We start from the raw sequence: 257,879 nt of genomic DNA, 5'->3' as shown, positions 1-257,879 counted from the left end.
ATCTGTACTAATCAAGTAGAATTTTTTTTCTTGCTATTATTCCCTAAACATCACTGTAGACTGCATTGCATAGCACTTATAATTAGATTAGGTCCTATAATTAACAGTCTAGTGGTGGTTTAAAGGATACAGGAGGAGATACAAAGGTTAGAGGCAAAAACCACATCGTATTTGTATAAAGGACTTGAGCAGCATCCATGGATTTGGGTACCCTCAGTGGTCCTAAACCAACTCCCATGAAGATACTGAGGAACAACTGTGTTACCTTTGGATCTGGTTCTTTCTCTGATTCTCAAGGGCCCTTTTCAGTAGACCCTTATATTACTGATGAACCATAAAATTTCTTGTTTTTATTCAATAGTAATGTATCAATACTTTAAAAGTCTCTCCATATTTGGTGCCCATTATGTGACAGACCACGTGCCAAGAAGGAAACTGTTGCTCCATGATGCTGTTATGAGTGATGTTCTTTCTGCTCTATCACTCTGACTTCTGACTTTGTTGACCTGTGTTCATGGTCCCAAATCACTACCATACTCCCAGCCATAACACACACATTCTTGAGGGAGCAGTCAAAACAAAAGGGGTTTTCTTCTTATGAAGCTTTGTGTATTGGAAGGGCAAAATTCCTGTATCCTAGACTTCTATGTTATCATTCAGAACACTATCACATGCCCACTCCTAAACCCATCACAGGTCAAGGAGATGGAGGTCATCTGACGATGAGTTGCCTTGACAACCAAGATTTATCCTCTTGTCTAGAGAAAGAATCTACTCTGAAATGAAAAAAATCAAGGTTTTAATTGGGCGGAATGTGGTGGAATATTATCTTAACTAGGCAAAGATGTGTTACATTTGTTTATGCCGTGAAATATTACTTTTAACTGTGTAAAGGTGTGTTATTTTGTTTATGTTGCATTTGTTTAATGATGTGAGGATGTATTTTAATTATGTAAAGATGTGTTGCATCTGTTTCATCTTGCCCACCTAAGGCACTTGATTGGTCTAATAAAAAGCTAAATGGCCAATAGCTAGTCAGAAGAGGAATAAATAAGGCTGGCAGGCAGAGTTAATACATAAGAGGAGAAATCTAGATTCAAGAGGAAGAACGAGAAAGGAAAGAGAGAAGAGAGGAGAGGATGAGGGAGACACTCAGGGCAGGAAGCCAGCCAGGCAGCCACCAGCCAGCAGACATGAGAAACAATGAAAGTAATATACACAGAAGGAAAGAAAAAGTAAAAAGCCAGGTTAATTCAACTTAAAAGAGCTAGCTAGAAATTAACTTAATCTAAGCTGAACATTCAAAACTAATAAGTATCTGTGCCATGATTTGGGAGCCGGTTGGTGTTCCAAAAGAAAAAGCCTGGTACAGGGGAATGAAGGCATTATTGGCTGGCTTTAAGCAAGAAAAATATAAAAATTACAAGCAAACCCAAGTCAAACAAACCAAAGAGTCATCAACAAAACAAAACTAACAAAAAATAATGTCTGCCTTGATGTCCTTGATACTTGGGGGAGAGAGCACGAGGTGCTTTGTGTGCAACTCACTCAGGTTCTTCTATTTCCAGTGGACTGATAGAGCCAGAGCAGAACTTCACTAAGGCCATGACTTCCACACCTCTCCCTGACTTTGCAACAGCATCAAGAAATTATATTCCAGAGCATCAGAAAGATAGTATGGTGACATTCTTTTAAATAAGTAAATAATGGCAATAATTTACTGAGACATTTCTTTGCCTAAAACAACTGCATGAGAGTCAGACCTCCTTATGAGAGGGGTGTCATCAGTATCATTTACATGTTACAAAGTTCATCAACTCATTCAAGGTCATAATGTTTGGGTCTCCAAGCCACCCTGGGTTTATGATTCCCTACAAGCATTCTTAACACTTAACATAGGCTTTACTCAGGCTAGGGTTTATCAAAATGCCAGCACAGCCAGGCAAAATTGGGGCTACAGGGCATATAGAGAGGAGGTTGTGCACAGGCTCCCAAGAACATTCTTACAGTGCCATCACACAGGATGTGCTAATCCCCCAGGCAGAAGTGATAACAGTACATGGAAAATGCCAGATTCCCTGAATCTGAGATTAGGGGATCAGCAGAAGCCAACTTGTTCATCCCAGCAACTAAGGCTTCATGGGGCTACTTTTTGTTAGATCTGGTGGTAGGAATCCTCCGCAAATCCAAGTTCATGTGTGCTATTCAGAGGCCAGGACTTCCTAAGTACAGCAGTTTCAGGCTGCTACTGAAGATTTTCTCTGCAACCACCTAGCTAGTGCATCCCAAAGCTTGCACTTGACACTGGGTCTTCTGACTCCTTTAGTTTACCATTCTCTTCTTGATGTAGACTGTATGAGGAGGAAGGCTGGGCATGTGGCTAAGTGGTAGAGAGTGTGCTGAGCATGCACAAGACTATAGATTCAACCCCCTGTGCCCCAACCCTCCAGTGAAAGAATTTATGGGTATCAGAATCCTATCATGATGACAAATAAAGACTGAACAATTTATATATTTTGATCCCAGTCACAAGCTAGCTTTGTGAGAGAGTTACAGAACTGAGTCTATCACAAACTTTCAAAGACTGAATTAGAATTTTGCCTCATTAAAACACTGCTTCATAAAATTAAATTGATAATAAATGTATTTAACATGAATTTCAAACTTTGATTAATAAATATATGGCAATAATCTTTATATATTGAGAAAGATACAATCGAATGTGTTACAAAATTATTTTTCCTTTAGTTACAATTTGTAGTATCTACATATTAATATGTTTCATAAGAATCAGAGAAATTATATAAAACTCAATTTTAAATAAAAAAGATTAAAGATATAATATACAATGTGATCTGTGGGAAGAACGCAACAGAAATTATAAAGTGAAAAGAAAATGAATATTACTTTTTATTTCATTTATGTAAAAAGTTTTTTTGGGGGACCGTGATCAATGAATTCCATTAAGGGAATTATATTTTTAAGATCCACTAACAAAATGCATCACTATTATTTAAGTTTGCATATACATCTTTATCCTAGGAAAAATACAGGCATCTTCAAACATCAGTAATGGCATAAGATTATGTCAAGTGGTGCAAAATCTCCCTTATAAAATGCCTGCAAAATGTCTGTCATCATCATTGCAAAAAATATAACAAAGTTCGTGCATTCAAAATGTTGAACACTTATTTATTCATATGCTTTGATTGCTGCTTGGTCCTTAGGGAAAATGAACAGCTGAATCCGAACCATCAAACAGCATATAGAGGAGGAAAAACAAGTGTCGAGCAGCGTGGCTGCTTTCCAGCTCACTCTCAGGCTGGAAGCCCTGACCAAAGAGAAGAAAGATCTGTTTAGGACCTTACATCTTAGAACAACAGAGCAATCAATTCTACATTCGTATCTAAAAGTGGGAGAAAGGAAAGTCCCCACTTAGAAACTATTTCTGAATCATACTAATGTTCTACACTGGGAGGAAGAATCTTTGATTCATTGGTAGTGTTCCTGATCGCTCTGTCTCTCTCTGTTTCTGTCTGTCTGTCTGTCTATCTGTCTGTCTCTGTCTGTCTGTCTCTCTGTCTGTCTCTGTCTGTCTGTCTGTCTGTCTGTCTGTCGGTCTCTCTCTCTCTCTCTCTCTCTCTCTCTCTCTCTCTCTCTCTCTCTCTCTCACACACACACACACTTTCCTACTCCTCTATATTTTGCTTCATTCTTTCTAAAACCATTGCATATGAAAAATGAGGATTTGATAGGTATAGGCACGTAGAAAACCAAATGTTAATAAATCAAATCCTTTTAGGCTTTTAGCACCTCCGCCATCACACTCCTGCATTTACCTGTATTTTACAAGGCTGATGATGAGCAAAAGTTATCTTAGGGGCTAGAGAGATGGTCAAGTCAGTAAAGTGCTTGCTGTGCAGGATGAGGACCTGAGCTTAGATTCCCAGCACCCACATAACTACCAGAAGTGGCAGCCTGCTACCGTTGGGGTGGGGAGGTGGAGAAAGGACAATCCTGGGAGCTTCCTGGAGTTCTGGTTTAGAGAGACCCTGTCTAGAAACAAACAAGGAAGAGAGCTAGAAGAAGACACCCAACACTCACTTCTCACATAACACACACTCATATACACACACACACACACACACACACACACACACACACACACACACACACATACTTTGAAACAAAAAGTTGTTCTTCAGTGGGATATATCCTTACCAATCAAAGGAAAGAGAAAATGTTAGTTTCCTGGCACTTGACTTTCTCTGCCTCCTACAAGTTTCTCCCACCACCCTCCCAGATTGACAGGTAGGTATTTGAGTGGGAATTTGGTATAAGAAGGAACTTGCAAGGAAGTACATTCTTGTATAACTTCAGAGCAAACCACCACCACCACACTGACGACACTTACCTTACAACTTCCAGCACAGGGAATACTTGTAAAACACTCAGCTTCCCAAGAAACTATCCAAGTTGGAAAAACACCATCAAAATGGCCATTGCTTTCAGAAACTCAGGATCTGCTTATGTCTTTGCTTTTGTGTGCCTGGATGTGATATTCTTAGCTATTTGGAGACATTGCTCACAGTTTTCAGGCCAACGTCACAATATATATTATTAAACCAAGCTGCATGATCAGGAGGCATCCAATCTCAAGGGTGTATCTGGGCCAATATGTTACAGGGGGATTCTCTTAAATAGAGACTTTGAATGGAAATCTCTTACAATTTGAGATTTCCTTTGTGAAGAGGTTTTAGGTGTGCCGGGGGTGCTGATCCCTAATGCAGCTCAAGGCAGTTATTATAATAGAATTCCTAGACCAATAACTTCCAGCTTGTGGTTTCTTTCTTACTTTTAAAGATGGATGCAGCTGTAACAGGATAGTGGCAGAAGATCAGAGACAAAAAAAAAAAAAAGCGTATTTTAAATCCACCATGGGGAGAATTGCAAGACGGGCATTTCTACTTTTAAGAAATGAGTCTCTTTGCCCTTTGCCAATGCCATAACAAAATGGGTTTCTTACACAGTGACTATACCTTCTGTACTTCATGATTATGGTGCACACTCCAAACACTGTGGGCTCAAGTTTGAGGTACCTACAGTGTATTAGCATCATTCATGACTAAAGCCCACGCCAGCCCCACAGTGGTTGAGTAAAGGGGCTGTGTGTCCTTTTAAGTGCTACTCTGATTATCCAGCCTCCAACCGGTTAATTCTAAATAAATTCTTTCACTGACAGAAGTGTTAGCCATGCTATTAAAAAATATTTCTGAAGCATTTTTATTTTAAATAGGTTAAAATTATGATTATGTGTTATTAAAAAGAAGAAACTGAACATAGTCTGAAGATGATGGGTATATTTTCAAAAGCTTACCACAACCCCAAACAAAAGCTAGATACTTGAGAGAGCCAGGAACAAGCCCCAGTTGGTGCGACACTACTCATAGCCCACTGTGAGGGAAGCAAGTAAGTCACTAAGCATCCACAATTTATCCTCAAAATCTAGGGAGCCTACCTGCAGTGAAGACATACCAACCAGGATCAAAGGGACTCTTACTAACACATGGCTGAGTGTTGACTTATTTGGGCAACATCTTTTATATCATTCTAAGATAAAGGGACGGACAAATGTTTACCCAATGGTTGATTTGCAGTTGAGTCATCAAAATAGATTTCAGATCAGCCTCTTATTACATTACATTACACTGGCTATGATGTGCAAAATCAGGGGGAAACCCCAAATAATATATGGAAAGAAACAATTAAGAACTAGAGAAATAACAGACATCACTTGTGACCAAAATTTCAGAAGAAGGAACAATTATATCATTAAAAGAGGCATTGCACTTTCTTAGTTAGGAATAAGTAGAGGGGGTGTCAGTAGACTGTGAGGAAAGGCAATAGCTAAGAATCCATGCTTACAGGATCTTGGCAGTCTAGTTAAAGAGGAGCTACCACAACTGTAGAAAGGGGTTTAATATCTCTGTTACATAGTTTATGCTTCCTTTAAGAGAATGAATACTTTTATCTTTGTTGTAATTTTTAAAAGTATCTATGTATGTATTCATTGTGCATGGTGGTGTGACACATGACATTTTCATGTAAGTATATATTATATGTTGAACATATTCTTCTCTACCCCTCATTTACAAACTTTAAAATAAATGTATTGATTATGACACAGGGAATAAGTAATAAAAGTAGAATAGCATTTAAGGTCTAAACATCACATGTGGATCCAGCTATTTAACTTTGGAGTACACTAGCTCTGAGAAACTTAACTGACTCTCATGGTCTTCTTTCACGGAAAATCTATGATTCAGCTTACATGATTGCTGTGATTATTGAAGAAAAACAACACAGAAACTCTGACAACATGAGTTTTCAAATTAGGGAATTACAATCATTGTTACAACATTGAACACAGGGAAGATTTTAGTTGGGTAACAGAAAGAAAAACACTGCCTTGTCAGCCTCAAGAGCCCATTTGTTTTAAATCCCTATTATTGAAACATGGCCTTGAGCTGCCCCCCTAATATACATGTGTCTATTTACAGGTTACACATATATACCACCATCAAAGTAAAAAACCTCATGGCTTTTTATTCTCTAGGGACCATGTCACTTCAATAATGGTAGACAAATTTTATTTTTAAAGTCACCTCTATGATAATTCTGATTTTTAGCCTGATACATGTCAAATATAGTTAAATTATTGTTTTGATGCTTTCTAATGACACTGACAAAGAACTCATTTCCCTAAATAGCAGATGGATGCTTGTACAATTATATAACCTGTCATTACAGTTCTCCTATAGTATCTCTGTAAGCCACTGGAAGTGAGGGAAAAAAAATACCTAAGTTATATAATCTGTAAATCATCTTAGGCAGCCACACACAACTTTCAATACATCAAACTATTCTGGAAAGAGTCGAACAGGCAAGGGTGCTCTGATGGTGAATTCTGCGAGCAACATCTACTTTGTGTAGAAAGCGACTCTTCACCAAGTGAAGGCAGTGAGAAAGGAAGAGAATGTTGACATACAAATTAGTTCATATCAAATTTCCCTTCCATGTGCAGAGCTTCTAGGGGGTTTCTTCACATGTTCCTCTGAGTTACGCTAACCATCAATTCCCCTTGAGGATCGTTACTTAAAAAACTGAAGAAGGTCCAGGATGTTAAACAAGGCTGAGATGTGACCGAAGAGGGCACTGAGGATTTCTGCCCTGCAGCATGTGAAGGGCAATTTGTAGAAATGGAGGACAAAGATGGGCAGATTATTTAGAAGAAACCAGTGGTGTTTAGACTTGGAGTTTTATACAAAAGGTTGAAATGAATAAAATATAGATACAGATCATTTTGGCCTCTCCCCTAGACACCTTGTACAAAGATTGTTTTCTTATGTAACATCAGGGTGAATATAACAATTCCAGACATGTGGAATTGCCTACAGCATTATCCAGTACAGAAAATGATACAAGTTTGCACTTACGAATTTCTTTCAAAGTTATATTCAGTTTTGCAAATCTTAGTGACAGGGATAGTTTAGGAGTAAATGCATCATTTAGTGATTTTTGTTCTTAGAGTATACTTACACAAACTAAGACGTCATCAGTAGCAGGACATCATCATTGTATCTGTGGTATTTGTAGAAAACCTTGATTCTATTATTTATGGTTCCATTGCTTCATGTGTGCTTCTTTTTACTTCTTAACTGGAAGAACACCCTTGCTAGCCATCCTCTGGCCTCACTGGTGGGATCGTGTCACTTGCCTACCGGTTTTGTAAAAAGAAGGATGCGACGTGAGGATCAGACAGTCCGGCATCTAAACTGGGAAAGTGGCTGTGTGAATGAAGAAAGAGGCAAACAAAACGGCAATTAGACAATATCTAAAACAAGAGTTCAGGATGGTAGCCATAGAAACAAGGAAAAAGGAATCCTATAAAGATAGAATCTAGAGGATTCTGTGACAATGAAGGGCATAGAGTGATGATGGTGGACAAATAAAACAGACACAAATTTTTAGGGCTGATTGGCCAAATAAAAGCAATAATGTTAACAAAAGCAGAACATGAAGGCCCAGTTCTAGTCAAGGATTTTAGTTTACAAAGCCATATCAACTGAGAAATATTCATAGCTCACCAAGTGCCAGGCACTGAACCAGGTGCCTCTTGTATCATGTAATTCTCACACTTCCCCTATCAAAAAGGATCAGTTTAAGGTTGTGAGCTAGGTTTGGGAACACCGGGTTTAACACTGTTCATCTACTAGGGAAACTGACAGGGACTGCAGGTTGTGGTAAGGCTAAGGAGGGAGGGGCCTCTGAGTCACTCAGGAAGGGCTTAACCTAAGAAGGGCCTCTTTGTGGTGGGTAGCAGGAGGAACAGGGACTTTGAACACAGCAGGTGAATTCATAAAGTCAGTCTGAGTGAGAGTTTAGGAGTTTTCATGAAAGAGGAAAAACATTACAAATTTGCAATGGTGTTTCGGTCATAGCACCCCATCCTTAAATGTTTGGTTTTATCATTTCAATACTGTTTATAGTTATAGGAATTCATCCTATAATGCTTACTGGGTTGACTTATTGCTGTGTCCTGCACTTTGACTTATTGGATTGTGTGTGTATGTGTGTGTGTGTGTGTGTGTGTGTGTGTGTGTGTGTGTGTGTGGTGTGCATGCGTGTACTGTGTATGCTTGTGCTTATGGACGCTAGAGGTCAATGGTGGATGCCTTCCTCTATCGCTTCCCATCTTGTTTTTGGTGACACAGTCTCTTACTGAATCTGGAGCTCACCAAATTCTGGAAGAATATCTGGCCAGGGATCCTCAGGGATCTTCCTGTCTCAGCTGACTCATGCTAGGATCACAGACCTGTACCACCACAGTTAGTTCTTTGTTTGAGAACTGGGGATCTGAACCCATGTCTCTCATGCTCAGGAATCATGTGCTTTGCTAATTGAGCCGTCTCACCTGCCTCACTCTGAATGATTTTTACAGCAAAAGAAAAAAGCAATGCTATATAAAAATTCACACTTATCTAAACAATGGAGGTTCCGGGTATCTAGATCATTCATAGGAATTATTACTGCTAAATTCATAAATGCACAGCTCCCCTTTGTCTTTCTACACAGTAGCGGCATACTAGGTTAATTGTGAACTTACTGTACCAAATCTCACGGGATTCCTCTAAATCCCACTCTAATGGCATTTTGTTCCATTAACTTTGATCATCTTCTGGTACTTGATAAATTCTGCATCATGCCATTATCTGAATATGACAGTCTTGGTGAACAGAAGTAAATGGGACTTTGTCTCTCTAATGTTTCAATAATGGTAGAAAGGGCAAGAGTGCACATTAGCTGACAATTTTGAGAAACAAATACAAACACACTTCAGACTGTCATTTAAATAAACAAGCCATTTAGGGAAGTTTAAGAAGGCGAATTATCAATTTTCACATGTTAAATGTGCTTCTCCAGCAAGATCTGTATGTGCAGACACTGTTGTTCCATTTCCATCCACAGTGTCTTGGATTTTCTACCTTATCTTTCCTGAAGTATAGTGAAGTGTCGAGAGTGATGTGGAATGCTTAAGTCTAAAATAGATAGAATAAATTGGATTTGTGAGAGTGGTAAAATCTATGGTCTCGTATCGGGGACCCTGAGTCTTGTCCTGATAAGACAGGGACAGGAAACACACATCCCTCCCTGGGATGCCACCATGTGATAAGCTGCACACAAGCTCTGGCTGTCCACCAGCTTCGATTGAGCCAAGTAGGAAGGTTGTCAAGAAATCACACATTAGAGAAAAAAATGTACAGAAGAGCTGAAATAAACAGTACTGTAGAAGCTCTTCTGGGATGTGGAGTGAAACTCACTGGGCACACTTAAATAATCTACAGAGTCCATGGTTCCCACTGGTCAACATTTGTCTAAGAAGAAGGAGCATGGAGTGGGGGATCTTAATTTTCTCATTTCAAATCATCACAACATACTTATGCACATTATTAGCAGAAAGAAAGCAAAATTAATGGAAATTTGTAAAATTTCAACTCACCCTAATTTAAAAGTAATTATGTCCTGTTTTCACTTTTCAGTGTATGAATTATGTATGATGCATGACACCTACTTCATTTTCATTCACTCCAGTCCTACATATGCTATATGACAGATATCTTTTTATGGTTTATGTGTATGGACTTCACAGACTTGTAAAACTCTCTTAGGAATGTTTCATGACAATCTGAGGAAAGCATATCATTGGATAAATTTTTTAGTATAAATTATTATGGCTTTACATTTATTAAAAGCTCCACACCTCGTCCTTCTGGTGATCACCTTCATTACTGTCAAACAAACACTGCTAACTCAAATCGCAGATGATCAGAGTACATAATTATCATGTGCAGCACCTGAAATACAATGTTGGCTGAAATGAAAACATTGTAAATAAAGGAATAATCAAAATAAAAATAACAAATTCTGCCATAGAACAAAACAACAAGTACATCTTTCCTTGGTTATTTTCTGTCCATCTTTCTTATCCATAAAGACCACAGGAATAGCAAATGCTATATTAAATGGTTGTATTTATAAAGATAAATATAGATACATGATGAAGACAGCTTGTCTATGTCATTTAATGTTAATAGTTAATTTCACTTTTCATATACATCAGATTCCTGATGTGCTCTCAAAGTTTCATAACTAATTATAGAAAGAAATCTGTGGGTTATGAAAGCTTTAGATCAACTGTTAGTTCACTGTGATTTTGATATATGACTTTTAAAATGAAAAAATACTTTTATATATTAATATCATTAAGTGCTTCTTCCCCATTCTGGAAGGTTCTCTTGAGTTTCCATTATTTCTGATTTAGGCTGCTGATCAATTAATATAAATTACAGAATTTATTTGCTTATTTAGATTATTTATTCTGTTGCCCAAGTCAGTCAATATTCCGTCTTTAAAATGGAATCAAGTTTTACAGCTGTTTTGTTTTTACATAGACTTATATTTCATCTTGAATTTTTAACCCTTAAATATCTAGACTCTTATCTTCCGCATGTAAATTTATCTCAGATGCTCAAAGTGCTACTGGGAGAATTTGTATGTTCTTGCTTCTTGGTGCACATGGTAATTCCCAGCTAATGTCAAGCCTTGTCACTTTATAACACCATTGAGAAGCTGTCACTCTTGTTCCTCCACTATGAGGATGCTCTACTTCGGATCAGCTACTTTGTGCCTTGTGTGAGTGTTGGGTACTGTGTGCTTCCTGCTCTGCTCCGGAAGTCTCCCCTGGATTCTGGTGTTTCCTTCCATGTAAGTACTAATGGCTGCCCAGCAGAAGATCTGAACACTTGCTTTCAATTCAGCTCTCTGTCCATCCAGTATTCTGGCATGTGAATTTTTTCAGTTTTGACGTTTCTGCACTCTGCACCGTCTCCTCACCTCTGGGAGACTGCCAGGCTCTCAGATTTTTTTCTAGCCAGGAAGATCTCTTGATACAGCAAACTTGAGACAGGTCTCAACACGATTTACTTCTGGCCACCACTAGGCTCTTCTGGTTACCCGCTGATTGTTCTTGTTGCCTCAGGGGTTTTAGTGGCTTCAGATGGGATCTTAACAGCACCTTGTACAAGTTGTCATCGGAGAGGCTTCCTTTGGCCTCAGATGGGAGCAGGTACAGAGACCCACAGCCAAACATTATGTGGAGAGTGTCCCCTCAGAGCTTGGGGAAACCCACAGAAGGTTAGGGAAGAAAGACTATAGGAGTCAGAAGGGATGGAGGACACCAGGAGAACACAGCCCACTGAATCATCTACGCAGGGCTCATAGGTGCTCACAGAAACTGAAGCAGCATGCTGAGGGCCTGCATGTGTCTGTATCAGGTCCTGTGTGACTATGTTGTGGTTGTTAGCACAGTACTTTTGTGGGACTCCTAACAGTGAGAATGGGTGTGTCTCTGACTCTTTAGCCTCCTCTTGGGACTCTTTTCCTCCTATTAGGTTGCCTAGTCCAGCTTCATTCATATGAGGGCATTTGCCTTGTCTTACTGTATCTTGTTTTGTCATGTTTGGTTGTTATCTCCTGGAGGCCTGCTCCTCTCTGAAGGAAAACTGAGGAGATGTGGATCTGGGGGAGAGGGGATGTGGGGAAAACAAACTGGGAGGAGTTGGGAGGGGGGAGAAACTGTGGTCAGGATATGTCGCGTGGGAGAAGAATCTATTTTCAATTAAAAAGAGGGAGGGGGAGAGGGGACCATAAGTCAGGTCCTTTGTATTTGATTGTACCTGGGAAGCAAAATTCTGTTATAACATACTTACTAGATGTGAATGTTTGTGCTGCTGTTTATCACAGCCATCATCAAATATGCCAATATGTACAGTTATCCCCTGGAGTCTGCAGGGAATTAATACTAGGACTGCCCCAGAGAACTGAATAAACCTCCCCAATCAGCAAATACTCAAGGCCCCTGTCTAACACTGTGTGGTACTGTATCTCCACATAGCCCACACATATACCCTCTGGTGACTTACTGCAGCGTGTCCAATTTAAACCCTAGATAAATAGTTGTTAGACTTTATTGTTTGGGAAATAGTGAAGAGGCAATGTCTACACATGCTGAGTGAAGTTATCCTAAATATAACATAAACACACACATACACACACACACACACACACACACACACACACACACACACACACTTACGACCTGATCTTGTTGAGATCCATGATATAGAACATGTTATGTAGTAGGTGAGTAGACAGGCAGTCACATGATATCTGGATAGTTAAAAGCAACTTTCAACCAGGATACGCAGGATACCAGAAATGGTCATGAAATCAGACGGTCCTTGACTTACAACTTCTTGACTGTCCTGCTTCATAATGGTGGGAAAACAATATGCATTCCATTGAAACTGCATTTCAGGTTTCAAATTCTGGTGTTTTCCTGGGCTAGCAGATTTGGCGTGATCATCTTTGGGGATTCTATATGGGCAGCCACATACATTAGAGGATGCTACTCAAACTTTGTAGCCTACTGCACCACAATGATATTTTAGATGTGTTTTGTTAATATTGTAAACCTTATTCTGTCAAAAACAAAAACAAACAACCCTGTCTGTGTCTTCTCCCTGTGCAAATAGGAAGAGCCAAATAGTTACTGGAGATAAAACTCAAGAGGATTGCCCACCATAAAGGCAGTAAGCCAGTCCGACAGTCCGAGGTAGAACTTCTGCAAGAGATTATCATTCTGACCATCTAAAGGGATAAGGAGCAAACCAGTGATGCTGTGAAATTGTCACCATTGCTTAAAATCACGTCCACCACAACAAAAAGAGCTAGGCTACTAACGATAAGGAAAACCCACCAGTGACACAGGAGTCAGGACACAGATGCCTACATTGCCTACTGACATAGGATGTACCAGTCTTTTCAGCACACAAAGAGGACCCACAGGTAATTCCACAGCTACACAAATGTTTACTGCAATGCCTCCATAGAAATTATGGTTGTTTTAAAGTGAATGCCAAGGGTGCTGTTACAAATACTGATATTAAAGGTACAGAAAGAAACCTTTAGGAAGGAACATGACAAGTTAATTGTGGATATGAACTGTTTGTCACACCAAATAGCTGGTGTCAAGGAAATGAGTTTATTCTGGAAGAATACGCCACAGTGCTCATAGGTTGCTTCACCAGTGTATTCTATAGTGTCCGGTCAGAAGGAAAATTTGCTGTCCCACCAAAAGGAAGACAAAATGGCATAAAAACAAATTACAACTTGAGGTACCTACTAGGTTTCCTTAAGCTTTACCCCTGTGTTTATAAATGCTACTTACAGAGGTACAAAGTGATGCTTTGTCTGTGTGATATTAGCCACACACTTTTCCATTCTTCTGTGAGGGGGCACTATGGTAGAGTGAACAAAAGGGGCATGGCAGAATTTGAAGAATGAAAATTGCAAAAGAAGGAACTACCTCAAAATTTCTCTCCATATAAGGAGACGACATCACTATTCTGATAAAAATATTTTAATATATTTTTCTCTCTTGCAGCATCAATTAGTCAGAGCCTCTATCGAGTTGATTATTTTCTCTTTTGAAATGTAAATGAACACTTGAAAGTTGAGCCTTATTCAATCTTCCAGCAATAACTTTTATCAGCTAATCAGATCCACACCTAGTTGATACGCACAGCTCATAGGGGTGAGTGATTGGAATGGAAAAGGAAATCTATGGTGCCTCTTGGAATACTTAAGTGCATCTCAGCAGAGAGGTACCACATTTCGACAGGCCTGCTCTTTATTGTATAGAAGCTTCCTTATACAACTGGATGTTTAGTACCCCAGGCTTCATCTTCAATACTGTACAGGACATCCCACCCCTATATATAGGGGCCACATCCTAACCCCCTCACATGTTAGATACTATTGAACCTTGTGTCTTTCCTATTTGTATTGTAAGGGTTTATATAGACTGTGAACTTGGTAGGTATACAAGTACCCAGGAGACAAACCTCTGTGCATGCCTGTCAGGGAGTTTCTAGATAGGTTTAAAGTGAGTGTGAGGGGCACCATTTCATCCAGGACACCTTGCCTACCCATGCATTATCTGCCACACATCCTCATCACATGGTTCAATGTCTTCTGAAATATGTGAGGCTGGATTTTTACACTGTTTCCAGCAAGTGTTATTCATCACTATCTTCCATCATATTCCATGACTGCCCTTAACTTTGGATCCCTCAAAGGAGCTTGAAGTTAACTCCTTTTAGCACTGAGAAATTCTGAGAATCAAATATGAAATAACTGAGAAATTAGATGCATTCTGTAGACCACTAGTTCTAGTGCCAGGCTAATGGGCACTGCTAGGCAATAATCCCATAGATATGCAACTTTGGAGAAGCACGGTGAGATGGGAAGTGGCCTTGCTGCATTGTTTCAGGTGCCTCTGCTATTAAGCTGTGCTCAGATAGTGGCTCAGATGTGGGGAAGTGTCCCAACATATCCCAGATTCTACCATACAGTCAATGCAATACAAGCAATAAGACTCTAGGCTTCATGCTATTTAAGCTGTGGGAACAGAGACCTTCGAAGCTGCTGATGTGACATCCAAGGCAGAGCACTGCAGGACTATAGAGAATTGTGACTGACTATATTTCAACGTGAGTGGTTTACTCCATTGATCAGGGTTCCATCTGGTAAGTGGAATCAACTGAAGGTATGTATTTTAAGGGATTGGTTATAGTGACATGAATTGTTGGAACCTGCGTAGCTACTCTCTGTAGAGCTTTGGACATACAAAGCTTCAATGGGAATCAATGTCATGGGTGTATGCTCTTCATCCTGGAAATAAATATACCACCATGCAGGAAATGAAGAAGCCGGAAGGGGTCGCAGTGCTGGACAGCTGCACAGGCGAGGTGAGCCAGCAGATGAGGAACAACACTTAAGAGTTTGGGGTGGGGTTCCCTCAACCTCCCTATATAAAAAGGGACATGTGTATTTCAGCTCTCCCCACAATTATCTTGCAAGGCCCTTTTTAACTATAAATGTGTAGGGAATGGACTTTTGGGAAACATGGTCACTCCGCTGCAAATTTCTTCATGCACCCAGCAGTTTTGCAGTGTACCACCTGTACTACTGCATGTGGCAGCCTGAAGACATCATTCAGCCATGGCTCCCAAGTTAGGAAAGGGTTGGCAGGGAGAAGGCCCATGGCAATGTAATGAAGAGACTAGTCTGGCAAACTATGTCTACTCACAGCAGTCGGCAACTGGGAGACAGAAGTTGGCAATGCAGACATTTTCCTTTTTGGTTTCATGAGCTCGGCATCCCTAAGCCCAGTGTGGGAATCCCAGTCCTGGTTTTTATTAGTGCAACACGGACACATTCATTTCAACTTTCACCATCACCAAACAACTCAGGCTAAACTAACGTTTTTTTCTACTTTCAAACAAGATTCAGGAGAAAAAGGACAGTTTATCTTTTTATGTCCTGTACAGCTTAGAGGAAATTCATAATTCAAGAAAAAGAATCTTATATTTTGTTGTTTATCTCAGAAGGAATGAAATGCTGCCTTAAATTTGATTTTAAGAAGGGACAGTTTCTCTGTTAGTCATCCCTGCCGTCTCGCATCTCTGTAGCCAATTGTTGTGGGCTTTTTAAATCTTCGCCTATTAAGTGCTCTCACGTCAAAAAGTATCATTTTCCCCTGTAATCTGTATAACATCCACAACTGTGTATTCTCTCAGTACTGTGGCATTACCTATATAGGTCCTGTGTGGTTTCAGCTTTATTAAATTAATAATTTAGGAACATAGCGATATTCTTTTCCAATTAGTCTCGAAGCTCTTCAAAGAATTATTTTATCTCTGATAACATCAAATAAAACTGCTTACAGTTTTTTTTATTTGCTTTATAGTTCTTTAAAGGACACAAAGACATCATTTGTGAATAGCTGATCAAATGTTAGAATTTCCTTTTGGATCCAAAAGTCCTGTTAAACTGAGATTGTATTTGAAGTTGAATATATTTAAATATCCTGCTTTGTGGCTGACCCATGAGAGGTGGTCTAGAGAAAAGACTGATAAAGATAACATGTCCCTTTTTTCCCTTTCTTCCCTTCTTGGGGTTGAAAAAAAAGGTACTTTTCACTGATGTCAGGAGAAGATCAAGTATTCTCTGAGAAAGACTGTGGTTAGCTGTCCTGTGCGGCTAAGAAGATCTGGAGTTATAAATGCAAAGACAGTCAAGGAGATGAGAAAGGGTCTGACAGAAGGTGACAGGCAAACAAGAGATATGACCCCCAAGCACCTGCAGCTCCAGATGGTAACAGTAGGGTAAACTGTTCAGACAGGTCGTGCTGCTTAAATAGCACGTTGCCTTAAGCATCTTCATACCTGTCAATACTAGCTATTAGTTTACATAATGAAGTAATTACTGAAAATTTAGCAAAAGACACTGCAGAGTAACAATCTTGTAAATCAATACCTCCTTATTAATAAGTAATTGTAAAGTGATTTGGAACACCAACTCAAGAAAGCACATTTTGAAGAGTGAACAATGTGCTGTACTGTTCAATCCTAATTACCCAACTCTTTCAAAATGTTTAGATTTTATATTTTTAAAAGTCTTCATGTATCCTAGATTATGTAGAATGACATATTTTATTAAGTCTCCATAACTGATGTTAATTGAACAGCTGATCCCTTTTTTCTACAGATGACAGGAAAACACATTTTTCAGATTCAAGTTGTCAGTTTCTTTTATCTATAAAAGAATCCTTTGAGATCAGTATCATTCTGCATTGCTTGGCCCTTTACTCCTGCGTGGCCCAGGAAGGTCGCCTGTCATTGGAGGTCTTCATTTGTGGAGCAATTCATGCTAGCCTTTGGGATAGTCTCTCAATGTCAGAAACCCTTAATTGGCTCTGTTTATGTCTTCTAGTTGCATCCACAAACGATAACTGTTATTGAAACCCTTCTGTCTTGCGTTTTCATTTGCTGTAATAAAACACCAATCAAATGGAACTTGAGAAGGAAAGGGTTTATTTCATGCCACACTTCAGCTAACAGTGTATCACTGAGGGAACTCAGGGCAGGAACCAAAAGAAAGATCTTGGAGAAATTCTGTCTAGCTGCTTGTTCTTTCTCTTAGTGCCCAGCTAGTTTTCTTCCATATCCCAGATCCACCTACCTAGGGACTATGGCACACAGAGTGAGCTAGGACATCTTACATCAATTAGCAATCAAGATAATGCCTCCCAGAAATGTGCATCATCCAATCAGACAGAGGTAATTCCTCAGTTGAGGGTCCCCTCTTCTTAGGTGATCTAGGTGTTTTGAATACCCCAGGTATCCTGTCCTTATGATGCTTTGACCTCATATTTTATATAAATGCTTTTAAATGTCACTGATACTTCAATAACAGGGGGCATGCAAAGAGTTTCTGTAAGATTTATTGAACTGGGGTTGTTGCTCAGTGGTAGGGTGTGCATTTAGCATGTATAAGGCCCTAGCTTTAATACCTAACAACACACACACACACATTACACATACACACACAATGATAGATAGTTAGATAGATGATACATAGATAGATAGATAGATAGATAGATAGATAGATAGATAGATAGAAGATACACAGACAGATAGATAGAGAGCAGAAAGGAAGGATTGCTTTATAACCCCTGAAATCCATTAAAGTACTTCTAGGAAATGAGTAAAGACTATCTATGGATCTTATTATCCTAATATTGCCAGGATTAAGCATAAGATAATAATACACTAAGTCCCTTTTAAATGACCATCTGATATTTAAACCATACTGACACATCTTTTTTTGAATTCCATTCCTACTCTGCTACTTACTTCTCAGAATTTAATTCGGTGAGATGAGTAGCTTAAATGCTACTTTTAACCAAATTTTTATTCTTATTTAATGTATAACTTATGGTTAAATTGGGACCTCAACTCTTTGGTACTTATTGTAAGAAAGGCTTTCACAAATACTGATTCTTTTATAAACTTAAGGCAGAATTGGAATCTCAAGGCTAAGGAATCCTTTGCTTAAATTTTCATTTAATTACAAAAACATATCTTCCAATTGGTCATGCTGTAGTAAATGACATGGGGCTTATACCTCTAGTTACAAGGTAACACCAAACATAGAAAGAAGACATTTTAGTTGGAAGCACAACAGATGAGCTATAACTTGATTCCCACTCTTAACCTGGTATCATTTCCTGTCACTATGGTAAAGTAAAATATAAATGGAACCATAGACCTGCTGAAGAAAGAATAAAGAGACAGGAGATAGGTTTGGAATTCTCTATCGTTTGGTTCTAGAGTTTAGAGTCCTACAAGGTAGACAGGAGGCATGTTTCCCACATAAAGGGTAGGGATATTCATACAAATAATGAAACCTTTAGCAAAACATTGTGAAATGTGGCACCTGTGAGCACAGATGCCATGGTTAATATGATGCTGGAAGGTTTTATAGATCTACTAAAACACTGAGCTTTGGGGGCATTTAGTTGACATCCAAGGAAGGAGATGTCTTTGCCACAGTAGCCAGGACCCCAACACCAAGAGAAGAAGTAAGATGGAGTTAGCACATGAAATACTAGAGCAAAGTTTGATAGGATCAAAATATGACATCATCAATTTACCTTGCTAGGACAAGTTCAATATTTATCAAAACAGTACAGTATGGTTCAGACTAGATATCATCAACAACGTTCCATATACAGATTGAAAAAATGAAATCTGGGAAATGAAGAAAATGCATCACATTTTAAGAAAGTAAATAAATAACATTAATAAAAGCAGTTAATTGTAGGCCGTGATGTCAGAGAGTCTCTCCTTAGATGATGACTTTAAACTATAAGCAAAATAAAGAAGATAAAGAAAAAGGTGGTAATAATAAATGACTTTGGGAAACCACCAAAAAAAAAGTAGAAATTATACCAAATACTGGAGAGAAATTCTAAAACAACAACAAAAAATGATGCCAGCTGCTCTTGATGGTAGATAGGGAACAGCAGAAAGAAAGACTCAGGGGCAAAGGGGGAATCAGTATGTTATTTATTTTCAAGTATAAAAAGAAGTGTAAAACCATGAGTCTTGTGGGAAAATATTAAGTAGTCTAATGTGTATATACTTGGAATCCCAGAGGAAAAGCTGATAGGACAAAACAAAACAAAACAAAAAAAACAAAAACAAAACAAAACAAAACAAAAAAAAAAAAACAAGAATTAGTGTTTGAAGAAATAATTAGCCAAATGCCCTGAATTTGTTGAAAAATATCAATGTAAACAACCTAATATCTCAGCAGAGTGCAAACAATAAAAAACATAAAAAAGAAAAGTTCCCCTAAACACTGCATAAATAAAGCTACTAAAAACAACAATTAAAAATACACAAAGAGCAAAGAAAAGAGGAGGGAGAAAGAGCCAAAATCTAGAAAGGGAAAAGTATAAGGGGACAGTGAAGAGAAAGAAATAACAAATAAATGAGAAAGAAGAAAAACTGAAAAGAAATAGGAAACAGGAAAAATAAAAACATCGGACAATCAAGAATAAAGTGTCTAAACCAGGCCTGGTGCCACAGGCCTGTAATCCCAGCTACCCAAGAGGCTGAAGCAGGAGGCCAGCCTGGACTAAGAGAGGGTGCCAGGCCAGCTTTGGCAATTTAGTGAGTCTTTCTCCTAAAGTGAGAAGAAGACTGGGAGAGCTCGGTCACCATAGTATTCATCGGGACCTAAATTCAGTTTCAAGGACCACAAAATCAGAAAGAGAAAAAAATCAATATTCAGAATAAATATCTTTCATGAAGGAGAGCAAACTAAAGGCATCTTTAGACAAATAAAATGTAAGGGAATTTCTCTTAGACCTTAAGAAATTCTGGAGAAAAGTATTCAGAGAGAAGAAAAATGGCATCAGATGGAAATTCTGACCTAGGGAAGGATGGAAGACAACCCGAAACGATGACCATACAAACATTTTTAAAGCTTTTTTCCTTTTAATTTCTCCATGAGAAAATCAGCAGCTCACACACATCCCTAATGGGGTTATGACATTTACAAGTATGAAGTGTATCAGGATGGTGTGTCAGGTGTATCAGGATACTGCAGAGAAGGCATGAAGGAAGAAGGCAGGTATGGATTAACTCCACATGCCTTACACATGACTTGAAGTGCAGCAACACTTTCCCTAGGGGAGCACAAGAAATAAAGAATGCATGCTACAAGCCCCAGGGAAGCCACACATCTTCATAATAAACCTCCAGGCAAGTGTCAAATGCAGTTCCTTTGATATCATTTCTCATCGTCAACACTGATTTAAGTTAATGAAAATAACTATATAAAAATAATTTGGTCAAGGTAAACATCTTTGTTTAATGGTCTGGAATGGAGGAAAGATCAAACACGACATTTTATATCCTGAGTGTTGTTGTTCCACTTCTGATAAGCTAAGTGTGTTCTAAACCCTTGCTCTGCTTTGCTTTGTGGTATTAACTCTCTCTGTCCCTTAAGAGTCTATGCAGCAAATAAGGAGTTTTATTTATTCAGGTGTCATTTACTTTTCTCCTTGACACTTTGGATGACTGTTTAGTCATTCCATGTGAATTCCTGTGCGAAGGACACAAAAGACCAAAGAGAATTGTTAAACATTCATTCTTTGGTGAGATGTGTTAGATATTTGAGTGGCTACTGAATTTTTTAAAATTATACTAAATACTAGCAATTATAATCTGTAGTAGAAAGTACAATTTCAAAGAAGAACACCTTTCTATAAAATCTTGTTTGTGTTTGGACCCAACTCTCAAATTCTTCCAAGGGCTCTGTAGAAGTCAGGGTACTTTAGAGGAACAGAACTGATAGAATGAATATACATTTATTTGTGTGTGTGTGTGTGTGTGTGTATATATATATATATATATATATATATATATATATATATATATATATATATATTCATATGTATATGGTTTATTAGAGTGGCTTATAGGCTGTGATCTGGATAGTCCAAAAATGGCTATCTCTCAATGGAATAACAAAATTCTGGTAGTTGTTTCACCTATGAGAATGGGTGTCTCATCTGGTCTTCAGTCTATGTTGGAATTCTGAAGAGATACATCCTAATACCAGTGAGGGAATGCCTCAGCAGTGGGATGAATGAACTTTTCAGTGAGAGAAAGCGAAAAAGCAAAAATATTTCTTCTTCCATGTCCTTTTACATGGGTTTCTAACAGAATGTTTGGCTCAGATTTAGGGTGGGTCTTCAGACCGCAAATGATCTGAATGTAGAACGGATCATCCCACCTTGTAGCTAGAGTTTTCCTGCCTGGCCCACAGTCAGGACAAATCTCTGTCAGCTGCCCAGTCCCACAGCTGCTCAGACCCAGCCAAGTAAACACAGAGACTTATATTGCTTACAAACTGTATGGCCGTGGCAGGCTTCTTGCTAAGTGTTCTTATATCTTAAATTAACCCATTTCTATTAATCTATACCTTGCCATGTGGCTCATGGCTTACCAGCATCTTCACATGTTACTTGTCATGGCAGCGACTGGCAGTGTCTCTCTGACTCAGCCTTCCACTTCCCCAATTCTTCTCCTCCTTGTCCCGCCTATACTTCCTCCTGCCTGGCTACTGGCCAATCAGTGTTTTATTTATTAACCAATCAGAGCAACACATCTGACATACAAAACATCCCACAGAACCACCTTAAATGGTTCAATCAAGAAAACCCTTCACAGGCATGCCCAGCTTCTTGGGGTTTAGTTGGTTTCAGATGTAGTCAAGTTGACAACCAAGATTAGCCATCACAGGCTCAATTCTGCAAATTATAGTCCTCATATTTAATATTGTAAGTTCCTGGCACAGTGATTGATATTCATGTGTTATATATGCAGTTTCGTTGCTTTACTAGCAATACTAAATGATAATGTGGGGTACACTTAAACAATCAAAAAGTCACAGGTGATTTTGTCCTGTTTATTAAAATGGCACTTTGTGCATGCATTCAATTTAAGTGTTACAGCTTAGATGGAAAGGTATCCTGGCAGTTGGGAGCCAATGAATATCACAAAGTCATACTGCACAACAAACTTCACACAAGAGATTTATTGGGAGGGAAGAAAAACCAGGAAGGTGGCTGCCTATGCTTGGATGAGAAACAGCAGAGAACTGAGCAGAAGACAGGGTTTATATAGCTTTTCTTGGGGACTGGGGTGGGATTTCAAGTCCCAGAACTTGGGCTTTTTATTTTGTAGGGTGGGAGCAGGGTCCAGTTGTTAGGGCAGTTAGAACGTTCTGTGGGTGGAACCTGGAAATGGGAGGTGCTCAGGGGAAGGGCTTACATTCAATCCTATTCTAACTGGAACTGGAGCTTGAAATGTGATCACCCTAAATATTTTGTTCTTGGCAAAATCTGTCTTCTGATGGACAGCTTGTCCTCAAAGATTCTATTTCTGGATCAGATTTTGATTCTAAACAAAAAGAACTATTACAAAGGAATGTTCATGTTATCCCCATCCAAATAAATCAGCAAACAAACAAACAAATATATAACATGTTTGTTTGCTTTGTATTCTGATGAGATCCCAGGTCCTTGTGACATCTGAAGCTGGCCTGCCACGTTGAGCTCCAGATTTGATTACTGTTTCCCAGTCTGTTCTGACTGCTTCAAATGACTTGTTTCCTTTTATTTTTCAGTCCTGGACCTGTCATAAGCTTAACTCACTCATTCCAAGGTCAAGATCAGCTCAAGAGACTAAAATCCTAATCCAAATCAGACTTCATTACCCAAGCAGAGGATTCTGTGGCCCATGCATGTCACTAGGCAGGTGAACAGACAGCTTCAGTGTTGGCATCAGTAGGAAACATTCAATGTGATTTTTAAGAAGGATAATAGAAACAGATAACCCAGAAACAAAGCACCTATAACCTATGTTTAGCATCCTGACTGCTGAGATGGAGGGAAAAGAGAATTCTATGCTTAGCGACATCATGTTACAAATACTAGGCACCCATAGAATTCCAAGTGAGTTGTCTCAACGAGAAATAGTGCCATTCTTATGTAGATCTCCTTAGTGCATGAGCTGGCTTTTGGGGCCTATGCTGAGACACTTTGCTCAGTCTTGGTGTAGGGAGGAGGGTACCGGACCTGCCTTGACTGAATCTACCAGGCTGGGCTGACTCCCCAGGGGAGACCTTGCCTTGGAGGAGGTAAGAATGGGGGGTGGGTTGGGGCAAAGGCTGGGGGGTGGGAGGAGGGAGGACAGGGGAATCCGTGGCTGATATGTAAAATTTAATTAATTATAAAATAAAAATATTTTTTAAAAAAGAAAAATAGTGCCATTCTCAATGACAAAAGTCAACTTATGAACTATGAACCAATAGCTCAGGAGCCCCCATGGAACTGGATCAGGCCCTCTGGATAATGAGACAGTTGATTAGCTTGAACTGTTTGGGAGGCCCTCAGGCAGTGGGACCGGGACCTGTCCTTAGTGCATGACCTGGCTTTTTGGAGCCTGGGGCCTATGCTGGGACACTTGCTCAGCCTGGGTGAAGGGAGGAGGGGACTGGACCTGCTTCAGCTGAATCTACCAGGCTGAACTGAATCCCCAGGGGAGTCCTTGCCCTGGAGGAGATGGGAATGGGGGGTGGATTAGGGAGAGGTTGGGTGGGGGCACAAGGACAGGGGAATCTGTGGCTGATATGTAAAAATTAATTAATTATAAAATTAAAAGGAGAAAGAAAAAGAGTCAACTTAAAGGAAAAGCCAAAATGCAAGGGTAGTGAGAATGTGGAAAAAATGATAAAACAAAAGGAAAAGTCCAATGGTCAGGACCAATGTTATGTTTAAAATGCATTAACCAACATTAGTTATTTGCAAATTATAAAATATACTTCTTCATAAAAAAGAATTCCTGTACAAGGATTCCGAAGTTTGAAAAAATATACTACCAGGTCATAATTAACAATATGAATTGCAATAGTAAAGAAGTAGAGAACACATCAAGTCAAGAATAATCAAAGGCCAATTACAGGTGAAGAGGAACCAAAAGAGAGTCACCTGTAGTTTGCGGAGCAAGGGCTGTGTGCACCCTTTTGAAGTATGGGCTTCTCCTGAGACAGCAAGCTAGAAGGTGATTTGGACATAAGTATAAGATAAATAAATATCCCAGCACTCGGGAGGCAGAGGCAGGCGGATCTCTGTGAGTTCGAGGCCAGCCTGGTCTCCAAAGCGAGTTCCAGGAAAGGCGCAAAGCTACACAGAGAAACCCTGTCTCGAAAAACCAAAAAAAAAAAAAAAAAAAAAAAAAAAAAAAAAAAAAAAAAAAAAAAAAAAAGATAAATAAATATAGTCAGAGGTTCCTACAGAGGCTCCATAACAGATGTTGGAGCATTGTAAGTGAGTATACTATCCATAAACTTGATCCCAGCCTCCTGTAGAGGTTTTACAATTGACCTGGGAGCGTGACTTTCAAGTCAGGGTTAATTAAAGGAAAAGAACTGATAGAAAAAATAAATATATTTGCCTCACAATGCAAAAGCAAAAAATCCAGGTGCTTTTTAGTCCACAAGACTGGCTGTCTCAGCAGTCCCAGTCTGGTGCCTCATAAGTGGGATAGATGAAATTGCCAGTGAGAGTGAGGACAAGCAAGCAAAAAAAAAAAAAAAAAAAAGAAAAGAAAAGAAAACCAAAAACATTCTCTAATGTCCCTTTATGTGGCTGCCACCAGAATGTGTGGCCCAGATTTAGGGTTAGTGGTCCTACTCCAAATAGTCCAATCAAGAAAAATCTCCCTTAGGTGTGCCCAGCTGTGTAGCTGGAAGTTTTTCTGTGTTCCAGCCTGCCGGCAGTCGGGACAAATCTCTCCTACTCACATCACCCCAAGTAAACACACAGAGGCTTATATTAATTGTAACTGCTTGGCCATTAGCTCAGGCTTATTACTGACTAGCTCTTATACTTAATTTAACCCATAATTCTTACTTATGTTTAGCCACATGGCTTGGGACCTTTTCTCAGTTCTGCCTTGTTATACTGCTTCCTCTGTGTGTGGCTGGCAACTCCTGACTCAGCCTTCCTCTTCCCAGAATTCTCCTTGTCTGCTTGTCCCACCTCTACTTTCTGCCTGGCCGCTGGCCAATCAGCATTTTATTTATCAACCAATCAGAGCAACACACATTCACAGCATATAGAATGACATCCGATAGCACAGCTGCTTGGGTTTTAGTTGATTGTAGAAGCAGTCAAGTCGACAACCAAAATTAGCCACCACATGCCCATATGGGTTCCCATGATTCTCTGCCATCCTAGAGAATGCGCAACTTTTAAATCTACTGGAGATTAAAATCCACATTGAAAATTAAAACAAAGGTAATTTAAATGAAAGAATATTACTAACAATATCATTTGATATGTCTACAGCCCATTGCTTCTGTCCCAGTCCTCCATTGCCTCTGTGTGAAAATACCCTGAATTTCTTCACTCAGTGTACTAATCTCGCTCAGTGTTTCAAAGTCTCTATGATGATTATTTACTGAAAGTCTCTCTGGCCCAATAACATGACAAATATGGATGATTTGTTTTTCTTAAGGGCAATGGTTTAAACTATTGGAAAATTAGCTAGTATAGAAGGAATAATACCACATATTTTACAACTTTGGGATTAAGGAAAACACTATCATCAATATTTGGTATGGTATTTTTATTGATCTAGCATCATTAGTTTGTGAATGAACTGGTCAAGTATTAAACAGAAAATACTGTCAAAGAAATTGATCCTGTAGGTGCTCATAGCATTGTTGAGAAGACAGGGCAGGTTCCCAGAAAGACTGAAATGGAGACCAATCACACCAAGAATTCTAAGCAAATCAGACAAAGGACAAGTCCTTCAGGGGAGCAGTGAGAGAAAGCTGTGAAGAAATATTTTTAGGAGTGTTAATGGCAGAACAGCAGCCATACAATTGAGTTGGAGTAAACGTCTGGCCTTTGCAAAGAATCTGGATTTTGAGTAGAAAATCATGTAGAGAAATCCAACCATTCAAGGGCTTCTCTATTGTCTAAGCAATCTGAAATCTTTCTTACTCATAATGGAAGGAACTAAAGGTGGCATTTGTGTGAAATTTGGCTGATCAAGGTAGTTTTGAATATGGTAAGACAGAGAGCAGAGTACACAAAGAAATAAAGTTTGGGTGATGGAGAAATGACTACTACACAATCAGATAACATCTGTGGCAGGCAAATACATCAGAGGGGGTCAACCACTTTGAGATACAAACCAAATACTGCCACGATGAAAAAAAACAAACAACAACAAAAAAAACCAAAAACCAAAAACGAGTCATCTTTCAGGAAGGGTAAATTATTTATCGTGTATACTCAAGGGCTACACGTTTAGGTTTTTATCTTTCATTTAAAACAATGTTGTCCTCACCTAAGAATGTAATGACTAATGCTCTTTGGAACGTCATTCCAAATCCTTTTTAGATTTATATCTGCAAATGGTAAAGTCAAAAATTCAATGTTTTCTTATTGCTTATAAAATTTTAGGGAAAAATGATTTTCAAAACAGCAGCCAGAAAATGAACATCTGGGGAATTCAGCTTTAGAGGTCTCTCTTTTAAACCAAATAGTTTGTGTATATGTTTTCTTTCAGCACCTTTTAGTATTAATACTAAATAATGAATGATGGGTAGGAAGGGAAGGGGATAGGAGTCACTCTGTGCATTTGAAAAGAATTCACCATTTTTAGTCTATTTGGTAGAGTGTCATTTTAAATAAGTGTTAGCCTGGAGGAGGTTTTATTGTTTTAAACCACAGGCTTTATATTACCTTAGGAAAAAAAAAAAAAAAAAAAAAAAACAACCTCTCAGCCGCAAGTTGGATGCTTCTGGCAGCCATACAAATCTAGCACCACCCAGGGAGGGAGCGTGTTTGCCTCTCTGCTCATTTCTGCCAGGGTAGAGGAATGCTGGACACCCAGACACAAGGGAGGCTGCAGCACACTGCACCCCAGCCCCACATCTTGGACTTCCTCCTTTTGCAACACACAGGTAAGTACTCTGTAGTGCTGAATGGAGGAGAGTCTGCACAGCAAGCAAGCCCCCAAAGCCAAGGGCTCTGCTCTGAAGGTGTGCAGAAGGCTTCCTGGATACTTTCGGCTGAGTGGGGGGAAGCGGGGAGGTTATATTAGCTAGCTTAGGTAATAAGACTCTTACTTTTTCAATACATTCCTGAAAAGGTCCTATTGTGTTTGATTGTTATCTATATCTTTGTGTTTTACTTTTTAGCACACTTTTCTATACGACATTAAAAGACACTAAACAGCAACCAAATGTTTATTTATTTGTAGCAATCCCCAGTCTAGCTAGGAATCCATTATTCACTTAGATCCAAGAGCTCCAGGATCTTACAGCAGGCTTTGCTGCAGAGCAATGAAGTACTGTAGGAAGTACTGTACAATACAAAGTTCAGTTCTCAGTGTCAGGGTTTTAAAATAACACAAGTGGATCAAAGTGAAGGCCGAGTTAGACAGTGCCCCCAACACTGCAGACAGGAAAAATTTCCATAATATGTCAAGAGTCTCCTAACATAAAACTGTGCTCACAATCTACACTCTCGATGCATTTCTTACATCGCAAATTCTGTTTCCCCCTCAGATGTCAGAAACTGAGCTGGAAAAGATAAAAGTAAGAACAGCCGAGCATTTTGAAAATGACAAAAGCAACATTCCTTGGTTAAAGGAAGGTAAGTCATCTTCTTCTGGATTTTACCTCCACTGCTGTGAAAATAGTGCTTTTGCTTACAATTAGAAGGTGGCCCGGGAGGGGCCAGCATGCCCCTGGAGTTCAAATGAGACCAGCATTCTGACTTTCTGTGTTATACACATGTGGCCTGAGCTGCAGTCTGAGGATCTTCAGTATTGAAATTGCTCTGTAGTCTTTGGGTTGCAGAAAACAGATTCCACAATTCTAAAGACTGAACACAGTCTCTGGAGAACTGGTTCTCAGTCTATGGGTCTTGCATATTAAATTATATAGTTTATAATATATATTATATAAATTATAGTTTATAACAGTAGCAAAATTACAGTTATAAAGTGGCGATGAGATAATTTTATGGTGTATGTTGGGGGATTACCACAACATGAGGGACTATATTGAAGGGTCACAGCATTAGAAAGGTTGAGAACCACTGCTATTGAGGGGTTGGAGGGGCTAGAGATGTTTCTTCCGTAGCTCCAAGAAGACAGTGTAATTTGAGGACTAAATCATCTCGACAAAAAGGAAGGTGTGCTGTCGGCAAGAATGCCTACAAATAGAATCGCCATTCACTGCAGTTAAAGAAGCCACCGTTCCCAGGGGAGGGTGCTGCGACCACAGGCCCAGCATGCGTAAGAGCACCGCTTGAAATACACACACAAATCAATATGTTCTCCTTTGATGAGTACAAATTAGGGTTGCTACTGAAAATATGTCCAAACTCGTGATTAGTTACTAGAAGGATTGTCTTTATAGCTTTTGTTTTTATGGACATCTTTATGCCTCTTAACGGAAACCAATTTGATATTTTATGTAAATAGTCATATGTGTCCTTATCATAATGCCATTAAACTGTTCTATTACGAAGGGACAGCTTTTGTTCTGTAAGGTCACACGAGAGTCTAAGGAATACGTTGAGAAGGTAATACAAGTCCCAGACAAGACTGATGGCATTAACCACACTGATGTGTTTATTGGCATTTATTGGTGTTTATGCTGAATCATCCTGACCCACCTACGAAGCATGATTATCAATAATTCACCAATGAGAAAACTGAGCCTCAAAGAGTCCAAGGAAGTTGCCTAAACTTGCAAAAGCAGGAGGTGTGAAAGCTGGGACTGGATACTAGGTTACAGAACTTGACAGTACATGGGCTTAACTATCACCTCACCAGGTTAAAGAGACAGATGGTTCAGTCACCTGTCAGCACAAAATGATGTTCTAAAGAATGCTTTCCTACTATGTTTAAACCAATGCCAATATACAACTTCATCATATGCTCTTATCCTTAATCCCATCCTACCTCCATCCTCGTTTTGAAAGCATTCAACTAAAAATTAATCATTTCTTTTATCTAACTGGGCAATAATGAGTTAATGGTAAGGGCTCCCCTCCTTAAGAAACTCAAGAGGCCAGGAAGAAGGCTTGGTTCAGTGCCTGCCGTGCAAGCCGGAGAACTGGAGTTTGGATCTCTGATACCTTTATCAGAAGCCAGGCATGGTGGCAAATGCCTACAGTCTCATGGCTGAGGAGACAGAAAGAGGGGGGTCCCTGAGGATTGCTCACCACAGCCAGGTTAACTGAACCAGTGAGCTCCAGGTTCCGTGAGAGACCTTGTCTCAAAAATTTAGGCACAGAATAATTGAAGATGACACCAACATCAACTTTTGACTCTCTCTCTCTCTCTCTCTCTCTCTCTCTCTCTCTCTCTCTCTCTCTCTCTCTCTCTGTTCCCTCTTCCCCTCCCTTCTCCTTCCTTTTTCTCACCTCTCTCTCTTTCTCTGTGACATACACACGTTTACATGTATGTGCACTCATGCACACCTTTACACATAAACACACACACACACACACACACACACACCCCAAAGATTGTATTTTAGGTATACTCATGTAAAGTATTTTTGAAATATCTTCCTCAAAGAGTTTCAGGGTCAGAAAATTATCTGATAATTTTATCCAAATTGTTTTATATGGAATCTTTTTAAAACAAAGTAAAGATATGAACTTGGGTCAAAGACCTCTCAGGTTTTTCTTTTGACTTTCACGTCTATTAACTGAAGCTGCTTTTTGCTACTGTGCACGATGAAGTTTGTATTATTTATTTTGATTTTAATTGCTCTACACTGTAGACTTAGATAGAAATAATGATGAAACCAATAGACCAATCATTTCCAAAGAATTCTCTTTAAAAAAATTATGTCCATTAAGTACAACTTAGGCATTGAATTCTTGTAATCTATAAGATCTAATTTCCCAGGTGACCTGTTTTTATCCCATTTGGACACTTCATTTAAGCTATACTCAAGTTATGTTTACAATATTTCATAAAAGGAAATGGTGCCAGATGCTAGATGACAACATCTTAATTGGGAATTATCAGGATGAGTTAGTTTCGAACATAAATGTCTTTCATTTTTGCTGCTAAGAAAAAGTGTATGGGTTGGCAAAAAAAAAAAAAAGGTTGTGTGTGGGGGACTAATGGACTCAGCAGAAAGAATACAGCATTTGAAAGCACTCATCCATGGCTTTAAATCTCAGCTCAGTTGCTTCCAAGCTCTGGAGCCATAGCTTGCTGTTCAACTATAACAGGCCTTGATATTAGACTATGTGTATCACATGAAGAATGAGGGTCTATGATTTCTGTTTCTTGCCCTCTTGAAAACATGACTGAAAAATAGTATTTTTGAGAGCTTGGAAATGTTTATGTTCATACGTGCTGCACATAGTTTATCAGGTTATTTGTGCTCTTGTATTTGTTTCCTAATACAACCTACTCTGCAATAATAGAGTTGTCCCCATTTTATAGACTGAGGGACTGAGGTTGAAAAAGATTCTTGGTCATACTCAAACTTGCAGGACTGATCAATTACAAACAGATTTGCAGACATTTGTCTCTTAGTTATAAATTCTTTTATATTATTATCATTATTAAGGTACTTTTTCATAGTAACTCCCCTAACCCTGTCCAATCAAAATCGATCTTTTACCTACTGCCCTACTTTAAAGAAAATGAAAAGCGGCATCAATTTACTCAGCAAAGACTTCTCCTTGAATGAACAATACAAGCACTTCTCTCAGAGCAGTGCCTCAGTTTCCCCACCCCAGACCTCTTGGTAAATTCTACCCATTTTATGAGCAGGTACTTACTGCAGTAGTCAACAACGGGTACCCAGAGAGTGCATGATCTCTGCTGATCATGCAACCAGGCCTAGATTCACCATCACCACCATACTACAGACTGGTACCACTCTAAATTTTCATCTTCAGACAGGTCTACATCCAATGCAGTCTAAGCTAGCATCTGTTAAGCATACCATTACAAGAGAGAAGGTATGAAGATGGCAGAGGCCAGTACAAAGAAACACACTCCCTCCAAGAAGCTGATGGTTTGATCATCTTGATTTTGGCCAAAGGGTCAACAGCTCTTGTGTGACCCTCCTTATGTGTGTCATTGGGCTGACAGCTTCCAGGGTGATGTTGAAGAGCTGAGGAAAGCCACACCCAGGGCTATCATCAATATTTAGAATAAACAGTGCTTGAGCAACACCGCTTAAAATGCACTAACTTTAATGTGAACTGAATTTGATTTCCTCCTTTCTCAAACCACCTAGAAGTCTATCAGTGCCATTCATGCCACCTACAAATGCTAGACTTCCCAAAGTTCAGACTGAGACAGCTTTATGTCTATGAGTTGATATCTATGAACCTATCATCTATCTACCTGTCTATCTATGTCTGTCTATCTAACTATCTATCAATCATCTATCTACATGCCCATCTTCTATCATCTATCTATATCTATGTACCTGTTGATCTAACTATATATCCATCTACTCACACACATATCATCTATCTATCTATCTATCTATCTATCTATCTATCTATCTGTCTATCTATCTATCTATCATTCTATCATCTACCTCTCGTCTAGCATTCATAATTTCTATAATCTATCTATATCATCTATATACTTACCTACCTTGCATATGGCTCTATTTTACATATGCATACATATTTGCCATCTATCTATCTGTCTGTGTGTCTGTCTATCTATCTAATCTATCATCATCTATCATTTATATTTTCTTTTTGTGTGTAATAATTTTATTATTTCAAACATGTAAATAATGCAAAGGTTTATATAAACATGGTATGTTATTCTCTCCTATATTATAAAAGTAAAAGAGTCAAATTCTGTAGAATTTTGGCATTGGGTGATTTATGATCTATCTATATCTGTCTATATACTTGCCTACCTACCCATGCATATAGCTCTGTTTTACATATGCACACATACTCTATTATCATCTATCTATCTGTCTGTCTGTCTGTCTGTCTATCTGCCTATCTATCTGCCTATCTATATTGATCCACCAACTATCTATCTGAATATATATCTATGTATCATCTATTGTCTCTCTAATTCCTGAATCCTAATAGGAGCAATTTAGGATACAGGTGGAACAATCAAAAGCCGTCCCAAACTTTGAAATAAGACTTCTAGGTACCATGCTCTGGGAATCCTTGTTCTGAGATAATGAGAGAACAGGACAATATTAGGAAATAAGCAGCAGAAAAGATCAGCTACCTCCCAAAAGAGTAGACTGAGGGAGGCTGCAAAGACTCCTGTGAGGGGAACAAGGCACTGTTGGGGGCCTTAACACCAGAGTGGCTAAAAGAGAGTACTTTGGTGCATGATAGCTCACTATTTGTTTGTGCATTAACCAAAATGAAGGGAAAATTAGCTGAGTTCCAACTTGGTTTCAAATAGATAGATATTGACTCCATGTTGCCCTACAGATCTGAGAGTAAGAACCAGTATATTAAAATATGGGCTCAAAATGGAGTAGGAGGAGAAGAGGAGAAGGGAAAGGGGCAGAGGAGGAATCCTTTCAGCAGCCCAAAGCAAGGAAAGCAAGATCTGGATAAAGCTCATAACAAGGACAGGGAGAAAATAGGCCCCAATGTGAAAAAACTACATGGAGGAGAAATTGATATAACATAGAAATTGGGGTGGAAATTGCAGGTGGAATAGGTTGGTGTGCAATACCCCATTAAGTCAGGGAGCATTCTGGGTAAACATCTCAGTGCTTGTACCTTATACCATTTGATACAGTCGAAAAACATCCTGATAAAGGGATAGGAGCCTTGAAATTGTGGCCATTTACAGTTTAAATCACAGCACCGCCAGTGTTTGAATTGCAAGCAATTTCTTAGAGTATCTCCTGATTCTTGGGAGACACTGGGAATCTGGATTTTGATGGGAAATCTCCTGATTGCTAAAGATTAAGTAATAATAGCCATAGCAACAATAATAACAACAGTCACATACCATGTGGGACAAATGAAACCAGGTTCTGTGGGTCCATTTCAATGGGCAGGTTGCCATTTTGTGACTTCTGTTCTCTGAGTTTGTGTCTCTAAATACCTTCTAATATAATTTCCTCTATATTGGTTTTCTGTAAACATTTCTTCATAGGCAGAGCTATCCACTTATCACCTATCTATCCATTGCTATTCACATAGATGTGCATATTAATCCATTTGAGCAAGCCATGGTAGAAGTCAGGATGTGAAATAGAGAAAAGAATTATCACATCATCCTGAAAGAGGATAGTTCCCAGACATTGTGTTAATGGAGTATTCGCTTTGCACCTGTTACAAGCCGAGGGAGAAAAAACACACAACTCATCCCTTATCCTCTCAGCACAGAACAGCAAAGACGTAGACTCTGGAACACACAGGTTATCATTCAGTCAAAAACAGAGATTGACAACTTACACTATTCAAAAATAGCATAGAGGAGGCCAAATCCACATTTTCCAAGTTCTCCTCTTTAAACAAAACAAAGGAAGCTCCCAATGCCTCAACTCTGTTTATGTGCAAAGACCATGAAAAAGCGAAAGACGTACACACAATGCACACAACGACATTCCTAAATTCACTGGACTTCCCTTTCATCAAAAGTGATTTGTTCATTTGTTCAAAAATCAATTTCAGGTCATGAATATTAAAATGATTCCCAAATATCAATTTTATTCAATTTAGCAACTGTTTGATAGGGCTCCTTTTGAGTTTATACACAACATGACATGCTAAGTGAAGAAACACGGAAAAATGAAGTTCCTGCTTTTGAGAAACTTGGTGTCTAGGTGTTCTATTATAAGGCCCAAATATTAATCTATGCTAATTTTGTCACTCATATAATTCCCATTTCAAAAGTGTGATTTCTTTTTAATATCTACCATAAAAATTAAGCCACACTATTGCCTGTTTTAAACTGTTAGTTTATGTGAATAGTCTACCTTGAGATGAGATAATTTTATTCTGTAAACATGGGATAGAATCATTAGATATTATTTATTATGCAATAAGTAAAATATAGCTAAAAAGATAATAGCATATTGTTTGCTTTTAAGTGTAGCTGACAGGAGAAGTTACACATGAAAACATGTCCTTGGAAGTTGTATAAATACATAAATAAGAACTGTCTTAGTCTTCATCCATTTTATTTTAGGATAACAGAATACTAAAGAACACACAATGCACACAGCAAAGATGTTTAGTTTCTGAGGCTGAGGAGGCTATGGTCAAGGTCCCCACAGTTGCTCCAGACCTTTCTCACCCCAACATAAGTTTAGGGGGGGATATATTCAAAGCTCAGCAGATGATAAAGAAAATTTCATGCAGGTAATTGCTAAGAACCTTAGGAACATGTATACCTGATCTAGCAAAAGACGGTAACAGGAAAAGGATATAACGATGGAGGTGGGAAAAAAGAGGAATGAACATGTGAGGAATCTGGGCCGAGAACTGGCTGATGCCTCTATACAAGGCACCAGAAAGAAAGGAGTCCAATGCCAACTCCTGGCTAATGATGACATCATAGATGCTTAATGGAGATGAAGTAGAGAAAAAATGACTGAAGGAGGGAGAATGGATGATGTGGGTAGAACAACTCAAGTGTAAACTGCCTTAGAAACATTCCAAGTGAACTGTCTTTGGGACATGAAGACTTAGGAGATCATTAAGTCACATAGATAAGAAAAAGACCCCATCAGATTTCACTCAGAGATGAAAGATGTGGAGGCTGTTCTTGTAGAAGCAATGGAAATTAAGTATAAATTCTATGAGAAGAAATCACAAGCTTGATGGTACCAGAGCAGGATAAATATGTCATGCTTCAAAAGTGGAGGAAATGGATGATTAAAACATTTACAGACCACAGTGTTCTGTGGGTGTGGGTGGGGAGCTCACAACATGGACACTTTCCTAGGCCCTGGATCATCTTCACTTTGGAAATGCCTGCTAATGACAGGGTTTATAGTACAATAGAATATACCTCTTTGTATTTTATTTTTCCAAGAACACAAAGAGCTATCAAGGGTTGGCAGGTTACTTTTCAAGATCAAAGCAAATTTAGAAGAGAATCTCATCATTTATTGAGAGGAATATTAAAGATGTGGATTGTCATTACATTAATGAGAATGAAATTGATTGAAGGCATGAGAGTGGTTCATAGCCCTGAAGGAAAGCTGAGGTCCAAGTACAACAAGAATTAATCTAACTCTGATGAGCTTGATAGTGAGACAATGTATCCAGGGTATCACTCCTGGAATAAGTGACCTCTATGTAAAGTTCTGTCTTCTCTGTCTCCTCCTATAGACTCCAAGTCCCCAGAAAGAAAAATCAACATTTCAGCCAGAAGTCCTCATTCTGGTTAGTAAAGAGTTGACAGACAGTATCAGGTAGATGCTTTTTCAGAGAAACAGGTTGTGGCATCAACAAAAAGGATAAAAGAAGCTGTGCTGCCTCCAATCATAACCACTCTAAGCCTGTCCCGTGGTAACTGGATTCCCAGCATCTCTCTCCATGAGGAGTAAGATTTTGTTAAGAACCTGACATGCTGGTGATACACCACTAAACGTTTCAGAAAAGAAGACTGCTTGCTTTAAATGAATTGGCCTTCTACTAAAGTTCAAATATCAGATTATTTTATGTTTAGACAGTTCAGGAAAAGATGAGGTCTTCTGCATTCTCATAGCTCAACAAATTAAATTCCAGAGGCACATCTACAGCTGACGGTTGAAGTTTTGTTCCCATTAAGCCTATAAAGGGGTAAGTTCATTTCATGTAAAATGATGACGTTGATCCCAATGGATGGCTGCGAAGATGCCATGTCAGCCTCGAGACTCTGACCAGATGAATTAATCAGTGTGAAGTCCCATAAGTTGTTCAGCACAGATTTAAAGACTCTCTTTCAATGAGGATAGGGTAGTACATCAAATCCAGAATGATCTTAGTTCATCATTATTAATTGCAGTTTTATGAAGTAGGAGTGAAACAATCTACACAGCCCGGGAACCACTCCATTTTATCTCATCAGGAAGAAGAAAATGATAGGCAACCAGAACTGGAGAGATTTCCCCCTTCTGACAGAGACTGCCTGAGCACCACTCATTTTTGTGTATGTCACAACAGTCGTTGATGTGACATACCTAATCAACATTGGTAGAAAGAGCAATCTTACTGGCAGAGGAAAAATGTCTCTTACATTCTATGCCTCGGGATAAGGGCATTCCATTCCTGCTACATTCTACATTCTACATCTACATTTATATGATTATGGCCCATTTCTTTCAGCTTCTGAGCCACATTTAGAGGGAATACTTCCTAATAAAATGCACCTACATGAGGTGTTCACCAGACCATTAGTTTAAAAAAAAAGAGGGAGGAGGAGGAATATGAAGAGAGGAAATGAAGACATCACTCAGTAGATGGCATCAGCCATTTCAACCATTTTAGACGTTATTTAAGCCTGCCAGGAAATAAATGTACAGCAGAGACAGACAGCAAGGGCAATGACAGTAGTTTTGCCAGTGTGTAACTTTTAGAAAGTAGAAGGGACAACTCAGAGAAGCATAGTATTAAATTAGACACCAGGTGCTATTTCTCCTTTGGTGTTTCTCCATGCCAGCGTAGCTTTTCAAAGGGGAAGCAGCATTGTAGAAGGTGAGGGTGATATTTCACAAATTCTAGTCTCCAATTACACGCAACATGATCTGCACTGGAGCTCCTCATTTGCTTACCAGTTATTTCTGCAGCTGCTATTGCTGCCTCTACTTTCTTCTTCTGAAAGCATTTGTACCCTACGCTGACTGTGAACTCAGGATCTCCCACCTCACCTGAATCCACCTGTAGAAACTTTCCTATGTAGAAACTTTAGTTCCTCCCAGAGGTACAAAAAGATACATTTAAATATCTCATGTCTAAATTTCATAAAATTAATATGATCTCCAGAGCTTGGGGGATACCGGTTCAGTCATTAAAGGGCCTACCTGTGTGTGTGAAAGCTTGATTCTGATCCCCAGAATCCACATGAAAAAACAGACACAGTCAAGTCAGCACTTCTGGAACTGTAGGATGAGAGGCAGAGACAGGACGGTCCCTGGAAACTCAGGGGCCAACTAAATCATTCTTCATAGTGAGGGTCCAAGCCAGTGAGGAATCCTGTCTCAAAGGAATGGGAGAAGGTACCTGAAGACTGACGTTTCTGACCTCCCCATACACACATGCAAATGCTCCCCAACATGTGAAGATGAACATAAAATAACATACTAAACAAATAATAATACATGAGGTGTCTACAAATAAACTTCCCTAGACAATGAAGACAGTAGCACATTCTGTATTCATACCACATATTAATAAAAGTAAAAGATGGCATCCTTCCCATGTATCTTAAAGCTATTTTCTCAGTTCACTCTGTGTGTGTGTGTGTGTGTGTGTCTAGATCAATAGTATAACTTATTCTACTGTAGAAGCAGAATTTAGTTTATAAAATATATGAAATTACATAAATCAAATCAGCGAATGTTTTCATCACAGAATTATCCCAGGAAGACACAACAGTTCAGATGCTCAAGGAACTTAGAATTCAGCTAGGGAAACAAATACTGGCAGCATGTCCCAGTCGCCAGGATTCAGAAATGCACAGGTTCATTAGCTGCACTTGAAATACAGTAGCATGCACAAAGCTAATTTGGAAGAATCTTTTTCAGGATGTAATCTCACTCACTAAGCCATGGGAGTACGTCCAATCCCTTAAACAGGCACAGGTTTCCCTATGAAAACTAAAAAGTGGATATGACCTTGTTTTGTTTACTAATGGACTTAGCAGGTTTGCATGAAAATACCTACAATAAAGGGTTACTTTAAAATAATATGAATAATTTGAAAATTACTGAGTTTTCTTATGTCTCGTAAAAGAACGTTTAATATTCTTTATCATCTAGCCTTTATGAAAAAAATTACAACTAATAGTTTCCTTTAAAGTGATAAAAACATAGTAAAAGAGATAAGTATATAGGTAACAAAGAGTTAGTTTATGTTCCTAAATAAATGCGTATTATTTGGTGATTAAAGAAATAAAGAAGCCGGGCGGTGGTGGCACACGCCTTTAATCCCAGCACTCGGGAGGCAGAGCCAGGCGGATCTCTGTGAGTTCAAGGCCAGCCTGGGCTACCACGTGAGTTCCAGGAAAGGCACAAAGCTACACAGAGAAACCCTGTCTCAAAAAATCAAAAAAAAAAAAAAAAAAGAAAAGAAAAGAAAAGAAATAAAGAGGAAAAAAAAAAAAGAAAAGAAATAAAGAGGAAATAGCACTGAGGATGCTGGTTTTTTTCCCTTAAATAGCACAATTTGGAGACACGGTATATTTATAGGACTGAATACATTAGAGCTATCAAAATCAGCATCCTGTTAATGTTTAAGATCCACAGGCCAGCCCTTGTAAATTAACGAGCAACTCCACAGCCTCTGGGGTCTAAGTCAAGGCACCAAATACTCGTTCTGTGACGTAACTGATTCTGTGACAGAAGTCTTACTTCAGGAAGTCAGTCTGTCACCACCACTCTCACAGACAGCTATAAGAAATCACTAATTCTTGTGATTGTAGAGGCTAGATAATACTAATTGGGAATCGATTTTAATCCTCAAAAACACACATTAGGAAAAGCTCCATGGTGGAAGACTGGAGGGCATATGGTCACATGGATTGAATTAAATATTTTGTCATTCTCTATGCATGCTAGTGGTATGTTTATTTAATATCTTCTCTTTGTAAGAAAGCAGTCATTCTATGGGATGAGTAAGTACAAATATCATACAATGTGCCTATAACTTATGCCAGTATGGTTTTCACAAAGAGGTAGTATGTAAGAAAGTTTGCCCTAACTCAGTGAATTTAAGTAAAAGAGAGCTGCTATGAAATTAATAATTACTCGAAGGCATGAATATATTTTGTTTGGCTATCTCTCTGTTGGAGCTATCATACCATGCTGGGGCCAAAGCAAGGGCTCAAGAATAGCATAGATAAAGGAAAGAATAAGCCAATAGAGTAAAAGAAATTATGAGAGTCCAAAAAGAAAAGAATACAGCTAGAAATGAGGAACATGGGGTATTAAGCTGGGGTGGAAGCCTCAAGCAGAATGTTAATATCCAGTAATGTTCTAAACTGATGGAATGTGATGGCCGAGAGTACATATACAATAAAAGTCTGAGCTGTGTACACTGTCTAGAGGACACTAGTCGTGTTTGACTTAGTAAGTGTAACCCAAGAGTTGAAACAGACCTTGGCCATGGTGTGACATGTTCTCAGTACCAAGCAGGCTGTAGACACAAACTGAATGTCACAGAAGCCATTGTCTATATCAGGCCCTAGATTCAGGAAAGCATGGAGGCAGTACAGAGAGGAAAATCCATTCTGTGCTTTAGATACCATGTGTAATTTGACAATCTTTATGAAAATGAGTTAGAAGAGGTTGGAATCAAGACTGTTCAGAAGTTCATGGCATCCACAGATGAGGAGGAATGATTTCCCTGTTGGGATACTGGCTGTGAGGGCAGCAGAGGCCAAGAGCTGACTCTGAAGAGAATGCCAGCCCCAACACTATGATCATGGACTAGAGAATAAGGAATGAAAACCAGATGCATTTTCAAGATTCTATTCTGGCTTTAGTTGGAATTTATAACATGTATCTCTGTGTATATATTTCATGTAAATCATGTATATTTAATTCAGAAAAATTATAAAATGCAAATGGCAAAAAATTTACTGTAAGTCCTATCACCTACAACCACTTATACCTTCTCCTCAAAAGGAAAAGCAATACCATGCATCTTGTAGTGCTTTAAATTGTATAAGGTGTACACACATGCAAATATGTCATTTTATAAGTATCACTATGCAATGCAATAATATCATAATTTCCTGACTCATAAATTAACATGAACAACTCCCTCCACCAATAATAGAGAATTACATCAGTAGTTCAGCAGCTATCTACCTAGCATTACATTTAGTAACAAAATTGCATAGCCACTCATTTTTTGGATCTTCACATTTTATTTCATTTTTGTTCTTAATCTCAAAGAAATATGTTACTATATGCTTAGATTCTTGTTATAAATGTTATCAAACCCAATGCGAGGTCTTGTAGGTACAGTTCACAATCTAGCACATCCATGCCCCAGGTTAGTTGCCTTAAAGTTGTATGCAGAAAATCTTGTCACACCTTTTCTTATAAGGAACATAAGGTCACAAAAGTTTAAATAGTTTGATCCAAAGTCACATAAGTAATGGACAACAGGATCAGGTCCCTTATCCACATCTTGTAATACAAAAGACGGAGCATTTCCCTTCAAGAAACATCTGCTGTGAAATAGAGTCAAAGTTGAATGACCAAGAGCTCCTCTCTTGTACTCATGTATATAACTAAGATTAAAGACTGGGAAGTTTGGGAAAGTCATTGGAGATGATAAAACTTTAAACCTGTCCTTCACTTAGTTGGTTTTTCTAAACACCTATTTCCCTCACAGGCAGAGTGATCAGAATGGGAAAGGGACTTTGGTTATGGAATTAGGCAGAGTTAGAAGCTGACTTGTCTGCTGATGTCAGTGACTGAGAAGTATGGAGTGCTCTGCTGCTGTTCTGCAATGCCGTCCCATTCATGGTTAAAATCAGAGCTAGAGTTCAGATCCCACAATGCCCAGTCTCCAAGACACAAATGAGTTGTATGGATTAATCATTTTAATATCATCACCCTTGACACTGGCAAACCAAACAAAACCTGGCTGGGAGGAAGGACGTGGAATCTGATTTTGCTTGCTTATCTTTGCATGGGGAAAACACACTTGAAAATAAAACATCGAAGGGTAGAAGAAAAAATAACTTCAGTGGCAGAATCAACTATGATCAGGTCAAGAAATAACAATACAGTTTGCCTGGTTAATGAACAGGTCAAAAAACATGCAAACTTAAGGCTATTTGGGTGATGAATCTTACTTTAATTTTCAAGTAACGTCATCTGATAACACAATCTCTAAGCTATAAAATGATATTGCACATATTCTCGGTCTCTTGTGATTAGCATATAGACTCCCATCATCAACCTTAGAAGTGACTCTTTTTTTTATATCTATATTTGAAAAATTTTAAACTTGTATAGTAGGAATTTGAAAAGAACAAAACATGTCACACTGTTAAAGCTTTAAATCAGACACAAACATCTCTTAGCTACATTAAACCTAATGCAACCATTTTTTCATTTTTTTTTCAATTCAGAATTAGATTCAGTTATACTGTAGTGGTCTTGGCCTCAGCATCATTATGTTAATTTTGTTTCTTTTCTTTTCTTTTTTTTTTTGTGCTATGTGCACCCTGCAAAAAGAAAGCCAGTGGTAAAATGTTTGAAGAAATGTTTGACTTATAGGAGAGGAAATTAAGTCAAGTGTTTCTACAGCCTTGAAATAGGAATTTAACATAACTCAAAGACCTGTGGTTATACATATGCATACATATATACATAAAAAATGTGTACAAGTTACCAAGACATGTAATCATTGCACCTGTATTACTCACCAACAGAAACTATAGGGCTCTGGCTTTATCATCAGTAATATAGATTCAATGAACCTGGTGGGGTATGAAAAGTGTATTTTAACCAGAGCTCTCTGGTGGCCCAAGTATCTAAACTCCTAGTTTCTACAAACATGCTCAGCTTCCCTAATCTTCACACTTCTCTCCCAGAATCTCCTACCTTGGATAATTAACTGGGTAGATGATTTTTTTTTGCACTTTGCTTATATGAGGACTCATTTGTAATAACGGAAAAATGCACAAATATGTCCGATTATTAAACTGCCCAACATCAAGTTTGACAAGCTAAGGGCAGTGCTTGTTTTCCTTTTTAAATTTAAACAGGTTTGAAGAGAAATCACTGTCTACAATTTTAGAAGAAGCTTTGGAAAGAGGCATGGTCCCAGACCCATCACTTACATGCACTGGTCCAGTCTTTATATGCTAGTGGGTAATGCATCCCACACTACAAGAAACTAGGCCAGAGAGACTAATCCCTATGGAATTTTTATTAGTCACCAGGAAGTGTTGCCTTCAAGGGCAATGAGAAGCTTTCAGTGACATTCTGCACAGAGAGGCCATTGCCTAGGCCCATTTGCCTTTTCAAAAGCCACTCTGGCTTCAGCATGGCTGGAAGTGTGGGAAAAGTGGATCAGTGGGGAGCAGGTGGGAGAGTCAGCAGCAGACCAGTTAGAGTTAGAGAAATGGCCATGTCAATCAGGAGGAGAGAAATTCTGATGACTGGTGACAATTTGAAACATCAGAACACCTAGGCAAAGCTCATCGCAGAGAGGAAGCAGTGATGTGGAGAGTTGTCCTCCCTGTTGGGGAAGTGATCAGGCTCTACCAACTTGAACCACAGGAAGAAAAGCAGGGGGGATTTAACTGGTGTGGATGGAAATGTGGGATTCTTCATAATGGCTTATTTGAAAGAGTATGTAAGCCCATGTTAAGGTGTTCTAAATGAGGAGCTTGGAAATTGGGATTGTGTTTCTTGAATTTTGATCATCTAACATTAGATATATCTCATTTTCTAGTGGGCTCTGGGAATAGTGGCTGACACTTGAAAGAATATATTTAGAATTTGTCTCACTTTCTTAATCACAGGGTGCCTTAGAGAAGGAAACTGACACAGGGTTAAAAATGAACCCCACAGCATCTCATGCTCCAAACTACAATCTATTTGAGGGACTCTGGAAAAGGCAACCTACAGTTAGTTAGAGACATGTATAAAACACTCACTCACTCACTCACCTTATTACAATGAGAAGAAAGGTATTCAGACACACACAGCTTTTATCCTTTTCCACCAGTGCAAACGCCAGGCCTTTGAATGAACTACAAGATGAAAGAGTCAAAATCCCAATGGCCTCCTCAAAAAGGGGATGCCCTTTAGAGAGCCAATGGTGCCCGAAGAAGCAGTGATTGTTAGGAGTCAGTTGGTAAGGTTCTTCACATGGTTTAGTGTTCTTATTTCCAGAAAGATTAAGGAATACAATGAGCAAGTATGGGAAGTAAGCAGGGGTGGGGCAAAAGTGCATATTCATTCATTCATTCATTCATTCATCCATTCATTCTTTCCTTCTTCCTTTCTTCCTTGGTGTCCGTACATGTGTGCCTGTGGGTGTGCAGGCCAGAGGGTCTGACATTTCACACGAGTGCTGAAGACTCGAACTCAGGTTCCCATGTTTGCATGCCAGGCACTTCACCTACTGAACTGTGTCTCAGGCTATCGAGGGCACGTGTCTATGTAACCACAGTCAGGTTCAAGAAAATTTAGATTTATTCTGACATAAAGTACAACATCTTTGCCTAAGATATTAAGAATGATCTAAAATATCATTGCTCAAAAGATAAAAACTGGGAAATATTTCCATTGCAGCATTTATGGCATTGGGAATGAGAGTACAGAAGAGCTGAGTCTGTGGAATTGCACATATCCAGTATTTGAGATCTGGTGATATTATTGATTGGATTTTGACCTTGGTCATATCACTAAACAGCACCGAGCCACAGCTTCCAAAGACAGAAATGAAATTTATAATGACTACTTCACTAGACACAGTCAGGTGTCTCCCCGAAAATCCATGTTTACATTCATCTTAAGGAACCCCAGGTACTCAGCAATCCACCCCAAATCAGCCATGCCATTACAGAGAGGCTGTCCCTCTGTGTGAAATCTGACCAGTGTGGCCCATCTGTGGTGGTGTCATTGAACCTGACGATGATGTCTGGGGGCTATTTGGGGAGAACAAGCCATGAAACATTGTCTACTGCATGTTTCTAGTAAAGATTTTAGTTTCATTTCTCGTGGTGGGAAGGTGTTAGGTTTAACTTCGTTTATTTGTTTGTGGTTTAGAGAGAATCTTTAAGAATCTCTGCTTGCAGATATTGCCAAGGCTTCACGCAAGGCTTGAAATTAGGAAAGCAATTTCATGGTCGTGAGAAGACTGAGTGCCAAGGTCACATGTCTAACCTAAAGTTCCATAGGAAGAAGAAAAAAAGCATTCTTAAAAGTATTGTTGAGCTGTGTGGTGGTGGTTCATATCTTTAATCGCCGCACTCAGGAAGCAGAGGCAAGAAGCTCTCTGTGAGTTCAAGGCCATCTAGTCTACACAGAGAGAGTGAGTTCCAAGTTACACAGACAAACACTGTCTAGAAAATCAACAACAATGAAAGTGTTGTTGAGACATTTTTGTCTACCCTTTACTGCTTAATACTAATTAATTGGCAATAAACTACCTACATTTAAACTAGTTTGAACTAGGATGTTCTGTTATTTGAAAGCTTCCTGCCTCAACTGTCATGCAGACTCAGTAGTTCTGCATGGAGAGTAACCAGTTCTACCATTACTTTTTTTTCCCAGTTTTGTTGTTGGTTTTTGGTTTTTTGGCACCTTTCTTCTACTATCAAGGACTGGGTGGTTTCTTACTCTGTTTCCATATCTTCCCACACACTCCCAACAGCACTTGCCAGCGGTGAATCCTTGTAACTACCATTAAACGAAAGTGAACAGAGGCTGCCTGCCCTCTTATCACGGTGCAAGTCTGGTCAGGAGCACAGGTGGAGAGATTACACCAGGGAAAAGAAAGAAGAAAACAGCATTAGCAAAAGCAGTGTGCTCTTCATGCAAGGAAAATATCATTTCCCACAAACTGATCTTTGAATGGCAGGAAAGTATTGTTTGGAGTAACTGACATATCTGTTGAGAGAATGAAAGGTAAAATGAGAGGATTGAGGACATGAGAAATATCTTCCCAAACCCAGATAGTGTCCTAAATAAAAACAGACAAGTGTTCAAAGGTCGTCCAACTACTTCCCGAATGCATCCTTGATTTTATGTTAGTATTCTCAAGTCATCACACAGGTTTGCATTTGTGGAGTCATTTCATTGGCTAACTCTGTCCTTGTTCCTGTTCTGAGACTCTCTTTGGATTTCAGTGTGTGACGTAGACTATGCCTAGTGACAAAACAACAATGGTACCACTAATTTTACTACTTGGTAAACATGGCCAAGTGCAGAAGGTACATGTTCTTTTTATAAAATTTACTTAGTCACTCTTTTTCATTCCCTTATGATTGCAGAGATGAATCTAAGTTTTACATATGTTATTGCTTTTTTTTTTTGAGAAATAAGAGTGTTGTGTTTGAAAGAGAAAATTACAACCGGGCGGTGGTGGCGCAAGCCTTTAATCCCAGCACTTGGGAGGCAGAGCCAGGTGGATCTCTGTGAGTTCGAGGCCAGCCTGGGCTACCAAATGAGTTCCAGGAGAGGTGCAAAGCTACACAGAGAAACCCTGTCTCAAAAAACCAAAAAAGATAGATAGAGAGAGAGAGAGAGAGAGAGAGAGAGAGAGAGAGAGAGAGAGAATTACAGAGGAACTCTTACTTGGGAGCAAAAACCAAACTAACCTCATCTTTTAGAGCCACAACACCCAAGTGAAGCACAGGTATTACAGTTTTATGAATGCTAACTAAAGTTATGAATTTCCTCCAGTCAGAAATACAGGCAAGAAAGATACTGTTGCAGCAAGTGCAGCACCAATAGGAATTGAAGATATTTTCCTATCTATTTATATAGTGTTCCTCTGTTACCATAAGATATTGCCCCTTATAATCTCAACTGAATTATTTACCTTTTATATTGTATATGTGTGCATATGTATATGTGTGCAACTTTCGTCTCATTAATAAGAATTTATTAATAAGTTGCTAGTATGTACATATATTTGGATATGATCATGGAAATATTACTGATGCAATTGTTTTGCTGTATGATACGATATATTTTACTGTATTTTTTGTGTATATGTGTGGCATGCATGCACTTATACAAGTTCATAGGCAGGTGGAGGTGTGTGAGTGTATGCATATACAGAGGCTCAAAGTCGACACTGGGCGCCTGCTTCAATGGTTTCATGGCTCTCCGTCTATTCATTGAGGCAGCTTCTCTCAGTTGAACTCAGAGCTTGCTAGTATGGCAAGTCTTGCTGGGCAGCTTGCTCCAAGGAACCGCTTTCTCTGTCTTCCTAGAATGATAAATGGACCTCATACTGATGCTGCTCGGTGGAGACTACTGAGCCATCTCTCAGACCTTACTCTATTTTGAGAAGATTCTTTTTGATGAGGCCCATAGGTCTTACCAGATTTCCATGGTATAAAAGCTGCTAAGGACATTTGAACTAAAGGAAATTAATGATCTAAAAAGCTGTTTAGTGTGTGTGACAAACATCTTCCTGTGTTATTCCGTTTTGTATGAAAGCACAAAACACAAAGTCTTGCAGTTGCATGGCCTACACAGATAATTTACTTCTTTCAAAAAGATAAAGCCATTATAATTTTAGTAATTAGCTGCAAACATAGTTCTTTTATTAGGTCATTTTGAATCATAAATACTCCAAGCTTCTTGAAAAGAGTGATTACATTGGATTTCTATCAAAGTGACTCTAACTTCAGAGGAACAAAAAAAAAACCCTTGAGGACTATTTTTTAAGTATAAATTCCATTGTGTAAAGGAGGAAGAGATTTCTTTGAAGCTATATATATGACTGACAAATCTGAATGAATTCTCAGAAATAAAGCATGGCCACTGTGAACATTACACAAAATTGATGTAAGAGCTGAAGGATGAGAGAACAGAAAATATTAGATACATTTTTCATACATTTTTCCAGGAAACCAAAGACCAGATAGATACCTGAACTACACCAGAACAGGTTATATTTTACTGAAAATTCAGTAAGCCTCCGCTACAGAGAGAGCAAATGCATTTTCTCCTGAGCTGTTTCTAGTCTATTGCCAGAGAGTGTCTGAAGTATCAGGGTAAAGAGGGTCCAGAATGGGCTAAGGGCAAGTGGGTCCTGGGTGACAGGGAGGAATCACAGAACATCTGCAAAGGATTTGCCCCGCCCCCAGACCACTTAGACCAACAGCACAGAACTAAGGAGATGGTCCCTGAGGCTCTAACATTAGACAGTAAGTTAAGCTGAAGAAACAGGAAAAGTAGAATACGCAATTAAAAGTACAAGACTAGAGCTGTGGATGTTGGGTGCATCCAGGGAAGCCACTTAGGAGTTCTTTGAGGACTCAGCAAGGCAAAACAATGGTTATAACAATAGCAGTGTATATATACTGAGTATTTACAATCATCCCAGCCTTGTCTTAAGAATTTACGTTTAACAATCCATGGAGCTGTTTAAAACAATTTGGGGTGGCTGCTGCTATTATCTCCAGCCTGAGAATGGAAGATGGGTCTGGTGACAATGCACCCGTCCCCATATCAATATGGGATATCTAGGGAGCTGGTTTTAAGCCACAGATGTCCCGACTCAAGAGCTTTTTATGTAAGCCATCAAAACATATGAAAATACTCTGTGATGATAAAAGTTACTTCAAGACTATTCTTTTTCTTTGAAAGACTCAAGTAATGGAGAACCGTATTGATTTCAGTTTAACCCATGGAACATTGGCAGCGAAACTTCAAAAAGGAATGGATTAGTTGTAGGAATCCCATCGACTCGTGGTGTTTGCTGTTCTTCAAAGACAGTTTGTTCTCCTCGCTGCCTTTTGCTTTTGTTTTCAGGAAGGTTAATGCAGTTTTGATAGAAACAAGAACCAAATGCATATCTTTCCAGTGAAGAATTCAGATTGGGGAAATTTTCACTCTCTAAAATTGTACAGTGGGATTAAAGGGATGAATCATAGGGATTAACAGATTCAAATATCCTGGCCTTATCAAAATTACAACTAATGTTTCTTCAGAGTTCATGAAGTCTCTCTAATGAGATAAATACTACCCATGAACCAAACATGACCCCTTCTTTCATGGCAATTTAGAATGAGATAACTGTTAGCAAAAGTCAGTGTCTCTCTGTCTCTATGTCTGTTTGTCTGTCTCTGTATCAGTCTCTCTCTCTCTCTCTCTCTCTCTCTCTCTCTCTCTCTCTCTCTCTCTCACACACACACACACACACACACACACACACACACACACCAAATCTAACTGAGCTTTAAAACCGAGTTTCTTTGAGGACTCTGAAAAGCAAATATCCAGTGTCTCTGCCACCCAAAAAATATGGAATAAGACTCTCTTATCTGGTGGTGGGAAGAATAGAGATTGGACACAGAAGTAGAGTGGATAATTATGAGAGATTAGTGACAGAACATATACTTGCTGTTGATTTTTTGACATTTAAAAAATACATAGCCTCCATGCAGATTTCACAGATGTTAACATTTGCCCACAGCTGCCTTCACTTTTTTTCTTTTTGAGAAAACAAGAATCACATTTTTTTTCTCCTTAAGTTACAGAATATCAAGATTCTAGCTTGACATTCTCTGAAATAAAGACCCAGAGACATTCACTTTTATAGTAACAGCTGCAACAAGCCGAATAAGAATCCAATTCTGTCCATGCCCCAGGTAGAAGAGTGACAAACAGAACCCACTCTGCAGATAGCATAATACAACTTGGGAGACACTGGGATAAGTAGGATTTCAGTGCCACTCTGTCCCATTCTAGGTCTGACCAATATAGAGCAATGTTACCCCATGTAAGAGTCATATTCTTCAGGGTTCTTCCTTTATGTATGAGACTATGGCATCCCAGAAAAATGACTATGTCCGGCAGTCCAGGCCCTAGTCATCCAGCCATTATGAACACTTACTCTCTGCTAGACACAGTGCATCACAAACACAGAAAAAGCTGAGGCTGTGGCTCAGTCAAGTCCCCAGAACCCATGTAAAAAGCCAGATGTGGTAGAGCATGTCTGTAATTCCAGTGCAGGGGAGGCAGAGACAGGTAGATCCTTGGAGTTCACTGGCCAGCCAGTTTAGCCAAATGACAAGTTACAGATTCAATGAGAGACTTTCGCTCAAAATAAAGGAACTAGCAATAGATGTTGACCTCCAGAAGCCACATAAACATGAACACATGGGCATTCATACACACAACTTTACATTCACACATGGATACATACATAATACCAAAGACACAATAATGAACACACACACACACACACACACACACACACACACAACCAAAAAAACCCACATAACCCAAGTCACCAAGTAGTTGGCTGGATGCTTTTACTAGGCCCATACACGTAAATTCCATGCCTTCTTCCCTAATACCAGAGGGATTCACAGGCCATCTCCTACCTCACCACATTACCACATAACACTGACGTGGAACTCAGATGAGTGCGTTCTACTTGTTGTTCACTATCCACTCTGAAGACACTTGGTGGAGGGAGACAGTCTAGGTCCCCATGCAATTGCCTGGATGCCCGAACCACTGAGGTGCAGTAACTGCTACTGTAGTTGACTGCTATCTTCTTTTTACTTCAATGGCTGGTCCAGTGAAAAACTGATGGTTGTAAGACTCACCTTTATTTCCCCTTTTCTGTCTCATGTTGGTAGAAGAATGGCATCTGTCATTCATTCTGTAAACACTCAATACCTCCATTCTCTAGACATTGTTCTGTGCTTACCCTAAAAATAATTAACATAATATTCATGATATTTAGAGCCTAGTGGGAAACAGCAGACACTTAAAAAATGAAAAAGTAGTCTTCATTTACCATGGTCTCCTATTCCTTGTTCTCCCTCTCTGTTGTTGATCCAGCTGGGATCTCCCACTCACCCAAGCTCTCTTTCCCTCGACCCTCGCCCTTCACTACCCCCACTCATGTCCAGGCTGTTCATGTAGATCTCATTCCATTTCTCCGTCATTGGGCGATCCCTGTGTCTTTCTTGGGGTCCTGTTTTCCAGGTAGCCTGCCTGGTGATGTGAGTAGCAGTCCAGTCATCCTTGTTCCACATCTAGTATCCTGTTATGAGTGAGTACATACCATGTTTGTCCTTCTGAGTCTGGGATACCTCACTCAGGATTGTTTTTTTCTAGATCCATCCATTTGTCTGCAAACCTCATAGAAACCTCATCCAACTACTGAGGGATCTGGATGCAGAGATCCATGACTAGGCCCCAGGTGGATCTCTGGGAGTCCAATTAGCGAGAATGAGAAGGGTTTATATGAGCGAGAATTGTTGAGACCAAGGTCGGATAAAGCACAGAGACAAATAGCCAAACAAATGGAAACACATGAAATATGAACCAATGGCTGAGGGGTCACCAACTGGATCAGGCCCTCTGAGTGGGTGAGACAGTTGATTGGCCTGATCTGTTTGGGAGGCATCCAGGCAGTGGCACCGGGTCCTGTGCTCATTGCATGAGTCGGCTGTTTGAAACCTGGGGCCTATGCAGGGTCCCTTGGCTCGGCCTGGGAGGAGGGGACTGGACCTACCTGGACTGAGTCCACCAGGTTGATCTCAGTCTGTGGGGAAGGCTTTGCCCTGGAGGAGATTGGAATGGGGGGCGGGCTGGGGGGAAGGTGAGGGGGAGGGAGGGGGGAGAACAAGGGAATCTGTGGCTGATATGTAGAACTGAATTGTATTGCAAAATAAAAATTAAAAAAAAATGAATAAGTAGACAGTATGTTTGGTGATGGTAAGTACCAAGGAGAGAAAAGAGAAGGATAAACAGGAACATCAGGGAATCCTACTCTGTTTGGGTGTTATCTAGGCAGGACCAAAGGAAAGAAGGGTAAGATTGTCAGTACAGAAAATAGCAAGTGTTATATGAAGTCTAAGGGCCAGTGCTTAGTATGTTCAAGGCCAATGAACTAGGATGAGCAGGCAGAGTTCTAAATACAGGTCGGCCCAGAGTCTGACAGAAGGCTTTGCAGGCAACGATAAAACTATAATTTTAATTCAGGAAGAATGGGAAGGTACATGCATAACAAAATGATTTTAAACATTAAGCTTTGAGGGATAAGAACTGTGAGCATTTGAGGACTTTTATGGGAGAAAAGGGATTCTATGGGGAATCTGATGTTGTGATTTGCAGGTATCTGTCCAGGATCAACCATGCACAGTGCTGTGGGACATCAAAGTACAATCATGAGGTGACCTTATTAGAATCATTCCAATGTTGTTCACCTGAAGATTTCAGGGGCTCGATCCAAAATAGAATCAGGGTTAAAGCAGCATTTTAAACAAGGCATCCTGGTGACTGACATCTGTAAGCATTTTTGAGTATAATAGCCATCAATCAAACTATGAGTGGGGATTCTCAAACTGTGTCTGGGCCAAAAAGGAACGAACATGGGGAAAAGGTGGGAAGTGATGTTGGTGGAGATCTCTGAGGATAGGAGTCTATAGTGGCATTTAGATTCCTATATAATTATAGAACTAAAGCAAATGTGGATTTTCTGTTCGAGTTCTTACCCAGCACTTGGCATATCTGTGAGCTCACTCTATCATCTCAAACCATAAAAGGATCTTTAAAGCAAGGGAGGGTCAGGGAATCAAAGAACTAAATGGCCTGTCCAAGAATACCAAGCTACTCAATGATAAAGGCAGGATTCAAGCCAGTGTGGTTTAATTCACAAGCCTATGGTCATTAACTATTAGAGTGAGGAAGGTCAAATAATGAAATATGAGAAAGAATGGATAAGATCAAAAAGGCCCTTAAATGCCTTCCTCTAAGACAAGGAGTTTGAATGTGATGGCGTTGCCTTAATGAAATTTATGGAAATGATCAGATGTGGTTTTTAGCATAATCCTTCTGGTGGGAGGAATACAGGCAAGAAGCGATAAATGGAGTTCAGATAATAGCAAAGATAATGCCTTAGCTCAGCTCTTCTAGGAAGGAGGGCTTGAGACAAGGGTGAGTCTATTGATGTCTAATTGGAGAGGTGTATTCCTTAGGGTAGTGTGTTGGTCACTTTGCTCATTTCTGTCGCTAAATAGTATCAAAACAACTTAAGAGAAGACATTTATTTTGGCTCATGGTTTCTGAAAGATTTCAGTCCATCACAGTTGGGAAGGCACAGTAGTGTGGAGCAACGAGGCATTCACCCAGGACAAAGCAGAAAAGCAGGCCAGAACCAAAGTAAATGCAGGCTTCAAAGGACCATCTCCAGGCACCCATTTTTGTGACTAAATCCTATTGTGAAGGATCTTCAGCATTAATAAAATGTTCCATAATATGAGCCTATGAAACATTTCAGATTCATACCATAACTTTCAACCTCTAGACTCCAAAGACTTATAGTCACCTCATGATTTCACCTCCAACTAGTCCAACATCAAAGCCCCGAAAGTCTCTACAGACACTCCATGAAAACTCTTAGCTGTAGGCCCTTGTAACCTCAAAACCAGGTTACATGGCTCCAATATAGGACACGATATAATATATATTTGCTTGTATGTAATAATACTATAAACATCTCCACTGAAAAGGGGAGTGATGAGAATGTAGCAAGTGAATATTGCACCAATTTAGGACAAACATTAACTCCTGAAGATGTATGCCTGGTATCTGAGCCACTGGATAGCATGATATGTGGTCCACTGGGCTTTCTAACCTGTTCTTCCAGCCCTGACCTTTGCAATATGTGTAGCCTCTCTCCTATCAGCTCCATGTGGTGCCTAAAGCATTCCCAGGAGATGACCCATTTTCCTGGCATCTTCAACATCCGGGGGCCTTCACTGTCCCTTAGGATGCACCTAAAGAGCTTCATCATTTCTTCCTGCAAAGAATTTTACTTCCAACATATTATGTAGCTCAGGGGGTTTTCTCTGTACATTTGTACAAAGCAACTCTTGAATTCGGATGTCTGCAAAATCAAGATCACATGAACAGTGCCAAGATCTGCATCCAGTTCGAAAAGTAGTTGCCCCTCCCTTCCTGGCTGCAGCAGCCACTGCACTCCTAGGCAGCTAAATCCAAGTAAAATGCTTCCCCATGTGGTCTTTTCTAGCAGTGTATTTTGGAGTCTCTTTTTGGGTACTCTTTATTCCGGCACTCTTCAAATTAAAGCGTTTCAAAGGAATTTTCATTTTCATTCCCTGGGACCTTTGATAGAAAGGAGTCTCACCCGCAAAGGACCTTACAATTATTCCCAAGAAAAGTGAGTGGTTTCATTTTCATGACACCATGTTGTTATTTATTTTCTTTGTTTGGGAGTTACATACATGAAAATAAGGTATTACAATCAAATCCATTTCCTTGCACTCTCAATTCCTCCTCTGTCTTCCTGACCACTTTCCCCTGCAAGTTTCATGTACTTTCTTAACCCACTGAGTTTGCTTAGTGCTGCTTATATGTACACACACACACACACACACACACACACACACACACACACACACACAATTTGATATGGTTATTTACTGGAGCATGTGTAGCCTCTTAGGGACTGCATCCCTTAAGAAAACTGACCCTCCCTTTCCCAGTATCCATCAATTGTCAATGGCTCATCACCTAGGATTGAGAATTCATGATCCTCTCCCACATCCAAGGTGGGATTTTTGGCTGACTTGATATTGTGTAAATCTTATGAATAGAATCACAGCCACTGTGAGTGCATGTGTGCCACAGCCTTGTCATTTTCAATGAATACCATTTCACTGAAGACATCCACTATCTACCTCTATCTGGCCATTACAACTTTCTACCCCCCTTCTGTAATGATCTCTGAGCTGTGGGAGGGAAGAGAGTATGATATATATGTCCTATTTAGAGCTGAGAATGCCACAGTCTCTTATTTTCTGCACATTTGCCAGTTTTGTGTCTCTGCATTAATTGCCATCTGTTGTAAAAAAAAAAAAAAAAAAAGCTTCTTTGATGAGGGTTGAGATATATACTAACCCATGGGCATAAAGAATAAAGATAAGAACTTGGTGAGTGGCATAATCCTATGTGGATTTAGAAGAAGAATAGTATTAGGTTCTTTTCTAGGGCTTATGATCTATTCGACCATGGATTTGTGCCCAATTAATGGTGCCAGTTGTCTTGTGGTGCAGACCTTAAATCCAAGCATAAAGTGGTTGGATATTCCAATAATATTTGTGCCACTGCTGCCCCAGGGGAAATATTGCCAAGACAGTCGTTATTATACTTCTCTGGGTTCACTGGTAGGTAAGAATGTTGTTTCTCTCCAGGTAGCATGAATAGAAACTTCCAACATTATAAAGCTAGACAGTAGATGACATTTTTAACTCGGTACCAGCTTGACTTTCCCATGCCCTGTGACTTAAGCATATGTCTTCAGCAATAGGGTCTTCCTACCAAGTTCTGAGAGTAAACAAGAGCAATGACCATGCATGACACTCATTTCTTTAACAACTACCATCATTTTGGCAAAACTCCTTCTATTTGTGTTAAATGCATCCATGTTCCTTTCCTGGCCAAACAGCTTGACTTTCAAATTATCCTGCAAGATTTTTGCTTCTTATTTTCATTGTAAAACTGACTAAAAGCATGGAGCAATAACCTTTCCAGAGCTTGAGTGTTTTGCTGTCTTGAGCTTTCCTTTGCCAAATAAATTAACTCATTACTTTTACATCTAGATTCATTGAAGTGTTTAGGACATTCTCAGAAAACAAACATATTAGCCATTTTTGTTTAGAGTCCGTTTTTTAAATGTGAAACCTCATGAACACTGTCATTGCTGGTCTTGGGTTTTTAATTGTCATCTGAACTACTCTCAGAATCAAGCATTCAACTCTGCTTGCATGTACTAGGGCTTCCTTAGTCTGTATCTCCAAACTCTCACACATTCTTCCCACCAATCAGTTCTGAAATACCACATGGTCAGATTTATTACAGTAATGATCCTAAGATTTGTACTAATTTTCAGTATTAGTTTTTTTTCCTCATTGGTACACCTGACAGAAGAAATTTAAGGGAAGAAAGGTGTGCTTTGACTCACAATTTCAGAAAGACATCACTTCAACATGTCAGAGAAGGCAAGGCAGAATGTGTGGTGTAGCGTGAATTCTAACTGGCCTTAATAATAAAAACCTGGAGTCAGATATAGGGGTAAATGCTGAAAGACCAGAGAAGTAAGGAACAGCCAAAGTCACCTCTCACTTCCATGACTCCTTTCTAATGGCAGAAAGATATTTTCATTAAGAACGAGGTTGAGGAAAAAGAATGGAAACAGAAAGCTGACATGTGACATGGGGAGTGGCAATGGAATGATTTAGGCATCAGCAGTGATGTCCAGAGAACTCACTGACTACAATGATGTGCAAGACCGCAGCTCAAATGGGCATCAGATTTGGTTTTGAATATGCACCATATGTGACCAAGACCGATTTGCTTGATTACCCAGTCTTGATGTTGCACCATCTGCAAAAATAGAAATAGTAATAAGCACTTAGCAGGTTGCCTATCAAATGCTAAGTGTAAAGTATTGGCTGCAGTCTTTGGCCCTTGTTGCTAAATGTAAATATAAGATAGTACTTATTGTCAGTATCCCATGGGGTTAGTGAAGCAGAAGAAAGAATCTAGAAGGAGTCTAGACTAGACAACAAGGGGACACTGGAGATGGAAAGTCTGGACAAGGCTGGACATGATGTGCTCTCCTGATTGTGGAACCACACAGACAGTTGTCCATTTGTCTTCATGATAATCCTACCAGTGGAGGTGCTTTGGTCTGCCTGGCAGAAGAAGACAGGTGTGGGGAACAGAACTGGTTCTATTTAGGCCACCCTGTTATTCATTAGTAGTGGCAAATGCCAATTTGGTGTTAATCTAAAACTTAGTCTCCTATGACCTCCCTTGGGCAAATAGATTGGTATTTTGAGTTGGAATATACATACAAAATATAGTCAAAAGACAACTATATTTTCCTGGATTTTATGTACATGTAGTTTATAAAGGCTTTGAAGTGTGCTATGACACCTGTAAAATGCAAAAAACTGGGTGTGGGTAAAGCTAAACATCATTTGTGATTCCCACACTCTGTCGGTGGATATTAAAACTGGAATCTCTCAGAAAGTGCCCAGATGATATCAACCTAAAGCTAAAATTCTGGCCATTTACAACCCATCAGGTCTACCCAGGCTTATCCCCCAAAGAAACACATACATAGATACATCCTAAAAGCACATATGTAAGTATGTTCAAATCAGCATGATTTACCATAGACAACTGTTGAGAACCGATCATGTGTTGTAACAATAGAATGGATGAGTTCAAGTGCAGTTTTGCCATGGACTATTATAAAGCAATACAAATAATGAAAGAGGAGTACACAAAAAACCTGGGGTTTGAACAAATGAAATCAAGCATGGAAGTACAGAATGCTGTCTGCAGGGAGAAGAGAGGAAAATAATACTAGCAACAAGATACACAGGAGGCAGAGGTGATGACTGAAGGGGGCATGGAGGAGCTTCTAGGATTCTGAAAAGTTTCGTATCTTGATGGGTAGTGGTTATGCAGATACACACACATGTAGAAAGTGGTCGTGCTAGGGCTAGCCATATGGCTCATCTGGTAAAGTGGCTCACTGCCAAGGCTGAGGATCTGAGTTCCATATCCAGGGCCATGTGAAAGAAGTACAGAAATGGCTCCTGAAAGTTTTGTTCTGACCCACATACACATACACACACAAGTAAATAAATAAAGGTAAGTTTTTTAAAAAGCGTTCAAGCTATATGCTCAAGAGTTTGGGGTGACTATGCATACATTATGCCTCAATAAAAAGTTAATTTAAAACTTAAAGAGAATGCTAAGGTCTTGAATTCTGTAGACTTAGAATGGTAGACATATGGATAGGTCTACTCATCCTCATCAGACCCGCCCCAGCCTTTCATTCCCTGCTCTGAGCACTTGGTAAGAACCAGTAAGCATTTCTGTATTAAGTGGACATAGGGCTGTGATGTTCAACAAACCCCATGCCTCTTTAAGTGGATCAGTCCCACTTCTTAGGTGAACCACAGACCTCGGTGGACATTACACCCCACAGCTCGTGGGCTAGTGGGCTCTCCCCATACCTGGCCATCCTTTCATCGGCAGAAGCAAGCCATAAAGGCAGGCTTCAGTATTGCAGTGTGACACAGCACTGCTGCTCGCATTAGGCCAATTTTCCACTTATGGCAGCAGTAATAGCACTAAAAGCCAATAAAAGCAGTCTGTTCGCTCAAAGATCAGCTTTTACGGCTTATTCTAAATATTATCAAGTGAATCAAGAGCCGTCATTAGTGTCTAAAAAGCCTTCATACCTTGTAAGCAAACAGTGGGACTTTGACAAATAATCATTAGCGTGCCCATGTGAAGCCTGTGCTGGGGGGGAAAAAAGTCAAATAATAGATATTTCTGTTTACAAAAGTCATTAAAGTCATGTTAGTGAGTTTCAGAATAAACAAAATGAATTTCATATGTAAAATGATATAGTATTGATTTCAATAATTCCAGCAGTTTAGGGAATTGTATTGCCAGGAAGCTGAAGGTTTTGCCTGCTGTGTGGATTCTAAGCTTCCTCAATCCATCAGCCAGCATTGGTGATGACTCATTGAAAGAAAATGCCAATAACCGATTCTATTAGTTTCCAATGTGGTTGTTCAGGCACTGCATACTGAAAGGACTTGCTTTAAAGAGAGTTCTGAAGAAACAGGAAAATAAATGTACTAAAACCTTGTTGATGTGAGAATCTTTCCTTGAAGACACTTGTATGGACTATAATTTCATTAGGCAAAATTATAAGCTATCTAACCAAGAGGTTGGCCATTGTTTTTCTGGAGTTGGCCAGATAGTAAATATTTTCAGCTTTGCAGGGCCTCTGTCCTCCGTGACAACTTCTTAGCTCTGCCTTACAATATGAGAACGCAGACAGTATGTAACAAGTATGCCTGCACTCTGGCAAAATTTGATTTAGGAAAACAATGCAGTAAGCTGCCCTTGGCCCATGAGCCACAGCTTTCCAACATCTGTACTAGATTATTATAAGATTCATGGGGCCAGAACTCCATCTACTTTATTTCCCATGGCATCCTCAGACAGATGTCTAGCACAGAGCACAGATTAGATTATTTGGTAAATATTGACTCAACAAATAGTAGATGAATTATAATCCTTAATATCCCATATAATTCAGTGACCAGGCACATCTAGGCATGATCCTAAGAAAATAATCAGAAGCGTATATAAATGATTTGCTATGTGGACTTGTCACAATGTTTATTTATAGTGGGAAGATAATATATCTAACATGATTATCTAAGGATCGTGAAATGTGTAGGGAAAATATGACATATAATATTAGAAAAATGATATTTAATACCTTAAAATATTTTCAGATATATTAAGTGAAAAATTATATTAAATTATATTAAAACCAAGTAATGTTCATTGAACAAGTAGCTACTGAACACTCATCATATATCAAACATTAATCCGGATATTAAAATGGTGTCTAAAATAGAGAGGATCAAAACCAACAAAGAAAATCCATTCTATATACCATTTTATTATGTCATTATTTAACTAAACATAATCATATTTTTGTTTGGGACATATATACTTTTGTTTTAAGTTTAAAATAGTCATTAGAATGGTTTTTCAAGTTCACTGTAGAGACTGGAGCGATGATTCAGTGATTAGAGGATTGTACTACTCTTGTAGAGGACTAGGGTTCAGTTTCCAATATCCATTAGTCAGCTCACGTCTGCCTATTACTTTAGTACCAGTGAATCTGGCACCCTTGTCTGACCTCTGTGCTTATGAGCACTACTATTCTACGCCCCCTCCCCATACACATAATTAAAATAAAAATAAAATCTTTATTTTTAAAAGGTTCAAGGTAGAAAGGAGGGACTCCTGAGGTCCCACCCCTTGAGGAACTATTAGTAGCTAATGGTTGCTGGGGTATGAGTGTAGCAAGAATCTTAGAGAGTCTTGTTAATAAAATCAAACCTTAGGCCAGTTATTGGGGTACACACTGAAGATCAGAGAGACAGAACAAGCCACAGCTTTCTCACCTGGCCAATTCCTCAGGTGATCCTGTTTCCTCAGACTGGAAGCCTCTGTGTCCTCATATCCGAATGGCTCTCAACTGAACTGCTGCTCGAAAGCCTGAAAGCTTAACCAGCCAAATGCTTCTAGTTTCTGGTCCTCATGCCTTATATACCTTTCTGCTTTCTACCACTACTCCCTGGGATTAAAGTCTTACTTTCTGGGATTAAAGGCGTGTGTCACCATGCTGGCCGTTTCCCAGTGTGGCCTTGAACTCACAGAGATCCAGAGGAATTTCTACCTCTGGAGTGCTAGGATTAAAGGTGTGTGTGCCACCATTTTCTAGCCTTTGTATCTAGTGGCTGTTCTGTCCTCTGACCCCAGATAAGTTTATTAGGGTGCACAATATTTTGGGGAACACAATACCACCACATATGAGGGTAGTTTTTTTTAGTGGTGTAGACACTGGTTAAATTACCCATGCTCCAGCCAAAAAAAACCCCTCACATCCATGTTTATGCAAGCAATGGGGATTCAGTCAGTGGGCCCAACAATATATTATATGAAAATAGGAGGGAGATTTTGGGGGGGAGAAGGGGTCCATTAGGAGAGCAGGAGTATAAGGAAGAGTTATGGGGGTGAATGTCATCAAAATACATTATACACATGGATGAAACTGTCAAAGAATAAGTTGTTTTTTTTTTTAAAGAGAATAGCTGAATGTGGTTGGCCAAGGAAGGTTGGTGATTATTACTATCAAACTGAAAGAATCTAGAGACATCTAGGAGACAAACTCTGTCTATATCTGTGTGAGAGTGTCTCCTTTGTGTTAACTGAAGTGGGAACTCTCACCATGATTGTGGGTAAAACCATTCTGTGGGCTAGAATCTGGATTGATTAGAGAGGAGAGTGAGCAGGCAGCAGAATTTTTTTCCTGCTTCCTGAGAGTGGAATTAACATGACCAGATGCTTCATGCACCTGCCACCATGCCTTTCATGTATGGTGGAATGTACCCTTACATTATGAGCCAAAATAAATCTTTCTTGCCTTAAAATAAAGTCATTGTAAGCAAATAAAAAGGGATAATTTTACTTACTTCACTTTGATTTGATTAGTCACTTTCCTTATTGATGTGCCAAAAAGCACTTAAGGGGGTGAGTTTGTTGTAGGCACAATGTAAGAAGGAACCTAGTTCATAATTGCACTGAAGTCATGAGGACAGGATCCTAAAGGTGGCTGGTCACATTGCACCCACAGTGAGGAAGCAGAGAGCTGGCAGGAGATAGGGCCAGACTATAAAATCTCAATGCCTGTCCCAGTGACTCACTTCCCCTAGCAAGGCCCGGAAGTTCCACAACCTTCCAATAAAGTTCCACCAGCTAGGTCAAGTGTTCAAATGCATGAGCTATGGGGATGCTCACTGACGGTTACAGTCAACACAACACAGCAAGACTTTCATCAACTAATGAACAGTTTGGTGATAAGAAATTATTATCTAATGACTCACCAAGAAAGACAAGTTTTAGACATTTTTAGCAAAAGAGGGAAAAAGTCCTCATTTCAAGTGAAATTTACTTTTCAACTCACCATATAGCGTTTCTGGTTTTGACACAGTTGCAAGTACTCCACAAAAAAAGCACTTTATTTCATCCTTTTGATCCCTACGGCAATAAGTAATTTTCTTATTGCCCATGAATAAGTGAGGAATCGGGACCAGGTACTAGTTCAAGTTCCCAAAGCAAGCAGAAGCAAGCCCAGAGGGTAAACGGACATGATGTAGTCTCAAGACCCATATTTCTTAAACATCAAGTTTTATCTGGAAACATAGTTTAAAACGGATAAAAGTTTATTAACAGCAACTTGTGGACAAGTTAACATTTTGCCATTAATATGAGGTGGGTGAGAGAACTGATGAGGTCACTGCAAGGATTGTGTGACAGTTGTAGATCACAGCTTCAGGCTTCCTCACCCCAAAGACTGACACCATTTTTCTCATCTTCTCATGTAAAAATAGTACCATATTATCTCTTTTCATAGAGCATGCACTACCAAATTGTGGGGGAACCTTCAATAGAACTAATGTAGAATTTACAGAAAGAACATTAGAATGTTCAGGGAACTGAACGTTATACCATTTGCAATAACCAATAACATTTATAACATTCCTTAACACATATTCAATTTGGAGGCTTTTTACTAAGTTCAGTTGGTTTAACATTAATTATATAAAAGGAAATACTTTTCAAATGTATCTTATGATCCCGAGTTGATGAACAATGTCATGAAAAATTATATATCCGGTCTCATCTCTGTCAACTGCTCACTCCATATTCCAAAGGAGTTAAGTTTATTTTGTTGAGAATGATGACTCCAATCTTGTCTCATTTTTATGAGTAGTAATTTATCTGCAGTCAATGCAGCAAAATATCACATTCAGAGTTGCCTAGCTGAACTCCTGCAATTGTTTGAAAAGAAACTCTCCCTCCCTCCCTCCCTCCCTCCCTCCCTCCCTCCACTCCCTTCCTCTCTCCCTTTCTCTCTCTTCCCTCCATCACTCCTCACTCCCTCTCTCACTCCCCCTTTCTCTTCACCTCTCTACTCATAAATCACACACACACACACACACACACACACACACACACACACACACACACACACACACACACGAGTCCCACAGTTTGCTAGAGGTATTTTCAGTGACATGTGCATAAAAGCTCACACATTCCTAACAGGTGTTTTTCACTCTGATTTATACCATCAGTTTTTGAATGGCCACAAAGTTCCAACTCAAAAGGCAAATTCTAAACAACACTGTGCACTCAACTACTAAAGAAGTCGGAAAAGCTACTCCTTTAAAAATCGTGATTGATTAGTAATGCCTGCAGCTGGCATAGCCTCTGAGGAGTGGCAGCACACATGGGCCAAGTACATCTGTGCCTTGGCTTTTTCTCCTCTGAAGCAATCAAAACACCATTATTAGCCAAAAATAAGAACCACGTTTCTTCTTTTTGAGATGGCCTCATAACTCAGACTTTTCACCAGGATTGACCTTTTCCCAATTAGGGGATATTACTGCATTATCTGGATTTTACTGGTTTAGGGAGGATTTTTCTGGACCATCTCCCGGGTGATGGCAATGATCCCAAAGTACTCCTGGAGAGAGGCAATTCTGTGATCTCATCCTGGAGCTTTTAAGACTTTCTTTTGGATTAAGGGTCTTAGCATCTCATTTTTAAGGAAAAAGAAGAGGCGATAAGTACTATATAAACATGTATTTTCTTAAGAGTATCTTCCGAGAATTGGTTTGAGTCAAGTCAGTTTTAATGAACTAGCTGGGCTTAGTGCACTTGTTATTCAACCTCTGGGGACAAACATTCCCATCTGCATGAAATCCTGGGCATGTCTTTCCAGCCTTGCTGATCACAGGGTGGATCTTAGCTGTGGCAGCCGCCTCAGGACTGGCATCATCTTCTCTGTGTAGACTGTCTAAGTCAAGCTATTGACTGGACTCCTTTGGCAACAAGCAGGTGAATACCTGGGGGTCAAGTGATGGCGGGAGGGCACTGTTTGAACTGGACTGTGGTCACCACAGTGCTAATCACAAAGCACACAGCAGCTGAACGATGCTTCAGAGAATTTTTGCAGAAATGTAACGGCTCCCTCTCTCATTTTCTTCCCTTTTGTTGTTTTCTCTGATCTGGTCTAAAGGCAAATCTGTAACTCAGTGGCACGGGAAATACTCATTCCTGTTTTTCAGTGGAGGAGAGCTTGGCCAGAGCATTTATGCCAGTGGAGTTAGAGGGGGTAGTTGGTACATTCTGGCAATGCATGTGTTCTATCCAGGGTCCAATTTCAAAATTTGCTATGAGATTTGTTCTTTGTTACAAAGTTAAACATACACTTACTATCCAATCCAGAAATTCCAATACAGACATGTGTCCATATAAAGACATGTAAGCCATGTCCAGGCCAGCTTTACTCATGTTTCCTAACTAAAGCCAGGAAACTTCTTCCTCCTGAGTAGAATGGATAAACAAATTGTGACTTATTCAGAAAATAGACTATGCCCCCAGTGAGACAAAGAAATAAATCCAGTAACATAAGCAAAGCTCAAATAAGATGACTCCATGGTTAAGAACACTTGTTGCCCTTACAGAGGACCCAGGTTCAGTTCCCAGGACCCACACTGGGTGGTTCACAACCACCTGTAACTCCAGCTCCAAAGGAACTAACATCTTCTTCTGCCAGCGCGTCAGCATAGTTATTGTTTTTAAACAGAAAATTTTCAGAGATATTCCACAGCAGCTCATTTTAAGGAGCCACCATCTCCTGATAGTGAGCCTGCCTCCTGAATGACGTCAGTTAGCTGAATAGAACAAGCCACTTTCCACTTTGCAACAAATAATACCCTGCAGTTTGTCTGGTTCCATCTGAGTCCCTTGCTTGTCTGCCCAGGCTCAGGTCATATTTAGCTGGCAACCCCTCCACCATCCCAGTGATGGGTAGCCAGGATCCACAAAAAGTAAATTACTCCTAGGCTTTCACAAATGACCTATGACATTATTTTAGTAGTAAAGTTTTTAATAAACTAGGAAAAAAAACCCATCCCTTGAAGTCACTCACTCATGAGTATCCATACAGATATCACAGTAAAGCTCTGACATTTTAGCTCACCTTCTGCCAACACAGACAGGAAGGAACAGATGACCATGTGTGTAGGAGAGAAAGTTTCAGTTACCTGAAGTTGGCCAGGACTTTAAGACAGCCACAGCTCATCGAGTGAATTCAACACAAACTAAACTCAGAAACAGATCACAGAGTTCGACAAGGCTGGCCGGTGTTTTCCTTTCTATCCATTTTCTCTAATTTAATATTAGAGAGATTCAGGGAGCAAGGTTACATATTCTTCACATAATTGTTTGGAAACTCTTCTTGTTTATTTTCAGTACCTCCAGATATTTAATGACAGGCTTGAATTTGCTAGAGTTTGCAAGATCCCCTCTCTAAAATAACCGGTCATGGAGACTTCACCATGGTTTCTGGTCTACCTCCTCTATTCCATTTCCATAAATATTTTCAATGGAAAAATACTCTAAAATTTCTCATGTAATTGCCTAATTCTGTGATTTGCATTATTAGGGTCTCAGTTCTGTTGATAGTCTTTGTTCCTTCTTCCCCAAGTAAAAAATAAACTTGGGGATTTATTATCATTGTACTTTTATCTGATTGTTTAATTTTTGCTTTGACCTAATTCACTATTTTATCTTTTTCTTAGGACAATTTTTTTTTCTGTCTTTCTTTTTTTTTTTTGGTTTTTCGAGACAGGGTTTCTCTGTGTAGCTTTGGTGCCTGTCCTGGATCTCACTCTCACCAGGCTGGTCTCGAAGTCACAGAGATCCACCTGTCTCTGCCTCCCGAGTGCTGGGATTAAAGGTGTGCACCACCACCGCCAGGCTCTTAGGATAATTTTTAAAGCAGTTTTGGTGTTGTTATTGTATACTTGTTTCAGTACACTTTATTTAAGAGGAATAATTTTTTCATTTTCTTTGGATTCATGTCTTATGTCTATTTATTACTGCCCTTGCTTTTGCTTTCTAACTGTTACATAATCTTGTTTTATTTCTTCCAAGTCTTTCTTCTCTTTCTCCTTCCTGTTAGTCCAGGGACCTGCCACTTAAAGATGCAGCTTCCTTAACCGGATACGGCACGCTGGGAGAAATCAGGTTACCCACTGCCCCCAATACACATACCCTAGCCTGTCTTTTAGAACAGGTCCTTGCTACCCCACTATGACTGGTTAGAGCACCGGGGCTGGGAGTGGGTGCAGGGGAAGCAAGCCCAGCCCATCCATCCCATAAGTGTGAGGTAAGTTTAAGCTCTTACCTAATGTCTACCTCCACTGTGTATCTTGCAATGAAGCTAAAGCATTTGGTGTGGGACTTCCTGCTACCCCACTAAGGACCTCCAAGTGTCAGAAACTGCCTTTGTCTTAAGGATGCAAAGGATTGCCCTTTCTAGACACTCCACCTCGACCCAATGCTGTACCTGGCAGCTATCTTTTCTAATGGAACTCCTCTTTGGACATGAAGGCCTGTGTTCCCCATTCAGGGTTCATCTCCTAATAAAGCTGTATAAAGCGCTTTCCCATTTACCCAGAGCTCTCTTTTGCATGGTGAATCAAACCCAAGGATTCATGGGTGCTAGAGAAGCAAGTAGTCCCCCACTGAGCACATCTCAGCTCCCCCATCTGTCTTAGCGGAAGTTTGGAAAACAGTATTTAAAGCTTCCATTGAGGGTGCTTTATTTTTTAATTGTCATTATTCATTTTTTTTATTCCAATCGCTGTAATAAAACATGGCCTGTGTATTTTGAGCTTTTTAAATTTTCTGCCATTTTTGTTTTGACCTAGTATGTGATAAATGATTGTTATCTTTTACAAATACTGATAAATACATCTTGTAAAGGTTTTTAAAGCATGTATATTTTTAATATAATTCAATCTTATAAATTATTTTTTCTAATATTTCTTCTCTTTATATCTAAACATGTTTTTAAACTTTGACAGATTGATTAAGAGCCCCCACTATAAAATGGTGTATTTCCCAATTTCTGTTTCTATTTAACTTTTATAATATATAAGGAGCTGAATGTATCCTCAGGATCGAAGGCAAGTGTTCTAGTGTAATTGTTTCATTACTAATCATTAGCTGCATATGTAAGTGATGTGTAGCCAGAAGAAAAAAAATCCTCGCAAATCTTATAATTTTCTTAATACTATTTAGTAATAAAGGCTTAATTACATTTTTGCAAATGAAAGAAAAAATATCTCTGAAGTGAACAACCATGCAGAAACTGGGCACTTCACTGGGCTACTTTTCTTTTTCTTTGCGCCTTTCCTGGAACTCACTTGGTAGTCCAGGCTGGCCTTGAACTCACAGAGATCCTCCTGGCTCTGCCTCCCGAGTGCTGGGATTAAAGGCATGCACCACCACCGCCCGGCAACTGGGCTGCTTTTCTAACAGGACAGAATCAGTAAAGTCTGAAGAAAAGGATTTTTAATCAGCTGTACTCCCAATGGGATACTGAAATTTTAGTGGCTTGAAACAGAAAGTGATGGCCATTCAGCCTTCATTCACACTTGGGATACAGCACCAAGAACAAAGCTTCTGGTAAAGTGTGGATCACCAGCAGGTTTACCAGTCTCAGCAGGGATAATGGAGGGTTGTGATGGGGCATGGTGGAGGTATGTGGGGGAGCTCTGCCATTCACTTTCACTTTGAACCTACTATGATCTACAAACACAAAAGAGAAGGACCAAGATGAGGAAGACATGGATATGTATAAGGGGCATGAAAGGAGAGGAAATTTGAGTGTGGGCTTGAATTTTCCAGGTCACTTTTCAGATGGTGGCCAACTCCTCCTGAGGGTAGAAAGACCACAGTCCTATTTCTTGCAACAGACACTGTTTCCTAAACATACACAGCTCTCACATGGTAGGAATTTTTAACTGAGATTGTATGCAGATTGTATGCTACTACCCTGAAATATCACACTTTTTTTCCTTGGTTTTTTGAGACAGGATTTTTCTGTGTAACTGTCCTGGCAGCCTGGAACTGACTTTGTAGACCAGGCTGGCCTTGAACTCACTGAGATCTGCCTGCCTCTGCCTCCCAAGTGCTGGGATTAAAGGCGTGTGCCACCACCATGCAGCCACACTTTCAGTTTTTAAACATTTAATTTCCTTAGTTTGTTGGAGACAGGGTTTCAGTCTGTAGCTAAAGCTGGCCTTGAAGTCATGGCAATCTCTCAATCTCTAGATAGCTGGGATTACAGGTTTGAGCCCCATGTCCAGCAGAGGTTGTGGGGGGTGGGGGTGGGGGACTCCACAATCTTTCTACAATCCTGTAAAATCTGGTTTATGAAAACCCTTAGTCCTAGACCATGTTAATTTAGAAATGGCTTCATCATAGCAAGATCCATCCCTCTCTTCCTGCCCCTGCTTTTCCCTGTTTGGTAGGAAAGAAGCCTCCTCCATTTACTATCAAGAAATAGTGTGTGTGTGGTGTGGCATTAAATATAAAATCATTGCATAAATTATCAGAGAAAATGTGTTAAAAGGGAAGATTGACATTCTCAGCTCTCTTCACTTTTACATAGTGAGCAACATTTTTTTTTTTGCCTTAAGGCTATGGACTTGATAACCAAGATAAGAGATCCAACTTAACTCATTGACATATCATTGCTCAGAAGAAAGCTGGAACTGGTCACTCATTTCCTGGGTGGAGGGGTCAAGTCAGAGTTCTTCTACATGGCCTTGTTATACGTGGAACTTGTCATAGAGAGCAGGTTGGTGTGGAGCTTGTAGTGGCCTCCTTGCCTCAGCCTTCTGAGTGTACCATCATGCCCAGCTACGACAATCGCAATTGAGAGTGAGTATAGGAAGCTATGAGAGGTGAGCATCAATGGGATCCATGTTCATCTATCCAAACAAGAGGATTCCTCAGGCAATCCAGCTTTTTCTTATCCCACTGCCAAGACTTGCCTCTGGTGAGCCTGGAGCCTTAAATCAATCCTCCCTTTCTGCCTTAATCAGTTTTACCATGCACCTACTATCTATGCAGATAGTCACTAATTTGCCTCCAAGCTAATTCATGTTTTAAAAATTAAACAAGCATATTTTAAATTAAAAGCTATCTCTCGTGGAACATAGGAAAGCAAAGCAATCTCATTTACCGTAAAATGCTCATCTTAAATAACAACCACAGTTTAGCCAAATGTAACTCACCTGAAGAAGTTACCAATTTGAAATTAGATATAAACAATAATAATACATCTAGTAAATACATAAAAATAGATATTTCAAATGTTTTTCATTGTAAATGAAGAAATGTTTATAAGAGATTTCTAATAAAATGACATTATTTTAAAGCTACTAACTTGAAGACCAAGATAAACAATCAAAATAATTAAAGAGGCCATTATTCAATAGACTTTTGTCTCAAAAGAAGCCAAAGAGACTTTACATCCTGTGTGGATATATATATATATATATATATATATATATATATATATATATATGTGTGTGTGTGTGTGTGTGTGTGTGTGTGTGTGTGTGTATGTGCACAGCTGTGTTTGCCTCTGTGTATTTGCATATAGTTTGTGTGTATGTGTGTGCGCACACACAAATGTGTATGTATGCACATCCTATGCACAAGTGTGCTTACATGTGTATGAATATGTAGAGATCAGAGATTACCATCAAGTTCATTTCTCTGTTGCTGTCCACCATATTTGTTGAGATAGGATTTCTCACAGAACCTGAAGTTCAATGTTTCTGCTATACTGAATGGATGGTATAAGCCACTGTGAGCCACGCCTCTCTCTGCCCTCTTCCAAGTGCAGGAATTACAGACACATTCCGCCATGCCCAGATTTTACATGGGTGCTGGCGATCTGAACTCTGGTCTTCATTCAGGTCCAGCAAGCACTTTACCAACTATCTCCCCAGTTTCTCACACTCTTTTTTCTTTTGCACGTACTGACTCACTTGGCAACATCCAAAGGACATGATGGATGACAACTCTCAGCCACTGACTGCTGCCATTTGACACAGGAAGGTACTAATGAAGTATCTGTTTCATGTTTTCCTGTGTTCAAAAGTCGGGTATCTTAATGGTACCTTCCATAACATAAAGCAGATCTAAGACAGGAAAATGCTTTAGCTATCTGTGGATAGGTTAGTGGATAGATGAGTTCAATAGACTTTCCTTTAGGTCCTTTTGGGGGTATCATCTCTGATGCAAAGTGAAATGGTACCATTTCCAATGCACCCATTAGATGGAGACACTGTGTTTGCATGAACCTTGTTTCCATTTCATGAATATTGTCTTCTATGAATCTCACATAACTCCAGAAGGTAGGTCCCAGGGTTGCCTCTACCATACACTCCTAAGTAAATTGGATTGCCCAAGACCATGTTCTACATGCAGATTACTGCATCTCTAGCCCTGTGAGTTAACTCCTCCCCTCAGAAAAATCACACATCCAACCTATACTTGCTCCTGAGCCCCTCCAAAGGCCTCTGTAAACATGGTGTGCTGACTAATCTTAGGTCAACTTGACACAAGCTAGAGTCATCCAAAAGGAGAGAACTTCAATTGAGAAAATGCCTCTGTAAGACTGTATGGCATTTTCTTAATTAGTGGTTGATGGGGGAGGGCCCAACCCATGGTGGGTGGTGCCATTCCTGTTTTAGTGGTCCTGGACTCTATAAGAAAGCAGGCTGAACAAGCCATGGGGAGCAAGCCAGTAAGTGACACTCCTCCATGGCCTCTGCATCAGCTCCTACCTCCAGGTCCCTGCCCTGTTTGAGTTCCCATCCTGACTTCCTTCAATGATGAATGGTGATATGGAATTGTAAGCCAAATCCGCTGCCTCTGCAACTTGCCTTTTGGTGTTTCATTGCAGCAATAGAAACCCTAACTAAGTCACATGGTTTGTCCACACAGAAACTCTTTCTGAGTCTTACCTCCTCAGTATATCAATTCGGGGTGGAGGGGGTGCTAGTGAGAACATTGGAAAGCAGAGAAGAGCTTTAATTGGCAGATAAATGCTGTCTATCAGATGTGTTTTCTTTCTTTCAGCACTGGGTTGGTTATTGTAAGAACAGGTTGATAAGAAGCAAGGGTACACCAAAGTTTCATCTCATCCTTATGCTCCTATATTGTCCTTCCATTTCCCACTGCAAGGCCTTCATCAAAATCCAAGCAGGTGCATATAAAAATACCCTTGGATTATCAGAACCATGAGCCAAAATAGAGCTCTTCCTTTTATAAATTATACAGTGTTAAGTATTCTGTTATAGCAACAGAAAATTAGTAAGGTAGTTTCTTTCCCTGAACCAAAGAAGAGATAAAGTAAAGCTACCACCTTTGTGGTATCCCCCAGTGCCTAGTTGCAAGACTCCAGGAATGGCTGTTTCTGAACATTTCTGCTCTCAAAAGTTCAACCTTAAGTCCCAAGAGAACTGGGAAGCTCATCCATGAACTGTATTCATCAAATTGATTTATGACCCCATAAAAAAGCCACTTGATTTATTTCACTCACCATGTTCCAATCCAGGCTGAGTAGACAATTTCAGCATGGCTCCTACAGAGAATGTGTGTGCTGGCTGTATGGATTAGGGCATATTGTCGCAATGCTTTGCTCTGGAGATTAGCAAATTGATAATCTGAAATTAGACATCCATGCAATGACCACTCTTACAAGATTGAGCAAATGCACACTTTCATATGTGAAGATGAAGCCCTACACTATGGAAATCTATCAAAATAAGCTCTAGCAGTAGGCAGCTGACACTGACAAGATGAACCAGTGCTCAAGATGATTGAGCAATGTGCAAGTGATGTCCATTATCATTATTTCTTAGACAATCCATTTTCTAAAATGGGGAGGATACAACTTCTATACCACATTTGCAATATTTACATATTATCGATAACTAGTGTTCTTTGCAAAAATATAAGGTACAAAGTGATAATGGTAGTCACAAAATCTTTTACAAATTGAAAAAAAAAACAGGTATTCATGGCAAACTCTGTTTCCAGTCATGAGTAAGAAAGACTAAATCATCTTGCTACCATTTAACAACTCCCAAATTGGACACAATATATTAAATAATCAGCCTTAAATGACATTGGTACTGACCGAGTCTTGTTCATGTTAGGTTGGTACTCTAATTCAGCTACAACGCCGGCCTCACAGTTTTGGGGCAGTAAAAACAGCCCGCACGAAATAACCCAAAGCCATGCCCCATGACAAGCACTGCTCTGGAACTGGTCTTATTTCATGTCTATGGAAAGAACACAGCAAAGCACCTCACTGCATCTTTTAACTGGTATTCACTGAACTCACTGACGGCTCTATTTTTATTGAAGCTTCATTCTTAGATTCTGAGTCTTAACAGTGTTCCATTTCTCTTTCTCCTTTGGTCCCTAGAAGTCTCAGGGTATTTGTTTTTCATGTTAATATGACCAGTAGAATTATACATTCCCATCTCTTCTTCCTTTGCTTTTTATTCTTTCATCTGTATTTGATGTTCTGTTGAAAACAGAAATTGCTGAAAGTGGAAAACAGAAAAAGAAAGAATAGTATTTGAAACTGGAGACAGCCAGGAAGAATGTTACTATCACATGAGTCCGAAAATAAAAGTACAAGGAAAAGTCATGGCACTACATACGCTGGGTCAGAGAGAGTAGCTATATGAAGAGGGTAGTCTGATATTCAAGACCATCTTTATTTACGTAAATTAGACATTAAACTCCTCTGTGTACCAGAAAGTGTCTTAAGGACTTTGCCTGTCATCTCTCTTTTGATTAGTTAATTTTTGCAGTGCTGAGAATTGAACTGAAGTTCTTTCACATCTAAGGCAAGCACTTTACCACTGAGCTTTACCCCAGTCTTCATGTAGCATCTCATTAACCTTCACCTGCACTGGAAGTGATATCATTCCTCTGTGGTACAGATGAGGGAATACAAGCCTTTGAGAACTCAGATGTTTTCTAATACCTAAGGGCTGAGCATTTGTTTGTGTCACTGACCTAGAATTTCAACAGGTATTCATCTGGTCTTCTCTGTGTGTTTCTGAGTATCTGAATCTAAATGATGGAAAGCATGGTGTGGTGATGAGATCATTACAAAACAGAGAAAGAGAAGAGGGAAGGAGGGAGGGAGAGGAAGGGAGAGGAAGGAAGAGGGAGTGTAGGAGGGAGAGGGAAGGGAGGAGGAAGGGAGGAGCAGAAAGAGAGTCAGAGAGAGCAAAGACAAAGAGAGGAAGGGAGGAAGGGAGGGACGAAGGAGGGAGGGAGGATATGAACAGTGAAATGTACACCACTAATTGTCAACTAGAGTATAGAGAAAGAAACATGAGAGATGCAATCACAAGCACCCAGTGAGGTTGCCTAGGACATGTTGAATGGCCAGAGATGAGCCAGTTCCACTCAGCCTTCCTATCTAAGACAGGCACATTCATATGGATGTATTACAAGCACAGTTGTCACGGGTGGTGAAAGAGCAGGCCATCAGAACAATGGGGAAAGAACTACACCACACTCAATGTCTGATTGAAAAGACAAATGTGGCCTTAGTTATTGAAATGTAAGACCAACTCCTCAGCAATTTCCAGCCTCAGTCTCCCAATATTTGGGAGTTGGTTTCCAGCACTAAGAGAATTCAGTCCCTATCTGATACTTTCTACCAACACTAAACTGACTTGTGAACTTTATTCCAAATTATTAGAAACTATTATTAAATCGTTCTTTCTCACAATTCTTTCTTTTATCTTTCTCCTTTCTCAGAATTATTCATCTATGCTGAAATCCTAAAAGGAATTATAAAGGTTGAGACTTCAATTACCTTTCAAAAAACCAAAAGTAACTTAAATAGATTTGAATCTAAAATGTTTTGTATGTCTCAGCTGATGGTACTGTTTTGGGAGACTGTAAATATATGTCCATTTTTGGCTCATGGTTTTAGAGGGATTGTAGTTGATCATGAAAGAGAAGAGAAGACGGCAGAAGTCTCTTTCCATGGTTGGACAGTATGCAGCTGTGGCTTCTTATCATGGCATAGGCCAGGAGCAGAGAGCACATGCCCAGTCTGTATAACCTTCAAAGACCCATCTCTAATGACCTACTTCTCAGTCTGGCCCAACTTCTTAAGGTTTTACAACCTCCCCAAACAGCACTAGCAGAATTGAGACAGGACTAGACACAGAGAAAGGGCCTCACAGGATAGAGGATTCTACCATCCAAAGAAACACACAATATGAACCAAAAAATGAGGCAAAGCCAATGAAGGAATTTAAGTGGCAAATAGATCTGATAACTTCACATTGGCGTAATAAGTGCACAAGGAATCCAATACCTTTCTCTGCTGTGTCTCATCCAATTTTCTTCTTTAGCAATTTCACAAAATGACGTATGCATTCTAATTATAAAAATCAAAGTTTCACTGTTAGAGAATGTTCCCACAATTAGAAAAGACTAATAATTAACAATTGTGCTGTCCCCTGCTGTTAGCATTTCTGCATACTTCTAGTTTTATATTTTATTAGTTAAATAAGTTTCACTATAAAGGCTCATCTTCCTATTGTCAGCTGCCTCTATAAAGATTCTACCTTGCAAAACATGTTTCAATTCATAATTTATATGTAAAGCTTTGACTTCATAGTGTCTAATGTTTTTAAATAAATTTTCACTAGAATAAGGGATGAGTTACAACATAAAATATTTAAAAATATTATTCTGATCAGTGTTCTTCATTTGTAACTAATCAACATTCTCCTCATACAATTGGCTTGATCAGTGAGAATTCTTTTTAATATTAAAGTAGAGGCTTATTTAATAGTTCATTATGAATATCTAGATATTTTAGTAGCTTCTGATGAAAAGTCATATACTCTCTATTTAAATACAGTGGCACCTTGGTCAAAAATCAATTGACTCCTGGATCATGAACTTTAATGGAGGTCAGGGGGTCATCGAAAGAAATAAAAGAATAGGTTGGGTAGGTCTGTAATAGAGATAGAATAAGGGAAGGGCAGAGGGAAGGATAGAAAGTGAGAGATGGGACTAGAGAATAAAAGAGTGACATGACAAAGTCACAGAAAACACAAAATAAATGTGTGTGTGTTTATTTCTGAATTCCCAGATGTAACATTGATGAATATGTCTGTCTTTACACCTATACTACAAGCAGGGTGTGGTGTCATAGTCTAGTAATTCCAGCATTATGACGTTTGATAGAGAAGGGTCATAACACCATGAGTTATTGTAAATCTTCAAATCGGGTAACGTTGCTAAAATTCCTTCCCTGTGGGGAAACACAATGATGCCTGTTCCACCGCTTAAGAGTCCAACAACACATAGAGACACAATTTCACCCAAGTTCACTCCAGTGAGTGAACTTAACCAATGAGCTTATTAGGCTTCCTTACAGAGCATAGGTGAAAGACTATCGAGAGTAGTGTGGGTATACTTAAAGCAGGGTGATGACTCTCCCATGGCTGTACAGATGGAACACCTCTGCCCTCCTTCCCCACATATATACTCTAGCCCTCCCTGAGCCCATGTGGAATTAGGATAAAATTTCATACAACTAACTGGCTGGAAGGAGAGGATGGATACTCGACTGAGGGTCCCATGACCCTCCCATCTTTTCTTCTATGAAGGAAAGTCAACAGTCGATGATGATGATATTTTGCAAACAGACACAGCTGAGCTGATAACAATGGTGGTAATAATTTGGCTTGGAGAATTGGCACCCAACGTGTTGGCAAGAGTTTCCACCTAAAACCTGAGTAAAAAGATTCTAAAACAGAGCTAAAAACAGCTCCTAGTTGTCTCTTTCAAGCTAGCAGCAGCCTGCGTGTTTGAGCTACTATGGCGGGTTCCTGGCGTGCATGCTCGACCTGCAGTATGGCGGGAATGAGGCCTCTGCAAGTGGCACATTAAGCTGTGTGGTGGATTTAGCCTTTGCTAGTACAAAAAAAAAAAAAGAGGTTTCTGGGCTACACGCTACTTTGATAGAAGCATAGACCCACTATTTCTGAGAGTAGATGGCTCCCAGAACTGGCGGAAAACGTACTACCACCATGTTGGGAAGCTGAAGTGGGCAGAGAAATTATTTAGGCCACTCCACGTAGTTAAAAGGAGATTTATTTAATGGCGTAACTTACAAATTAAGGGATAGGTAGGTCGCGGGGTCTGGGGAAGGTGTATCACAGTCCAGCGGTGTTCTCTGGAGCTCTGCTTTGTCCACCTCCACCATCCAGGGTCCTGGAACCAAGAGAGGGTTCGCCGATCCAGATCTCGGGTCCCCAGGCGCCTCCCTTGGCCCCGCCTTGTAGGCGTGACAGTTGCCAAAGTCTCAATAGGGGTTGGAACTTCCAGAACAAAGCTGGAATGGCTACCCACTACATCTCCCCCTTTTTGTCTAAATAAGAAAGTTCTAACCTAATACAAGACTATATACAAAGGAATGGTTATCAAATATTGTCCAGGAATAATGAGGGATAATGACCTAGATAAGATGGAACTACAACCAATGCAAACAATATCAAGCAAGAAACACATATTAAAATCCAGAGAAGTATAGAGCATAGGTAAATGGCATGTTACAAAGATCATTCCAAAAGGTGTCCTATCCTAAAGAACCTGAATCTAATACTTAATATGTTCTATCTACTAAGTTGTAACTATAACTGCTAGTCTTCAATCCCATCAAAGACCTGAGAAGGAATATAATAGTACCTGAGAAATGGTAGATGGATGCAAGCAACTTTCGGGAATCTTGCGAGAGTAGACCGAGACACTGCCAGCCGCCACCATGACAAGCCGCATGGGAAGATCCCGGTAAGCCACGAGCCATGTGGCAAGGTATAGATTAATGGAAATGGATTAATTTAAGATATAAGAACAGTTAGCAAGAAGCCTGCCATGGCCATACAGTTTGTAACTAATATAAGTCTCTGTGTTTACTTGATCGGGTCTGAGTGGCTGTGGGACTGGCGGGTGAGAGAGATTTGCCCTGACCGTGGGCCAGGCAGGAAAACTCTAGCTACAGAGAATAGTCCCGTACAACAGGTAGTAGCAGACTTCTTTATTGTATTAATTAATGTTGGCTTATCTGGGTCCATTACAGATACAAGCTTCCTGGATTTATATAGTGATTTCATTGAATCTATAGGTCAATTTTCAGAGGAATGCCTGCTTATTCCCTTTATATCTTCCCACCTATGAACATAGCATATGTTTCCATTCACTTATCTTCCAATCCATGAACAAAGTACATATGTCCATTCACATATATGGTCTTTAATTTCTTTTTTCAATGTCTTGTGTGTTTTGTACACAGGTTTTATGCATACTTTATTAAATCTGTTCAGAAGTGTTTTGTATTTTCTATGACTTGGTGTTATGCCATTTTTAGTTGCCAGTCTCCTCCCTGGTACTCAAAAGAATTCTGGGAAGGTTAAGGGATAATACACCAACTCTCTCTGATCATGTCATGGTATATATTATGAGGTAACATTGGGGGTGGGTTCTGGCTTACCCTTCCATGAAGTTCATGCTCTAACTCTGATTTTCACCACTACATCCTGGTTGTTTTTTAATCATCCTGACTGTGTTCTTTATGTTTTTTGTACACTGCTCTTGCATTCTTCCTCTCCTTTCTTTGACCATAATCTGCTTTCTCCTTGGGTTTCTCATGAAACTGAAAATACATGTATCAATTCCAAATTTTCATTTTCTACAGTTTATTTAAGTTCCCAGGTACAGACCTAAGGCAAATAGCCTACCTACTTTAAATTACAACATTAATGTGCTAAACATGTTCCAAAAGCTCTTATCTTACAAATAAATGAAGTTTAGAAGAATTTTTCACAGAACAAACTGGAACAGACAGACTTCGAAGGACTTAGTGAACAATTAGCTCCTGAGATACTCAAAGAGTTATTGTACATCCCTAAGTTAGAATTTAGAGTACACTGGGATACTCAAAGAGTTATTGTACATCTCTAAATTAGAATTTAGAGTGCACTGGGATACTCAAAGAGGTACTGTACATCCCTAAATTAGAATTTAGAGTACACTGAGATACTCAAAGAGGTACTGTACATCCCTAAATTAGAATTTAGAGTACACTGGGATACTCAAAGAGGTACTGTACATCCCTAAATTGAAATTTAAAGTACACTGAGATACTCAAAGAGTTACTATACATCCCTAAATTAAATGATTTCAAAGAGTAGTTTAGGAAGTAGTTCTTCATAGGGATGGTAGATTTCAAAGGCAAAGCTATGTCTTTCAAATAAAAACTGCATTTCTCTCCATATGACTCAGAAAACCTGGAGCATAGATATGTGTTATCATTATTCAAAGGACATGGCTTTAATTGTACTAGTGTACTCTAGTATATATATATATATATATATATATATATATATATATATATATATTTGACTAGCATTTCTATCTGAACTAAAAGGATGTATCTAAAAGAAGCATTCCTAGCCATGAGGCAAAAAACAAACAAAAATTGTTACACCTTCTGTTTTTTTCTTCCTAAAACCTTGAATTTTTATCAAATTATTACTGTGTTAAAATAATTTCATATGTATATGTATATAGGTGTATATATACATATATGTGTGTGTGTGTGTGTGTGTGTGTGTGTGTGTGTGTGCCCTAACCCTAATGGGAACTCTTTTGGCAAACAGTTGCCTCCAGGGACATATATATATATAAATATATGTATATATATTTGATTATAGAAAAGGAGAGGAGTATTTGATTATATATATATATATATATATATATATATGATTATAGAAAAGGAGAGAAGGAATATTTGATTATAGAAAAAAAGAGAAAGTGGGATCTGACTTTAGTTATATGTTGTAAAACATTTCTAAGTTCTTCATGGGATTAAATTTTTTTTCATGAAATGTCCAGAATTCTTAAATTACATATTACCATTATGTATAATGTATATCTCATATAATGGAAGCTTCCTTCAATTAGTGTACTTTAGTCGTTTCCAATTCCCAAGATTTAGAAGACCAATAAACTTGGAGGACAGATCTCCTTATAGACTGCTGAGTCCAAGAACCAGTGTGTTTATTCCACATCTGCTCACTGAGAACCAAATGTCAAACATAATCCAGGATTGTCCTTGGCCCTTTTCTACGTGTGCTTGTAATGCATTCAAATTCCCAAATATTTCTTCATAAAAGCTGTTTGATTTTAAAAAAAAAACCTTCCAATAGTTCAGTCTACTTTTCATCCTGTAGTTTACTAATAGCTTAATCTTTTTTATTTTATTTTATTTTTTTGGTGGGGGCAGGGGCGTGAGAGGATAATGTAGCTCAACTTCCTTGATACCAAAGGCCAGCAGAGTTTTTGACTCATTTACTAATTTTGTTAATTGAATTTCATACCTTTTGTGCAATCATAACTTTCACCCATATGCTTACTTTAAATCTTTTATATCACCTACTTAAAATTATTATCAAATAATATGAAATAATCAAAATGTTCATCCATCTACTGTAGGTTGAACACATTATTACTTATCCATAGTGAGAACATAAAGAAGCCATTAAGACAAGAATTAAGGTGGGAAAAGGAGTATTACACAGAATGAGCTCCCATTCCATTAAGTAAAAATAAGGGATGCCATGTGTAAAATCCATGTCTGGAGGAATGTACAGGAATCCAAGGAGAGCTGAACTGCCTTTGAGAGGTGATTGAATATCCCTGAAGAATGAGTCCAGTTGTATACTCAAAAAAACAGGTTCCCCTTTCCTACTCAGTGATAAAGTTCAATATTAATTACCTTGTACATCTTGATTTCAAAGATGGAAACTGTCTTTTTATTTCACCATTTTGAAATAAATCATGATTGCCTCTGCTATCTTACTATTATGGAAACTAGATGTGAATTTATTGTTCCAAAGATTTTCTAATTGAAAACTAATTTCCCAAAAATTCAGTGTAAGGAAAGCCTATTTGTATCTAAAATGGATTATGTTATTTAGCTCCTGCTCACATCTGTTTATAATAATGGATAACTTTCACAAAACAAAATAATAATTGAGAATAATTACACAGATCAAATAAAAAGCAATTTTAGAATGTTTGGGGTTGAACATTTTTTAAAGAGTCTTTTAAGTAGTCTTTAAGAATGACTTTAATTTATCCATTAAATCCAAGAGAATTTAAACATAGACTTTCTAACTGCTAAAAACCACACAGTTGACACTAATGTTTTATCACTACTAGTTAGCATACATTTTTAAGCAATTGAAATTGGGTTTTGTTGTGTACAATTACTCAGAGATGTTAATGTTCTGAAAAGAGTAATACAAATATGAATATGACTACTAAATAAGCATTATTTGAGTCAAACTACACATATTCATAATTAATTTATCCCTGAATTTATTCCTACCTTTTATTCTGATGACTTCTCTATATTAAGCCAAGTATCAAAGTAGAACAATTCAGGATTTTATGTTAGTAAAAATGACTGATGATTTTTAATATATTTAAATATTTCTATTTCCTGGAATAGATATTTTAAACTTAGGTTTATTTGATTTAAGGAGCTCAAAGACTATATGTGGATTCAGTTAGTCTTGGGGGTAGGTTATCTTACATTTCAAGTTCAAGATGTGAATGAAAACCCTGATTGTGTCCCACTAAGGCATCCAAGGCTGTGGGTATTCTAACACTCCTCACATCATATCACCTTTCACCCATTCAGTCCCTTCTCCAGGCTTCCCCACACCACCCTTGCACCGGAATTCTTGCACTTGACACTCAACATGAATGCAATGGCCTTTCCTGCCTACATGGCTCACCCTGTAAATTTGCCTTCTTGGTACGGACTGGCCTTGTCACCCACTAAAACATCACTTCTCACTTCTGCACTGTGCAATTTTTCCTTCTTAGCACTTATCTCATTCTAAATACTTTTCATTTTTATATGGTTTCTTCAGGCTTTTTTTTTTTATACTGCTGCATCCAGTGAACATATAAAAGCTCCTGGCACCTAGTAGGGTTCAATAATTATATTTTTCTTTAATAAACAAGATGCAATATAGCCCTGTATAGCAAAATTAGTTGGAGCCAAAGAGCTTCCCCTTAGAGCTGGAACATATGTTCTCTGCTTACCACAGCTATTCCATTCCTATTACTTGTCCAACTTTATTGACTTATGTTGTTTGCTTGGTCACCTTTAGATTTGACACTGTGAACCTTGAATCAAGTTTCTAACCTAGCAGTCTCTCAAACTTAACTGAACCACTTAGATCAGTAGTCTATTGACAGCTATTTTGACAATAACTTATATCTCCCAGGGAGATCCCTCCCCTTAACCTCCAACCATCAAAAAATAATTTATAGTCATTGCTATATGACACCAATGACAGGCTATGGGACAGGTTATGCCTTTCAATACCTCAATGGAAAATGAGAACACATAGTAAATATACTAAGCAAGTATGCACTGGGCAATGTGTATTCTCTACTGAAATGACATGGAAAAAAACCCAGCATTATATTCAATTTACCAACTAATATGATTTTATTAATTATTACTTTATTACTTTAAAGGTTCTCAGTTACATATGAGTTACTCAAAATGTAACCTCAGGGCTGGAATAGTATTTGTTTTAGTTACTTTTATATTGCTTGATAAAACACCACGACCAAGACAAACTTAAAAAGGAAAGGATCTACTTTGGGGCTCACAGTTCCAAAAGGTTAGAGTCCATGATCATCATAGAGGGAGCATGGCAGCAGGCAGGCAAGCATGGCACGGAAGTATCTGAGAGCTCACATCTTGATCCACCACAAGCTTGAGGCAAGGAAAGTTAACTGGGAATGGTATGGGATTTTAGAAACCTCAAAGCCCTCTTTCAGTGACACATCTCCCCCAAAGCCACACCTCCTAATCCTTCCCAAATATTTCCACCAACTGGGGAGCAAGCATTCAAATATATGAGCCAAAGGGAGCCATTCTTATTCAAACTACCACAGCCCCAAAAGATAATCAATAGTAGATAATGCCCTTCACTTCCTTATCTGTGAAACCTTATCCTACTCCATCCTTCAGATAACTGAAATTCCAGCAGAGACATTATAAAAGGTGGTTTCTACCCACATTTTTAGAGACAAAGCTACAAATGCTGTTAGTTAAGTAACTAAAATTAAGCAATTTATATCAGTTAGATATTGCCTGCTCATCAATGGGAAATGAAAATATTTATTTGTTTCTTGCTTGCACATCTGTGGAGTGGGTAACTACAGTTTTGCTAATGTGGGTCATGTTCAATAGGGTTTAGAACAGTTCTGTATGTTTGTTGCTTTTAGATATTCATCTCTCTTGGACCAATATCTACTTAGATATGTGTCTTTTAGTGCAAGAGGCAGAAACAATTGTTCTTGTCTCTGTCTTTGCCAAGTCAAACCATTTAATTCCTCCTAAAAGAAATATGGATGTACATACTCTACCACCATGAGACCAGAGCAAGAATATGCTTGTATAATACTATTTTAAAGAGGGAAAAGTTAAGGCTGATAAATCAAATTGTACCTACTGGGTAAAATGAAAGAGACCTGGCCTACCTATAATCTTAGACCTCGCAATGCCTAGTCAGATAAAATCCTTACAGCTATAGCATAGATGAACAACTTTCATAGACTATGAAAACTGAAGAGCAGAGCCAATCACTTCACCTTGTAGACCTTAAGTTCCCAGAACTCAGATGTCAGAAATGAAACTGCAAAGCCCTGGCGTCTGAGAAGGCAGAGGCAGTCATAACCACAGAACACGAGGAGCCACTTTGTCTCCAATGACGTGGGGAGAAACCACCTTTCTGCAATTTGTCTAATGGAATAACAATTAACTACTGGCTTGTTGTGGAGAAAGACTCCACTGGGCATTGCAAGTTTGGCTTAATGAATACAATTTCACAGTGCACAGCATATACTCAGAGTCCCTCTAGACAAGCATTTCAATGATGATTTCACAGGATATTACTTTTAATCAAATCACACTGCATGCCATTGTTTCATAGCCCATCTTTGGGTACATAGATTAAGTTTTATTGGGGACTACTTTTTTTTCCTCAGCAGAATGCCCTGCCTCCTTTTGATGGAACCTTATTATTTGAAAATCTGCCCGTTAAACCTGGCTTTCCCTGAAAAGAACTGTGTGCTGAGGAAGAAATACATATGTTTGTGTCTATAAATCCAAAGGGAACACAATATTTTCTTGGTCCCAAATTACAAGATGCTTCCAGGACAAACAAAGAAATCGCCAGTGGAAAGTCTGGATATTAGTGTTTGAAGTGTTGTGGGGAAGTTGGAATTTTTTGTGGAATAAAAACATACAGTAATTTGAAATTACACACGTTCACTCAGCAGACCCTTGCCAAGCTGGCTGCTCAGGAGCTATTTTCCTACCCAAATCATTTAATGGTTTTTCTTTTAAGTATTAGTTAAAAATATTTACTTACAAGCTCAAAGAAATGTCCTGGAGTTTATTAAAATTTGGTTTGCAAAAAATTCTGAGTCTTTAAAACATGATTCATTAGGAAGAAAAATAAAATTTGTAAAAATGTTAATCATGATAAAGCTAAAACACAGATATAGCTTCTTTTTAATTATCTAAAAATGCCATTAATGACAGTGGTGTTAGAATTAATTTACCAATTATGTGACAGAGAGTAGAGTGAACGTAAGTACACAAATTTAGTGCTTTAGCTGTATATGATTAGGTGAACCAAATGCTTGAAGTCAAGTAGTTGGAAGACCACATTAAATCTCCAAATCATTCAACAAAATGTTTATTCAATGGGAAAAAATAGCAAAGACCAAACCGAAAAGAAAAGAAATAACCTAGATTAAACCACTAAATACAAGAGGAGACATAAAAATTATACAACCTGACCACTCCTTTTGTTTAAAAACAGTAAGTTCATAAACAGTCTAGAATCAGAACATCTCTCTAGATTTTAAAGCAAAATTACAAGCATCAGCTAGACGTGTGGATCCAATTACGTGTTGTATAGCATAGGCTTCTTGGCGTACTGTTCATTTTTTTGCCAGAAAACTCCCTCGCCCCCTCAAGAATTTTTTTATTAGTGTTAGCAAATAAAGGAATTTTAGTACTTTGTTTTATGACTACTGGCATTGGTGGCTACAATTTGGAATAACTACCGTATCTTAGCAACTCTAATCTTAACAAAATAAATATAGCAAAGAGCAAACAGGCTTCATGCCATACTAATATCTCATCAGCATCCAAAAACAGAAAGGGGGAGGAGGGAGTTAATGGAGGATGACTTCCATTGATTGGCAGCATTCCCCTGCCCCAGCACAGCACATTTCTTTCCATTTCCACAGCAGGGGCACCTGTGATATTTTGAGACAAGGAAGTTCACTTAGAACCATGGGACAAGTATGAAGGAAGGAGAAAAAAGGAGGATTGGAATAAGGACAATGTGAGGAGGGGATAGAAATTAAATTCCGTTCTCCTGTAGCAGTAACAGCAATGGCAACATCCATCTGTTGTCTCTTCAGTTGCATCCAAACCGATGGCCATATATGTGTGCTTTCCATCTCACACATTGCCCCTTTTAGAGCTACCTCTGTACTATAACTACAACAAAGAAGGCACTAAGGTTAGATGCAACAATTTATTTTGGCTCTTGAAACTCATTAGAAAATATTAAAGACACAAAAGCTCTTTAACCACACCATGCCACTAGATAAACTCCTTGATGCATCTCAGATGTAGAAATGACCCCTTGTTCACCTTGATCCAAACACATACACATTCACAGGGTATGAAGCCAGCCACAGATTGTACAACATGAAGGACTTTGTGGTTAGAAGAACTTGATTAAGATCTTCCCTTCCACCATTTCCTAGCTCTATGAAATCTAGTATCTCTAGCCTCCTTCAGACCAAAAGCAATTAAGTGGAAAAGGTGAAGTGAATATGTCACTTGGAATGATGTCTGTAAAGTTACCTGGACCATTTCCTGGCCAGTCAATTCATTTCCACTCTCCAGGTCCTGTCCCTGGAGTCACCTGGGTCACCCTCAGCAAATGTCCTGCGAAGTCACCCCACTCCACACTGCCTTGTTGTTTGCCTTGTCATTTTATCATGTTTAGTGGTGCAGACCCTTGCACATGTAAGCACTCTACCATTGAGCAACATCGCCAGCCTCTGTCCTCTTTCAGCTACCAGACTTACTGATATTCCCCAATATGTTGAGCCACTGACTTCTTTAGCTCTCTACTCTTGAAAATCGTGTATTCTACCAAGTTCTAATTACTGATTAACACCTTGTTTATGTCCCTTCATTATCTTTTGGATGAATGATTGGTTGCAAGATTCCTAACAGTGATTTTTTTTTCTAATCCCATTTTTCCATGCTACCAGAAAGCTCATGATTAATTTGACCAAGTATTTTCCTTCTTTGAATTCTCCTTGCAGTGACTTACAAGTCTCCAAGTGCTAAGATGTACCTATTTCTCAAGTTGTATTTCCTGAAATTTCTTTCGCTTGGAGTCTTACACTTAAGCCAAATTAAGCTGTTCTGAATTATCCTCCCAATGTGTTATGTCGATACATGATATTATGTTTTTATAGTAGAGAATCATGTGATATCTTATTATAATGTACAATCATTTACTTGCTTGTGTGTCTCTTTCATCAGATTCTAAGCTGAAAATTTTTTTTTGGTTTTTCGAGACAGAGTTTCTCTGTGTAGCTTTGCGCCTTTCCTGGAACTCACTTGGTAGCCCAGGCTGGCCTCGAACTCACAGAGATCCGCCTGGCTCTGCTTGTTTAGACTCTTATTTTGATCATTTTAGATGCAAGTTCTACACAGCACAAACACAGTCACCACAAAGCCAATGATAATGATGACTAGGGGAGGGAAATACCAGATACTGGTAAATGGTCATCAATTCTGAGTTTTAAAGGAAATATACTGCCATATATTATTTCCTAATACAATGGAACTATAGCTTAGGTTTGTAATAAAAAGCTGATATGAAGCCCAGGGTAAACAATTCTATACTTTCTAGACAATGTGTAACTCAAATAATAGAGCATATAAACCACATGATAAAGAACACATACAAAATAATCAAGAGTATATTTAAATTTCTTGAGCATAACTTTTATAGTGGACTCAGAAAAAACACTTCACTAATTCTACACAGGGGATGCAATTACACTGGCCACACTCTGTTCCCATCCTTGTAAGAAACATTTGCCTGAGAACTTTGCCTCTACCTTACTGATAAGTGTGAAATTCTCACTTTGTACATGCTGAAATATGCATGAAAATGGAAACGAAGTCACAGATGAAGCACTGTCATCTCTGGAGAAGGGAAGGGTGGCAGAGGTTAAAAGGAAGGAGAGAAAATGAATCCAACAGCAACAAGGATTGACCGGCCCCATAGTCAAGTTTTTAAACAGGTACACCGCCATGTTTGTAGAGTCTGGCTCACCAGTTTAAACACAAAATATTCAGCTTTATGTAAATTAAAAAAATAGTGCATACATGCTTAGCATCAAGTGTGTGCTATATGTTGTTATATAAACCTAGATTGTTAGTAATTGTAGTATTAAGTCCTTCACATGACATGGGGCATCTTTATACTGAAAACCTACTTGTTATTAAGAAAAAGTTCAAATTCAATGGTGTATTCTGCACTTTTATTTCATGCCCCTCCCATCTTGAGACTCTCCACTTTGTTTTCACAATGTGTTGTTCTAACAGATACAGCAGATTGAATAATACACAAAATACCAAGACACTGAGCAGCCTCACCTACCACACTGCTTCTGCTTTGCCGCACAAGCAACAGTATGACCTTTATCGTTTCTACTTCAAGAATTTCCTTAAAAGTAGAAAAGTGTCAAAATGTGAAAACAACGATGACCTTTTCTAAGACTCTTGGAGCTCTCAATACTTTTAAATAGTTGCTGTTCACCACCACCCCCAAACACCAGAACATCTTCTTATACTCCTGGTGTTTTTTTTTTTTTTTTTTTTAATAGTGTAGAGTGAACTTGATATCTCTGGGGAATAGAAGAGCTCGCTCTCTGTCTATCTACACATAATGTATTTAACAATGGATGTTATTGTTACATAAATGGAGGCTGTTGTCAATTCCAGTTCGCTGTCATATCAAAAGAACAAAGCAGCCAGGAAGAGCACAAGGATGATCTAATATGCCCACGCTAATAAGCAAGTCCGTGTTCTACACCGTGGTTGGCAGCCTTCTCCTGCAGAGGTTGTTTTAAACACCATCAAGAGACAGAGTAGTGCAAAGACACTGGCTGGTGACAGGGAGAACACATTTTAAACTGTCAACCTTTATGCTGTCCTTTGGAAGAATAGCAATTACATAACTCGAGGAACCTTATTTTGCACTTGACAAAATATATATATAAAGCAGTTTGCAAAGTGTTATGCAAGACTCTGTCTTCTAAAGTCTTTGCAGAAATGCGGTACTTATTTTTAACTGTCATCTTTTTTTCCCCCTCTTATTACCCATTCGCTTGGTAAGGTTGGTATCAATATTAAGTAGTTTGAAATTTAAACTGTTTTCTATTTAAATTATTAACAAATTCATTTATAAAGAACATTGGTATTCCTTAATTACACTCAAAGTCCAATTGTGAATTTTCTCAGGACGCTGTGCTTTTCCATCTACCAGCACTAAAACATTAAAAGACTTGACTAATTTTCAAATATTTTATTAAAGTTTTAAGCTGTTTTGTCTTAAAAGATGAGGGAAGAAAATGCTGGCCAAAATAATTTTATACAACCAAAATTTCATTGGGTCTCCTCCCTCCCTGAGTCTCCATCTTCTTTGGAAATAAGTTTGGAAAAGAAAACGAAAGAAAGAAAAAAAAATACTTTAAAAATGCAGACTTGACGCCAAGAGAAATACATTGCTAGTACCCTAAATAGTTAATGTATTTTCTAAATGAATGATTTAAAATAGCTATTAAAGGAGAGGAAATGAGCTTAGGTTTCTAGTAATGACTTCTCCTCTTCAGAACGAAATCTGTAAATCCCTGATTGCAGTGCCAAATCCCCGAAGGACCAGCAGTGCTGGGACCGAGGCTCACTGGCTTTGTGTTTAATAGCTCCAGATAAGTAGCATGATTTTTATATATGTAATTTGGGAGAATATTCAGAATTTATAGTCCTAGAGACAATTTATGAATGAATTTCCTTTTGAAAGTCCATTATTTTAAAAATCAACTATTCCACCCAAATTGTAAGCAGAGCACATAGGAATGTGAGAGACCTGGGTATGTATGCAGGGACATATGTGTGTGTGTGTTCATATATGCATACACACACATGCACAAAATATAAGGACCATTTTATCCACAAGAGCATAATGATTCAGCCTGTGATTGTTAATAAAAATGCATTTCTAACCATCAAATTTGAGTCTATTATTCTAAGTTAATTGCATTTGCCCTAAAGAGACTTACAGCTGGCTGTCAGCCTGTTGGTGTCCGTTTCATTTCACTCACAGTCAATCTTGTCTCCTCTTCCTTTTTTACATCCCATATATTGATCAGATAGATTTGTTAGTATCTTTCTCTGGCTTTCACATCATTGAAAAAGGTAATCATCTTCATGTTATCAAGTGCGTTACCTCATTCATTTGCGCGTTATGTTAATTACTATTTCAGTAGCAAACAGAATGCCCTTTTGACAGGCCCATGGGACTGCCATTAAATATAATAAATGGAACTCACTCAAGGAAGCACCGAGAAAGAACTAACCATGAACAACCCGTCTACACTGCAGTGGTTGGGAGCATCTGGGCTTGCCAGACTAGAAACCCAAATATTCATCATGATAAACATTAGTTCTTGACTGTGGTGAATTCCAGAAGAGGAATGCATCCTGTTCAATTTGGTCCTCAGAGGAGAACGGACTACGCCTTGTTGATGGTGAAGGGGATTAAAGAAATAAATGCACACCTGTTTCCATTCAAGTCAATGGAAACGGGTGGGGACGTGAGCACAGAGGCTGGCTGAGAAAGTAGTTAGAGCGTGAGTCTGAGAAGAATTGGAATGTTCCTTGTGTGAGCCAGGGTGCAGGATGAGAGGAAAAAGGCATCATAGGGCGAGGGGATAATTATCTGATCAGAATAGAGCAGTTAAAAGGTGACTTTCCCACCTCTGTTACTCAGCCTACAAGAAAGCATAGACAATTATCACAGTGTTTTCTTCTGGGAAGTGTGATGGAGAGCCTCCATGCATCCTGACAGAAACAAAGCTCTCTCAGCACTGTTAATACTGTGCTTGACTTCTGTGTTTCTTATGGAAGTTCCTGTATAGCTGTGTCTTTCAACTTGGCTTTAGGTCAGTGATTTCCAATTGGGGGTGAATTAACACACTACACGTATATACGCACAAACACCCACACACCATACCATACCATACCGTACCGTACCATACCGTACCATACCATACCATACCATACCATACCATACCATACCATACCATACCAAGGGACATCAGGAGTACCTGGAGACATTGGAAGAAGTATTGTTGGCATCTAGCTGGTAAAAAGAGGCTCTGGAAACTGCTACTCAACCCATGACAAAAATTCTCGAGCCCCAAATGCTGACCGTGGCCACATTAAGAAAACTTAGTAGGTGTCTGGAACATACCTAGAGGTAAACTGAAACAGTATGTTGTAGGTGACCAGTAGCTCAGTGAGCAGGATTTAAGCTACTTCAAGAGAAAGAGAGCAGCACAGAGCAACTTTCTCTTACCTGTTAAAGAACACACTTCATTATCTAGATTCCTGGAACCATTGAGCCAAATGCAGCCCTAATTTTGAAGGGAACAAAGGGAAATGAAGCTCATGGTTTGATAGGAGATATTTTAAAGATCTTTGAGACAAAGCAGCAGAAAATCCTCAAGGAAAAGACTCAGCAAAAGAGTGTGTCAGAGCCCCTAATCCTCAAGGGACCTTAGCAAGACCTTCATGAGCGAAAGTCAGGTGCCAGCAGAGGACAAAGGACAGAGAGAATCATATAGCATACAGGAGGATTATGGGTAAGAAGCAAGAGAAAGTTAAAACAGGTTCCATGCAAAAATAAAATAAAACAAAACAAACAAAAAAAAACCCATATCACAATAACTGTTATATCTTCATGCTCTTGGGAAATTAATATTTAGGGTAGGCCTGCGGCAATATTTTTCCAATCTGTTATTTTGATTTTTTTTTTAATTTACCTGACTAGACATTCTACCAGCCATCCCTTTCCTGGCACAGATGGCTAAGACATTTGCTATGTCAAATACTCCATATTTCCACAGCCAGCCACCCACCAGACAAAAATTAGATTACCAATGCTTGTGTAAACTTTCCGAGCCCTGACACAATAAGATTCCAGGAAATGTACATGCACGGCTAAAAGCAGCATTATACATAATGCACTGTAATTCCAACAGACAAGTTGCTATCCTCGATAGATATACACAGTTCCCATGCCAAACACATGAACGTCAATACATTTTTCTCGAGTTAAAATGGAAACCATTTAACAGATATAATGGGCACAATGAATTTCATTCTGCATTACTAATGCAGCAGAGAAGGAGGCAAGTTTTGGCAAGGCTTGCAATGAGGCCAAGAAAAACAGGAAACAACTTAGAAGCAGGCATGCTTTTCTAAGCTTCTGCCTCAAAGCCTGGTCACATGGCACCGAGATTTCAAATTCCGCCACAAAACAACTGTCCTACAAATGAGGGGGGACATTTAAAAATGGACAGAATTGCAGATGCACTTCTGCAAATAAATCAAGGATATTGCTGTACTGTTGTTTCTACCATTTCTGAAGAATTATCCCAACCACCTTGAGATCAATTAGAGGCCAACATATCCCCATGTTGTCTAAAAGAAGGGAGGGAGGGAGGGAGAGAGGGAGGGAGGGAGGGAGGGAGGGAGGAAGGGATCCCAGGAAGCCAGGTCCCACCATGTACTTTTCCATCAAGAACTGTGTACTCTAAGACTCCTTTCCCTTGTTATTGTAAACATGTCAACCACAAGAATGTCAATGAGCAGGAAATCGTCTCAACTCTCTCCACCAGCAAAAGTGGTACATCCAGTCGCTCTACACTGAGGATCAGTGTTGGTATCATCTAATAGGTTTAGATACTGAATTCCAGCTCTGAGTGTACGTATGCATCTTATGTCTAGGATGGACACAGCAAGAACAAAGTTATTGGAATCAAAAGAGTTTGCTCCTAGAGCCATCTCTATTAATTATGAACTGTATGAGAAAGAGAAAATTATTAGTAACAGTTTTTCTGTCGATTAAATGGGTACAGTATTTCCAACACAAATAGATTCTAGGGAAGTTTCAATGTAAAAAGTCAATTAACAAGAACCGCTGTAGCCAGGAATGGTGAGAACAGGACTGAACTGCTCTATTCTTCCTGGTTCAAACACTTCCCTTGGTCACTTCTTTACTCTGAATTTATGTAGGTTATTTAACAGCAGTAAAACCTTCCCTTCCTAATCTTGAAAATCAGATGGCACCAATTACAACACATTTGGGATTGTGGTGAAGAAAAAGGCTTAAAATTGCTGCCCTACAACCCACTGCACAATAGTCTTTCTCATGCCTTCCATCATATTTACGAGAGCCATAAACTTTTTTAGTGTGTGGCACCAAAATAATTTATTTTGAAACTTAAATGCATAGAGAGGTATATTTAGGAAAAACTTCCGGAGAAGCATGAAACATTATCCCACTGTCCCACTCCCAGGAACTGAAGTCATTAGTGCTTGGTTAATGTGTTACCAGTGGTACCTCACATAAGTCGACATCATGGTGACCAAAGACCCATCACAGGCTAGAAACAACATGTTAGCTGTTGGGTTTCTAGCTGCAAAAAATAATAGACAACCCTCCTAAGGAAGAAATCTATTTGACTGTGAGAGGTCATGAGGAGTTAGTGAGCTATAAACGTGGATCCTTTATCGAATGACCAGTCAGCTTGCAGGAGACCTTGTCAGAGCTTTCAAACCATTTCTCAAAGATCCGTAGTCTGTCGTCTGACAGCCTATGTTATGGAAATTTTGGAACACTGCTTAATTTCTTAATTGTTACGTCCCAGTGGTGAGCCCTGGCATGTGACAATAATTCTTAGAGGTTGTTTCTCTCACTCTGTATCAAATAAAATATTCAAAACAAAGGGCTTCTGAAACTACCACACTTTAGCCAGATGAAAAATAAACCAGATTGGGACTCCAGTCAGCAGTAGAAAGAGAAACAAATTAAGTACTTATAATTGAAACTTGAGGAACGAAAGAATTCACACTTCCTTCCAGCCATTATTTCAGACAGTCTGGTGTCAAAATGAAAATCCAACCCATGCATCTGTTTATATTGCCAAGGATTTTCACAGCAAGAGGGGCTAGGAAACACATATTTTTTAATTAGCGTCCAAATTCCAAAGAACACCCAAAAAATAGGAAGTCAAAAATATATGTTCTCCTGATTTTTATTGTCCAATGTCTAAACAAAGACAAAAATCCACGTTGCTTACTACTTCCCTTTCACAAATACAAGTGAAGGAATGGAAAAAAAAAAAGTAATTCTGTTTCTTTGGCCGCAGACTTCACTTGGTGTTTTTTTTTTTCCCCGTTTTCCTGCTTGCTTCTGGCTTAGCTACTGCTTGTCACTTTCCCAGGATGACATAAGATAGGAAAAGCCAGTTAAGAAAGGTTTCATTCATAGGGAATGCTCACCAAGATGGCTCCCTCACCAAGCCTTGAAGGCTGAATCCCAGTAGCCATCTAGAGTGACCAACTTCCACATTAAAATAAAGTTCCAGCTTTCAAAGAATTTATGCTAACTGTGCCTACCCCGAGCCTCTCAAGAAAGAGAAGTCCTCTTTAAAATCAAATCCATGACTGGAGCATAATAACTCCTCCAACCTACCAGACCCTTGTTTTTATACCTCAGAGGTGTTTTCTGATAGCATGAAGATAGATAATTTGCTCATTAAAAGAAAAAAATGGAAAAAAGTAATATTCTTATGCAAGAGTAAATTGATTTCATTGACTCATTTATTTATTTATTGGAAATGTATTTATAAATGATTGGTTATTTCCCAGGCATTGGGCTTGTAAGGGTTTGAGTGAGTTGAAGAAAACATCCACATATATCTCTGATGAGGGGATGGCAGAATAGTGGGGAACCCCTGAGCAATGCATGAGTGCTAGGTCCACTGGAGATCTGAGTCTTGATCTTCTGAAATGGTCAGCCTTCATGCCTTTTATTGACTAAGGAGGAAATCAGGACAAAAATTCATGCTTTACATTTATAGAGCCCTTTAATGGAAAATAAAAGGACCAGAGTGTGAGTCCTGTACCTGAATCTCATGATCTCTGTAATGCAATGTGCTTCTCCTTAGAAAACAATCCATTTTGAGATGGAGGTTTGAATATGAAATGTTTCCAATAGGCCAATGTGTTCAAACACTTAGACCCCAGCCGGTGGTGCCCTTTGGAAGGTTGTGGGTCCTTTAGAGGAAGGGTCTCACTGGAAGTAGTGATTCACCAGGGATGAGCCTTGAGGTTTTCACTCTTGCTGCCAAGCCTCTTACCGTACATGATGTACTATGTCCTCTTGAACTGTAAGCAGAAAGTAACCCTTCATCCCTGAAGTTGCTTCTTGTCAAGTATTCAATTACAACAAGAAAAAAAAGGAACCATCACAGACATGAATCCTCAACACTGATGATCAAGACAGAAACTCCATGACTATGGAGTAAAGTTGGACACACTCCTTTGAGAACAGAAATCAAATTGACATGCAACCTATACACACGGCATCCTGTATGAGGGAGAGGAGGCGGTAAGAAGCCATGCCTGGGCTTATATCTTGCCCCGGCTACACTAATATCTAGAGGAGCCTGGGCAATAACAGGCTATCAAACTCATGGGACTACTTTCCAGATCCGGGCAAGGATGGCTACAAGACAGGAGTAAGTTTCCTGAGATGTCATACTTAGCAGGGACTCAACGCCTATACTCTCTTGTCTCTTCAGCACACTGAAGGGAACTGATCAAAGGCAACAGATAGATCAACCCAGGGCACGTTTCAGTGGATTTAGTCCTCTCCATGCATTCTGATCAAAGATTCAGCTTCTAATTTTGAGGCATCTTTGCAGTTTGTTTCTGGCATACCTTCACAAAACTAAACATTTCTCCTCTGGATATTTTAGGAGTCAGAAAGCAAAAGCTAAATAATTAAATTTACAGAATTCAATAAGCATAAAGCATACAAGAAGAAAATGGAGTAAGGGAAACTAATTAAGATTAAACCTCTTATGCAATTTTGTCTTTTTCCATGGGAAGTTACCTATATTCACCCCATTTAGATAAACAGGTAAATTGTAGACTCCAGAACCAGACAAGATTCTACTTCAAACAAGGAACAATTAAATACAAAGCAACAACAGACAGCCACTCAATTGTTTTTTCCCATTGTTTCAGGATTATAAACTATCATTGTAAATCCTCCTATGGATTTTAATGAGTTCATCCATTTTTTCTGACCAAAGGGCACATCCTGGTAAGGGAAGAACTCTCTACCTATGGCTTTGTCTAACAAAAAGGCTGCAATACCACCAGCATACAAATGATCACCAATGTATATGATTCAAAGCACACTAGGCTGTGGTGATATTTGTAATCTAAGAAATAAAGCTTGTCTGAAGATCAGAGGACAGAGCCAGCCACAGAGTTAAACACAGAGGTCAGGCAGTGGTGGCACATACCTGTAATCCTAGCACTCAGGAAGCAGAGATCCATCTGGATCTCTGTGAGTTCAAGGCCACACTGGGCTTCATGAGATTGAGCCAGTCTACAAGAGAAACAGGGCCAAGCAGCGGCGGCACACACCTTTAACCCCAGTATTTGGGAAACACACATACCATTAATCACAGCACTAGGAAGGCTGAGATAGGAAGTAAAATGGCTGGGCAGAGAAAGGCATATAAGGTGTGAGGAGACAGGAATTAGGGAGCCTTTCAGCTTGAGGACTCAGAGGCATTCAGTCTGAGGATTCGTGGAGACAGGATCTTCCCTTTTCTGTTGAGGAGTTGGCGAGGTAAGAAGTGGCTGTCGCTTGTTTCCTCTGATCTTTCAGCATTTACCCCAACATCTGGCTCCAGGTTTTATTATAAGACCATTTAGGATTCATACAACACTAGGCTATGCTTTTACCTTTGAGCCTCTTCCAGTCTACAAGTATGGATATTTTAAACAACAAAATATTGTCTCACTAATTTTTGCTATACATAGATACAAAGTCTAATACACATAAGACATTAGGTTCAGTTCAGTGGGAGTAATTATCCTCAGTGTCTGTCTTCTAGGGATGAAAGAGGAAGAAGTGTAAATGATCAGCTTAACACAGCAGAGGGTTCCATAGTAAGGAAGCCCTCACAGACTGAGTAAAAGTCTCACTAGAAAGAATGAGAAAGAATGGTTAGTAGAGAGAGAACATGTCATAAAAATTTGCATTATGATTTTAATTTGGTTCCAACATTGAATGTGAGAGAGTGCAGATAGGAACATGGCTAGGCCACAGCACTCATCAATATAGCTCTGAATGTATACGCACTGGTGTACTGTGCTATGGAATAATGTTCAGCAGTAAATAGTTCCAAAAGATGAGACATATATATGTATATACATATATAGGCATAGTTGAAGGACATATAAATGAGGGGTAACCAAGTTTCACAGGAGTAAGTATAGCATGGCCTCAGTTACATCAAGCAATAAGAGATATATGCTTTCTTGGATGCATGTAGAAGGTCTGGGAAGGCTTGGCCCAAACTAATACCAAAGCCATTTTCCAGACAGATGGCTCTGAAGAAGAAGAGAAGGGAGTGGAGGTATTGCTATTTAACATACACACAAAAATGCATCTGCCTGCTGCCTGCTTGACCAAAAGTACATTTTGCATAAATACAAATTACGTCTTAAGGCACAGGCCAAATGACTGTCATGGAGAGGAGCATGGACTTCCTCAAATTCAAATCTTACTGGTTTTTGTCATTGTAGCTGACACATGAAGCTATTCATTGAAATGCACAGCTTGCAAATGGCCTTATCTTAGTACCAACAAATGAACATGTGCATGAAGCTCTTTCAAGGCTAGTCCATTAGATGAATATAATTAACAAATATATACACAAACTCCATGTATGAATGATAAGGACCAAGGGAAGATTGGAGGTGTTTTTAAGTACAGGGAGTTTAGCTCCCTGAGCATATGTTTTTAGAGGTATTGTCTAGGAAAGCATCTAAAAGACAATGCTTAGGCCTGGAGATGACCAGAGCAAGTCTACTCCCAACTAAGGCTTGGCAGTCATTGCCACAGAGGAGATTGTTGATAAGTGGGTGAAGACACATGAACATTGGGAGTCAGAAAGGCAAGCAGCAAGCAGAGCTAAAACCAAGGCTCTGGAAAAGTATATCTTCTAAGAGGTGGGGAGCAATGCATTGCTCATTCATTACCACCCATATTTTTCAGGAACCCTGTGCTAAATACTGCATGAGTTTGAGGGCAGAATTGTTTCTTTTTTTAAAAAATGCAGAGTGTGGGGAGAAATGGCTGGTGTACCAAATTTTCACAGGGACTTGACATCTTTTGGAGTGTTTATATGTACTGAGCAACCATTGGCTTTGCAAGTAATACACAACCTTTAAAATAATACTTTTCTCTTTTTATTGGATTGGGATGGTTAATATGATCAAGTTGGCAGGATCCAGAATCGCTTAAGAGATGAAACTCTGGGCATCCTTGTGAGGGACTCCTCTAGGTTAGGTGTGCTTTGGGGGACTCTAGGTTGAATTAATTAAAGTGACATGACTCGACATAACTTTGAGTGGCATAATGTCATGGGCTGGTGTCCTGGAGTGAAGAAAAAGGAGAAGCAAGCTGAGCACTAGCAGTCATGGCTCCCTGCTTCTTGACTGTGGATATAATGTCACTCATGGCTTCAAGAGCCTGCTGCCTTGACTCTTGTATCATATTGGACTGTGCCTGAGAACTGTGAGCCAAAATAAGCTCTTCCTCCCTTATTTTGTCTGATATTTATCATATCAGCAGAAAAGTAATTATAAATGAATAAAGGAGGCTCAGTGAGACAATACCATTTAGGAAGGTCAAGCATTGTATTTGGGTGCCAACATGGCCTCTGTAAAAAGTGGCCAGAGAAGTATCTAGAAGGGGAGAAAGACCTTCCATAATACAGATAAGGAAGAGTGGGACTCATTGGCCATTCCTAGAAGATGAAATTTGGTTAAAAAAAATAACTGATTTAAGTGATCAGAGCCATGTAATCATTGATTTATTTCTTCAACACTTGTTAAATACCTGTCATGTATTAGCTTCAAAGTTTTGGAAGATCAGTTTCATTTGGGTGGGAAGGCAGGCCAGTTGTGAAGGCTTAAAGACCAAGTGGATACTGGAATAAAATAGAATGTGTGAAGGACTCCTCTGAGGATATCACAGTAAAAGTGCCGTCCAATAATGATCTTCAGACTGTGCATCTAGAGGGAGGAAGGAGTCAAGAGAGGGGCTGCTGGTTTGGGGTGGGTAAATACTGGATGATGAAAACATTTAATAGTAGATTGAAGAGGTGGTGAATAAACCACCTGTGGGTGAAGGTTCACCTTTAAGGGGACTGCTCTGCTCTTCTGAAAAGGATGGAAGGAAGAAATTCTATCCATCCAAGAGTACAAAGAAATTCAACTCTTTTGTGAGTGACATGACAAGAAGCTATAGCCATGAGACTCCAGCGCATGGGACAATTAGCTCCCAACCCCAACTCTGCCTCAGAGGCACCCCACATTTCTAAATAGTGATGCCCAGTATGCATAAACTGACCAAATAGAGCAGCAAACCCACAGGTTTCCTCAGGATGAAGATGCCCAGGCATACTGCATGAAAGAGAATCACAAGATTTGATGCCCTTATTCCAGCAGTTCTCAACCTGTGGGTCTCAACCCCTCTGGGTGTCAAACAACCCTTTCACTGGGGTCACCTAAGATCATCAGAAACCACAGATATTTACAGGACAGTTCATAACAGTAGCAAATTTACAGTTATGACTTCAACAAAATAATTTTATGGTTGGGGGGGTTACCACAACTGAGGAACTGTGTTAAGGGGTTGGCAGCATTAGGAAGGCTGAGAAACACTGCCTTCTCTGTCCCCATCTAGAAATTATTTGGCCAAAGCTAAAGACAGATACTAACCCCTTTTGGCACTCACTCATAAGTGGATATTAAGTATAAAATAAAGGATAACGAGGTTACAATCAACAGCTCCAGAGAGGCTAGGTAACAAGAAGGACCCTAAGAAGGACTAATGGATTTCCCTGGGAAGGGGAAATAGATGAGATCTCCTGGGTAAACTGGGGTAGGGGTGAGGTTGGGGAGATGGGAACATGAGGGATTGGGAGGGTTGGGGGCAGGGCAGAGGGATAGAGTAATGAAAGAGATTTCTTGATGGGGGACATTTTCAGCTTAGGGAGAAACCTGATCCCAGGGAAACTCCCAGGAATCCATAAGGATGATCCCAGCTAAGACTCCTAGCAATAGTGGAGGGGGTGCCTAACTGGCCATCTCCTGTAACCAGTTTGCTGACTACCCTAGTTGCTATCAATGAGCCTTTATCCAGTAACTGATGGAAGCAGGTGCAGAGATCCATGGCACCTGGGCCGATCTCCAGGAGTCCTGTTGAAGAGAGGGAGAAGGGATTGTAGGAGCCAGGGGGTCAAGGTCATGGCAGGGAACCCACAGAGACAGCTCACCTGAACTCCTGGGAGCTCATGACTCTGGACCTACACCTAGGGAGCCTGCATGGGACCGAGCTAGGTCCTCTGCATGTGTGTGACAATTGTGTAGCTTGGTCTGTTTATGGGGCTCCTAGCAGTGGGATTAAGACCTGTCCCTGGTGCTTGAGCTGGCTTTTGGGAACCTGTTCCCCATGCTGGGTTGCCTCACCCAGCCTTGATGCAGGGGGGTGGAGCTTAGTTCTGTCTCAACTTGATGTGCCATGCTTTGTTGTCGCCTGTGGGAGGCATGCCCCTTTGAACAGAGAGCTAAGACTGAGGAGGAGTGGATTGGGGCTGGGGCAGAGGAGAGGTGTGTGTGTGTGTGGGGGGGAACAGGAGGTGAGGAGGGAGGGAAAACTGTGGTCTGGATGTGAAATAAATGGAAAAATTTAATAAATAAAAAATTTTAAAAAGATCTTAAACATTCATGGTCAATGTTGGATGACTCCAAATGGAATCTATTAATTGGTGTGTGCAAGGTGTTTTTTTATGGTCTTACATGTGAGTATGACTGTATATTTGCTACAGCAAGTGTTGCATACTTGCATGGCAAGAGTTTTTTGAAATAAAATTTAATATTTTCTTATTTTTGATATTATAATAGAAATAATATTTCTCCCTTTTCTTTCCTCCTTTCATTTCCTCCCATGTATCCCTTCCCATTCTCCTTCAGGGCCTCTTTTTTCACTAATTGTTATTGCATGCATACATGTCTATATATCCCCTAAATGTAGCCTGTTCAGTTTGTATGTTACCTGTATATATGCTCTCAGGACTTACCATGTGTTATTTTTATGTGTATAAGTGTTTTGCCTACACATATGTAAATGGACTTTATACATGCCTGGTGGAGGTCAGAAGAGGACATCTGATCTCCTGAAAGTAGAATTACAGATGATTTCAAGCTGCCAGATGAACCCAGGGCATCTGGAAGTAGACTCAGTACTTGAAACCACTAAGCCATCTTTCTAGCCCCTAGAACAATCTATACCAAAGGATAAATCACACAGGAAGTAGAAACATTCCAATTCAATAACTGGAGGAGAGGTCATGAGATAGACTGGCAATCTTCAAGAGTTTTTGCGACAGTGTCTCCTATATCCATAGAGGCCCCAAACTCACGATGGAGTCAAGTATGACCTTGAACTTCTGATTCCCTGGTTTTTACCTCCCAAGTGCCATAATTACAGGTGTGCTTAGTTGACGCAGTGCTCTGAGTTTCCCTCATGCTAAGCAAGAGCTCCACACACTGAGCAAATCCCCAGCCTCAAGATCACAGGTCTTGATGCCTTGATTTTATTTTCCTCTTCTGCCTTGTGGGAAGTCTCAAGATCAATGCTTTTGGCTTAGCTCCTCAGCAAGGTTCCCAGTCTCATGAGTAGTGGTGTGAACACAGCAACAAGCAACATGTGGGGGTAATCATGACAACAGGGGTACAGATGAGACACTGGCTGCGATTTTATACCTTATAATAACAGTCACAATAATAGCTATGTTGTGCATCCAATGGCCTTTAAAAGCATTAACATTTCACACTGTGCACGTCTGCCCAGAGCAGATCAATATTTATTCTTCCAAGTATGTCGAGTATACAATTGGGGCACCTCGGGGTGAAAACGTCACCCTGCCAGTGTCACTGCGATAGCCTCAGAACTTGGAAATCACATCTCCCAATTCATTATGTCACAATAATAAAGTGACCCTTGCCTGTCAAACACATTCATTAGTACTGAGGCAGGAGCTGGGCAGAAGGAGCAGACAATACTGCTCTGGGGAGTTACAACACTAAATAGCCATCATGAAAACATGACTGCTGTAGACAGAGCATCAACCCTGGAAGGAAAAGTTGCATGCACACACATAAATACACATACACATGGGTAAATGGGCACATTCATGCTCACACATAGAATAGCATAAGAACTTGTTTTTGTGACTTCTGACTCTGGTTATTTCATTGCCACTAATTCTCTCCCTTCATCTCATATTAGTGAGCACTTCACTGACAAGGCAAAGTGAACTGATTTAGCAACTAAGCTGGCAAGGGCCCTGAGCACCCAAGCCGGGCCAGAGAGCTCCTCAGGCCATCAGATGGAATCTTCCAAGACAACTCACAAGTCACTCACACACTTCAAAGTTTGCACCTTCTCTTGCACATTTTGAAGATAACAGCAATATACTTGTGATGGACTACACCTGGGGTGTAGTTTAGGCATGGGCTCGCTCCCCACCTTGACTCTGGCTGGTTTCTGGAGCTCTAGGGGTGGGGCTCAACTCAGAGAGAGAGGGGGGGAGGGAGGAAGGGAGGGAGAATCTCAGTCGGCACTGACAGTCCGGAAAGAGCTTTGGGGGGGTGGGGGTGGCTGCCTCACTAACTAGGTCCTCTGGGTATGTAAGCCACAGAACCAGCAGCCCGCATCTTAGGGGGTCATGTACCTGCCTTGCTGTTCTCTTCTCTTGCCATGTTCATGGTTTTCTGGTGCTGTTTTCTTCAACCAAACCTTTTTCCTCCTGCCAATTTGTGCCTTTCAGTAAGTACGTAATACACCCAATTCTTCTACTATTTAATCTAATGGGAACCGTAGTGTAGAAGTGTGGTCAACAAGACTGGTTTGACATCAGTTTATACCTAACAGATTTTTGTGAAAAGTGTTTTTATTACTATGCTAAGAGTGGCAAGGATCTCATACGTTAGCCTATAGAATGAAAAGAACTACGTTGGGTTTTGTTGAACTATGTTTAATTTCTTAGAAGAAGTGAAATAGTCTTCGTCCAACACAGTCCGTAGCACCCATGAATGTAAGACAAAGTCAGCCTAGTGAGCAGCTTTTGTGCCTGACAGCACAGATTCCAACCCTAGCCTCGTCATTTTTAATTCTATCTTAAGTATATGTCACCAACTCCAAGAGGTCCAACTTCTTAACCATCAAAAAGTGGATGACAATGATAGAATTTACCACAGATCATTTCCTCTAGTATAAAATACATCATGTAAGTATTAAATATTTCATTATAGTTCTATAATGAATACCCAATATACATCCTTGATTAATGCATAATTAAATATAGTCAAAATAAACATGTAATCAGCCTGAGTGATTGACAGTGTCTGTGATAAATAATAACTCCTGAATTTTACTAACTTACTTTAAAAAAAAAAAGCTAATGTCTAACTACTAAAAATTCCATGCAATTGGAAGTCCTAGGTGACTTCCCAGGGACTTAGAGACCCAGGCTTTTGTTTCCTGTGGCCCTGGCATCTCTAGAGTTCTCCTCAGTTTTCTCTGTATGCTCTGCCTTCAGGTGGCCATCAAATACAGAATGGAAAGAACTATGTGGCATTGTGTAAGACCCAGCATGGAATGATATATATTATGTCTGCCACATCCTTTTGGCCAAAGCAACTCACATGTCTCAGTACAGTGCAAGAAAGCTGGAATCTGTTGTTTAGGCATGTGGCTAGAGGGGGAAATGGTCTCAGCTAGATACATACACAGCCAGTCTCTGTGAGCAAAGCATAACAGAGTTATGAGCACTTCATATCTATATACTTGAGACATTGGATATACCACGTACTCACTAGGCATCTTTCTGCACATGCATTGTTCTTGACACTGTTTGACCATGAGGTTATTAACCTATTCACCTCCGTGGAAGGATTTTCCCTCACACAGGCATTCAATAATGCTGATAATTACAATAAAATAAAAGTTGTAAAACGTTAACGCATTTTTAAAGAGTCTTCTTTCTACTTTAGCTTGTCTGGGTGTTCTACAGGGGACCCCACAACCTCAGTTATGGCATTTATTATCCAGAATTCCCAGTATCTCTTCCCTGGATTCTGCTACTGAATAGACACTATTTTAAAACTGACTTGTCATGTATTTGTGTTTCTCCTTACACAGAACGGTTTCTTCTAATACAGTAGTCAACACTCAATATCATGGACCAAAGATACTAAGGAATTTTGAGATAGAATCCAAACTGTACATTTTAGAATGTAGAGAAAGCCCGAACATCAATGAAACTTTTAAATCAGTAATTTAAAAATATCATGAAAGAAATTTATATTTTCCTTTGTAATAGCTTCTGCTTTTATTTTTTCTTATTGTGCTTGATTTTGTTTTCACTTAATTCACCTATAAAAAGACACAGGCTAACAGTTTTCAACACTGAGCATCATACTTAGAAAAACAAGTTTAAGGAGCCTTCAACATTTCGCTTGATTTCAGTAACAAGAGATTGGAAACTTGTTTCATTTATATTATACATAAGGCTAGAAAAAGACATAGAATTTCCAACAATTGTGCCAGGGAATCCTTCCCATAACTTTTGTGTTATGTTTAAAAACCTATCTAAGCTGGAGAGATGGCTCAGCAGTTAAGAGCCCTTGCTGCTCCTGTAAAAGACAGAGGTTCAATTCCCAGCACTCACATGGTGGTTCACAACCTTCTGTAACTACAGTTCCAAAAGAATTTGGGGCCTTCTTCTGGCTTCCAAGGGCACTGCACACATGTAGTGCACAGATATATATACATGTAAAAGACATAAATACATAAAATAAAAATAAGGAAATCTCGAAAATTAAATAAATAAAAATATATCTAAAACTCTATGCACAAAGGATAATCTTTTAGTAGCTCAGAATTAGTCATGGGACATGTAATTCCTAGGAGTGTTAGAAAAGAATACTTATAATGAAGAGGATAGGATAGATTACTGTCGAGTCTGCCTCGACCAGCAAGGAAGACGCAACACCAGGCTCTTCTCCAAGCAGTTTATTCAGGAACCTTGAGACAATCTTCTGACCCCAGGGAAAGCCATCTTCTCTCTCTCCTCTCCTCTCTGGGGAAAGCCAGCCCACGCCCTTTATAGCCACTGGGCAATCAACCCCATAGTGCCACGTGGACAATGCCGATAGGGTCAGACATACACGCAAGCAAGCCAGATTAGGTCCAGGTACGCAGAAGCAAGCCAGATCCTAGCCTTAGCCAAATAAGGAGTTGTTTATCCCAGAGAACACCTGCCATTTGGAAGGCGGAAGCCGGACGCCAGCGCCGTCTTTGCGGCGCGGCTGTGCATGGCTCTCTACAGGTTACTTTTAAAATTAATCTTTGATTGTTCTGCTCAAGATTTTCCACTTATAATGAGATACAAAATAGAGTGATGACATGTTTTCTGCAGCTTTGGGCACTATTGCCCTGTCTTTGTTGATATTAAAGTATCTTAGTTAAGAGTAATGAAGGCCACAGTTAACACCTTTCTCAGTTCTAAATATTGAAATATTCAGTACTTGCTATTCATGGCTAGCACAAGATAGTTGAAGGGTAACAGCGACCTATTCCAATATGAAATTATTAAAGTTTCTCATCTGAATAGTATTAACCACGTTACTCTTTTACCATTGTTGTTAACATCTATTCCTTGGCAGCTAAGATATCTTTCCTGTCTGTGCCATTTGACAGGTGAGGATAGCAATTACCTTCAGACCACAGAGTTTTGTACACATGATAGAAAGCTGTAGAACCCTGATGTCTAACTAACATTACACTCTGGAAGAGTGCTAAAGGTCCACATTACCATTCCCTCAGAGCTGCTTTCTTTCCCTATCCATCCAACTCTGTCTTTTAGTCTTGCATTCTGCTGGAATCATTCCAGCAAAAGCCATCCATACCTATGCATTGTTATATTCAATGGCTTATTTTCCATCTCAAAAGCCACTCAGTTCTTTGGGTGAGAAGAGGCAAGAAACAAAGAGAATAAGAAAAAGAGACAGCCTGATATAACAGCAGTCTGTGAGAGGTAAAAATAGTATCCAGTAAAGCCTGTGATTGGCCTATAGAGCAATTTGGAAATAAGGACAGTTAAGTAAAATGATGATGTCCACTCTACTTCACTCTCTAACCCCTGCCCCAGAGTGGATTTCCTAAGACCCTGCTTTATTACTGCTTAAAGTTTCTGTTTGGGCATCTAAATAGGGAACAAAGAATTTGGATATAGTTAAGTCTGTAAATATTTCATGAAATAGTAGGCGAACTATTGACAGCTGTCTTTCTTCAAACTTCTCTGTTAGGTGGGGCACTGCAACTAATGGATAGGAACAACTGTTATTTTTAGAGAGGGGGAGGGAGAGAGAGTGAGAAGGAGAGGGAGGGAAACAGAGAGAGTGCATTTTTGTGTAAGTTGAGGGTGGAGGTAAATGAGTGAGTGTCACAGTGCATGTGTGGAGGTCACAAGACAACTATTTGGTGTTGATTCTCTCCTTGGCACACTGCACACTCCAGTGTAGCTGGTCAAGGTCTTCCAGCCAATTCTCCTTTCTCAGCCACCCATCTCTCAAGCCGCATTCTGGGATGGTAAATGCATACTGCCACCACATGCAGCTCTTTATGTGAGTCCCAGCTATCAAATTTAGGCCATCAGACTCGAATACCTGGCGCTTTTACTCACCAAGCCATCTCCCCAGCCCACAGTGGTGCATTTATTAAGAAATGAACTTTCATCAGTCCTAAAGCATGTCTGTCATATTTTCCAATATGGAGATGAAGAGTAGGGAGGTTGGCTTCCCTCCCTCCATATTCCTTTTAATCTTATAAACATCACATCCAAAGACACATTGCTGGATGGTGAGGGATCATATCTTTGATACCAAGATTTTCAAGTCCTAGGAGGCCAGCACTCTTTCCACTAGCAACATTTGTCTAAACGGAGCTCATTAAAATTTATTTCAACAATACTAGTATCTATTTTAAACTGAAGAATAGAACTTGTAAGGAAAATAAATCTAAAGTGCTTGTGTTCTTAGCACTAAAATACATTTTCACTCCATTACTTCACCTTCTTGGTTCAAGATACATTAAGCTTCTTTTTATCCAGAGGGAAAACATTTTTCTTTTTCAAATGTTATACAGAACGCTTAGAATGAAGGCCAGTGAGATGGCTCAGCTGGGAAAAGACACTTGCTGATGCAGCCTGGTGATGAGCTAAATCCCCAGAACCCAAAATAAAGGAGGAAGAAGAGAAGTTACTCCATAAAGTTGTCCTCTGACCTCCAACATGAACACAGAGCATGGGTTCACACACACACACACAATTAAAGTTCAAAAAGACAAACTTGCAAGTTATGTTTCTGTCACTTTTTGTGCATTTATGTCTTACATGTATATGTGCACAGATATACCGTTGCAGTGCCTATGTATACGTATGTGGGGCCCAGAACTGGATATGGGGTATTTTCCTCTAATCACTCTCCACCCTGATGCTGTTGTTATACAGAGTATGCACTGTACATCTCTCTATATGTGCACATGTGTGCAAGAGCTTGTGCCCTTCTGCACACCTGTAGAGACTAGAGTTCAACTTCAGGCTATTTTCTTTAGTGTGCTGAGTCAGAATCTCTTTGCTGAATATGTCCGTATCAACTAGGGGAGTCAGCCAGTAAGCTCTTGGGATCTGCCTGTCTCTGTCCCTTGGGGTTACAGATGCTCACAGCCAGGGCCAGCTTTCTATGGGTGCCAGGAAACCATACTAGGTGGCAACCTAAGCTGCCCCATCTTCCCCACCTTATTGTCTAAAGCTCCTCCATCTCCCCCACCTTGCTATCTAAGTCAGGGTCTCCCTCTGACCTAGAACTTCCTGTGTCCACTAAATTGGCCCACCAGGGTGACATCCCCTGGGACTTGTGCATCTCTGCCTATCCCCCAAACCCCAGGCCCTGGGGTTCCAGACACACACATCTGTGGCTTGTCTTTCTGAGGGTTCTTGGAATCTGAATGGGGGTCCTCATGCCTGTACAGCACGCGCTTTGCCCAGAGAGCGGTCTCCCCAGCCCTGGCATCTTTACTTTCACAGAGAAGAGGATTTTGCAGCAGATAGGAAGCACCAAAACAGTACACACTGACTCAAAGAATAAAAAACTTGCAGAGGAACAAAAGGCTGGGCGGTAGATATCTGATTTACAGTGTTGGGGAGATAAAGAACACTGTAGGAAAGACGGTGTGAGTAACAATGCATTGTTAACTGAGTCGTGACATCCCCATTCTAGTGACACCTCCAGCAGCAGAACTCTGAAAATGAGTCCCTTACATTGCTTTCAAGGTGGGAGGAAGACAGATAATTATAATTCTTACACACCGACGAGAACTCAAGAGAATCTGGGGGAAAGTTTATTGAAAAACATATTAACGTATCAGTATTATAAATTACTTTCTCTTATTAAACTAAAAAACAGAATTCTCTTTTGTAAGCTATCATCATTGTACAAAAAGGTGTACATTTAAAAAAAAAAGACACCTTCTTTGAAAATCCTTTTCTTACATTAAAAAAAAAAATGCCTGTCTTGTGTTTATTCTGTAACTCTTCCAGCACCCCAGAAATAGCAAAGTCTAGTTTCCAAACAGCTTTGCCCTCCATTGTCTTCAGTGAACCCATCAGCATTGTCTGTCACCTATTGAAAAATCCCCGTGGAAACCTGATACTTAGTCAAAACATGGATCCTGTTTCCCCTCCCTTTGCAAAAGTAAAAGAAGATTAAATGCCATGTTTTCATTGCATGTACTTCAGCCATCTCCTTTCTTTTTTGGATGGTTAAGCGTGGGGGGTGAGGGGAAATAATTATAGAGATGTTGTCAAGAGCATGCTTTCAATCGAGACCGAAACTGGAAGCAGTGTTTTTCTAGGTGAACATAGAAATGGACAGAACACAAAGGGTGGATTTGGTTGATGTTTAACTCCACTGGTCTCAGAGGGTGGATTTCTGCATGCTGAGGAAGTGTTCTAACTGACCCCATTACTGCCTCTGGCACTCAGGGTAGCAAAAGGACAGCTGCAGAGTGAGACACTTAGCGAGCGAGTAACGTGGAAATTATAGTGTTGTGTTAAATGCATCTTCTGTAGGGAGCTTTCTTGTCTTCAGATAACACGGTCTTAAAGTGCTTCGATGAAATAATATAAGGGTTGCATCTCTCTCTGTCTCCCTCTCTCTCTCTCTTTCTCTCTTTCTCTGGTAGCACCTTTTTAAAATCATGTGTGTTGTCTATGACACATGTGTGGGTGTATGACACATGTGTGTACAGGTACACACATGATGTGATACATGAGTAGAAGTCAGAACCAGGAGTGTCAGTTCTCCCTGCACCTTTTGGTTTAGGTAGAGTCTCTTTGTTTTCTGTAGTATATGCCAGGAACGAGGTCCAGACTCACAGCCTTCTGGGGTGTATGTGCCTCTGCCTCGGGTCTCCCTGTATGTGTACAAGGATGACAGATGCAGGCTACACCCAGCTTTCCATAGGTTCTGGGAATTTAAACTTAAGTCATCACACTGGGGGTGGCCAGTGCTTTACCTACTAGGCTATCTCCCCAGCCATTAGCAGTACCTTTCATGGCAAATGGAGCCCACTTCCACCAGGATTAACAGAAGAGGTGAAAGAACACAGGCAGAGGGCATCATTAGCTGAGCAAGCCACCATCTTCACCACGATGCCGGGTCTACGTGTCCTCTGTGGCAGTATGTGTGCTCAATTAAGATTGTGATTTTGTTTTTTGTACTTGTCTTGCTTTTCCCACAATGTTTACTCTGATAAATAATAAAGATTAATACACAGGAGGAAAAACGTGAAGATTCCATTCCCACTGTTGACAGCTTAACAGGTTACAGTAAAAAGGGAAAGAGAACCCCAGTTAGAGGGGAAGCAGCAGGAAGGGAACATGGAAAGTCAGACTGGAGGCTGGGCATGATGGCACATGACGGCAAACCCAAATTCTTGAGCTTGCTCAAGGATTCACAGCCAAGAGTCAAACCTAGTTTGTTCTGACCTCAGTCATAGCTCCTGTTGCACTTCTATCTGCACAGAGCCCTTGAAATGAACTGTGGTCCACCCAGAGCATGAGGATAACACACATCCAATATTGGGCCCAGGGAAGCCTAAAATGGGGAGGTTGAGGCAGGAGGATTCAAAGTTTAAAGCTAGCCTGGGCAACTTAACAAGACTCTGTTGGAAAACCAACTTAAAACTAGCTAGTGATGCAGCTTAGTGGCAGAGATGTGCTGGCCCTGGGTTTGATCTTTAATATTGCCAAAACACTTGAAAAGTGAGACTGATAAAGCACATCCAGAGAAAGAAACTAGTTAAGGGTGAAGGAGTAGCCTAAAGGACCTACTAGAGAGAAATCCTCCTCTGAAAAACACCATCAAAATCACCCTAAGCAACATGCAGTGAAGTGGTATGTGAATGATGCTGCTAGTCCTGTCCTGTGACACTCCTAAAATCGGGTGACAGCCAATACAAAGAAGTTGCTCAGGCTTCTGTTTGGGAGCTAAGCCTGTCTGTGACAGGGCACCTGAATACAACTTGTAAAGTCATTGCAACAACCCAAAGCAAAATACCTTGTCAACAATTCCTCATCTTGTAGGAGGAGGAGGAGACCATTTTTCCGAATGGAGGTACTACACTTCTTCACTGAAATCTAGAAAACATTGTCATTCAGGGAGGATGGAAGCATCCTCAAATCAAACTCAGACTCTCAGTTTATTTTAAGAGCCCTATGCAAAATGAATGGAATAAGAGCCAGGACTCTGAGGTCAGAACAGATGAGGTTTGAATCTTGCCTGTGAATCCTTGAGCAGGCTGCTTTATCTGAGTTCCAGATTCCTTGTGGCTTCAAACAGGAGCATGGAGAATGAAAACTTTCAGTAGAAGGGCTGTCTCCACTTATTGACCTCTTGCTGAAAGCTGAAACAGGTGGCTGAGGCTTAGCTGGAAGGCTTGCCTGTTTAATGTCCTCAATACCCAAAGGCTACACCAACTCCATCTTTATGGAATCAGAAACTCATCCAAAGGCATAACACAGTAATGTAGATGCAGTGATCTGTTTCAACAGATATGCTTGGTTATTCCAGTGGATCTAAAGTTTGAGGGACCCTGCTCTAGGTGTCGAAGACTAAGAGCCTGGTTGGCCCATGCCAATGTGATGTGTAAATGCTGTGACATGCCACTGACACTCAACTTTCAATCATCTGGGGTGAGGTGCCTCCCAGAGTGACCATGACAACAGCAAAGCCAATTGCTTAATAACAGTGATTTCTGATAACTTACCCAACTGTCTAAGAGAGAGCAAAACAACACTCTCTCCATCTGCCGTGATTATTGAGTAAGGGTCATCTAGTGTGTTCACACTTCTTTGCAACAAACTACAGAAATGATTCTCCAAGGCATGGTCTTCGTTTCTACTTGTTTGTATCACCAAGGAACAACTTAAAACACATTGTTGGTTAGATTCAGGTTTAAAAATCCCATTAGCTAAGCGACAAGGAAGTTTGGGTGGTCCAGGAAATCCTGCAGTATCATTCCTTTGGAGTTCCCGTTACTGTTCTCAGCCTTTTGAGCATCTGCAAATGCATTTGGCATTGCGCTAAAGCGAAATCAATCCACACTGAGCAGTTGTAAAGAATGCCTGGACTGAAGTGCTACTTTCTGAAGTCCTAATCTAGAAGCACACAGACACCAGCAAACCACGCGGATTGGTTACTTAAACTGACTTAAAATGCTTCATTCCCACTTAACTCATTTCAGAAAATTTAAAGTAGTGGCAAGCTCAGTGGTGAAGTCAAGTCCACTAGCTCAACCTCTATGGCAAAAGCTAATTTCAGAAGAAGAATACCTAGACTTCCCAAGAGTCTCCAGTTGCCAAGAGCACCTCCACAGGGTTTTATCCAAACCTGCACTTCTCCTGCATTAGATTTGCAGAGGAATCAGCAGTCAGGACTTCCTGGAGTGAGGGAGACAGAACAAGCGAAGTCTAAAGACAGAACAGAAGAAGTCTAAAGCAAAGAGGGCAGGGTAATGATGCTGCAAGCGTCACCTGCGGTTTCTTTCGAAGCAGGCCAGAGCCTGAGTTCTCACCACCAGGTTCTGGAAGTTCAGCCAGCTTCCGTTGTTCCTTTATATGCCAGCCTGATTGAGAGTCTTAGGGGGAAATCAGGTGAGTCATCTACCCAGCTGATGGGATGAAGCCCAACAGCTATTATCTAATTTTGAAGTGCCCTGTACATACCATCAGAAAATAGCCTTAATAAAGAGAGCTAGACGTAACCGTATGCATCATAGTCCCAAGGACTGGGACAACAGTCAAACCTACTTAACTCTCATCATATAAGATCTATTTGACTGTCCTCTCTACCCTTTCATTTGAACGGGCCTCAGTGGGGAATTCAGATCAAGTATTAGTCATGAAGGAGAATTATATTGGTTGACAAAAATCAGGGTAGAGGTGGTATGAAAGGCATACTTGTGAGAAGTATGACCTGTGGATGTGTTGGCCAGTTTTAAATAGCCCAAGGTGTCCCTAAAGTCAGCCATCCATCTTTGTATCGCCTGTATATATCCTAGTAGGTGAGAGGGGGAATAGTGGCCTCCAAACACCAAAATTCAGATTGTTCCTCGAACCTGCCTAGTTTAGGAACCAGCAATGAATAAAGCTTGGTAGTCTACTCCCCATGATGCATTTTCCTCACTAGAGAAATGGAGTCCATAATAACTTCCTCATTATGTTATTGTGAAGATTCAATGAGAATTCACTTAACGTGCTTAGCCAAAGCCCCTCATAGTGTGAAGTGTGAGCTGGCTATCATTATTTTTTATTATTATAACAGATTCGAACGAGCCGAATGAATGGAAAGTTAGGTGGGTGTGGGGGAGAAGAAAGAACCTAGCATTTAGAGTTCATTGCACATCTAAAATACTACAATTCGGTTCAATTTCCAAAGAATTTCATGGCTAAACACTTTACATCTGAAAGTGTTTTATTAGCAGTGCTATGCCGGCTATTACTGTGCCTGTTTGGGGGACAATATAATCTAGAAGATGGCCTAGAGGCCTGAGAACCAGGACTCACAGCTCCAGTTCTTACTCTCTGATGGTAAGCAGATAGGCATCCACTGGCATTCAACCCTTATGCTGGACACTCTACCAAGCTCAGACACAAGAGTGCCTGGGGCAGGGAGATGACGCCAGAGCTAGCATCTGCTGTGCAAGCATGGGGGCCTGAGTTTGGGTATCCAGCATCCAGGTAAAAAGTCGAGAGTCGTAATGCAAGTCTAAGCCCAGTGCTGATGGCTGAGACAGGCAGACTCCTGGGAGCTTATGAGTCAGCCAGCCTCACAAAAGCAAGGAGGCCCAGGTTCAGTGAGAGACCCTGTCTCACAAAAAAAAAAAAAAAAAAAAAAAAAAGATGACTATCAATGAAGAAAGATATCAAACATCACCAAACTTCACAGGCATGTGTACCCATCCACATGAGCATGTACATATAACACACACACACACATACACACACACACACACACACACACACACACACACACACACGATGTAGCAGGAATCTTATAAGGTCTTATTAATAAAAACAAACCTGGAGCCAGGTATTGAGGTGAACGCTGAAAGATCAGAGAAGCAGAACAAGCCACAGCTACCTCACCTCGCCAGTTCCTCAGCTGATCCTGTTTCCTCAGACTGGAAGCCTCTGTGTCCTCATCCAAATGGGTCTCAGCTGAACTGCTGCTCAAAAGCCTAAAAGCTTAACCAGGCTCTAGTTCCTGGTCCTCATGCCTTAAATACCTTTCTGCCTCCTGCCATTACTTCCTGGGATTAAAGGCGTGAGTCACCATGCTTGGCTGTTTCCAGTGTGGCCTTGAACACACATAGATCCAGGTGGATCTCTGCCTCTGGAGTGCTAGGATTAAAGGCATGTGCTATCACTGTCTAGCCTCTATGTTTAATGTGGCTGTTCTGTTCTCTGACCCCAGATAAGTTTATTAGAGTGCACAATATTTTAAGGAACACAGTACCACCACAACACACTAAAAGAAATACCACACTATGGTTCCCTTCCCTTGTCAGGGGAACCAAATTCCAGGGAAGAATGGAAAGGAGAATTGTCTTCTTTTAAAAAAGAATGTATTTTATTTTTAATTATGTGTTTATATATAAATATATGATGATGTGAGTGCAGTACCTGTAGAGGCCAGAAGAGGGTGCCAGATCACCCCTAGAACTGGAGTTACAGCTGGTATGAACCTCTTGATGTGAGTGCTGGGAATTGAACTGGGGTCCACTGCAAGAGCAGTATGCCCTCTTAGCCACCGAGTCATCTCTCCAGCCTTGGAATTACCTACTTTTATTTTACTCAAGAAAGGCCACAGAGAGGTTGAAATCACCATGTGAGCCAGAAATAGATTGTATTCACCTCACATTCCCAACATGCGATAGAATTTTTAATCCCAGTTACAATAGATAAGTATTTGTTAAATAAACAATATGCCATGCTCACTGGATTTTTTTTTTTTTTTTTTTTTTGTCTGTTCGAGGCAGGAAATCACTCCATAGCTTTATTTGACGTGATACAATGTACCCAAAGCTGGCCTTGAACTTGAAGTAAACCAACAGCTCCTACCTCCCAAGTACTGGAGTTATAGGTGTGCACTCCATACCATGCCCAACAAAGTCCTTTAAGGACCACTAGGACTTTAGTAAGCTGACAAAGGAAGAGGTCGTTGTAATCAGAGAGAATCTAATGGAAATTTGCATATCAGACAATAAAAGTGTGCCTATGTGCTCTGTGCTGTCGGGATGGACTGCAGACAGATTGGACCGTGCTTATGAGAACAGTGTGGCGACTGAGCATGCTGTAATCCTCTATGATTACTGGGCTGGCTGCTTCCTCACTCTGATGGTGTTGACATCTTCTGTGACTCTAAAATAGTCTTCTCATCAAAGTTACGCTTCCAGAGTCTTCTCTCAAATGTCTTAATTTTCTCTTCCTTAATTCTTTTTGAAAATATTTCTTTTCAGAATCAGTAAAGCAAAGACACCATTAATCCAGTGTGTGTGTGTGTGTGTGTGTGTGTGTGTGTGTGTGTGTGTGTGTGTATTTTGTCTAATAAAAGAAACAAGAAACCTTCTAAGAGTGAGCCATTCAGTGTTTGTGCAATGACCACTCAATTTGTCCGTCTTACTTTCTCATCTATACCATCAATGTAGCACTCCTTTGAAAGAACCCTGCCTAGAAGTGTTTCCAAGCATGTATTCAGCAAACATTTCTAAATATTACTGTTCCAAAAGTATTTCAATTGTATGTCATTTTGTAACAGAATATTCAGTCAAAGAATATTTTCTTAGGTTTTATTGAAAACATTTTGCATTGAAATGACTATTAAGAAAATTTGAAAACTTGGGGGCTGGAAAATTGCTCAGCAATTAAGAGCACTGGCTGCTTTTGCAGATGTCCTGGGTTCCATTCCCAGCACCCACAAGGTGGCTCAAAAATGTACACAACTCCAGTTCTGGCCTCCATGGGCAGCAGGCATACACACGGTATACATACATACACGCAGGCAAAACACTAATACACATAAAAATAAAACAAATTTTTAAAAGAGAAAATTGGAAACTTTGGAAAATGGAAAACAAAAAGCATATTAAACATGCCTGACAGCATTTGAATAATGCAGAAAACATGTTTTTGGGTAGAGAGCTCTTTCAGCTTATAGTTTCTAGGCTACTTCTACAATGAAGAATAAAAATTAATTCAAAGTTATGTTTATATATACATCCACACACCATTCTAGTGCCAGACCCCTGTATACTTCCAGGTTCCTGAGCTGAGCCTAATCATGGTGAAAGTCGTGTGTTGAGATCTGCCGTAGAACCTTTTTTTTTTTTTCATTTTTTTATTAAGAAATTTTCTATTCACTTTACATACCAACCACAGATTCCCCCCCCCTTCCCTCTTCCCACCCCCGTGACCACAATTTCCAAATCAAGGTCTGTTGCTGGTGGGAGGGGCTTGGACCTGCCTCAGCTGAGTGTGCCAGGCTCTGCTGTAGAATCTTTAAGTTCAGTTTGTACCAACTGATGCTTCATTTCTTGTCACAGCTGCTTTATTTTCTTAAATTTTACTTTTGAGATTATAACTACAAAATTTCTAAATCCCTTTCCTCTATCCATATCATTCATATATAATATATATATATATATGCTCACCTTCAAATTTATGTATTCTTTTTTCACTAATTGTTATTGCATCCATATATGTACTGTATATACATATATATTCCTAAATATAAGCTGCCCAGTCTGTATAATATTACCTGTATGTATGTTTTCAGATGTGACTGTTTGGCAATGGGCAACCAATTGGTGTGGTCTTCCCTGGGGAAGGACACCTCTCCCTGCTCCCAGATCCCCTCAGTTGCTTGTAGTTCTTTGTGTGGGACTGAAGCCTCACGGGCCTTTGTCCATCTACTTTGGCATGTCCATTGGTTGTCCTTGTTCAGTTCACATTTGGGCAATCATGTTGGTGAGACATTCTGGATATAGCGTCTGATGTTATTAGGAGACATAACTTCCTAGGTTTTCTATTAATGAAAGTAAGAATTTAAATAATCTTTTCAAAAAACTTGTTTATGGGGCTGGAGGAATAGCTCAGCCTTTACAATTGGTTCTTGTACTTGCAGAAGATCTGAATTCTATTCCCAGCACCCGTGTCTTGGGGCTTACAGTCACCTGTAACTCCAGTTCCAGGGGATCTGATGCCCTCTACTGGCCTCCACACTTGCACAAAGGTGTGCATACACACAGAGAGACACACAAACATAAATAATAATAAAATAAATGTGCTTTTAAAAATAACCATGCTTATGATGGTGGAAAATTCTTTTCTAGTAACATAGGTTGAAATCATTATATATATATTCATAGAAAAGATAAGCTGATCAAGGATAAAACTAATAGGACATTATCTTCTTCCAAAGATCCCAATATCTGACCCCCCTGCCTTCAGGGTATTGTGCAAGAATGATTTGAGGACAGTTATTTCTTATACAATCTAGTTTTTTTCTTGGCTCCTTGCTTAAAATTTTTTTAAAATTTATTTTTGTAATTCAAAATATTTTCTAGGATTATGGGTATCATTTTACCAAACTTTATGCAACAGGGTGCACATTTTAAAAATATTCCTCCAAGGTAAATATTCAGGGTCACTATGGCATCTTTAATTACTTACCCTTCACTGTTAATCTCTGGAAGATGTTTATTTTTCATGTGCTCTCTACATTACTACTGTTGTCTTCTGCAATGTTGCCCCTGGCTGGTTGTGTTGTGTTGTGTTGTGTTTTGTTTCATTGACTCTAAAGCAGATTTTAATTCTGTAGTTAGACCATTGACCTCTTTGCATCCTCCTTATTTCAAGAACGCCCCTCTGGATCATTTTTCATCTCCACGGTATCATGGTGAACTAATCCTCTTTTCTTTACAAACTTCTTCCTTGTAGCCTAGTGAGAACTGTGTATAATTCTGAGAAAATTCACTCTTTCAGCTACAACAAACAGTCTTCAGGTTGGCTAGAAAAACAAAAGCTATAGATTTCTCTTGGGCATATCAAGAAGTGACATCTCCTTTGAAAAGAAGATGGCCACCAAGCTCTCTGATTGAGCCAAACTATGACTCCTGACAGGACAAGCAAAAAACAGGTGTTTCGTCTTCCCCTCACTGGAGCCAACATAAGTGCCAGACTGACAGCTTTCTTCAGTTCCAGCGGACAGATATTTTGTGTGAATCTTTACCTAGGGTGTCCGTCCCATATTTATGTATGTGGGCATTCTTCTTTTCCCATGCTTTCACGAGTGTTTTGAAATAAAAACAGGAGAAACTATACCCAAGACTCCTAGACAATACCTTCCGTTTGGAAGCCTTGACTACAATGACTATGTGGGCTATGGAAATAATTTTCCAGAAACCGGTCATTATTAATAAATAGAATAAATGGACATTCTATTTAAAAGTAGACACCCACCCCCCCACACACACCTGAAATGGCCCAAACACTTCATAAAATTGTCCTGTTATTTTTAAGACCTAAAATTTTAGACTAACTTCGTGGTAGCTTATTTTAACACTCTAAAATCTATGCAGCAGGGCTCACCTCGCCACCCTTGAATGCTGAATATTTCATGCTTGGACAAAGAGCAAACTGTAGGTCTCTCACCAAACACGCTCGATACACTTGAGCATGGGTTACCAAAAAATGCTGAAGATTTTTTTCTATTTATTGTTATAGCTCAAATCCTTGTGTCTCTTGTAGGCTTTAAGTGACATAAATATGCATTTCCATCTGCACATCCTTGTCAGGAATAGTTCTACTGGGAGGTGTTATGCCACCCAAGTTCTTCCAGAATAGAGCCTGTTAATCCTGTTACCACTATAGAAACTCGGAGGAAAAGTCTACCCAGGCCACTACTGCAGCTGCTGTGGCTGTCCACATTCCAGCAACCACACCCTGGGCACCCAAAGGAAGCACAGGAAAATTCCTTAGGTAGGAGAGGATATACACTGTTGACCTTGGTCTTTTATTAAGGCCGTGGTCTCCAAACTTTTTTACTGGGAATCTTGTAAGTCTTTAGTGAAAAAATAGCAGGGGACAGGATGGATACTAAGCCTAAGTAATACTTATGTACAGAGAGAGAGAGAGAGAGAGAGAGAGAGAGAGAGAGAGAGAGAGAGAGAGAGAGAGAGACCATGTGTCTATGGACACAGACGTTGCCATATTAATTTGAATATACCATAAAGTATAGAAAGATTTACTATATAAAATAAATACACATTATAGGAAGTGATACTCTCTATCTTCATTAGACAGGCTTGTGCCTCCCTGTAGGCACACTTTTAACACTTTCAGAACACTGGGATAAATTTCTGTAGGAAGGTCATTAAGAATATAGGTCTTAAACCCTCTGTTGGGCCTTTTCATAGATTCAGCAGCTCGCTCGAGTGAATAACAGGCGAGTGAATAACAGGCTGAGCCTGTGGTTTGCTTTCCTGTGTCCTAGAGATAAAGATCTTTTGTCAGTGTGGCTTGGCTTCCGATGTCTCAAGGGCCACTGTGTAGATCTTATGTCTATTTTATGCTTATAGAAGTCCACCGTAGGTGGATGATGATTCCATGAAGGCTTGGAAATCAATAAGAAGTCATCCAAGCCCCCAGTGGGTATGTTTGCCACCTCCCAAGAGCCAGGTTTTCATTTAAAGAACCCAATTAGCATCCATCCAATAAATACTTAAAACAAAAATTTATTGATCTATAAATACATAATGAGTATTTCTAAATGCCCAATCCCATGTAACTTAATAGTTTTCTAAATTAACCAGGATCTAGTTGTAGAAGAAAAATTCCACAGAAAAGCGGTGGGTTTGAAAAAAGTCCTTCCTACCCCTTGCAGCAGTACAAGACTGTTTATTCAGCTGCTGGAGATTGCACACTCCAATCCAAGTTCCCTTCAAATTGATAAATATAAATTATTGTAATGGTAAAATCTAGAATTGGCTACAGAACAAGAGAGAATTTCTTCCCTTTTATTCTTGGTATGAGCCAAAATGGACTGAATTTTTCTGGAAAGCAAACTGTATCAATCTTTTCCTATAGCCTCAAACTATAGAAACTAACAAATATGAGATAAGACTCACGCGCATGACGTTTATTTCAAGAGTATTTATAACAGCAAAAATAGAAGCAACCCACATTTTATTGGATGGAGAATTGTAGTTCGTGGTATGCCACACTAGTAACAATGTGCAATCTTTGTTTCCCCATTCTGAGTACTCTTTGTGTCCTAGGTGCTTTTCTGGTATATAGTAATTAATTAACAGATAGGGTCTCAGAAAGGCGGCATCTTAAATGTGGAAAGACATGCATCCTATAAGCAAGTAAACAAATAAGCAAATGTGGAAACTTAAACACTGACACAATAAAAATGGCTGATTGCAAAGTCTGCTGGATTATTTCCTACAAGAGATTTTCAGCCTTGGCCCTATTGATTCCTAAAGTCGCAGTCTGTAGGTTTCAGGTGGGAAATAAGGGAGCTCCTATATACAGTGCGATGTTTGACAGCCTCCCTGGCTTGTAACCATGTAATGTTAGTGAGACCCATCCTGGGCATGGCAATCAACGCTTACATTTCCAGAAGACCCTTGAAGGAGTGATGGCAAGATCTGACTCTGGGCAAAATGGAAGGTTTCTTTGAGGAGATGACAGTTGAGCAAAAATTTGAGGAAGATTTTAGTAATCTTTAGGGTATAGGGAAATGGATGTAGGACAGTGGTCACTTGAGTGTCATATTCAATAATGTCACAATACATGTCCATTGAATGTTGGCTGAGACAGGAAGTGTAGCACATTGGTTAGGAGCCTCGTCTTGAAGCCTGGCTTCCTTGGTTAAAAGCCCAACTATATCACTGACTAGTGGCAACTTAGATAAGTGCTCTATAGCAGTGTGCCAGTGTAGTCATGGGGAAGTTGGGGGTGTTCTTCATAGTACCTATCACAGGGCTGGGGGGAGCATGAGATGAAGGACTTTAGTCAAGACTCTCAGAAGAATGGGTTTTTCTTTATATTCATATGTTAATTTAAGTCAGAAAATATAATACTAACTGGCTCTTCAAATATACATTAATATATTAGTATTGTAATTACAATCTAATAAACATATAATAATCATTACCTAGGTAGAATATAGAAGGAATTCTAATATGTAAAAATTTGAAAATATAGTATATATTTAAAATCTAATTAACATATATGTAAACACACACACATATATATATATACACACATACATAAATAGATGTGTGTGTGTGTGTATATATATATATATATATATATATATATATATATATATGCCCATAAGGTATTTCCACCTTAAGGAAACAAAGAGCAGCAACAGATATAAAATGGTAAGCATCAGAGAGCATTTTATCGCCTTTGTGTCTTCCTATATTCCTTACATTTTTACATACCAATACAAATTTTGCTTTGAGTTAAAAGTAAAAATCAGAATGTATTTTGGCCCAAAAGAACTATATGAACACCAACAAAGACCAGCTTGGATGCTGAGTGGAAAACAAAGACAAGAGGGTTGAGTTCAAAACAACTCCTTTAGGGATGGGTCTGTTGTCACCTGAAAGTTGAGAGACCCACTTTGCTTTTGTTCCTCAGCTGTTCAATCAGCTGAAAAGCAGGTGACACTTGCTTGCTGCCAGACACTATGCTGGGACCCTCTCTATGAAAGGAGTGTGCACATGCATCCCTCAGGAATCACCACAGAAAGGGAAGAGGAAACATCCATGATAATCATAGCACCAGAAACTCAGAAAGAACTACGATGAGGATTTCAACTCAACTTTTCAGAGTTTCCATTGGGATTGGACAGCAGGTCCAGGGCAGCTTTCCAAACTAGACTTGAGTTTGCAAAAGCCAATCATTAGTTATCCAGCTCGCCTTAAACGGACATCTAAGGTGTGTCCTAACCACATACCAGCAAGATCAGCTGCCTTGAAGAGTTAGCAGGGACAAAGAGTCATTCTGCAAGACAGTCCAACTTCTGATCAGCTTATCTGGGGACTATAGTTTGGAAAGCAAGGCTGGGTGACAATGGAAACTAGAGGCACAGAAGGTGCATGCTGCAGCTCTGCCTTTCACGAGCTGTGTACCTGGAAGGACCCGCTAGTACCCTCACCTGCCTCCTCACCTACAGGCAGTGACAGCCCTCTACCAGACTGCTGTGAGCTGGACATGTGATAGTGTACCTGAGAAACCTTAACCCACAATCAAGTACTTGGGATAAGTAAGCTGACACAGCTTTAACATAGTGGAAGATGTTTTTGGGAGAGCTTGATTGTTTAACATTTACATTAAACACTAATAGTGAGAAACCCAACTGTATATGATACACTGCTCATGCTTGAGTTTATAGCCTGATTGACTTGATTCATTTTTTTCAGAGCCCTAAACTCATTAGCCACCCTGTACATGGATCTATAAAAGCTGCTCACTATGTTTTTTTTTCCTTGGGTAACATCATCTTTATTTCCTGAGACACTTCTTTAAAACATTAAACTGAAGGTAAGTGCATAAAAATGAAATGGGGACTCATAATTGCAAACTGTTTTCATGTCGGAAGAAGATTCAAACGCCTCTTAGGTCTGCATTGCTCCTTGTTACCGGCTCAGAACCTGGCTATAAAAGTACATCATGTAGCCAAGGTCTGCCTACAGGGCAATGTGTGGCTGTGAGCAGAAATGCGAGGGAATTGCCTATGGCAGTTAGGCGGAAGAAGAAAAGAAGCCACAGAAAACAGCAACTCCAAAAGGACAGAGGTCCCAAACTGGAAGTTGGCAATTGTTGGGAGAGCCCAGGAAGGGGCCATTGCAACCTTCTCCACTCCACTCTCTCTCAACTCTTAATCCCTTTCACCTTGAACAGTCACTGCTATTATTTCTGGGAAATAATACACTTCTGTGTTTTTTCCCTCACATTTTCAACAAGATTCACTAAGGCTGATTGAAAGGACTTAAAATGTCATCTCGTCAGGGCCCTTGATAAACTTGTCATCTTACGTCTCTGGGGCTGAGGCGCTGGGGAAGACAACCCAAAGCAAGAGTGTAGAAAACAGCTGCTTTTACTGCAAAGTCTTCAAAGGCTGTGAGAAAATTACAGAGGAAAAAAAAGTCAGCTACACGTGTCTCACTTATTCTGCCCCAAAGTTAGATTGACTGAACCCAAGGCTTTGCCTTATCCAATCCAGCAGCCAACAAGCCTTCAAATAATTGCTTACACCCATTCACTTCAAACAGGGGAGACTTCTACAGGAAACTCCTTGCCCCTTGGTTCCACAATCAAAAACAAAAATAGTTTTTGGGTTTTTTTTCTGGAAAATGTGCCCTCTCTGAATGTCTATCAGCTTTTCTTAATGTGGGGGGATGAAGTGTGGCGTCTCCATTTTTCTTTGTTCTCTATAAAATCATTCAATTTTCCAGTGTGACTATGAAAATAAGAACATCGTGTGTGTTGGCACACACCTGTAATCCCAGCAGCTAGGGAGGCTGGGGCTAATGGATTTCAAATTTGAGGCCAGGCTAGGCTACAGAGAGAGACCCCGTCTCAATTTTGGGGGATGGTACACAAAGAAAAATGTAAATGTAAAAAATATATATTCAGACTCTAATAATTTTTACCAGGATTGATCTTGTTGTGTGACTGTTTATATTTTGCTTATTATGTATTTTACTGACCAAGCTGTGGAAAATATAGTCCTATAGCCTAACAATGGCCCCCAAATTCCAACATTAGTGTAGACATCATAAAATGTTTCATATGCACAAGAATACAAATATATAAAAATACATAAAATATAACATATATATTATACACCTCTATATTGGTTTGTTGGTTGGTTGGTGGGTGGGTTGGGGACAGCATTGTGTGTGTGCTCTTCTTGTATTGCCTCCCAAGTTCTGGGGTTATAAGGCATGCACCACAGTGCTCAGCTAAATTAATTTTTCCTCTACAGGGTCACTTGAATGAACTACTTTCCCTAACCACCATAATTTGTGAACGGTTTGGTGACTTATACCTTGAAATGTCACTCGTCTACCTTGATCTGATTTCACCCACACATAATTACACTACTAAATTCTAAGCGGTAGTTCAAGTCCAAGGGGAAATATAATTCAGCTACAGCTTAAAAACTGGTCCTTGCATTTGAAATGCACACTCTAAGTGTTTTGATCTAGAAATAAAATTAAAATCAGTCTACCTTAAAGGCTTATCTTAAAATTCTCCGATAGGCTTCAGGAGTTGGCCACTCACATGAAAATGTTAGTAAGGGGCTGCGTGTTTCAAATGGCAACTTGGTGACAGAATGGGAAAGTCAATTGAGACTAAGAGAATTGAAAATTATTCAGGTAACAGTAAGCCATGAGCTCTTCTGTGCACGGGTGAGGGTTGCCTGGCTTTTGTTTTGTTTTGTTTTGTTTTGTTTTAAATGAATATTGCGATGAGAAAGCCAGGGTTTAAAATATTATTTTGATAATAACATGTAAACTTTCTTCAGCCAAGCACAGTGATTCACACCTGAAATCTCAACATCTGGCAAGCAGAGGCATAAGGATGGCTAGTTCAATGCCACTCTGAACCTCATAGTGAGCCCTGTGTAAAGAAAATCAAGGACTGTAAATGCAGCTTAGTGGTAGAACATTTGCTTGGTGTATGCAAGGCCCTGTGTTAGAGCCAAGCAAACCAAACTACCATTTAAAGAGAACCATACAGATTGGAAGGCACAAGCAGTGATGGGAATGAAAAGGTCAGCATGGGCTTGAGAGTTATTTTGAAAGAGGAATGAGTGAGAACTTCTAAATTATCAATGGAAGGATGGAACCAGAAAAAGAATAGTTTCAAGTCTCAATAACTAGAAGAATGGCCACACAAGGAAAAGAAATCCAGCCATGGATTTTCTGGGGCTAGGTTGAGCTTACCCACTTCAGAGAAATGAAGGGCTTAGTAAAATGGGGCATCAAATTGAAAAGATGTGACTGGTAACCTAAATAAAATATCTGAAAGTCAGTTGCAATCTTGAGAGTGTGATTTGTGGTGACCAAGGGCCCTTAAAGAATTGATACACTGTTGTTTATCTCTGAATTCTCCAGCAATGAACATACTACTGGGATAGAATTTATACTTAACAAATGCAATCTGGCTGGGGATGGGCTGGCAGTGTAGATTTAGAGGCAAGCTCCACAAAACCAACACCTAAGTTATGAGAGTGGGCAAATGCCACCTTAGAAAGAAGAGAATAGGAAGGAAAGGGAGGAGGGAAGGAGGGATAGGGGAGGAAGGGAAGAAGGGAGGAAGTGGAAGGAGGGAAGGAAGGGAGGGAGGAAGGGAGGAAAGGAGGAGGGAGGGGAAAGAGGAAGGGAGGAAAGTAGGAAGAGGAGGAAGGAAAGAAGAAAGGAAGGGAGGGAAAGAGAGGAAGGGAGGGAGGAAGGAAGGAAGGGAGGAAAGGAGGGAGGGGGAGGGAGTGGGGAGAGGATCAAGTCTTAAGGAATACATACATTAGCAGATCTGGAAGTAAAAGGAAATGAATAAATGAGACAAGAATGATAATCCAGAGAAATAAATAGAAAAAAGAAGAGGCAGACAGGGAGGGAGGAGAAGGAAACAGGAAACAAAAAAGGAAAAACATTATGAGTAAGAATAGAGTGAGGCTCCAGGCAGGAAGAGATGTTACTCATAATTCTAACAATTGTATTATAGACTTAGAAAATACATGGACACAAAAATTATCAAGTCACATTTTGTGAGCAAAAATGGAAACCGTTGAAATGTTTCCTTAACAACTTAAAGTAAATAAATGAATAGCTGCTGTCACATTGATTCATCTATTGCATGTGGGTGCTCAATAAATGTTAATTGAATTAAATTAATAACATTTGTTCAGTGGTAATAAAAAATTAATTAACTGTCTGTCTTGCTGTTGCTTAGTTTATGTCCACTGGTTCTTGCAATTACTTCTACCCCAAACAGGGATTTTTCTATTACAGTGACTTTCAAGACACACTTTAATTTTTTTTCTAAGAACTATAGAGAAGCTCCTAATTTTTGTCCCAATTTTAGTTTGTTTTTTTGAGGTGAAAAAAATTATTTTCTCTGAGTTAATGTCAGGAACTATGTATAACATCCCAAATATAGTTTCATGGATTCCTTATTTAATTCTAAAATACCATCCCGTGAGAGGATATGATGCCACTTTTCCCTGTGTTCCTCGTTTTAGCCCATGCTGCTTTTTAATACTTTAGAGACAATGTCAAATAACACTGTAAAGGAAGAAATCTGGGGGAATTATTGTTAGCATTCCAGCTATAAAAAAAAATGGAAGCTGTCAGTAACATTCACCCAAAAAAAAAAAAATGTGACTCACTTCAGATGTCAGAATTCTGGGTTGAACAGACTGGGCTCTGAATCGCGTGCGTGTCAGATGATTTTTTAATGAGCATCAGATAGTTCCCACTGGGGGATTAAAAAAATAAAAATATAAACAGAGATATAGAGTTAAAATAACTTTATGAATGGCAGTTTAAATTCTCCATAAAAATCCTCCCTGTGCAAACCTGGTGTGCTCCAAATGGTTGCTTAATGTAGCAAACCACTTACATTCAAAATGCTATACTTAAAAAATGCTGTACTTAAAAAAGTTGTCGCAAAATTAAAAAGAGAATCATATACCACTTGGCTGTAAACTGTACTCTCTGCATGTTTTTACATTCCAGTAACCTCTATCCAACTCTTTTTTTGTTGTTGTTACCGAATTACTTGGTGCAAAAGCGATTTAAATTACATGCAGTCTGACTGTGCGTGATAATTTGAACTGATTGTTAATGAATTCTGTTGAGCAAAGAGCTGCTGTAATCTCTAGTCATCATGGTCTGCTACCAGCTTTGAATGGACAACACGCAGTAGCTGTAGCTGAACAGGCAGTTCCTCGAGTGTGCAAGAAATCAGTTCTACTTCACCATGCAGAGAAAGGAGGGCTGTCAAACTGAGGATTTGCAAGACTGCCTTTAGGGTGTCAATGCATCTCAAGTTTTAGGGTACAGAGGGCATTGCTGATGTGTACTGTAGCCTCAGTCACTAAAAGACAATTACTTGAGATAGAGGCAAAGAATACATTAGGGACTTATATAATTATTATGAACAACAAAGCTAAGAACAAAGCTTCTTCAGAGCTCCTAGAGCTCTCAACTTTCCTGATGCTGCGACCCTTTAACACAGTTCTTTATGTTGTGGTGACCCCCAACCGTAACATTATTTCCTTGAAGTTATAACTGTAATTTTGCTATTGTTATTAACCATAAGGTAAATATCTGATATGTGACCCCCACAGGGGTTGCAACCCCACAGGTTGAGAACATCTGCCCTAGACTGAGTTCAGTTGACTACAGAGGAGTCCTTGGGCAACTTAAGGTTCTAAGCCTGAGTGTTCTCATTCATCTACTAATTTCAATTCTAACTCTAATAATTCACCTAGTAATACTAACTGCTACTTTTCTCAACAGCAGTGTCTATCTCCTAAACTCTTTCAGCTAGGCATTTTAACATGATAAGACATATAAACAATAACATAAAGCTTGAAGCATAAAGCAGGCACTGACACACATGTGTTTGTACACAAAGCAGTGGTTTTCAACCTGGGCAATTTTGTTCCAGGAGAGAAATCTGGTAAGGTGAACAGTAATTTTTTTATTGTCATAGCTTAGGGAGATAAAGTAATATGGGCATCTCCTATGTAGAAGATGGGGAGAACACTCTCTTGTATACCCATTGTCTGGCTCAAAATCTGGACACTGCCAAGAAATCAAAGGCACTATTTGAATATCCATTTCAGTGGGAAATTGATTATTGGATGCCCTCATTCATCCCAGTAAGAAAAATCAACTCTCATTATCACCACGACCATCACCATCATCATTGTGTTATTAACATGGCAAGTACTTCTTGAGTTAGAGGAAGCCTAGAGTTTGCCAATGTGTGCTGCCAATTCTATTTCCACATTCAGTATTCAATACTACATTAATTGCTGTCAACAATAGATGTTTTTCCCGAACCCCTGCTTCTGCCAATCTTTTTTAGGGTGGATTAAACCACCACCAAGAGATTTAAAGCCAGCAGCATATGGGAAAGGGAATAAAAATTAAACATTGTCAAAAACCAAGGCTGTTTGGAAAATCGGAAGGAAACAAAAATGGCCCAAGATGACTGTGTGTGGCAGACTGTTTGGTCTGCTTCCAGTTCAAGCCTTCAGAGAGAGACCATCTCATGATGGGTTTTGAGAGGCCCTGATTGACAAGTCTGTGGGTTGTTCTTTCTCTTTCCTCCTCTCCCCAAAGCAGAACTCCTTAGAATTCCCAGGCTTATCTGAATGTTGGAATCACCTGAGAAGTTTCAGTAAAGTCCCCAAGGAATGGTGATTGACTTGGTCGGCTGGGGACAATGGTATCTGAGCTTTCGAATAGTTCAGAAACTTTGGATTTCTCAGCTGGCTGGACTCTGTAGGAGTGTCAGGGACTCACACTCCTCAGAGGTAGGACCAAGCAGACATTGCTTTCCCAGAAAAGAAAAGGCAATTTTCAAACAGGCCATAGCTACGGACTTAAGAAGAGTGGATTTCCTACATGGAACCTGACGTGCTTATCAAATCACATCAGCCTCGTTCTAGTCACCCATCGATCACTGCTGAGTCAGCCTAACCCTGAGCTTGCTTTAGAAAATGTGATTCTAGAACACATTTTCCATCTCTCAATAGTACTACCTGAAGATGTCCCTGGGACCAACCTGGTGTTTTGTTTAAGAATGTGTTCCCATACTTCTTCTTTGTCCATCTCAGGACTTTGCTTAGAGTTGTAGGTATGTTATATATCAAGTTGCCTCCTCCAGCACCATCCTCTCTCTAATATAGCAGGGTAGAACTCTACTTCTCTACACACTCCCATTTGCTAAAATGTGGGGTACTTGTAGTGGACACACTGAATGCCAATGTTCGGTTCAGTGTTGGCTCCATAATAAACTTTTTTATTACATAAAATGAGGTCACAGGCCTCTTCAAACTGGGGTCTTGACCAGGACGTTGCCAGGAGTTCCCTGTACATCCCCTGCTTATCCCAATTAATTTCACACGATAAGGTATGTTCCCCAGAAGACAACCCCAAAGCCAGAGATACCTGAATAGATACCCATAAAATGCCAATGCCTGGAGCAAAACATCCCATATATGAAAGGAGTGTGCGTTTTAGAGATTTTTCTGACAGCAGAGGAAGATTCACCTTGTAAACTGCTCATCTACACATGGCTTGTTTTTCTCCTAAACAGAAGGAAAGTGAGGTTTGTAGAAACAAAAGCAAGAAAAAAAATGAATAGTGATTTTACTGAGACATCAGAAAGTATCAGAATCACCTGGTTTCTTGTATCCATGATACACTGTGATGCTAATATGACACAGTGACATCTTGTTCATCTATATGAATAAATTCTTTGGTTTTCCCCATTCACTATCCTAAAAACTGGTAGTAGAAAAATGCATTACAAATTAGTATGAAATTTACAGTGTATATAAAAGTTTGTGATTGTACTTTTCAATTCTATCCCAAAATAATCTTGCTCAGTAGTGTTTTATTCCATTTCATAGGACTTTATTATTTCAAAGAGTACAATGTAAATTTTCCTGCAAATGTCCTTTCTTAGATTACAGTGGGTTTGTGCATGTGTGTTTTCTTTTTTCATCTAGATACGCAACTCACAAATGAAAAGCATGCAGAAGAGAAACCTATTAATGCTATTATTATAAATTCAGTATCCGAATTCAGTATCACAGATGGACCATCCCAGGAAAGCCCCAATGAGAAGAACCTGTCAGGATCGAGCACTTCACTCTCCTCGCTCGAAGAATGCCAAACGAAATTTCCCTACCTCCAAACTAATACTTCAGTTCATCGGAGAGATGCGGATGGTACGTTTCTCAGAATACAACCCATTTCTAAATAAAGCTCCCAACCCCAGCCCTTGGAAAAATCACTACATATGCTGTTAGAAAGAGAAAAAAAAAGTCTTTATGAATATTAAACAGGATGACTTTGATTTGAAAACCCTGATGAATGACATGTGTCAAGGTCACTTTGTAGCTAGGAGGTGCTTGGCAGAGTGTTTACTCCCAGAGCTGGGAATCGGAGGCTATGCGTTTTAAATAGCTCAGACCAGAGCAGCATGCTTGGATGGGGCTGGAAAACCAGTAAAATCAAATAAAAATTTCTTTTCTCAGAAATTTGAGACCATTCTGTCCATGGCTTTAAGCATATGGGGCAAGGGGAGAACAGAGGGAAAAAATAATAAAATGCTCGAAACAACAGACACACAAAAATGGGGCGATGGCTCAGCTGGTAATGTGCTTGCTGTATAAGAAACCTGAGTTCAATCCCCAGAACCCACACAAAGAAGTTTGCAGTGATGGTACGATCTTAATCCCACCACTGTGGAGGTGGAAGCAGCCAGATCCTTGGGCCTCTCTGGCCAGCCAGCCTAGCCTACTTGGTGAGTTCTAGGTCAGTGAGATACATTGTCTCAAAAGCCAAGCAAAATACCTGAGGGATGACTCTCAAGGTTGACCTCTGACCCTACACACATTATACAACCCCCACCCCAAAGACAATTGAAGAAGATGGTATAAAATATCAAGGTATTTCCATCAACCATCTCCGGACAAGAGTTGACTCTTGTAACTAACTCACTAGGTATTCCGATCAAGTGCAGCCATAGACCAGCACACACCCCGTATACTATGTTCAACAAAGCCCATTTCAGATTGATTGGGTGCGAAACAATCAGTTCAGTCAAGTTCAATCTCAGGGATCTTCCACCATAATAAATAAAGCTTAGCTCAGAGTAACTTTGCAATTGCCTCTCCAGGAAACATGGGCCACTCAAGAGTTCTGTGGTATTCCGAGTCCATACTTAGGATTGCATTGAAATAATCCCTGGGCTTCTTGAAGGTGTTGTTTCTCATCTGCACCTCATATTTCACTATTGAAAATAAGAAACGTGGTTAAAGCTTGTATAAAACCCCCTCCATCATCACATTAATTTGACTACTGCTCCTGAAGTTCACTAATTGGTTGAAACAGGACAGGTTTGAGGTTTGCCTTTTCTGTTTTAACATCCCAACCTCAGTCTCTTCGTTAGAGACCAGGGTTAGCAACAACCCATTGGCCAGTGTGGGGCTCAAGAGGAATCCGTGTACAAAGCCTCTGCTGCCGACCGAAGCTGGCACACAGAAATTCACCTTGAGCTTTTCTTATGACTGCAGTTCTTGAGAGGAAAGAGAGAGACTTCTACCATGTGTTGTAAATGTGCTGTCTTATGCAAAAGTTGATATGGATACTTAAAAGCAAAGACCAGAGACTTGGTTAAGATTGCCAGGAAAGAATGTGACTAACAAAGCTGGAGGGCACAGTGAGGACTGTGTGAAACTGAAGAACACCGCAGCTAAAAAGGTCATTAAAACCTCATTCTGAGAGGACGGCTGCATCTGCCAATCACAAAGTTGTAAGGCTAGATCTCCAGAACCCATGGGAAGAAGGCAACGTAGTGGTGGGTTTCCAATACCAGCACTGAGGAGGTAGGGGTAACCTGGGCTCACCTTCAGACAATCAAGGCCACATGGTAAGCTCCAAGTCAAAGCGAGACCTTATCTTAAGGGAGGTGGACAGTGTTCCTAGGGATGGCAATTGAGGTATTTTTGCAGCCTTCAGAGAAAGAGGGAGAGAGGGGAGAGATAGAGATAATAGATAGACAGACAGACAGATAGGTAATAGATAGATGATTGATAGACAGACAGACAGACAGATAGACAGATAGAGTCACTTCTTTCACTCAACTCAAATCAAGAGAAACAATAGGTTTAGAGTTGCTAGATTTTTTTTTTTTAAATTTGAAACAGGGTCTCACTACATAGCCCTGGCTGTCCTAGAATTCATATTGTAGACTAGGCTGTATTTGAACTCACAGAGATCCACTTGCCTCTGCCTCCCAAGTGCTGGGATTAAAGGGGTGCATCACTCTGCCCAGCTGAGTTGCCAAATCTTGAAGTGATCTAAAAATATGTAGAGAATAAGAAACTTCTATTTTAATATGCATAATGACTTCTGTTTACTTTCTGGCACACTAGGTATCTCTACATATCTTTGGGTCAACTTTATCTGTCGACTAGAGCTTCCACTAGAGTTTAACTTTGGTCAAGATGAAGGAAAGGCATGAAAACAAGCAGGGGGCAGGGTTCTCTGAACAGCATCTGTCTACCAGCATAGTGTTTCAGTGGGTTTTACTTGCGGGGTGGGGATATTGCTCCATGTGTGCACCAGGGTAATGATCCCAGAATTAGAAACTGTCACTATACACGTTCAGAGACATAACATCCTACAAGAGCATGTCCCTCTGTCCAGTTGGGAACCCAGAGAGAAGCATGAGATCAGCTGTCTCCTGTTCTCAGGGAAAGGGGAAAATGACCACTCTGTTTAAATGTCGAGTGATACTTCAGAGCCTGTGGCAGAAAAATAAGATTTCTCCTGTTCAAATGAGCAAAGCGGGATCAGAAGGATGTGTGGGTGAAATTGTTTATTGTAAGAGGTGACAGAGGCCGGGCAGTGGTGGCGCACGCCTTTAATCCCAGCACTTGGGAGGCAGAGCCAGGAGGATCTCTGTGAGTTCGAGGCCAGCCTGGGCTACCAAGTGAGTTCCAGGAAAGGCGCAACGCTACACAGAGAAACCCTGTCTCGGGAAAAAAAAAAAAAAAAAAAAAAAAAAAGAGGTGACGGAGACCAGTAGGACCCAGAAAACTCAGGTTTTAAGCTGAGGATGTAGGTCATAAGCCACCCTTCCTTGCTCCCTTTGTGGAAAAATACATCTCCCTAGTGAAGTTAGAGATTTTGGTAGCTAGATAAAAGAGGAAGTAAAAGACTCATACTAAGACTCACAAATCATAATTAAAAAAAAAAAACACTCATTATCTGAAACAGCAAGGAAATCAACCATTAGGCCAGCCACTCCTCACTTTAGGGAATTTTTTATAGTAATTTAAGGGTGCCGAAATTGAGAAGTGGGGTCACTGTTCAAACTGAGATGAATACAGAAATGTCTGTTAGGAACACAGGGAAAACAGGAAGGGAGCAGAGAAGATTGTGTCCACTTTTTGCAGTTTGTGGTTAATTTATTTTGAAAAGTATAAATGAGTGCGCAGGAATGGATGCTTAATTACTAATATCTATATACATCACCTCCACTTAAAACAGGGTAGAAAAAGCTCACATAGGCAGATTTTGTAAAAATGTGTTGCATCCATTAGCAGAGTTCACAGGGTGTGCTCTGATGGGAATTTAAAAGGATCTTTACTGAACCTCATAGTCTCAACTCCAGCAGTTTCTCAGTAGCTATGGTTCATCATGTGTGGTCTCTTTCCAGAAGGAAATGGAAAACACACCAGGGTACCCTGCACACACCTGCCCCCACGTCCATAATCTTCTACTTGCAAAAGCATCATGTGGAAAAGGAAGCCAGGGCCACACATCACCTTCGATAGCAGCCTCCTTGGAAAGTAATCCTGGAAATATGCCTAATTGATGTATAATTTTGAATTTCAGACATCTCATCCAGGTGGAAGAAGCAAATCATAAATACAGGATACCTGCAAAGAATAGTCTTAATTACACCATGGACTACTGAATAAAATGATTACATTTTCTACACTGTAAATTTCACACAATTAAATGTAGTGGTGTCACCTTATAAAGTGTTTCAATTTTATAATTATTTCAGTTCATTTGCTCAGAAAAAAACATAAGCACAAATTTACCAAGTATCACCCAAATCTAGTCATTCTACTTCTAAAGGAGTGACGTGGATGTTAGTTGTGCTTGTCTGAGCTTAAATAGATCTTGACATATTTAAAGAGCTGTTAAAATTGATAACATCAGGAATGATAGCCCCGCCAGAGAAAGGCATTCAGTCACATTTTATTTATTCGCATTCTACGTTACAGACATGTATTTATAAAGAACTTAATGCTGGGGGAGGGTAATCAGTTTTTAATGCTTCTGGACCCAGAACCTTCAGGACTCAATTGATGCTACTATGCTGCAAGTCTATCCGTGGCAGCACCCAGCTGTTCTGAGGTGCTGGGCTGGGGCCAGGCTCTTCTGGTCTATTTCTCATCCTACTTTGTTCTGGGAGAGTAATGGGTGAGGCTGTTGTTTTTCTGGGTTGCTTCTATAAGAACTACACTTGTGACACTTTGCTTGATAACTGACAAGGAAGCAAGAGGCTGTTACTGAAGTGAAAATGTCCCAGGAGCCATTATTGGCAACAAGAGATGCCCCTGGTCTCCATTCTTCTCGTGTGGGGAAATCATAGCATGAAACAGAAAGCTGAGAGGGCAATGTCAAGGAATGGTGATGAGGCTGACCCCAGGTATACACGTGGAACGTCTTGGCTGTTATCATTCCCACTATAATTAAACATGAGCCTTTCTAATGAGACACATTCTCCCTCTTAATTAGCCAATCCCCAGCAGAATGTTTAGCACCTCGAAGCTGCCTTAATTCTTCTGTGTTATTAGAGTATCATCACTTAGCACATTCCAGCTTGAAAGTACCCTAAGGGTATAGAAAGGACTTGAGACAACCCTCAGAGGGATTTGCCAAGGCTTATTGCTCACACCTAAATACAGCTGTGGCGGCTTGGCCTGCAGGTCTTGGATCATCTCCTACTGCCTTTATTCCAGGTTTAGGAGGCAGGATGGGCATTCTGACAGCAGTGATTAGAGGCAATGCCAGGGTACCAGGTGGTTCAACAGAGAGGATTTCCTGTGCAAGGAACTTGTTGCAAAGAGAGTTGAAAAGGCCAGTGCAGCAAACAGTGAGGTCACCCAGAAATCCACACCACGAGAAGACTCTATCTGCTCCAGACCCTCCAGACTGGGACTACTGCACTGAACTCATAGACCCCTAGCAACTAACCAGTACTAGACAGTAGCTGCTTTTTATTCAGAGCCATGAGGGGGAGGGCTGAAGAGAGTAGGAGAGGGGGAGGTGGAGAGAGAGAGAGAGAGAGAGAGAGAGAGAGAGAGAGAGAGAGAGAGAGAGAGAGAGAGAGGCCAAGCTCCAAGACAATGTGCAACATGCAGAGCTGGGGTAAGGCAGAAGAAAGACCCTGGCTTTCCTTCCTTCTCCCCCAGCCTCCTAGGTTCCTGTGGATGCCTCCCATTGGCTGAAACTAGCCAGTAGTCATGGAACTAACTTGGCTACCTCCATTGCCAGCATTGGGAATCAGAGAAGGACTGGGTCCTCCAAATGCTCGCACCTAGCAGAAAGTAAGCAGAAGCATGGGAGAGCACAGCCAGCTCTAGTTCAAGGCTCTGGAAAATCCTGAGTTCACATAAGAACCAACCCACTTGCTGGGGTTCCTGGATCATGGCACTTTATACTCTCTGACCCTGGGGGGCCACATCTACAAACAGAGGTGACAGGAGCATTCAATCCAGGGTCTTCTTGAGGGTTAAGATTCAGGTAACACACAGAGCACTGTGAACTGGCTTTAGGTGAGATGTAGATACATGGAACAGAGGGATTCAAAGTACAGACTTCAGATCTAGGAAGAATCAGCCTTCAGCAGGACATGGGGCCTTCAGTGATATTGGTCTCAATTTTGGTCTTTTTCACTTAGACTCATTCACTGCTTGGTCCAGTGAGAGATGGCAGGCTAGGTTCACCCTGTGGGCAGCACTGTGAAGGAGACTGTGAGTGTGGTGCTGTGCACGTTTGAGCAAGAGTGTCATTGGGAGGGAAGATGTTTCAAGCAAAGAATCTAAGGGTTTGAGCATGACTTGGGTGAAGCTACCACCAGGAGTGTGACACAAGAAGAGAGCATACCGTAGGCAAAGGTTGTTAGGCAGGTCCATTTCGAATACTGGGATTCAGTCAGTGAGGTGATAGTACAGTGAGTGAGTAAGGAGGGAGACACAGCCAGAAGGGAGAGAGGGTGGCAGAAGGCTTGTAGGAGCTTCTTGCCGAGGCAAGGGTTAGGACTTGAAGTGGGAGTAAGTTCTTTTCATTCAGGAATTCAAGTATCACAAGGGTTCACAGATTGGAAATCAGCACATGTGGTGGCAGACCATCTTCAGAGAGAGGTTGTGCCTGCGTACCCGAAGGCAGCTGATGAAGGTACAACCAGGGCAGGAAGTCTGCAGGTGGCTGAGGAAGCTTGCGGGGCAATCAAGCCTGACCGGGAACTGCATTGAGAGAGTAGGAGAAGTACAATGGCCAACGATGGTGCCAGGTTTCTAGTGACTTCGTCAGGGTGCTGCCACCCACAAGGGCAAACTGGGAAGGGCCAGCTGTGTGGCATGGAGAAGAGGAAGGTACAATATTAGGACCTGGCCTAATATTAGGTTTGGGAGACCCTGCATAAGAGCTGACCGTTGGCAGCTGGACACATGATGCACTCTTTCAGACTGGCCAAGAGAATGGACACTAATCATGAGCTATGCCTCTAGATACCATGTTTATTAAATACTACAGCCCAGGAAGCTACAAGGAAAGAAAAATATACTCAATCTGGAGAACGGGAAGTCCTGGGCTCCTCAAACAGTTGTAAAATTTCTTCTGAACTGCTTATATTACTTTTGTGCAAACAAAATGGCCATATGCAAAAGAGTTCAGCCTGCTGGTGTAGTATTCTTTAATATGCCTTTTAGGAAAGCACGGTGCACACTTGAAAGTTCAGAAAAATCTGTTTGCAATTCATTAATGTTACCGTGGTTTTCTTGAGCAAGAGGCTCTGCCTTTTATAACCAAATAAATGGGACTGACTTAAAAACAGGGGTGTGGTGGGGGGCGGTTCTATTCTCAAGTGTAAAATAGAAGATGGAAGGAAACAAATGCCAATTCAGCTAAAGGACTAAGCCCCAACTCTTTGGGTAAATAAAATCTATGGCATCTACCAGAAGCAGCGGCCTCCAGAGTGCCAGCTGGAGGTAACACTGGCAAATGCAGCTGAATCAAAAGGTCATATGACCTCCTGAAATTACAAAGCCGTTTTGCAGGCAGGCTTTTCACACTCTGGTAAGAATCTCCGACTTTAAACATTATAGTCACCTTGTACCCTGCTCTACTCACATCCAACCCAAATGTTCAGCTTCACATATAAAAGGCAGGACTCAATGGGGTCATTTTTGTAGGGTCACAACCTTAAGTAAGACTTTTGAGGCCCCAGTCTGAAGAATAGTGTCTAGAGTTTTACTTGGAGTATTTTCTACTGAGAATAACTTCTCTGCCAGGAGCTGATAAAGGTAGAGTTGGCATGGGTGAAATCGAATGAGGTTGTGTGCTACACATCCTGGATCACTAACACATACTCTTCAGAAAGGCTGAGGCAGAATAGAGTCCCTGAACTATTAAGAACTTACTCCTGAATTTTTGTGGGTGGTTTGTGGTGACTTATGAGAGATGAGTGAGTTGGCCATATGCTAGAAGCTGGTGTTAAGTGAATAAAAATACAGCCAGCCTGGCGGAGAGAGGAGTGTGCATGCTGCAGAGGTATTAGGGAGCGGGCTGCCCGAACTATAAATGCTGAGGCATGGCTGTTAAAGTCATCGTAAAAGTCATGGTGTGTGTGTGTGTGTGTGTGTGTGTGTGTGTGTGTGTGTGTGTGTGTAACACCACCTTTCTGAGAAGCGAGAAAGGCGGAGGTGGGAAGATCAGGAGAGCAGAAGATTGCTGTGCACCTACACTCAGCTTTCGCTTTAGAACTTAGGACAGTGCAAACCCACATTCTTTACAATATTTGCTCCTCTTTTTAAGAGGCCATTTCTAAGTTTTCCCTTCCTTCAGAGAGTACCCAGTTTTTGAACAATTAAGAGCAAACCCGTGCTTGGGAGATGGATCCATCTGTAAAGGTCTTGCCAAACAGGCATGAGGACCTGAGTTTGGATTCCCAGCACCCACATCAAAAGAAAACGCCAGGCTGGGGAGCATGTGACTGTATGCAAGGCTGGCCTTGGACTTCTGGTCCCTTTGCCTCAGCTTGTCTAGTGCTAAGGCAAGTCTATTCTGCAGGACTGTGCAGATGTCACAGGCTATAGTCAGAAAACCACAAAATTATTAACATGCTTATTGAAACAATGGGTTCTTATGGAACCCAAACTTTATAGACTGGTAAATCCATCTGGAGGAGAAATTTCTCCCAACTCATGCTGGAATGTGACATTCAACCATCAACAATCTTCAGATTACTTATTAATTGGATTATATGAATTATTACCTACTTTTTTACCAAAAAATAAAACCACTCACATTTTTTGAGACTTCTAAAACACACACAAAAAAAAGTATAATTTTAACAAGAGAACTGCCACATCATTCTAACTAACTCCCTTTATGGAGCAAAAATATATTATAATCTATAACCCATTGCAGCTGTTTGGCTAGAATTACCAATTACCTTCAATACCTAAGAGATGCTTTCCAGATTTTTTAACAAGTCCTTACAGTAAATTTTTAAACCAATTTTCTTAAAGGCAACTGATAAGATTTAAAACTTCTTAGGCAAGAGATGACGAGGTTCTCTACTTAAACAACTTGAATATGAAATCAAGGCTTTCCACGACTACAGGAAGATGGAGACAGGAATTAAAATAAAACACAACCCAGAAAGCTGTGATTATTTTAAACAGTATTTCAATAAAGTTTGGAACCGTGGTTTTCCCTTATGTTTGAGCATGGGTTTGGTGGATTTATGGGGTTATCTTGAAGCCTAGTGACAAGCAGTCAAACATCTGTGGTCTCTTCTTGTCCCCAGCTCGAATGGCTTCTGAGCCAGTGCATTTGAGAAAGGACTGTTGTCATTCCAAGAGTTGCAAAGACAAGTAGCTCATCCAGGGCCTTCCCAGCACCTCACAGGCAAACTAAATCAAGAGGTCCGAGACGAAGTGACAGTGCACTTTAAGTAACTCGATTAGGCAGAATCAATGGGGAATGCCCAGGAAGTTAACAATGTGATTACTTAAACAGTGAGTAGCAGAATGAGGGAGAAGCTGGGCAGACAAGCTACGCACACCACCCAGCATTGCTGGAGATGCAGCTCATAGGATGAGGTACTTGCTGTACAAGTGTAAGGACCTGATTCAGATTCCTGGGCCTGAGCAAAAAAGTCAGGCACGGTGTCACACCTGCAGCCCTGAGTCCTGGCAAAGGTCAGAGATATGTGCCTCCCAGGGGCTCACTAGACCACCAAAATAGCATTCTCCAGCTTCAGTGAGAGATGCCAGCTCAGAAAATAAGGTGGAGAAACAATTGATGAAGACATCCCAGTGTCAACCTCTGGCTTCTGCAACAGCCTGCACGGGCGAGCACACACACATACAAGTAACACGATGACTGTACAGTTACAAAGCACACATCTCTGTATCTGTCTATATTTGAGCCACACTCCTATATGTGTTAACACTAATTTTCTCCCATCTTTATTATAATTTGTCCCATGTCACAGTAAATGTATGGTGTGCATGTGTGTGCATGTTCATTTATGCTGGTACTGGGATGGAACTCATAGCCTCATGCTTATGCGGTAGCCACTTTACCAACTGGGCTCTCCCTCCAGCTTGCCCATCATGCACTTTATTATTTTAACTGTTCATGTATGTGGTGCAATCTGAACAACCAATGGGTATATGTAACATGCAGCTGGGATGATCAGATGAGGGCAGTTAGCCATGCTGTCACCGCAAACACTATTTACATTTTTTTGAATGATTCACAGGTACTGATCTTCTCTTTCTTTAAACAGAGGAGTGTGCCTCCCTGATCCTCACCTGTCTCTTTTGCCAATTCTTGGACTGCCTCCTCATGCTCCCTGATACATGTGAAACAGTGTGCATCAACCTGTGCTGCCCCTCTCACAGGTACTACTCTGCCTCAGATGAGAACCATCCACGCAATGATTGCAACTTGACCTGTGACATGGACTGCAGCCTCTTTGAATCCTGCCACGAGACCAGCGAGTGCCTGGAGCTGGCCATGGAGATATCAGAAATCTGTTACCGCTAGTGCAAGGCAAGAGAAGCACGTGGGCGGTCGGTCCTGTTGGCCACAGTGGGGAATTCTATTACGTTGCATCTGAGATAAGAGCTCCATGTGCCCAAATGCAAGGACCATACATGTTTCTTGGATGCTCTAGGCCATTTTATGCTGCACCTGCCTGGGAAAGCTACTACTGTCAACTCAGTGGTCTTGTTCCAAATTTCACAACCGCATGGCTCACTGCAAAATATGATTCTTGATCACACACATGATGAACAAATTGCAAATATCTCTTAAATGCCATAGGTACAAGATGTTTCTTGACTGTTAAATAGCATGCTAAACCACACTGCGCTCTTGACTCGGCAGCCTGCATTGTGGCTCCAACTTCATTCATGAATTCAGAACAAATTGTGCTTTCTTGTAGGCTCAACACACTTTAGTTATCTTTCTGATGGACTCATGCATAAACATTATGCATTATTGGTTATTATTAATAATGTATTGTGTAACATCATTTTGTAATTAAAAATTTATTTATACAGTCTCTTAAAATTCACTTATATGTACAGTTTAGGTAGGAAAGGGAATTAAATGAATCAGAAACCATGTTCCTATAATTAAAGCAGATGTCTTTGAAACCTCTCCAATGAATCTTGAATCTGGTAGACTTCAGGAGAGCCCTATAATTCTAGACAATATCATTATATGTCTGTGACTGTATCTTAAGAGGTCATGCATATTCTTAATTGGTTACATAAAGATGCTTCTTTATTACAATAAGCAAAAATGGGAGCCATGTGCATGTTTCAGGAATATGATCTATGATAATCATATCTTCACTTTCCTCGCTTCTGTTTGTCAGGCATAATAAGCAACAGGATATTAAAAAGAAATCAGTCCATTTTACTAAACTATCCCATATACAGGCACCTAAAATAAATACACCTGCAGAAACTTGCTCAGCTCCCATTGCTCAAAGCAGCGTGCATGCTCTGGAAACCACAATTCTGAAACCAAAATTGTATTTATTTTTCTGCTAATAAAGTAACTGATGACTGCATTGAAACCTCTTTACCCTTACATTGCTGCAAAAGGCATGCTGTGGGCTACGAAGAAGTTACTTTCAAACGAAATAAATCAAAACCCACACCTGGCAGGAAAGGCACATCTGGGCTGAAGTAACTTGGGAGTCTCCATACTCTGTAGGTGTGGACCAGTGAGGGAAACACTTTGTTCATAGGCATGCATGTATGTATCCCCATGGATGGGACGCAGTGGGTTTCATATGAACTGACAAAACACGACATAGCAGCAAACAAACAGAGCAGACAACTGAACGTGGGGCTTGAGAAATACTGATGTGGGTGGAAGGAACAAGCGCCATGACAGCCCCCCAAATAACTGTTTGATTTTGACATTGTTTTCCTCTCCTGCTTTGGGTAATTTTAGACAGAAGCAATGTCTGTTTATATAGTAAACCGGCCTTATTTTTTTCTACTCTATAGTAATTTTCAAAGATGGGGCAGAATTAATCTTTAAAAACTGCTGCTGAGCTGTCTTGAGATTGTATTCAACCCCTCTTAGCTTGCTCCTGAAAGCAGGGTATATCTATGGTTAACGCTGGCTTTCTTCTTGTGTGGCTGTTACGTTATTCATGGACTACAAAGAATAAGACTATGCCATCCCTAGTCCCCAACATTCCTTTTTCTCTACCTTTCAGAAGCTCCAAGTTACAACTCTCAACTCTGTGTATATAATTCACAGATCATTAAAAATAATGTGGAAGGGCATGGTGGTACCCACCTGAATTTCAGCACTTGGAAAATCAAATCAGGGGTATCAGCAATTCAATGTCTCATCAGATACTTAGCAAGTTGGGACCAACCTGGTCTACACAAGGAGTGTCATTAAAATTATGAAAACACAAAGCAAGCCCCACGAATGAGTGGGTCCAAGATAACATGGTGAATTCATGATCAGGATCCTAACTCAGGGGCTAACTCTGCTTCCTTACCTAACAGTTCTTCACTCATTAACATCGCAAACATTAAAACGCTACCCTCCTGATGACAAATAATGACAACCTTGAACCTCTTATGCTTCCAACACCCACCACTCTGTCTCTTCTCCAAGCACCCAGCTCTCAACTCATATCCTAGTCACCAAAGAAGGACACACAGAGGTCTTTGGAACCCCATCCCAACAGTACTTTATGTACCTGGTCTCATTGCTCAGTCTGTTATATTCATTCATGTTCAATGTTTTGCCATCAGCCCCTCATTCTTTCTCAACCACATACCGTCAATTTATGTAAAGATTGTGCACTTCAAATGTGAATTCAATGCTTGTTGTTTTGAGACATACAAGTCACCAGCTCTCATTGGACAGCCTTGTCAGAGCCCTCTAAAACTTTCCCATGGCCTTGCTTTCCACAGTTGGCTAACTTGTTTCTCACTCTGAGAATTCACCATGCTCTACAAAAAAAGGGTCAGTTAGACAAAGTGTGAAATTTCTTTTCCTTACAGCCAATAATAAAGTATCATCCTTTTTTGCAAACTTGAATGGTGATTTCAATTGAATTCCTACACAATAAAACATGGGCAGCTGGGAAAACACAATTGCAACAGTAAGCCAGATGAAAGCCAAACACCGTTATTGATTAAACACAAACATCAGGATCTGAGAAGGCACGGGTATTCTACACCAGTAACGAAGGCCTGTGATCACAAATTGAGATAATGCTGTACTTCAAGGTAGGCCTTCTTAGGGAATGCAGCATTCTACTTTAAGGAAGCACACTAGAATCAAAGAGATTATTGAATGTACAGACAGTCCTTTTTGGAGAATGGAGAAAAGAGATACCCCCACCCAGGCCTGTAACCATATAGTTATATTGTCTTTGCTTTGCTCCATGGATTTTTATAAAACCATTACTCTGCTAAAAAGCCACCAAAATATGGAAAGCAATGAAGAAATGAAGTTACATTTCACTTGCTAATGAAATCGCCCCACTACATGAGCTGAGAGGCCTACAAAATTAATTGCAATACTGGACAATCAAAGTTAATAGAGTGAAAAGCACTTCAGGATTTTTTTCAAGATGATCAAAAAAACATATCCAGGCAGGGAAACTTTACCAATAGGAAGCCTCAAGGAGATCATTCAGAATTGCTTTCAAGGATAAACACACAGGTAGAAGGTGTTTGAAGAAGGAATTTCATCACTCAGAATAGGTAATGTCTCCCTCTACAGAGGGGGAAGGGAGAAAAGTGTGTCTTGTGATAGCTTTTCTCACTATGATACATATGTAAGGAAATTGATTTATCAGCAAAAGAAATGTATATTATGGCTTGTAGTTCTGCAGCTGCTGGTCAACAGTTGGGTAGTGGTATTGCTATGGGGTTCAGTATCCTTTTACAGCAGCACGTACATGTTCAGAGCATGGCCTGGAGGCAGACTCAGGGAAGGATTGGGTCCCACAATGTCTTTCAAGAGCATGCTTCCAATGACCAGGAAGAATTTCACTAGATACCACTTCTCAAAGACAGCCACAATAGGGACCAAACGTTTCACACTCGGGCCTCTGGGAAAGCATTCAAGGTCCCAGGGACAGCACTTAATTAAGGGAATCATCAGCATCACCACTCAACTGTGAAGTTTCTTCAGATTGTGTGGATTGGTGGCTTCCAAAGAAATGTGCACATTTGGCTTAAGGATTTGTTGGGTACTTTGTAAAGAACAAAAGTGGCCTGGCATTTGCCACTTACACCTTCAAATGGACAATACAAAAGTTCTAGGAATTAGAAGCTACATAAAATTAACTCTGTACTAGTTACTGTCCAGAGAGAAGCCCAAACAGCTCCTTCTATTATAAAGAAGGAACAGAGGATGTGGAGACCAGTGAGGAACAGGAGACAGCCTGTGTTATTAGAATGAAAGTGCCACCTTTGATCTACCATCCCAATATGCTGCCTGCTTTCACTTTTGGTATTATGTGAATCAGGGTTACCAACTGAGAGGGTGATTTGCCCTCCTTTTCCCATGTGGCAATGCTTGGAAGCATAATTTATTATCAAATAATAGAGAGGAAGGTTCTGAGTCTGGGTACCTAAGGGACAGAAGCCAGGCACACTGTTGAAGACCCAATGGCAACCCATTATGTGGTAATGTGGAATGTTTCCCCCGGGCTCAGGTATTTAAATACTTTGCCCCAGTGAGTGACATTTTTTGGGGGGTGGGGGTTGTGAAACCATTAGGAAGGGAGGTGTGAGAGGGTTGGCTTTTGAAGGTTCCAGACTAAGCCTAGTTATCTGCATCTGGGCAGCTGCCATAAAATAGGGAGCTGCAACATATCCCCATTACAGAGGATTGAGCTCAGCACCAACCCTTCTCCACTATGACAGACTGAAATACCATAAGCCAAAATAAGTACTTCTCCCTTTATTTGTTTTAGGCATATATTTGATATGGCAACTAGAAAATTAACCCTCTCTAAACAACGAAATTAGCCCCCTCTAAACAAAGAAATATCTAAACATCAGTTGTCTAGTTTAAGACACCCTGCTCAGGAGGCTTTTTTTGGCCATCCCAATTAATAATCTTTACCCAAAACACTGTTAATATCAGAATTGCCAGATAAAACACGGGATACCTTGCTAACTTTGAATTTCAGAACAATAGCAAATATCTTCATATGAACATGTCCAAACTACCGTATATAACCTAATTATACTATAAAAATGATTATTAAATCTGGAACAATAGTTCAAAAGCCTTTCACTCTAGGGAGAGACCTGTTCCCAGCTCTTTTTCCAGAAGAACAAGAACTGGTCATCTCTTTGGTTCCATCCCAGGTCATTCACTGAGTCATATCTTCTACTCTGTGTAATTAAGAATGATCATGGGACTCTGGTTTAAAGAAGTTCTGTGTTTTATTTCCTGCCCCCAAAGGGCCACTATCCTAGATGGAAGTCACCAAGCTATAGTTTCTGTCCTTCATCTCTATCATTAACTTAGAAGGACCTCAGCCTAGGGCTCTCTTTATTCAAGGAGTGAGGAGCTAGTATAGATTGGATATTAAGTGTCCTTTAAAAGGCCTTATGTTAGAGTCATGCTCCTCAGCATGATACTCTTGAAAGTAGTAGAGTCTAAGAGGCAGCACATAGTAGGAGGTCTTTGAGTCATTAGGGAAATGTCCTCAGAAGGGGAAAGGGGGAGGGTGTCCAGGAGACGGTTTAGTAAAGTGTTTGCTTGTAAGCAGGATGCCCTGATTTGATCTCACGAACACGTTTTTGTTTTTGTTTGATTTAAAGTAAGTAGGTTGTGGTAGGCACATACTTGTTAGCCCAGTGCTATGGAAGTAGAGACAGATAGATCCCTTGAGTTCCCTGGCCAGGCAGCCTGGCCTATTCAGTGAAATTCAATCACTGAGAGACCTAACCTCACAGATGAATGACTATAACTGAATAATAAAACCTCAGGTTGTGTTCTTGACTCTACATGCATGCCAACATGTGCATGAATACTCATGTATATGTGCACGCACACACACACACACACACACACACACACACACACACACACACACACAGAGTAGCTGGACTCTAGTCTGTTTCCCTTCCTAAAGTGAGAGGGTTTGCTCTGTCACTGTCTAAAATGTCCTATCTCTGTCCACTGTTTCTAATGAAGTAGGCTTGATCAATCACGAGCTGGGGTCTTCAAGACTGTGAACCAATGTAAACCCATCCTATTCAGAAGCTGAGTATTTCAGGTATATAGTGATGTAAAGCTGACAAATGGAAAAACTGGAGTTCTCAGGTCTCGAGGTCTAACACTAGCTGTTTGTGTCAGTGTTGAACCAGAAAACCCCATTTTGAGAGTGGCTTGTATGGCTATGGGGGAATATTCTCCCCTATCTAGCTACTTTCTTTCCATATATCTTTGTGAAGAGGACTGGGTGGGAAGGTGAGATGGAGACACTTCCTTGTCATTGGTTCATTTCCAACAGTGAACACCTAAGTGTCAAATCATATTTCTTGTATAACAGTGGGTTTTCTTTGTTCCCTACTTCATTATTTTATTAGGATTCATTTTGGGTATGAAAATGCTGCAGTATTGAAAATACTGAAGTATTTTCTCAACCCTATCAAATTCTTTGACCAGTCCCTGTGAAATACTTTCTAATCTGAAAAATCTTCAATGCTTTTAGGGGGAGACTCAACAGAAATTCAGCAACTTCCCATAAAGCAATTGTCACAGTTTCAACACAAACCTATTCTTTCCAAAGTCCATGATTATAATTACTCACCCTACAATTTCTACATGATTAAAAAAAAAGATGAAATTGAGTCAAAGCTCACATGTTTGCTTTGTAAGCAATCAGATAATTATAATTACTCTATTCAAAGGAAAAAAACCACTCCTTGACAATAAATGTCTTAAAAGTTGTTATGTTATGCAAAGATTAAAGCTTGGAGCGTCTTCAAAATGCTTTTCTGATATGTACCCAATAAGTAATAAATGCAAAGTCAATGTATTCCAATTTAATACTCATGCCATAGCTTTGCCTCATTCCTCTGGGGTTATAAAGACGTACCTTTTAGTGTTCCATTTTCGCGAAACAACTTTGAACTCTGCTTCAGGAGACTCCATTGTGCACACTGCATCCAGGCCAACCCTCATCAGCATTCCACTGGAGGGTTCTAGGATCATGAATGGATTTTAATCAGTCAACAACACTATGGTCAACCAAATGCTTTCTGATGCTTAGACCTTTTATCTCCAAAGCTGTGCAGAATCCAAGGTCATGGCAACCTCTTTTATGGCTTATTGTTCCTCAAATGTACTTAGAGTGAATTTACAAAGCCACAACTTATTTTGTGGATACAAAGCTTTCATTAGGTTCAGCCCTCCCTACATCCCCCTTGTTTCTTCTTTCAGCACTTTCTGCCAGTGGATCCTCACTTAATAGCAAGTTCCCGTAAATTTTTTTTAAAAAAATAAAATAAGGATATTGAACAAGATTCAGTAGCTAAGCTACTCATCGTTTGTCGCTGAGGCTCTTCAGAAATGCACTTTAATATTTCAAAAGACTGCATAGCTTTGCAATGTAAGGCATTAGTTCCTGCAACTGTTAAGAGGGTGAGAAGCCTGGACAATGCCAGGGTTACCTTGGTGGTTTTGTCATGGTCCTATGGTTTCTCATGTAGGCGTGAGACCCACCCCTGACTCATAAGGTGAGTTTGTGGAACTGCCCACTGGAAGAGGAAATGGAAATTGGATTCCAATGTTCTAAAAGCCCTCAACAGGTCCACATACCCTGCAAAGTTATCACTTAACTCATTTCTTTGATAACTTTCATTTAAACAACAACACATATCCATCTATTATTGCTTTGAGAATTCTAGTTCAATCCCCAAGTTGCACACAAAAGAGAAAAACAAACAAACAAAAGCAGACATGGCAGAGAGTTCTTGAAATCTCAGAACTGGGGAGGCGCAGAAAGGTGGCTTCCTGGGGTCCACCGGCCTGGCAGCCTAGGTGAATTGGAGAGCTCCAGATCAGTGAGCTAGCCCATCAATAAAACAAGGTGGACAGCATCTTAGGAAAGACATCCGAGGTGGGCCTCTGGCCTCCACAAGCACCCACACATAGGAATGCAAATGCACAAACATGCGTACGCATACACTACTACAAATTTATGCACACACATGCATGTGCACTCACACATACACAGAGCAAGAGAGAGAGACAGACAGACAGAGACAGAGAGAGCAAGGGTAAGGCCAATTATGTGATCCTTTAAAGAAACCTACTGCCCAGTTCTAGGTAACATGTTGTAGATGGCGGTCAGACGCTACATTTACAGTTTATTGGGGAGCCAATGGCACACCACTAATGAATGGCAGGGAGAGAGTAAAATACGAGAGAAGGAAGACTGGCTATGCAGAGGTGTGCAGGACACATCAAAACAAGGGGAACTGGAGACAGAGAAAGGAGCCATTACCGTAAGGCACTGGGTGCCGAAAGCCTGAAGTAGGAAGCTGACAGGGCAAACAGGAGGGAAGAGATGGATGGGAAAGAAATTAGAAAAGGACCATTAGTCCTTTCTCAAAGTTCTTATTTTAAGACTCAAATATTCCCTACTGTCTATCACATATATGAGTCATGAAGGCATTATTTTCATTAGGGGAGAAACGGATTGGGGAGGGTGGGGGGCTCTATTCCAAGTGGAAAGCCAAGGTATATTTTTAGCTACATTAAGCCAGCCTTCTGCTGCTCTGAGCACTGATGTAATTCCAACATAAAACATAATCTATAATATTCCAGGGGAACAAATCCAATTCTTGGTCATATAAATTTTCATATAAGTCCATCACAATTCATTCCCAAAACATCTCATTCTCTTTGAAAGCTGGAGCTGCAGCTAGTGATCAAAAAGAGGATTTTAAAATTACTCTGGAATTTCCAGAGATGCTAAATCTAACCTGCCTACGGTGCAGGACCAATCCCCCAAACTTTAAATCAGAGGTAAAGCATTTTATGTTTTAAAAGATATATTCCTCAAAGTTTATCATGGTATATTAAAGTCAAATGTGAGTTATTACTTACCAAATCCAGAGCTGATGTCTCCCCTTGATTACCCTAGGTAGGCGAGGATAAGTATCTTCCAACCAACATATTTTTTTTTACCTTTTCATCTGCCTCTTGCTATTTACAATAGAGTGAAAAATAATGGCCAAGGAGTGACTTTGCTGGGATGGACGAAGTGCAAATCCCATCTGACTGTGCTCTTAAATTGTATTCCAGGTTCCAGCAAGTTTTGTTGCATGAAGAAGAAAGGGGAAATGGCTTCTCCAAAGCTAGGCAGATCCCAGAGGGATAATCAGCAGCTGTTCAGCTAACAAACCCGAGCATTTACCCCAGCCTAGAATCCTGTGTGTATATTATTGTTCGGGTCTAACAGTTTCATCTTTCCACCCTTGCTGGGTCTTTTCACGTGGCCGACAACTACCTCACGGTCAGGATGCCTGTGAAACTGTAAAGGCAAAGAGAACATCTGTAAAGAGTACTCTGATGCAGAAACAACCATGTTGACTCTTCTGGTTTTATCCAATGTAAACACAGTCATTCTTAGGAATGCCGTTCCTCCTAAGACCTGGGGGAACTAGAGGTGTTGATGTCATCCTTACAAAGCTGCACTTTCCTGCAGATAAAGCAGATGACTCCCCAGGACTCAAGATCCAAGGCGCATCCTCTAAGTTCACAGTCCCAAATACCTTCCCTTCTAGTTTCTGGTATTATTTAGCTGTTAGGAGATTCCTGATCAGGAATGTTTTCTTATTCTGTGGGAATGTTCTAATCCAAGGTTTCCAGTTAACTATAGAAAGTAGGGTAAGAAGGTTACGGTCTATATATAAATGTCTTCAAATCCTGACACCACCATTTACAAAGGAAGAACATAGGACTGGTGAGTAAACCCTCTTTGGGTTCTTGAGTTATAAAATGTGATATTTGGATCCTACCCGACTGGGTCACTGACAGGAATAAGCAGAAAATTAAACAAGATCCACTTGACTTACGTGTCTCTTGGAAGTTTCTTGGAGGGTCTCCTTGGAAACACAGGACATCTGAGAAGTTTGGTTCTGTCTGAGCTACTCCTCAACTCACAATATCAACCCCAACCCTCCTAACAATTAAAAACAAATCTTTCTTTGAAAATAAAACTTCCATGATTAAAAATGAAGAGATTATTATTAGGATTTGATTTCTGAGAATGGATGAATACATACATGATCATACAAAGTTTAAAAAGCCATCATGTTAATAAATCTGGCTCTTAGAGCAGGCCAAGTTTAGAGTGAATTGCATAGGAATAAAGACAGGGTCTCTCAGCTCCAGGTGCAGACCATGAGGCAACAGCAGGTAAGGAGGTCTGTATGGGACACACTGTAATCCCCTGGCAAGAGTGGGCCAAGACTAAAGAACCATCATCATTTTAAATGTCTGTGAGGCAGCTGAGTACAAGGTAGAAGTCGACTTATGGGTACATTCTGGATTTGCCATGCTGGGAAGTAATATTATGTATTGATTTATTTATATGTGTGTTTGTTCATTTGATTGGTTGGTTCTCTTACCATAAGAAGGGAGTTTCCAGAAAGCAATGGATAGTGACAACCCAAGATTGACTCCTTGTTGTCATGCATGGTCTTAGCAACATTCAGATAGTCTGTGCAAAGTTTGCAAACATCTTCCTAGAAGCTCATGGGAAAAGTCAGTAACTGGGTAGTTTTTAGCCTCAGAGACAATAGGACTGTGTTGCGTGTTGGAAATAAAGATACAATGGCTACTCTGACTGTGTTGAGTACTTGTATGAAGATTTTCAGGTGAACAGTGTTCTGGGCTTTCTTTCCATTTTTTTTTTTTCCTTTTACATACCAACCACAGATGCCTCTCTCATCTCCCCTCCCACTCCCCCACTCCCACCTTTCCCCACCATCCCTCATCCCCTCCTCCAAAAGGGTAAATTTTCCCATGGGGGAGAGCTAAGCCTGGTACATTCAGTTGAGGCTAGACCAAGCCCCTCTGCCCCCACCCCACCCCCACCCCCACCCCCACCCCCGTATCAAGAATGAGCAAGATGTCTTAACATAGGTAATGGGCTCTAGAAAGTCAGCTCATGAACCAGGGACAGATCCTGATCCCACTGCCAGAGGCCCCTCAAACAGACCCAGCTAAACAACTGTCTCCTGTATGCAGAGGGTCTAGTCTGGTCCCATGCAGGTTCCATCCCTGTTGGTATAAAGTTCGTGAGTTCCTATGAGCTTGGTTCAGTTGTCTCTGAAGATTTCCCCATCGTGATCTTGACTCCTCTTGCTCATATAATTCCTCTTCCCTCTCTTTGACTGGACTCCTAGAGCTTGGCCTGTTGCTTAGTTGTGGATCTCTGCATCTGCTCCCATCAGTTACTGGATGAAGGCTCTATAATGACAGTTAGGGTATTCACCAATCTGCTTATCAGGTGGCCAGTTCAGGCACCCTTGTCACTATTGCTAGTAGTCTAATCTGGGGTTGTTCTTGTGGGTTCCTAGGAGTTTCCCTAGCATCAGGTTTCTCCCTTACCCCATAATGTCTCCCTCTATTAAGATATCTCTTTCATTCCTCTCCCAGTCTGTCCCTTCCCCAGCTCAACCATCCTGTTCCCTCATGTTCTCATCCTCCATCCCCTTCCCTCTATTGCCACACCCATGCCCAGTTTACCCAATGAGATCTCCTCTTTTTCTCCTTCCCAAGGTGATCCATATGTCCCTCTGTGGGTCCTCCTTGTTTCCTAGCTTCTCTGTAGCTGTGAGTTGTGGTCTGATTATCCTTTGCTTTACATCTTGTATCCACTTATGAGTGAGTACATACCATGTTTGTCTTTCTGAGTCTGGGTTAATTCATTCAGGATGATATTTTCTAGTTCTATCCATTTGCTTGCAAATTTCATGATGTCATTGGTTTTTACAGCTGAGTAATACTCCATTGTGTATATGTACCATGGGATGGCTCAGCCATTAACGGCTAGACTCACAACCAAAAATACAAGAGTTCTGGGGTTTCTTATTGTTGTGCATGGATAAGGCATGTGCCTTGATTTAAGTTTAAATGGCTTCCTTTTTGTGGAAAAATCCAATTAAGACTGTCTTGGGGATTTGGGTATATATTTTCATATACATATATACATATGGTCAAAGTTAAGAAAACCATAAATTTAAATCTTCTTGTTTCATCCCAACACTTAGAACTTGAAAGACTATGCTTAAGAGGTAAGACCACAAATTTCCTTAATTTTGCATTCTGAAAAAGCCATGTTAACAAGTCAAAAGGAACCAGGAAAAAGAGGGTTCCTGAAACTTAAGTTTCACTAGCTTTAAGGTGAAGTTACTACTTTTGGGGGGTATAATAAAGTAAGTTTCCCTGGAAACAGTTGATGGAATTCTCCATGCCAAAGCACAAGCAATTTTGCACCTGATCCAAAAGGCCCCAGCAGAAGATTTGCATATGCTAATTTTCCTTGGAGGAGACAGTTCTATCTTATGGAAGAAAGGCAGAAGCAAGCCTGGCACATCATATCTTAAGATAGTATACTATCCTTTCCAGTCACTTAGACAAAATACCCTGACAGAGGCAACTCAGGGGAGAAAGGGCTACTCTACTCACAACTCCAGGTTACAGTCCATAGCAGCAAATGCCTGGGGCAGCTGCTTACATCACATCCATGACCAGGAATGGACAGAGAGGAAAGCAAACACGCCAGCATCCAGCTCTGCCTTATTCCAGGGTCCAGAACATGAAACGATACCACCCATATCAGGGTGGGTTTTCCCACACAGTCCATCACAGCCATCCTGCAGGCTGACTTGATACAGACAATTTCCCAGGTGATTCTAGATTGCGTTAAATTGATGAGTCAATGTAACCATCATAACCCCCTAGTCTTATCTAATGGTACAAGACATATGGTATGCTAGGCTCCACTTCTGCTTCCTCTTGGGACCTTGACATCAAGGTAATATCAGGCGTGGTTACTCCAGCAAGGCTTATGATTAAAGTATTCAGTGGGAGCTGGACATCAAAGTCAGCTTTACCTTACACTTCTGTTTTAGTTTTTTGCATCTTATATGATTATCTAATTAACTCATAGGAATTATGTGCTACAAGCACAAGGAACCAAAGACAACTTAAAGAGAGGTATTTGCCTCTCTTTAAAAATGTATTCATATATGATCTAACCTGTAGGGGAGACTTACACAGAATCACCCTAAATAGAGCTTAAGAGTAACTCATTAAGCAATACTGTTTTTTATCATTTCCTTAAGTGTATTGGGCAGCACAGTTATCCCAGACAGACTCATTGCTAAGGACACATTCTATGGCCAAATGGTATAGTAAAGGCTCTGAGAAGTCCTGTACTTGGAAAGAAAAAAAATCTCTCACTCTTGTGTTAACTCAGCATTTTCCAAACATATGCTAACCAAAGAACACTGTCTATTAATCTGGGCAAACATATTTGAAACATTGGTTTCGGCATTTATTTAACATTTCCAAAGCATCCTCGCTGATGCACTTTACTTGATATTATAAATTCTTTTAGACAGTTACACAAGACAGTTTTCAGAGAAAACCAAATGACCCAAACCCCATCTTTCCAACCACACTGCTTCCAATAAGAAACTGCACCAGCATGGCGCACCCATCTGCTTCAGCTCACAGAAGCAAGGACTGGGAATCTTTTCAACATGACATCCAAAAGAAGACTGTGAATGTGCCATGGGGAAGGGGTGACATGCTCCCTCTTATCTCTCCATCCCATGGTGTGCTCCTGTCTCTTTCCTCTGCCTCACCCTCCCTCTACATATGTATTTGTGCTCTCATTATTTTTTGCTCTTAGCTGCTTTCAATTTGGGAACTGAGAAAGCGCTTGCTTATTTGTTGAATTCGCTCCTGGCGGTGGAATGTAGTTCCAGATTTGAGGAGAGGGCATCGCATTATGCTGTGTATGAGATGAGTAACAGTTCAACCTGAAGCTATTTTTTTGAGTGAAAATTCAAGCACCCCTGGGAGGCTGACGCTTTCCAACAAAGCTGTGCCCCAAAGGAAAAAAAAAAGTTTCCAATTTAGATATTAACAAATGCGTTAAGTCAAAGGTTACATTTGATAAGTCAGCAGTTTCTTGATGTAAAAAAGAGACTTTTTCCCCAATGCAGAGAACTGTTTGCCTCCTCTCTTTCCTTGGGGGCGGGGTATTGGGATTATCTTTACATTTCAGGATAAATTATTGCACAGGAGTCACGGAGAGAAGTGGCAATAACATCTGCTCTGGGAATTGTGAGATATTTTGTTCTTTGTGGCTCCTGAAAACAGAGAATAATATCCTATTGCATATTCACAATAATTTCTTCATCTAAGTCATAATTTCTAAGCCTCAGTTTCCTTCCCTGGAACATAGAGTACATTCAAACTTCAATTATATTGAACAGGACAGCCAGGTGCTGTACTGCACACCTCTAATCACAGTGCTTGCAAGCTGAGGCAGGAGGATGACCATCTGGAGTCCAGTTTATATTACATAGTGATTTCTAGGACAGCCTTGGCTACATAACAAGATCCTGTCTCAAGAGAGGGGGCAGGCAGAGGGGAGAAGGGGAACAGAGAGCATGGTAGAAACACATTCAGTGAATGGTTTTCGTCATTGGTTTTATAAACAGGGTCTCACTACGTGGCTTAGGCTGGCCTCCAAGATTCTCCTGCCTCATGTGCCCTCATTCTCTCATGCTGGGATTATGGGCAGGTACCCTCTGACCCTCTACAAACAGCCGTTACTTCAATCTAAAGGTCTGTGGACAATTCAAGTGCCCACTTCTTTCTAAACTGTCGGGGTAAGGGAGCCTTTTCAATTGTTCAAATTTCAGTTTTGACTAGCTTTCTGGTTGATGCCATTCTCTTTGGCATGATGAACAACGGACAACCAAAACACGATCTACTCAGTCCTTCATCCTTTGAAGCTGGGGGCCATGAGCATGACCTGGAACCAAGTGAGCTCCCAAGAGAAGGAAAGCTGAAGTGTTGACTATTACCAGTTCATTCATAATGAACATGCCTGTAGGCGAGAGCTGAGCCACCATTACCCTAAATTAGCCAGAGATTTACCTCGGAGAGAAGGCTCTGTAGTCCCCATTACTAAGAATCTTAGATTTATATTTGAATAACATTGAACTAAATTGGGTTAAAGTCATATTTGAGCAGGTTGGGAGGAGAGGCTCACTATAAATTATCCTATGAAATTATTGAGATGGAGGTAAAATTTCCAAAAGGCAGTCTTCACTGGACAAAACGGACTGACCAACGATTGCTGAGCGTCTGCTTCAATCTATATATTTTTTTAAAGTCCAAACTCAAAGGCGAGCTCTCCTCATTCCAACTGTACCCCGAACGCTCTCCCCCATAAAATGTGGTTTAAAGGCCAGCTGCAGTGTGGAGCCTTTTCTCGGAGCCCACAGTTTCAAACAAACGACTGGGCAGAAGCCAGAATCTATATGGGCTCACGAAGACTGTAAAACATTTGGTGCCTAGTGGGAAACGACGCCTGTGAGCTCCGCCAGACGTCTTCAGCTTTCTTGCACCTGTGCCAAGTGTTTTACAGTCGTCCCCCCCACCCCTCTCCTTTGGAAGGTGGGGGTGGGGTGGGGGAGCAAAGCGAGCGTTCTGAGGGCATATGCCACAGGGGCTGAAAACCCACTCCTACCACCGACACTGCTTTCCCATTCAGCCCTTTTTGTAGGTAAAAGGAGGACCTTGGCCAAGCTTAAGACTGGAATGGTGGTATCTGAGCCTCCTTGACTCTGTCTAACGTTGGTCCATGGCTTCTCACAATCCTGCCCTCTCCATCACCTCGCTCCCGCACTTCACTGGAAAAAGCCCTCCTTCCAATAGACTTACCATCGTCCATCACTCGCCTCAAACTGATAATTACTTTAAGGAGATAATGTGCGCATTGACACAGTTTGCAACACGCAAATATATATATATATATATATATATATATATATATATATATATATATGGAAGAAAGTATATGTTTCTTAAAGGACGAACACCCAAAATGTTTTCGGATGAAAGTGTGAAATTGTCTAAACATAGATGACACGATACAGATCATGTGAAAGTCAATTTGAAACTAACTACCCTGGAATCCTACAAGGCTGTTTTCAGAAGAAGGGGAGTTTAGGGAAGGGTGGTCCATCTTCTGCTCTGCACTACAGGTTATAGCAAACTATCCAATGGGCCCACAATGGTTGGTGTCTTTATTCTTGTGGAATTTGTCACTCGATTTGATAATCCTATGAGATGAAGAATCTAATTTTTCCAATTCATGGATTAGGAAATTGAGGGTTAAAATTGTAAAAATAGCCCAGTCACATTCTCCTTTGGCTTACTTTCTCTGAGCTAACACTGTTAGGTCGACCATATTGCTCACCGAAAGATGCCCCCTTTTGCTCTTAAAGCAGAAAACTCACAAGAGACTTACTCCTTTGGTTTAAAATGCACGCCATCGTTAAAATATAAATGTCCTCTCACTGCAAAATACCCTGTTTCATTAGTGACTGCCTTATCAGCAGTGAGAACATTGGATTCTTTCGTATGGGCATGCTTCAGTCAATGTAAAGGTCACATGCAGAGCTGGGCCACAGCCCTTGGCAATAGAGTAAGAACACAACAGGTACAGATGCCAATGCATTGCCAAAGCAGTCCCTTAAAAATGAAAACCAAGTTGCTCTTGTACATCTCATCCATTTCTCTGTCATTGGGTGATCCCTGTGTCTTTCTTAGGGTCCTCTTTACTAGGTAGCCTCCCTGGAGTTGTGAGTTGCAGTCTGGTTATCCTTTGCTTTACATCTAGTATCCACTTATGAGTGAGCACATACCATGTTTGTCTTTCTGAGTCTGGGTTACCTCACTCAGGATGATTTTTTCTAGTTCCATCCATTTGCCTGCAAACCTCATGTCATTGTTTTTCTCTGCTGAGTAGTACTCCATTGTGTATATGTACCACATTTTACTTATTTATTCTTCAGTTGAAGGGCATCTAGGGGGTAATGGAGGGCAAGGGTCTGGGAAAGAGAGCTTAGGGGAGCGGGAGGTCCCAGCTGGATCAGGAACAGAGTGGGAGAAGAAGGAAAGAGATACCATGATAAATGAAGACGGCATGGGAATAGGAAAAAGCAGAGCACTAGAGAGGTCCCCAGAAATCCACAAAGATACCTCCACAATATACTACTGGCAATGGTTAAGAAAAAGCCCGAGCTAACCTATTCTGGTGATCTGATGGCCAAACACCCTAACTGTCATGATAGACCTCTCATCCAGTGACTGATGGAAGCAAATGCAGAGATCCACAGCCAAACCCCAGGTGGAGCTTCAGGAGTCCAATCAGCGCGAGAGAGGAGGGATTATATGAGCAAGAGATATAGAGGCCATGATTGGAAAAAGCACAGGGACAAATAGCCAAACTAGTGGAAACACATGAACCATGAACCAATAGCTGAGGAGCCCCCATGGAACTGGACCAGGCCCTCTGGATAAGTGAGAGAGTTGATTAGCTTGAACTGTTTAGGAGGCCCCCAGGCAGTGGGACCGGGACCTGTCCTTAGTGCATGAGCTGGCTTTCTGGAACCTAGGGCCTATGCTGAGATATTTTGTTCAGGCTTGGTGTAGGGAGGAGGGGACTGGACCTGCCTCGACTGAATCTGCCAGGCTGGGCTGAATCCCCAGGGGAGACCTTGCCTTGGAGGAGGTGGGAATGGGGGGAGGGTTGGGGGGGGTAAGGATGGGGGGTGGGAGGAGTGAAGACAGGGGAATCCGTGGCTGATATGTAAAATTAAATTAATTATAAAATAAAAAAAAAGGTTCCAAAAAAAATGAAAACCAAGGACTGGAAGATGTCTGGGTTCATAAAGTGCTTGCCACATAAGCATGAGGACTTCAGTTCCATCCTCAAATAGATTAAAAAAAAAAGCCAGGCAGAGTGTTTGTAACCCCAGCACTGGAGAGGCAGACACAGGCAGGTCCCTGGGGTTCAGTGGCCACCTGGGGTAGCATACATGACAAGCTCTAAGTTAGTGAGAGACCCTGCCTCAAAAACAAGGTGGAAGATGCCTGGAAAATGACACCCATGGTTATCCTCGTGTCTCCACATACACATTTATACATGTGTATGCATGCTTACACACACACACACACACACACACACACACACACACACACACACAAAGCCCTGTCACTTCAGGGCTTACTACTTTCAATGGTCACCCTTTATGCGTGTGGTAAATGGAAAGCTCCTATCAATCTCTACAAGGCCAGAACGATCTGATCTTCTCACAGGTGTCAGGCATGGCAGGCACTCATAGTTAGTCTCCTCCACAAGAGAAGGTCTTTCCTATAGCAGGCCACCTGCTTTTCTGACCTTGCCTATGGCTAGCCCCAACTCAGGTCTCAGTGTTGCCCCTTCCTCTAAATCCTCAGTTTGAACCCGGAGCTTTTGCTCTAGTTCTGTTCACTGTGTCCAATGCTTCTCCTCACCCTCTCACCTGGAACTGAGTCTGGAATTCCCTGGCACCAGCAGGGACATAAAATCTGCTGTGCACCACTGCATGACGCCCAAAGGAGCCTAGTTACTGTTACATTTGGTGTGGATTTGGTTTAGGAGGGAAAGATGAATGGGGACATGGTATTTGTCAGTCAGCCATCATTGTTGAGTGTGGCACAGTACTTCTGAAGGGTCAGTCAAGAACTTGCCTCTACTTGACCAGACACTAATGTGAATCCAAAATCCTCACCTCTGTTGATATTTAGATAGAGATGTGATATATGTTTCTGGGGGGATTATATACATATTTATTAATTAACTACTTGGTACATGTTCTTACTCTGTAACCAAGCCTGGCTTGTAGGTCATTCTGTATCCCAAACTGACCTCCAACTCATGATCTAATCCTCCTGCCTCAGCTTACTGAGTCCCCAGCCCTGTACACATATTTACAGTACCTAGGCCTTTAAAGAGAGAAATTCAGGAACTGCTACCCAATTTCAATAGTTTTCTTATCATTATTTTTATCATTAGAGAAGCTCCTAGCGGCCAAAGAACTTGCTGTGTGCTAGACAGTGTCCTAAGCAATTAGTAGACAATGTTTGGTTCAGTCTTCATGAAGACTTCCTTAAAAGATAACTTCATCTTCTGTATGAGGAATTAGAATTGAGAGCTAACACAACTAACATATCTTTGATTCTTCAGGTACAGGATTCAAACTATTTTCTTAAAAAAAAAAATCATTTATCATCAAGGACAAGTGAGACTCAGTTCCTTATTCCAAACTTGAAAACGCAAAAGAAACTCCCTCTCCTTTACCTACCCCCCTGTTTCTCTCTCTCCCTCCGTCTCCCCCCGACACACACACCCACAATGCAAGTAGAACAACCAACTTTTGCTCAATGAGAACACCATAGGCCTGAAGCTATAGAGCCATTGAAACTATCTATTGAGCAACTTGCCTCTATCCTCAGGAAGGGAATCTTTCTTAGGAGTCAAGCTTGCCCTCAAAAGACTCATGGACACAGCAAGCCTGTCACTATAAGAGTTCAAGCAAGAGTCATGGGCCCCACTCAGAAATATGTTTTAGTAACTGGGGATGTTCCAACACCCAGTAGGCAGATAACTAAATTGTATGTTTTCTTCCCACTCTGTCACACTTTCAGTCATTCTAAGTAAAGACCTGCCTAGAAGTAAAGTGTTGTTTTAGTATATAAAGATCCTGGTTTTACAAAACCAAGTCTGTCATAAAGAACTCACTGGCTTCTAGCAAATAAGGAGACCACTGTAAAAAAGACCTTGTATTACACTGAAGTATACTAAATGTGGTGCTTAGATGACTGGTTAGATGAGGGGACACAGGGTTGGGGCAACATGTATCTCTCTGAACAGCTCTTCCACTTCTACTTCTGCCACTTAGTTTCTGCCTTAGATACCCCAGTCCCCATACAATTTAAGTTCATCTAAATGCATTCAACACACATGACAAAGATATTCACTGAGCACTGCACTATAGTGATGAGTAAGTGCCTACAAACTTTGCTTCAATAAAAGAGGAGGAGGATCCAATAAAAGAGGAGGGGGAGAGGAAGGAAGGAAGGAAGGAAGGATGGGAGGGAGGAAGAGAGGGAGGGAGGAAAGAGGGAAGGAGGGAAGGACTCATAGGAAAAGGTGTTCGAGTTTTAGAAGAATGCTAGGATCCTTCCAGTTTTGATTTCTGAAATCTCAGGGTTTTTGTCCTCTGGAGTCCCCATTTCAAGTCTTTAAAGGAAGTAATTAGCCTATCTTCCTCATGTGTGTGATGAAACTGTTGTGTTCACTGTGAAGTTCTTACTACTGCTCCACAAGCAACTCAGAAACCATCAGTTTTCCCCATGAGGCATCTACCACTTCTCATGACCTAAAGAGGGCGAGACTCTAAGTGCCTCCTCAGTGGGACACGTGAGGTTGGAAACTCAGGCATTCAACGCCTTCCTCCTAGAGCCCAGCCCCAGCTGTGACACATTAGTCCCTTCTCAATTTCATGCATTTTCTTGGGTTGCAGGAACTCCTCCACTAACAGACAGAGGTGCATTAGTGGGAGATTTATGCTAATATCTCCACGATGGAAATCATAAGGCCCACTATATTCTCATTCGGTCCGAGAGATGCAGCCAGGGTCCATCCTTTAACATAATTTCCAGGAAGGAGTCTGTGGCTTAGGAAATGCTGATTGGCTGGCATTTGCAGATTCCAGGAAGAAGGCTATCTTAAGTGTATCAGAGCCTAGAGCAGAAAATTCTTTTAATGCCCCCTCCTCCCTCCACAAATCCCTAGCATAGGAGAAGAGCGGAAAATATCCACTGGCTAGAGAATTGCTGGCGTTAAAGAAGAGCCGGGAACATTTTTGAAGAGCCCTTCGAAGACAATAGGACAGCCCTCCTGGAGGGAAGGGGTGCTCATATCCCAGCAACTGCTCCGAGGACAGCCCTGCCAGCATGTGCAATGGCCAACTGGTTCATCTTGCTAACTATAACGCTCGGCATATGGAGAGGGAGTGTTTATAGATATATACATACACCATACATTTTCACAGCAAGTACATATAGAGACCGTCCAACTGTATATTTTGCAGACATACAAATACGCACATATATTATCCATATGTTCAAACAATTTTAAAACTATCTTATGAACAAATAAAGCTCTCCTTGCATGAAGAGTTGCTAGAGGATGCCACTATGGACACTTCAGAGCATGTGTCTTCAGGATGGACAGAAGTGGGCACAATTCCAGGCTTCCTCCGGCTTTCTGACCTTGTCTTTTACAGTGGGAATGATACTGGTATCTATAAGATGCCATCATGTGTGTAAAAGCACTTAGCAACCATCTAGTCCAAGGTGGATTTTCAGTAACTGTCAGGAGTATTGATGTCAGGCAGCAAAAGAAAACATTCACAAAGGTAAAAATGGACCATAGGATGTCACACAGGATCCACCTAGAACCTTCCCGCACCTCGGTGCCCCTCCTCTATGTCTTGCTGCACTCCAGGACCAGGGTGCCATTGTGCTTTCTTTCTGTTCGATCTTGAAGTTAGAAAAAGAGTAATTCTTGGTTTGCTTTCCATCTTCTAGGCCAGAGAGATATTCATGCAAGATACTCACTGAATACTGACTTTACTATTGTGAGTGAATAGTAAAACTGCTGTGGGATGGTCTGTATGTCAAATGTGTTGCTGATTGGTCAGTAAATAAATCACTGATTGGCCATTGGCTAGGCAGGAAGTATAGGCGGGACAAGGAGAAGAATTCTGGGAAGTGGAAGGCTGAGAAAGAGACACTGCCAGCCGCCACCATGACAAGCCGCATGGTCAGATCCCGGTAAGCCACGAGCCATGTGGCAAGGTATAGATTAATGGAAATGGATTAATTTAAAATATAAGAACAGTTAGCAAGAAGCCTGCCACGGCCATACAGTTTGTAAGCAATATAAGCCTCTATGTTTATTTGGTTGGGTCTGGGTGGCTGTGGGACTGGCGGGTGAGAGAGATTTGTCCTGACTGTGGGCCAGGCAGGAAAACTCTAGCTACATAAAACCCATGCAGATCCATATGCACGGTAGAGTACCAGATCTTCTCAAATTGGAATGGTGGTGGAGGACACAAATCATCATAGGTAAAGATGATGTCTTGAACAAAATCACCCAGATAAAGCAAACAATCATAAAAAGATGTATTCTCTTCAGATAATTTGTTTCCACTTGATATACAGAAATGCACATATACCCCTTTCAGGAATCTCCCAGGACAACAAGGCTATATGGATATCTGATTAGCTTTGCCCTGCGTCATGTCCTTACATAGGCTGGCTTCTGGATGTATCAACTAATGTTTTCAGCCTTGTTCTTATGGTACAGATCCAAGTCCTTGAGAAAAGTCATGTGAAGATTTTTTCTGTTCCTGATACTTGCAACTCCCAGCCTCTGCAAACCACTTCACTTAACTGGAGAGAATTTGAGATGTAGACCTTTATCAGCTCTTTCCATAATGGGATATTTAGGTGCTTTTTTCTACACACTTAATGTATAAGTTCATACAACATTTAAATGGTTATGTGTGAAACAAGTACACTAGGCATTTATAGATTTGGTGGGGGGTGGGGTGGGGCATTGCTGTATTAGTTCAGAAACTCAATGATGGCTGTATTAGAGTAATTTTATGATTACAAGTGGTCAAAGTATGTTTTGTAAGTAGAAATAAAGAATTTTTAGACTAAAAGTTGTTTCCAATATGTAACTTTTTACTGAATTGCCTTTGGAATGCTTACTGGAGCATCTCTTTCAGAAGAATTAAAGCAAGAAGGAAATATCAAATTCTATATTAGAAAAGTATTGTTTTAATTTATGTTATGTCAAGATATCGTTGGCAAGACAACACTTTCAAGCACAGTCAAATCGTATGCACTGGTTCTCCATTACCTGCACAATCCACTTCTGCCTTTCTGCCCTTTCTGCTGACTTTGGTGTAACCAAGACATGCAAAGCTTTGTCCTGAAAGATTTCCAGAGTTGCTTCTGGTAACAGCCAGTAACAGCCTCTGGCACATACAGCCCTGCAAGTGCCAATAGAATTCAAGGAAGCACAGCTTCCAACACTGCCTACCAGGAGGCCTCGTCCTAAGTGCCATCAAAAATTGTATTTTAGTTAAAAAAATAAGGACCACATTCTACATGAAGAAGACAATGAATACATTTTTATATCCCATTTGTAATTTTGTTATTATTTTACTTATTTTTCTGAATTCAAATTTTTGTCCAAAGTATGACTTTCTAACATATTTGAGTCTTGGAACAGGAACAGAAATATCTCTGGATGAAGTATATTCTTGAATAGCAAACAACAAAAAGCTTATCCTAATTACTATGTTCAAAGATATTTTAGTTGCTTGGTGTAGAGGATAATGATGAATTGTCAGGAAACCCTATCTTCAAATGAGGTTCCTCCGTAAGAGGACCCAGAACCCAACATTTTTTCATCAGAATGTAGTTAAGTATATCTTGCTTATAACATGCCTCCCATAAAGTCACACTAACCCTTTACCATCTTATTGGAAGCTTATTATCCAGTCATCTGCTATTATTAATGGTGACTGTAGAGAGAGTGAGGTAAGAGGAACAATAAGTGCAAACCCTTGGTGTCTGAGTAGACTTGAAGTCAGCTCATGTACACTCCCCTTCCATAGCTGGATGGCAGGAGTCATCTTTCCTGGTCTATGTCAGCCTAGTCTCACAAGCAAAGTTCTCAGTCATATACTATCTGCCTTTCACATGCTCAACTAATTCATGAGACTTGAGGAAAGTTTTAGGCATAGAGCCTGGGGAGAATGAGCTAGTCAGTGCTAGATATTTCCTTGGTAACTATGCTCAGTTCAAGAATGGCCAATCAGACTGACACAAACAGGCTAAAAAGAAGGGCATTTATATTAGGATAAGGACAAAGATACTCTCATTTTCATTTGGCATGTGCAAGGAAGTGAGATATCTTGGTTGCTATTGGTAGCCAACTCATGGCCATGATTAAATTAGTGTTACGTCTATACTCATATTATTGGCAGAAAGGAAAATGAACTGCAAAGCCCCTAATATAAACTACTGTGTCCATCAAAAGCTAAAACTGCTCACCTCTTGACTTACATTAATTGAGATAACAAATCTCTTCATTGCTTAAGCCAGTTGAACACCAGCATTTATGATAAAAAAGAAAAACTACTGTATTAAGTGTTCATATTGATTTTAAGATGTATTTCAATTTGAAAACACTAAAATATATGTGGCGAGGTGGGGAGAAGTACTTATTAGAATTTGGGAAATAATCTATAATAAAAATGTGTTAGAATTGGCTTGGTTTATGATTTTGAAATTAGATTGTTCATTGAGGATTTATGGTCTATAATTATTAGTCACCCCAGTTCATTGGCTACTGCTCCAAAGAAGGCAGACTGAAAACTCTTAGATCACACTGACAATAACTGAGTAGGTAATTGAAAGAATAGAAGGTTATCTTTTTCTGGATATTCTTTTGCATTTGTAGACACAGGGATACAATAAAACTATGTTCTGTACAAAAATGCAAAAAAAACTAGGAAAAACTGAAATGAAATTCTTCTTAGACATCATCACTTTCTTCTTATACTTAAGAGTTATTTTCCTAAATCTAGAGTTAATAAATATCTCAACCAATTCTAGAACTTTCTGTCACTACAATAGTATCCATCTTAGCGCCTCTGCTCTGTGCATTGTGTAAGTTTTTTTTCTCAACCCTAGGACTGAGTTTCAGACACAACTTCTTCATAATTCTACTGACCCTTTGTCTACCTAGCCACTGAAACCTGTGAAACAACTTTTAAAAATGTGGACACATGATTGTATCACTATTTAGATTTTTTTCAAAAGATGAAATGCTACATACAGTTCCTGCTGTTAACCATTTCTCTTCTCACTGTGCTTCATTGTAAAAAAAATTATCAGCTACAGAAGTGCTTTGTTTATGTGTGACAACAAGTAAAAATCAACACAATCAAATAAAATACCACATTTATCCAATAAACAGCATTTACTCATTGTCTAAGAGGTATGTGGGAGACTGGGCTCGATTGAATATTTACTTGCTTAAGAGACTTCCCAAATCATCATAGGAAGAATTCAGTTCGGGAGTTAGCAACATGGATGGTTCTGCATGGGAACCTTTTGTTGTATGTCTGTTGTCCAGTCATTCTTCCCCCCCCCCAGGTTAATTTATTTTTATGTGTTTTGCCTGCATGTATGTATGTGTACCATGTGCATGCATGGTAGCCACAAAGACTAGAAAAGGGTACTAGATCACCTAGAAGTGGAGCTGTGGATAGTTATGAGCAGTTAGGTAGGTGCTGGAAACCAAACCTAGGTCTACAGCAAGAGAAGCATGTACTCTTGACCTCTGAGCCATCATTTCAACTCCTGAGAAATCATTCTTATTTCTAGGCATCTAATACTCCTTAGATAAAGAAATGTAGAACTTGATAACATGTACATTATAATACATCAAGGTTGTTTCCTTACAACTTCAGTGCATCAAACTATTTCTTATATTAAAAAGTAAGGATATGATGCTGAATACACTTATAATCCTGTTTTTATTTTCTTCAAAGAATGAAAGTAAAGAGAGATGGTCTCTAACTTATATGATTAATGACATTAGGTATTAAGATATGTTTTCTCTTTAGGTGTTATTTGTACATGGTCAGTGTACACAATTGACAATTGATTTAAAAAAACTTTTTAAATCATTCAGTTACTCATATTATATTCTCTTACATATTAAAGTAATTGTAGGAGTTAAGTGTTAAGGATACTGTACAGCCTAAAGAGGTGACTTGGAGTTAATGATATATAATTGTGTTGTTATTTGAAATAGATTTTGTTTTCCATAGTTGTGAGAGACAGTGAATTTTTTACATCATTTTTCAAGCCACTCTACATTGAGTTTGGAAATCCACTTCTAGTAGTAGGCATTCACTATATGTCTTAAATAAATTAAACTGAATTGATTAATATAATTTCACCTGCAGGTTTCCTAACAAATTGAATATGCAATATTCGATGGTAATTCAGTCTACTACGTAGTTGAAAAAGAATAGATTATGCCAAATTCATTAAACTTATAACACATGAAGGTAATGAACGTGGTGTGATAATGCCTATATCAGGATAGATATACACAACTTATATATAAGACCCAGGGGATTTTTCATAATTAAGTATGTGGGCAATATTTTGCAAAGTCTCTTTGGCCCTCTGTGGCACTGGGTCCTCTACTGTGGAGGGTTTCAACATGCTAGGTAGGAAAACACCACTCTCATACGAGGTAAATCAAACTACACATAAAAACTTCTAGACAGTGTTATGTTAAAAAACAGAAAAATACAATGGGTACAAAACTGGCATTTGATCTAAAGTGATGTTTATTAAAGACAATTATAAATGAGTAACTGTTAAGAACAATTTACTCTCGCCATTTCAACGCCATCTTTGTTTGTGTGGTTCTTGTTGGGGACAGGTTCCCTGTTTGTACTCTAGGATGTTCTGGAATTTCTGTGTTAGCTCAGGCTGGCCTTGAATTCATGATCTGCCTTCTTCAACCTTGCAGATGCTGGGATTAAAGGCATGCCCACACAGCTGCTATTATTGTCTCTTGGAAACGAAGAATTCAGCGTCAGCTCAACGTGGCAAATGTGTCCAGCTGAAACTGTGAACTTCCCAGGCTACCTTTTGCCCATGATAGACCAGGAGATATAGTCCTGTTCACAGAGTTTCCGGGAAAAATATAGTTATTATTTTAAACAGAATATTGTGGAAGGTAAGCACATTTCCTCCTTACTCTTCATCCTTCGTATGAGTTATCTTGTATGTGTGTTCTTACCTGCACCTGAAAACCATCTCTAATCCCAGCCAAGTCCAGACATCTTCCTAGCCACATTTTTTGGTGATGAAGCACACTATCTCTTTAAATAATAGAAAAATAAGCCCAGCACTTATAAGCAAAGTAGTGTAATGAACTTTTTACCCCTTTAAATAACACCAGAAACCTGGCAGTAGTCATTTCTTAATAGCCTGGAATTTCCATAGAATTAAAAATGAAGCTTTGTTTTCTCTTTCTCGTGGATGCAGGTGGGACCATAAACTCTTTCTAGCATGATGCAGTGAACACTCCATGGCCAACATGAGACCATCACTTAAAAAATAAAATAAAGACCACTAATGAAACAAAGTAACAACTTAGGGGGAAAATCTGTTTTGGTTCCAATTACTAACTGGCCTTTTGAGGAATTTAAAAATATTTTACCTGGCCTGTGGTTACCTATGGAATAAAAGGGAAAAGTTTTTTTAAAAAAATGAAACTTAATTGAACAGGCTTAATAGAAAGTTCTCAGTAATGGAAATCGTATTTTGAATGGATCAGACCAGCTGCCTCGATGAAATCACTTCAGATGAGCAAACTCTTGGTAGATAGTAACTCTTCGTGGTGGAGACAAGGCTTGCTTCGCAAATCATGACTGACACAAACCTAGGGCTCCCTCCCTCTACATGCTCCAAACATGAAGCCCTGCACCATGAATCTTCTGTGATTTGATTCTGTGTCTGTTTGTGTAGCATGCCATGTGCCCCCCCCCCCAAAGCCATGGCAAGCAGGAGGAACTTGTTCATTTTTGGTTATCTGATGATTCTTGATAATGACTGTGCCTCAGGAAAGAAAAGATTTAAAAAAAAAAAAACAAGGGTGATGTATCTCTGATTTCCTTCTCCGCTTTTTTGTCCATTGTATATAGGAGGGCTACTGATTTTTTGGAGTTGATCTTGTATCCTGCTATGTTGCTGAAGGTGTTTATAAGCTGTATCAGTTCCTTGGTGGAATCTTTGGGGTTGCTCAAGTATACTATCATGTCATCTGCAAATAGGGAAAGCTTGACTTCTTCCTTTCCAATTTGTATCCCCTTAATCTCCTTATGTTGTCTTATTGCTCTGGCTAGAACTTCAAGTACTATATTGAATAAGTATGGGGAGAGCGGACAGCCTTGCCTCGTTCCTGATTTTAGTGGAATTGCTTTGAGTTTCTCTCCATTTAATTTGATGTTGGCTGTTGGCTTGCTGTAAATTGCCTTTATTATGTTTAGGTATGTTCCCTGTATTCCTGATCGCTCCAAGACCTTTATCATGAAGGGGTGTTGGATTTTGTCAAATGCCTTTTCAGCATCTAGTGAGATGATAGCCAGAACATGGAAACAACCTAGATGCCCTTCAACTGAAGAATGGATAAACAAAATGTGGTACATATACACAATGGAATACTACTCAGCAGAGAAAAACAATGACATCATGAGGTTTGCAGACAAATGGATGGATCTAGAAAAAATCATCCTGAGTGAGGTATCCCAGACTCAGAAAGACAAACATGGTATGTACTCACTCATAACAGGACGCTAGATGTGGAACAAGGATGACTGGACTGCTACTCACATCACCAGGCAGGCTACCTGGAAAACAGGACCCCAAGAAAGACACAGGGATCGCCCAACGACAGAGAAATGGAATGAGATCTACATGAACAGCCTGGACAGGAGTGGGGGTAGTGAAGGGCGAGGGTCGAGGGAAAGAGAGCTTGGGTGAGTGGGAGATCCCAGCTGGATCAAAAACAGAGAGGGAGAACAAGGAATAGGAGACCATGGTAAATGAAGACCACATGAGAATAGGAAGAAACAAAGTGCTAGAGAGGCCCACAGAAATCCACAAAGATACCCCCACAACAGACTGCTGGCAATGGTCGAGAGACAATCCGAACTGACCTACTCTGGTGATGGGATGGCCAAACACCCTAATTGTCGTGCTAGAAACCTCATCCAACTACTGATGGATCTGGAGGCAGAGATCCATGACTAGGCCCCAGGTGGATCTCTGGGAGTCCAATTAGCGAGAATGAGGAGGGTTTATATGAGAGAGAATTGTTGAGACCAAGGTCGGATAAAGCACAGAGACAAATAGCCAAACAAACGGAAACACATGAAATATGAACCAATGGCTGAGGGGTCACCAACTGGATCAGGCCCTCTGAGTGGGTGAGACAGTTGATTGGCCTGATCTGTTTGGGAGGCATCCAGGCAGTGGCACCGGGTCCTGTGCTCATTGCATGAGTTGGCTGTTTGAAACCTGGGGCCTATGCAGGGTCCCTTGGCTCAGCATGGGAGGAGGGGACTGGACCTACCTGGACTGAGTCCACCAGGTTGATCTCAGTCTGTGGGGAAGGCTTTGCCCTGGAGGAGATTGGAATGGGGGGCGGGCTGGGGGGAAGGTGAGGGGGGCGGGAGGGGGGAGAACAAGGGAATCTGTGGCTGATATGTAGAACTGAATTGTATTGCAAAATAAAAATTAAAAAAAAAAAAAAAAAAAAAAAGAAAAGGAAAAATAAAAAAAAAAAAAAAAAAAAAAACAACTATATAGATTCTACCTTTCAGAGTGATGTCTTTTAAAGGTATATAAACATTCTTTATGGTCTTTAATACAGATAACTCATCTGGGAGTAAATCTGGGAGTTAAACCCTTGAAAGACTGTGTGTTTCAAATCACACCAATGTCCACTTTCAATTTTTTTTTTCAAAATGATTTCAGCCAAGACTATACTCAGATTTTCCATTTTCTGCAGTGTGCTCATTTTGAAAACGTATTTTCATTTATAGCATTATATATAAAACCTATAAATGATCTGAACGGTATGCATTTGATACATCTGTAGGTATTTTTTTACTTACGTTCACAGTATCTTCCAGGAGGGGAAAATGGTAATGAAGTTAGCTCACGCTCTACACATAACTCAGGTGCTCTCAAATTCTCCAGCCGTCAGTCACACTCATAAAAAAATATAAGTAATCTATCTTGGGCAGCTTGAGATACAAAGTCCTCACAAAATTTTGACATTCGTAGGTTGTCCAGACAGAATAGAAATCTTAATTTGTGAGAAAGAGAGTACAGAGAAAAACTAAGGTGAAAAAATGATTAAAAAAATAAAATAGTATGTTTTCGGGACAGCGGGAAAGCAGTCAGTTATTTCTGGAACTTTCATTGCATAAAAATACCACAGAGCCAAATCCTGCTCTCCGATGATTTTTCTTATGGTTGCTTGAGTCCATATGTTTCTCGAAGCTCAGTTTGTTCCTTGCATTTCAAGGTCTAATCGTGCAGCTATTACATAGGCAGAATCTCCATGAAATTAATTTTGTGTGTGTGTGTGTGAAACATTTATCAGAATACTTCCTGAAGCAAAATGTAGTCAAAGACTGTGGAGAATTGTGATTAGTGGAAAATAAAGTGCAGATCCCCAAAACATGTCTGTATTTCCTAGGTTTTTCTCATGAGGATTCTTCCATTTGGAACATGCCAAGAACTTCTGACAGTGCAGACCATAATATCCAGAGAATTTTTATTTATCTGTCTGCAAAAATAATAATAATAATAATAATAATAATTAATGGAGCCTTTCATAATTTCCTTTTTGGGTAAAATATGATTTAAGTGAATAAAACACAAATTTCTACATGAAGATCCATAAAATACAGAAAAATAAAAAGGGAAATCAGACAGCCAGGGACTCTGCTAAAAACTGTTATTCTGAAAGTCTGGTTGCCAGTTTAATACCATATGGTCATTAATTGTGCAGGGTAGAGTAAAATATTATGTGCTTTTCTGTATAATTAATGAATCTTAAATTCAAGAATTTCAAAGATAAAGAAAATGATTATGCCAGAGTTCAGATATTCAGAAATATCTCTGTGATGTCACAAATCTTTGCAAGTTTCTGGACACTTGTCTTATTTCCTGTAAAGCTCAATTCATCTTTAAATCAAGAGTACCTGTTTCCTTTTTCAGATAATAAGTGAAAAAAAAGGAAAAGAAAAAAAAGACTCCCCTACATCTGCACAAAATATGTCTATCCTCATTAGATCCATTTTCTCAATTAAATTCAAGTTTCTCTGTCCAAAAGGCATAAATCTGGGTATTGATTTAACTATAAAATCATGAAACTCCCGGTAGTCTTCTAAAACCATTTTACTTGGATGAGCATATAAGCTTTTAAAATATCAAGTTATTCCAGTATTTAATACACATAACTGCTTCCAGAGGGCTAAAGGCAGTAAGACACAGCAGCCCGTTCCACTGGCAGAATTACAACTAGATCGCTAGCTAGTGTCTTACTACTTTCTCTCTTTCTTCCCAAGCGCTTGCTTCTATTTTATTCAGCCTGAGTTTGATACCTTCTGAACATGAACTATATCACCAGCAGCCAAAATCAATAACCTATCTAATCAAGGCCCTATAAACTAACAACAGACCCTTGGTGCTCTGTTCCTATAAAATGTAGTTCATTTTAAATCCTTCCTTCCAAAACGGTCTAACTTTAAATTTATTATCCTCTCCTGACAAGGTTAGAGCATTGTCTACCGAAAGTTCTAGAAGACTGTTTGGGGGAGCAAATCAATTACCTCTTGCAAAGGAAAGACCTCTCTGGGCTTGCCTTGAAATCTTTTTATTTAGCTTCAATTTTCTTTTGAAAGCAAGGAATCCCTGCCACAAAGCTTTCATGCGGCAACCAGCTACTTCCCTTCAAATAAAAATCATGAGTAAATATTTCATAGACATGTCTCTTGTGTGAAGTGCACAATATGAAAAGGAGATGTTAAAGAAATATTTCTCTAAATCATACCAAATGAGAAATAAAAACATTTTCCTAAGATCCGTGATGTTTTGGAGTAGAAGCCACAAATTCTCCTTGCATAAAACATGTTTTTTATTTTTATTTTTTTGATAGCCAGAAAACTGTGGCTGAATAGCCTTCACTCAATGACTTCATCATGGATTTGATACTAAGGTTTATTTTAAGCTTTTTCGAATGATATTTTCCATCTTCAAACTGAGAAGGATTTTATGCCTTGAAAGATTATTCATAGGTATCACTGTAAGCAAAGGCAAACTTTATCCAAAATTGCTCTTTTTTTCCCTCTCTACCAGATTTGTGACATTAAACACATGTGTGCAAAACCACTTTCCATGAGAGGGAGTTTACTTTTGTATTTTACTTGTGATTCGGGTCTTTCTACCCAAATAAAGATGGATCTCTTTCAAGAAAGTAGAACCCTATTTCTACCATGTTTCTGTGATTAGCATAAACACTAACAAACATAGCTGTGGAACTGTTTTGAAACGGGCAAACCCAGAAAACAACTGGAGAAAGTGAGCCAAATACCCACAAACATGTGGGCATGGACTGTATCATTTCTTGGTAAACTGCAACGCAAAGCCCCCTTAAGAGCAGTATAAGAAATTAAGTCTGCAATAAACATAACAAACAGGATATATGCTAAGAAATTAATGGGCAAGCAGAAATGAACCCATCTATTCAGAACTCTTACAGAAGCCTACTGTTAGAAGAGGAGGGCCATAAATGAGTATTGATAGGCAAACATTAGTGCTGAGGTTGGCTCCTGATGCTGAGTCGAACAGCATTCTTATCTACATTCATTGATCTCAAGGGCTTGGGTTCTTTTAGGGTCTACTGATGGCCCCATATATCAAAGAGCTAATCTCCTGTGCAGCCTTCCTTACTGACTCCACATCCCCTCTCAAAAGTAGTGCAAAGGCTGGCTTTATTGAAAACTCATCCTGGTCCCAGCTAGAAGCGTTTGCCTCTTCCTGGGAGTCTACACTCCGAGGGTGGGTTCTCTCTACACGGTGCTCCCTGTTCCTGGCCAGGGCTCCATAGGTTATGAGTTGTTTTGCTGAATGAAGTGAATGAAAGTCGAGTCTCACTTGTTGCCTCAGCTTCCTTTAGCTCTTGTAGCACCACACATGCCCTCAGTTAGTCCAGTAACTGTTAGGAGAGATTCTTTGACTGGTATAAATTCACTCATCTGCATCATAACTGAGCCTGTTTCTTTATTTTTCCCCAACAGAATATTTGTATTCATTGTTTGGGAATTTCATACAGTGTACCCCAGTCACACTCTCTTCCCATTCTTCCCATGTGTGCCTTTAAACTGTTCAAGTATCCTAATTCATTCTCTGCTCAAGATCCTCAAAGAGGCCTCAATCCAAAATGCTTATATCCTTCCCAGACTGCACTGTGAATCACAGAAACACTTCATATTTTTTCCTTAAAATTGCTTCTGTGAATAAGGCATTGTTGCCATGATGGTAGCTACTCAAGATTTAAGACTACTGTTTCATATCTAGATGGAGTTCAAAATCAATACTTTAACAGCTATCATTATAAGCTGTTGGTGTGATCCTTCAAATTCAGTGATGAGGATGACATCAGCATCAACTGAGGTGACCACAGGCTTCTTCCAGAGTGCAGCGTATCTCTGTAGATATCATCAGCGCAGCCCATAGTCATGAAAGATTTAGCAGCTATAGGGCTGTAGTACTATCAGAGTTGGTGATCATTGGAGTCTACAAATTCCAGTTGTTCCCTTAACACTCATTATGTTGGCAAGAAAGCTGATGCATTCAGTTGGCCAAAGTCATGAGATGCAGATCTTTCCATAGATAAAAATCAGAAACTCCTGTACAGAAGCTGATAGGAGCATTCACTCTGGACATATGGTCTCCGCCTCTCTGGCATCTTCTCAAACTCACCTCCTGAGAATACTACATGCTGGGGTTCACTATGCCCCCAGCTGTGAAAACTCCAAATCTTCTGCTTTTGAGGAAATATTGCATCTCAGCATAGTCATGTTTTTATTTGTTTATATTTCATCAGAAAGATGTCTACAATGAACCCCTATAATCCTGCTCAATATTTACATGCAAAAATCACTCACTGTATATACTCTACGATGAGTACACCATTATATAGCAAATAATAAATCATTTGTTTCTCTATCAACCTAGTTACTTAACATTAATTAGCTAAGTATAGTTTATAAATATATAAAACTGCACTTCCTAATAGCTATAGGTGACTACTGAATGCATAAAATATGACTAGTTCAAGTTCAAAAATACCGTAAGACTAAAATATGTACCTGATTTCAAAAACTAATTATGAAAGAGGGTTGCATATAGACACAATATTTTAAATATATGAATTAAAAAAATATACTGTTGAAACTAATTTTACCTCTTATTTTTTAATGTAGCCAATGGACAGTTTTATATTCCATATATAACTCACTACAGGCTGCTGTTATTTTGAACAGCACTGATGAAGATAAAAACCAACCCAAAAGGATTGTGGCCAGAATTCTGTACAAGATCTTCCAGCTCTGCCAACTTCTGGTAGTTTTTATGCTAAAGCATGAGGGTGGGAAACCCACTGAGATGGTTCATGTATAAACTCTGGACTTCAGTGATTCAGAATCTACTGGACGTTCATTCTGGTTGAGTGTGATGGCTAATCTTGGTTGTCAACTTAGTGGGAACTGGGTCAAACTGGGGGACTTGCCTCTGAGTAGGTCTGCCATTGCCATAAAGGCTTAACCAAAGGGGAAATGACCTCCCCCAGAGATGACAGAATCTTCCAGTAGGTGGCCCAGGTATAAAGTGGTCCAGGAAAAGGCAAGGCTTCGTCCGTCTCCTTTCACTTGCTGCTGGTGAGTGAGATTACCAATGGTGCTTCTGCCACGGTTACCACCCTCCACTGTCATCAGACTCCAGCTGCTTCAGCCCTCCACTGTGAGCGAAGCATCTGTCTAGCACTCTTTGTACTAGACACCAGGTTGGACTGCTGATTTTAGCTAGCTGCCTGGTCTGAGCCACTACCAGGTTCTCAGCCTCTTGAGCAAGCAGAAGGCCATTGGTAGATTACCCAGACCCTGTCATGGGAGCCAATCTAATAATGTTACAAGATAACATTATATCAGTTCTATTCCTTTAGAAAAAATGGCCTGATACAATAAAGATGTGGGATGGTCTGTTTGTCAAGTGTGTTGCTGATTGGTCAATAAATAAAACACTGATTGGCCAGTGGCCAGGCAGGAAGTATAGGCAGGACAAGGAGGAGAATAAAGCTGGAAAGTAAAAGGCTGAATCAGAGAGACACTGCCAGCCGCCACGATGACAAACAGCATGTGAAGATGCCGGTAAGCCACGAGCCATGTGGCAAGGTATAGAATTATAGAAATGGATTAATTTAAGCTGTAAGAACAGTTAGCAAGAAGCCTGCCACGGCCATACAGTTTGTAACCAATATAAGTCTCTGTGTTTACTTGGTCGGGTCTGGGCGGCTGTGGGACTGGCAGGTGAGAGAGATTTGTCCTGACTGTGGGCCAGGCAGGAAAACTCTAGCTACAAAGATGCAGTCTCGATTCTAAAAGAATATAGTCAGATTTAAATCTGAGAGTATAGAGGAGGTATTGGTGTTTAAAGCAGGTTAGACACGTAGAGAACATGACATGCTACATTTAGGAAGCATGACTATAACATTAGCTCTGGGGAAAGTGGTAATTGAAGTGAGCAAGTATTTTCCAAGTATAGACCTGGAAACATCATCACTTCCTTCATGGCAGAGGAATTTCCGACCTTGATCGATCGTCCTGACTTTTTCCCATAAAGTTTCTGGAAGACAGTTTCCTACATGTCTTCCTACATTCCCTTCCAGTTGCTATAACAAAATGTCATAAACTGAGGGGCTAATATACAACAGAAATTTATTTTTTATATTTCTGTAGGCCCTGATGAAAAGGGACTTTTGAAAGGGAGCTAAAAACATCGAGAGAACAATAACATAATGTATATAGACCTTGCTTTGCTCCATACACTCTTCTAAGAATTAACTTAACCCTTTGTGGTAAAAATCTACTACTAGACAATCTTATAGATCTGGAAATAGACCCATGGAGACACTCAAATCATGTTTGATTCAGAGAGAGATATTGAGGGAACTTGGTTCTTGTTCCTGGACATACTGTGCTATGCACCCTTACTTAATTTACAAACCCAGTTTGTGCCCAGATAAGGCATGGGAGCAAGAGAGTAAATGTCAGCCTAGAACAGTGGTTCTCAACCTTCTGAATGCTGTGACCCTTTAATACAGTTTCTCATGTTGTGTTGACCCCCCCCCCAACCATAGAATATTTCTGTTGCTGCTTCATAACTGTAATTTTGCTACTGTTGTGAATTGTAATGAACATCTGTGTCTTTTGATGATCTTGGGCAATCCCTGGGAATGGATCATTTGATGATCTTGGGCAATCCCTGGGAATGGATCATTTGATGATCTTGGGCAATCCCTGGGAATGGATCATTTGATGATCTTGGGCAATCCCTGGGAATGGATCATTTGACTACCAAAGGGCTCGCAACTCACAGGTTGAGAACCAATGACTTCATAGATCTTGTTTCAGTTTCTAGGGAAGCAGAGAGAAGCCTCTTCAGAACGAGTTTACCTTCAAATGATGCAGTCAGAAACAGTCACAAGATCATTAAAAAATTTACCTCACTAAGTCCCTTAAAGCCTCAGAAAGGGAGATGATGGCACGCTTCCTGCAAACTTAACTGTTGTCTGCTTCTGAATGAACACGTTCTCCCCAACAGTGTGCTAGGAGTTCTCCAAATATAAGCTCATCTGGAGATAAGTGTCACCACCTTTATTATGGAGCTGGAGACAAAGAAGCTGAGGAAAATGGATCACACCTAACACGAAAGACAGCCATGAAGAGACAAGAACAAAGATGACGTGAGATATGGAAGAAGCAAGTTACCAAACAGAAGTACGTCCCACTGTGTCTAATGCTACACTAACCAAGAAGGAGGCAACTAGTCATAAAGCAGCCAGGGTGGAGAGATGGTGCAGAAGTTAAGAGCACTGGCTGCTCTTCCACAGGACTCAGGTTCAATTCCCAGAAGCCCCATGGTGGCTTGCAAAATTTTGAAACTCCTGTTCCAGGGCATCTGATGCCCTCTTCTGGCTTCTCCAAGCACCAGGCACACATACATATGCTGTTCACAGATATACATACATGCAGACAAAACATCCATACACCTACAATAAAATAAGTAAATCTAAAAGACAGGCTGGACTATAAAAACAGATATAATTGAATGTTATTTATCTATCTGTGGAAATGTTTTAGATTCAAAGATATGAACAAGTCACAAAGATGGAAGTAGCTAGAACCATGTAAAATATAATTTAATAAAGAACTGGGCAAATTGTATAAATATTAGACAAATACACTTGAAAAAATATTCTTAAATATCAACATTATTTTGAGAGGCAAAGAAGGTGTTTCATAATGACAAAGTAGCTAATCTAGTTCTCCAGGTTTGAGCCACACCAGCAAACAATGTTATCAGTGAAACGTATCTGAAACATCACCCAAATACAGTACAGTGTGTGTTCATTACAAATGTGCGTGGGACATTAGCCATATTTGTCAGGGCGCTAGACCATGTCACATAGCTTAAAAAAAACTAAACAAAATAAGCTTATACAGACCATGCACTATGATGAAAATTCAACTAAACTAAACACCACAGAAGTACAATTCAGAAATACGTAGAAACTAAAAATTTATGGTCAGAAGTGCAGAGTAAAACAATGATACAACATACTAGCGTGTGTGGTTTTCAGAGAAAACGATCCTTGGAGGGAAATTGTTGTAAATGACAAGGTGAAAAGTCTAAAGTAATTACCTGATCTTTTATGCTAAGATGGTAGGAGAAAAGGAGAAAGAAAGCCCAAAGCAAATGGGAAAGCTGATACTGCAGAACTGCCTGAATGCAGCAATGGCATCCATGAACAACCTACAGAAAATGTCTCTTTGATGGCATAAGAATGAAGAATGTCCTCCAAGACGGGGAATGGGTAGGCTTAGCCTGTACAACCCAGTAAGGAAAACAGATGAAAATTACCTGCAGAGAATCATAACTGTCATTATCTGCAGATGGGATGAGGCAACACGTGACAATTCTTAAGGACAACAAGCCAGAATAAGCAGAGACTGGAAGGTCACAGGATTGAAGACCCATACACAAAACCAACTGTGTTCTTAAACACAAGCACACCAAAGATCCAAAGATGAAATTAAAACTGCCTTTCATAATAACATTAGAAACATAAAATACTTAGGAGTAAGTTTAACCTACTCTAGATGTGTTCACTTATAAATCCTGCTGAGAAAAAGAGACACAAATAAATCTAAAGATGCGCCATACTTGTGGATTGTAATATCACAGTACTAGTAGGATGGTGATTATCTCAAAAGTTATCTGTGAATTTCATGCAGTCTTTCTAAACTTTCTAGCAGGACATTTTGGGTTGGTTGTTGGTTCAAACAGGATGTGAGTATCTTGCTTCTTTTGTTGGTTTCCTTCATGAATCAAAAGCCCAGTCATTGTATTTGTATGAAAGAAACCACTTAAGGAATCAAAATTTATTTTTCTTCACAATTTAAGAGGTTTCCCTCCAATTGTTTTATTTTTTAAATTCTGAATACTAATTTTATTATATATATAAAATATTATATATATATCAATAAAATACATAAATATTTTCCCCAACCTGTTGGTTTTGGTTTTCATTTTTTTGGTTTTTTTGTTTGTTTGTTTTTTGGTTTTTTTGGTTTTTCGAGACAGAGTTTCTCTGTGTAGCTTTGCGCCTTTTCTGGATCTCGCTCTGTAGACCAGGCTGGTCTCGAACTCACAAAGATCCGCCTCTGCCTCCCAAGTGCTGGGATTAAAGGCGTGCACCACCACCACCCGGCCCATTTTCTTGTTTTTTAATGAAAAAAAATTTTACATACCGAAGATCCCCCTCTTCCCTCCTCCTGCCCCTCCAACCTTCCCCTCCCAACACACCCCCCACTCCTTTCTATAAGAAGGTAAGGCCCCCCATGGGGAAGTACATTTAGTAGAGGCAGGTCCAAGCCCCTCTCGCTGCCTCAAAGCTGTGTGAGGTGTCCCATCATAGAAGCCGGCTCCAAAAGGCCTGGTCCGATCATTTTATATGAGATTTAATGTCGATATCAGTTTTTAAAATAGGTTAAATTTTTTTAAGTTTTAATACAAAATCTGATTTTACCCCACCCTGGACACAAACACGCTGAGGACATATGAGCACACCTCTGAAGTCTGTAAGGCTTTTACATGACATCTCCACTTAACAGCTCCATAATATGAGCAAATGCTTTTACCTCTCTGAGTTTTCTTATCTCAACCCATGATATAGAGTTAATAAACAGTGTCTCTCTGCAATACTATCATTAGAGTTAAATAGAAGAGGGCATGAGCCATCAAGATGGCTCACTGGATAAAAGTACTTGTCACCAAACTTGATGACCTGAGTTCAAATCTCTGGACCTATATGGTAGAAGAAGAGAACCCACTTCCCTAAATTGTCCTCTAACATCATACACCCACACCCTAGCTCATAGCTCATAGCTCATAGCTCATAGCTCATTCTCTCTCTTTCTCTTTCTCTCTCTGTCTATGTCTCTCTGTCTCTGTCTCTGTCTCTGTCTCTCTCTCTCTCTCTCTCTCTCACACACACACACACACACACACACACACGCTAATATAATAAAGAAAAGAGGGCATGCAAAGGTTGACCCCCCCCCCCAATGTCAGGCCAAGAGAATGGGGTTGGGGGAGATGACAACAATTTCCCACATTACCAAAGGAGTTCCAAGCTTTCCGACAAGGATTTCTGCTCCACCAAATTTGGTTCAGTTACTACCTATAGTGATTCTCTATTCCATATATGGTCATTTTCTTCACCTAAAGGTCTCCATCTCTCTGTTCCAGCAGAGGAATGTGTCCCTTGGTGTGTGTTATGATTCACATTCCCGCCTACCTGAGGCCAGGTAGACAACAATTCACAGGACACTGCTCTAATCGGCTAAGATGGAGCTTCCAAACCCTTCTTCCCTGTCATTCCAGGAACCAGACAGGTCAGTGATTTCACGATTTTCTGCCCCCTCGTCTACATTAAATTCTCAAGGCTTTATCTTATCGTCAGACAACATTCTATGATCATGACCAAAAAAAAAAAAAAAAAAAAGAATGAAAATGTTCCAGAAAATGGAAAGGTTCCAAATACATTTAAAATGTTTGTAAAGTGTCTGATAGATCTTTGGCCACTAGCCAATGAAACATACCTTTACTACTTGGTCTGCTATAAGGTATAAGTGGCTCAGCAGGAAGGAGGCATGGCAGAGAAACTATATGGACCTGAGAAAGAAAGCACGACCTCACTTCAGAGACCAAGGGAAGCCTTTCACCAACTGAAAAACAAAAATTCCATCGTAACTAACAACATTTGCAATAAAGTCTGTGTAGGTAAAGTTGCTATTCTTTTTTATAGAGAGATGTTTTATGTTGAAGTCATAATGACTCGAGATTAAGGCCTGAAAGTGTATGACTTGAGGGAGGTCCTCGTTCTTTTTTCCAGATATCTCCTGAGACTCCCAAACAAGATGATTCTGTTTACCCTAAAGGTCTCCTATCTTCCTGTGTCTCTGTGGGCTTCTTTTTCCTCACCAGTCACAATCCTGTCACATGCCCCTCAAGAACCAGTGAGGATCTCATTTAGCAACACTCCGAACCCCAATACCCTACATAAGACTATCATAAAAACAATGAATTGTGGCTCACCCATGAGAAACCCACACCTACGCGCTTCCTTCTGAGTGCCTCTTTTTATATCAATCTGCATGCTTAAGCCTATATTAAAATATCTTTGCTTTCCCCCAAATCTGCTCCATAAATTAGCTAGTCTTAAAATTCTTCTCTGCTGCAAATCATGGATGGATTGGCCTGAGTTGAGGTCCCTAAAAATCAAGGGGAACTCTTTAGGCTGCTGATGACAGCCAGAAGCTGTGCCTGGACCCCAAAACATTGACAGGAAGGCTTACTAAAGTAAGTCTAAGTGTGTCAAATGTGTAAGTGGTAAAGGAACCTGCATACTTATTCTTGAACTCCCAACTTATCAGGAAATGCTCAGTAGAGCTTTTGTGAATGAGGCAATGGACAACTGCTGTCTTCCCATAAGTGACAACTTAGCAATTCTCTACCCCTTAAAATAGACTATGCTGAAAAAATCCTTCTTCTTTTAGCTCCTATAATTCTTCCAAATGAAAACATCAGACATTTTCCAAGAGTTTAGACATCCAAATTTCAACCCAAAGACCTGTCTTTATCAAAGGAAATAAGTGTTCTTGCTAAGGTTTTTATTCTTCAAATGACTTCTAAATTGCCCCCTTCTTTTTTTTCATTCATTACAATAGCTAACAGCCTACATCATTCCCCTTTGTCACTTTGGATGGGAATCTTCATTCTTCTGCTTCATTCTTTAGTATTGTCTCTATTAAATACCAGTTATTGAAAATTTCAATGAAAAGCCCATGGTTGTCCTAGTTGAATGAAGACTATTGGCCCTTTTCCTGGCTTTGCATTATCACCGTGAGCATGACTAACCTTGGATGTGAGTCTCTCAAAGATACATTGGGCTCAAAATACCTGATTTCAAACAGTAAGAGAATGGAAAAGCCAGGGCTGGCAAGATGGCTCAGTGGTTAAGAGTGCATAGTTCTCTTGCACAGAACCCAAGTTCAGTTCCCAGCACCCACATTAGGCAATTAACTGCCTATAACTTCAGCTCCAAGAAATTCAACACCCTCTTGTGGATACTGTGGGTACCTGCATTCATGTGCACCTACCCTCATACATATACACATAATTAAAATAAAAATTTAAGACTATAGAAGACAATGAATGAGTCTGCAAGTAAGAAAAGACTTCAGTAATTTGTGATTAAGTTCAGAATCATCAGTGTGATCATTCCTCTCTTCTAGGGTCTGAATGGGTAGTCCGAGCAGAGACAAAGCCTGTTCTAGCCCATGACTTTCAAAGGCAGTCCAGGTTAGTTGATTTTTGCCCTTTGCTCTGGTCATTTCATAGGGAAAGGGCTTCTCTCCCTGGAACTTAGATCTTTTGCTTAGGAGAAAGTAACTGGGGACAGAGGTTTTGTTTTGAGTGTTGGCTCCTGCTACTTAAAATGTTGACCTAAATTGCTCATACTCTAAAGTCAAAATCAAAGTTTCCTGTAAAATTGAAGTGAGAATGGCAAAAGCTATAAAACCTTGGATTGCTGCTCCAATGTAAATGCTTATTAAATACTTACTAAATGTTTCCAAACATGCATGTTCAATATGTGAGAGTTCAACACCTCGGGTTTATTATTGGCCACATTGTGTCTTTCTTGATAAACTCTCCCTTTCCGTTCATCCTCAGCAAGAATTGGATTTTTTTAAAGACAGAATAGAGAGGGGGAATGATTTACAAAGATACCAAAACTGAAAAGATATTTCTTGACCATCTTCTATGTTATTATAGCAGAATATGAAAGGAAGGGAGAGAAAGAAAGCTTCATTATTGCCAAAGTCAATTTGACTCTTGCAAACCTAATTAAACATGTCTGAGGCTATAAGATATATCATCCCCAGATAACACCACACTGTGAAGTTCTTCATCTTATTAAGAGCTTGCGTTAATGCTTCTTCAACATAAATTGTAGACCCAGACAGGTACTATTTGAGAAGGCTCACAATAGGAATGACCTAAATTAGGGTGACAGAGGCAAAAGACAGATTGCTGGTGCCTGTCTCTACAAGAAGAAGGATGAGGATTCCATCTGCCATTATGGCCCAATTCTAATGTGCTAACATTAACTCCTGACAAAGCTCCCTTCTACAGCCCTTAGGCTTTCCTATTCTCCGTGAGGATAGGGGTTTTCACTCTCAGCAGGAATAAACCCAACATCTGAAGTTATAATCTGTTATATGTACTGTAGTGTTTTGGCTGAAAAGAAAGCTAATATAAATAAGTTATTGATCAGAACTAATTTAACCATAAAAGATACAAATACATGAACTTTTAAAAATCAACATGGAGTTCTGTTGGTTAGTTTTATTAGTCCATGCCATTCATACTTAGCATTACTACCCTAAAGCACCTCTGTAGTCCATACCAGCTTCAACACTTTTTTCCCTGAAAGCTAGATTTTTAAGTTCTTGCTTAGGGTACCCTTTCTCTATGGGATCGAAGGGAAAGTCAAAGTCAACAGGAACAAAACAACCCTCAGTAAGATTCCACAAGATAACCAGCAATCAAGAAGTTTAGTAGATTAACCTCCTCACAACAACCTCTGCTTTTAGAATCCCTTTGAGCCAGCTAAAAGCCAAAACTCTTTATGAAGATTGATGTCCAAAGCCATTCACTTCAGGTTCTCTGTGTTCTAGCCTAGAGTTCTTACCCTGAGTGCACACTGGCATGCTTTAAGAAATGTTGAGCATCATGAGTGCTCAGTCTCTAGCTCTGCCCAGTTTAGGATCAGTCCCTCAATGATGAGCAAGACAACAGATTGAAGAAACAAAGAGCCCAGTGTCTGGGACCAAACCTGGCTATGGCTCTAACTGATCCTCTTCTTTACTAAAAAGGAAAACAATAGGCTACCTTTAAATGAATACTGTGAGAATTAAATATACAACTGCATAAAGAATCATGCCCACCAAATGGTTATAGTACTGCTATTGTTACAGAAGTGATTGCAATTACAAGATAGCAATACCTGACTGTGTACAGCAGTGATTTATATACAGGAATCGATATATGTTTCTGATCTAAATTTATTTGAACTCTGCCCCTACAACTGCACTAAAGTGGAAGGCAGTTTCAAGAATTGTTTGGGTATTAAGGAAGTTTCAGCATTTAGTACTAAGATAGTTTATCATTAAAAAACATAGCCAGGTGGATACAGTTCTAAGACATTGTGCTAAGTGAAAGAAATCATACACAAATAACAAATATTTCATGATTTTGTTTATACAAGGCACTTACAAGAGTTCAATTGAAAATGTATGACTCCAGCTTTCTTTTTCTGTACCACGTTAAATACCTGAGTTTGGATACGCATAAAGAAGACAAGGGGTTGGAGAGCTGGCTCTGAGAGCAGAGTACTTGTTGTGCAAGCCTGACCCCCTGAGTTCAGTTCCTATACAGACATTCGTAAGAGGGGAGAATCGTACATATGTAACACCAGGGCACCCTCCTGGGAGATGAGAGAATCTTCAGAAGTCCAAAGGAAACCTAGCCTGTCACATACAGCAGTGAGCAAGAGAGGCTCTGCCTTGAGCAAAAGGGAAAACAAGGACTGATACTCAAGGTTGTCCTCTGACCTACACACAGACACAGAAACATACATACATACATACACACACACACACACACACACACTCACACACTCACACACACACACTCACACACACACACTCACACACACACACACACACACACACACACACACACACACACAACACACACACCCCTCACAGTTTCGAAAGCTGACAGTCGAACAGCAGGACAAGGCTCTGGAAAGAGTCCGCCCCTTAATTATATCACCACATGGTGAATGGCACCATAATGGCAGAGAGGCATGCAAGAGAAAGGTCACACAGGAACCCAAAGAGGCTGGGGATGGAGCAGTGGGCAGACTTGTGATTCTTATAGCAACATTCTCATGGACTTCCTCTGAGTCTTCCTTGCCTCAGGCACTGCCCTCAATAATATAATAACCTCCAACTTGGCTCCACCTACCATCAGTCCTGCCAATCCCTTAGTATATGCCATTGGAGAATACATTCACCCATATCCAATCAAAGCATCCTGGGGCCAATTTTCTGTTTAGCAAGAGGAAGCTCCAAAGACAGGTGGTAGTGATGGTCACATAATAACTTGGAAATATTAATGCCATTGTACTGCATGCTTAAAAATGTTCAAATCATGCCTTTTATATTAGACATGTTGCTGCAATATAGAAATATCTAAATGTCATAGGACTATGGAATATATTTAAATGTGGTATTCCCTAGTCACAAGATTGTATTCAAGGTATGAAAAAAACCCTTGAATTCTTCTCTTTATGTTCCTCAGATTATATGCCTATGTATCTTTTAATTTATGACCCCACCTCACTTTTCACAGGTACAATGAGAAGGTAACCTACAAAATATGCACCAATGTTACCGACTGTAGTGAATGGGGGCAGTAGAAAACACCCTGAAACTTGCAGAGCCCCCTCAAATGGAAAATCCTGTGCATTAATAGGTAAACTCTGACTGACATTTCAACGTTTCCATAGACTTGACATTTGATTGATGCTGTGACAGCTTTTGCAAACCTTATACACTGTCAATGCAGCCATATTAAGAACAGTTCTTGACTTTGTAAAGTCATTTTAAAAAAAAGTAACTTGAGGGTGAAGATTAGAAAACACCCCATTGACATCCCAAGGGCACTTACATTGAAAGAATAATGTTCCTCACTTTGGGACCATTTCCTTGGGAGAAAATAGATATATATGTGTGCGTGTGTGTCATACATATATACGTTCTATTGTCCCTAGAAGAAATACACCTTCTAGGGACAACGTGTTGGCTGTGTGAGTCCTTGAGATTCATGAAAGGGCCGATGGAATGCCGACTCCGCATTCATTTACGCACTGTGTGAGACACTTCTAGTGAAATTCAATTGTGACTATGAATGCTTCCGACCAGATACAATTTTAACATTCTCTGCCACTGGAGTGGGAAGACCAAATAGCTATTGCGAATTCACATTTCCCTTTTCCAATTGATTGTGGTGCTCCCCTTGGAATGCCCCATGTGACAACAGCCCTACCTTTCCAATTCATTTTCATGGGAAGAAGCCGAAACATGAAGCGATGCCTTCTCCTCTACCAGTCACCGTGGTTCCCCTAAGGGTATTTTTGTGTGAAAGCAAGCCACTGGGTAACAGACTGATAGCTTTTTGTCTTCCAAAGCTCATTGACTGAGAAAATAATACACATAAAGGCAGCCTATTCTAACAATATCCCAAGGGGGAAACAGTCTATTGCCACCCACTTTTAGTGATGGTGATAGAGAGGGCCGGAGAATAAAACACCTTGGGGGCTACAAAGGATACCACACCAGTTCTGTATGTTTTGATGAGGAAAAAGTAAGGGAAGAAATCATGAAAACTACCTGGTAAGAAAATTCAGGAGAAAGTACCCACTGTCAATTCTGATTCAGTAATTGTTAGAAATGAGCTCTACGGGTAATAGATTTTCATTGAATTTGTGCATTGCTTTACTAAATGAAAATACAAAAATGAAAAGGGCAAAAAATGGCATTTTGCTGCTGAGAGAACACAACCTGTCCAGACTTTTGAGGACAGTCAGTGCCGGGAACCATACACTTGAAATGATGTCTTTAAATCCTCCCTTCTAGATGCTGGATGACACTTCTTTTTTTTGACACTTATTTCTTAATAATACTGCAAAGCAAGCATTCAATTTCAATACAGAAGTAATTTCAAATCTGAAGTATAAACATATTTCTACATCAGGTCCCATAATTATATCATACTTTATAAACATTATCACTTGAACCTGCACAAATGCAATATAATTAGGAAGAAGTAAAAAGCAACATGGTTTTTTATTTGTTTACAATTTTACAAACACGGTTAAGCTTTTACTTTTAATGCCATTACATCCAGCTGTAAAATATCCTTAGCACTATTTTTAATAATCTGATTTTATTTAAAATTGCTTCCTTCTTCCGTATACTTATTTCGTAAAAAATAACTTAGTGTTTAAAAATTGTGAATCTATTTTAGAAGAGAAATGGTTGACTCACGTGTTCTGGGATGAAAATTCTAGTGCTCTGAGCTTAAAATAGTAATAATGTTAGGAAATAAAACTGATTACATGAAAAAAGAAATCATTTACTTCAATAAATGGCAGGATTAAAAGCAACATTCGCCTTTCATTTTTCTTATTTTAAATTTTCCTGTTGAAGGAATATAATGCTTAAATGTATTCAGTGTTCTATCACTTACCAAATGTCTTAATGCTTATTTATTTTTCAAAGTACACCATCCAGACAGATATAGCAATGACAACTGGGCCCATTTCACAGCAGAGAATGATAAAGTTCTTAGAGACTGAAGCAGAGTAAGGAGGTAAGCATGTAGCCTCTGAACTTGAAAAGAACTAACGGCCACCAATGTTGTGATGGTCAATACTGACTGTCAACTTGGCAGGATCTAGACTCACCTTGGAGACAAGGCTCTAGTCATGTGTGTGAGGGAGCTTCTGGATTGGGTTAAGTGAGGTCTCAAGATCTTCTCTAAATATGGTTAGCATCATTTCTGGTTCCAGGCTGAATGAAAAGGAGAAAGAAAGCAAACTGTGAGCCAAACAAACCCTTCCTTCTGTAGGCTGCTTCTGCCCCATTATTTTGCTGTATCAAGGACTTTACCTCTTAGTAGCAGGTCTCTCTACCCTGGAAGACACAATCATTTCTAGCATCAGCTTTGTGCAGAAGCACAGGGCCTGCTTTATGCAGCAGGGACTTCAGATGAGTAGAGGTCTCAGAAAGAACAGCTGGACAGCATCTCTGATTATTAGAAGGCTGCTGCCCAGCCCCATAGGATCTTGTCTTCCAGCCTCCAATATGCCCATATCTCCAAGACCTTTAATCTTTTAGCCTTGTACATAGTAGCTTCCTCCTCTTTCTGTGAGCTTTTCCTGAGTTCAGTTTTCTTGCTTTGCTACTTGTGATTTCTTATTTCTGTTTGACCATATCCTTGTGTTAAAGTCTCTCCATTGAAAGACTTAAGATGGGTATGTTTTCATGATTAGACACTGTTAGCTCTAACACAGTGTATTCATAACAAACAGGAACCATTTCTTTTTTTTTTTTTTTTTTTTTTTTTTTTTTGGTTTTTCGAGACAGGGTTTCTCTGTGTAGCTTTGCGCCTTTCCTGGAACTCGCTTTGGAGACCAGGCTGGCCTCGAACTCAGAGATCCGCCTAGCTCTGCCTCCCGAGTGCTGGGATTAAAGGCGTGCGCCACCACCGCCCGGCAGGAACCATTTCTTATACCCATGTTGCTGTTAATGTAAAAGCACCAAATGTCACTTTTTTTTTTTTTTTTGTGGTTTTTCGAGACAGGGTTTCTCTGTGTAGCTTTGCGCCTTTCCTGGAACTCACTTGGTAGCCCAGGCTGGCCTTGAACTCACAGAGATCCACCTGGCTCTGCCTCCCGAGTGCTGGGATTAAAGGCGTGCGCCACCACCGCCCGGCCAAATGTCACATTTTTAACTCTAATCAGACTTAAGAAATCGAAACATTGATTCACAAAGTTTTATGGCCTAAGAAGTTCCTTAGGAATGGCCTTCAGGGGACAGGAATAAGCCACCAAGTCCCTTCCTTGTTTCCCAAGTTTCAATGTCAAATAGGCACATAGATCATTGTCTTGGAGATGTTTCTGGAGTGAAACTTCTTCCTTACTAAAACTAAAAGACAGGTGTCCCGTATACTGTTCATTCTTCGCAGTCACCCTCCATACTGCCTGCATGATTGAGTCAAGGCTACCAAATGAAGGATCATATTTTCCTGGAATAGTAAAAGAATGCTGCTAATCTATTACAAATTCAAGAATAAGGCATTTGAAGCAAAGTTTTGGAACAAAGCCAAGTATGGCCCAACTTTTTGAAGCTTCATCTTGCTCTCTATTTTGTAGACTTTTAACGAATATTCTCCAAGCTGAAGATCTCAAGAGCTATATGCCCAAACTTGGATGAGAACATGTTCTAGCAAAATAATATTCTGATGAGTTAAATGCAAATGAATGAGAAACATACGAACTGGATTTCCCTTGAAACTCACAGGGATTTAAAAGTTAATGGGGAAAGTGCTGGCAACACACTTTTAGACATTTTATTGAAACCAAGCTGTTTGAATAAACATCATACACTCACTAACTCAGCCCGAAAGAGGGTTCACCAGCCCTTAATTATAACAGTACTCCAAGTGACGGGGAAGCATGTCACACTCAAGTTTCAGATGGAAAGCTTCACCTGGCAACAGACTTTGGTTCCAGAAACTTCTGCAGTTGTGTTATAGAAACCCACAGAGACATTAAAACAGGGAGTGACGTTCTCCGCTTGGGCTGGCAAGCACCAGGAGACAACTGGAATTTAAAAACAAGAAAAAGGAGTGTCCAGAGTGTAATGATTAAATTTTGTAAGGAAGTTGGAGTTGAACACATAATTTGGAAAGAACATGACTTTTGAAATGCATTAACCATTAGCAAATCACACAGGAAACAGTAGTCAGTTCTCTAGTTTCTCCCTTCTCAACTGGGGTTTATAATTAAGATCTGCTTATATGTGAGAGATGGACAGACCTGGGGTGGAACTATAATGTTTCAATGAATAATGTTTGTATTAATCTAGAAGTGGCAGTAGTAGAACTTCTATGACCAAGTGAGACAAAAACTGACACTGTGAAGTGAATTCCCAGTGGTTTGAGCATTAACTACCCCTGAAGTGATCCAGGGTCCTGCTTTAAATAGTAAGATATGACATTAACCAGGTGACGGTTGCGAAACCCAGCATGCAGTATCCAAACCTTAGCTAGCACCAGAAACACAGGAAAGATAGAGGTGTGGGCAGCCCTGGAGCAATGGCTCAGTGGTTAAGGGCACTTGTTGCTCTGGCAGAGGACCTCAGTTCATTTCTCAGCACCCACATAGTGTCTCACAACCATCCGTAACTCCAGACTCAAGGGATCTGATGCCCTCTTCTGACTTCCATGGGCACCAGCCATACACATGGTACACTTACATATATTCAGGCAATATATTCATCACATAGAAAATAAATAAATCTTAAAAATAAATACAGATTGTGGGATAAATATGATTGAAATACATTTTATGAATGTATAAATCATCAAATAATTAATAAAATTTAAAACATATTGCTTAATATCTGCTCAAGGATATCGTAATTCAGTAGGTCTGGGGTGGAGCCTAACATTTTCCCTTCTAACAAACTTTTTATATATGACGTTTTTTCTTCCATGCCCTTTGTTAAATACTGTATTCTTCGAGCAGTTGTTTTTGCACCCATCTTACTTTTCTACAGCTGTGGCAAAATGTCATGACAAAGGCAACTTATAAAAGAAAGCAAATTTAATTGGGGGCTTGCTTGCAGTTTCACGGGGTCCATGACCGTCATGCTGGGGAACATGACAGCAGGCAGGCATGGTGTTTTGAGCAATAGGTGAGAGCTTACATCTGATCCAAAGGACTAGTCAGGGAGGTGTGTGTGTGTGTGTGTGTGTGTGTGTGTGTGTGTGTGTGTGCGCATGCGTGCGTGCGTGCGTGCGTGCGTGTGTGTGTGTGTGTGTGTGTGAGAGAGAGAGAGAGAGAGAGAGAGAGAGAGAGAGAACTTCACAATATCAAAGCCCATCCTCACTGACCTATATCCTCCAATAAAGCCACACCTCCTATTCCTTCTTGCACTGTTCCACCAACTAGGGACCAAGTATTCAAACATATGAACCCGTGGGAGCCATTTTCATTCAAACCACCATAGCACCTTTGCAAAAGTAACTGGAATCCATATGTATATCTAGACACTCTCTATTCCCTTCACCTGTGTGTGGTCTCTGGGGATCCAGCACACTCTCTTGATTGCTGAAGCTGTTGATGGAAATTCTAAAGTTGGGCAAAGTGATTCTTCTACCTTGATTCTTTTTTTCAAAATTGTTTCTGGTAGAAAGAAAATTAAGAATTTGCTTTTGCTCTTTCATACCCTGTACCTATCCATGACAATGTTTAGAATGAACTCTTCTATAGCTGCAAAAAATAATTCTGCTGGTATTTCTATTGACATTATATTTAATCAAAAGATCAATTAGGAAAAATCAACATCTTCATTATGGGGTAGAAAACTATATTGACCTCAACTCTTTCATTCCAATCCACGAACACAGGATATATCTCAATAGTTAATCTTTGAGTTCTTTTGTTGATGTTTTATAATTTTCAGTATATAGATGCTAAGTGTGCTTTGTCAGGTTTCTAGCCAAGTATTTCATTAGAGCCAAGTTTTCATAGGTGGTTGTTAAAAAGTTTCGAGCCAGGTGTGGTGGCACACACCTTTATTGCCAGTACTTGGAAGGCTGAGGCAGGTAGACCTCTGTGAGTTCAAGGCCAGCTTGGGCTACATCATGAGTTCCAAGGACAGCCAGAGCTACATAGTAAGACTTTGTCTCAAAAAAAAAATAAAATTTATGATTTCTTAGCTTCCACTGATAGTATCTTAACATGAATTTTATTTGTGCTGATGGTATATTTCATGGCTCTGATAGACTCGCTTATTTCTGAGAATTATCTGAATGTGCCTTGAGATTTTATGTACAGATTATCCTAACATCTGGGAAGGAATTATAATTTTGTTTCTTTCCCTTCAGTATGAGGACCTTTTATTCCTTTTCCATGCCTGTGTATATAGGCTAGGACTTGCAGTTTGACGCTGATTGCGATTGAGGATGGGCACTTCTTTGCTTCCCTCCCAATCCTGAAGGGAAAGCATCCTTTTAAAGAGAGAATAGTAAGTGTATTGTCTGTGGCTTTTTGTAGATTATCAAATTGAAGAATTCCCTTCATTCCTTACCGGGCTAAAGTTTCCATTGTAAATAGGTATTGAAATTTGCCAAATCCTTTTTCTGCACTGACTGATGTTTTCGTAGGGATTTTGTTTAGATAATCAATATGATAGATTGCATAAATCCTTAAATATTGAAATAGGCTTGTAATCACAAATGAATCCCAGATGGTCTTAGTATACTCAGGTTTAACAAACTGTTAGATTGTATTAGCTAATAATTTCTGAGGATATGTTTTATCTCTATTCATGAAAAAATGTTTTTTTTCTTTTTATCTTTGGTATAGTTATTTTCTTTCTTGCAGTAGAAATTCTGATGTCACAAAATATAGGGAAGGTATGGTTCCTATCCTTCCCTTTCCTGGAAACGATTGGGTATAAATTATATTAGTTATAGTAAATGCCTTATACAAACTTAATACCAGCACAAGGGAGGCAGAGGCAGATAGATCTCTGTGAGTTCAAAACAGGACTCATCTACATAGTGAACTTCAGCCTTGAACCATATAGTAAGACCCTGTCTCAGAAAGATAGAGAGATATAGAGGGAGGGGAGAGGGAGGGAGGCAGGGAGGGAGAGAAGGAGGGAGGAAGGAAAGGAAGGAAGGAAGAAGAAAGGATGAGGGAAGGAGGGAAGGAAGGATGAGGGAAGGAAGGAAGTCAGATGCAACAAGCTGTGAAATTATTTGGATCTAAATATCGCTATCTCAGAAAGTTTAGCTTTGGATTCTAGTCCCTCGATGATACAAGGCTGTTCAGTTATTGGTTTCACACTGTGTCAGATGGGACAGTTGGCAGTTTCTCAAGTGACCCCTGAGTTACTGCATTGGAGGCAGCAGCTCCTATCCTTTGTTGTCTATGGTGATACTCTTCATTCTCACTAGTAAGGATGTGCCTCTCTCTCTCTCTCTCTCTCTCTCTCTCTCTCTCTCTCTCTCTCTCTCTCTCTCTCTCTCTCGTCTGTCTTGTTAAAGGGACATTAGTCATGTGGGTATTTTCAAAGAATCAGCCTTTTAGTTTTGTTAAACGATGACATTCATATTTGGAATTTCACTGATTCCCTTCCACCCTTCCTTCTTTGAGGGTAACTTCTAATTCTTGTTTTTCCTGCTTCTCAAAGTGGGAGGAGATATGACTCAAGAACTTTCTTCTCTCTGACCACACCTTCGATGTAGTTGTCAGCTGGGTGACCACACTGTGCAGTTCAGTTCCCCCTGACCTTCCTGGTTCTCTGAAATCCTTAGAGCAGGCTGACGGGATCTCCAACTATAGTCATGGCTCTGTCTGTTTCTCCTTCCACTTGGGAGATTGGCTTTCACAGATTCTGAAGTTCTTTGGTTAGGGGAAAGCACATGGTGGTAGGAGAAAGGAGGGTGTCCTATGTGGCCTAAAGAGTTTTGACATTACTGCATCAGTGCTGGGAAAGAGGAAAGAATTGGGGTAGGGGGGGGTGGTCGGGTAGAGGAAATGAGAGACACAGGGAAATGGATTTTGAGACCTCTACTATAACCACGAGTGAAAGTAACTGAAAAAAAATTAAGCAAAAAGGAATATGACCAGATTGTTCTTTTCGGTGTATTTTACCAAGGACACTATGATGAAGTTGAGGATTCCTTAGAAAGCAACATAAACTTGAAATACACACACACACACACACACACACACACACACACACACACACATTGATGTTCTAACTGAGGCATTTGAGAATACAGAAATGGAAGCATTGCCAGGAATGTGTTTTATTAATCTAGGTCAAAAAGGCTTTTACAAAGAAAAGGACCTTGTATATACACAGCCATACTGGAGCCTCCTGAAGTTGTCTCAATATAAATAGAAAGGAGGGGATTGGTTTTTATATAGCGTTTCAGAATGTCCATTACAGATGTAGCATTAAAAGTTTAATGTAAAGGCCAATTTGCTGCCTGTCCCTGTGAATGGCCTTATTAATAAATAATACATATTGTTTAATTAGAAAAATTATGGTCACGACAAAAATGTAAAGCATCTTAATAAGATGTCCTTACGAAAGGTCACTGCCCTTTCTAAATGTTTTCTGATGACACTTCTACACAGGAAGGCTGTTTTTAAATGCACACACATAACATCAATACAATCACTCCAGTAGCTTCAGCATTTCTAAGTGTTGTGGTTCGGCTAGGAAGTGACCCGAAAGGCTCAAAGACTTGTTCCCTAATGTGATGTTTAGAGATAAGGCTCTCAGGGACTGATGGGATCATGAGGGCTTTGAACAAACCAATGGATTCATCAGTTGAAAGGTTCACAATTTGAAGGCATTAATGGGTAGTGGCAGAAAATAAGAGGTGGAGCCTGATTGGTAGAAATAGGTCACTGGAGGTGGACCTGTAATGAAGGTGTCTGCATACACCCTGGCTATACTGAACCCTTCCTTAGGTTACCAGACTTTTGTAGCAATGGTACTCCAAACACTGTTATTTCCTCAGGAGTCTCACATTGGAAGAAGGATAAGGGTGGGCCTGGTACCCACCAGAAGAGGAACTTGTGTCCCGAAAAGAGATTTCACACAGTTCAGACAACTTGATGGACCACCTTGCAGAAGAGATTGGAGCCACAATAACTAACATTAGCTGAGTGCTGGGTGGGATCATACCCTGACTTCTTAGGTACACATACATACATCTTTCCCTCTTTTAAAACTTAAACCTCAGGACAAGACTCCGAGCACAGACTTAAGAGAGCCATCAGACCTCTTTATTTGTTCCTCTTCCCAATGCAATGCATCAAATAAACCTCCTTTCTCTGCACTCAGTATTACTTGTCCGTTAAATGGGTCTGATGGGGACAAGCAGATAAGCCTACCTTGTTAGGGCCCAAGCCCAACAACTCCAGTAACATGTCTTATCCCACCTCACCCCCCATTTACTCCTCCATCTCTGACTCCCTTTCATAGTCACATGAGCCATTTTGTCTGAGAGTTCCCCACCATTATGTTCTGCCTCCCTCACACCCAGAAGCCACAGAGACGAGTGACTGTTGGCTGAGACCTTTCATGTGGGGAGCCAAAGCCTATCTTCCACCTCTTAAGTTTTCAGAGTTTGTCACAACTACAAAACGCACTTCGAGAAAAATCTGAAGTTGTCTCCAAAAATGTTTACCAAGAGTCACAGTGTCTGTGCTACTGGTGTTCTATTTAGGAAGTGGTCTCCTATGCCAATGCGTTCAAGACTACTTCCTACTTTCTCTTCTAGCAGGTTCAGAGTAGCTGGATTTATGTTGAGGTCTTTGATCCACTTGGACTTAAGTTTTGTGCACGGTGATAGATATGGATCTATTTGCAGCCTTCTACATGTTGATATCCAGTTATGCCGGCACCATTTGTTGAAGATGCTTTCTTTTTTCCATTGTGCACTTTTGGCTTCTTTGTCAAAAATTGTATGTTCATAGGTGTGCGGATTAATGTCAGGGTCTTCAATTCGATTCCATTTGTCCACATGTCGGTTTTTATGCCAGTATCAAGCTGTTTTTATTACTGTAGCTCTATAGTAGAGCTTGAAGTCAGGGATCGTGACAGACACTGAGAGAAACAATCAATCAATGGGACCTCTTGAAACTGAGAAGCTTTTGTAGAGCAAAGGATATGGTCAACAAGGCAAAGCAAAAGCCTACAGAATGGGAAAAGATCTTCACCAACCCCACATCTGACAGAGGACTGATATCCAGAATATATAAGGAACTCAAGAAATTAGACATCAAAATGCCCAACAGTCCAATTAAGAAATGGGCTATAGAACTTAACAGAGAATTATCAACAGAGGAAACTCAAATGGCTGAAAGACATTTAAGGAATTGCTCAACATCCCTAATCATCAGGGAAATGCAAATCAAAACAACTCTGAGATACCACCTTACGCCTGTCAGAATGGCTAAGATCAAAAACACTGAAGACACCTTATGCTGGAGAGGATGTGGAGCTAGGGGAACTCTCCTCCACTGCTGGTGGGAATGCAAGCTTGTACAACCACTTTGGAATTCAATATGGCGCTTTCTTAGAAAATTGGGAATCCATCTCCCCCAAGATCCAGCTATACCACTCTTGGGCATATACCCAAGGAATGCTCAACCGCACCACAAGAGCACTTGTTCAGCTATGTTCATATCATCATTGTATGTAATAGCCAGAACATGGAAACAACCTAGATGCCCTTCAACTGAAGAATGGATAAACAAAATGTGGTACATATACACAATTGAATACTACTCAGCAGAGAAAAACAATGACATCATGAGGTTTGCAGATAAATGGAGGGATCTAGAAAAAAATCATCCTGAGTGAGGTAACCCAGACTCAGAAAGACAAACATAGTATGTACTCACTCATAGGAGGATACTAGATGTGGAACAAGGATGACTGGACTGCTACTCACATCACCAAAGAGGCTACCTGGAAAACAGGACCCCAAGAAAGACACAGGGATCGCCCAATGACAGAGAAATGGAATGAGATCTACATGAACAGCCTGGACATGAGTGGGGGTAGTGAAGGGCGAGGGTCGAGGGAAAGAGAGCTTGGGTGAGTGGGAGATCCCAGCTGGATCAACAACAGAGAGGGAGAACAAGGAATAGGAGACCATGGTAAATGAAGACCACATGAGAATAGGAAGAAACAAAGTGCTAGAGAGGCCCACAGAAATCCACAAAGATACCCCCACAACAGACTGCTGGCAATGGTTGAGAGACAGCTCAAACTGACCTACTCTGGTGATGGGATGGCCAAACACCCTAATTGTCGTGCTAGAAACTTCATCCAACGACTGAGGGATCTGGATGCAGAGATCCATAGCTAGGCCCCGGGTGGATCTCTGGGAGTCCAATTAGCGAGAATGAGGAGGGTTTATATGAGCGAGAATTGTTGAGACCAAGGTTGGATAAAGCACAGGGACAAATAGCCAAACGAATGGAAACACATGAACTATGAACCAATGGCTGAGGGGTCACCAATTGGATCAGGCCCTCTGAATGGGTGAGACAGTTGATTGGCTTGATCTGTTTTGGAGGCATCCAGGCAGTGGGACCGGGTCCTGTGCTCATTGCATGAGTTGGCTGTTTGAAACCTGGGGCCTATGCAGGATCGCTTGGCTCGGCCTGGGAGGAGGGGACTGGACCTGCCTGGACTGAGTCTACCAGGTTGATCTCAGTCTGTGGGGAAGGCTTTGCCCTGGAGGAGGTGGGAATGGGGGGTGGGCTGGGGGGAAGGTGAGGGGGGGGCGGAGGGGGGAGAACAAGGGAATCCGTGGCTGATATGTAGAACTGAATTGAATTGCAAAATAAAAATTAAAAAAATTTTAAAAAAAAGAGTCACAGTGATAGTCCGCTATTGGTGTCCCTCAAAGGTTTATAAATAAGAAAGATAAACAGTTACTTTCATGGTAAAAACAAGTATTTGAGGAACTGTCGAGGTCATCAAAGAAATGCCACGGGATTTGAAAGGGGCTTCCCTTAGTGGAGGAGTTACTGACATTGGATGGCTACTAGGGGAGGGGGAGTCAGTTTTCTTTAGTGCTGTGGTCCCTAGAAGGATGGCTATGCTCCCATCGATGGCCCCAATACCCACATACATGTGGACAGCACTAATTGGATCCAATAGTTTATAAAAAGACAAGTCAGACATAAAGGACATGAGGATAAAGGAGGAATTTGGGGGATCCTGTAGGAGTTAGAGGGGTAGAATAAGAATGGGGTGAATGATCCAGTGTGTGTGTGTGTGTTTGTGTGTGTGTGTGTGTGTGTGTGTGTGTGTGTGTGTGTGAAATTCTCAAAGGATAAATTAAAAAGTATTACATCAAAAAGGAATGAACAGACTTCAAGGAAATCAACAAGGAATGTCTAGGCACAGCAAGGCTAGGGACTCAGAAAACCCACTTTCTGATCTGAAAGGTGAAGTTTTCTCATAGCTGTCCTTGAAGATGACATTTGTATCAACCAGGAAAACCACAGACGTGTGTGTTCATGTCATTCCATTCCTATCTTTACCCCCTGTACTAACTTTCATTGGCCAAATACAATGTAATAATACCAGCCCATAAAGGTCAGCCTCCTGGGTCCCAGAATATGGAAGAGACAGAAAATTGCAGAAATAGGGTGACTGAAAGACTTGAGAAGGGATGTACACAACTAAAATACTTTTACCAGCTGTTTTATAACTGAAATGCTTCCAGTCATCATTGCCCATGCTAACCCATACTAATGATAATTCTCTTTCTTAGGAAGGTGGTTTCTAAGCCAACAGTGGTGGCTAATGCCTATAATCCCAGCACTTAGGAGACTAAGAAGATCTCCTCAAGTCCAAGTCAGCATGAGCTACAGAGTGAGTGCCAGGTTAGCCTGAGCTACTTTCACAGAACAAATTCAGGCCTTTGTCAGAATCCTAAGTCCCGATATTCAATGATAGGGAGAACCTCTATTCCCATTGACAGAGCCCAAGAACTCAATCAGCTCATTGTCCATCATCTCAACTTGTTGGGCTTAGAGTTGGGACAGCAAGCACTCATGAACAGGTCTAAAGTTCTGAAATCCCACTAGTACAAAGGACCGGGAAACCCAGAGTAGCTAGATACCTCAATGATTTCGAGTGCTTGAGGCTTGGAGTGGTTCACTGGGAAGGCAAACCGAGATCATTCTGAGTCCTTGTCGTTTCTAACATCACTTGATGACAATCTTGCTAATAAGATGAAGGGCTTCTTCTGTGAAATGAGGACTCAAGCATGCTTAAAGCAATTGAATTGTGATACAGGTGCTTCACAAACTTACTACCTTTATATCCCTTGGGTTTCAAGCCGGGGCAATGACACACTGGTCTTATTCAGCAGTGGAAACCTGGGAATTCACACAGCACTTGGAAAATACTTTTTACTGAATGAACAAGAATGTAGCATGCTACTAAGATGACTATTTCACCTTACTTTGAATAGCCTTGCATACAACATCTTAACATCTTATGTTCAGGGAGACCATTTAACTTTTGAGTTTTAAGTCTCTTTGGGATAAAAATCAGTCCTTCCTGGGTTGGCAAATCATGAGAGACAGCATATTTGGGCAAGTGTTCATCAACTTCCCATTATTATAAATAAATACCTGAGATAATCAACTTAGACAAAGGGTGTTCTGCATCACAGTTTAGAAGATTGTATATAGTTCAAGATTTATTGGCCCCTATCTTGGGCCTGAAGTAAAATGATGCATCATAGTGTGAGTATGAGATAGAAGAAAAATAGCTTATTTCATTTATAGTAAATAAAATAAAATTTAAAAAAAGAAGAATAGGAAGGGGCCAAAGTCTTACCATTCCCTTTGAAGTGGGTCCCCAAGACTTAAAGGCTCCTCACAAGTTGCCTTTGGTTGCCCCCTAGAGGTGGAAGATAAGTTCCTATTGCTAAAGAAACCCTGCACTTCAGACAGGACCCAGAGGCCCTGAGCTGGATCTAACCTGAAAACCTGCTCCCTGAACACTAGTTTTCATGGTACCACAAGTTGCCATACAAGCTTCTAAAGGAGGAAAGCAAGCAGCAGTCCTTCCCAATGATAGCACTTATGAACCGCAAAAACAACCGGCATGGCATTCTAACCTTTAGGGCGCAGTAGTGGCAGGCATATCTTGGTGGTAACCAACAATTCTGTGATTGTACAGAACACTTACTCAACAAGAGAGAATCCATGCTGTGTACTGGAAATCTAGCCAATGGCCCAGGGCTAGTGAGTCATGGATCTTGGAAGAGAGTCTACAACAACTACTTCACTAAACAAGCCTAATCCCTAACTACATTCTAAAGAGTTGCCCACAGATAAGTGTCACCCTCACCCCTCATCAAGGAAACTTCTTTTGGCAACAGACAAAGATTTCAACTATTCCTTTGAGGAAAGATAGCACATAAACAAATACACAGGAATGCATCCAATAGTATTTATCTTTCCATACTGCAATTTATATTTTCTATAACTTTTACATGTAAGGAAATATAATTCACTTAATTTTCCCAATTTCTAAAAATGTGAACAGCCTTTTGAGTGCAGGAACCACGCCAAAACAGACAAATGAGAGAATTTATCCCTGAGCCACAGGTGGCCAGTCTCTGCTATCAAAGATTAAGCAATGATTGGAAAGAATTAATTCATTCTATATGTACTACTTTTTCTCTAAACAGCATGTGACAGAGTGATATAGAAAGTTATTAAAGTTTATTACTGTCCTTATATTTATTTATATGCATTGAATGTATTTAGATAGAAAGAATGCAAGATCTCAGTAGCAAAGTTGCTATTAATAGATACAACACTATGTTTTAGAATGAGATATAAAAGTGTGCTGAGTGTGTATCATCACAAAAACTATTTGTGAACTAATTCCTTCCCACCTAGCGCCACCTCTTAAAGATTCCACAGCATGTTACAATATTGGAGACCAAGTTCCTTCATTAACCTTTAGGGAAACATATCCAACCCACATGAAGACTAGTTACAACTGATTCTGTCCCTAAGTTTTGATATTGATATCCATTTATCCATTTCATCCAAGCAGGTTGTTTCTTATAGCTGCAAAGACTGGGCACAGGGCAGAGCTTAGATCTGAAAAAGGTTTTAACTTAAAATGTTTTCTACCCCTAAAGACACTGGTACTTGCCTTTGTACCTGTGTCTGCCTCCAAGTCACCCTTTAAATGAGAGAGTATGAATAGTTAAACATCTGGCCTCTTGCTATATAACAATGTTTCCCAAACTTCTTCACTCAGAATGCATTTAATGCAGCTTGTCTTTCAGGTAGGAGCTGTTACATTACACAGCATGGGTAATTACTCCTCCAAACTTACATGCACACATTGAAAGTAAGTCTCTCCTTATCAGACATTGTTTCTATTTATCAGACAACAAGCCTGGTGGTACAGGTCTGTAATCCCAGCTACCATGGAGACTAAGGGAGGAGGATCACAAGTTCAAGGCTAGCCTGGGCAACTGAGTGAGCCACTGCCTCATAATGAAAAAAATAAAAGCAGGATACATCCCAATGTTAAAGTGCTTGTCTGGTATCATGAAGCTCTACAATCAACCCCTAGTCCTGGGCATGAGATAAGGTATAAAAGTAGAACTGTTCTACTTTTAGTAGTATGCAATATTTTAATAGTATGTAATATTTTAGTAGTACAGAATTGGTTCTGGCTCACAGTTTCTCAAGAAACTTCAGCCTGCCATTAGCCATGGCTACAAAGAGTCTTGACTGTTGACATTGGATTCATTATCAGGAATACTCAAGTGACAAAGGTCTTGGGTTCTTGGCGCATGGATCCCTCCATAGACCTGCCCTTATGACATGGCAGCTCCCAGCTCCCAGAGTGAGGACACAAACAAAGAAAAGGCAGAAGCAAGCTGCAATGTTTTCTGTAGCCTACTGTTGGAACTCATACACCCTTGATAGCCCGTTGGTTACAGGAAAGTTCCTTGAGCAGAAGAGGGGGCTGGCTACATGCAAGGACCAGGAAGTAGAGACCAGTAGCCATTGAAGACTACATATAGTTGCCCCCATATAGTTGCCCCAAGGCATTTACAGAGATAACCATGGACTTCACACATATCTCACTGCTAGCCATCTTTACAAATGGAACTCTGGTTAAATTATTTGAATTTTGTGTAGAGCTGTGCTATAAGAAAAAAATCTCAGTTATATTAAAAGCATACTTAACTATAACTTGTCAAATATTTGACAATCAACAAATCTATGCTTTTAAAACACCCAGAGAACACAGCATATTTTATACAAGCAAATTACCTATCAGTATAAGCTACATGCTCAAGTGAATAAATACAAGAAGCAAGGTATTAGATGGAGGAAAAATTATATTGTAAAAGTGAACTGCGTGAGCTTATTATTTTCTTGACAATGTCTACTATAGCGCAGGAGGCCAGAAATCCATTTGGTAAAAAATCAGCTTATTAAACCTAATATATAGAATATCATGTCAGAAAAGAACTGTGTGCCTGGAAAAAAAGACTGGAAGGATGTACATAAACATGTGCCATGCTGACCCTAGCTGTCTAGGCTAGGCTGCATTCTCTTCCTTCTTCATCACATGGTATTATCTCTGTGTGTAAAGAGAACATGAACAGTTCTGTCGATGGGGAAAAAAAAAGACTCATAAGATGCTTGCTGTCCTTTTTTTTTTTTTTTTTTTTGATATAGCTTTCATGAAAGTTCTTCTATTCCCTAAATTGCCTTTTGGAAAATGTTGTTTGCAGTACATAAATCATTCTTCCAAGTCCAGAGCACATCAGACACCTGTTCCAGCATTTACTCCTAAGGCCATTGGAAGCTAATTGTAAATAGGTGAAATAAGAGGGGAATTTCATTTACATTAACTTACTTTTACATTCAATAAGGTCAAAGGTAGACGTTTGCCTCTTTCTGGTCCATAAAATATGAATTGCTATTTTCAAAGTACATCAGCAGCAGTAATAGCCACTCCCATTTAGATAGTCATATAATCTTATGAAATATCGACATGATAAAATGATGCAACCAAAAAAGAACAACAGGGCATGCATTTTATTGACAAATAAATGCATTGGCTTAAATTGCTCATAACATCTTTATAACTGCCTGACGTGTTATCTGAAAAATATAGATTGAAGGCTTCTGAAATCAATAATTTCAAAATAATTCTTCAGCATGTATAAAAATACAAATTCAATCCATCTCTGCTTCATATTGGAGTTTGTGCCACCTTGACAGTCACATTTTATGGCAAACTGTACTTTAATTTTATATTCAAACCCTTTTCTGGGTTTTCTTTGCGAATTCACTTTTAAATATATGACACTTCATGGCTCAATTCAAGTTTCCTTCACTTCTAGATACTTTGGGAAGATAAATAACTGGCACCTTATGCCATTCATGAGTGACATACTACTTAAAACTTAAGAAAATAAAGCAGGTGGCCAGAAATATAGACTTATTTTTAGAAATAAATATGTATCATATGTATAAGTAATAAAATAACAGTAAGTTAGATATTGTCATAAAATGCTTTCCTACTTTACTGAGAGTAAATTATGTCCAGTGATGTATTGTGAGGGCATATACATTTAAAGAATCAAGTACTTTCATTGTAATGCCGAATCTAACCATGAGTAAATATATAGCATTTGAGTTAACGGATATGTAGTGTTATCACAGACTGCAGCTTCCATTATACATCCACTCTGAATTATTTCATTTTGTGACTAAAACATTATAAATCATCACAAGCATGATCAAAATAAAAATAAAACATGAAAAGCAAAGGTATGTCTGCATAGCACTTGATTTTTTTCCATTTCTTAGATCATGCATGATCTATGTATGCATTTTTCATAAAAGCAACTCTAGTGATCATTTACTAGGTCCTTTCGAAGTACCAAGAACTCTTCCTACTTCTCTAAGAATTTCATCAATTCTTCTAATTCATTGACAAGGCGGAAAACACTATCTACTGACTCCAGATGAAATCATGTCAGATTGAAGCTCCAGCCTGGAGTCTTAAATGTTTTACCTCGGGAAATTAATTAAATTGTATATTTAGATCTTAAAAAGGAAACAAATCTGTTCTTCTAACCATAATCAACACTCACTCTCAATATATACTAAGTCACTGGCAGACAAAAGTCAGTTGCCTTATGATTTCACTCAATTCTGACACTACACAAAGACAGTGCCAGATCCCATGGGTCTTAGTCCCATGGGATTATTCCCACTTCAGATGTCAGTCACAAGCCTAGACTGTGACCTGTAAAGATCCATTAAAAATTACAGATTCTCAGCCCCTAATCAAATTAGATTGCTTTCTAGAATGTCTCATACCACTTGTAAAGCAATGTGTTTATTCTTTTACATACCTGTAAAATGATGCAACTCAGACATAACCGGGTAGAAGGGATGCCTAGAGCAAGGATTGTGGGAAGGGAAAGTGTCTATTTTATCTTGTCAGGACAACCTCCATTGTCTAGTAAGTGAAAACTCTGCGAATGCTATCCCTTTGGTTTTCTATGGAGGCCTCACTACACAGCCAAGTTTGATACTGAATTATCAGCCTTCAGTGAGCAACTCAACTTCAGCCCCTCTCCCATGATGACATCTAAGAGCCTTCATTCATGAGTTACCATCGCTCAGTACACAAAAAGACACTTCATTTCAGATACCTTAAAGGTATTAAGAAACTGTGTGCCATGAAAGGGGGACAGAAAATAGTATTTCTTACTATATCACAGTATCACAGAAGAAACTTTGTTTCTCTAGTTATTCTCACATGGAATCACTGATACACACCACTCACCTGGTGCAAATTCTGATTCTAAAGAAAAGGACAAACTGAGAAGATTAAAGTTGTTTTGACATGAACCACGGCAATGTTAGTTTCAAATACATCATCTCCATATTCTGTAGATACAGCTATAAACAGAGCAACTATGGTGATGGTTGCAAGGTTGGAAGTTGGATTATCTTAAGATAGCCAAACTCTGCTTTCCCTTTCAGTAACTGGGGTGAAATAATAGGAGAAAAATTGTGTACACAGAAGTAACTTTCCAAGGCAAAGGTCTAACAAATCCCAACATGGTAATTGCATTCTTTGCAATAAATAAATTTTTTTAACTGGCAATGGAATAAAAGGGCAAATCTAGTGGTTACGGCCATGGGGTCATTTCCAGTCTAAGCCTTTGCTCCCAACAGAGTAGTGAACACACACAGAACCAGCAACCTCTTCTAGCTATCATCATTACTATACAGAAAACTTAGCCCTCAAAGAACCTGAGTTCGTCATAGATCCTATTGAACCATCTGAGTTTTCCCATTCTCATGCCTCCCCCCACTGTGAGATGATAACACTCACTCTTTTATAAAACAGTTTTTTTTTCACATAGATTTTATTATTTGCATCCAAAAGCATCCTAACTATCCAGTAGTTACCAAGTAACTATCACATATTTAAGCGTTCACGATCCTTCTGAAATAAGTAGTGTCCCAGCATATGCACTGTAGTAACAAACTCTGATACTCCCAGGTCTTCTCATTCAGGCTTGTGCATGGAGCACAAGTGTTCCATGTTATCTGAGGTCTGGGAAAGAAGTAATGATGATTAGCATTAATTGTCAACTTGATAGAACCCAGACCCACCTATGGGGTGGACCTTTGAACATGCCTGTGGGGCATTATCCTGACTGCACTTAATGAGGAGGGAAGACATGCCCACTCTGGTTGGCACCAGTCCCTGAATGGAATCCTTAAGAGTTTAAGTGGCAAAAAGATGCTGAGCAGCAGCATGCATTCATAGTTCTCGGCTTCCCAGTTGTGGATGCCATGTGACTACCTGCTTTAAGCTTCGGCACCTTGACCTCCCTGCCCATATGGACTGTACCCTTGAACAGTGTGCTAGAATTCACATTTTCTCCCTTAAGTTGATTTTGTCAGAGAATTTTATGAAAGCCATAGAAAAAGAAACTAACACAAGAAGCCTTGAGTCCATAGAATTTTTGAAGACCAAAGATTGGCATCGTAAAGACTCATTCTCTCACATGGTCCATAGGTTTGCCAGCTAATGCCTGAGGACCTAGTCAAAGCTGCTAGCTGGAAGACAGACATCTGACTTATCCATTGGGCTTTGGTTTCCTCAAAACATGTTGACTAGCTTATATGGAAAAGACACAAATCCACTTGAAAGCCATATCACCTTTGAGGTACTAACTTTAGAAGCTACCCACGGTCACCTCCACTGAATTCTATAGCTTAAGGCAGTCACCATGTTCCACCCAGTTTCAAGAGGAGGGAATAAGGAAGATGTCATTATCACATTATAAGAATAGCATGCAAGATGGGATGTATATTTGTATGGACAAGTTTGGAAATGCAAGCTGCCACAGTTTGCTTTAGGCCACAATCATTCCCATCCCTAGCACATGCAAAATCCCTCCCTGAAACCCTCATGTTGATTACAGAATCAGCTCAAAGTCCAGGAACTTGTCATTTGAATCTGGTCCAGGAGCAGATGATACCCCTCAGATACACTTCCTTAACTCTACCCCCCTTAGCTACATCATAGCCATCTTAAGACTGTGAACCAAACAGATAAAGAATTTCTACTCAAAATGCATCCAACATTCAATACTGGGGCATGCATGGAACCTGTTAAGAGTGGATGTATCTTCAAAGATGGGGCATGGGAGACACAACATCTTCACCATTCCATAATAGTTGTAAAGTTCAACCAGGTAGATGTTGTCAGCTCACTGACAGAGTTTGGAAATTTGGTTTTTGCCATAGCTCATGATTCCATCCTCTAGTTACAATTCTTTGCCCATAAAATGTAGCCCATAATAGCAACTGAGCAGTTTTCTTACCTGTTTCCCTCACATAAAGATCTAAAGATCTCCTTTGACATCACACTACTTCTATCCTTTTAATTTTAAGCTGATATAGTTCTCTTTTAAGTTTTGTGACTGCCTGATTCACAGGACATTAGACAAAGCTATGGCCCAAACTGCTTTCAGATAGGCTTTTCTCTGTCTTGGGTTCCCTGTGGAGCTGACAGAAAACGAGATCTTTAGGATCCTTAAAAACCCTACTGTTTTTGGTTTTATGAGATGCCAGGTTAAATATGTAGGAGTTCTTAAAACAAGGCTTCCTTGTCACTCTGATTTTAACCAGTATAAAATGTTTTCCTGACATTAATCTGTATGTGATCTCTACCTGGAATCCATTTTGAACCAGAGAATACGGAATGTAAAATAGTTTTCCTTTGAAATCTTGAAATTCTTAGTTTTTTGTGTGTGTGTTCTTTAAATTTCACTCCAAAATGAACAAGTTTATTAAGTCCATTTCTGTGGGTGGTAGCATTGGTGAATTAGTGATGAGAATCTTCAGCCCTCAGTTTCTGCCTCACTTACCTCTAAGACCTCAGCAGGGGTCTGTGGTGATCAGACTGCTGCTGTCTCTATATCCTGATCAGTACTCTCTCCTCCATCAAGACCTCCAGGTCTCACAAGCCAAGTCTATGTGTTTAAAGTTTTCCCAATACTTTGTCTCAAATCAACTGCCATAGATTTTATGTTGTAGGATTATGGTATCAATATATATTGCTGTCATTGTAGTTGTGTACCCCAAAACTTACTTAAGCTAGTATATGCCCTCGGAATGCAGGCAGGGCACAATAGAGATGCACACACACTTGTGACAGCATCAGGAGCCCTAAGTCAAAGTCTGGACAACAGAGTTCCCTAAAGGCTGCTCGTTTTAATTACCTACTAAGACTTTATCTAGGCTGTGTGACTGTTACTGATAACGTCTTCATGTGTCCAAGCTTTCATACAACCTGTGTTCTCGGTTCCAAACCCATGATCCTCCACAATGACAAGGACCACTCAGGAGTCATATGAAGTATGGCTTCTATGAAGTAACCCTATAGGCCAACCAGTATCATTTCTGCCATGGCTTGAATTACTACGTTCATCTGGTATTGAAAAGATTGTCTTTAATGAATAATGTTGGGAAAACACAAGATTCATATACAAAAGCATGAACCAGGAGCTCATCTTATTCTATATTTGAAATCAACTGAAAATCCACTATGTGGTGATACTGTGTCCCCCAATATATTGTGCACCCTAATAAACTTATCTGGGGTCAGAGAACAAAACAGCCACTAGATAGAAATAGAGCCCAGAAAATGGCACATACACATTTAATCTTAGCATTCTGGAGACAGAGACCCATCCAGATCTCTGTGAGTTCAAAGCCACACTGGAAAGAGCCAGGCATGGTGACACACACCTTTAATCCCAGGAAGTGATGGCAGGAAGCAGAAAGGTATATAAGGCGTGAGGACCAGGAACTTTAGTCCTTTTAAGCTTTTAGCCTTTTAGCAGCAGTTCAGCAGAGATCCATTCGGATGAGGACTCAAAGGCTTTCGGTCTGAGGAAACAAGATCAGCTGAGAAGTTGGTGAGGTGAGGTTAGCTGTGGCTTGTTCTGCTTCTCTGATATTTCAGCGTTCACCCCAATACTTGACTCTGGGTTTGTTTTTATTAATAAGACCTGTTACAATTCATGCTACAGAACTACAAGTGAGAGTGGAAACCATAAAGACCCTAGAAGAAATACTCCTGTACTTTGGCTCAGTAGTCAGTCATGTGGGTGAGGGGATCACATCAAAATTCCTGTCAGTAAAGGCAATAGTAGGTAATTAAGTGGAACTATCTCAAACCAAATGCTTTTTCACAACAAAGAAACATATAAACAAAGTAAAAAGATAAGAAGACAGATTGGGCGAAAATACTGATGCATCCTTTATCTGCTAAGAAATTAATATCAAAATATATAAGGAGTCCAGACAAACCAACAGCAAAGCAAAATAATACAACAAAAAGCAAACAACCCCTAAAAACCTCATTAAAATGTTCAAAGAATCTGAGTCAACATTTCTCCAAAGACCTAAAAATGGCCACCTATATGAAAAGGTACTCAATATCTCTAATCAACAAGGAAATATATATCAAAACCACTATAAGATATTAGGTCATACCTGTTAGGAAAACTGTTGTCAAAAGACAATAGATAGGTGTCTCTGGGGGCACAGAGGAAGAGGGAGCCTGTGCATTGATGGTGTAAATGAAAACTAGTAGAGCCAACATGGAACAGTGTGGAGGTAATCAAGAATGAAACTGTAGTCAGACATCGCATAGCCAAGTTTCAGTCAGCCATGGATCATATACAGTGGTAGTCCTGTAAGACTGAATCTCCTAGTGACATCAAAGCTGTCTTCGCTTTTATAAATACACACTCTTTTGTTCACACAATGACAAAATCACTGAACTGCATGGATCAGAATATATCCTTGTCAAGTGAACTATGACTGGACCATAAAACTCAGGAATCCCTCTGCTCAAATTATCCCCAAGGGAAATAAAGTTGAAATCCCATAGTGGTGTGTATTTGCGTCTTTGATACATTATTCTTAGTAGAAGAGATGCTCTAATTTCTTTGTCTATTCCTCTATTAATGAGCAACTAGGTTGTGTTCCTATTTTGGCTACTCTGAGCTGATACTATCTTATTGGATGACCAATTTTGTTTTGGTTTTGTAGATGTGTGTTTATGGATGCACAATATGTAATGAAAGCGTGGAAGTTAGAGGACAACTTTAGGTGCCCTTCCCTATATTTCCCTACCCCACCATGTCTCTTATCCAGTTCTCACAGATAGAGTCCTCATGTGTTTAAAGTTTGCCTAATACTTTGTTCCAAATTAGCTTTTATAAATTTTAGGTTATAGCCCTTCAAATATTGTAGTTTCAATATATATCCCTGTCATTGTAGTTGTGTAGCCCAAAACTAACGAGCTCAAAACAAACATGTTTGAAATTGGGTCATTTGTTATTTCCCACTTCATACACCAGACAAGCAAGCTTGTGAGCCTTGAGGATTTTCCTGTCTCTGCCTCCCATCTTGCTGAAGGAGTACTGGGATAATAGAAACATGCTAATATGCTGGGCTCTTAAGTGACTTCTGGGGATCTAAACACAGGTTCTCATGCTTATGAAGCAAATGGTTTACACATTGAGCCATCCCCCTAGCATCCAACCATTTCAACACAAAAACAAAGACCCCATCACTTAATGAAACACTGTCCTCATCCTATTATAAGAAAGCCTAACATATACATACACACATGCATGCATGCAATGTATACACACAATATGTATATATTCAACCATTGTAGAAAATATAAGGGTTACCACTTGGACATGTATTTATTTGAGGTTAATTTTCTATCTGGATGTTAAGTTTCCCAACACACTGAATTTAATGTCCTGGCTGGGTGCTATGTATACACTGATAATGATGGTGATGATGGTGGTGATGGTGATGATGATGATGATGATGGATATTTTTAAGTGTCAAGTCAGTAAAACAAACACATACAACATAAACTCACAGACAGCCCAGAAACATGCAACCTAATTTCAAATAAATATAAGTAGAAATTATTGTTTTTAGTTTTGTCTTGTTTGTTTGTTTGTTTTTGCTTTTTAAGACAGGGTTTATCTGTGTAATAGCCCTGGCTGTCCTGGAACTCACTCTATAGACAAGGCTGGTCTCAAGCTCACAGAGATCCACCTACCTCTGCCTCCCAAGTATTGGGATTAAAAGGGTGTGCAACCACTGCCAAATGTTTCTGTTATTTTTAATAGATAATATTGATTTGTATCAGACAAGGCATTAAAAACTTATATACATATGTTCTTCATATTAAACCTTATAAGGTGATTTTTATAATTGAAATGTACTGTGTTTGTCTACCTACCCTGCAAAATATGATTTTATCAATGTGTTTAATGTTTTTTACTTTATTACATTGCCAGAAACTATTGAGGATATTGAGGACCATTAATATACACTTTAGTAATAAGCCTCAATGTTAATTTCATACCCCAAATGATCTTTACCCAGCTCCTGACTGAGATGAATTCCCTGCTTGGCCCTCAAGCCTCATGTCAACCCCAAAGCATAGCCAAGGATTGCTCCTTTTTCTTGGATAATTAGATATCTAAAGGAAAAGGCAACCTTTCAAATAAGAGTTTCTGAAGACCAAAAGTCCTAAAAGAGGGGAGACACAGAGAAGTCACTTAATCATATAAACTCCCATTGCAATCATTAAAGTGCTATTCTGATAACCATTTTTTCCATTACCAAATTACCTTTAAAACCATGAGATGTTTAAATTAGATAGCTGGTTTTCTGTTCCAAGATTTTCAGAAATAATATTTATTGAAAATATACAGAAAAGATCTTAGTATTTCTCATATAGATTTAACCTTGAAATTCATTTTTACTTTCCCTGCTGACTAGTATCTATTGGGCAGGTTCCTGAAACAACTCAAAACTATAGTCACACAAGGCATAATGAAGTTTAAGTCAACACAGCCTGTATGGACATTGGTCAGCCCATAGGATTACATCATGTATATGTCTTAGCTTTTGTGATTACAAGTTAACACTCACAGATCACACTATTTTTGGACTGTTGAGATGAAGTTATTACTAATTCTCATGGTCTTGGTAGCTAATCAGATAAGGAAATGATGATTTTGATTTGAGAGCAAAACAAGGTCAGAGGAGCACACATTCATTACTTTTCCCATTGTTGTGACCAAACACTTGACAAGCATCAACTTAAGGGAATAAGGGTTTATTTTTGGCTCACAGTTTGAAGGGATACAGTCCATCACAGTAGGGAAGGCGTAGTGGGAGCAGGATGAGGTGGTTGATCACATCGCACTGATGGCCAGGAAGCAGAGATTGCGTGGGAATTGGATCTGGGCTAAGCTCAAAGTTCATCCCCTGTGATCTACTTCATTCAGTAAGGCTTAATGGAACATCTTAATGTTGTGCAGCCTTCCAAAACAGTACCACCAACTAGGAACTAAGTGTTCAAACACATGATTCTGTAGAGGACATTTCATAGTCAAAGCAGAGCAGAGCATGTTTGAATTGGGCTATTCTGGATAGGATGGCACACTGTGGCAGTCTGTGGCAGGATCATCAAGACAGCACAAATCCTGGGATACTGGGATTGGGAGGTGGAAAGCTCTCCTAGATAGGCTGATTTCATACTCTTTGCTTGGATCTTGGAGGCTTTTGCAGACCTTTCTATTCATTTAGAATGTGAACTCTAAAAGGTATGAACCAGTGTCTTAGGGTTTCTATTGCTGTGAAGAGACACCATGATCACAACAACTTTCACAAAGGAAAGCATTTAATTAGGGCTGGCTTACAGTTTATAAGTTTAGTCCATTGTCATCATGGTAGGAAGCATGGTGGCATACAGGCCAACATGGTGCTGGAGAGGTAGCTGAGAGTTCTATATCTGGATTGGCAGACAGCAGGAAAAGAGTGCCACACTGGGCCTGGCTTGTGCATCTGAAGCCTCAAAACTTGCCCCCAGTGACATATTTCCTCCAACAAGGCCATACCCCCTAATAGTGCCACTCCCTATGGGTCTATGGGGGCCATTTTCATTCAAACCACCACACCTGGCACTACATCCAGGCTGCTGCTTTCTTAGCCTTGCATTTCACAGTGTGAACTATTACCATTAAAACTGGGTTCAAAGACTCACCTGGGGATGACAAATAGCTTTTGTACCATTTGCCAACAATAGTCAAAGTTGTTTCCTTCCTTTCCATTAGTAAAAGTAATTTTTCCCCAAAGAATGAGATCTAACAGGTCTCTTGCATTTGTTGGGCAGTGGAGTCTCTATTAGCATTCAAGTCCACCTGGAATTAGGTGCATAAACTGAAACCTATGAGTTTTCCAGCAATAGGGTGTCATGAAATTCTCATATATATGACAATATTCCTGTGAAGCTCTTGGCTGCTGTATGTTGGTGTCTCACTATGTATCCTTGAAGGAAGCATAGATTGAGAGGCACCTAAGAGAGGATGATGATGATGATGATGATGATGATGATGATGATGACGGTAAAGCTTTATATGCAAACACATTCTTTTGGACTAAAAATAAATGGTATCTCATAATATCTTTATTTGGGAGATTGTGTATTATAGAGAAAGTTCTCACAAACATACATGACAACATGGCACTGGTCTAGCCTGATCAAAACCCATTGTTGTCATTAGTTAAATTATTTATGTCATTCACATGTATAGAATATGCTATCCATCTTTGACATTTCAAAATACTCCACTTAACTTTACTTGAAAATCTCTTTTTTTTTTTGCCTTATTCAGAATTTCACAATCAATCTTGCCATAGATTACAATGAGTCCAAACAACACAGAGAAATTTTTCAACCCTTTTAATTAAAAAATTATGTACAACTTTCCTTTGGCAGATTTTTTTTTCTCATACTAGATGACACTTGCAATCTATCTACCACTCATGCTCTAAGGATGGTTTCTTTAAAAACTAGACCTGTGACTTTGGCAGTCATAGTATTTTATAAATACAATCATGGCATGGGGAGATGGCTCCGGCAGCCAAGTGCTCATCATGCAAGCATGATGACCTGAGTTTAGATCCCCAGCAAACGTGCTTCTTTGATTCTGCAATCCCAGCACTGAGGAGGCAGAGACAGGTAGATGCCTGGAGGATTTGGGCAGCCAGCATAACAAAATTCATTAGCTACATACACATTTAGTGAGAGACCCTATCTCAAAAATTAAGGTACACACACACACACACACACACACACACACACACACACACACACTACACACACAAAGACTTGGGGATCTTTGTGAATAAGAGAACAGGAAGGCTGTAACACACAGAGTGGTAAATGACGATGAAGAAATGATATTTTCTGGATGCAGCAGAACAATTGCACATATGAATTCACAATGGTTGTAACGGCATACACAAGACTTGTGCAAATTCAAGCCAGATGAAACTCTAGCATGCAGTAGAAGAGAGGAGCGTGAAGAGCCACCCTTCACTAAAAAAACTCTTGGCAATTAGGAACTGCTTGGAGAGAGGGAGTCAGTTTTCTTTAAGGCTGTCATCCCTGGTAGGTAGACCAGGCTCCATACCTGAGAATATTTGAGCAGCACAAATCGGATTTGCTGAGTTACAGAGAGAACAAGAGTGAGAGAGCAAGGGCAAGCACTAGAGCAGAAAACTGGGTGGGTAGGGGAGGATCTGGGAAGAGGTGAGAGTTGGGAGATGGATATTATCAAAGCACATTGCATGAAATTCTCGAAGAATAAAAATATAATTTTAAAATAAAATAAAATGATTGTATCAAAAATAGCGACTAAATAAGTCTGAGAGTGATTGAGGAAAATATTGAGTCAATGTCTGGCCTCCTATTGACAGGAAAACACAAGGCATATGTATTCGTAGGCACATTAACACTTAATACACCACATACATGCACATAGTGAAACACTGTACGTCGCATCATAGAGATACAAAACATGGATAAACAATCATGAAAAAACACTCATATATCAATCAGGAAAAAATTATCTCAATTAATAGTGGAACCTGGAATATTCTTGTATATGTGACTCTCCAGTACCTAACTACTAGGTGAATGTTAAATTTCAAAGCTATATATAAAGAGAGAGATACATATTTCTCTCCTTGTGATTATCAAAAATAGTTGAGGAGGCAGACAATCAAGGGATCCCTGGGATAAATCCAGAAGATAAAGTAATATTTAAGAAACCATGGGTAAGAAAGATAGCAGCTTGTCCACTATATCAAGTGAGTAGAAGAGAAAGCTGAGTCTAGATTCAGCCACTGGGTGCATTTCTGAGCCTGTTTGTATTATTTCTTTTTCTCTTGGCAGATAAAATACCATGGCCTAGTGCAACCTAAGGTTTAAAAAAATAACAGTTCATTTTAGGTTATGATTACAAAGGGATAGACTCCACAATGGCTGGTGACACATGGCAGCAGTGGCCAGAGCAGGGGCTGGCTGCTCACATTTTATCCACACACAGGAAGCAGATTGAGGATATAAATCCTCAAATCCCACCCACTAGTGACATACTTCCTCCAGCAAGGATGCACCTCCTAAAGTTTCCACAACCTCCCAAATAGCACCAACCGGGGACCAAGTATAAAATACATGAGCTGGGGTGGGGGCAGGCATTTCTCATTCAAATCTGTTCACAAGTGTCTTCTGTCCCTGAATGCCTTGTGTTGGGTGTGCTGACTTCATGCACACAAATAATGAGTCCTGCTACCCTTTGGAAGTCAACTTGGAGAGAGAATTTTTTTGTTTGTTTTTTTGTTTTGTTTTGTTTTTTGAGACAGAGTTTCAATGTGTAACTCTGGCTGTCCTGGATCTCACTCTGTAGACTAGGTTGGCCCCAAACTCACAGAGATCTGTCTGCCTCTGCTCCTGAGCTGGAGAGAGAATTGAAAGGCTCTCCAAAGCCTGTATTTTTTTTAACCTTTCTATACTAGCCTCTTCTCTCATCACACATATAGGTCTCTAAGAAGACATTGGTACTTTTCTCCAGCTTGGATATTCCTCAGAGGCTTTGTACCCCATGCCTAGATGCCTGTGAGCAGTGGCCAACTTGTACGTTGGTTTCCAGGCTGGGGTGAATCCTGGGATAACCTGGGAATGCACTAAAGTTTCTCAGAAAAGCAGATCCTGTAGAGAATCTCTGTCTAGTCCTTAGTCCTTCGAGATCAGCATCATCCAAGAACTTGTTAGAAATGTAGAATCTTAAATTCTGACCCCAGATTCTCTGAATCAGAATGCCCCTGAGTAGCTCCAGTACTCGGTACTCCACCAAGCTTTCTGGGCAGTCTGAGGCAATCATTCATTGATCTAGAAGGTGGACTATAGGTGTTAAATATTATTTTTAAGCACTGTAGGTTTGAATAGCCATGAGTTTAGAAGCCATAGACAGTATTACTCACAACTGGAACACCTGCAGGAGGTAAATAAATACTGTAGAACGGGGAAATTTGAAATAAACATTCAAGAGGATAAAGGGTTCAGAATTGAGGCAGAGAATTCAGGTTTCAACAGTGTGGCTATTGATTGGAACATGTAAAAGCTACTTTGTAAAAGGAAAAAAACGTTTTCTAAAATCCTATTTGAAGCTCAGACAACTATCTTTTAAAGTTCCCTATTCTGAAAGAATGATTTTGAAAGTAATGTAAAGGAAATATACCTAAAGTGAATTGAAAGTGCTGCTTTGCAGGTGGAGAGAACAGCTTGTTTTCCTCTTTATTTTTAATAAGTTTAAATAAGTTCTGCTATAAATGTTCATGGTATGATTAAATGTTTATTAGTAAGCATACTTGAATCCTCTATGTCTTTTAATAATTAAAAATTTATAGCCAATGGATAAAATAAAGGCCATCACATTCCTGTGTCTATATTGATTAATATATGTAAAAATGTATATTTTGGTGCTATATGTTGGTGGCTAAGATTTTTTACTTATTGATCCCAATTCATTATCCCCATAAAAGCAAGGAAATAGGGTAAACTTGCAGGTACTTCTTGTGACAGTTAATCTTCATTGTCAATTGTGACATTGTAAATCTTGGATTTATAATCAATGTGGAGGCTCAGAAATGTTCGACTGAGGTGAGAAGAACTCACCCTGAATGAGAGCAGCCCAGGACCTCATGGGATGGGGTTCCAGACGTAACAAAAAGGAGAAAGCTGGCTGAGCACCATCATTCAAACCAGCTCCTTGACTGCAGAAGCACTATGACCATTCCATTGTGACCAGCCCACTCACACACATGCTGCAATGCTGTGCCTGTCATGACGGACTGTAGTCTCAACTCATGGCCCCAAATAAATCTGATAAGCTGCTCTTCTTATCAGGTATTTCGCCAGAGCCATAAGAAAGGGACTAACACACTTGATAAATCTTAAAGTGAGGCTGACTTCCTGGCCAATCACTCAAACCCTTGAGCCTTTTATGAAGTTAATAACAAATACCACACATGCACAGCAACTCCCCTCCTACCCAGCAAATAGCAAGGCCAACTCTGTGGGTATGCAATCATTAAAATCCCACTTTCAGATGATAAGCCATATGGCTAGTTCTACAGACTCAAGGTAGACTTGTCACCAGTCCATATCCTTTTCTTGCTGTATTCATGCCTAGAACAATTCAAGAAATGCATGGACATCAGAAGAAATCTCAGAGTTGCATTGCTTGTTTGCGTGTATGTGGCACTTGCCTGAGCTGACCTAAAACTTTCAAAGCCCGTGAGAAGCTGAAAAGCATGAAAATATAAAGATGAAAACTCAGTCAGAAAGGGAGTCAAAGAAAGCCCTACAACATTTTCACTCTTCTCATGAAGACTGCGTGGAAGCTTTGTTAAAATATCAAAACCCAAAATTCTGGCTTAAATAAATTTATTGCTTTTACTTCATTGGTCCATTAAAAACATGCATAGGTTACAATGGAACTATGGTCTATTTCAATGTAGTCACTGGGGTTAGGGGGTATTACTAGGCTTGGGGGCTGTCTTATGAGATATCCTACATACAAATGGGTGATGTTTGCTTTGACCAGGAAGAGGAGAAAGGAGGGATGATACTTTCTGTCTAATTTTTGTTTCCTGGATTATTCCAAATGAGGCTACTGGGTGTTGTAGTCTACTCCCTTGGACTTTTAATTTTCCACTACCAGCTCAGGGGAGATCTTGAAGACTCATAATAAGGATATTTGTGTAAGCATGACTTCAATGTTAACTTGAATTTCCACATGTGTACAGGAATTCTAGCTGGTATGAGTGAGAACTGCATGCCCAGAGCAGGCAGGTTCTGTCTCGTGGTGTTTCATGAAATGGGAATGTACACATAACAATGATTAAATGTCAAAGCCAGGTCTAGATCCTGGGCTTTTTTTGTCCTGAGAAAATTACAATTTCTCATTCCAGATTTGCTCTCGTCAATGTGACACACATACAGACACACACACACACACACACACACACACACACACACACACACTCCTTACCTGATCAACTTTCTTTCCAGGAGGCTAACCCCACATGCAGCCTCTGTCCCCCTCTCTGGCTTGAACTCCTCCCCTTGCACCATAGCCTCCATGGGAGACATCTTTTGTGACAAGTGTAGGGAAAATGTAGCGAAGAGTTAGAGCTGAATCTCTTACCTCTTTGAACTGTTTGCTCTGTACTAGGGGTACACAGATACACTTTTGATGTGTTAACTAGAGAATCTGACTAGAAAAGAACAAAGCAGCTGTCACTGGAAGGAAGACACTGACAAAAAACCCACACAGCCCTTTATTGAAGAACTGTCAAGCCTGGCCTCCAGCTCTGGGCTTGTCGGTGGTATTTATCAAAAGCCTGGATCTGATGCAGGAAATTAAAAATAATAATAATAATAATAAATCTATCCACTGGACAGTTATTAAAGGAATCTAAAATTATATTACATTTAGCATGGATACTCTAACAAATCACAAACAAGGTTGTTTTTATTAGTTTATACATATAGTGGCCTATGTATTTGTGTATTCATGGGCATGTTTTTTCTCATCACATTCATATAGTTATCTAAAGAGAATAAAAGTATGTATTACATCTCATCTACATGTCCTTAAATTAAACACATGTTCTTATCAGTGTCAAGGGAATACTGTACTCGAATGGTTATTTTGTTCTTGATGGAAACTTTAATAATACATATAAAATCAAATATTTTAAACATTCCTTATCTCAGATTAAATAAGGTCCTTCCATGCAAGTGGACTTTCTTAATTTGTGTTGCTCTATTTTCATAGCATATTTCTGGCTACCAAAGCCAGTTCAAAAATAATAAATCTGCTGTACTTACCTATATGCTTTCACCTGCTAATTATAAAATTATATGTTCTATTATGCTGTTTAGACTTAATTCTATTTTATTATATTTCTAAGCATTCAATATCATTAGCAAACATGCCTAATAAGAATAACAATGCTATAGACATGAAGAGAAACTAATCCAAGTATATATTGAAAGAATTAGCCTATTGCTAAGCGTATCTAGAATATTCTATATGCTTAAATCAATGTCTCTATATTTTCTGATCACAGTGACATAGTACAAAATAGGCTTCACACTTCACACTTCACATTTTAACTAAAACACTAAAGACTTACATTCTTGGGTCAGGTGTTTAACTTCCTTGAGGCATGGTTTCTTCACCTGTAAAACAGGGGTGATATCTACTGTCCAAGGCTTGTTTAACAGTGGAAATTTACCAGAGCAGATTTTAGTGGACGGCAGTTTAAAAGGAATAAAGTTGAGTGGAACTCATTCCAAAGATAAGTAAGTTTGGAAAATGTGGGAGAGAGAAGACCTCCCTACAGAACAGGATGCCCAGCTTCACAGAGCCTTACTGGTGCTGGATCTTCACTGTGTAGCCTGGCTGGCCCGCAACTCAGTGTTAGAACAAGCTGACCTCAAGCTCAGCGCCACTCTACTGCTTCTCCCCCCAACTACCAAGATTGATGTTACAGGCTTGAGCTGTCACAATTGGCCAGTTAGATGGCTCCCCTTCTAAGTGGATTTAGATGTATTTATGCACGCAGACATGGATGATATTGGAGGGTGGGGATGAGGCTACAGTGTAAACTGAGGTCAGGACGAGGAGCCCTGGGTAGAAGTTCAGTGGCTGTTGAGATAGGTTTGAGAGCAATTCTTCCCACTTCACCCAAAGAATGATGTGCAGGATTTGGGCTGAAATTTGTTGTTTCCTGCTTACTTTAAAAAAAAAAAAAAAAAAAAAAAAAAAAAAAAAAAAACATGCAACAGGGACTCTGTAAATATAAGAAATTTTTCAACGGTCCAAAGGCAGGAGAACCTGATGATTCATGTCTCTCCTTTTTGAAAATTCTTTCCTTCTCTGAAAATTCCAACTGTTCAAAGGATCTGATAAATAATACCAAGTTCACTGGCATTTCAAACAGACAAGACATTTTCTCTATTTTAAGCCATGATGAATGTCATATTTCCATTCAAATTTGGGAAGATCACATTTTCAGCTACCCACCAACTATGGAAAAATCCTTCAGACAACAATAACCTACTAATTGAAGATTTCTCTTAAGAACTTTTAATAGAATAATGTGGGTGTTATCCTTTGGAAAAACAAAATGACTTTTAATGAAGCAGTTCAAAATCGGGGCAGGAAAAGAGCAAAGAGTCTCCTTGAGGTTCGTGTGACAGTTTACATAAAAAGATGTTGTATTTTCTCTTCGCAGGGTGTACACCATCATTTTGTCTTATTATTCCTGACATTCAGTTCATCATATTAGCATCTTTGTAAGAAACATGAAAGCAATTAAGGGTTTTGCTCCCTTTTCTTTAGAAGACACGTTTAGCTTTGCCTCCAAACTTCTAAGGACGAAGCAGCCCTGGTCAAACACGAAATGCACCAATTTTAAATGTGATAAAGACAGAGCTTTAATAATTTTCAGTTACAGTCACCCTGCAATAATGTTAGTGAATCTCATCTCAAAAGTAAATTATTCATTGAATAGGAAATGGGAAAGCTTTGGGGTTGTGAGACTCCCATTTCAAGTTTCGGTGAGATTTTCCTTGATAAGGTCCTTTTTAAAGATGACATACTTTGAAACTTTCTGTCTATGCCCTTTCTTCATGGTGCTGTTTCTACTTTTTAATACACTTTTCTAACAAAACATGGTAGTTACAGAGTGGCCATTCAGAGAAATCTATTCGTAGTAAGTATTCATTCACTGCCACCAGAAATACTGATAATATGATATTTTTTATTTCATTTCAAGAATATGTTTTTCTTTTCATTTTAAGCGGATGAAACCTAGAACCAAATTTTTTAAAAAGGACTGTCATTGGCTTTCACTAGGAGACTGGCAGGCAAACGTCTTTCCTGCTACTTTGCATTAGGAATATTGTTTTTCATTTAAATAAAAAGATCATTTACTAAAAAGTACACAGAATACAGGAAAACTATGGAATCTTGGGAAATATTTTAAATCAAAATAAAATAATGAAAAGGCAGTAGAGATCATTCCCTGCAAAAATAAAGGGGGGGGCAGTTTCAGAGACCAGTTTCTTCAAGGACTTAAAAACAGGTCTTTAATTCCATCACTCCCTTGATTCCTCTGCAATAGTGTCTGTATTTGTGCTGAGATGAATGTGAGGCTCTTTGCACTGTGTCTCTGTGCGAGCCTTTCTCTTGCCGTCAATTTCGTTGCCTTTGTTAAGGCCCTGTGGCTTAAATTGAAGACGGTGTCACAAAATTAATCTGCTGATTAGATTTGCTCAAAACTTTTTCAGTGAGGCCTGAGACTGGATAACTTCACATGTAGACTTCTAGAAAGTATCGCAGACTTATGAAGTATGGCTGTGTGAGTAAAACAGTTCTGAAATCTTTCCCTCATGAAAATTGTCAACTCCTCTCTCTGAATCTAAGCCGGCATAGCTAAGATGTCATTGTGGAAAACTGGGCAACCTGGGTCCAATTCTATAATTTCTGTTGAATATTATTTTAGAGTCTATTTTCTTTCCTCGGGTCATATTTAGGGAAAGCAGTTTTCCATCTGCTTCAATGGAAAACAAAGTTGGGACTAATGTGAATTAGTTCTGTATTATATATTCTTTGACCTACTGATTTCCCTGATTCTACCTCATAAAGGGCTCAGAGTGCATCACAAGGACAAAGGAAATAGTCCTCATCACCTCTCTCAGCTCTACCTCTATAGACAAGCTGTAGATGCTGAGATTTTTCACCAGCTTGATTTAAACTATTCTTTTGTTGTTCTGCTTCTTAGCTATTTCAGGGACCAAATGCAAGGCCTCTTCCATTTACTAAGCAGCTGCCCTACCACAAGTTGCACCCCAGCTTTCTGTTTAAAGACTGCCAGTTGTCACCTAAAGGAAAGACAAATGTATCTACAGACATTTTCCTGTTGTGTGAGCACCAAGGTTAGACTTGAACAAACCTAGCCTACCTCTCCTCTAGCTATATAGCTTTTCCTGTCACAGATACAGCCAGCACTGGCCAAAATGTCTGATGCACCTAATAACTGTGTGCATCAAAATACGAATATGTGGAAAACAGCCTTTTCATGAAAATACTCATGAAGGGTCTTTGGATGGGCAAATTTCATATTAGATTCCTTTTTGAAAATCCCTTTACTGAGTCAATTAAGATAGACCTAATAGAAGAACTACATGCACACTCTGTAAGAGACCAAGAGATCTGAATTCAAATTTTAGCTGAACAATTACTTAGACCTCATAGTCTACTATGATGACTGCTGGGGAAGGGGTCCCCCAAACTCTCAGGTCAAGATTTGCCTGTGCATAGCAGGTACTTACTGAACATGAGTCAATAATCAGTGGATGACTGTAGTGAGAAATAAGGCATCTTCTGCTGATCTGTCAACATCATCTGAGTCAAGAAAAACTACAGTGTTATGCGAAAATTAGTCCCCATCACATCCAGCATCGGACTCTTGATTCCATAATTTTCTCACTGATGTGGATGGGTTTCTCCTTCTCTTGCCCAGGAAATAGCCCTGCAAATTTTTTTACCACGACATAGATATTGTTAATGACTTTAAAAGTGCTCAGTAAAAACACAAAAATATAACACGGCCCTCCAATACTACACTAAAGAACACCCAAAAGAAAGCTTCATCTTCAGCATGGCTTTACTACATGTTTTGAAAAACTCCTCTTGAATGAATGACGTCTATGTAAAGTGATACTTTGTACTTCCAGCCCTCTTTTCTCATTTTTATTATGGTTCCTTGAACATTGTTGAAAATATTTCTTAAGAACTTTTGTCCTATGTTTTGATTTATCAAAAATAATTTGATTTCCTTTTTTTTGGAGGGAGATTCCAGAAATATGTTTTTCTGAGGGTAAGAATGAACTACCCAGAGGCAGCAAAGAGCACAAATGTGTAAGTACTGTGGATGACGCTCAATGATCCTTTCTTGCTTTAATGTAAACAGGCCTCTTGACAAACTTTAGAAAAAGAAAACTTATTTAAAAAAACACCTTTGATTCATGTACTTTAATCCTTACTGAATTAGTAACTTTCAAATGTTTGCTTTACTTTCAAATTTGGTCTCTAGTTTACTCTATGATGAGATTTTTTTTTAACTGTTAGAATAAAATCACCAAGTATTTTCTCCCTGGAGCCAAAAAGAACATCAGATGGAATTACAGAGCCTGTAGGTTTGGTAAACACACTATGACATCACTATGACCTGTTTATTACTGCTTGGCAAAATGTGAGGCAAAGTTTGGTTTTAAACACAGGTAGACAGGCAAATACCACACACTAGAAATTGCTATTTACATGGTTTCTCAAAGTCCATACCCTTTCTAGCATATTGTTTTGGGGAACACAAAACTGGAGCAAATGTATTAGTACCTCCAGTTTGAACCCCTTATTCAATCCATTGTCATCAGGGAGGCCTTCTGCATCAGTCTGCTCAATGATTGTAACAATAGCACAGACCATCAGGATGGCTTAAACGGCAGGATTCATAGTTGAAGTCTAAAGTCAAGGTGCCTTCCAGTCTGGCTCCTTGTGAGGACCTAGTCCCTCGATTACACATATACAACCTCTATAGTGTGTGTGTGTGTATGTGTGTGTGTGTGTGTGTGTGTGTGTGTGTGTGTGTGTATGCACGTGTGTTGAATCTGTGCACATGTGCATGCAGGTATGCATACATGTGCATGCATGTGTGTAAAGGTCAGAGGTTAGCACTGAGTGTCTTCCTTTATTATTTCCACCTTATTTCATGAGACAGGATATCTCACTGGACTTGGAACCATCAATTTAGCTAGTTTGGCTGACTAATGAGTTTCAGGGATCCTCTTGCCTCTGCCACACCAACTCTTGTATGAGGGTTCTGGAGATTCAAGCTTTAGTTCTCATGTTGTGTGGCAAGTACTTACCAACCAATCCATCTCTGCAGACCAGATTTCTAGCCTCTTGCCTTGTATTTATGAGACAGGGGAAGAGAGATCTCAGTTCTCCACAACAAATAGTTCCATCTTCATGATGTCATCTAAGCTAATTACCTCCCATTGGCTATTCCTCCTAATAGCACCATACTGGGTTTAGAGCGTCAGCATGTAAATACTTTGGTGGAGGAAAAACAGATAATCAGACCTTAACACTTATTTCAACATAGCAGTGACCATATTTGTCTTCTAAAACTCAGAATGGGAGATAAACGCTTTTACATTTAAAACTATCTTGGATCAAATCCCTTAAGGCCAAAGTTCCCCTCCATTATGTGAATAATTGGCCAGGTAAAATACAAATAATGTCTTTACATAAAAATATAGTGAGACTTGATTATCTAAATTTTCAAAAGTCATCAAATATTGCCTTAGCAAATACACTGATTATATATAATGGTGAATTTGATTTATGCATCATTATAAAAACATAAATGAGTACATTATTCACTGTAGCTCTTAAGAACTAAGTACTTGATCAAACTATCAATAGTTTTGGAAAATTATTTAGGGAAAAGAAGAAAGAATGGTTATATCATAGCCTAACATGTTTGTTACGCTATAAGTATTCTTTCTTATTGTTTAGAAGTTAGGCTATTATATAATTAACATGTTTGTCTTTTTATATTTTATTTTATTATTAATTTTGGTGTGATAAAACTTTGTAATTAAATAACTATGTCATATGTTGTTATATGCAGTCATTGTTTTCTAACAGGGTTTATATGTGTCTTTCCATGCATTTTGTTCTCAGGCAAACTAATCTTGTGACAAACAACTTATTCTTCAATCTGATTGTCTGAAGCACTAAATATGGAACATTCTAGGTGTGGCCATATTTGATGGTTAGTACTTCATTCCATGGAAGGTGCTCAGTACATCTGAACATTTGTATGTGAGCTTGGGGATCTTTCTATAAAAATTACTTAGGATCATTCCATGTCCTCAAGAAATTAAAAGGAAACCAATACCCTGTAATCATGGCATCTTTGGACCTAAGGTCTGTCTTCTGAAGTCCATAATTGGACTTTCTAAATGCCAGCTTCGAAGTGCTAATTTTTAGGATCAGGCTCCTGGGGTTGGGGCAATGGCTCAGTTAGTAAGGTATTGGCTGTATAAGCGTGAAAACCCAAGTTTGGGTCCCCAACACCCATGTTGAAAGCCAGGCACACCACCAGTATGAGGCTGTGTTCTTAGAACTGGGGAGGCAGAGACAGGAGGAGTTCTCGACCAGCTAGTCTAGCTGACTCAATAGGCTCCAAACTCAGTGAGAGAACCTTTCTCAAAAACTAAGGTGCAGAGTGTTAGAGAAGGTACTAGATATCGACCTCTGACGGCTAGCACACATGCATATGCATCCATGTACATGTGTGTAAACACAAGCACACACACATATACTGATGCACTCACACATACAAAACTGAAAATAAACTATCAGAAATATCAAGTTCCTGTCAAGGTTAGTCATTAATATCTACAGTGGTTCTTAATAACATATTTGAATTCATTTTGTAGTGTCTAATTACCATGCATCCTTGGCTTCCTCTGTGCTTCTGTGCCAGGGAGACGTAAGTTTGTGCCATGTTTTCTTAACCAAATATGGAAAAATCCCTGATACATTCAACAACACTGGACTCTGCTCATCTCCAGGAGGTACACTAAGGTGCTGAAGTTCTGTCCTGTTTTTATCCCCAACCATATCAGTTTTCTCCAGTTAACTCAAATCCCTTTCAATTGGGTAACTCGCAGAACTTCCAATTAACTGGTTCGGAAGAGTTTCTTGTCTCCCATTTTCTCTTCTTCCTGCATCCTGATTTCTCCCTCCCTGTAGGCCATTCTCTGGTGATTATTTAGCAAGGTCTTTTGAGGAAATCATGCTTCCTTCCTTCAACTTTACTACTGAATACACCAGCTGGATACACAACTTTAGCTTGCTGCTCGCTTCTCTTGACTCTACAGATGCTCCATTGTCTTCTGTGCTCCTCACTAGAATTCTTCTCTTAGTGGCCTTACTGCTCCTTTATAGGAATTCTGTCTTTCTTTGTAAGCTTCATCTTAAGGGTCTTCATTTCACCTTTAGTGCTCTACACTTTACTGATGACATTTCTCAGCATTGTTCTACTCTAACTTACCTTGCTTAGGCGTCTCTGTAATTCTTCAATCTGAAGGCATGTATCTGGCATTAGATAGTTTAAATTACCAACTATAATACAGATTTTCCCCATTTATTCTATTTTTTTTTTTTACTTTTAGAAAAATCTAGGAAATTCATGTGACCTTCTCATTCTTTTGTCCCTGTCTTTCAAGGTCACTTTGGAGGGACACCAAGAAGTAGTACCTGTCATGAGGTATTAAAGCATTGTAGCAGGGCAGGCGTGTGTGTTAGTGAGAATCTAAAAAAGAATCCTTAGGTGAGTGGTAATAGGTATCTATGCCAGGCTGGAAGTGATAAGCACCTCTCAGACTTCATCTCAAATCCTGTACCCTTGTTCTTATACCTGCAACTTTGGTAGGTGGCCACTAGGATGCTCTGTTGCTATTGGAAGCACTTCAAAACTCCAGTCTAACACAAACCATACAAGTTGAACATACTTAATGTTCAAGTAACAATAGGAAAACACATGTAAATCAAAAATATTATCTCTGATTGACCCTAGACTACTATTAATTAGCATCTAAATTAAGATGTCAGATAAATACAATTGATTGTAATGTATTTTCAGGGCAGAGTGAAACTACACTTTCTGTTTTGTATATAAATTCATCTTGAGAATCATGTATCCAAAGACACGGTGCTAAAATTCTCTACATTCCTGGTTTATCCATGTGCTGCCATTTATGAGATAAAGTCACCCCTCAGAGGTTGGTACATAGAATCCTCCTTGCCCCCCATCCTCTATATCCTATTAATTCATAGGGCGAATCTACTTTCCTTTTATAATCTCTTCTTTACAGTATCAAAAGAAATGTGAGCGGGATTAAAATGTCAATTTGTGCATACAAACAATGCAAATTGAAAGGGGAAAATGTAAAGGATGTATTCTGAAAGCAGAATTGAGAACAAGTGGGTTGTGTGAAGAACAACTCCCCACCGCCATTAAAACAAACCCAAGCACCTTCCACTGGCTTGTGAGGTCATTCGTTTGTAATCCCAACTTTCCTATCTTGGTTCCTGTCAACTCTTTCTCTGAGATGCATGAAATCTGCATCTCAGCCACACTGAAATGACTCCCAGTTTATGGCACATAAGTGACTTTTCCTGCCTCATATATTCTCTCAAACTTTCCTTTCCTTTAACATGTTCTCACCTCATTCCACACCCTGCAGCCTTATTTTTACATACCCAACTCCAATGATCTAAGGCCCAATTCAAACACTACCTTCTCCAGGGAGAGTCCATTAAGTTCTGCTTTAGAAGAGCTCTCCTGGACCTTTTCTTCGAATCTAAGTAAACTCTAAACTAAATGATTGTGTGTGTGTGTGTGTGTGTGTGTGTGTGTGTGTGTGTGTGTGTAGCTGTAGTGTCCCTTTGCCTTGTTTCCATTGAGAAACTTGAAGGCATGTTCAGTGGCAAGCTTCCTCAAAGCTTTTAAGACAATGCCTTGAACATAGTGAGTATCCAGCACTTGCAAAAGCTGTCCTGTCGCCAGCTCAGGAGATGTGAGTGAACTGAACTGTGGATGTCACTCAGATTAAAAGTGGTATTTGCAATTCAATGTGAGCTCTTTGGAAAATAGCTCTTATTAGAGGAGAATCTTTGTGAATCATTAACAGCCAGCAGCAATACTGGAGGACTAATTTTAATAATATTTCTGTTATAAAATTCAAAGGCTAGTTTCACCGAAACAGATACAGCCCAGACAAGTGCACCTGTTGGTGATTGCAATGACCACAAATGAATTTTCACACTCTTCTCTCAGGCTGAAAGCTACTGAGATCTTTGCCTCCCCATCGGCTGTCCAGGGACCACCAGCTTGCTTCAGCTTGCAAGCATGTCAGAAATGCAAGATCACAGACTGCTCTCTGGCCACATTTAGTGAATCTGATCTGCATTTTGACAAATACAAGGCAATGTAGACCCTATTGGTTTTTAAATGTTTAAATGGACATTTATCAAATTAGTGTCCAAATACATCTATCTATGTACTAAGTAGACAAATCATCCATGCCTACCCAGTCCGTGTAGTACAATGTAGCATTAGAGGTGATTTGCATGCATCATAGACACAAATATTAAAAAGGAATTAAAATACCATCTCAAATCATTTTCTCATATTTTGCCTTCTTTGGGGTTCTGAAACAGCAGCCCAGGGAAAATGCTAAGGAATAAGATGTACCAACTCAACAATAGAGATGAGCCCCAAATTTATCTTCTCAAGCAAAAAATGAAAAACACTAAATACCAACTGACAAGGTTGCAATGGAGAAGCAGTGTCCCAGGTGGGGCTCATGAAATCCAAATTGTTTGATTCATGTCTACAAGAAGCAGAAGTGCTTAGCTCTCACCTCTGAGGAGAGACCCAGAAGACCCCTCGGCAGAGTGGAAATATGGTCTTTCTGCCATGCTGACACCCTTAATTATGGCTTTTGAGCTTTTGATGTTCTGACACATAAATAGCTAAAAATTTGCTTTTTCATTTTGTGCACTTGCAAGTTGGAAATGTCATCAAGTTTCATCAAGATTGAAATGGGGTCCAATTTGCTAAAAATGCCTCATGCATAAGGAAGTTTTGTGCTCTCTTCCACATGGGAGTCAGCCGGCACAATGCATTATGCACCTCGAGCTGGAAGGATCCCGGCATGCCACTCAAACACTGAAGTGGAGGGAACAGTCGCTTTGGGGTCTTTGCACTTTCAGGGGGAGGGGAGGAGGTCCAACCCTCAAATATTCAGTTCCCAACTAAAACTGTTCTGTGTCCTCACTATAAAAGTACTTGCATATAAATGATACCTACAGCTTCTCCCTGCTCATTATCTCTGAATCGCAGATGGTTATCCTGCCATGGTATGCCCCCAACACAAAGAATGGCAGACTAATGGGGAAATGTAATTGCTATTTTATGTCCCTTTTGCTTTTAGCAAAGTATAAAACCAACAACTTTTTTGTCACAATAGGAAAGCAAGTGAACCAGTCAATGAAAAGTCTGCCTTCTGACAATGGCAACCTATCTTTTTAAATTGGGGTTACATTTCCCCTGATTCAGTCAGGAGACTATGAGAGGAGACAAAAAGATTGAGATTGGATGTTTGCAGAAAAAAAAAGGGCTAGAGTTACTTTCTGAGTAGAACTGTTTTCATCTCGTTTCCCAGTGATTATTTAATCTCTTGTGTGTTTCCTGTGAGTTTCCACACGGCCACTAGTTTTAATTAATTGCAGCCTCACTTAGACTGTGGACATCTTCCATCAGTAGGGGGTATGCTACTCAAAAGGGAGTAATGGAGATGACAGGATGTGTGGGACTGGCTTCATATTAAGAACTCACAGCTGAAAAAAAAAAAACCAAAGCCTAGAAACCTGTGAGTCTCACACATTCCAGCTCACCTCAGATGAAAAAGCACACCCAGGGCCAGAGCATCCAGCTCGAAAAAAAAAGTCTATGAAACTCTTATGTCTTAGGAATGTGCATCAACTTTTCATTCTGCTCTATAGTATAACTGCTTGTTTTAAAGCTTCTAAAAATTGTATTTAAGCTCCTTGCCACGTGTGTTGAAAAGGCTCACCATACCTTCCAGAACACCCTGATCCATCTATTCTTGGGGGTCTTCAGACATACCACTCCATGTTGACAATTAAGAGTCTGGGTGATCATAATAGCTTTAGATTTGACCCATTACTCACTAGTTTTAATTCTATAGAAATTGTAGGAATTCTAATGGCCAACATCAACTAAGTGTCTGCTTCCTGTCAGACAGGTATCCTGCACATGCTTACAGCTTCTCCTGTCATCTTGGAAATGCACCTGCAGGCAGGAACTGTTTGTTTGCTTGCATTTGACAGACACAGAAGGTGTGGGTTACAAAGGGCAAATAGTCCATAGTATCACCATGGAGCACAACAGATTTGGGGTGAGTGCTACAGCAGTCTATTGCCTGTCTGTGTTTGTCTTCCATAGATTTGAGGTCTTCTGACTTCACTGGACTCTCACATCCCAGAAGAGGAGACCATGGACCAGAGACATAGTGCAGTTGGTAGATTGCTTGCCTACCATGCAGGAAGCACTGGGTTCAATCCCTGGCACTGAATAAATCAGATTTGGGACTCAGCATTCAGGCAGTAGGATCAAGAGTTCAAGGTCATCCTTCCTACAGCAAGTTTGAGACTAGTCTGGGAAAGATGAGACCCTATTTCAAAAGAGAGAAAAACTAAGCGGAAGGACAAGAAAGCTAAAGCCCACAGCTTAGCATCACATAATAAATAGCCAAATGACAAATCCTAAGTCTTCTGACTTCAACACCCTTGAGTTTTCCATCCCACCACAGATGGCTTAGGTAATTCCCAAGTCTATATTCCTAGAAATCGCTGATTTAAAAAAAAAAAAAAAGGCTTAACTGAATCAATAGAACATGATGAAACTTAGAGTCTTTATTTTCATGCAAATAGTCTTGGGATGAAGGGCAAGACATAAAGATTCAATGACCTTAATTGTAAGAGAATTAAAAATTCCATTAGTAACTATCACAATTTAATAATGCTCATTTTTTGCAAGAATGGGTGATAGTTACAGGAAATTATAGCAACCTCTTAATTTCTAAGATGATTTCTTCAAGTGCATTTTCCTCATTAAAGATTAGATGCCTTTGCAGCTGCCAATAGTGAAAAGGTGGAGTACCACTCTCCACCAATAAGATGTGCCCTGTGTTCAGTGCTGTCAAAAGTAGCAGCTCATTCTGCAGTTATGTTATTTCTGCCACTACAGGAATTCAAGAAGAAACTAGTGATGACTTGTCAAGGGTGCAAACCAAGAAGAGTCACAGTCTTTTATGGCAAGAAACTTCTCAAGACTACTCAAGTAACTACAGGTGAACTCCAAATGTGGTATGGCTAGTAGATGGAGACGCTGTATACTGACAATTAAAATCACCTATCAGCTGATAAGCACATGCTTTCAAGCAGGGTGGCGGCTGCCTTGTTGCATTTCCCCATAATAGTCTCTGAGGATTTGTTTAAAAGTTGTTGAATTACTGCTAAAAATAGAGCAAAAAAAAAAAAAGAGAGAGAAGAAAAAATGCTGATTCTAAGAATAGATGTTCTCTACTTTATAAACTTCATTCAAATAAGGCAAAAATGGAGTCACTAAACATCCTGAAAATGACAAGTGTTCTACCGCAACTGAACACTCCTTGAACTGTGTGTTAGCATAAAGGAGAGCTCAAAATCAAAAACATGCAGAAGATGCTGAAAACATGCCAGAGACAGAAGCCAGCAGATGTAACTTTGGAATTATTTAGTCCCAGCGTTCACACCTTCATGACTTGCATTAGAAACTCTTACAATGTGTGTTGTTCAGCATGCTCCCCTTAGTCTGCTTGCAGGAAAGCATTGTGTATGAAGTCCTGTGTAATAAGACTTTCTCTGGACTGCCAGCTCCCAAATAATGACACGGAGACTTCTTATTAAGTATGAAAGCTTGGCTTTAGCTTAGGTTTGTTCCCAACTAGCTCTTATAACTTAAATTAATCCATTTATATTAATCTACATTCTGCCACATGGCTCATTACCTCTCCTCAGTACTATGCATCCCACTTCTGTATCTGGCTAGCGAATCCTCACCTCTCTGAATCTTCCCCTGAGTTCCTCTATCTCCCCCAGAAGTCCTGCCTAGCTATTGGCCATTCAACTCTTTGTTAAATTAATCAGAAGGTGCCACCTTGGAAGAGATACATCCTCAAAGTGTACATTATCCCACAACAGTCTTGACTTAGGATATGTTTCGTGATCATTGATTTTTCAGATTTACTCAAGCCAAATAACCTTCTGTGCTCTGTTTTCCAAAGGCCCAGAATGAAAAATTCTCTCATCACGGGAGTTACATTTGACTGTGAAATATCCTCCACAGGCCTGTGTGTTGAAGGTTTGGTTCCCAGTTGGTGGCACTTTGGGTAGCAGTGGAAAACTTCAGGAGGTAGGAGGAAAATGCTTTTGAAGGGATACCTCCTGTCTCTTTGCTTCTTGTCTACCATAAGACAAGTAAGATAAGTAGCTTCTGCCAAATGTACCCAGAGCCATGATGTTCTTCCCCACTATAGACCCAGAAAAGATCCAAGGTCAATGGAATAAAACTCATGAAGCCATGAGCCAAAATGTATCTTTTCTCCTTACATGTTTATGTTAGGTCCACTGTTACTTGAAAAGGAGTCTAACACACTAAGGATGAAAGAAAGACAAAATGCAAACCATGGATATAAAAACTACTGGGCAAAGTTGCAATCCTTTCCAAATACATGGTATTTTTAGTACATGAGCATGTTGCATGCATAATGCTCATTATCACAGGTGAAAACTATACTTACAAATAAGGAAGTTAGATTATTTTCTCAAAGACACTAAAAAATTAAAAGACAAATTTATTTTATCTTTATTGATAATCCATATGGTGAATGTGATTAGGATGGCCTCATTGAACATGAGCTCAAAGCTATATAAACATCAAGGGCAATCATCACTATAACAATTATCTCATGTAATACAATGTTCTTAAAATATTTTTCCAATCAAAGATGCCTTGAATATTTTTCCAGGTAAAATGACCAACATACAATTTAGAAACCAAGTGACTGTAAATACTTAAATATTCATTTGCTTCTTCCATTCTGTCATTAGTTATTGTAACACTTATATCTTTAAATATTGGCCTCATCCTATTTATAACAACACTGGCTAGCACCACTCATTTATCTCCTTAGAAAAGGCAATTTGGAGAAGGGGGTAGCCACTACCACAGCAATTTGTCATTAACAGTAGTTCTAATTAAATAGCCTCCTCTACACATCACTGTATCATCTTGTGCATTTTCTCAGTCTAAGACTAAATATCTTCTAGACCATAATACTCCACCAGATCAAAAATTCAGCTGCTTAGGAAAGTGAGAAAATAGTGATTTACATGTTACACTTTAAAAGCTTCATCAAAGCTGTAATAATTTTGTTGGATAAACAATGTGATTCTCGACATTAATAAGAATTTCTAAATTTGAACAATATGTACCCTGAGGAGAATAGTATCTAACAAGGAACTGATAAATTATGTTGGGCAAATAATCTGCATACTAAAACCTGTGTAATGCAGACAGGAAATTAAATATTGAAATGTGTAAATAATGCACAGTTTGGTGTGTTGGGTTCCTCCCCCACCCCCTTAGTTGGGTTAAATCCCAGTTTCAAAGTAATAGACACGCCAGATCACGCCCTTGTCACTCACACGAGAGAACAGAATACATTGGTTTATGTCCCAGATTCAGATTCATGCTGAGCAGGAAATCAGTAGTTGAGAGAGAATGGGACAGGGGGAGGATGTCCATGGATTTTTTTTCCTAGACTCCCAAAAACTGTATTTGGTATTTTTCATTTCTTAAGGACAAAGTTGCCTTGGAAAATTGGAAGAAACTATTTTTTGGTTTAAAAAACAGAAAAAACATATGATGGTATGGAACCCAATGGAAATGCTGCCAACAATCAATCAAGTGTGTAGGAAGAGCTGGATTCTGCAGTTGAGCCTGGGCTGAACATGTTTCAAAGGTCGCCTCATCACACATTCCTGGTAGGCCACTCAGGCTATGAGTCCACAGCCAACTGTGTGGGTGCAACTCTACCACACACATTTTTTTTCTTCAAGACAGTTATTTCACTGAAAACAGATGCCAAAAGGTCTTCACAGGTCAGCATGGGGAGCTTCATAAGTATAGAGCGGGACACAAGGAACTTGGGGCCAGGAGAACTTTTCCAAGAGGTTGGGTTGTGAAAGTCATAAAAGTTAACCTGGCAAAGAGCAGGTAAATGAATCCTAAGTCAAGGGGACAACATAGATAGGGAGATGGAGACATATTCACCAAAACATAGGTAGGAGGTGAAGTCAAAAATACAGGAGAGGCCAAGTCTGGCCTGAAAGCAGTAAGATACAAGCTTATGGAAAACATCAAAAATATTAGCCAAAGATACCATAGCCTGAATGACCAGTCTCCAGAATGTCAAAGACCACTCAGAAGTCAATTAAAACACAAACTAGTTGAAAACTCAGTAAAAGTTAAGGATAGGCAAATACAAATTCTATGTGATCATGAAAACTCTTAAAATGATGTCAAGCCTCCCAGGAATGAGAAAAGGAGAATGCAAAAATACAAATTACTATAGTAAAAGAACAGATGTAAAACTCTTATAGTGTCAAGTGTAAGAAAAGTAGGTGCTATCAGAACATTCTTCCAGTACATTGCTATTATCACTCCAGAGAAAAATTTGATAATGTCAATAAAAATGTAAAGTAGCCATAGCAATTGAGCCTTCAAGGTAGAATAACCTTTCCTTACAATAGTTTAAATATAATAGTTTATAATATTTGACTGTTTATTTAAAAAATAAAATATTATGTTAAATACTGTATAATATATCATATAATATATAAAATGTTTTAACACATTTATAATCATTTCACGATGTCTCAAACTTACATATAAACATATTCATGTAAGAATATTCACACTAATATATAATTACATAAATGTTAGTAGTGTAATATATATATGTGTGTGTGTGTGTATATATATATATATATATATATATACACATATATAAAACATAATGTCTGTCAGTATGAAATAATCACGAAGTGATGGTGTGTTATTCCTAGGAATAATTAAAGTACATTAAGAGCAGGTGAGCTGGCTCAGCAGGTGAAGATATTTGCTACTGAGACTGATAATGTAAAACCAATGTTTGTGAACCACATGGAGTCAAAAAAGAACCAACTCCTGCCAAATGTCTTCTGAAGTCCACAGGTGCACATGCATGTGTATGCACACACTGAAATAAATAAATGTAATTTTTTAATGTTTAAAGTGCATTGAAGATGACTCAGAACCCTATGGATCATGAATCCTCTAAATATAACATTGTGGAAAGAAGATAAGAAGCCAAGCTGGAGAAAGACATGAGCCTCATCACAGAGGTCATGTGGGGTTTTTTGGTTTTTTTTTTTTAACATGGAGGCACTAAATGTAGCAAAATACAAAGAAAGGTGAGGAATTGGGGAGCAGCAATTGTCATACTTGACATAAGCTATTTTCTAGAGAGGGCCAAAACCCTTGGGAATTCTTTCTAACACTCGTAATATTTTATAAGAAATAAACTATTTCTTTAAGAAAACGCAGGTCAATGAAGAAATAAAAATTCATTACAATATTCTTTTTGTTTTAATATTTTTTCAGACAGGGTTTCTCTGTGTAACAGCTCTGGCTGTCCTGGAACTCACATTGTAGACCAGGCTGGCCTCAAACTCACAGAGATCCACCGGCCTCTGCCTCCCAAGTACTGGAATTAAAGGCATGTGCCACCACCGCCTGGCTTCCATTACAATATTCTTTATACCTTGTATGTTCAAACACTTCTCAGTCAAATTATTTTGTGTTTGTCATGTGTGATTATGCACTTGTGTGTGTTCATACATGTGTGTACATATGTGCATATGGGCATGCATGTGTTTAGAGGCCAGAGGTGGACACCAGGTGTGCCCTTATCATTCTCCACCTTATTTCTGAGGGAGGGTCTCACACAGAACCCATCAATCCTGCTAGCTAGACTGGATGGCCAGCAATCTCAAGGGATCCTCTTGTCCTTGCCTCCCCCATGCTCAGATTGTGGGGGCAGGCTGCCACACCCGGCATTTTATATGGCTGTCAGGGATTCCAACTCAGGTCCTTGCACTCCTGTGGTGAGTACTTTGTCTACTCAACCATCTTCTTAGCCCTTTAGACAAATTTTAAAAAGAGAGAAAAGTCTCATTTAGGTCACAGGGGAGAGAGAGAGAAAGAAAAACAAGGAGAGAGCTGTGGGATGAATTTAGGCAGTGACACACAAGGCCCCCCATTTTCCAAAAACAGAACAGGCGTGACGCTGGCTTTGTCTGGACTTTTACAACAATTCTTTCTCACTTTCCTGCCCTCACAAGAGCCACAAGTGGGTGAATTAAGGAAAAAAAAAACATAAACTGAACGCTATGGAGCACAGCTGAGTCCAATCAAATCCAAAAGTAATAGCCAAGTCCTGGAGAAGGGGAGAAAAGCTAATTTAACCTTTCAACCCCAGCTCCCTATGCATTATGTGGTGACGATAATGCAGAGAATGTTGTGGGGATTAATAAATTCATTTCTCAAGCTTTGGAGATAAAAATGTGCTCCATAAGTACTTTATTTTAAGATGTGTGGAACGGTTTGTTTATTCCCCTATCCCATTCAGAACTGCCTTAAACCTTATCTCTTGGTTCTGGGTTTTGAGATGAATATGGGGGTCTTTTAAGTGACTATGAGTAACCTTTGAGGATTATGCATTTTAAGCGCTGGTTCACAATGACTGTGTGACCAGATAGATGTCACACAGGAGAAAGTAAAAAACATAATCCCCAAGAGGTTAATGACACAAATTGTATGTGGAGTTTCAATTTGCTGCGATAATTCTAGGCACTTTAGAATAAGTGACTTTGGCCTTAGCACTCAATGTCTGCCAATACAAAGACGTTCTGATTTGGGGTCTACTGGGAAAAAGCTGAGTTTGGGCTGGAAAGCAGCAAATCAACTTATGAAATTCCAGAGGAGCCCACAGTCTATGCTGTTTATAAGGGGACTGACAGAGGTTTCTTCAAGTAACTTTCCCTTCATCGAGCAAACAGAATGATTTACATTGTTTCCTCCACACGTCCTTAGCCACCCCTTTCCTTGAAGAAGGGGTCAGGCTTGAAGTGGGACATTGCTTATGAGAGGTGGTGAGAGTCGGGGACTACAAACCAAGTCAGGAGTGCTCACTTCTCTTCTAAAGCTGCTTTGAATATCACCACCCTCCCCACTACACAGAAATCCTAGCCATTTGAGGAACCCATCAAAGCCCTGTATTTATAACAGGGTACCAAAAATGTAGGTGGTCACAACTCCCTCTTGCTATCTCTATGCATAGGATCTGAAAACAAATAGTGGTGTGTTTCTATAAGACCATCACCCAGGAGGCTGAGATAGAAGGATCATAAGTTCAAGGTCAGTCTGCACTATATAAAACCACTGTTTGGAGTGGTATCTACCTTCATCCACTGAGTTAGAATTTTCCCAATGTGACAGTCCATGGGTTATATGTGAGGGGAGAAAACTCATAGGCTGTGGTGCCTTTTCCATAGCATGTCACTGGGTCTTCTTCTGTGAAGGCCAGAAGTCATGTTGATATTTTTAATTTAGAAAATTTCACCAGAGATTTTCACCTTGCTCAGTCCAGATTTTCTCAGTCCCATCTGGCCCTGGAAGTCTCTCCACATCTCAGAGCATGAGGATTGCACAGGAGAGGTTTTGGGAAATGGGTTGCTACACATCCATCCTGTGACTTCATACCGAAATGGATTTCTGGGTGGGCAGAATAGCATACTGTTGTTCACTAATTGTAGCCATAAGTTGCCTGGTGATAGGAACACGGTCTGAGAAATACACAGCTGGTTTCTCTGTCAAGTGTCAGAGAATTCCTACACAAACTAGAGTAGTTACTATACCCTTAGCTCAGCCAATCTTCCAGGGACAAGGCTGCATACAGGGCTCCTCATGGAACAAAACTTCTATTATCAACACATGACTGTAATTGATATTCTAGGTAGCTTCTAACATGATCCGTGCAGGAACCTAGTCTCAACCCAATCTAATAGAATATAGTTTTCCCAGATGACTCACAGTGTAGCATCTGTCTTGTTAGTATACTCTCTCTTGATGGCTTTAATGAAACAAGGTGTCCTGCAGAAACACTTCTGTCACACAGAATCAGGGATGGCTTCCACCTAATAGTCACCAAAATTCAGAGGCCCCTCAGTTCCAAGACCCACTGGGAACTGTCCTGCGAATAATCATGTAATCTTAGAATTAGATTGTTCCCCATTCAACCTTCAGAGGGACTTTTAGCCTGGGTGCACATCTGGACTATAGCAAATGGAAGGTCCTGAGCAAATCACCAGCTGAAACATCCCTGCACTCCCAAGAACGGAAACTGTGATTTCATAAACTGTCACACCAGCCCTCAAAGGTGCTGATAATTGATTATTCCATGATAAGTAGTGAGTATAATTATTTAATTAGATATCAGTTAATAAACGATGTGTCAGGAATGGTCGCTGAGTTACCATAAGTAAAATTACCTACCTTCTCCAACCCCATAAATGTCTAGTGTGGCAGAGGAGAGCAAGTCTTGTATAGTAACCCACTAAAGTTAATGCTTGTAAGCAGTGTGTGGGAGCTACTAAGCATTCCATGTACTCTCTGTATGTTTTAACATTTAAGCATCACATCAAAGAGCATTGACTACATTTTATAGGCCGAGAAAAATATGGTGATTGCTTGGGGCCCCATTCATAGTAATTGACAGATCTGGACCAATTTCTTAACCATGATGCTAAAAACAAAGTGGTAAGTTCAATGAAGACAATGTATGTGGTACTATGCAATACTGTTCTAAGATATTTAACTCAGTTAGGAACTGAATGACACTTAACTCTAGAGGGATGAATAAGATTTTATTTAGGACAGGCATTCTAGATTGCAAGGAGAGTGCTCACCAAGCCCACATGGCAGTGTATAAAACAGACAGAAGAAAACTGACTTTTAATGGCCTGTAATACAGAGAAGCAATGAGAAAGGTCAGATGGACTAGACAAGGCATGGTGAGCCCCACCAGAGGGCTTTGTCATCGTTTGAGGTGCAGAAGGACAAATGTTTCCAAGGCTGTTTGCTGGGCAGTGAGGTAGTGCTCATCTGGCCATCTTGGCATTGTGAGACTATCACACCAACTCCTGATGGAATATATGGAAAGAGTCAAGACTAGACATCTGTGGCTACCAGGTAAAAGGGTAAAGGGTGGCCTGAGCAGAAGAGGTGCTGGCAGGGATACAGGAGAGTGGCAATGATCCAGAGATGCTTTGAAAATAAGACATAGATAAGAGGAGGTGAGAGGGATCAAGAATGACTTCAATTTCAGGCACGTTCAGCGTGAGTTTTATACTGTTTGCATCAACTGCTGCTGATGGCTACATGATTTTCAAGTCCAAGGCAGTGCCTGGGGAAAGTTAGTCTCTGGAGTCAGGTTTGTGGTTTCCCGTATATCACAGCATAAAACACAGAGGACTTGCTACAGAAGGTTAGAGGTTGCAAAACATCCCCCAAAGGCACCTAAGGGCTTTGACTGGGGACTTCAATCACTCATTTAAAAATCAAATAGCTTTGGTTTTAGAAAACACGTTTTTTTAATGAGCAGGCCAATATGGTTTCGCTTCAGGCATCATTTCAAAGGCGCTCTTCTTAGAAGGATTTCTGAGACTTAGTCTAATCGGCACACTCCACCCCATCACCGGGGCTTCATGGGAGTTCACAATCCTGATTCTTTCCTTCCACAACTACCTATGTGTCTCCTGGATGCCGTACCTTAACCACATTTCTGCAGCCACCTGATGAGACATTCCTCAGTGTCACCAGGACAGGAGCCAAGCAGACCCCAGGTGAGAAAGAAATAGACACAAAGGCCATTGCTTCCAATCAGAAGATTGCTAGGGCATAGGTCAAACACAGAGAGTAATCTAAGTGTCCCCAACTAAGCTGATCTTTCTTCTTCAGGTAAATAGCTGTTCAAAGAACCACAGTGCATGTTTCTTCTGCCCGTGATTAGTTTTGATTAGCCTCAATTTCTTCTTCTACAAAATGGGTGTACTGGAGTGGAGAGAGAGCTATCTGTAATACTCTTGTACATTAGTCAGGGTTCTTTAGAGGCACAGAACCAGGGGAATGAATATACTAGAAGAAGATTCATTAGATTGGACTACACATATGGTCTGGGTAGTCCAGCAATGGCTGTCTTTGCAGCAGCAAGCCTGAGTACCCAGTAGCTGCTCTGTCCACAAGCCTGAAGGCCTCAGCAGTTCCACCCTGGTGCTGAAGGCCTGGAGGATTCTAGAGAGCTGCTGCTTTTAGTGCACCTGGGAACAAGCTGCATTCTGATATCATCCAAAGAAGGCAGCCACAGTGGCTACAGGAGCGGCAATGGGGCAGGTGAATTTGCAAACATGGTAGACGAACTCACAAGCAAGACGCAAAGGTGACTGAGCAAAACACTATAGTTTTCTTTCTTTCTCCCAGACCTCCTTTCTCTAGCTGCCACCAGAAGGTGGCACCCACATTTAGGGTATGTCTTTCCACTTCAGATTACCTGATCAAGAAAAGATCTTATAGACGTACCCAGTGCCTTGTCTCCTACTTGATTCCAGATCCAATCAAGTTGACAAGCAAGATTCAACCTCACAGGATCTAAACTTAATCACCAGAAGCCAGTATGGTAGTATGAATGTACAATCCCAGTCCTAGGGAGGCAGAAACAGATTGACCTCTGGGAGCCATGCCCGCCTACTTGACAAATCCCAGGCCAATGAGAGACTCTGTCTCCAAAAATAAAAATTTGAATAGAACCTAAGGAACAATATCTAAGGTTGTCTTATGGTCTCCACACACACATACCTGCATGTACATGCAAACACACACACACACACACACACACACACACACACACACACACACACACACCTACATCACATACATATACACAGAGTGAGCATATTAATATGTGCCTACAACACTGTTGTAAGAATGAGGTGAATAAACCCATGACAGATATTTGACACATTTCCCAGCATACAGTATGTTCTCCATTCATGTCCATCATGATAGTTGTGCTCCATCCCATGCTATTCGGAGGAAAAAGCAACAACACTCAGAGCAGAGAAAAAACAGCTTTTAGTTATGAGAGTCTCACTCTGCAGGGAAAGAGACACAGAACAAATGAAATTTGTAATAATAGTGATCAATAAGGAAGCCCAGCCAGGCTACGGCCCATTCCACTCACCTCTCCTCCTATTTTTCCCATTGTTCTGTCCCAGAGCATCAAAGCACAAATGGAAATATGAGTGGTATGGACCCAATGGAAAAGCAAGTAGATGGTGAGTCCAGCTACCCTTTCATGAGCTTTGTATGATACACATCACTACACCTGCCCACATCGGGATCCCCTTCCACACACGAAAGAAGACATCATTACATACATACATAGACACAAAGACATATCTGTACTTAGGATAGGACAAGATGAATCACTAAACAAAAAGATCATTGAAAATTAGAGCAGTCCACCCAATATACACTAAGCACAGACTATGTAGTCAGAGACGTTGTGAGTACAGAATGAAACTCACAATGAGCTCCTACTGGGCCCCTACATGAAGGCAAAGCACAATGGATCTTCTTCAGGTGGGACAAAGAATCACTGTTGGAAAATCAACAGTCCAAAGCAGGATAGTACAATCCTAGGTGGTACAGCCAAATGGTTGTACTATGCGACTTTAGAACAAGAAGAGACATGCTTTAGAAAGGTGGGAAGCCAGGAGCTAGGCCAAGGGAAAGGATGAAATGGAAAGTAAATCTGTCCCCGGCAAAACCAACCTGAGCGATGACAATGTGGTGATGAGTGAGGCATGTGTGGGGAAAATGATTGTCATGCCTATTAGATGTGACGGACAGCGGCAAAGAGCACTGTCTCTTCAAACCTCATCTAACTAAATGCATCCTCACCTCATTGCTAGATCTCTCTTTGTGTGTGTGCATGTGCATGAGACAGAGAATGTGTATGTGCAGGTTTGGGGGGGGGGGTGCGTAGAGACCAGAAGTCAACGTCAGGTGTCATTTTGGGGGTGTCATTCCTCAGGCCCACCTTGTGTTTTCAGAATAGATTTCTCATGGACCTGGAACTTGCTAATTCAGCTAGACTGGTTAGTCAGCAAGCTCTAGTAATCCACCTGTTTCTACCTCCCCCACACTGGGATTATAATCCATGCCATACTGGGCTTTTCCACATGAATTCTAGGGATCAGGATTAGGTCTTGGTGACCACAAGAGAAGCACTCTACCAATTACAACATCTCCCTGCCCCAACTCCCATTGCTCAATTTCAGAGCATATGTTTCTTTGCATTTGGGCAAATTGAGATCAGAGAGGGTCATTTCTAAATCAAAGTGGATCAGCAGAGTGAACGTTGGTGTAGATCTTTACTCTTACATGCATTTTCAGTATTATGGCTTCAGGTTTAGTGAGGAAGAAGTTTTTTAAAACTCTCTAACCTCTTTTACTTCATTCAGAAACTAAATGCAGACAAAAGACAGGGTCCCCAAAGGTAGGCATGTCACATCTAACTGAAGATAGAAGAGCGTCATTCCTCCAGATAAGCCCGTGGCTTTAGATATCTTTAGTTCCTGTCTTCAGACTTTAGAATACAGTTTGGAATGATGAATCTGTGCTGTGCTTGTCCTATGAATCTCTAACAGCAAAGAAATTTCTGGAAAAATCTCTAGATACATCACCAAGTGTTCGCACACTATTCTGCTTCTAATGTTGCCAGACTCTTGGGTTTATCAAACCTGTGTAAGTCAGCATTCCTCACTCAGCCTTGGAGTGATTGCTTTCAATACGGCTTGACCATCAGATTTGGAAGGTAGTTGCACAAAGTCGCTATGAGCTGAGTTTGAGGGGGTCAGTAGCCACAGTAAAGTTAAGTGATCCTCATCAATAAGATTGTGCCTCAAACTCTTACAGTGTCAGAGAACTGACAGATATTTTCTGGGTTTAGTAGGCAGATGTGCCCAGATAATACCCAATTTCACAGAAGACCTTACAAAACCCCAGCTACCTAAACCCACTGTGTGCTCAATGCCACTGAAAGCTCTCCAACTGAGTAGAGAGATCTAGAAGCTACAAACATATAGTGTGAAAGCTTGCCATGACCTCTGCCCAAAGGCTTCATACCTGTCACGAGGGTCCTCCTCCCAAGAGCCTTGAAATGGTGGGAAATTACGCTGATCATTCCACATTTCAGCCTAATCAAAAAACCACACTTCTGCATTTCTCCCTTCAGGGTTATATTTTAGGTCACCCAGTGTGAAGTACAATAGGCAAAGGCATCCAAAGCATCATGTCAACACACCCCATTTGTACACAGCGGGTGATGGACTGATAAGCAAAGATTACCAGGGACTCCCTTTTTAGAGACTAACCTGAGCTAAAGTCCCACTTACATGTCAAGCCTCAATATAAAATTAATGCACACATTGATCCTGCCTTTTTAGAAGAAATGGAGGCAGGTGGGTTTTGAATATGCTACTGCATTCAAAATTTATCTAAATAAATAATTATTTTGAAAGCTAAGATTTAGGCAGCTTTTGTATTCCACGTTATAGTAAAGTGTGACAATTACTAAGTGTGGGTATCAGCTAGTGTTGTGTTTTTTTTTTTTTTTAGGTTTAATTTAAAGCAATTTGACATGGAAAGGTTATTACTTGAGTTGCCAATAAAAGCTGCACTTTTAAAGTAAGTGTACAGTAGGCCCTAGGGTATGTGACTATTATCTTTTCTGCAATTATGTGGTGTTCTACATAATGTTTAAAAAAAAAACTTAAGAAATATCAAAAGTACTAACTTAGACACAGTGTGCCAGTGGAATGCAGAAAGCAGGCACTTCGTACAGGACGTGGGGTGAGGGTTCCCCCTACAGCTCAGACAGAGAACACCACCAGCTGGCTCGGAATAAATTAATTCAAATGATATCTTCAAAACACACACTTAGCAACCAGAATATCGATTGCATGAACATTCTGTCTGTAGATGCAGTTGTTCAGAATCATAAGCTAAATGCCATTAACAGTAGGAGCAAGCTTCTGAACCAATTAACCTATTTTTCTGGAGACGCTAAGTTACCAAAATAAAAAGAACATTTCTCAGATGGTGTTTGCCATCCGAAGCTTTCATATGTCCCGGAGAGAAAGAAAATAATCTCTTGCCAGTAATTGGGTAACTTTTTCTCTTTCCTTGATCTTTCAGGAAGATTGGGCTTGAGCAAAACAAAATGAAATGATAATATTTTGTTCTTAAAAAAATAATAAAAAAGGTAGCGTTAACCAGCTCACCTACCCTCACCTTCCCACACTTATCTCAGAGGTATTCATACTTAACTCATTGGTAAGATCTCAGGAAAAGAGCCTGAAAACATATTTAATCAATAGCTACTGTCAATTTTTCATTATTATGGGATATTCCTTTCCTATAATGAGAAATCATTCACGAAAAGTAAAGCCAGCAAAATGGAGACATCCACCCGGCCATCTGTTTAATAAAAGCGTTCATCCATCAAAAGATAGAGACATGGGACTGGAAAAGTGTTCCTATGCTCCATGAGCTCTGGCTATGGGAATTCAAGTTACTCCTGAAAAATAATTTTAAAAAAATACCACACTCCTCAAATTACTATTAGAAAAATGTATTTTTAATGAGAGTATTTACAACCTTAGACTTGACCTAAACACCTTTATAAATCATACCTTCTTATCTATCTAAATAATCAAAAATGTGGGTACTATCCTTATGGGCACTTTTATCACAGACAAGCCAAAGCTTTTGATAGCAGTGGGGCTACAGAGTGCCTGTGAGCTAACATCTGGATGTGGAGTTACAGAGTGCCCATGAGCTCACATCTGGATGTGGAATGTCTCCAAAAGGCCTAGGAGTGAAAGGCTTGGTCCTCAGCTTGGTCCTATGCTATTGGGGGGCAGTGGAGCCTTTGAGAGGTTAGGCCTAGTGCAAGGTCTTTAGGGCAAGGACTGGAGCTGTACCTCAGTTACAGAGTACTTGCCTAACACACAGGAGGCTCTAGGTTCCAACTCTACTTATGCCAGAATAGGAACAAAATAGAAGGGAACCATTGACAGAAAATTGCTTTGACAGTTCAATAGGACTAGGAAGACTCAGTGATTAAAGAGCTGGCTAAACAAGTGTAAGGAACTGAATTCAGATCCCAAATATATACATAAAAAGTTGGGAACAGCAGTGGATATGTATGTGTTGGCGAGAGGAGACAAACAGATCCTGGAGACCTGCTGGCCACTCAGTCTAGTTTACAAGGCAAACTCCATGTCCAGTGAGAGACCTGTTTCAAAAAATAAGGTGAAGAGCAATAGGCAGAAACATCTGGTCAACCTCTGCACATATACAAACACAGACAAGACACACACACACACACACACACACACACACACACATATCAAATATATATATATAATTTTAATATATTTGTGTGTATATGAAGATGTCCTCCTGATCAACCACGGCTTTCTCCGAACACAGGTCCATAGCTGCCTCGTTACAGGTCCAAAGCAGGGGCCAATCAATCTTGGATGAGAACTTCTGAAGCTATGACTCAAAATAAAGCTTTCCATTTCATAAGTTGGCTATCTCAGGTATTTTACTATAGTCATGGAAATCTGACTAACACCAAGTCCAGCTGGTCTATATACAAAACATACCACCTTAGGTCGGGGAAACAGTTGGTAGCACACATGTTCTAAGTTTGAACCCTAATTTATTACTTCCAACTCTAAAAACCTTTACTAATCTGCTTATTCAACATTTGACTCAGTTTCCCTGAGAATAACTGGGATTAATAATCATATTTGCCTGATAGAGTTGTAGACACTGGGTACACATTAAGCATTTAGAACCTGGCTCATAATGTGCAATCAATGTTAATTCATGTATTGCTATAGCTTTTCCTCAGACTTTGCCTAGCTTCCTTTTGTAAAGTCCTCTAGTCTTGTCTGGTTACTTGGAAAGATTCTCAAATAAAGAATTTTTTAATATTAGAAAATAATAAATACAGATAGAAGACATTATAAAGCTTCCTCAGGACCACACTTTTTAGATGTATCGTCTTTAATCATTTCAGTTTCATACAGAAAAACACTTGAGAAATTTTACTTTGACTTTGTCAGAGACCCCGAGGATCAGCTTGCCATTTTGCTATCCCACCAGGAGATCGGTGAGAAAAAAAGTGATATGTTTATTCATGTGTCCAGTTGCCTGCTCAGTTCCTAGCCTGAGGCTCACTGTCACCTGCACAACTTTACCCAAGACCTAAAAGGATCATGAACATGCCTTCTTAGACAATGGAGATGTTTGCCAATCTGTGAATATGAAGGCTTGGTATAATGCCTTAGAGAGACTTAGCCTCCATCCTGGACGGGATCCCTCATGTTATTCACAATGCAGCTATGATGGAGGCTCTGGTATTGAACTACAAAAGGGCATTCATACTAACACATCACAGCAGCTATCTCACCTTCAACAAAACATCCCAGATTCACCAATCTTGCACAATGCGCTCTCTCTCTCTCTCTCTCTCTCTCTCTCTCTCTCTCTCTCTCTCTCTCTCTCTCTCTCTCTTTCTTCTCTCCCACTGCTTTGCATGACCTTGCCTTCCACTCAGTTACCTTCTCATTTCCATACATCATAGAACGGGCACTGCTTTTGCCTTCCTATTTACCATAATGCCAATCAGTCTTCCTTTGAAGTCAGTCTTCGCCAATCCTCAGTCCATGTGACGAACTTGGAGGGACTAAGTCTTTCCAGCTTTGAGGCCAGATGCAGGTTCGATCCCTCAGGACACATATATCCTGATCAGTTAAGGGATTGGCATAAAACTCAAGCCTGGCTGTTTCCTGGTGTGTGCTGAAAGTATCAGGAAAGAGAAGTTCTCTTTGTCCTGGGATGGCATAAATACTACACTGTGTAGGGCATTGAGAGCCCAAGTTGAAGAGAAGTTATCTGTCAATAAAGTCACCATGGAGGAAAGCAGATCCAAATTGTGTAAAGAAAACTGTGCTTTGTATCAGTTTAAGCCTCTGGATCAAGCCATGCCTGAAGCAATTCCATTCCCTAGAATTATTAGTCATATGAGCCAATAATGCACCATCATAATTCACATGAAAGTGGATTTGATGTCTACTATGTGCCTCCCTCTCGTGCTCTATCCACACATCCTTCACTGCCCAATGCACCACCTTCCCTGAGAGCTACAACATTCCACATTCGCTGTAGAGAGCCAAGATCTCATAACAGTTGACAAATGTCCCTGAGTCCATGGGCATTTTAGATGATAACTAATGAAGATCACATCTTCCTCCACCCGCTTCATTTCCTGAAAAGGAAAGCTGATTTTTTTCACTCATTCATTCTCTCTCTCTCTCTCTCTCTCTCTCTCTCTCTCTCTCTCTCTCTCTCTCTCTCTCTCTCTCTCCTTTCTCTCCCCTCAGTGGGAAAAAAACTAGTGTGAACTGCACCAGTGAAAATATTCTTATCTAGTCTTCCTGGACCCTCATGGGCTCTGAGCAGAGGAATCTACAAGATCTTTAAGCACAGGAGCTGCCTTTTCCATGTGTGGGATCTAGGTGGGCACTTGGGGATCTACCAAGAACACTCTACATCAGGACTCCCAGGAAGGCAAGAATCTGCCTCAAAGTGAATGGTCCTGCCTGCTGTTACTGAAGCATACAATATGTGTTTGCTGGGTGACTGTTCATGCATATTCACAGATAGGATTCTGGGCTGAAACTTAGGCAACTCAGCAGCTACTAAGCTAGGGTCAACACTTACAAAACTGAGCTTTATCACACAGGAACAATAGGTATGGTCACAGACTGCTATGAATATTTCAGAGAAACAGAACATTACAGAGGTCAGAAAAAGAGTGGACCTTCAATGTATGGGCCCCTCAGGGTTCTGCAGCAAAAAGACAAAAGAGATCCAACGTGCCCCAAAGCTCAGGGCAGGAATGCACCTTCTCAGAAGGGTGATGAGGCACATCACTTCCTCAGTCATTCAGCTCTGAGAGGCTCAGCAATACACACTGCAACCTCAGGCACATTTCTTTGCTTTCTCCATTGCACCAGTCCCCACTCAGATAAATAGAGCTCATAATACCTCATAGGGCTGTCAGAGGAACTAAATGAATGGACTCTGCCTGTACAAAATACAGAAGGCGCTACTTTTCAAAGTACTCCACTGTGAGTGTTAAAGCTGAACTAATCCCAATAAGGACAAATCACATGGAAAGATTTCTCAAACAAGGATATTAGCAAGAACTCAAGAATGGTATCTAGGCCAGGTCTTGGCACTCTGAATTTAAGGCATCTGAAGATGCCAATTCTACCAGGCACAGAAGATCCTATCAGGCCTGGCAGAGCTTCCAACATAAGCTCACTTTAGAGTGATGGACTGGAGGCCTTGCTGGGGTAGCCAGCACAGACAACACTGAGTGCGTCCAAAGAAACCAAGGCAAGATGCCCAGGAAGCTTCTCCGGCCAGGCTGTAGGTAGCAAGACCTCAGGAAAGCTAATGTGAGAGTCTGGGCAGAGCAAGGTCAATGTTCTGTCTTTGTGTTTTTCTTTCTCTCGGGTTTCTTTTGCTAACACTCTGTTGGACCAGCCAAAGTAAAAGGAAAGCATGTTCATATGAGGGACAAAAGATAAAGCTTTGAGTCCCCAAGGAAGAGGTCTTCCTCAGCCCATAGGAAGGATGAGAACAGAGGGCTGACACTGTGGTCCCTGACCAGCGTCTTTCCTTATCAGTACCAAAGATAAAGCTTGTTTCCTTGATTGGCTTTCTTTATAACAGACTGATCATTTGTTGAAATGACTTGCTGTATCCAATCATCATTTTTTGAAAATATTAAAATTGGCTTTAGAATTGATACTTGAAGAGCAATGCTGATAAGAAACCCATAGTCAATTATTAGATGACTGTGATGGTTGATTTTAATTGTCAACTTGATTAAGAAGTGCCGTGGTACTGGTGAGGCTGTGCCTTGAGCATAATGTTTGTGGAGGGTACTAGTGAGGCTGTGCACGGTGTATAATATGTGTGTGGGTTACTAGTGAGGCTGTGCATGGTGTATAATGTGGGGGGGGTTACTAGTGAGGCTGTGCACTGTGTATAATGTGGGGGGGGGGTTACTAGTGAGGCTGTGCACTGTGTATAATATGTGTGGGTTACTAGTGAGGCTGTGCACTGTGTATAATATGTGTGGGTTACTAGTGAGGCTGTGCATGGTGTATAATGTGGGGGGGGTTACTAGTGAGGCTGTGCACTGTGTATAATGTGTGGGGGGGGTTACTAGTGAGGCTGTGCACTGTGTATAATATGTGTGGGTTACTAGTGAGGCTGTGCACTGTGTATAATGTGGGGGGGTTACTAGTGAGGCTGTGCACTGTGTATAATGTGGGGGGGTTACTAGTGAGGCTGTGCACTGTGTATAATGTGGGGGGGTACTAGTGAGGCTGTGCACTGTGTATAATGTGGGGGGGTTACTAGTGAGGCTGTGCACTGTGTATAATGTGTGTGTGGGTTACTAGTGAGGCTGTGCACTGTGTATAATATGTGTGGGGTACTAGTGAGGCTGTGCACTGTGTATAATATGTGTGGGTTACTAGTGAGGCTGTGCACTGTGTATAATGTGGGGGGGTACTAGTGAGGCTGTGCATGGTGTATAATATGTGTGGGTTACTAGTGAGGCTGTGCACTGTGTATAATGTGTGTGTGGGTTACTAGTGAGGCTGTGCATGGTGTATAATATGTGTGGGTTACTAGTGAGGCTGTGCATGGTGTATAATATGTGTGGGTTACTAGTGAGGCTGTGCACTGTGTATAATATGTGTGGGTTACTAGTGAGGCTGTGCACTGTGTATAATGTGTGTGTGTGGGTTACTAGTGAGGCTGTGCACTGTGTATAATGTGTGTGGGGGTTACTAGTGAGGCTGTGCACTGTGTATAATGTGTGTGTGTGGGTTACTAGTGAGGCTGTGCACTGTGTATAATGTGTGTGTGTGGGTTACTAGTGAGGCTGTGCACTGTGTATAATGTGTGTGTGTGGGTTACTAGTGAGGCTGTGCACTGTGTATAATGTGGGGGGGGGTTACTAGTGAGGCTGTGCACTGTGTATAATATGTGTGGGTTACTAGTGAGGCTGTGCACTGTGTATAATGTGGGGGAGGGAGGAGTTTTCACAGAGGACTCACTGAGGCAGGAACACTTGCATTGACAGTGGGGTCACGTCACCCCACGGGCTAGTGCTCCAGAATGAGTACAAAAGGAGAATGAATGAATCCAGGTGAATGCCAAAATCTCCCTTTCTCCATTTCTTGATCCAAACAAGCAGCCTGGCCCTCCTGCTGCCACAGCAGCAAGCCATGCCCTCTGCCAGACCTTGCACACCACCATGCATCCTGAACTATGAGCCAGAACAAAGCCTTCCTCCTTTCTCTGCTTTTTTTCCAGTATTTTGTCACACCTGAGAGAAGTGGAGCTGCTACTGCACCATGAACAGTCCGGAATGTTCAGCATTGTTCTCTCAAAGCAATGTTTTTAATGGGGAAGTTCCATATGCAGAGAAGTGGAAAAGGAGAGCTGTGGTTTGATTTAAGAGCCCCCTGAAGCATGCCTTTCATCCTCTTTAGCTGTACATAGCAACTCTCTCTGTATCCCCAATAATCACCTCTCTCTCACTTACTCTCCAGGTCTACCGACCACACCCACACCTTAGCTATGACACGTAATTTCTCGGAGTACACACCTTTTTAATCAAAGAGTGGTACTAACCTAACACTTGTTAAGCATTAGTTCGTTTATCAACTGAATTAGTTGATTATTCAATCTCTCCAGTGCCATCTCCGCACTAGGGATGATAACCATACAAATCTCATGGAATTGTCTAGAAAGTACGCGATTCCTACACTGCACCTGGAATACAGGAGCTTTGCAACACATGCTGGTGCTATTGTCTGGGAGCAATAAGGTATTGGAATCCTGATTTTGATTCTGAAATTTCAAAATAATAGGATTATTACTTTGAAATGGAGAGAAAGTTCCATGGTGGAAAGAAATACCCAGGTGAGTTATTGAGCACAAGAGTAGGATCTACGAATAGAGGCAGGCACAGGCAAAGGGCTTTATACCCTTCTTCTATTACTTAAATTGGGAATAAATGTTCCCTCTTCAATCCCTGTGCATCCTCTGAGATGAAAGGAAAATAATACTGTCAAATTTCATCCAATGGTCAACAGGCCACTGTTTTCCCCCTGCTAAATAGAACTAGTCTGTGTGATTTAACCCCCCCCCCTTATGAAAGATTTTCTCAGTTCTGTTAATTAGTGCCAATTGAAATGGGGGGGGCATCGCTGGTACACGTTGATGAGACAGCACACTTCCCCAGAGCTCCTAGGACTCTTCCACTTCACTGTCTGCATTGATCTCAAGCTGGATAACAACTCCAAAATGGGAGAACTAGGCACAGCAAGGTTAATCTGAGGCAGCAGAGTTGATCAGATGACTGTGCTATGGAGTGGGATTCAATTAAAGCACACGTGCTGATGTCCTATACAGCGAGTGCAGAGGTCTCTGGTTGGGATTCCAGGTGTGCCTGCATTATGGAAACAGCTGGAATGGAGCAAGTAACTCTCTAAGTGTTTATTTATTTCCACCCATTCATGTATCCAGGTCATACTTATGGACTCCTTATTTGATTTATAGCTTTCAGTTTTAGAGGAATATCATTAAAATGTATCTCATGAACATATAGACAGAAATGGGAGCCAAGAATATAATTCAGTTGTAGGGATTTTGCCTAGCATTCAGAAAGTGAGTTTGATTCCCAGTCCCACATAACTTGGTGTGGTGGCACACCCCTGTAATCCCAGCACTCAGGAGGTAGAGGCAGGAGGATCAGAAATTCAAGGTCATTGTTGGCTACATAGGAAGTTTGAAGCCAGCCTGTGACACATGAGATTCTGTCTAGAAAAGAAGGAAGGAAGAAAAAAAGGAAGGGAGGGAGGGAGAAGGAGGGAAGGCAGGGGGAAGGGAGGGGCAGGCAAATGGAAAAATACAGATACTTATTGTGTGGCAAATACTGAAGGCTAAATTTAGATGAGGTTACATCTCACAATGGGAAGAACATCCAGAACAACATGGAGCAGCATGATGTCTGGGGGTTATGTAGGAGTCAGCCAAAGAGGAGTTTCAGGGGAAGGTGGTAAGGCGAAAATGAGTCTCACTGCCTGGAGCAGATGATATTTACCCCTACGCCTTCAACAGCGAGAAGAACCAGAGAGCCCCCATGTGATGTGAGGAACTCCACTCAGAATCCACAATCTTGAACTGTCTTTAGACAGGACAAGGCAAGGTCTGATGGATAAACAGAAGGATGAGTTGGCACACATAACCCCCTCAGTCCTTCCCCTAACTGCCAGCCTTCGGGGCCATAGCTGATGTAGGAATCTGTGTCTGAGAATGGTTTTTCCAAGTGCTTGGCTGAAACAAGAAGGGAAGTGACCCACAGCCATGGCTGTAAAGACAGGGAGCTGACATGTAAACTTCCAGCTTCAGAGTAATGATATCCCTTCACAAGGATTTATGTTCCATTCGCATGTGGCCTCCGAATGAAAACCAAATGGCAAACAATAAAAGCCTTTCAAGACAACCAATTCTGGCAAATAGTCACAATCCTGAGCTCTTTAGTAGAACGGAATGCTTTTCCTTCCAGTAAGTCACATGCCCCTCAGAGCCCCATAGACCATCAAAGGTCCTTGGAAAGCTAGAGTCCCCAGTAGCCAAGGGGAATGAAATGGGGGTTATTCCAGCTCCTTGTCCCAGGGCTTGCTAGACTTATCATTTTACAAAGCAAGATACACAGAACCTGCAGCCGGGCTGGATTTGACTCCTAGCTCTGTCACTCATGAGTCAATGAGATCTGAAACAAGTCACTGCATCTCTAGCCTCAGTTTCTGCAGTGGAGAAATGGAACAAGGAAGCCCACATAGCTCAGAAGCCTGTAGAAACAGTGCATGGTCTGTCCATCAGGATTTGACGTGAGGAGGAGACCGTTCTTCCTCTATCCCACAGGGAGTCCTGTTTCACAGACAAGGCATGGAAATAGGAACGCTGCCTGCCCACAGCTAAGCAAGGGGCAGAACTGGGCTCCTAGCGGTTTTCACGCTCCACATTTTTGCCCCTCACTGCACTGTTGTCCTTCCAAGCATCTGACAGATGAGCGCAAATGAGGGAATAAGAGATCTGGAATCTGAGGCTGGGGAGATGGCTGCACCAGCACGAAGATTTGGTTCCTAGAGCCTATGTAAAAATAGCAGGGACTGAGCAGCATGGGCTTGTACTCTGGCATGTAGGTGGATCCAGATACACGGTGTGGTGATACTTTATTTGTGCTGAAATGTGGTGATATTTTATTTGTATGTTAATAAATCAAGTTTGCCTGGAGATTAGAGGAAATAGCAAGCCATACACAAAAGTCAGGCAGTGGTAGCACGTGCCCTTAATCCAGATCACATGGTGGGCAGGGTCTCTGTGTGTGTTCAAGGTCACACTAGAGAACAAAGCTAAGTGTGGTGACACATGCCTTTAATCCCAGTACCAACCATAGAGACCTGGAGGTCTGTACAGACAGGCAGTGACAAGGAAGTGAGGTGGCTGGGCTAAGAGCCAATGTGAGGGCAGAACAGCAAGGCAACAAAGGCGCAGGTAGACAGAAAGTAACTGACTTTTGGTAGCTGCAGAGCTGGAGAGGTAAGGTTGGTGGCTATCACCAGTTCCCTGATCTCTAAGGCTTTCACTCCTTTATTTGACTTTATGTTTTTTATTTAATAAGACCATTTAGAAATTTGTCTACAACATGGGGCTCTCTGGTCAGCCTGTCTAATTACCAGTGGGTTTCAGACCAATGAGATAATCTCAAAAAACACAGTGGACAGTACCTAAGGAAGAATGACCCCAAGGTATTCCTTTGGCCTGCATATGTACCCAGACACTTGTGTACCACTACACATACATACACCTGCACACAGAGATGCACACACACACAACATCCTAGAATCTAAGTTAATTTAAAGGGCCATTTTTCTAAGAAAAAAAAAGCTTGAGAATATAGCAAGTGCCTCCTAAATCACCTCTTCCATCAACTTCTAGGTCAATTCCAGTTTACCCTTCAATTCTTCAGGTGAAAAAAAAACGGAATTTCTGCCTAGATGCTGCTACCAAGTTCCTAATTCCCTGGCTCATGTTACATCTCCCTAGTAGATGCTCCAAAAGACACTGTATTTACTAATCGCATCAACATTAACATTGTGTTATGCAGTTATTTAACTGTGCCTCTTCCTGGAGAGCATACATTTTAAGGGGCAGCAGTCAGGCTAGTCCAAAGTTGCCTCTCTACCCTACAGCCAGTGTTTAGCATCCACTCCATGATGGATGGCTGGATGAATAGAATTTGGGTCCAGGGACAATGTTATTAGGGGCCAAAGATATAAAGGTGAATGAACACTGAGAGACAACATACTGGCCATAACACAATGATCTTATTACCAAAGAAAGCAGAAGTGACCTTCAGTCATTTATTTTTCCCAATGTCAAGTTAAGGTCACACGAAGTAGTTACTAAACATGACTTATCTACTAAGCCTGGAGGAATGTGGGTGTTTGCATGATTTTGTGAAGGATATTTATTTTGATACTGTTTTATGAATGTCATTCCAGGAAGCCAAGAGACAGATGTTGCTTGCCCAAAGGCTAAATTATCTCAACCCTCTGGAAAGTGTGCAGGTGTCCATCTGTTCTCATTTGGAGTCTGGAATCCTGCTTTAAGTCTCAATTCCTGGGTTTGAGTTTTTTGTTTTTTATTTTTTTTTGTTTTGTTTTGTTTTTTTAATGAAACCTCAGGCAGGTACTCGCTGCATCAGCAAATAGAAGGAACCCTCTTGTCATGTGGGCCGCAGCAGCCTCTAAACCCGCCCCTGCCCTATGATTGCCACAACCTCCAGCCAACAGTGCTGCTCAGCTCTGAAGTGACCTTTGGAACCCTTTGTGAAATCATGGCAACACCAAGATGAAATTTGCTGTCACCTTCAACTCAGGATCCCTACTGCTGTGCCAAGGGGACCTTCACCAGGCCCCCAGCACCTGCACAACATAACAACTCTGATGTAGACCCGGGCTTCTCTGAGTCAACCCTGGGCCACCATGAATATCACACTAAGCATTTTGAATCTAGTCTTTTCTTTAAATTCATCTTTGTCTTTATGACTTGAGTCCTTCTGAAATCAAGAATTTGGATCACACTGTCAATTTCAGGTGTGGAATGGCTTCTGTATTTTCCATTGGTGGAAGACCTTCAGGAAAAATTCCCAGCATATCCATCCTACCCACCCTCAGTTTTACTTTCCATAGCTCCAGAAAATACAATACAAACAAAAAAATCCAGAAATAAATAAGCCATAAGTTTTAGACTGGGTACAGTAAATAGTGTACACTTACATTCCATCTACCTAGAACATGAATCACCCCAGCAGCCAATGTATCTGCACTATAAATGCCACCTGCCCATTAGTCACTGTCTATCGGGTTATCTGACTGACTCCAGCAGTAATAATGTAGGGCTCATGTTCTAGTATTCCTTACATTAAGAACAGTCCCAAAGTTCAACAGTGAGGCTGGCAATTCAAATACACCAAAAACAAAACAAAACAAACAAAGAAAAAAAACAAACAAACAAGAAAAAATAAACTGTAACACACTCCCTTTGTGCAAAACGTGAAAGTTCTTGACCCAATGCGGAAGTCAAACAATTGTATGTGGGAGTTGCTAGGATCTCTGGTAAGAATGAATCTTCTACTCGTGAATCTGTGAAGAATGAAACGTGTTCCACTTGGGAAGATGATGTTCAGTGGTAGAGCATGTAACCAGTGCACATGAGGTCTCAGGTTCAATCCTCAGTAGCCACAAAGGAAAAAAGTGAAGTCTGTTTGCATTTTACCATCATACATACGTAACCAGTGTGCATGGAATCCCAGGTGTGATTCCTGGTAGCAACAACATAAAAAAAGGAATTTGTGTGAATTTTACCATCATTGCTCAACTGTAGAAGTCAAGGCCATGAGTGTGACAAGTATTTAACAGGCTGGAAAGGGCAGTAAGCTTACGTTGTTTGCACGAGATAAACAACATGGCAAGTAGAAGAACCAGCGCTAGTCCCAGTCTCCGGCATCGCTGGAGATCTTAGGACATAAAGGGGAGATTGCTATCCAATCCCTGCTCTATACTTCCTCAAATTCAAACAAAGTACCAGCAAATTTCTACAAACCCATTCATTCACTCGCTCTCAGGATCTGTACTGGGTCCATGCTGTGACTACACTCACACCTTGTAGGGACACACAGGGTCGTGACAGCACATGGCCACTGGGAGCCCACTATGTGCAGGGGTGGCTGGACAGTGTGCAGACCGCAAGGAGCCTGTCTACCTGCAGCTTACTGTAATGGTGGGGAGCAAGACTGTCCACTAAACAAGTCAGAGAATTTCGAGGAGTGATGAGAACTCCAGAGATAGCGAGTGGCTTACTGAAGTCAACCATGACAGCATCCATGAACTCAACTAGCTAGAAACCAGGAGACACTTACTGACGCAACAGCTGAACGTCAGCTCAAGAGTCAAAGAACTGACTTTTGTGGGCATCTCGTGTAGAATGTATTCAAATATCCACCTCCCTGGACTGCAAATGAAATGAGCCCCTGGCTCCAGATATTCATTTATTGAGCACTTAGTAGGAAGCCCAAGAACTGGCCCTCCACAGCCACTAGTCACCTATTATTTTTACATTCCTAAGGTTTACAGTAACATTGCCTTAACTTTTGCCATGTTTGCCAATCTACTGAGTATGTGATCACACAGATAACAAGTTACAGGAAACAGACACACAGGAAGGAAAATTCATACACAGAAAAACACGAGTCGTAAGTTGGAAAATCATGCAAGTTACTGTGAACAAATATCAGAATGTTATAGCCAGTGTTTTATACAGAAAGTGGTTCTTGAGGTGGGGGTGGGGAAAGGGAACTGGGAAGTAAAATCTAGGACAGACCTGCAATGGACATGATGCAAGATAGGAAAGCGCTTACCTAGATCAAGTTCACCTGCAAGGTCCAGCAGTGGCTCTCTCTCTCTCTCTCTCTCTCTCTCTCTCTCTCTCTCTCTCTCTCTCTCTCTCCCTCTCCCTCTCTCTCTCTCTCTCTCTCTCTCTCTCTCTCTCTCTCTCTCTCTCTCTCTGTGTGTGTGTGTGTGTGTGTGTGTGTGTGTGTGTGTGTCTGGCTGGCTGTGTCTGGCGCTCTCTCTCTCTCTCTCTCTCTCTCTCTCTCTCTCTCTCTCTCTCCCCAATCTATGATTGCCTCGAAAAGCACCTGGATGTCACCATCAGCTGCAGAACCCCCAGCAGCTGGGTAGGTATTCTGGAGGATAACAGCTGCAGACCGGACCCTTATTTCCTCCTCTACAGCATTTTGAAAACAGAATTGGATTGCTGGGGTTGTCTAAGGCGGGTATTGATGTGCAGCACTTGCCAATTTTCCTGGTGTAAATACTCCCATTGTTGCAGATGTCAAGCCATTGGGAGGGTCAATGAACCCATGATTGGCTGGGGCTGGCTCCACTTCCTGGAGCTTGAGTGACTAGAAAAAGACATACAGGGTAATCTTAGTCCAGAACTTAAGTGACATCCATGGTGCTGAGGATAAAGAGCCAGCAACTGTTTCTGTAAACGGTCAGTTCTTTCCTGCTTGGCAATCTCAATTCTGATACTTTGGCAGGAAAACAGCCACAGACATGTACAAGAACAGCACAGCTGGGCTCCAGGTGAACTTTATTTACAAATGGGTCTATGGATTACATTATTGCCAAGATCTGCTGTGGATATGATTCAGTTGTTTTTATAATAATGTGTCCTGTTTAATTTATTAAGTTGGGCCAACACTGGAGTGAGGTAAGAGGGGTGTCTGTGGTACAAAATTTAAGGGAAAACTGCCAACAACCATGAAAATGAGCTCCTCTTTTAAGGTTCATTTATTTTATGTGTATGAGTGTTTTGCCTGCAGGTATATTTGTACAACACATGCGTGCAGTGCCCACAGAGGCCAGAAGAGAGTCAGATCTCCTGGGACAGGAGTTACAAAGGGTTGTGAGCCACTAGGTGGGTACTGGTAACAGAAACACATCCCCTGCAAGAGCAGCAGATGCCCTTAACTGTTGAGCCATCCCTCCATCCCCAGTGAACTCTTTCAAATGTGGGCTCTGAGCATCATTTTTTCCTTTACCTTAAACCTGGCCTTATGACTTGGTTACCCTAACCAGATTGACAGGTATATTGGTCAGGGATCCTGTGTTCAAAACCAAACATCTGAAGCAGAAATGGATAGAACACCTGGAATCAGAGCTTGCAAAAATGGTTGGAAGGGCCAAGAAGTGGGTGGAGTGATACAACCATACTGACAAACTTGCCTACCAGAGAAACCTCAATATCTGCCTTGGTCAAGAATGTGGAGAACTGGAAATTGCCAGTGAACTGAGTTCAAAGTTAATATAATGTAGTCAATACCCAGAATTAAGGCAACCACCACTGTCCCTAAAAGCCCAGGAAGTTAGTAAGCAGCACAGAGATACCTAATCCAAATACTAACTACATACACCTGCAGGAATCTAATGTTTTTCAGAACCCTAGCTGCAAGAGAGCCCGGGAGATGCAGTTTTTGTTTAAGTCATTCAGTAACATTAGGGGGGAAAAAAGTAAAATGTATGCTGAGTTACCATTGGCCACATCAACCACAAAGGGTATCCTAAGAGCCTCTGTCAAAGAGGCATGAGACTCCCATGCCAAGTCTGATTTCCACCTGAAGTTACCTCTACAAAAGGAAACAGCATTCCTTTCTCTACTTCCTAGGTCCATTCACCAACATACAATATCTCGTCTGTGATAGAAGATGAGCATGTAACACTCCAGAAGGAACTACAATAGTGGTTACAAATGTCACCAGGAGTTGTGGCAGCCAGCAGAGGAAAAAGGAACGACTTTGGGAGACTTTAGGGTAGGACAATAGAAAGCTGCAAGTTGCTAAGAAGAAAATGCCGGAGACTGAGGATGTAGCTCCCCCGGAGACTGAGGATGTAGCTCCTCCAGTAGAGTGCTCATATAGTGAGACTCTGGATTTAAACCTTAGCACTGCATAGACCCAGTATGACAGCCTACACCTGCAATAGTGAGTTTATTACATGAGACGCTGCAAAAAAAAGGAAAGAAAGAAAGAGAGAAAGAAAAAGAAAGACAACGATGTCTAGAGACATCAAGATGGCTCAGCAGATAAGAGTACCTGCTGCCAAGACTGACACCCTGAGTGTGATCCCCAGGATACACATAGTGGCAGAAGGTAATTGACTCCAGGAAGATGTCTTCTGACCTTCAAATGAATGGCACGGATGTCTGCACATACACACACACACACACACACACACACACACACACACACACACACACACACATTTAATTTAAAAAATAAAGGAGAAAGCTGAGAGGATCTTCCATTCATTGGCTGTCTTAAGGGAAGTTCTGCCTGTGTGCTCATATCTATGACTAATGAAGGGGACATGCTGGTGTCATTTCCCGAGGTCAGAGACTAACACTGAGCAGGGAGGCGACACAGTGTTCTGCAGAATGCACCTCCTAAGCATTTGTATAGAAAACCAAAATCTATGACTCAATAAAAATTTAGTTATTTTGTCTGTAAAATGGATCATGGGGTGATTTGCAAGCATGCACATCAAACATGTATAATTATAAATTATAGTAATCAAACAACTATTCAGACTCCACCTTGAGAGACAAACAATTGAGGCGACCAATGCATTTCTTCTAACACCTCCATTCCTTGCCCCTCTTTCATTCTAAATAAACTGTTATTCCCCAATTTTAGGATGTCTGCTGCCCTGCTTAAAATACCATTTTATCACACAGGCATACAATCTGAAAGATTTTCCATTTTGTACACCTCAATTAATTTCTAAGGCACAGAAATTCACATTCTTGTCCACAGATGTCTTTCAAAATGTACTTGTTCGAATTAGAAAAGAAAGGGAGAAGTCTTGGTTTATTTCCAAGGAGAATGGGGGGGGGGAGGTAGTAGGTATTTTCCATGAATGCTTAATTTACCTTATACTTTGAGTTCTCACTTACAAAAACAGTTTAATCATGAAGTCCTTTTGGGTGCGGGAGTCTACTGAAACCGTGGTTAATTTAAACTGTGTTTCACAATGGTGAGCAGGTTGCAGAGATAATAAAATTAACCTGCCTTCATTTTTTTTTTCACAAATTTCCCCTCCCCACCACCACACCCCCCCCCAAGGAAGAATGGCACTGTACAGAATACAATGTGACTCCGTGGCTGCTTTTCGGGACGTGAGCCATCACTAATTTGTCACACTGCCCTTAACAACATATTTGTGTTTTGCAAAATGTATAATTTTTTTAGCCCCTGAACAAATATATTTACATAACTGTGTCTAACGAGAAATTACATTTAACTTCTCAGCGATGACAATAACTAAAGGCTGGACTGCCAATTCCACTTCATTAGCGTGGTGGAAATGCATTCCAAATGTTAATAAAAATTCCAACATGCTGATAAATTAGAGCTTGTAAGGAGCATGTGACACCTTGGTTAATATATTCAACCTCAATTATATTTCTCTTCAGCACCCTGTTATCTGGAACCTTTGCTGGCAATCAGAGGTGCTGTTGTTCAGCGGCCAATTTTCTAGATAATGTAGCTTATCAACAGTGTGGGTAAACTTGCCAATGGAATCAGGCTGCACTGAACCACACACACGCTAATTGCATCCCTTTTTTATGCATATTTACAGACTGTCACTTCAAAGAAATCAGTGGCCCATTGAGGCACCCAGTTAGCTGGAAGAATTGCCTCTTGCAAATGAAAATTAGCAAACAAGCTAGTGATAAATATGAAATGAACAAAGTATAAAAAATACTGTTTTGTTCCCAAATTTCCTTGTCATCCCAACTGAACCCCACTGAAGGAGTTTCGAACATGGGATTTACCTTTTATTTCAGATGAAGACAGGAAGAGTTCTTTCTGAAACCCGCTAACTAGCTAAAAGCTTGTTAGCTTTCCCCCTCTTCTCCCACGCCACCCCCACCCCAAATTTCTATTCACATAAACAGGTTATTAAATCCCGTATTAGATTTGCTTTGGAGTTTGAACAGACAAATGACACGTTAACACTTCAGAAACAATTAACCCTGGGAACTTAATTAAGTTCTTCTGACTTAAAGGAAGCACATTTCAAAATAATGTTTTTAAACTCTCCCGGTTTGCTCAAGAATAGCAACGCGTTCCTTCTGCAAAGCACTCACAAGTTCTAGTTAACGGCAGAATGCCTGCCTGGCTATATATGGAGAAAGGCTATGGCGCTCTGAGCCCTGCACTGATTGTGTCAGAGTGAGGACAGAAAAATATTGGGACTAAGAAATAACAATCACCAAAAACATTTTCCAAAAGCCCCAAACTCAGGGCATACATAAAAGAGAAGACTATTTCATAACACTGTCCGGAGAGCTGGGCATAATCAAATTTGCAGAATTTGGGCTGTGTATTT

At 40.2% G+C, this 257,879-nt stretch overlaps 1 protein-coding gene and 1 long non-coding RNA gene across 7 annotated transcripts in view; one reads left to right on the top strand and one right to left on the bottom strand.

The window, feature by feature from the left end:
• LOC131907239 (uncharacterized) overlaps positions 1-7,932 on the bottom strand; it is a 135,729-nt gene extending 127,797 nt beyond the window's left edge. For all 5 annotated transcript variants that reach the window (XR_009378335.1, XR_009378339.1, XR_009378336.1 and 2 more), the window contains exon 1: positions 7,600-7,932. This is a non-coding gene — a long non-coding RNA (uncharacterized LOC131907239). The remainder of the gene's footprint in view (positions 1-7,599) is intronic.
• Positions 7,933-28,188: 20,256 nt separating this feature from the next.
• Mdfic2 (MyoD family inhibitor domain containing 2) lies at positions 28,189-137,546 on the top strand. Of its 2 annotated transcripts, XM_059256803.1 has the most exons (4): positions 28,189-28,280; positions 50,422-50,456; positions 127,187-127,408; positions 137,287-137,546. In XM_059256803.1, the coding sequence occupies exons 1-4, from the start codon at positions 28,189-28,191 to the stop codon at positions 137,544-137,546; spliced, it is 609 nt and encodes a 202-aa protein (XP_059112786.1). The 2 variants fall into 2 exon arrangements, with proteins under 2 accessions (XP_059112786.1, XP_059112787.1); XM_059256804.1 differs by lacking the exon at positions 50,422-50,456 and having other exon boundaries at positions 28,189-28,276.
• The last annotated feature ends 120,333 nt before the right edge of the window (positions 137,547-257,879 follow it).

The sequence above is a fragment of the Peromyscus eremicus genome, chromosome 3, assembly GCF_949786415.1.
Source record: "Peromyscus eremicus chromosome 3, PerEre_H2_v1, whole genome shotgun sequence".
NCBI lineage: Eukaryota > Metazoa > Chordata > Mammalia > Rodentia > Cricetidae > Peromyscus > Peromyscus eremicus.
Note: the sequence above shows the minus strand (reverse complement) of the source record. Positions and strands in the feature narration are given on the sequence as shown.

What these genes read in the sequence shown, in the direction of transcription:
- Mdfic2 (XM_059256803.1), top strand. Translation starts at nt 28,189, where the DNA reads ATGTCAGAAACTGAGCTGGAAAAGATAAAAGTAAGAACAGCCGAGCAT. An exon ending in TCCGTCATTGGGCGATCCCT is followed by an intron (nt 50,457 to 127,186) that starts GTGTCTTTCTTG and finishes TTTTTCATCTAG; the next exon opens with ATACGCAACTCACAAATGAA. An exon ending in TCATCGGAGAGATGCGGATG is followed by an intron (nt 127,409 to 137,286) that starts GTACGTTTCTCA and finishes TTCTTTAAACAG; the next exon opens with AGGAGTGTGCCTCCCTGATC.